This window comes from Typopeltis vanoorti, chromosome 13 (assembly GCF_054136105.1).
Source record: "Typopeltis vanoorti isolate ZY-2024b chromosome 13, IOZ_Tvanoo_1.0, whole genome shotgun sequence".
Classification (NCBI taxonomy): Eukaryota; Metazoa; Arthropoda; class Arachnida; order Uropygi; family Thelyphonidae; genus Typopeltis; species Typopeltis vanoorti.
Window position 1 is genome coordinate 40,353,889 of NC_143561.1, and position 288,358 is coordinate 40,642,246.

The 288,358-nt window shown below is 36.2% G+C and overlaps 1 protein-coding gene across 3 annotated transcripts; it reads right to left on the minus strand.

Annotated features, from left to right (window-relative positions):
- Positions 1 to 8,997: 8,997 nt before the first annotated feature.
- LOC150100074 (transcriptional repressor NF-X1-like) lies at positions 8,998 to 231,133 on the minus strand. 3 transcript variants are annotated; one of them, XM_090403287.1, is made up of 13 exons: positions 230,925 to 231,133; positions 216,376 to 217,427; positions 187,348 to 187,509; positions 165,447 to 165,700; positions 152,064 to 152,199; positions 124,821 to 125,123; positions 111,114 to 111,428; positions 86,207 to 86,406; positions 78,998 to 79,228; positions 63,669 to 63,841; positions 39,937 to 40,138; positions 22,730 to 22,875; positions 8,998 to 10,109 (listed from the first exon to the last, which is right to left on the minus strand). In XM_090403287.1, exons 2-13 carry the CDS (start codon positions 217,412 to 217,414, stop codon positions 9,935 to 9,937), a joined length of 3,336 nt encoding a protein of 1,111 aa, XP_090259413.1. In that variant the 5' UTR covers positions 217,415 to 217,427; positions 230,925 to 231,133; the 3' UTR covers positions 8,998 to 9,934. The 3 variants fall into 3 exon arrangements, with proteins under 3 accessions (XP_090259413.1, XP_090259411.1, XP_090259412.1); XM_090403285.1 differs by having other exon boundaries at positions 230,891 to 231,133; XM_090403286.1 differs by lacking the exon at positions 230,925 to 231,133 and adding an exon at positions 230,582 to 230,675.
- Between the last annotated feature and the right edge of the window lie 57,225 nt (positions 231,134 to 288,358).

Consider the following 288,358-nt stretch of genomic DNA (forward strand, 5'->3'; position numbering starts at 1 on the left):
AGAGTAATCATAATGAGAGACTTTAATTATCCAAATATTGATTTGGTAGCAGTAGAATCTCATGAGAAGAATGAAAATGCATTTACTGAGCTGTTGTGGGACAACTTCCTTAAGCAGCATGTAACAGAAGGAACACGAGAGCAAAGAGTGTTAGATTTGATTATAGTGTCAGAGGGCGTTTCAGTTAAAGACAACTATTCTGCCTCTGGGTTGGTACTCGCTTAGGAAGTGATCAAGTTTATAAATATTCCATTCAGAAAAGATTACATTAACTACAAAGCAGGAAATTGTGAAAACAAGAGAAGTATACTGAGTTCAATTGAATATGATCAGTTGCAAGATGGGAACAATATCGACAGTGCATGGGAAGCATTTCAACAATATTTAAATGATGCAATATCAGAATGTGTATCGAGTGTTCGAAAAATAAATAGGGTAGGAGTCAGATTGATATGAAATCTTATTAAGCAAGAAATTCGTAAGAAAAGGATGATGTGGAAGGAATACCATGTGCATAAGGATGACCGTTATAACAGTTGTGATGATAGAATCATCACAACTGTTGTATGGAAAGCAAAGTCTGAATATGAAATGAAACTGGCTCTGCGTGTAAAAGACAGTCCACAAGAAATCTATCGATATGCTGCAATTAGAAGAAAGAATAACTCTTCTAAATCCAGATGGCGTGCGGGTTACAGATGCAGGTGTTGTACAGTTAATGAGTACCCATTTTGTTAAAAGCTATCAATCTGGTGCATGCAACATTGAGCTCACTGCTAGCTCTTCACCAGATGAAGAAATGCAGGTGTATTAGGAAGAAGTATTGCAGCTGTTACAAAAATTGAATAAGAATTCAGCAATAGGGAATGATGGGATATCAGTACATGTCCTAAAAGTGTGTTCAGCTGAACTGGCCATTCCTTTGACCAGGCTGTTTAATATGAGTCTCAGAACATGGAAGATTCTGCAGGAATGTATGGTAATTCCATTGCACAAGGGTGGCACAGAGACAACGTATCCAACTATCAACTAATTAGTATCTCAGAAGTGGTGGTGAAGACTTTGGAAAAATTGTCAGGGCTCGCATTCAGAAATGGATTAACAGTGAATCTCTACTTTGCAATGAAGAACATGGGTTTACTAAGAGAAGGTCATGTTTTAGGAACTTGCTCACATTCTATAACAATGTTACCATTGAACTAGACAAGGGGAAAGGATACAGCATGGTAGACTGTTGCATAAATTGGAGAAAATTGGTTTGGGTTATAGAATATTAGCATGGATAAGAGGATGGTTGCCTGACAGATATCAAAAAGTGGTATGCGGAGGACGTGAGTGTGCAAGATTTAAGGTAACAAGTGGTGTACTACAAGGATCAGTGCTTGGTTCATTTTTATTCAATCTGCATTAATGATATTGGGAAAGATTTGACAAGCGATAGGTAGGGTAATAAGGAATGCTGCTGATATGCAGTACTTGTAGAATGATTTGAATAAGCTGGAATTGTGGGCATGGGAAAATGGGTGTCAGTTCAATGTCAGTAAATCTAAAGTAATTCACTTCGGAGTCATTAGATATCCAATGTCATATTATATAATATTCGTGGGATGGTGCTAGAAGAAACTGATGAGGCTAGGGGTTTTGGAGTGTTAGTAGATAGAAAGTTGAAGTTCAGGGGCCATGTTGCAAAGATTGCAAATACAACTGAAAAGATAATTGCAATGTTGAAACAAACGTTCACATGTAAACATAAGGATGTTATTTTGCCTCTTTACAAGGCCTTGATAAGACTATTGTGCACAGGTCTGGTCTCCTGGTTTCCGTTGCGATTCTGATATATTGGAGAGAGTACAGAGGAATATGTTAAAAATTATATCAGGATTGTGGAATACTGATTATGAAAACAGATTGAGAATTTGTAGCTGTAGACACTAGGAAACAGGAGAAAGCGGGGTGATATGATTGAAACTTACAAACTTCTGAGAGGGTCATACAGAATTTCAGTTGATGGAATTTTGGAATTTATGGAGGGTAGGGAAAGAACAAGAGGGCGTCCTTGGAAGCAGAGAATGAAGGCCGCTAAGAAGCAGGCATCCTTGGAAGCTGAGAATGTTTCCTGCTAAGAAGGGGGGGGGCCTAGTTGTTCTCTCAGAGGGAAGTGTATGAATGGAATGGATTGCCACTGGATGTTGTTAGTGCAAGCAGTGTGAATGAATTCAAGAATTATAGCTGGTGTGTGTGTATAATATGTGGCCTCCTTCGATGAGTCTGACTCTCTGGAGGTTCTCTCTCATCATCAACATCAAATTCCTGACATTTACATTCAAGGGGTGTACAGGATATGATAGTACTCGTGAAAAATTTACATCATTACTAATTCCTATCTACAATTTTCCTCCAAATCAATCTGTTACCTGTCAAGGTACCAACATTGTCAGATCTGATATATCTATCTTCTAAGGCACTTTTTACTGTATCAATACACCTATATCTTTGTCTTTCTCTGGGTCTTTTTCCTGCCAATCTGACATAGAACAATTGTTTTGCTAATCTTTCCTCTCCCATTCTGTTTAAGTTACGTTTCATATCTCACAGAAATAACGTGCTTATGAACACTAAAAATACACTGCTGTTTGGGCAGTGTCAAAATGACATGGCATGCAATGACAAGCGCCAACGAATATCGGCGTTAGATCGCAGTGTCGATCTGATACTTATCCAATTCCTCAGATAGCTCTATTTCTTTGCCATTCGGGCTTCTTATGTTAATAGTACCAATCTTCAAGTCCGGTGATATTGAGTTGGGACACGTTTTACGATTTGTTCCAGTAGCTGACTTTTCGTTATTTGCCTTAGTTCCGTGGTGAAAATAACGGGGACCTTGTTTAACTGGCAACGCCACAGTTGGCATGAACTCTCTCATGTTATACCATCATTTCATATTGCAGTTTAAGTCAATAAGAATACAATTTTACAATTTGGTCAGCTAAATTGTCAGAAATTATGGCTAGTTCTGATGTCATTTCCCTATTTATAAATGCCTACGGAAGAAGTAGTAGTCTAACTCGTTTGAAGGAAAAATGAAACCTAAGCACCGTTTCTTACAAATATCCTGGCAATACCATCCTGGCAATACCATGTTTGATGCAACTGCAACATGCCTTATTTTGGCCAGACTGAAAAATCCATCGAGTTACATCTAGAAGAACATAAGACATATGAACATATGGCAGAACTAGAGGCAGCGCTCTGTCTAATCACGCACTCAATTCTGCTGACAATAATGACAAAAATTCTTTCACTCACCCAGTCATATGGAACAAATCAGAAAACATCTTTCAATGCTACGATGAACTGGAAAGAAAAATTTTAGAATTTCAAGAAATCGCTTCTGCCTTTGGTATTCACGAGATCATGAATGCATGCATGCACCCAACAATGAAGTGATACATAGAACGCCTTCAAATGTAAATATATTGGCATTTTAATATTTAGATATCTCTTGCAATATTTGTTTGTATTTCTCTCATGTAATGCACTCGCTGAAGTCTTCTTAGAAGACCTCATCGAAAGACGAAACTAGTTGTGCAGTTTATTTTAAATAAAATATAGCGTTTCTATTTTTACCTCTTGGTTTATAGTCATTTAATACACACAGTATTAAAAAAAAAATTGTTTTCTTTAAATGTGATCTCTTACAGAACGCCTAGCAACATTATGTAGAAACCCAGTTGAGAAACTCTGATCTGGAGAATAATATTATGCTTATCATAACTTTTTTTAAGGAAATTACGATATTGACTAATTTATCAACTAAAATAAATTTAATCGGTACTTCCAATATTTTGCAAAGTCGATTTGCCATCATCAGGGAACAAAATATAAGATATGTACATGCAGTCACTACACTTAGTAAGGCTGAAGCATGTCAATTGAGAGTAAGCCTGAAGTCCAAAATAGCACCTTCTAATATGCTAAATTGAGTGTTCTTGGCTGTTGGACTGAATTATCGATGTCTTAAATACTGAACTTCAATTCTACCTAAACATAGTCTTGTCTCATTTTTCATAAGAAAGTACTCATTCTACTTCTCCTTACCCTTTGATAATATTCAGTTCTTCGGGCAGTATTTAAGTTTTGTTCTTGAGCTGACATACCTTCATCCTTCCTGTCGTGAACACATTACATTATTCATAGCATCTTTAAGAACCCCCTTCCCCATTTTTCCCCTACATCCTTTTGTTGATGACACTACTACTACTCCCTATTCTTGATTTCACCCAGATTTCTGGGTGAAATCAAGAACAGGAAAATTTAGTTAATAAATGATTCTCATGTACACTATCTAATCATCACTTACTCATAGACCCTCTGTATCTCAGTTGATATTGATATAATCCCTTTGTACACAAAGGTGACAAGCTTGGTTTCTTTCAGAAACTTGGTTTTTTCTTCCTGCAAAGAAGAAATCAGGTCAGAAGAAACATACAATTTACAGACACACTGTCATAGTCTTTTGTTGCTTTCACATAAATCCGAAACCTCCACTTATATGCATTTTGCTTATTTGCTGTTTTGGGCCTGTTTTTTTAATGAGCATTTTAATAGACACTATTTTAACAAACTGGCTATTGTCATGCCACCTTCCTCTAAGCCTGTTGAAAGCAGCTGTGAAAAGTATCCATATGACTTCACTTCAATTACCTTAGTATCCCATAATGTAGTGCACATACCTTTACGGACATGTATAATGCTGTGCATTATGGGAAGGGCCACTACCCAGACTGATTTGAACATTTATGAGGTCTCATCAGTGGGACTTCATGTGCAAACTGTTTTCTTACACTTGGATAAAGGATTAAATCAAGAATATAATTTCTTGGCATCTTTATGTATCCTTCATTGACCTTTATGAGGTCTTATCAGTGGGAATTCACATGCAAACTGTTTATTTACACTTGGATAAAGGATTAAATCAAGAATATAATTTTTTGGCATTTTTAATTTCTTGGCAAGTTTAATTTAATTTGAAAAACAAGTGAAACAACTATGAAACTTTGAAGATCTATCTCTGATCTAGAGTATTTCAATAATAAGGCAATGCACCTTTTTACTATTTGTATATGACGAATACATGATTTCTGCATTAATTCAACTTGGCATCTGATCTTTGATTTCATCTGAACTAAAATCTCATTGAGATCATGATTCATTGTATCTCAAGTGATTTTGGGGGGTTTGAGACAGGTAAGTACCTGTTAGTTATTAGATTTACTCTGTTTCTCCTTTCTTTTTTTTAATTTTTATTCTTAACTTAGAATTTACAATTTCTTTATGAACTTTAAATGTGTGATCTCCAATGGGAAAGCCTAGAGTAGGCATTTGCACTAGCTTGAGAGACCAACAACCACTCCAGTTGACAACAGACCAGAGTTCCAACTTTGCAATCACAAACTGCTAGATTTAACCAAGGAAACAGCTGAGCAGGAGGATGGATTCTGTGAAGTCAGCAGGAAAAAATGACATTAGGAACCAACATCAAACAAAACTGCAACTGCATGGAAGCAGAAATGAAACAACATAAGGAATGGATTTCTCCAGTTATCCCGTGAGCCAAAGGACAATGGACAGCAGTGGCCACAGCACTTGAAAACTGTAACATAAATTTTACAAAAGCCCGGAACATGGATAAGGAAGTCCCAATACAGCCAGAGACAGTAGCTGACTACCATACATTTACTAAGCTTTTAGATTATAAAAATGTCCAGTAGTATATGTTCACTTTAAAAAGTAAGAAAAACTTTAAGATGTTACTGTGCGGTGTAGCAGAATCCATAACCACCAAGAAAGGATGTCAGAGGAGACCATCCAAACTGCAGACTAAACCCTGTTAAAGTTAGCCATATATGCCAAGCAGATAAAGGATCACCTCTAGTCCTAGTGGAAATCAGTAAACAATACTGAGAAATATGTGGCCTGGCTATAAAACCAGAACCATTACAATGGAAGGCATCAACTAGACAATGCCACTGTTATCAAAAAATTTGGTTACTCACAATGCTGCTACAAGGCTGATTTCCACAGCATTAAATGCGAAGCAAACCGAGAATATTATTTCTTGGCATCTTTGATTTATAGTATAATATAACCAAGTGAAAAAAGTTCAACATTTTGTGTAAATACTCCACAAATGGATGCAGTGTGGTTTGTGCATTTACACAGTGAAATGACTGCCTTTTATCTTATATCACAAAAAAAAAAAAAGTCTGGTTTCTCAAAAATCCCCTAAAACTATGCACTCAGAAGTAGTGAAGTGATATCGTTTTTTTTTTTAATTTTTAAAAACTCAAATAGGAAAATGAAATGAAGTGAATTGTTAAAAAAAAGTGGTATGCCATGTAACAATTGCTATTGTCACATGGTAGCACGCTACTCATGATGCTAAAAATTGTCGATGTACTAAATACACTGAAAAATGCAACAGAAAAATTGTGGCTTTCTAGTTTTTTTTTTTTTTTTTTTTTTTTTTGCTTAGCGAGTAGTGAATGAGCAGAATGGATTGCCAGAATCTGGTAATTTGTCAGTGAATAAGCTTAAAGCAAACACAACGGATATTATGTGACTCATGATTAGTGCTTGGTGAAATGTTAGTAGACCTTCCTGCGATGAACATGTATCCATGGAGATGTCCATTATTATTACGCAACACCTTCAAGGAGTCCAAGGGCTTATCATAGGAGTACACACTACTCCACTGCAACTCACTGTCTTCCTTACTTAATCCTTCAACTACATAACATGCCCATATAATAATAATAGTACTCATTATGGAATTTAATGGAATAAATACAGCACATATAAATAATTAAACAGCATGTTTAATCAATCACTCCTATATTTCATCTTAGTCACTGATATATCATCAGGGAAACACTATTAAAATTGCAAAAACACTCACAAATTTGCACAAACACTAAGTGGAAAAGATTACAATGAAAATACTTAGTGACTGAGATGAAATACAGGAGTGATTAAACGTATTGTTTAATTATTTATATGTGCTGTATTTATTCCATTTAAGTCCATAATGAGTTCAAACCAGCACCTAAAAAATAATCAATAGTAGTACTTAATTTTCCCTCTAAGCTGTGCACGTGCCTGGCTATATAGTGGTCATTGCACACAAGACTCAGTGTTCTACTCACTGTTAAAGACAACCCACTAATGATGTATGTCTTTGTTATCACTGTATCAGTGTCACAGTAGATCAGAATGTGTGATTCTTAAAATTTTTAAGTTTGTCCCAACTTAAAGGTGCATAGAATATTCAATGCATTATAGCATTTGTCTTTTAACTGACATGTGTGAGAGAGGAAACTGAGTTTGCTGTCAAATACGAGTCTCAAATACTTAGTTTCTGGTGAAATGGAATTAATGTTTGTCCTAGTCAGAATTCTGGGTCAGGATGAAGACCACATCTGCATAAAAAGTGTCTATTTTGAGAGTGGTCAATGGCTTGCTGCAGCTGTCTTTCTGTGATCCTCATATTACATGAATGACAGAAGATGAAGTCATCCACACAGAGGACATTACTTACTGTTAGATGAAGTTGTTCTGTTATAGAGTTAACTTTTTGCAATCATTGCAAAAAGTATGACACTTAAAAACTGAGACTTGTGGTATTCCCTCCTCTTGGTTATACAGTCAGGAGAGAGCACTTCCTACTCAGACTTGGAAGATTTTGTTAGGTGAGTTCTTGATAAAAAGAGGGATATTCCCCCTCTAAGACCAAAATTGTGTAGGTTGTTTAGTATTCCAAATATCTAATCAGTGTCGCATGCTTTTTCCATATCAAAGAATTCTTCATCAATCAGACAGCAGCTTACAAGTTTCAGTTTTTCAGAATAAGACTCACTTATGTTCTTCAAACTTTTACAAAAAGAATTACAACACAACATATTAAATCTAACTTCTTATCAAATAGTTTTAATGATTTATTCATAAAAAAAGCATTTAATAGTTTTAGAGTCTCTGCCTCCTCTACTGCAGAAGAAATAACTTGCATTACTATTTCCTGTGTGCAAGGCATTTCCAAAAGCATAGAGAAAATTTTGAAAGCACTAAACATTTTTGTTTACTTTCACCCTGTCAGAAAAATTCTCCACTTTTCTTATCCCACCTAAGGATAAGCTTCTACTTTTTAGTTTTCCAGATTCTTTGCTCTTATTTTGGAAGTTCTGCTTTTATTTGTCATGAAGAACATAAGTCATATATTAAATATCATGAGCTTTGAACAGTCTTTACTTGCTAAGCATGTTATCTCCACTAAACATAGATCTGATGGTCTATATCTATCATCTTAGTGCAAGTTTTTTTTTTCCAGTTAGGATATTGACAGTTTTAGTTGTTTGTATACTGAAGATGCTTATGAAATTTAGGCAAAAATTCTCCAAACATATTAGTTTTACTGTGAGGTTTCGTCTGTTTTATAGTTCATTGTTATTATTAAAGAGGAGACATGATTGACATAAGTTGCTAAAGAGTTTTTATGATTGATACATAAGAAAGACTTCAGTTTATAACAAGCAGATAAGGGGGGGGGGTGTCATCCTCATGAAAGTTGTGTAAGAGTGCAGTTAGCAAGGGCATGTGGACTAGGTTTTTTGCTTGGAGAGTGGTGAATTATGGAAATATATTTCCAGTGGTAGTTGAGAGTGTCCTAATAGTGAATGAGTTTAAGAGATATGATAGGTATTGTGTAAATAACAGAGTAGGCTCTCCCACAACGAGCCCTTTGACTCCATGGAGATGTTTACATAATAATAATGAAAACTGAGTGTAGCCAAAAAAATTTGGTTTCAGATTTCTGGATGGGATGAAAGAGTTATATTTCAATTTTTTAATTATGACTTTCCACATTTGTGAAACAGACACAGGGTCATTTTTATTTAAATTTGGCTGGGAAAATTATAATTCACAGGTTTCATTCAGCATTGCTCTCTCACCTCAGTGGGAAATATTGCATCAAAAAGCTTTTGATTATACCCAATATTTTTTTCCAGTTACATTTTTTTAAATTATCAAGTCATTGCATAGTTATGAATATGAAATGCCAAAATTTAATAACTTCCATTTAGTCCAGAATGCCTTACTTCTAAGTAATTAATAGGTTCAGTTTAACCTTTGATTTTAGTTTTCAACATTTTTAAGAAAAGATATTTTGCAATTTTTTGTTGGATCCTCTTCAGTTTCTGTCTTTCCATTTTAAACTATACTTTATCCTTAACTTTAAAGCAATATGATATACCAGTAAAGAGAATTTTTAAAACATCACTAATGATATGGTATATTTGCAACAAAAATCCATTAACTCATGAGAGTGTCCTAATAGTGAATTGGGCTGTGCTTTAATTCATAATAGTCTGATTTTGTGATTTATAAAGTACAGCAGGAGACCACCTTTAATTTATTAACGTACATGGTAGCCTAGTATTTTTTTTTTTAATTATCATTTTCATTTATACAAAGAACTAAGATGAAGTGATTTCAGATATAACTATATAAAGGAGCATAGAAAGCTCAGTTTCTGAAATAACATTACATATATATCCAAACCTTCAATATAGCCTATACATGTTCAAAATTATATAAATATCCCAAAATCTTAGAACCAGAAAGAATAAAGCCACAAGTCTTCTCTCTCTTCTTTTACTTGCTCACAAATTAGTTTTTCAACTAACCTAGCTGTGAATCTTAAATAATGACCCTGAGAGATATTCCTTGGGAATATCTTTATATTGCAAATGAAAAAAAAAAAATGCATTAAAAAATTCAGCTTATCATAGTATCTTAATACTATGAAAATTTATACATCACAGTTGTACCAATCATTCATATCTGTTTTGGTAATGGCTGGCAGCCCCCCGCTTTTTTTTTATGGGCAAAAGTCAAAATAATCAATCACAGGCTCCTGCTTTTCAACAGACACTGGCAATTTCCCCTTTGTTTCCTTTTGATGAGTAAAGAGAACTGGTACAGGTCCTTTACGGTGACCGAGATCTCTCTGTACAACAGACATAATGCTCACAGATGGAATATAGCTCTTTTCCCTAGAAAAAACAAAGTTAAATAGTTAACAATAGAGTAAATGCAGGCAAGTGCTCGCTATCTCTCTCTCACACACAAGATGAATCTATATTTTTAGAATAATTGCCTTTACGATAAGCTGATTTTGCACATATTTCACCATTGTTTCACTTGGTAGCTAATACAAACTTATGACTTCACATTTTTATATCTGTCAAGCACAGAATTACATTTCTTTCCTACAAATAACAGTACTGTTTAAACTAAGCATGAATTCTACATATACACAGTTTGCATCACAGATTTTTATATATACAGGGTGTTCGGGATAAATTTGACATATTTATAATTAATTATATTTTTCCGTAAGTTACATGTATTAACACACACTTCTCTTCATTTAAAAGGTTGGACCCTTCTTCATTCATATACAAGATGTCAGAAAGGATGGATAGCTGGAACCCACCTGAATCATGGAAGAGAATAACTTGTATCATGATGATTCGTGCCGGCCATCAAAATAAGGATATTTCGACTGCTGCCCAATGCTCCCTGAATACAGTAAAAACAATCAGGCATGAACTAGAGACTTGCAATGGTGACTACGAGGATGTAGCAAGAAGAAAGATCCCTAGCAGACGATCTGATTGCGTTCGTACAGCAGAATTCCTCGCAAATCTGCAGGAACAGGTGTTGAAGATCCCTGGCATTGGAATTCGGGCTTTGTCACGTGAAATGAATGTTGCAGCCTCTACTATGAAGCTTGCACTCAATGAAGACCTCCGCTACTACTCATACAAGCGCCGCAAAGGTCAGCTGCTTACAGAAAAGGCCCGTGAAAAACGTTTGATAAACGCGAAGAAACTTCTAAGCAAAGTGAAACATCCTGCGGAACCACAAACAATCTGGTTCTTTTCCGATGAGAAAAACTTTTGCCAGGATCAAAAACACAACACGCAGAATAACAGATGGCTTGCATACAGTACAAAGGACATTCCTCGTGTAATGCAGACTAAATTTCCCCAAACTGTGATGGTTTTCGGATGTGTATCCTCTGAAGGCAATGTGATGCCTCCGCATTTTTTCCAAGAGGGCCTCAGATTGACTTCAGATGGCTACGTGGAGTTGCTAAACACTGTAGTCAAGCCCTGGATAACAAGGGTAGCCAATGGTAGGCCGTATGTATGGCAGCAGGATTCGGCCCCTTGCCACACCTCTGGGAAAAGTCAAAAATGGTTGTCTGAAAATTTCTACGACTTCACCAGTCCAAATGTTTGGCCTCCAAACTCCCCAGACCTTAACCCCATGGATTATTTTGTATGGGGCGCAGTTGAAAAAGACACCAATCGCACTTCCAGTAATACAAAAGCCCAGTTAATGGATAAAATTAAAACAGTTTTTGCGGCCCTTCCCAGGGAGACTGTAGCATCAGCTTGTTCGAGGTTCCGAAGCAGGATTGAAGCTGTGATCGATGCTAATGGTGGTTATTTTGAGTAAATCTTGTTGATAGTATTGTAATTAACTCTGCCTGTAATGTTTTTTGTCAATTCATTAAATTTAATAGATACAAAGAAGATTTTCGTTTTCCTTACGAAACTGTCAAATTTATCCCGAACACCCTGTATATATATATATATTGTAAAAAGATGCATGATAAAAAAATATTTTTATATATTTTTCTATACCTATAAAAAATTTGGTTAGGTTCATGCCATTATTTGGTTTCTTTCCAACATATTTATTTACTTTAAAAGAATACTAGTTTCTCCAAATTTTAAAATAAATCTCATAATGTATCTTAGTCTTATAAATAAGACAAGAATTGTTATACAAATATTTTATTATTATTATATGGGCAAGTTCATGGAGTTCATAGACTCATCGTAGGAGATCAATCTATCATACCTCTACTTGAACCAATTAACAGACAAAGCACTCCCAACTGACTCTGGTCTCCTGAAATCTTTTAAAAATGTTTCTACCATATCCCCACTTTTTTCTCCTATCAACCAACTTCTGCAATTCACACCCTCTAATCTATCCTCATAGAGAACATTTCACAGTCTGCTCACCATCTTAGTCACTTGCCGCTGAATTCTCTTCACCACTTCCTCATCCCCAAGAAACCAAAGAGGCCAGACTTGAGCACAGTAATCCAGATGTAGACATATCAAGGCCTTATAAAGAGGAATAACAACTTCTTTATCTCTGTTAATGTGTTCTTCAATAGCCAAGAAATCTTATGGGCTACCTTAGCAATATGTTCTCTAAACTTTAACACTCTTTCTACCACCACCTCTAAATCTCTAGCTTTACCTATTTCCTGGAGTACAGTGCAATCAATGTGATATACGGCTTGTAATCTATTTATCCCAAAATACATAACTTTACATTTCTTCACATTAACTGAAACTCATGATCTTTTGTCCATATTGACAGCCTATTTAATCCATCCTTTTTTTTTATAAAGAATATTTCCTTTCAGTTATATCCTATATCATTTATGTACAAATTAAATAGAACTGAACCTTGTGGCACACCACTAGTCACCTGTTTTCAATTCGATTCTGCCCCTCCATATACCACTTTTTGATATGTTCAGCAGCCACCTGCTTATCCACTGAACCAGTGTCATATCCATCCCTGTTTGTTCTAATTTGCATAATAGAGTTCCATGTGGTATTATTATTATTATCTGAGACCTCCAGGGAGTCAAGGACTCATCGAGGGATGCTGTAAATTATCCAACCCAGCTATCATACCTACTCTTGAACTCATTCACACCAGATGTACTCATTACCCATAAGGGAAAATTATTCTCTTAACCCTTTCTTGACTGCAAATAAATTTAACTTCCATGGATGCCCCCCCGTGTTCTCTCCCCACCTTCCATATAACGAAAAATTTCATCAGTTGAAATGTTATAAGAACCATTCAAAAGTTTATAGACCTCTATCATATCACTGCTCTTTCTCCTGTTAACCAGAGTCTGCAATCCACATACTTGCAATCTGTCCTCATAATGTAAATCCCATAATCCGGATATAATCTTTGTAACTCTTCTTTGCACCCTTTCCACAGCTTCTTTATCCCCTTGGAACCTGGGAGACCAAATCTGCACACAGTAATCCAAGTGTGGTCTTATCAAAGCCAAATAAAGAGACAAAATTACTTCCTTATCCTTACATGTCAAGGTTCGCTTCAACATAGCAATTATCCTCGGAGTTGTATTTGCAACTTTTACTATGTGATCTCCTTTGAACTTTAAATTTTTATTCACAATACACCAAGATCCCTTGCCTCTCCAGTTTCTTGTAGCATAATCTCGCTAATATAATATGCCGCTGGAACTCTAATCACGCCAAAGTGCATAACTTTACACAGCCATTTTCGTTTGCCCAGATTTCCAGTCTATTCAAATCATTTTGTAATTGCTGAATATCAGTAGCATCCCTGATTGCCCTGCCTATAATTTTGTTATAATTAATATAATTTTGACTTACCTTGTTTGATCGGTCTTTATTAATCCTTCGGATCACCTGCTTCTTTCTCTTTTCAGCCTTTTAATCTCTTGCTACTTCTGCAATTTTTTACCAGGTGTTGGCTTACGCTTGGACTCGCTGAACTTTATATAGTTTCTATATTCAGCATGACACTCTTAGATTAGATTTCTATCTTTGAGTTTCTTATTCGGCTTTGAAAAAATGTGGGATTTAATATCCCCTTAATTTAAATAATTTTTATGTTGCCGAATTGAAGCCTCTTGGCTCTTTATTTTAAATAATTTATTGGTACACCTTCTTGGAAATTCGTACAGCAGAGTATATGTAAGTTCTGTTCACTACCATCTTAGTATTATTCAGGTCTACCTACTCACTGATGAGACATCAAAAAAAGGTCGAAACTGGTCTGGGTAGTGACCTTCATAATGTAGAACAGTAATACATCTCATAGGAGCTGTTTTTTACATTATGGGTAAATACTAAGAACAGTGATTGGAGCTTGATCCACCATTGCAATGAGTTGCCCTGGCATTGCACTATCAGGTGTTGGCTTACGCTTGAACTCGCCCAACTTTATATATTTCTATATTCAGCATGAAACTCTTAGATTAGATTTCTATCTTTGAGTTTCTTATTCGGCTTTGAAATAATGTGGGATTTAATATCCCCTTAATTTAAATAATTTTTCAATTTCGTGCTATGTCTAATGAAGGATAACATTTAAACACACTATTTCTTTATTAATGTCCATTTCTTTCTCCTCTATTTCCATGGCTGCACATTCAATATAAATAACATCATTTTCCATCTTACTGTTGGTATGTAACATAATGACTTACATAGAATTTGTTTAAAAAATATTTGATGAGAGACAATTTCTCTCTCACAAAAATTTAATTTCAGGGGAAAATACTAACAACAAAACAACCTTCTTTGCAATTTTCTAGGATTAACAACTTTGGTTTTGTAATACATTGTGTTTCATCAGTTTCAAAGTAAGTCATCTCACTCTGATTAAAGCTAACATTAATTTTTTAAAAATTTATCTTTCCTTAAACTAAAAGAAATATTAATTTAATGATTAATTAATTTATTTATAATATAACAAAGTGAAAAACCTTTCAACATCTATCTCCAATTCAGATTATTTTAGTAATAAGCTGCGACACCTTTTGCCTGCTTGCATGTTGGAAATATAGGACTTCTGCATTACTTCAACTTTGGTATCTTTTCTGGGTCCGACTCCCACTGATGAGACTTCAATAAAGGTTGAAACCAGTCTGGGGTTTCAACCATTGATGCATAGTATTATACATATCCATAAGGATATGTGCCTTGCATTATGGGATAATAAGGCAATTTATGTGAAGCCATTAGCTCCTTTATGCAAGTAACCCAGTCATGAGGATACTTCACACAGAAACCGTGTATGAAGGATATAGGATGAAACCAAGAATATAATTTCTTGGCATCTTTAATTTCAGTAAATTTCAGTGTAAACACTTTTTCAGATTGCAAATGTGGAGAAAACTTAGAAGAAGCTGTTGTCTTTACAGCACTAAATAATCCTTTCATTAATAATGATAACAGGTCTCTGTCTGAATAGTTTCCTTCTAGTTTACAGTATGAGAGGGAAACACCACTTTCTGTCTCGAAGCAAATAAAATATTCTCCCCAATTTTTTTCTCTGTTGACTGAAACAAATGCAAAAGATAACAAAAAATGGCCCAAACTACTATAGGCATTTACTCTTTATGTTTCTTTATTCTGTTTATTCACATTTCGTTTTATTCTTTAAAATATATATATTAGAGGCCTTCTAGATTTTTATCTTCTGATGATCGTTCACCATCTGAAAGAAAACACTTCCAGATAAATCTATAGGTCTCCAAATCTGTTCTTTTAAGTTTTTTTTTTTTTTTTTTTTTTTTTTTTTTTTTTTTTTTTTTTTTTAACTCTCTTCTCTCTAAAGACAAACCTATATTCTCATTTCATTCTCTGCAACAATGAAACTAAAACAACCAAATATCTGTACTACTTCCTGAATGTCTGTGTCATGCTAACTTCAAATTGTCGGTTAATGCAACAGCACCTGCTTCTTGCATGGTAGGAGACAAAACAACATGTAAAATAAACTTTCATGTACGAAAGACAGATTTATTATACATTTTCAGTCTATGAAAATAAAATAATGATAATTTCTTGATATTTGTCAGCTAAAATTACATCATGAATTTCCTGCTGTGTACACAAAGAGGTGTTCGAGGCCAGCATGACAGTTTACATAATTATTAATCTCCTATCAACGATTTTCATTCAAAACATTCTCTTACTTGTCATCACTCTGATATTGTTGTATCTAACATTTCGTTCTTCTGTCTGAATCAATCCACCTAGACCTTGGTCTTCCTCTGGGTCTTTTTTGCCTGCCATTTTGGCATCGAAGTTGATGTTTCTTGTCCCATTCCATTTACGTGGTCACACTACCTTACTGTATGGAATATAGCCTAACTATACAACTTGAACATCATCTTGCTCACACAATATCAAGTTCCTTCCTAATTTCTTCATTTTTAATATGATTCTACTAGATTCCATCTGTTCACGGCCCCTAATTTTTGATCAAGTGCCTTATTTCTAATCCAACTCTGAGATAAATAACTTAAAATTGGTTGGAATACTTTCTTGTATACTGCTAGTTTGGTGGTTTAGCTCTCTCTTATTCCATATAAATTTATTCAACTCTCCACTACTATACTTACTACAGTAGGGGTAACACTTTACTGTTTAGTATATACTGAAATAAGTTTTACTATAGTGATCATCATCATCATCGATTTCCTGATATATATATATATATATATATACCCCCAAAGGGTGTTCAGGGTTATTACTATGACAGCACTATATTTATGTTTATGATTAAGTTTACATTATTATTAATCTCCTATTCACACTTTTTCCTCCAAATTAGTCTGTTACTTGTAAGCACTCTGATATTAAAGTAAAATATTGATAATTATTTTACTTTAATATTAGATTTAGAATAATAATCGAACAGTTGGGTGAATTTAATTCTCCTTTATATTTGCTGTTTGTGGATTATGAAAAAGCCTCCGATTCTATTGCCAGATATTGTTTTGAAGTGCATTCCACACACAAAGGAATGCTCCAATGCCAGGTGTAGCATGATGGATATCTGCTATCTCCCTTATTATTTATATTGGTGCTTGATCAAGTTTTAGAACAGACAGCAATGAAACATGCCAAAGGAATATCATGGAAAATAAATAAAACTTTGGATGATCTTGACTATGCAGATGATATATGTCTAATTGCTCGGATACATGCAGATATCCAAAACAAACTAACCACATTACAAGAAGAATCACTGAAAGTCGGTTTGAAAATAAATACAAAAGAAATGAGAATCAATGTGAACAACAAGGCACCAAGTACAATTGAAAATGGAAAAATTGAAACTGTTTCACATTTTTCATATCTCAGCAGTATTTCATCTGCAGATGGAGGAGCAACTAGAGATGTTGACATAAGGATTCAAAAGGCAAGAAGTGCATATGCTAAACTTATAGACTATGGAAAATGAAAAATATTTACACAGATACAAAATTTTAAATATTTAATGCATGTATTAAATCAGTCTTTTATATGGATGTGAAACGTGGGTGGTTTCAAAGGAAATACAAAGAAAACTACAAACATTCATAAACTGATGTCTGCGGAGCATACTTTGAATTTGGCGGCCATAAATTATTACTAATAAAGATCTCTGGAAAAGAACAAATCAGCAAAAAGCCAAACCTTGAAATCAGAAAATGAAAATTTAGATGGATTGAATATACACTTAGGAAAGACCATGAAGAAATCTGTCACGCAGCCCTGGAATGGAATCCACAAGGAAAGAGAAAGCGTGGCAGTCCAAAAAAATACATGGAGGAGATCGACTTTAATAGAATGTGAGAAGAGTTTGCTGAACTAAGACCAATAGCAAGGATAAGGAACCGATGGAAAGCATTTACAGACTCCCGATGTTCCTGATGGAATCTGGGAAAGAAGAAGAATATTGGATTTAATAAGATTCAGCTGACTGAATCTCTTTTCTGCCATCTTGTCATCAAACACCTGTTTTGCAAACCTTTCCTTATCCATTCTATTTAAGTGGCAATACCACCTTAGATTAGCTCTGCTGAAAGATTCTTGAATGCTAATAACATCAAGTTCCTTTCTAATATCATGATTCTGCCATTGATGCCATCGGTTCACTCCCCTAATTTTTCTCAGATCCCTCACATCTGTGATCTCTAGCCTTTGATCAAGTGCTTTATTTCTAATCCAACTCTCAAATCCATAACTTAAAACTGGTATGAACACTGTCATCTATATTGCTAGTTTGGCATTTTGGCTAATTTCACTCTTATTCCATATAAATTTATTCGCTACCCACCATACCAGCTTTGCTTACTCTGTTGTCTATTTCCAGATTTAACCTGAAATCTTCACTAAAAACAGTGCTTAAATAGTTGAAGTATTTTACTCGTTCTATAGGACCTCCATTCAGAATGCAGCTGAAGTTTTCCATGTTCCTGCCTATTTTCATAGCTTCAGTCTTTCTATTGATTTTCATGCCAAATTTGTTACAGCTGTTATTCAATTTTGTTAGAGAATCCTGTTGACTTGCACTAGATGTGTTTAGGAGTACATCATCTGCATAAACCAAAGAGCTAAGTTTGACATCTCTAACTCTAATATCAGGGTTAATGCCACTTTCTTTCATAATGTGATCCATATAGATTATGAATAAGAGTTGAGATAATGTGCATCCTTGTCTTGCCCCTGATTATTACATCAAACCATCTTCCCGTATTTCCCTCAATTCTGACTGTTGACTAACAACTTAAATACAGACTATGGGATTACTCTGTATAATGTTCCATTCACCCCATATAATTGTAGTGTTTTGAAAAGCTTTTCTCTGGGCACTTGTCATGTGCCTTTTCCAGATCTACAAAAATTAAGTACAGATACTTGTCATATTCCCAAGATTTCTCAACTATTTGTCTTAAATGAAAGGATTTTGACACCCTCTACTTGGCCTGAACCCTGCATGTTCTTCTCCTAGTTTCTCTTACAAAATCTTTCTCAACCTCTTTTCAAGTATGCTTGCATAAATCTTACCTGGAACACTCAGTAGAGAAATTCCTCTGTAATTCTCACATTCAGCTTTATTCCCCCCCCCCCCTTTTTTTTTTTTTTATAAATGGGTACTATGACGGCTCTACTCTAATCATAGAGAATTTGACCTTTTGTCCAGGCCCTCTGAATTATGAAGTGTAGCCACTGCAAAACTTTTATACCTGCATATCTAAGCATTTCTGGTCAAATATCATCTACTCTTGCTGCCTTTCTACATTTCAAATTTTTGACAGCTTTTTCTACCTCAAGTATTGATATTATTATTATTATTGTTCCGGGAAACTCCAAGGAGTCGACAGATTCATCGAGGGAGGCCCTAACATCATGTCAAGAACAACTATTCAACATTCACACAGTATCTATCATACCTTGCCTTGAACTCATTCACGGTTGTAGCACCCACAACAGACTCTGGAAGCTTATTCCACTCATTCACCACTCTCTAAGTAAAAAACCCAGCACTAACACCTTGTCAACCACGCTCTTGCCCAGCTTCCATGCACGGCCCCTAGTCCTCTCACCACCAGTCATATTTTCAAAAATATCTTCTGGATCAATCTTATAAAAACCCTTCAGTAATTTGAATGTCTCAATCATATCACCCCTCCTTCACTTATCATCCAATTTCTGCAACCCACAAATCTTCAACCTATTCTCATAAGGTTCATTCCACAGACCTGCTATCATCTTGGTCACTCGTCTCTGGACCCTCTCCACTTCCTCCCCATCACGAAGAAACCCTGGTGCCCATAACTGGGCACAGAAGTCCAGATGGGGTCTTATCAAGGCTCGATACAGAGGAACAACAACTTGTTTGTCTCTGCATGTTAAAGTATTTTTCAGAAGCCAAGTGATTTGGTGAGCTGTTTTAGTCACTTTTGCAATGTGCCCCCTAAACCTCAACTCCCTATCCACCAACACTCCCAAATCCCTGGCCTCATCAATCTCCTGGAGTACGGTTCCACCAATGCGATATACTGCTGCTATTCTTTTCACCCCAAAGTGCATAATTTTGCACTTTGCCACATTAAATTGACATCCATTTTTCCTAGCCCAGTCCTCCAAACTATCCAAATCATCCTGTAAAATTTTGACATCCTGTGCACTCACAATTGCTCTACCCAACTTTGCATCATCAGCAAACAAGTGAACACTTCCTCTCAAATCCTTTCCAATATCATTGATGAACAAATTGAAAAGCAGTGGTCCAAGAACAGAGCCCTGCGGCACTCCACTAGTCACAAGACGTCTTTTTGATTCCACTCCTGAATAAACCACTCTCTGGTATCTCTCCTTCAACCACCCTCCTATCCATCTCACCAACCCTATATCTATCCCCATCTGCTCCAGTTTACTGATTAGGGTTCCATGTGGTATCCTATCAAAGGCCTTGGCAAGGTCCAGTAGTTTCACTGTAAACCCATTACCCCTATCCAGTTCAGCCGTCACTGTGTTATAAAACGTGAGCAAGTTACTGAGGCATGATCTACCATTCACAAAACCATGTTGTCCCCCATACACTATCCCATTTTCATCTATCCAATCCTGTATTCTTTTCTTGACTAATTTCTCTAAGACCTTGACAATGATTCCTGATATGCTAATCGGTCAGTAATTTACAACAGCAGTCTTGGAACCACCTTTATGCAGTGGAACTATTTTCCCCTCTTTCCACCTGCTCGGGACTAACCCAGACCCGAGACTCAAATTAAACAAAATGGTCAAGGGTACTGACAATTCTTTAGCTGCTTCTCGCACAACACGAGCTGGTATACCATCCAATCCCACAGATGTATTGACATTGAGGTTATGCAATAGACTACTCACCTCCATTCACCACAATTCCTGTATAATCTACTGGTTTATTCGTTTCTGCAATGTCACCACCTGGATGATATATTCTTGCAAAGTGCTCACTCAGTAACTCAACTATCTCAACTGTAAGTTGAGATAGGCAAGATTGAGAATGAGGAAGCACCAGAGAGGATTCAGAGGTGAGTGACCAAGATCATGAGTGCTCTGTGGAATGCACCCTATGAGAATAAATTGAGGGTGATTGGATTGCAGAAATTAGTTGATAAGAGAAAAAGAGGGGAATTGATAGAAATATTTAAGTTGCTTAAAGGGTTTTATAGGATAGATGCAAGGGAAATGTTTCAGCACTTGGCTAAAGGGACCAGAAGAAGGGGTCATCCCTGAAAGTTGAATAAAGTAGGGGTGTGAGGACTAGATTTTTTGCTTGGAAAGTTGCGAATGAGTGGAATGGGTTGCCAGAGTCAGTTGTTAGCGTTTTGTCTGTTAATGGGTTCAAGGAGAGGTATGATAGATTGTGTGGATAGATTGGGTCTTCTGCAATGTCTTCTTACTCCATGGGAGGTGCCCATATAATAATAATAATAATAATAATAATAATATGTACTCCTCTTTGCATTCCTCTTGAAAAATTTGGTATTAGTATTAGCTAATACCAAAATTGATATTAGTCAGTATAACTTCCCAAAATTTAGAAAGTTAAAGGCAATCATATCCGATTGGACACAGTTGCACTCACTTGGGAGCATCATATTTCTCCAATTTATACTGCTTCAAACACGTGACTTGTTACATGGAATGATGCACCTCACCCATATGGTTGCCTACTGGGTTCTTTCCAAGAAGAACCCAGTAGGCAACCATATGGGTTCTTTCCAAGCAGTATATGCTAGGTGGCTAGTTTCCTACCAGATTTGAATTAATTAATTATTAAAACAATTCAAAATAAACAGCGAATTTAAGTTCAACAAGTAGATAAACAACACAATTTAGTATAAATGCATATTTGAATACCTGACATAAAACAAAGTTAAAACAGTTTACTTCAATTTTACACTATAAATCTGTAGCAACTTCTTAAGTCCAACTTGACTAGTAATATACATTTTATACATTAAATTACACATACACTCACATGCATTGAACTGCTGCTCAAAGGACATCTGCATTAGTGAATTTGTGAATGTTAGTCCATTTAATGCAGTTAGAAATTCACTAACGCAGCATCAAGCAGATCATTATATCCTTCGTCAGTTCTGAGAATTAGTTTTGCAGCATTCTTCACAGGATAGCATATCTTCTGTAAAATAATTATTTAGAACAACATACTGTACTTGGTTTGAAGATATCTAATATTCTGAGTGATGAATATAAATCCGTGAGATATAAAAAATTTCTCCAAGGAGTTTTCTTCCTTGGAGATTTTTTATATTTCATGGACTAAATACTTTAAGACTATTCCCTTCTATTTATGATTTGCTCAAACCTATAGCTACACCTGCTTCCTTGTTTTTTCTCTGTTGAGGTAAGTATGGGAGCAAAGCTTTTGGGAAGTATTATGTTTCAAGCATTTGTCTCTTCTGGATGTACATGTACTCTACTATGAGCTTTTCCCAATCAGCTGCAAGCAGATACTACAGTCAATTCGTTGACTCAATCCTTTTTAACAGGAGCCATCCTTACCAACTAGATTCCCGACAGAATTTCCTTTTTAACAGGTAGGTACAGCAACTACATAATCTGTCCCTTATCATGCATTCAGCGCCGTTATAGTTCCTTTGAAATTTGACTTAAGAATGCAGACATAATGCTTAGAACCTCTTAGTGGTTACTTGTATAGCACTGCTGCATGATGTATCCACTTATAATCTCCCTCTAACTCTCTGCTACCACTCCATCTCTCCTTTGTTGCTCCTCTCTGAAGATTTACTACTTCTTTTGCATTCTAAAATCCCTTGTATCATATGACAGATTAAAATTTTACAGTGCACTCTTCATAATAGATGGTGCTATGTAAATTAATCTTCTTGTGAGAAATCATTTTCAGCCCTGGAATTGAAGTCTAACAGTATAACTTTTAAAATATATATTTCTTAAAATATTCTGAGCATTACCTGAAAGCAGTAACTACAACATTTCGACTTGGTTCTTGATCATAACTCTGAGTTTCGCAACCAAAGAACTGGGCTAATTCATGAATAACACGGCGTGATTCACTATTCATGGGAGGAAAAGAATGGCTTCTTGATTTGTGTTTAGACTGGAAATACATGAAAATCAAAGTAAGATTTCATGTAATATGCATGCATATGCATACATACAACATTTTTAAAAAAAATAGTTGAACAGTAAAGAAAATTAAATTAAACAGACAAACTTTTTTTCATAGCAATATTTTGCAATTTGTAATCCTTCATCACAAAAAGATTTTTTGGAAGATCAAAATTTGGAATTCTGAACCTTAAGGCTCATTTGGTTCCATTTGCAACAGACAAGCAAAATATTCAAAAAGAGTAATCCCTATCACTAAATATACTATTGTTTTAATAGAAGTTTATTTCGAAGGATATATTAATATAAAAATATACCTGAACATCCTTGAAAGGAAAGAAAATATTTACTTTGTAGAGTCTTATAAGGCTGAAATTCAGTATAAACATGAATTAAACATAATACAGAAAATGAAGATTCAAAATTCATGATAGGATAAAGATGAGTTAGCAGCATGGAAAGTAAAATATGAATATAATGAAATTTAACATTAAGAACAGGAAGTATGTATGACTAATGATATAAAACTGTAATATACATAATATGCTAGTAGGAACCATAACAGTGTGTATGCTGGCTGTTTCAAGAAACTGTCAGATTATGGAAGAAAAGAACTCTCCATAATCTTAATCTGATGATTTCTTGAAATGGCATGCATAACATCATGTTTCCTACTTCCTTCTCATGCATTTTGCAGGCTTTTTTGTTTTTGGTGTTTTAATACATATTTCATAATGTTCAAATTTGATTAAGAAGAGTAATATAAAAGTTATACATCCCTTTTTTTGAGGTTTTACATTCACTGAGTGAACAGTAATAGTATCACCACGAGTGGTGTGAATGGTCACATAAGCCCGGCAAACAAGTAGTTCAAAATGGCAGTTGTTAGAGATGCATGAAACAGAGAGATGACTGAATTCTTAACTGAAGGAGTCCAATGTAAATTCATAACCATCAGATAAATGTGTATGGAGACAATACTGTTCAGCACAATTAGATGCTGAATCAGACACAAGCCTCAAGAGTGGCAGCAATAAGAAATGACAAACAAGTCACATTGAACTGATCAAGGACACTTATTGCTTCATAACTTGCAAATTGTGCAACATGGTCAGTACTGGAAAACCAGCAGTGATGACCATTATTAATGACTGTGGATATAAAAAGTTTTGTGTGCAACTAGAAAACACTAAGTAAAGGACATGAAGCTCAGAAAATCATCTGTACATTTACATGTTTCAATAAAGAGATGAAGCAATATATGTGACATAATAGGTTCACTATCATGATCCTGAAATGAAGAGAAAGTCAATGGCATCATTTCAGTTCACTGTCAAAAATAAATTAAAAGACAGCCTTCTGTTGGTGAGTAATGGTAACCATATTCTGAGACAAAATGGAGTCTTGTTTTTGGAAATGTTGCAAAATGATACAGTTTAGAAATTATGGACTTTACAACCATGTTATAAATAACTCTTTTAATTTCCCGATGTTTCGATCTTCATATTAAGATCATCATCATCTGGAGTATATACAAATATACAAGGATAAGCTGAGTTACATTACACACAGTAAGCTAAAGAAACAATGATTTGATCACCAGTTATTCTACTGGCATGACCTCTGGTGAAAAATAAATATAAAAAAAAATTAATTATTTAGAAACTACATCAAAGCTGAATTCTATTTAAGACAACATGAGAAAAACATTCTTTCTTATAGATAGTCTTCTTCCAGTAACAATGATGTCCTATTTTTAACATTACAATTGTTATTTTAGATTTAGGATTCTGGATTATCTACAGTCCTGTTTATAGTTAACTCTTAGAGAGAAAGGTTCCATGGGTAGAATATGTGCCTTCCATATGCTTGGGATTTTTAGACCATCATTATTGTTCAGATTGGGGTGGTTGATAATAATCTCACAGGCTTCCTTAAATTTGAGTTCATACCATGTTTGGCGTGATGTAAACAATTGTTCCAGTCAATTCTATGTAAAGTGTTCAGAGCATGATCAGAAAGGCCAACTTCACCATAGTTATATTTAATGTGTCGTTTATGTTCCTTTTGTCTGATAGGAATTGTGCGTCCTGTTTCCCCTATATATGGTAGATTACAGGTGCAATAAATATGGTATAATCTAGGGTGGGCCAGCGGAGGGAGTGGGTCTTTGGATGAGTTGAGTAAGCTTTTTAATTTTGGAGGAGGTCTAAAGGTGGCTTTGAGGTTGTATTTTTTTGTAGTATTCTGTTTATTTTATCTGATGTCCATTTAAATCTGGTTTATCTTTGTTTTTTTTTATTGAGGTCTTGTAGAGAATTTTGTTAATAGTGTTTTGGCTGTAACCAGTTTTTTGGAAAAGTACTGCTGATAACTTTAAATTCGTCTTTCAGTGCATGTTTATTGGAGAAGATCTTCAAAGCCCTGTTTTTTTATTTAGAGTATTAATGACACCTAGTTTTTGTGTTGGGTGGTGGTAGGAGTTTATGTGTATATATTGGCCAGTATGTGTCGGTTTCTGGTAAACAGTGAAGGAAAGACTGTGACAAGTGCATCTAGAAATGCAAGTGTGTTCTGTTTTTCAATCTCAAGTGTGAACTGTATGCGTTTGTGTAGTTTGTTTAGGTGGCTACTAAATAAAGTGGCCTAGTGTCTGGGGGCCATGGGACCAGATCACGAAAACATTGTCGACGTAGCTAAGCCAGACTTTGGGATTTAAAGGAGAGGAATCTAGAGCACGTTTCTCAAAATGTTTCATATAAAAGTTAGCAATTGGGGGGTGGGGGGGGGATAATGGCGAGCCCATGGCCGTGCCTTCTTTTTGTAGGTAGAAAGCATTTTGCCATACAAAATAACCAGAACGTAACACATGCGCAAAGAGTGCCTTTATATCTGGAGGGAATTTGTTCTGTAAAGAAGGATTGTCATTGATTGGGACATTCATAAAGAGGGCAGAGATGTCAAAACTGACTAATAAATCGTCTTTTTCTAATGTAACGTCTTTGATTATGTTTATGAAGTGTTGTGTGTTTCTGATATAGGAGGGACAATGACCTACCAACTCCTTGAGTGTTGCCGCTAATTTCTTGGCTAGGTGATAATTCGGGCTATCTATACCTTCGACTAGTAGTTTTTTGACTGTGTCTTCAGGCCATATAGCAATAGATTTAAGTTGTTTCTCTCTTTTCTTTTTTATTCTATTGGTTGGGTCACTGTTAACACATTATATACTATTGTCCAAGACTAGCAGATTCATTTTTTCTAAATAAGTGGTTTGGTTTAGAATAACGGTGGCACTTCCTTTATCGGCTCTAGTTATTACGATGTTCGGATTTGATTTTAATGATTTCACCCCTCTTAATTCGTGTTTTGTTAAGTTACTTGTTATTGTTTTCTTATGATTTATATTTACAATGTTGGCGGTTCCTAAACGCAATTTATCTGCTATGTTATTTGGAATGAATCTTAAGCCTCTTTCAGTTATTTATATCATACCAAAACATGGTTTGAATGCAAATTTAAGGAAGCCTGTGAGATTCTTGTCAACCACCCTAATCTTAACCATAATGATGGTCTAAAAATCCCAAGCATGTGGAAGGCACATATTCTACCCACAGAACCTTCCTCTCTAAAAGTTAACTATAAACAGGACTGTAGATAATCCACAATCCTAAATCTAAAATAACAATTGTAATGTTAAAAATAGGACATCATTGTTACTGAAAGAAGATTATCTTAACATGTTATGATAATCATGTTACGGCAGTCAACATGTTATCTTAACACGTTGACTGCTGTAACGTTAAAAAATTTTGTGATCCCCAGGCCAACCTCTTTTTGTTTTACAATTTGCTGGAAGTAACATAAAATAATCATATTTTATGATTTTTTTTATCTGTTTCATGCAGCTAAATAGATTTGTTAAGTGTAAATCACGTGTGCACCACACAGCCTGAAAAGAATTTTTTTACTGACTGGACCGAGCGGTGCACACATGATTCGCACTTCACATAAGGTCAAGCTTGCATATCTATGACGTGTACGAACAGTTATATGCATTCAGTGTTTTGTCCGGTGGAATATATTTGTTATAGTGATAAATATTGTTATAAATTGCCCTAATATGGGAGACTATGAAAATGAGCAACATCATTTAGAAGCCTCGATAAATGAAGTTCTATCTGATGACGAACCATACGAATATTCGTCGGAAAGTTACAATGGAAGTGATCTTAGTTCTGTGTCTTCAGATTCTCTCATTTCTAGAAAGAGAATAAAAGTATCTACAACTGGTAATACCGAAGTTTTCGCTCTTAGTACATCTCAGTTTACTGCTGCTCATTCTGTAGAAAAAACAATTGATGATGTTATAAGAAATCTGCATTTGACTAATGATTCTTCCTCAGATGAGATACTTGGAAATATGAATTCAACCGACCTACAATGGAATGAAATTACAGGTGATAATCTAAAACATTTTCAGTTTGTGGATAATAATTTTGGAATAAAACAAAATGTTATTGAAGAAATGCATGATAAACAGCCTGTAGACTTCTTTTTTATGTTTGTTGATGAAGGGCTGCTGGACCTAATGGTGCAAGAAACTAACAGATACGCTCTTCAAAAACTCAGTAAGACAATTTTACCAAAAGCAAGGATAAGAAAGTGGAAAAACACAAATCCCAATGAAATGAAGATATTTTTGGGTCTGCAAATTTGGTTTGGTTTAGTGCAGATGCCAAAATTAGAGTGTTATTGGTAGAATAACGTCCTCTATTCTACAGAAATCAAACAAGTTATGTCAAGGAATCGGTTCAATCTTCTTCTCAGTAACTGGCACTTCACAGACAACGAGGGTGGAAATACTTCTGAAAGACTTTATAAAATTACACCTCTTATAAATCATATAAGAAAAAATTTCCAGAAAATAATGACGCCTTAGAGTAATATTTGCATAGATGAAACGATAGTTCCTTTCCGAGGTAGTCTTGCCTTTTGTCAGTACATCAAGAATAAATGACACAAATTTGGCATAAAATTATTCAAATTGTGCATTGAAGATGGATATACATATGATTTCAAGATATAGTGTGCGCAGAAAAGACCAATAGCACTAATAGTGTTCCAACCTTCAATTGTTATGGAACTTCGTGAGAATCTACTTGACACGGACGCACAATATATGTAGATAATTATTATACCAGTATTGAATTAGCACACAAACTTTTGAATAGACAAACACACCTTGTAGGCACTTTGTGAAAAAATCAAAAGGGAATTCCACAGGATGTCCCAGAAGAAATTGAAAAAGGGTGAAATAATTGGTAAAGAAAGTGACACAGGGGTGGTGGTAATAAAATGGTGCGATAAACGTGAAGTGCTTATGTTATCAACAAAACACACAAACAAAATGAAATCTCTTACAGCAAGAAATGGTAATGAAGTGCAAAAGCCGGAAGCTATTATAGACTATAACAAAAGTTAAAGTTTTATTGATCTATCCGATCAGGTAAAAGCCTATGCTTCTTGTTTTCGAATAAGTGTGAAATGGTACCGAAAACTCGCAGATGAAATTCTTTTAGGTTCTGCTGTGGTGAACGTTTTTATAGAATATAAGCGAGTTACTGATAAAAACATTAGCATTACAGAATTTAGAGAAGAAATCGCAAAAGAGTTATTAGGAATTACACCAAAGGAAAATAATGTCACTTCGACTTCAGACAAGGAAAAAACATATTTTAGAAGATGTACATCTTGCTACAAAAAGTTAACAGAAAAATTTTACTGTGTTTGCTGTTTTACTATTGTGCATAACTGTACTTTGTAATTGATTAGTAATAATTTCACCTAATTATTTTTTTCATATCTATTTGTCTATTGTTTGTCATTTTTTATTTATTATTTTTTACTAAATAATTTAAGGAAATCACAACGTCAACTAGGATAAACATTAAAAATAAATTTAATATACTTCAATATTTCGGCAACGTCACGTTGCCATTTTCAAGAAACTTAAGAACAAGACACATGCACGCAGGCACAACAAACAGTGAGTGAGGAAGAAGCAGGAAGCTATTATTTCTCCTAAAGTCCTGATGGTGATCAGGACTTTAGTGGCAATGGTGATCCTGACAATTTTTATTATTAGGAGAACTATGAATTTAGTATCTGAAGATATGATGTTTGATTCTATGTGAATGTTTTGACCTGAAGAACTAAGTTATTTGTATTATCTTATTTTCTTGATTTCAATATTGTGTGTGCCTGATTCTTTTTCATTGCACCGTTCATAAAAAGTTCAGATCTTGTGGGAGCCTTAAGTGTAAAATATCAAATTCGGCCTATATGTTTAACGAGACTGCTAAATTAATTGAAGATTGATTCTACTATTTGCATAGGCTAATCTAAATATAGGGTAGTGGCAGTATAAATATAAATTTCTGTATATTAAAATTAGTAATCAACCAGCAATTAATTGATTTTATTAAGAACAACATTACAACAAGATGGCGGATCCAAAAACCAGGATGTACGATCCAACAATGTAATGGGTAAATAGAGAGAAAGAGAGGGCGCCAGCAACTCAGATGAAGTCAGTCCACTAGATGATAGCTTACTAGTCCTCCTAATGGATCTCCCACAATGAGGCTTTTGACTGCATGGAGATGCCTGCATAATGATGATGATAATAATGACTGTATAAGATTCTTCTGATCTTCTTCTTGCAAAGAATCAAAGAGATGATGGAGAAGAAATTTTTGGATTTTGGAGTAATAGGAAGACACACTGAAATTATCAATGCAATAACTCAAAGAAAATTAGCAGCAATTAATCTGACCCCCCCCCCCAAGAGTAGCAATGCTGCACAAAAGTTATGGTAAATAGCTTTGACAAGGGACTGGAAATTTGAATTATGATGTAAGTTTAATCTAATATAAGTAGAAAAAAACAAAGATGGTTCTTTTCAATGAAAGACATTTGCACTTGGAGAACCAAGATTTACATAAGGAATTTGGGAGAAGTTACAATAATATTTAATTTAAACACAAATAATTATGAAGGTGTTTATTTTTTTTAACATTTGTGTTATAATAAATTACAAACATGAAGTAATTTTTTAAATTATTAAGTATGTTTATTTAAATGACTCCAATATGCACAAATACTGATAGAGCGTATTTGTGCATGTTGTGCAAAACTCTGCTAAATCGACATTGTAGTCGATTTAGCAGTGTTTTGGCTGCATGGTTCAAAATATCTGAATTTAAACTTTTAATGCAAACAATTCAAACCACATGGTTGGAAGGTGATTGTGCCAAGAACCAGACATGATCCTAACAGAGGTCAATGGATAAATGCCAAGGACACATTTTGTTCAAATCTTCCTTTAGATTTTAGTTATAGAAAAATTAATTCTATACTTATCTGCAATAATACTGTGACAAAAATATAAAATTAAGAAAAAAAGGATGAAAATTTATAAAATGCTTTGACCCCCCCCTCCCCAAGACTTCTGTATACCACACTGGTAGAGAAAATAGGTATGAAGAACATTTATTTGCACTTTACTCTTAAAATGCAAGGAATGCAAGTTTCTTCTTCTTATTATTATTAAACAAGACCTCATGGAGTCAAAGACTCATCTAGGAGGTCCTTTTATCTCACACACATCTCATCATACCAGATCTTAAACACATTCAAACTCCTTGCAGACACCACACTCTCAGGCAAGGCATTCCAATCATTCACAACTCTGCACGAAAAAAACCTGCCTCTCACTCCCCTACTCACACCCTCTTTATACAGTTTCCAGGGATGACCTCTGGTTCTCCCCTGATCTCCCACTATTCTCTGTAGAACTTCTCCACCATTGATCCTATAGCAACCCCTTACCAACTTGTAGGTCTCTATCATATCTCCCCCTCTTCCTTCTCTCCACTAGACTGTGCAAATTACATCTTTTCAATCTTTCCTCATACTCGACATTCCAGAGGTCAGAAACTACCTTAGTCAGTCGCCTTTGGACCCTTTCCAACATCTCTTCATCCTTCTGAAAACCAGGTGACCAAATCTCGGCACAATAGTCCATGTGTGGCCTAATCAAAGCCTTATACAATGGAACAAGAATCTCCCTACTTCTACACGTCAGTGTCCTCCTCATCATTCCCAGAAGTCTTTGTGTTGTCTTCACAATTTTGGCGATGTGTCCCCTAAATTTTAGATCCTTATCCACTATCACTCCCAGATCTCTTATTTCCTCTACTTCCAATAATATATTCTCACCAAGCATAAATTCTGCATCCCATCTTTGTTTTCCAAATTTTAAAACCTTACATTTTGCAACATTGAACTCACATCCCCATTTGCTTGCCCAATCACTCAATTTATTCAAGTCTTCTTGCAAGGCCACAACATCTTCACTACTCTTCATGGTTCGTCCCAACTTTGCATCATCTGCAAACAACTGAATATCTCCATCCAAATCTTCGCCAATATCATTAATATACAAGTTAAATAGTAATGGCCCTAAAACAGATCCCTGAGGCACTCCACTAGTGACTTTCCAACCCCATCTGCTCTAGTTTGACTGTCAACTTATCATGAGGTACTCTATCAAAAGCTTTTGCGAAATCCAAGTATATTACTGTGTATCCTTCTCCTCTGTCCAAGGAAGCAGTCACTTTATTGTAATAAGTAAGTAGATTACTAAAACACGACCTCCCTTTAGCAAATCCATGCTGTCCATCAAAGATTATACCATTGTTGTCAACCCAACTCTGGATCCTAGTTCTCACAAGCTTCTCCAACAACTTAACCACAACACCTGACACACAGATAGGCCTATAGTTTGATGCTTGAGTTCGATCACCTCCTTTATGAAGTGGCATAATCTTGCCCTCCTTCCACTCTTTAGGGACTTGACCAAGAGCAAGACTCGTATTAAAAAAAATATGTCAAGGCAGGTGTCAACTCTCTGGCACATTCCTTCAGAATACGCGGTGATATATTATCAAGTCCCACAGCCTTATTTACATCTAGTTTACTCAACTCCCCAAACACCTCTTGCTCACTTACAGTCAGTCTCTCCTCCCCATCATCAACTGCTCTTAATCTCTCCATGAAGTCACAATCACAAGATTGAAAGATCTTTATGAACTGCTCATTAAGTATCTCCACCACACATTCTGCAACAGCTGTGTTTATACCATTTCCTCCAATCAATGTCATCCTTCCATAATCATTCTTTCTTTTGCTGGCTACATATCGAAAGAATTCCCTAGGATTCTTTTTAGCTTCATTAGCTAACTGCTGTTCATACCTCTCTTTAGCTACTCTCACCAACCAAGTCACCCTCCTTGCCTGGTCTTTGTAGACCTCATGAAATTGGTTACTTCCACTTCTCTTATGCTGCCTCCACAATGCCCTTTTTCTCTGTATTGCATGCTTAATCTCTTTATTCATCCATCTCACACCTACCTTATTTAACCTTCTCACCCATGGTATACATTTAGACATTGCATCCACTAAATATTTTTTGAAAATCCCCCAAGCTGCATTGATCTCTTTTCCAGCTAACTCCTCATTCCATGCTACACCTGCAAGTTGTCTCCTAAGCTCTTCATAATCACCCCCCTTGTAGTTCCACATATACCCTTTTTTCACAGGGGTCCTTGCACTGCTGGCAACCACCCAAGTAATCACCTCATGGTCACTTTCACCAATTGGTGGATGATTTGATACCTCATTGATAATTACATCCTCCGATGAGATGACCAAATCCAAGACCCTTAATCCTCTTGTGCCCTCTGTTACATACTGTCTGAGGTAGTTATCCCTCAAAAACTCAAGAAACTCATTTTCTTTATTTCCAGTTGCTATCTCTTCATTCCAGTCTATATTGCCATAATTAAAATCACCCATAATGATCACCCTTTTCTTATTTGCTTGGCTTATTTGACTATACATTTCACTATCACCACCATCCACATTACCAGGTCTATAACAACATCCTACCAAGTATTTGATTCTATTCACCTCTATCTCACACCATACTGCCTCAAAACCACTGGCCCCATTTCCCTCTTGCATCTCTACCTTGTATGGATATCTCTTTCTCTATCATCAATAGCACACCCCTCCCTTTTTACCCCTTCTATCCTCACGAAACACATCATACCTTTCCATCTCTATTCCTGTCAGGATGTCATCCTCATCTAACCATGTCTCACTTATTCTGACAATCCCTGGGTGCACAGATGCAATTAGTGCAACCATTTCATCCGCCTTGTTTCTTATACTTCTAGCATTGGTATACAAACACAACAACTCATTTCTGGATCTACAGCTAGTTCCACTGATACCACTCACTCGATGTGATCTCTCCATGCTGGACTGGGACCATTTCCCTTTCTGCTTCTTCATTTTAGAACCCTTTGCAATTTCATCTGTTTCCTTTTGATCCCTGATCATCCCATTACTTTCCTGCCTACACATGCTCTCACCTCCTCTTGGAGCATCCACCTTTCTCACGCTGTGTATCCCTGTCCACCCTGAGCCTCCCCGTTTCCCTGCTCCTCTTGCACACCCATTCTCTCATTTTCTATACTCATACCACTCACTTCCACATTCATTTCCACTCCTTCAATCTCTCCTGTCTTACTCTCCTGCTCTTCCACATCACCCCCCTCTTGATCTGATTCATTCTCTCTATTCACTTCTCCACTTTCCAGCAGCAGTCTCTCCAAGCGACTCGCACTCAAATGCAGTCCATCGCTCCCATACAGCTCACTTCATCCCTCAAACTCATTCCACACATTAACAAACTGTACTCCCATCTCCTCACACATTTCAGCCAGAATATCATTCATAATACTTGCTCTCCGCCTCATTTCACCACAATCATACCTAGGCAACACACTGACCACCCTTCCTGTCACACTATTCTCCTTTATCTTTCCAAGCAGTCTCCTGACATTCATTTTGACATGCTCTTTGTTCTCTCTCAAATCATTTGTACCAATTAATACAATTAACTCTTTTGCTCGTTCCCGCCTCATATTCAATGCCTCAATCACTCTACTCATTTTACCGCCGGAAAACATACCTTGTGCATTTTATCCTCTAGCACACCTTTAATAATGGAGTCGCCATACAACGCCACTCGCTCATCTTTTGTTAACTCTTTCATGCCATCATGATTTATTTTAATAGTTTTGACCTGAATTCTCTTAATTTCATTCTGCATCCATTTCATTTCTTGCTTCATCCAATCCAATTCACCTTCCGAACCTCGCGACGCATTCACTCTATCATTAAATCTTTCTAACTTTCTAACTCTCGACCCCCTCTTCTCACTTTCCCTCTCATTCATCCTTCTTTGTTTCCGTACTTTCGGTCCAACATACGTCCAACTTTCACTATCATTCTTCTCACTTTCACTCTCAGATATCTTTCTTCGTTTCCGTACTTTCGGACTAACATGCGTCCAACTTTCGCTATCATTCTTCTCACTTTTACTGTCATTCATCTTTCTTTGGTTCAGTACTTTCGTTCCAACATGCGTCCAACTTTCGCCATCAGTCATTCTTTTTTCACTATCATTCATTCTTTCGATTTTTTTACTTGCGATTTCTGCATCACGCCATTTCTACTTTCATTCGTTCTCTCAATTTCGTTTCTTTCTGCCTCACTTTTGTCCCTTTTAACATCCGTTACAGTTGTCAAATCGCTCTTTTTCTTTTTTCCTGATTTTTTAACATTTTTTCGCCTGTCTTTCTCACCATCCTTCTCTTTCAAACGTGCACTCGCGACACAATCAGTACTAGCACTTTCTGTCGTCAACTTCATATTCGCATTCATCAATTCCTCGTTCAGGTCACATTCCGCACACACCCTTCTTCCATCCGCACTAAACATCCACAAATCATTTATGTAATCGAAGGAATACATATAACAGACCTCACATTTAACGAACCGACTGAAATCCAAATTAAAATCATGGAATGACAATGCCGCCGCCATTTTTTTTTTTTCTCTGCAGGTTACTAGGTCTAATATTAACGTTTTTGTATTTAGTTTAAGCAAGAAAAAAAAAAACCCACACTAATAATATCGGTAGCGTACAACGTTTACAGCCGCTCTTACTTAAACAATTACGCATATATACTTAATTATTCCTAGTAAAACTTATCTGAATCAGGAGCTCTTCAAAACACGTCCGTAGCACTTGACCCACTAGCGCCCTCCTTCTTGTCAAAAATTGGTGCTAGGAATTTACCTTCCGCTGCAAATTGGATATTAATTTATCACAGTCTTAATTGGTAATGGTAAAGATCGTATTTTTGATAAAAGTGCATGAAGACACTATTTTTCACTAATGGGTTCCGGTTTTCAGCAGAAAACTGGAACCCATTAGCAAGTGCTTATGAAGTAAGATGATCTTGCAGTTGTCTTTCAGTCACCCCCTCATGCTAAAGGAATGACAGACATCCAAGGAAGTAGTTCTGTTATCGAGTTAACCTTTTGGCAGCAAAAAGTGTTACAAATAAGGATCCATGGATAATAGTTAAAAAAGTGTAACTTCAACTTATGCTTGGTTGGGCTAGAGGGGGAGGGGATTAATAAAAAGAGGGAAAGGTCTTCTGAGATAAAGGTCTTTTAATGTACCATACCACTTGTGTCACAAGCTTTTTCTATATAAAAGAAAACTGACACCAGGTATTCATATTTCTGGGATGCATCTCTGATGGCTACTACTAGACTACTTGATATATCTAGATATTGATATCAAGTAGTCAAGTGAAAAATATGTTTCTACAAGAGCTGCACTGAGTTTTTTTTGGGGAAAAAAACACTAAGATAAACATCAATCATTTTCTCCAAGATATTAAAGAGAAAACTAGAATATAGCTGCTTTTGAGTTCTGGATCATTTCTTGGATCCAGAACTCAAATTTCCTTGATCAAATTTGACAACCTATTTGACAGGAATACAAGAAGGATGGCAAAAGACATTTTATCATCTAATAAGAGAAGATAAGGATTTTGATTTTAAAGATTGTGTTTTCACACTTTGGATTTTTCTGAAAAATAAATTTTTGTTTAAGCATAAACTGTTGTTTTGTTGACTTTATTTAACATGGAAAACAAATTCTCACTTTATGAGCACACACTAGGAATGAATCAACTTGTAAAAATCAAGAACTATCTTACCAAAAAGCCAGGATATAACATGTTATGTCTATACACAGATGAAGTGTATCAAGAACAAAAAAGTTGGGTTTGTTGTTTTGGTAAAAATGTAATGGCCTGAAATTACTAGCATTAGTGAAACCTGGCTTTCAGAGTGAGATCTAATCAGAATTGAGAGTAAAGAGTACAGTATATTTTAGAGAGACAGAAGAAATAAGAGAGGGGAGGGGGCTAGTAATGATATCAGATGATTTCAATCCAGTTATGGTAGAAACTCATGAATGAAACTCAGAAACTGAGGATGAAATATACATGGGCACATGTTGTTACAGATCTTGTAGGCTAGGAATGATGAAATGCATTGCCAAATTATAATGATGGGTGCTAAACAAGTAATTATTATGGGTCGCTTAAATTATCTGAACACTGAATGAGTAGCATAGAAAACTCATAAGAAGGAAGGAGAATTTATTGAGTTGTTCCAAAACAACTTCCTCAGGCAGCATGAGAAACTTGAGGTCAAAGAGTGCTAGACACAATCCTAATGACAGAAGGAGCTGCAGTTCAGGACATGACTATTTTGCTACCAATTAGTGACAGTGATCATGCCATACTGACCTGGGAAGCAGAGAAGTACAGGGTGTTCGGGATAAATTTGACAGTTTCGTAAGGAAAAAGAAAATCTTCTTTGTATCTATTAAATTTAATGAATTGACAAAAAACATTACAGGCAGAGTTAATTACAATACTATCAACAAGATTTACTCAAAATAACCACCATTAGCATCGATCACAGCTTCAATCCTGCTTCGGAACCTCGAACAAGCTGATGCTACAGTCTCCCTGGGAAGGGCCGCAAAAACTGTTTTAATTTTATCCATTAACTGGGCTTTTGTATTACTGGAAGTGCGATTGGTGTCTTTTTCAACTGCGCCCCATACAAAATAATCCATGGGGTTAAGATCTGGGGAGTTTGGAGGCCAAACATTTGGACTGGTGAAGTCGTAGAAATTTTCAGACAACCATTTTTGACTTTTCCCAGAGGTGTGGCAAGGGGCCGAATCCTGCTGCCATACATACGGCCTACCATTGGCTACCCTTGTTATCCAGGGCTTGACTACAGTGTTTAGCAACTCCACGTAGCCATCTGAAATCAATCTGAGGCCCTCTTGGAAAAAATGCGGAGGCATCACATTGCCTTCAGAGGATACACATCCAAAAACCATCACAGTTTGGGGAAATTTAGTCTGCATTACACGAGGAATGTCCTTTGTACTGTATGCAAGCCATCTGTTATTCTGCGTGTTGTGTTTTTGATCCTGGCAAAAGTTTTTCTCATCGGAAAAGAACCAGATTGTTTGTGGTTCCGCAGGATGTTTCACTTTGCTTAGAAGTTTCTTCGCGTTTATCAAACGTTTTTCACGGGCCTTTTCTGTAAGCAGCTGACCTTTGCGGCGCTTGTATGAGTAGTAGCGGAGGTCTTCATTGAGTGCAAGCTTCATAGTAGAGGCTGCAACATTCATTTCACGTGACAAAGCCCGAATTCCAATGCCAGGGATCTTCAACACCTGTTCCTGCAGATTTGCGAGGAATTCTGCTGTACGAACGCAATCAGATCGTCTGCTAGGGATCTTTCTTCTTGCTACATCCTCGTAGTCACCATTGCAAGTCTCTAGTTCATGCCTGATTGTTTTTACTGTATTCAGGGAGCATTGGGCAGCAGTCGAAATATCCTTATTTTGATGGCCGGCACGAATCATCATGATACAAGTTATTCTCTTCCATGATTCAGGTGGGTTCCAGCTATCCATCCTTTCTGACATCTTGTATATGAATGAAGAAGGGTCCAACCTTTTAAATGAAGAGAAGTGTGTGTTAATACATGTAACTTACGGAAAAATATAATTAATTATAAATATGTCAAATTTATCCCGAACACCCTGTATATGGATGTTCCAATTAGGTTAAATGTCGAACTACAAAGCTAGAAATTATGACAAACTCAGAATAACACCATGTTCATTTCCATGGTTATCAATTCCTGATTGGGAAAGATATCAGTAGTGCATGGGAAGCTCTGAAAAAATGCTTAAATAAAGTAGTATTTGAATGTGTCCATAGTTTAATTAGCAAACAGAGTGGGAGTTAAATCAACTGAAACCTTATTAAGCAGAAAATCCATAAAAAGGTGATGTGGAAGGAATGGAAATATTATTATTATTTATACAGGCACTTCCTGGAGTCAAAAGACTCATCACAGGAAATCCACTATCCATTAACACAATATCTATCATACATCTACTTAAACCCTATTCACTATTGGGGTGCTTGCCAACTACCTGTTATCCCCTACTCCCTCCCTCCCAATGTATTGAAAAATTTCTTCTGTGTCAATCTTATAGAATCTCTTTAGTAACTTACAGATTTTTTATCATATCCCCTCTCCTCTGTCTGTCAGCTAAACTCTGCAATCCACACACTCTTGATATAATGCACAGGCCAGAAAAATTATGAATACAATACAGAAAGCTAAGCTGGAATATGAGAAGAAATTGGCTGTGTGGACTAGAGGCAACCCAAAAGAATTTTATCACTATACTGCAAGCAAAAGAAAGAATAACTTTCTGAATGAAGATGCAACTGTTCAAATAATGAATGCTCACTTTACTAAGCTCTATCAACCTGGTTTACATAAGATGACACACATTGCTACCACTACACTGGATGAAGAGACAGACCCCTAGAACTTTCATCTGATGAGATACATGAGAAGGAGGTTCTAGGACTGTTGCATAACTTAGATAAGAATTCAGCAATAATGACAGATGGGATAACAGCATGTATGTGCTAAGGAACATTCGCTGAACTGGCCAGGCCCTTGGCACGGTTAAATAATGTATGATAACTGTGATATTGAAATGAAAAATGACATGTAAGGATAGGAAAGTCATTTTGCATCTTTACAAGGCCTTGATACAAATATACCTCTGGAATTTTTTATGCTTCTTTTCCATGGTCAGATTATTGATTTTGCTCTCCTGATCCAAACATCTGCACTGAATTAATAACTGATATAATCCTCACTGAAATGAGAGCCGTCATTCCCCACTCCACTGCAACCTACTCCTAACCACCTGGCTCTTAAAAGATTCCCTTGTAAACAATTTCTGTTTCTGCCTTAAAACCAATTTCCAATAATCTCATTAAGTAATCATCAGTGCTCATTTGGTGCATTATAATCAGTGGTTATTATGTGAAATGATATCAAAATTTTTGCTAAAAAAAAAAAAAAAAAAGGCAATGCAAATAAAGTGAATAGATATTATCATAATCTATTTTCCTCTTCATAAAAAGTAAGCAGGTTTGTGATGAAAGGCAACAACAGTGAGAAATTATCTAATAATCAAGAAAGTCAGGAATGGCAAACATTATCCAAAATGTCCAATCTCAATCCTATCACAATACTGTGAAAGAGGAAGTCAAAGCTAAACCACCTGATTCCTTGGCAATTTTCCAAAGGAAAATCTTCTTGGAAATATCTTTCCACAGAATTGTTGTCATTAATGCCATGGCAGTTAAAATCAGTATTAAATATTTTGTTTTTTTATAAATCATAGCTTTTTTTTATGCTGTAATGCAACTAACATCATGCTGTATTTTTCTAATTAGATATTCCCTAGAATATCTTAGAGTAGCAATTTAGAGTTGGTAAAAAACAATTTTTAAACATATCAACAAAATTTGTTATCATGAAATTTTAAAGAATATTATCTTAGAACAATAATCTTAAACACCTAAAACAACTTAAATTTTTTAAATTCTTCTGTTGTAAAATCGGACATCACGTCATAATCAATTACCTGTTTAGCTAGTTGAACTAAATCTGATATTTTGTCATAAACAAGGGCTACAGAAGATGGACTTTTTTTTGTTTCCTCCTTTAAAAAGTTGGAATAGCTGGGAGGTCCTGGTTTATTAGATATATCAGGATTTTGTATGTTAAGGGCTTCAGCCAAGCGCCTATTCCTTTCAAGAATTGCACATTCTTCATTACATTCCAGGCTGAAAACAGAAAGTTAATTCTATAAATGGATATATATATATATATATTTTTTTTTTTGTTTGTTTTGTTTGTTTCCAAAAAGATTCTTTACTCCATATTTTCATCTTTAATTAACTTTATTCATTTATTTAAACTCAAATTGAAATATCATACAGAACAACCCATCAGAAGGTATGAATATTAATTAATAGCAACTTCAGACTAAAGAAATGGCAGCCTTAATCACTGATCTCACAATTGTCAGTTATCACTTGAAATATTTTAATATGATTACAATTTAACACAAAACATGCAACCAAAGTTTTATAAGTACTAATGAAAAAATTGAAAGATGCTTTATTTATATGTACAATTATAAGAAAACAATTTTTTTAGAGCTTTTTATGGCAGTCAGCTCAGCTTCGGCAGAGCTGACTGCCACTGAACACGTCCACAGGTGGCGATAGTGGAGTGGTCCCCAGATATGGAAGTGAGCTGTGTGACATAATCAGAGGTTTCTCACTGACAAGCAGTCGTGGACCAACAGCAGTAGTTGCTACTAGAGTGTGGAGGAACAGAGTGGGCAGCTCTGCTCAACTTAAAACCTCACAAAAACCCTAAGATAGCTATGTCATGGCAAGTCAGCACCACCATAAAAGCACTTACCCTAGTAGTGAGCAGCAGCACCACCAGTACTGGATTGAGGCTGAAGAAGAATTTGGCAAGGATTAAGACCAAACAATATAGGCATGGAAACCTAATGGTTACATCACTGCGAGGTGGAAGGAAACAGGAACTCACAACTTTAATTTCCCAAGACTACATAGCATGGAAGCTGAACTAAAGAATTCCCCCAAGTAAGGGAAACTAGCTCTTCTGAGAACTGGAAGTGAGGGTCTCCCTGGCAGGAGAGGGAAATCACCATAGGGCCTCTCATGCCATCAAGCAGCAAAATTCCTGCAAAATAGATACTTGGAAACTGAGATCTATGAAGCAATGTGGAAAATTAGAAGACTTAAAGATGGAAATGAGATTACTGAACATTGACATTCTTGAGTTAGTGAGGTAAAATGGCCAGACACTGGAGATTTCTGGAGTAGAGATTACAGAATGATCTATTTGGATTCACTGAATGCCATAGCAGGTGTTGGATTCCTGGTAAATAAAAAAATTACGACATAAGATTAAAACTATTTGGGGATATAATGAAAGAATAATCCTTATTTAGCCCTTATATAGTTATACATGCCAACAACAAGATAACACGACAAAGAAATAGAAGTGTATGAACAGACTGAAGTACTGATGAGAGTAAATGATCAAGAAAACTTGATCTTGATGGGAAATTGGAATGCAATTGTTGGAAAGGAAGAGAAGATTATTGGCAATTTGGACTAGGCAAACAGAATGGAAGAGGAAAAAAGACTCATCGAATTCTGTAAAAGCCACAATCTAACCATAGCAAATACACTATTTGAACAGAAAAAAAAAAAAAAAAAAATACAAATGGATTGCACCAGGCAACATGCAACTATCAATTAAACTACATAATCATCTGAAAAAAAAAAAAAAAAATCATAACCAGGTGAAAATATCTAAAAAGTCATCCTGGAGTAGATGTGAACACTGACCATATCCCAGTCATTATGATAAGTAATTTACAATTGAAGAAATCATACATAAATAAACCACACACAAAATTATATAAATGCTTGCAAAGAATTTCGAGAGAAGAAACAGGCAAATTAATAAATTCCCAGAAGCCACATGAAAAAGAAATTAATGAACAGTGGGAATCTTTAGAAAGAGAGAGAAATAAACAAAGCTGCAGAAAAACAATCTGAAAAAGAATAGAAAAAATTACAATATAAGCCATGGATCACTAGAGAAATATTACAACTAACGATACAAAGAAGAAAGCATAAAAATGCAAAAAACCAAGAGGAATATAGGGAATATAGAAACATGGTGAACAGAGAAGCAAACCCAAGAAAGCCAAAAGAAAAATGGATTGAACAAACATGCAAAACAATCAATATAAACATGAGTAGCAGTAAAATTGAAAGGGAATACAACAATATAAAAAAACACAAATCACAGAAAAGATAAAGACACTGAACCCGATAAAGAGCAAGAATGGGAAAGTGCTAATTAAAGATGATAAAATAATGCAATGATTGTGCAATACACTGAAGAACTTTATAGAGGAGAGAAATTAGATAAATTGCTCCAGAGAATGATGAGAAAGGGCCAACTTTTCTTAAAAGTCAGATTTTGATAAAGCTCTTAAAGAAATGTAACAATCTAAAACCAGGAATAGGCCAAATCCCAGGAGAAATTTTACAAGTGCAAAATGTAAAGTACATAAAATTATCAATCAAATATACACAACTGGTGAAATCCCAACAGATTTTGAGAAAAGCATTATTTTAGCAATTCTAAAAAAGCCCAAGCACAAGCATCTGAAGATCACTGAATGTTAAGCCACTTACCTCACAGTCTTAAAATTCTAACTAGAATTATCTATTGCTGTATTGAAAGAAGTACATTTATCTGATGATCAATTTGGCCCCAGAGGTAGTAGGACAAGAAAAGCTATACTAACTTTCCAAATAATCATAGGAAAAGTACTTAGAATAAACACATCATTGAATAGAAAAAGCTTTTGACAGCACTGACTGGAATATAATGTCCAAAGTCCTCAAAAATCTGAAAATAGATTACAATGACAGAAGACTAATTTATCAACTATATAAAAATCAAATTGCAGTCACAGGAAAACAAGAAAAGGTGTTAGACAAGGGTGTGGACTTTTGTCTTTGCTTTTTAATATTTACATTGAAGAAGCTCTGAAGAAATTTAAATAAAAAAATCAATAGTGGAAATTCAATGGTAGGCTTTACCTACCCTATAATATAAAATGATAAGCTTTTTTTTAAACGTTTTTGTGTCAAGTTATTTGAAACGTTTTGAAACTCAGGGCTACCCTCCCTGAGTGTCGGGTCTTCAAAATTCAAGGAGAACGGACCTACCAGTCAGGAACTTGGGGGATTGGGCACTGTGTGTGTGTGTGGGGGGGGCTCTTTAGAGTCTTCAAAATTCGAGTCATCAGAATTCAAGGAGAACTGGCTTACCAGTCCTGAACTCGGGGGGTGTAATCCCCCCCCTTTCGAGTCTTCAAAATTCAAGGAAAACCGGCCCACCAGTCTGGAACTCGGGGGGGGGGGGGGGGGGGGGGGGCTTTCGAGTCATCAGAATTCAAGGAGAACTGGCCTACCAGTCTGAAACTCTGGGGTTGGACACCATATGCACCAGGGGGTGGAACCCCCTTTCAAATCTTCAAAATTCAAGTCATCAGAATTCAAGGAGAACTGGCCTACCAGTCCAGAACTTGGGGGGGGGGGGGGGGTGCCGTAGGCATCAGGGGGCAGAGTCCCCTAGTAATACAATAATATTTGAAGACAACATAACCTTAATTGCAGAAAATTAAAAATCACTTCAAGAGATGAATAAACTCCAAAACAAAAGATGCAAGATAAAAATGAATGAGGAACAAAAGTAATGAAAGGTAGCAGGGATGGAGAGCAAATCATAAATATCACAATAGATTGGAAAAGATTGTGGCAAGTAAAAGAATTTAACTACCTAGGAAGCCTAATAACATCTAATGGGAGAACAAGAATAGCACAAGCAAAAAAGACCAGAAAAGAACACTATTAGCGTGAAAGAGTATTCATGACTTATTTTTAACAGAATTAACAACACCAAACAAACTATTTTATAAAATGATGTTTATTAACTGCTTATGTTTTACTGAATTTCAAATCAGTATCATCAGAGCACAAAACATATGCACAATGCATATGCAACAATGAGTGAGTGAAACAATACAATTTTTAATTGTATTGTTTAAGGAAATTACAACGTAATTACAATTTAAGGAACAACGTAAACTAGGATGTACATTAAAATAAATTTTAATATACTTCAATATTTTAGCAACGTTACGTTGCCATTTTCAAGGAACTTAAGAACAAGACACGTGCATGCAGGCACAACAAACAGTAAGTGAGGAAGAAGCAGGAAGCTATTCCTGCTTCTTTAGAGTCCTGATGGTGCCCCCTAGCGGGCAATGTTGGTATTCTTTGGTGATTGGGCTGAAGGTCTTCTGATGTAGGTTTCCCAAATTTGAGGCAGTCTCATGCAGCCAAATTTGTTGAGGTTTGGATTGTTTCTTAGGGCTGAAGCTGATTCCATGAAAAGCTTTTCATATTTGTATTTACTACGGTGTATTATCATGGCTTTCTTCCACCATATTCTATGGCAAGGAAAATTTTACAAACAAATAGAGGGGACAGCCATGGGTTCTCCACTCTTCCCACCCTTGGCCAACTTTTATATGGAGACTTTTGAAGAGAAAGCCTTAAACTGTGCCCAACAAAAACCAACCATTTGGCTTCGCTATGTTGATGATGTGTTCGCTATTTGGCCACATGGCTCCGATGCACTCCTCTCTTTCCTAATACACTTCAACAATCAAATTCACCCTGGAAGAGGAAAAAAACAACTGCCTTCCTTTCTTAGACACACTAGTCACCTGCTAGCCTGATGGAACCTTTGTTTTCTCAGTCTTATAGAAAACCCACACACATACAGGCAGATACATTCACCAACAATCCTGCCACCCCTCCTTGCAACAATATGGAGTCATTAAGACACTACACAACAGGGCTAAACTTATCTGTTCAAATGACAATGCCCTAACCACAGAACTAAACCACATTCTCAACACTTACTCAGCCAATGGCTACCCCCCCCAAAAAATATTGAAACCAGTAACCCACAACCCCCCCCCCTCTTCCCCCCCACAACAAGGATTACTCTAAATCCATCACCACACCCTATATCCGAAACACCTCAGAAAAAATTACAAAAATCCTAAAAAAACATGACTTAACTTCTTGTTACAAAACATATATAAAAAATTTGGTATCCCTTATCCGCTCTACTAAAGACCGACCCCCCCCCCCAGACCTACCTGGTGTATACCAGGTCCCTTGCAGCTGTAAGCTGTCCTACTTTGGCCAAACAAGCAGGACAGCAAATATCAGAATTTCAGAACACAAGGACTATATCCGGTTTTCACCAATACAGCCACTCTGGTCTTGCTGACCATGCGCTGGATACCTGCCATAGAATATGGTGGAAGAAAGCCACGATAATACACCGTAATAAATACAAATATGAAAGGCTTTTCATGGAATCAGCTTCAGTCCTAAGAAACAATCCAAATCTCAACAAATTTGGCTGCATGAGACTGCCTCAAATTTGGGAAACCTACATCAGAAGACCTTCAGCCCAATCGCCCAAGAATACCAACATTGCCTGCTAGGGGGCACCATCAGGACTTTAAGAGAATTAATAGCTTCCTGCTTCTTCCTCACTCACTGTTTGTTGTGCCTGAGTGCACGTGTCTTGTTCTTAAGTTCCTTGAAAATGGCAACGTGACGTTGCCGGAATATTGAAGTATATTAAAATTTATTTTAATGTATATCCTAGTTTACGTTGTAATTTCCTTAAATTATCTAGTAAAAATGCATAACCAACGTCTAAGTCTTTCCACGAGAAGATTTTCACTAGTCCTATTTTGGCATCCTCCAATGTCGTAAAAAAATAAAAAAATAATAAATAATACAGTTATGTGGACGTGTTCTTAAGATAAGTCTCCCAAATTTTTGGCAAATTAATGCAACCGTATTTGTTCGGTTAGGAGAGTTCTTCAAAGCCATGGCTGACTCAAAAAATAATCTATCAGATTTGTTGCTGGTTTTCCCTTTCAGTCATTTCCAACCTTAGGTGACTTGGTAGGCATTGCCCACAAAGTATTCCTGGTGAGATTTTTTACAGGGTAGTTCACCATTGCTCCCCCCCCCCCCCCCCCATTTTATCTGGACTCAGGACCAGCATATGGATGAGAACATATTCATGACTGTAATCAATGTGTGTTCACGGGGTCGGTTTGCCTGTTCTGGGGAACAAAAAAAAACAGTTTCCAGGTGAAAAAAAAAAAAACCACCTACCTCCGTATGAGACTGGTTAACTTGCCTTCAGTTGAAAGAGACCAAATAAAGGTTCCTCACGTCACTCATGGGAATCGAACCCAGGTCTTTCCGACCAAAGGGCTTCATCTATACTGACTGAGCTATGGAGGCTTTAATCAGATTTGTAATGATTTCTAAATAGCACATTATTTTTCTTCCATCTAATCCTGTGTGAAGGTCAGTCCAAAGTGTAGTCTGCCAGTCTTGACTTTCCATAATAATGGTAGTGAATGTATTTTTTTTATGTTCTTCCAGGCAGATGTTAACAGATCTTCCTGTCTGCCCATAGCCGGCCAAGTCAGTCACAGGGAACTTCATACGCTCCAGGGTGTGCTAGAGGGTGAAGTTTATCCTTAGGTGAGCAGATCAGAGTTGCTAATTTACCATGGGGTTTGAATGTGTTGTGAATACCATGTTTCATCGGTACTTTGGCTATTTTTTCTGATGTACCTCTGACATAGGGAATAGAAATGGTAATGCTGTGTTCTTGTGTATTGGGGGGGGGGGGGGAGAGGGGGTAACGGGAGTATGTAGTATTTTATCTATTTTGTAGGAATTGTAGCCATTGGCTAAGAATGTATGGCGCAGATATTTGAGTTCTGTGGACAGAGCTGTATCGTTAGAACAAATGGCTCTGTGTGCAAGTGTTTTTAAAATGCCATACTGTTGACTCAATGATGTGATTGTTTATGTAGATATCTTCCTGTAGATTGTTTATGTAGATATCAATGATGTGATTGTTTATGTAGATAAATGGAAAACGATAGTGATCCATAAACATGGATCACTATCTTTTATTTTTATCTTTTATCTATTATGACTAAAGCATCAAGAAAAGGTAAACAGTTATTAGATTCTCTTTCTACTGTGAAAAGTGGATTGTGGGGTGTTGGCTATTTAGGTAGGTGACAAATGCATCCAAAGTGTCTTGTCCATGGGGCCAAATGGCAAACATATCATCAACATAGTGTAACCACACTAGGGGCTTGTATGTAGCTGTGGTAAGTACTTTGAAAACAAAGTGTTCCATGTAAAAGTTTGCTAAGAGTGGGGGGGGGGGAGGAACCCCATAGCAGTACTGTTAGTATGTTTGTAGATTTTTCCTCCCCATTGTAAAATAATCTGCATACATAGTAAATTTGAATAATTCAAAGATATCAGGGAGAAATTTAAAAAATTTAAATGTAAAATATTCAGTCCATTTCAAATCAAGTGTGTGTATAAGTGGTACATTGGTAAATGTAGAGGTGACATCAAAACTAACCATTATGTCTGAATTTTTAAGGATATGATTTTTAACTAGTGATTTGAAATGGAATGAATTTTTTACAAAAATAGGAATTGCCAGTAGGGGAGGGGAAGGCAAGGGACTTGGCTAACTGTTGGGCAAGTTTATACATGGGACTACCTATGCTATTAACTATGGGGTATAGGGGGATGTTAGATTTATGGATTTTTGGTAATCCATAAATGCAGGGTGGTTTAACATGAGCCAGTTTTATCTTTTTTGATTATTTCTTTTGGCCAGGAAGTCATTTTTTTCAATAATTTGCAGACTTTTTTTCTTTGACACATAGAGGGGTCTCAATCTATAATTTGGTACACAGAACCATCACATAGGAGATAATATAAGTAGTTAATAAAACATCATTTTATAAAATAATTCGCTTGTTGTTGTTAATACCATTAAAAATAAGTTATGAATAACCATCAACACCTAAGCTTATCTATTAGATGAAAGAGTATGTCACTGAGAACAAAGAAGCATTTTATTAAAACCTTTGTCTGGAGTTTGGACTCTCAAAAAAAAAAAGACAAATCAAGACTTTTAGCATTCAAGATGTGGTGTTGGCAATGAATGCTGAAGATCACATGGACCGAAAGAATTACAAATAAAGAAGCATTAAGAAAGGTAGAAAGAGACATACTACACATGTTAAAAAAAAAAGGAGAAATAACATGATAGAATACCTATTAAGACTCTCAGACTGGACTATAAAATTGATTGATGGGAAGATGTAGGGGACACCTGGTAGAGGGAGACCAAGAACCAAATATGTGACATCAAAAATGGATGAAGCTAACAAACAGTCAAACTAACAGCACAAAACAGAAGACCAGCCCATGCTACCCACCAACCAATAAATTGAGAAGAAAGAAGAAGCTACTGGGGGAGGGGGGATTTAAAATAATCACAGATCATGCCTTATTTCATTTTTTACATAATGTCAACAGAAAAATTTAAGTGCAGCAATAACAGAAATGTATTAAATAGTTTCATATAATGAAGATATATAAAACAGCAAATAAACATAAAAACAGTTTAGTCAAACAGCCACAAATGATGGTTAAATCAGTTCTTGACATGATTGATGAAAAATTGATGAGCACATCTAGAGTATTTTGCTACTCTCAGTTTCTCTGGGATGAAAATTAAATTTCTGTTAACAAAAATGAAGTAAAAGATAAGAACTGCTATTCACAGTTATATAAAATAACTGAAGAGAAAATTCAAAACTGCTAAATGGAAAAAAGGAAAATGAATCAACAATTCATACCAGCCTATGGTTTTAGCCATATCCATATCAGTAACCTATGCTAAGACTTCTCTTATTATTAATATAATCAGGTATGACCACAGTAATTAAATTTTGATGATGGTTGTTAACAAGCACAATAAATCTTATTAAAAGATGTTAATAGAATTGATGTTAAAGAGTAATCTGATATGTTTCACATATCACATGCATGCTTTATTGTTAATCTGGGCTGCATAATATTCATTATAACCAGGTTTTGTGAAAAAAGAAAGAGGTCTCAGGTTTTGTAGCACTGAGTCTCTTTGCCTCACTGGTCTTACCACATCTTATGTAAAAAACTCTACCCATTTTAAAAACTTAATTGAAAATCTTACTTTAAATAATACAGACAAATTGATCAGCTTTGACATCATCTCATTGTTTACCAATATTCCCCTAATTGACACCTTGACACTCTTCAAAAACGTTTTTCCTTCTAATATCTTAGAGCTCTTTTCCTTTGCCATCAATTCTGGTTATTTTTCTTGAAAGAACAAAATCTACAAACAGATAGAGGGAACTGACATGGGTTCCTCCCCCCTCTTGCCAATTTTTACATGGAAAATTTTGAAAAACGAGCCATAGACTCTTCCCCTCTAAAACCTTCTATCTGGCTAAGATATGTAGATAATGTGTTCTCTATTTGGCCTCATGGCCTAGACACATTAGAATCCTTCCTCGGTCACCTCAATAGTCTACATCCAAGAATCCAGTTTACGATGGAAAAGGAAAATAACAATAGTTTTACCCTTCCTAGACACCTTAGTAACATGCCTTCCTAATGGTAATAACCTTTCTTTCTCTGTATATAGAAAACCTACTCATACAGGCAGATACATTCACAAACTTTCCCACCACCACCCCTCTCAGCAATATGGCATTATTAAAACTCTAACCAATAGAGCCCACGATCTTTGTTCCAGTGAACAGTGGGCCCTTTCAACCAAACTCATACACAATACCTTCCTTTCCAATGGCTACAATGATTACAGAATTAAAAAAATAATCAAGTCCTTCCCCATTCCTCGACCATCTCTTCAGAAGGGCTCAGAAATGCCATCACCATACCTTACATCCATGGCAAATCAGAAAAAATAGCCAATCGTTAAAAAAGTACTACCTCCATACCATAAGCTTGCTACCCTTATCCATTCCACCAAAGATCAGCTCCCTCCTCTTTCAGTGCCTGGAGTATATAGAGTACCTTGTTCCTGTAAACTGACTTACTTAGGACAGACAAGCAGATCAGCACCCATCCGATTAGAAGAACACAAGTCATACATCTGCAATCACGAATATAGTCAATCTGGCCTTGCAGACCATGTTTTGGATCCAACCCACAGGATCTCCTGAAAAAAAAAAAAAAAAAACACCATGCTCCACCATAGTAAATTCAAAAAAGAAAGACTGTTCTTTGAATCTGCATCTGCACTCAGGAATCAACCTAATTTAAACAAACACAGTTGCATAAAACTTCCCAAAATTTGGGAAACATTAATTATCAGAGATCTCTCTCTTTACATCCTAAGCCACCTGTAAATGCCCTTAGAGGGTGCACTGCCTAGATAGGACTTTAGTTTCACTCACTGTTGTATTGTATTTGTGTGTGTTGTTACAAAAAGTTTTTTGTAATCACTGAAGATGTCTCTATCATTGAGATGAAATACTGGAAGCATTAAAATTAGTTTTAATCCTTTCTCAGTGCTGATAATATTCCATTAAGCCTCCAGCATGAATTTTTCACAGTGCTTAAGCTTTAACACATGAAGTGGTGTGGTGTTAAGACAGAAACACGCGTGACCTTGATTGAAAACAACCAATACACTTGACTATTTTAAATCGAATTTTATTGTTTTAAAGCCAATCAAAGCAAGGCGAAGACCAGCAGAACAATTTCATAGTAAAATCGCACCTTATCAATCCAAACGTATAAGTGTATACATTCGTATTTTTGTGTTTATAGTCAGCGATAGAATACTGTGTGTTGAAAATAGGCCGATTATAAACAAACTTGGAAGAAGAAGTATTTTTGTGTTTGTACTACATAGCAGATACTACATAGCTGATGTCATACACATTGAAGATATGTGAAAGAGTAATTGAAGGAAGGATACGGCAGGAAACGAAAATTGGTGAGGAGCAGTTTGGATTTATGCCAGGAAGAGGGACAACGGATGCGATATTTGAGCTAAGGTGATTGATGGAGAAATATAGAGAGATGCAAGTGGAGCTGCACATGGTGTTTACAGACCTGGAAAATGCATACGACAGAGCGGCCAGGCAGGAAGTATGGAGGTGTATGAGGAAGAAGGGGGTGTCGGAGAAGTACGTGAGGATGGTGAAGGAGATGTATGAGGGAACAGAAACTCAGGTCAGGTCTAGTGTCAGCATGACAGAAGGGTTCCTCATTGTCATAGGGCTACACCAAGGGTCAGTTCTGAGCCCCTACCTCTTTGACCTGGTCATGGATGTACTAGTGGAGGATGTCAAGGAGGCACCATGGAGCATGCTGTTTGCCGATGACATTGTTCTATGCGAATCATCCTGAGAGAAGCTTGAAAATACCCTGGAAGAGTGGAGAAAGGTATTGGAGGAGAGAGGCATGAAAATTAACCGGGAGAAGACTGAATATATGTCAACAGGGAGTGACGAGGATATGATCATACGACTTCAGGGTGAAAGACTAATTTCAGGGAAGAAATTCAAGTACCTTGGGTCGGTCGTCGAGAGGAATGGTGACCTGGATGAGGAAATATAGCACCGAATAACATGCGGCTGGATGAACTGAAGGAAGATGAGCGGGTTCCTGTGCGACAAGAGAGTGAGTTGTAAGAGGAAAGGAAAGCTGTATAAGATGGTGTGAGGATGGCGATGCTTCATGACGTGGAGACATGGCCTATAACAAAGGCACAAGAGAGGAAGATGGAGGTAGCGGAGATGTGGATGTTGAGATGGATGAGTGGTGTGACAAAGAAGGACAGGATAAGGAATGACTACATCAGAGGGACGGTTAAGGTGGGACCAAGAAAGTAGGCTGAGGTGGTTTGGATACGTAGAGAGAGGAAGGGTGAGGAGTATGTTGGTAAACGAGTGGAGTATATGGAGTTGGAGGAAAGGAGGAAAAGAGGCAGGCCAAAGCTCAGGTGGAGAGATAAGGTGACAGAGGATCTTAGGGAGAAAGGATGGAGTCTGAAGGATGCCCTGGACCAGAGAACTTGGAAGAGGAAGGTTAAATATCGGTGCGCCGACCCCGTTTAACATGGGATAAGGCACAGTGAAAGAAGGCGGCTACATAGCAGATACAGTCATAAGTACAGTTTTTAAAAGTAAACATTTAAAACTTTTTTCTACTATTATTTGTTGATTTGCTTCTGATCGATACAATCTATACTAGTCAAATACTAATCAAACCCTATTTAAAAAATTATGGGAACATTAAACGACAAAGACCAAGTGGATATCAAAGAAGAAAAATTTAAAAAAAATGAAAGAAGAAGCTGTTACAAATATGTCGGGAGCTATTATAAAATACATAATGCCAGCGACATCAGTTTCAACCATAGCAGGTGAAATAGTGGCAGAAGAACAGCAAGAAATGAAGATACTTTGGAACAAATAGTTCAGCAGGATAAGAAAAATATTGATGATGAAAAGAATATTGAACTCAATACGACAGAAGCAATAGAACAAGTAAAAAACGTCAATAGTAAAGAAATGGAATGGACAAATACAAATGAAATATTCTACAATGTTGCTGCTTGGTCAATCCCAGTACCAGATGAAATTAAAATCTATATTATTAAGCAAGGAAGTGAAGTATTTCAAAATAAAGATGGACCTTTTGATGCAACAGATAGATCTGGAATAGGAATTAAAGGAGATCATCGCCAACTTACAAAATCATGGTTTTATAAAGAACTACCAAATGGCAAAAATGTTCTTAGAACTTGGATGGTTTATTCTCAGACAGCAAAGAAATTATACTGTTTTTGTTACCGTTTATTTGCCTGTGGCAATAAAACTAGAGTATCGAGTTTTGTGAATGGTTTTAATTAATGGTGGAAATTAAATCTAAAGATTTTGCAACATGAAACTTCGGAACATCTCATCTTAATTGCTCAGAAATCTGCAAAACTTCAGCACCATGGTTAAAATTGAATAAGACTATAGATCAAGTTACTCGAGGTCAAATTATTAAGGAAAAGAACAAGAATGAAGCATGTTTTGAAGAGAGAGTTTTGGATGGAATTCTCTTTTTAGCTCGTCAAAATCTTCCTCTTCAAGGTCATAGAGAAGATTTGTCAGCAACAGATAAAGGAAATTTTTTGGAGTTAATTCAGTTTCTATCTCATTATGACCCTGTTCTAAAAGAACATTTATTAAGAACTGAACATTCTGCTTTACATAATAGGAGATAAAGCTCATACTTATCTCCTGCAAGACTTGAAAATCTAAAACTCTTTCTTGAAAATGAACGAGAAGGAATGGTGAATAGAGCAATCGAATATGCAACAACAAAATGTAATAAATTGGACATTGCTATAAAAAAAAAAAGGGGGACAGAAAAAGGCTAAAGAGAAAAATGTTGGATGATGTTGGTCTTACACTTCAAGAGGAGGTGAGAAGATCGATGTTTGCCTCGATTGCTTTTTTTCTAGAATTATGTGGCCGTAACAAAGCAATGGATGAAATGATGATTTTTAGGATTCTACAACCCAATATTTTAATACATGGCACAGAAAAAGATTTCGAAAATTGCATCTGCAATTTAACAAATGTCTATGATGAATTTCAAAGTGAAGATATAATTCCTGAAATAAAAAGACTTCAGAGACATATAACAGCTCTTAATATCAGCAAACAAGAAGCAGAAAAATGGACAGCTCTTCAATTATTACAGTTCACAGTGGGATTTTGTGGAATCTCTTCCAAATATTTTACTGTGTTAAAGAATTTTTTTAAACTATTTGTGTATCAATGGCTTCTTGTGAAAGAAATTTTTCTCAATTAAAATTAATAAAAAATTACCTGTAGTCCAATATGACAGAAGAGAGACTAAGTAATTTATCCATACTTTCTATAGAAAATAATTATGCCACCAAGATAAACTTTGACAAAGTTATTGAACATTATAAGCAATGTTAAATGCCACAGAATGTAAAATAAAATGTGTGTTGAAAGTTAAAACAGATATGTTTTTTTTTGGAGGGGGGGGTCAAAAAACAATACTGCCCTGGGTATCAAAGATTCTGGTTATGCCACTGCCTCTAGCCACAAAGAATCATAAAGGAACTTCACTAAACCAGCCATTTTAAATATACAGTATTTCCCTAAAAATACTAAAACAAAGAAGACAAGTCATCCTTCTTTTTGTGAGTTTTGTTGTTATCACATACTGTCAATGGTTGGGAAAAAGTTTCAGATGTGAAGATAACATCAAACCATTCTCTCCCCGCCATGGGAAACAGAAGTGTAGCTCACTCATAACACTGGCCAACAAAAAAAAAAAAAAAAAAATTTTTTTGCTGATTATGATCAGACACTTGTTTTTTACTAATTTGGGTGCACTGATTTCAAATATCAAACCCATTTTTCTTTTCTCTATTACATCAGGTTTTTCCTCTATGGCATTTTCTTTTTGCTAATTTGCAAATTTTTGATAGTTTTAAGGAGGCAGTACTTTAGAGGATCAAAAAAATCGATTTTTTAATATTATTTTCTGAAAGTATGTACTTTTAAAAATCTGTTCCTAACTTTTTATCAAGAAATTCGAAAAATTCCCGAAGATATAGCCTATTATTCAAAGCGGTGCGCAGATCAGAATCGGAGTGCTCACTGCTCTCGTTTGTTAGTAAACGAATGCGTAAGAACCTGCAATGGCACGTACTGGTGCTTTGAATGCGAGAGAGGCCGATATCCGACCTAATACATTTAGGTGATGAAAAGTAGGTGATGACAACTGCCTAAAACAAATGAATGCTATATGCGTCATAGCGGACAAAGAACGATCGAAATCAGTCAATCATTAATCGATCGTGAAAGTATGATGAGCACTTATAACGTTTCAATAAAGTCTGGTTTTTTTTGTCTTGTTAATTGCATGTTAGTCGGCAGTGAAGAAAATACATCATGTCTACTACTCGAAATTGTGTCAATAGTGTAGATTCCTTCTGCTACATTTGTGGCAGCTTTACTGTTTCCAGTCAAAGGACAAATATCATTGATTTCGTTAAGAAAGTGTACTTTGCATACTTTGATGTAAAAAATGCAGATCAGGACAAGTCATGGGCTCCAAATAAAGTGTGTAAGTCATGTGTAGAAAATTTACGACAGTGGAACAAGGGAAAATGCCAAAAATTAGCTTTTGGCATTCCAATGATTTGGCATGAACCTAAAAATCACGTAGATGATTGCTATTTTTGTTTAGTTCAGACTTCTAGTTATAAGAAGAATAAGAAAAAAATTGTGTATCCAAATCTCGACTCAGCAATTCAGCCAGTTGCTCATTTCAATGAAATAGCTGTGCCGATTTATAAAGGACGTTTACTAACAAGCGAGAGTGGTGAGCGCTCCAATTCTGATCTGCACACCGCTTTGAATAATAGGCTATATCTTCGGGAATTTTTCGAATTTCTTGATATTTCTTGCTGTCTACGAGGTCAGAGTATATTTTTGTCTGTCAATTGTGTGGGTTCTAGGTGGTTTGCATGTCTTTGCAAGATGAAAAAGCCAAGTTTACAGGAAGAAAATCTGCCACCTCCATGTGATATAATTCCTTGGACCAGGAAATTATAGATATGGTGCAGTGTTATTATAAGAATCAATTTATAAAGCATGTTTAAATCATGAAACAAAGGCAAATGAGTGAAAGAATTTGTAACTTAGTTCAATGTGATGGAGTCTAGTTGCATGACAGTGCTATATATTCTAGTTACACGAGAGTGCTATAAAGAAAATTCTGAGGGCTAAAAAAAAAGTTTTGCAAGTACCTAACACCAGGGATGAGCATTCATGATGACAATCTGTTACTGATTTTGAAAGTTTAATGTTTAACATGGACCACAAAGCATGTCAATGATACTTCTTGATAGGCCAAAATACTGAAGAAAGCGACATTAAAAAGTGCATGCATGTGATGGAATCAAAGTAAAGTCAATATCTTGAGCTTAAAATCAGCATATTTTAGTGGTGTTCAAATTCAACTAGCATTAACTTAACTGATCAATTGAAAAGTGAGTTCAACTTATCAAAATTTTCATTCTTGATCTTCCGCAGTGAAATTATGCATGAACTCTACCTAGATCAGTGTCGATATTTTTCGATAAATAGCATCAACATTTCATTAGGTATGCGAGATTCCATTCCTCCAGAGTTAAACTGCCAACAACAGAAAGGAAGATATCATAGTCAAACATTAGAAAAAAGATTTAGTCTGCGTGGTTAGCCTAGTGGCTATGCGCTTTGCAACCATATGGCTGGGAAAGGAGTGTCTTAGATTCGATTCCTGTCGACAACGTGAGGAGCTTAAGGATCTTCCTCAGCTATAGCCAAGTTAGCCAGTCTTGGGCATGGACAGCAGGGTTTTCCCCCCAGTTTATCTGGGGTTTTTCATCCCGCAAGCAGACGAACCGGCCCCATGAACACACACGGATACAGTCAGGAATACATAAGCCAGTCCTGAGCCTGGATAAAAATAGGGAGGATTGAGATGGTGCCATACCTCCCCATAAAAGGGGCTCATGGCCATTGAATCACCATACAAAATGAATGAATGAAGAACAGAGATTGAAGAATTGGAGATACTTAGGATATTGCAGAATATTAATGTAAATAAAGCATAGATTAGATGGGATATCAGCTCGCATTTTACAAGAATGTACAAGGGTAATGCCTGTAACTAGGTTGCTTAATTTAAGTCTCAGCTCTGGCAAAGTCCTTAGTGAAGTGGAAAGAGGACAAAATAATTCTTTTTGATGAGGAAGGCACTAATTAGACTGCAGCAGCAAATTATAGACCAATTTGTATCTCAAGAGAGGTGGTAAAAGTAGTGAAAACATTAGTCAAAGAGAGAATTGAGGAATCAGTGACATTGACTTAACTGAATAACAATATGATACTCAACGAGAGGCAGCATGGCTCTGTGAAGACGTCCTGCTATGACTCCATGGAAATCTGATAATAAGCAAAACTGCATCTCATGATCTAATATCTGGGTCAGCATGATTTCCAGAAGCCAGAAAAAAAAAATGTTTTGTCTAGTTTATTTAACCTTTCAACTCTCCCACAGTACTAGTGTATGCATGCCATAGTTTCAACCTTTTATGGATAGATGGTCATTTAAAAAAAAAAACTGATAAAATGTTTGTATGGATATAAATGATTTAATTGAGTGCCAATATTTCCATTATTTGTGGCGTAACTGTTGAAATATACTGATTCAGCTACCACACACAACTACAGAAATTCACATATTAACACTTTTTTTTTAACCTTTCTTTTTAACTACTTCTATGCAAAGTACAGTATTTACTTGAATATAACTTGCCCTTTCATATAACTCACACCCCTGATTTTACTTTACAAAAAAAGGAATTAATCAAGTTTCACATATACTTTGCACATGAAAAGAAGTTCAAACATATTCACATCAGGGCGAAAGTAACTCGCTTGCCGAGGTAAAAAACACACTCCTCAACAGCCACTATACTGCAATGCAAGAAAAACAAGTGATATTATTGTATTGCTGCATAAGAGCAGAAACATTTGCAGTCTGTGTAATATATCTGTCAACAAATAGTGCAATTAGAAAAATGGGATAAAAATGGCACTAACAATAATCATGTGCCCTGATTCATTGAAAAAAAACAAAAAAAACATCTTAATCATATTCCTGATAGGTATCCTCAAGGGAGTGTAGAGGATATGATAGTACTACATGATAGAACTTACATCATTACTAACTTCCTATCTACAATTTTCCTCCAAATCAATCTATTACCTGTCAAGACTCCAACATCATCAGATCTTATATTTCTGTCTTTTAAGGCACTTTTTACTGTATCAATCCACCTATATTTTGCTCTTGCTCTGGATCTCTTTCCTGCCAACTTCGCAGAGAACACTTGTTTTGTTTAAGTAACCATACCTGAGATTAGCTCTGCTAACACATTCCTGGAAGCAAACAATGTCAAGTTCTTTCCTACTATCTTCATTTTTAATATTGTTTAGAGTTCATCTCTATAAAGAGATTTTTTACTCCGAGTGTTTATTAATTACACAAGGGTTCAATTCCGATTGGTGCAATGACTTTTAACTATTTCTTTTAGAATCTGGAAAATCGCTGACTCAAGACCAAAATAAAAAACATATACATTTAATGAAACTAAAACAATATATACACTTTAAATAAAATTACATAACTACAAAAATAACTAGTTCCAAGGCCTTCTAAAATAAATCAACACTTCAAAGATTTTCTTATCCAACAATATTAAATTCACTCATTCTATTATTGGATTGTTTGACATATATTTAATATTTAGTCTTCCAGACTAAACATCTTATTTTCACAACAACAAAAATGTTCAGAGTCAGTTTCCTTGTTAGACCTTTTCTGAAAATATAAAAATTTTCTTCTTTTCCATGGGATCCTCCTTTCTTATTGCCTTATGTAGCATATAATATTACTCCTCCTGTCTCACTGAAGTATAAATATCCTTACCTCTTGCAGTTCTATTTGATGTGCAATTTACTAATTTTTTTGTACCAGAGAAAGAACTTTCTACGACTACTTCATAAACAACATATTTAAATCGAGCTCTTCATGTTAAGCCACTTGAAAGTTTCAAATTTTACCAATTGCTTTTCCATAATAACCCAGTGTCCATAAGACAGATGATGAAATTTTCCATTTAGTGTTTCTTCAAACATTCAATTAGAACACCGAATGAAATATTTTCTTTTATTTACTAAATACTTGTTGACAGTCTCAACTCCTCCACAGTTTAAAGACTCACAGTTCTATGATTCCTTTTTGGAATCTATTAATGTTCTCCTGACTGTCATATAAAACTTAAAAACTTCCTAAGAACAAAATTCTCTGGTTGCTGTTCTCAAATGTCCTTTAGCCCTCTCTTGATTTTTTTTTTTACCCTGATACCAAATGCTCTCTCTGTCAGCTATCAATCACCCATCAAACTCCTTGACGAGTATGAGAACTCCATGTAAATGGCAAGCAAGAGGTTACATATAATGGCTGACAGGTGTCCGTTAGCATAAAGAGAATGCCTTTACAAAACACAATAAATATCTCAACACTTAATAATTTAAAATTACAATAAAAATGATTCAAAGTAACACAACTATCAGAATCTAGTTAAGTACATCAAAATTATAGATGCATTACATTAATTTTGACAATAATAATATCAATAATGGGCACACTGCAAGTGCCGATGTACGTGTTACAAGATAATATAATATTGCCACTGATGCCATCTGTTCACACCCCTAATCTTTCTCAAGACTCTCATATCTGTGATCTCTAGTCTTTGGTCAAGTGTTTTATTTCTAACCCAGCTCTCAGATTTGGATACTGTCTTGTATAGAGCTAATTTAGTGTTCTGACTAATTTGTCTCTTATTCCATATAAATTATTCAGTTGATTTCTACCATACCGGTTTTGTTGATTCTGTTGTCTATTTCCATATTTAATTTACCATCTTCACTAAAAATTGTGCCTAAGTAGCTGAAATGTTTTACTACTTCTATAGGTTCTCCATTCACAATGCAGTTGATATTTTTAATGCTTCTGCCTATTTTCATTGTCTTTGTCTTGTTATTGCTGACCTTCATACCAATTCTCTTACAACAGTTATTCAATTTAGTCTAATAGGTTTAATACTGCTTTCCTTATTAATGTGATCCATATAGATAATGAACAACAGAGGGGATAATGTATCTCCTTGTCTGACACCAGATTTAACATCAAACCATCTTCCTGTACTTGTTTCAATTCTAACTGCTGACTTACAACTCAAATAAAGACTAAGTATCTTGATATAATTCCCCGTAGCATTTTAAACAGCTTTTCTCGACACCTTGTCATATGCCAAGAGAAAAACTTTTTCAGATCTACAAAACTTAAATACACATCTTAGTTATATTCCAATGATTTCTCAACTATTTTTCGTAAAGTAAAAATCTGATCCTGACAGCCTCTATTTGACATGATTCCAGCTTATTCTTCACCAAGCTTCCCTTCCACAATCCTTCTCAACTGTTTCTCAAGTATACTTGCATAAATCTTGCCACGAAACTCAGTAAGAAATACCTGTGTAATTCTCACATTCAGTTTTATTTCCCTTTTTATATATGGGTACTATGAGAACTCTACTCCAATCAACTGGAATTTGTTCTTCTGTCCAGGCCTTCTGAACTATGCAGTGCAGTCACTATAAGACTATTACACCTCCATTCTTGAGTTTCTGGTTGAATATCATTTACTCCTGCTGCCTTACCACATTTTAGGCTTCTACTTCAAGTATTGATATATATTCCTGATTGCATGGCTTTTGAGTGTTTTTTACCACTGTGTTGTGACTGATCGTTTCATTTAGCAGTTTTTCAGAGTAATTAGTCCATACATCAAGGATATCTTTTTCTCTAGTTTTCATGCCACCTTTATCATTTCTAATTCCTTTTACAGCACTCTTTCCTCCATTTCTGATCTTTTTCAACAACCTCCAAAATATCTTGCCACCTTATTGATAATTATTTTTTATGTTCTTACCAAAGTCTTTTCATGACTTTCACTTAGCTACACAGTTTTAACACAGTGTTTAGCTTTCTTACATTTGCCTCTGTATTCTCTAAGAGGATAAGTGGCTTATTTGCCAGGAACTTTTGATATGCTTTCTTCTTTTCCTTCAATGCCTCTTTAACTTCTTGTGTCCACCATAGAATTCTGATTTTCTATCCTTGTACACAACCTCACCACATGCCTCTCTGGCTGAATTAATCAATGTTTTCTTCAGGATTTGCAAATGAATCACCAAGGTTTGGTTCCTGTTCTCAAAATCTTTCATTCTTTCTTGAATAATGTTCGTGTATTTTAGTCTACGGTTATGATGTATATGTATTGCACAGTGGGTGGCAGACAGGAGACAGATCTAATGCTGGAAGGAAATGTCATCAGGAAGGTAAGAGACTTTAGATACTTAAGTTCAACAGTGGAAGAAGATGGAGGAGCTAAGAAGGAAGTGGGATGCAGGATACAAGCGGGTTGGAGGAACTGGAGGGAGATGGCTGGAGTGTTATGCAATAAGAGGGTGCTGATCAATCTGAAAGGCAAAATCTATAGAACAGTAGTGAGGCCAGCTATAACATATGCTCACGAAACTGTGGCCCTGAGGAAAAATAACATCAGCAGGATGGAAGTAGCAGAGATGAGAATGCTTAAGTGGATGTGTGGTGTGACCAGAAAGGATCTTCTGAGAAATGACTATGTCAGGGGAACAGTGAAAGTTATGAACTTAGGAGCGAAAATACAGGAGGCAAGGTTGAGATGGTTTGGTCATGTGATGAGGAGGGAGGACGAATGTGGGGGAAGAAGGGTCATGCAGATGGATGTGCAAGGAAGGCGGAAGCATGGGTGGCCAAAGAAGAGATGGAGGGAGCTGGTAGAAGAGGACTTGAGGATGAAGAACTTGGATGTGGTGACAGCCCAAGACAGGAAGGTGTGGAGGAGACTCATTATCAACAGTGCCCCCACTTAAGTGGGAGAACCTGCAGAAGAAGAAGTCTACGGTTCACATCTGAGAGAGGTGCTCAACTTTGATTCGTTTAAAACTTTCTTACAGGCTTTTTTTTTTCAATATGAAATTCAATTTTATCTGGCTCAAGACCAAATGGTGTTCACTTCCAATTTCAAATCCTCTGTACACTCTAGTGTCCTGCACCAGGGAGAAAACATCACTATCAACAATAACATAGTCAATGAGACTTATTCCTTGCCTCTTCTCTCAATGTGAATTTGTGCACATTTTTATGTTGGAAAATGGTGTTAGTAATAACCAGTCCATGTCCTGAGCAGAAAACCAACAGGTGTTTGCCATTATTATTAGCTTTGCTCTTTTCTCCAAATTTTCCCAAAATATTTTTGTATGTCTGACAATCATTTCCTACTCTGCTATTTAGATACCTAACAAGGACCAACTTTTCCTTTTTCATTGTGTGTTGCTTTCTTTAAAGTCTCAAAAAATTCCTCAACTTCTACCTTAGTATAACCTTCTGTGGGACCATAGGCACAAATAAAGTCTCATCATCCAGTTCCCCATTCTGATATTTGACCACATCACTACTTGAAATTGCCTGCCATTCAAGAAGATTAGCCTCCTATTTATTGTTGAATATTAAGGAGTAGTAGCCATAGTATTGTTGAATACTATGGCTGCTACTCCTTTTCCTTGATTGTCATTGCCCGAATATAACATTTTGTATTTATTGCTCAGAAAGATCTCACCAGTTTTTGTCTTTTTTTGTTTCAGTCACCCCTATTATGTCAATCTGGTACTTATCCAACTCCTTAGCCAGCTACATTTCTTTGCCATTCAGGGTTCTCATGTTGACAGTACTGATCTTGAACTCTGTGATGTTGAGTTGGGTGTGTTTTTGGATTTGTCCCAGCAGCAGACTTTTCACAGTTTGCCCTAGTTCCCTGGCAAAAACAACAGGGGCCTTGTTTAACTGTGTGATGCCTCACCCGGCATGAAATTGTGTCATGGTGTACCATCATTTTATTCATGGTTTAAGCCAATAAGAATACAAATTTGGTTGGATAATCTCAAATTGGCAGCCCATTCAAATTCGTTCAGGAAGATACCTAACAGGTTGTTGGATTCTGAATAAAGAGAAATGGAAATATAATAAGAAGAATATAATCTGTAAGCATAAGTTCTAATCTTAATTATTATACTCAGCTGAGTAGTTTGCTAGTATCTCAATGAAAACTTAATTATTGTTTAACTGTATGTTCCCAACTAGAAATCTTTGTTTTGATGTAAATTTATGTGACACTGCATTAAATAATTTTATTTGAATGGAATCTTGTATTTGCCTGATTTTTTCATTGCACCACTCATTAAAATAATTCGAATCTTAGCAGGAACCCCATATAATAAAGAGAACTTTGGCCTAAAATTAAGTTAGTAATAACATAGATTGGTTGATTCCTCAACGTTGCTCATGCAAATTTGAACATAGAGTGGCGCAGTTAAAAATAAATATTCTCTGTGTTCGAATGAGGAGTCAATCAACAACTAGAATACACATCAGAGTAGAAAGTAGGATCCAACAAGGTACACCATGAAAAAGTGAGGATTGGACATTACGTCAGAAGCCCTGGTCTTTTCTCCCTATTCCTTTAAAGGCTATGTGGAAGTCTCCTCTCAGTTATACAGCTTTGATCTTTAAGCACCCTGTTGCAAAAAAGTAAATGTTATTTATTAATAATAATTATTATATGATGTTCACATTAAATAACAGTTGCAAAAAAATGTAAATGTTATTTAATGTGAACATCATATAATAATTATCATGACTACTTTCACTATACTAAACTTACAAATTAAATTTTTGTTTTCAGGAGAAACATTGTGCAGCCAACCTCTCATCACAGCAAGCACTGAATTACAAGCTTATGAAAAGTTATAAACAAAGCACCATGGCATCAATACTGTACTAAAGAAAATTCGCTATAGTAAATCTACTAAAGCAATTTCTTTGTTCCTCATCAGCTTGCTATAGTGAGAGTTAGAATTAACTGTACATGGGTGGTCAAATACAAAACATTACTGGGAGATAAATCTTACTTGTTCAGTTTTTTTCTGTTTCCAAATACATCATTAAGGCTTACGGATTGTCCAGCTTGAATATCTTGCATTTTTGTAGCCAGCAAAGAAGCAGATATTTGTCGAAAAGCTTTATTATTATCAGCACAAGTGGCAAGTTCTGACAGATTTCCACATGAACATTTCATTACAACCTGAAATTTAATTAATGGAAATTAGGTCAAAGAAACATTTCTGTTTTGTGATACATAAAAATTTAATTTTACTTTCCCTCAAATGGCATTTCATATATATGATCAGGAGGCTTATTACTAGAATATATAAATTAAAACTGTGGATGAATTCAATGAACCTTATGTTGGTGTGTAGTGATAACAATGAATCTGGAGTGTATTTTTTTTTTCATTTGAAAAGATGATCCCAATTGTTTCAACAGTAACCATCTTCATCATATTATCATAATATCTACTCATGATACTGATGAGTTCATTGAAAGTCAACTTAAGTAAGATAAGACAGTCAATGCTAATGTCCACAAACTCTTATGTGTATTTTTGGAAACTGTGTTATCTGTTTGACTGGAGAAAAAATGTCATCACCTGTTTAAAATTAACTTAATCTTTGAAATAGGCCTACTAAAACTGTTACCATCATATGATTTGTATTCAAGTTTATCTTCCAAGAAAGTGATGGATGGAAAAACGTGCTGCAAAAACATGAAGATAAATATAACATTTTATATTGACAAATAGAAAGAAGTGAAGTAAGGGATAAAACTACAATTATTAAGTTGACTAACAATTTAGAGTTAAAATTTTTAAACCTTTAATTATTTTTTTTTGGTCAATAACTACACGTGTGAAGAAAGTTTAAGAACTGAAGGCTTTTTTTCTTGATATACCTGTGAAAGCAACATCAATGCTCCTTTTAGAACTGCATTATATTGGATTTCTGATATCTTTTCTTCCTGCTAATTATCTTTCTTCTCTTCTTCCATTCATATATAAATGCCAAATAGAATACATTTATATATTTGGTTTAATCCTTTATCCAAGTATGAGCAAACAAAGTTTGCACCTGAAGTATTTTCAGGATGAGAACTTATACTGCCTTTACCATGAGTTTCCCTGAAGTATTTTCAGGGAAACTTATGGTAAAGGTGGTATAAGTTCTCATCCCTTGCGGACATGTATAATGCTATGCATTAAGGGAAGGGCCACTACCTAGACCGGTTTCGACCTTTATTGAGGTCTCATCAGTGGGAGGCAGACCTGGAGTGGTGATACTAAGGAAAAAGCAATGGAGAGGTCATATTCACCTATACGAGTTGCCAACTGATGTACCACCGTATTATTATGCACCTGAAAATACTTCAGCCGCAAACTTTGTTTGCTTACACTTGGATAAAAGATTAAACCAAATATATAATTGGTAGCATAGCCAAGTGAAAAAACTTCAGCAATTTAAATAGAATACATCTTTTTTTCCATTGTCATTTAAAAATCTTAATGCAATGCAAAGCACTTTAAACTTCTTGATACTCAGTTTCCATTTGTTCATTTCGGAATGTGAAAGACCAGTTGGGACTGGGGAATTAATGTTTGATCAACACCTTTCTGCTGCATGCCTCATTACTGATATTCATTCAGAAGCTGCATAAACATGGATAGGCTGCCATTTTATGTTGCTTCCACCTGGCAATCAGTGAAAGTCAACTATTGGAACAACAAAAGAACTAAGAATAGGCATCATCAACATATGAAGTATTAATGGAAAAGAGACAAAGTAAAAAAATTATGAAAATACCATGCTGATATAATAGCAAATAGGGCAAGGAAGGAAGCAGTGCATTCAACACTAAATATGATCACTTTCTTCAACTTGAGTCAATTTCAAACAGATTGATGTGCACACATTTCAAAAGGAAAAAACAGGACAAAGACTTATTTTACCTGCAGTTTCACTGAGAGTAAAAGTAGGAAACAAGCAGAAAAATTTTTCAAGCTGGCAAATAGGGAGGAGGTTGGTTCTTGTTTAAAATCTAATAGCAGAGTAGAGTAGGAAATTAATCCACTGAAATGTTCTGGAAAAGAGCTAATACTAATAAGTGCAAGATATAATTTTGATTAGGACATTGTAGTCATTATTAACACCATCTTGCAATGAGAGAACACAAACACATACAGAGAAGATACATAAAACAAGACTGATAGTGATGTCCAAAAGATTTGAAATAAGAAGTGACCAAAAACCTAACAGTGAGCAGGATTGAAATTGTGTACTAATGCTGCAAAAAAGTCTAACAATTCCCAAATGTATATCTAATGAACTCAGGATATACTAATGTTGTTGAAGAGAAATCTAAAATAGTTTTAAAATAGGAACCACCACATCAAAACAAAATCAGAAGACTGATTTGGGATGTTGGGAAATTGATTCCAAGAATAACTCCACAGCAGATGTAGAAAGTTAAAAGAGCAATACAAAAATTGTGTAGTTAATATTGCTTCTTTAACTCTTAGAGAATTTATATTCTCTAAGAGTTAAAGGTTTCCTACATTTTTCTTTACATTCTCTAAGAGTACACTCTTAGAGAATATAAAGAAAAATGTAAGAAAGCTAAGTTACATGTTAAAGTAGTAAACAAAAGTCACGAGAAGATTTCAGAAAGAATACAAGAACTAAACATCATGACAGTGGAAAAGTACTTTAAATAATGATAGAAATGGAAGAAAAACCCACATAAGGAATCCAAGATTATTATAAAGGTGATATTATTATTACATAGCACTTCCAGGGAGTCCAAAGACTCATCGAGGGAGGGCACCTACTCCACAATTCTCCATCTCCACCACTCAATCCACCAACTACAACTACGTTCATCTACCGCCGACCACCACCACTAGTATTTCCACAGACAGTCACAAACATCCATGCCCACGGTGGGATTCGAACCCGCAACCCTTTGGCTGGAGATAAGATAAGATAAGATATATAACACTGAAGATTAAGATATTCTGAATGCTGAAGTGATCATTTTGAAAAATTAATAAAGTAGCTTAATCCTGGCCTGATTGGCCAAGCAGTTAGAACACCCACTCTCTCTAACCAACAGGCTGCAGGTTTGAATCCCGCCATGGGAATGGATGTTTGTGAATATCTTAGTGTGGGACTACTGAAGGCCTGAGCTGACTCACAAAACTGCAAAAAATGACTTACAAAAGTTCCATGTTTGATTTTTAGAGCTGAGTTTATAGATAAGGTAAATATATATTCCCCATGTTGGGACGGGTAGTAGAATACCTCAACTGCACTCTTGTGTATCGTAAGAGGTGATAAATGGAGACCCAGTCCCTGGGATTAAGCCAGGTTCCCCCTTCGGGGGTTGGGCGAAGGGCTAATCACCCCTCCCTGTAAAAATTATCTGATTATGGAAACTGCAAATCTGGATGAACAAATGCTCCTGGCAACAGGCATGACTTGTGAGACCCCAGAAGACGGTTATCTAGCCTGGTCTAATGTGTAAAATGCATATATGACACACCAAGGGGGGGGGGAGCCTTTCGGAACTCTTGTTGTTGAAAGTCACTTATGAAGCCACAGAAAATTTTAAAGATTGGATCATGGAATGTCAGAACACTGTACCAGATAGGAAAAACTAGGCAGGTAACAAATGAAATGGACAACTACAAGTTAGACATTTTAGGCATCAGTGAACTCAGATGGACTGGTTTTGGTAGACTTATAACTAAAGACAACAAGACGATATTGTACTCCAGATCAGAGAAGCATGAAAAAGGAGTTGCACTAATATTGAACCCAAAAGTAACCAAAAGCCTGATGGAATGGGAACCAGTGAACGAGAGAATTATAAAAGCCAGGTTCTATTCTAAATTTATCAAACTTTCTGTTGTGCAGATTTATGCACCTACTAATGATGCAGATGAAGAAATAAAAGAATGTTTTTATGAACAACTCCAAAAGGTAATAAATTCCATTCCAAAACATGATATGATAATACTCATATCATGTTTGGTGATCTTAATATTCTTGGTGATCTTAATGCAAATGTGGGTAAAAGATCATATGCAGAAGAAAACGCCTTAGGTTTCGAGGCTTGTGGAGACCAAAATGAAAATGGCATGATGTTTGTATCCTTTCGTGAAATGAACAACTTTGTTATTGGAGGATAACTCAAGCATAAAGAAATATATAAATTGACTTGGATCATGCCAGATGGCAGTACAAGAAACCGAACTGATCATGTTGCTATCAATAGTAAATTCATAAGATCCATGTTTGATGTGAGAGTCAAACGTGGTGCCGATGTTGGTTCTGACAACTTCTTGTTAGTGATGAAGTTGAAATTAAAACTTCAAAGTGTATTAAGAAAGAAAAGAAGTTCAAGAACTGTATTTGATATTGAAAAATTAAAAATTAAAGAAACAAGAGAAAAGTTTAGATAAAGAACAGATTCAATATATTAGAAATAGAGGAAAATCAAGATGTAACTATAGAAAACAAAGTAGAAAAATATTGGAAAAACTTCAGGAATACCTACAATGAAGTTGCTGAAGATGTAATTGGTAAACTAAGAAAAAAGAAAAATAAAGAATGGTTAACTGCAGAAACTTGGAAGATTATTGAAGAGAGAAAAAAGATTAAATCATTAATGAACAATACAAATTCAGAATGATTATATAAGCTCCATAGCAATTATTATAATGAACTAAATAAAAATGTACAGAGAGCTGCAAGAGCCGACAAGAGAAAATATATTGATGAATTAGCAAAAGAAGTGCAACATGCTACACAAAATGAACAAATTAAACAATTTTATCAGATTATAAAATGAATCAATGGTAACAAAAAAGCAATCCCTTTCTCCATTAGAGACAAACAAGGAAAGTTATTGACGATTGACTCCAAAATCAAAGCAAGGTAGAGAGAATATTTTGATGAAACTTTGAATGTAAAGGTAGATACAGGATCTCAACAGGCGCAAAATATTACAACTAGTGTAATACCCACTTTGAACATTTCCGAAGACGAGCTGATCTTAACACAACTACTACCAAATTACAAAGGTTATACAATGAAATACGAAAGACAGAAAAAATTCCTCAGCAATGGGAAGAAGCAGTAATTATAAAAATCCCTAAAAAAGGAGATCTGACCAATGAAAAATGGAGAGGAATAAGTTTGTTTTCAATTCCCGCAAAAGTTTTTACAAAAATTTTAATTAATAGACTAAAAAAGGAAATCGAAAATTTATTAAGAGAAGAACAGGCAGGTTTCTAAACTTGTTGCAAAACCATCCAACAAATATTCACTCTTAGAATTATAATCGAACAATGTATAGAATTTCAAGCCCCACTTTACCTAAACTTCATCGATTTTAGTAAAGCATTTGACTCAGTAGATAGAGAGAAACTTTGGAAAATATTAGAAGAATATGGAATACCTAATAAATTTCTCAACATTATTAAGAATATATATAATAGCAGCAAGTCTTGTGTGGAATAGATGGAAACTTACAGACTTCTTTATCATTTAAACTGGAGTTGGGCGGCGCTGTGTTCTATGTGGTCTATTATTTATCATTTTAATTGACTGGATTATGAAAAACTCAATCAATCATCAAAAGAGAGGAATACGTTGGAACTTTACATCCACACTGGAAGACCTTGATTTTGTTGATGACATAGTGCTCCTGTCCTCTAAGTTAAATGACTTGCTCACCGTGCAGAAAGTGTGGGTCTTCATATAAACAAGAAGAAAACCAAGGTCATGAAAAATCAAACAAAGAAATTAAGTTAAAAAATGAAACAATTGAAGATGTTGATACTTTTACATACCTTGGATCAGTAATAAATAAACAAGGTGGCACCGATGAAGACGTTTTACAAAGAATTGCTAAAGCACAAAATTGTTTCAAGTCATTAAATAAATCATGGAAAGCATCAAATATTACAGTTAAAGTGAAAATTATTATCTATAAATCTATTGTGCAAGCAGTACTGCTATATGGCACTGAAACTTGGAAACTTACCAAGGCACAAAGTAATAAATTAGATATTTTCCAAAACAAATGTTTAAGAAGAATTTTAAAAACTTTCTGGCCAAATACAATCACTAACGAGGAACTTTTAAAGAAAACCTTCTCCAAGTCAATAGATAAAGAGATTCGCCTAAGAAGATGGAAATGGACTGGACATGTTCTTCGCATGAGGATAAACATAATTCCCCAAGTAGTACTGAGTTGGGCTTCAGACAGGAGACACTCCAGAGGTCGCCCAAAATTAACTTGGAGAAGAATGATGGAATCTGAAATGAAGGAGGCAAAATGTCCCTTGAAGCTGCTCTTGCTGCATGGGACAGGGGACAGATGGAAAACCAGCATTGCAGCCTTATGTGCCAGTAGGCATGGAAAGACTTGATGATGATGATGATGATATATATATATATATAAAATTCTTAGCCTACCATGGTACTAATACAATAACATTTTGGATGTGGAAATAACATTAGAGAGCAAGAGCAGAACTATGAGAGATAACATCAACAAGGAATGCAATCATGACTATTTAGTGTTAGGGGCTTCTAGAAATGCCATTAAAAAACTGCAATGTGGAAATGGCAGCTGCAGTTGTTATTTGACATAAAATGATTGAATATAGAGGTATAAATATTTTATACAGTAGAGGCTCACCTCCAAAGAGATCAGATAAACAGTTATAATGCAAGGATTGCTGTAGCGAAATTCAGAGAAAAAGATTACCTTCCCCATTCCCAAGAAATAAATGCTAAAAGGGAATTGGCATTCTATTGTATGACAATGGCTTCTTAAATTCCTCATGCAAGCTTAACAGTTCTGTCCAGCTCATCACTCACTACCCCCCCACCAAAAAAAAAAAAAAAAAAAAAAAAAACTGGTTCTTAATTTACTTCCTCCTATGTATTGTAATGTTTCAAGTATTTACTGGAAAGAATGAAGCATTTTAAACTCTAAATAGCTAAGGACTAAACTAGATTATTTTATCACTTTAAAAATTCATATTTAATTATTTCAATTTATTAAAAATTCAGATTTTAACTTTAGGGCATTACTGATCTTCATTTTAGACTTTTGTAGTGAGAGAAGCATTAACTAAATTAATACTGAGAAGGTTATAAAGATTCAAATTCTGTTAGCTAGAACAAAAAGAGTAAAGAAAAAATTAGGAGGGAACGAATAATCAAAGTAAACTCATATGCAATAGCATATAGAATTCTGACTGCCAAATTTTCAATGTGCACTGCTATTAAAAAAATATTTTAAATAATACAAGGTTAATAAATATCCATTTTTATAGCCAAAACACTGAAGACTAATAAATTTGGAAGAAACTCTAGCTGAAGTCAGAAAACAAAGAAAATAGTAGATAACAATGCATAGGAAATCGCAGGAAATCATACACTGATGACAGACTACAAAGGAATGACAGGAACTATATAAAACATAAAAACAACATGAAAAACAGTACAAATTCAAACAATATGCTATGGAAGCAAGTAAGAAAGAAGGGAATAAGAAGAGTATTAAACTATTAAAAATAAATACTCCAAATTAGTGTTTAAATTTTGAAATGTTGTCTGCGCAGTTAGCCTCGTTGCTGTACGCTTCGCAACCATATGCCTGGGGAAGGAGTGTCCTAGATTCGATTCCCGTCAGTAACGTGAGGAGCTGAAGGATCTTCCTCAGCCATAGCCAAGTTAGCCGGTCTTGGGCGTGGACAGTAGGGTTTTTTCCCCCACTTTATCCTGGGGTTTTTCATCCCGCAAAGCAGGCAAACCGGCCTTGAGAACTCAACACTACGGACATAGGATACACCACGCGGTAGGGCTAACCACCTTATCCTATGAACAGTTTGAGGTCCGATGATTAATAAACCCTCGACACCGCAAGGTAAAAGAGGGAAAAGGAAGATGAGATGAAATGAGATGAGATTTTGAAATGTTATGACTGCTTAAAATTAATGTTGCTTCCCTGAAATCTTAAGTTGAACTAAATATATGCAAAACCTGTACTATTAAAATCAAATAAAAAATAACCTCAAAACATTAGCAGTCGCGTAAACTTTATAATTGTTGAACAGCTGAGCAGCAGTAGTCAGCTTAAAGGAAGGGGAAAAGTTATTGGTACAGCTAGTGTAATCAAGTCTGCATCATTGGACACAGACAATTTATTTATTTATTGCTGCAACATTATGATGACACTTAATGATGGACAGTGGGTAGATATATTGATACTGCTGTCTTAAAACTAAATTAAAGATATATGGTATAATGTACAGTATTATACCATTTTGTGTTATTTTTTAGTTAATTTTGAATCTACATTTAATATATTTATACCACTTGATAGTGGAATTTAGATTTTAACTTGAGCATTTGTGTTTAAAAATGCTGATCTTGATCCATAAGATAAATTCTAAATTATTTGATGGCGTACTGACTTTAATTTACTTCCTAATGAAAGTAAACAATTTCAGATGCAAAAGTTTGAAAGAAATGGACAATTCAAGATAAACTAATATGCAATAGCAAACACAATTCTGGCTGCAAAATTTTACAAGGCTTGCAGAAAAATGTTCAGCAATTTGAATGGTAGAATTAATTATGCTGGCATGTGTGTAGTTTATAGTAAAGGTAATTAAGATATAACTTAAACATTTTTGTTGGTATTTATTTATTGCTGCAATGTTATTAATATTCAGAAACATCCTTGGAGTTGAATCATTTTTGCATATCTAAGAAAGAAAAAAAAAATTACTCGGTGTTACCTTATTATAATATTTCTGTTTTCATTTAAATGCAATATAAACATTTGACATTTAAATACTATTTAAATGTATTTATTGTCTAGCACAGCTAACTACAGAAGAAACAAATTCACTCTCTGCAGAATGACTTCCTTCTGGTTAATTTTGAATCTATCTTTAATATATTTACACCACTTTATAGTGGAATTTAGATATTAACTTGAGCATTTTTATATTACTTAGCTCCATATGCTTTTTGTTTAATTTTATGTAATTTCTTTAAGTATGAGATTATTTCTGTTGTGTTATTTTTAGCAATGTTGCATTAAGTTCATATTTTATATTCTTGAAATGTAAATCTGAGTTATTCTGAAATGCCTTGTGATTGATTGCAACAGTTATGATCACTTAAAATTATTTTAACTGACATGGAGCTCAAAGATCTTAAATGGAATTTGAAATCATTGTTTAGCATTGAACATTTCTGGTGGGATAATACTGTAGTACTTATAAGTTTCTATTGTAGCTGTTTTATTACAATTACTATAGAAAGCAGCTAACTAATAAATTACAGCTATAAATCATACCAGTTACTTTGTTTTCTTATTGGCAAAAAATATAGACTTTTTTCAAATTTTTATTTATTTATTTTTTTAAGGATATGCTCACAGAAGAAATTTAATCATAAATTTGACTTTACATATCAAAAGTTTGCATGGATAACGAGAAAGTTGCTGCTAAAATGCAGCTTACTGCATGTGGCTCGCATCAAGAACTCCAGCTTCATACTCTGCCTATACCAAACCATGCAACATAGCAAATCAGTCATCACTAGATTAAAATCTGATTTCATAAAGGCCACCAAGCAGGAAAAAACTTGCCTCCTGTCCAAATGGAATACAAGCCTTCTGGTTGCTTGCTAAGGCCATTGTACACAACTTCTGCTCTCCTATACATCAACCTGTCTCATCCTGATGGCACCACTGTCACACTTCACCCAAAGATAAAGCTGACCTCCTGACATCACTCTTTTCCTCAAACTCCTGCATAGATGACCAAGGGAAATCACCTCCAACCATACCGGAATCAAAGCACATATGCCATTTATAGTTTTTTGACAAAAAGTCATCAGAAAACTACTAAACTTGAATACTAAAAAGTTTTCTGGTCCTCATGGCACCCTCCCAACTGTTCTCCAAAATTGTGCTCCAAAAATAATGTCTGTCCTGCATTATCTCTATAATTTATTATACACTAGCTGAGCTCTCCTGCTTTGCTAAGGTCAACTTACACTATCAGTGGTTAAATTCAGGGTATTTACTCGAGTATTTGGTGCTGGTGCTTTCCTTATGATGTAGAATCACGAGCATTTTAAACAACATTAGAAGTTTCATCATCCTCGACAAAAATCATTAAATTCTCAGGACTGCTAACTCAAGAACATGTTACATTTAACTGCCTGTGTCCAAACTTTCATTTCTTAAATCTAAACCTGCATATCTGTCCTGGGATTTCATTGCAAAGCAAACTTTTATTGGAAATTGTATCTGTTTGAAAACAAATGGATTTTGGTGTATCATTAGTCACATTTGTAAGTGGTACTATGAAAGTAGAATGAGCAGAACGACCACCTTGCAAATAGCTGCTATACCTGACGATTCCACAGCCAGAGTGATTTTACCTTGGCTTCTCAACTTAGCTAATAACAAATTTAGTGAGAATCATCTTTTATCAAATTCAAAGCCTTACATACATTACAGTATGTCAGATGTACTATATCATTTACTGTTCTTTGATCGCCGAATGATTTTGGTCCTTTCACATGCATCAAGAACATTCATAAATAAAGTCTTCAGCATTATTGGAATGTACACTATAAACACGACCTAGAACATTGCTCTTTTTCACACCACGATAACTGTTCACGTTGGCACCTTGTTTTGTTCGTTGAAATTTGCTTTGATGCCAGGTATAGTATGTAGGTACCTTGTTATAGGTCAGTGTTTGAGCAAAATTAACTTGATGCATAGCTTAAAAAAAAAAAGGCTGTTAATGTTGTGTCCCTTGGTGACTCTCCACTATGCTGTGTGCATTACTTTCTGTGAAGTTCACTCTTTGACCAATTTCGAGATGAACTATGGATGGATGGTACTCGTGAATATCAAAAGATAAAATCTGTCAAATGGCTTCAGAGGTACTGATGTATCATCCGGTTTGGTATAGATCAACTTCGCTACATTCATTTTGCACACGAAATGTAGCTTGACATGAGCCTTTGTTGACATACTTGCATACATATTTGATGGATTTCATGAAACTGCAAATTTCAACATTTATGTTTGCATTAAAGGTTCCTGACAAAAGCAGATTATAAAGCACTATATGGTGATTATCAATTTTAAAAGTTCCTTGACTATTATGTATGGTAGCAATTCGGCCACCATCTGAAGGAGCACATCAACATTATCATGGATATCCATCCTCACCTGTTTGAGTTTCATTGATAAATGATCTTGGATATCTCTTCACGCACTTTTCTGACTTCATGCACAGCGAGTTTGGACGAACAGGTCCACATGGACTGTGCGCCATATGTTATATCGAACAGTTCTTTGTCATTGAGGAGACGGTATCTTGGTGCTTATAATGGAATTGATTTCATGATTCCTGATTTTATCTTCGAGCCAAATCAATATGTGAGCATGTGGCAATCTTCCTTTTTGTCATTCTACTGAATACATATAGCATCTCCATGCTCCAAAAATCTTGTGCTTTGTGATGAGATTCAGCAATTTCATCAGCTTGCCATGAAAAACTCTTGTAGTGATGTGCCTGTCATAAGTCTTATTACCGGGTAGCAAATTGTCAAAATCTCTGTCTAGTTACTGTTGCACGTGAAGGTAACAGAAAGGTCAATACCACCATATGCTCTAACATAGACCATTGCATTTTGAATCTTGCTGTGGAAACAATGGGGACTTCCCACGAAAGAAGGAGGCAATATTGAATTTGGCCAATGTTTGAAGCATTTTCATTCAGCACACAATGCATCATGGATATGTGTATAATTTTTCACCAAAGTTTACTTTGGTTTAAACATATGTATGCGATACACTCAGGCTCAATTTTAGCATACATGTCAACCAGTATTGACTGATGAGTTGACCTTATATATGTAGTGGATTTAAATTTTTCATCTGTACCATGACCCGATATGCATAAAAATTTTTCTACTTGCAGGTTTTTCACTTCCTGGATTCATTTGTGGTAAAACCAAAGCAATATCCATCCTCTCCTGTGCAAAATAAAAGTGGATATTAGAGTGCATCATAGGCTCTATACATCTCGCATATCAATTTCAGTCTATCATTGCGACCATGTAAGATTATATATATCTTTGCAGTTAAATTCTTGCCCAGTAATAACAATCACTACTTTATTAGCTGTGGGCACATTAAATCTGCCTGTGTGATATCCTCTTGGTTCTCAGTTTGCATGTATGGCCAGTCTTAGTTCTTGCACATTGTTAGCATTCTCTAGACAACTTAAGTTTGTGTGTGTGTGTATATATATATATATATATATATATATATATATATATATATGTTATGCTGATATAACATTCCTCATAAATCAAATACAATTTCTAATTTCAACCCTGTGATCTGTCTACAATGGAAAGCTGCTTTTTCATGTAGGTTTGAAATGAAAAAAAATTTGTAAAAATTTATGACCATTTGATTCAAGTGCCAATAAACTTCCAGGCAAATAGTATACTTCACCTTGAAAGTACATATGAATCCCCTTTCAACTATTTGCTTCGCACCAAATGATGTCATTTGAAATGAAAATAGTTAATAATATTCTTAAAACAATTGCAAAATTAGGAAAAGATAAATTATTCGACACAATATATTTAAGAATATCAAGAGGATTTTCAATTTTTGAAGTATCATTTTGAAAAATATCTGTATAAGATTGTATCTCGTCAAAGAGTTCCATAAAGAAATCCTATATCACATTACACCTGGTTAGAATCGTTAGAATTACTTACATTGGCGACATGACGATTTCGCAGATTTCAGAGTAAAATGCAGGCCCTGCATTTTACCACAAGAGCAGAACCTGTGTGCTGCCTTTGTGGTAAAACCTCTGCTTATTGACCTTCTCTGGCTCAAGTTTCTTTGCCCCATTCAGTAATATTCACCTACTATATTTGTCATTTCCCAAATAGTGAAAACCACTCTTACCTCCATGTTTTCTCCATGAATCTTGACCATCTGCAATCCAGTTTCCAAGTAGTGAAGTCATCTTCCTAGGTGACCTTAATGTCCACAACTCCAACTGGTTCCCTCCTTTCCAACATCACTAATCAAGCTGGTCATTATGTGTCAATGTTCTTAATCTTGTTTTAACTAGTTCTTCCATATACAAAGTAGAGGATTGCCTATTCTCTTGGCAACTCAGTTAACAATCTTGTGCAAATTTCCATTCACACAAAATGCCCTCTCTCCAACCACTTCCAACCTCAAGATCTCTGGCACAACAAAGGTGTCAAGTGGAATGAACTACTATTCTTTTCCATAGTCTGACTACTTCTGTTCTAATTTTCTGACCCAGACAACTGCACTGAAGAAATTATCCCCACTGGCATGAAGGCCTTCACTCTCCATTCTATCCAAAATTCTTGCCCACTTTCCAAGCTCTGGTTCAACAGAAGATGTATGAAAGCATTGGAAAAAAACCTGAACTTGCCACAGGTAGCTAGCAACAAGAGCCCCAGCTTCATACTTAGCCTATGCTTTGAAGCACACAATATATGTACAACTCATCAGCAAATCCAAATTGGCCCTTCTCAAAGACCAACAGCAGAAAACTCACTTCCTGTCTGAATGGAAGCCATGCTTTCCAGTCCTTTGCAAAGGCCATTGAATATAATTTCTGCATGCTTACACTTCCATATCTCTCTCTCACCTCCCTATCCTCCCTCCATCCTTCCTTCCCAATAGCTACAGCTCTTCAAGTAAAATATCAAGCCTTCTGCTTTCTCTATCCTTACCTGCACCCCATGGCACTGATGTACAATAGGTTCTTATACCTCTCGTGGGTGGAATAAAAACAAAATAAAAGAATAAGATGGAAATTTGAATTTATGGCTTGTTGGCTGAAGATCAGGGATGCTATCCACTTAGTTAAGGCTGGGGATGCAATATGTAATATCTTACTGATTGTTTTCATTTCTGCTTTATGAATGTAATATCACAATTTCATAGTTATTGTAGTTTCTATGTTAATATATTTCACATTACAAATCAATTCCAGATTTCTGAAACTGAATTCTTAAATACATCAGATTGATTTCCAAAGTTTGTTTACTAGTACATTTGCCAGCTGGTTGGAAAAGTGGTTAGCATACCCAGTGGCGTATTTAGGTATAGGCCCGGGCCTAGAGCAGCAAATTTTGAGGGGCAGCGGAAATTTCCGGGCTCTCATTTTTGTAATTATATTTATATTACGAATTTACGATATAAATAGATTATGCATGTAAATCAACATGTTCATTAAATATGGGGGCGCAGCACTTTCTGCGGGCCTAGGGGCAGGAAATACCTAAATACACCACTGAGCATACCCATTCTCCAACGAATAGGCTGCAGATTTGAATCGTACTGTGGAAATGAATGTTTGTGATTGTCTTCAGGTAGGAGATGAATATCACTGCTTGGTATTAAGACTACCATCCTGCTTATTAGAAGACTGATCATCAGCAGGATGCAAAAAGCTCCATGTTTAATCTATATTGAAGGGTTTCCAGACTATGTAAAAAATAAGAAACCTTTCATAGGTAGGAGTCATAAAAAGTATTACATTGCATCTGTGACAATTAAGCTAGCCAGGTGCTTCTAAGCTTTGGTTGGAATCGAATGTAATCTAGGACATGAGAAACTAAGGACTTTAAAATGAAGGTAAGTTAGCCACAACTCCCCCTGGATTCTTCCTCAAGAAACTCTGTCCCCCCCCCTCCACCCACTATTTTTTTTTTATTTATTTTTATTTATATGAGAGAATTAGCCATCTCATCATAGTACAAAGTAGGTTTGTAACAATCCAAACTACTTTATCATAATAGGCAATAGAACCTAATATGTTAACAGGAGATAACAGATCAGATTTATAATAACCACATTTCATATATCACTCAAGAGAGTACCATTTTATTTCAAATAAAATAATAATGGAACTCTCTCTCTCTCTCGAGCATGCATATCTGAATTGTTGATTCATATAAACCTTTTATTCTGTAACAATTAAGCTATGGAATATGATTAAGGTTGAAAAATTATGGCAAATGATTAATCTTTCTGAGAGAAAGATTTATTCATTTACAAAATTACTAAAATTAACTGGTCGAGAATTACAAATATTTCATACGAAAGTGTTCGACTGAATACTAAAATATGATATTTTAGTATTCAGGGATGCTATCCACTTAACTAAGTGGATAGCATCCCTGAATAATTTGATATGAGCACTAATTAAATTTACCTGAGTTTTACATGGAGTATTGGGACATGGTCCGCTATGACACGGTGATCCACAAGGATGGCTACAACTCACTCTAGGTACAGGACATGGCTGAGTGCAGATGGCACCTTCCCTCAAACAAAGACCTTCATGACAAATGTTCTGACAAGTGTGCACACCACAAGGAAGAGGTTTTTTACAAGGTAGACCACAAGATAAACCAGTTAAAAAGCATGGAACATTTTTTCTTTTCTAAAATATATATATATAAAAAAAAAACATAAATGATTTAAATATCTAATCATATATTTATATCAATCTGTATAAAATTAGTCTATAAGAAGATTATTAGACAGACAATGGGGGAGAAACAGAAAGTCACATGGCATTTAGAGCAACATAAGAAGAATAAAAATGTTCAGCAGCAAAATGGAAAACAAATCATGGAATCAGATAAGTTAGTACACAATAACAAAAATCTGGTAAGTAAAGTTGATTATAAAGGATGATATCTGATAAAGAAGGATGTTATTTGATATGGTGACTATCATAAAACATGCCATTGATGAGTAGGTTATAATGTCAAGTTTTCCTGGAAAAAAAAAAAAAAAAAGAAATATAATGCAAGCAATTGAAAAACAGAAAACAAAAGAGGTCATAATTCTGGTAGGTGGCAATGATTTAACTAGTGATAAATTCAGTATGAAAGAAGATGTGAAAAGGTTGTTGGAAAAAGCGAGAGCAAAGAGTGAGAAAGTAAAAAATCATTAGTATATTACCTAGATATGATGGAAATTAATTAAAATTAATTACAAAGAAGGGTGATGATGGCAAATGATTCAATGCACAGGCTGTGTAGAAGGAATGAATGCGAGTTTTTTGATGTGTGGAGCAAGTCTGAGCAAAGATTGGATTTGTATAAGGACAACCTACACTTGAATGTGTTTGGCACCAGGAGTCTTGAAAAATTATTAATTGATATAAGACTTAACACAAAGAGTCAGGGAAACTAAATTCTGATGGGAGGAATCCTGAAAATCTGTGTGTAAGAGCGACAGTGTTGCATAACTATGTTAATGATAGGAATGGTTATTATTATGGAAATGATTATGAAGGGAGAATGATTCTATATTCATCCAGTTTGGACCTATCAAGCACGTGTAACGATGTCTGCATAAGTAAGGAACAAGATAAGAACAAACAAATTACCTGCATGACACAGTTGTCAAACTGTGTCATGCAGGTAATTTATTATGTCTGTACACAAATGTTAGGAGTATCAGAAACAAAGGAGAAGAGTTTGTTGGCTTGGTCAATATCTTGTGACCTAATATTGTAGGCATCACTGAGACCTGGCTGTCAGAAGCAGACATACTAACTGGCATGGAGTGAAAAAAGGCATAACATTTTTAGGAAGGATACACAACACAGAAGAGGAGGGAGTGTGCTGCTAATGATATCAGATAACTTGAATCCAGTTAGAGTTGAGACCTATGACTGCAATATTAGTAACAGTTTTTCATGTGGCAGTGAATTTGAAGCTATCTGGTGTAAGGTGAAGTTTAACAAGATTAAATACATAGTGGGGTGTTGTTACAGACCTGGTGGATCAGTGATCAGTGACAAAGAAATGCATCATTAAATAAATACAATGGTAGCAAAAATAGTAATCATAAGGGAAGACTTTAATTAGGTAGCTCTGAATCGCATGAGAAGAATGAAACTGAATTATTGAGCTGTTGTGAGACAACTTCCTTACCCCCCCCCTTACCAGCCAAGGTATAGTGATGGATGAAATAGTGAGACCAAATTGTTCTTATCCATGTTATTCAATGGGTGTTACAGAATCGTATCCAGATTTAGTTGGACGTCTAGAGACGTCATGGCCTGTTGGGGGTTAAGCAGCATGTGACAGAAGCAACTCATGGTAGAAGAGTGTTGGATCTGATTATAGTGTCAGAAAAGGTTTCAGTTGAAAATGTAATCATTCTACTTCTGACTAATGACAGTAATCATGCAGTATTTACGAAGCGAGTAAGTTTATGAATATTCCATTCAGAAAATGTTACATACTAAACTACAAAGCAGGAAATTATGACCTCCTAGGAGTATTCTGTGTTCAGTACCATGGTATCAGTTATTAAATGGGAAGTGTTAAAAAAAAAAGTTAAATGATGTGATATCAGAATGTGTTCCCTGGAGTTCAAAGAATAAACAGAGTAGGAATGAAATGGATGTGTAATCTAATTAAGCAAGAGATTTGTAAGAAAAGGATGATGTGGAAGAAATATCATGTGCATAAAGATGATGTCAGTTATGATAATTATAAGCAGCAGGCCAGAAGAGTCACAAGTGTTGTTCAGAAAGCTAAGTCTGAATATGAAAAGAAACTGCCTCTGCAAGTTAAAGACAACCTAAAAGAATTCTATCATTATGCTGCAAGTAAAAGAAAGAATGAATTTGAAAGAATAACTACTGAATATGGATGGTATGCAGGTGACTGATGCTGAAGTGATTGTTCAACTAATCAACAGCCATTTTGCTAAAAGCTATCAACCTGGTATATGCATTATTGAACTTGCCGCTACCTCTTCACTTTATGAAGAACCTCACGTCGATGAAGAGAATGTACTAGAACTGTTGCACAAACTGAATAAGAATTCAGCAATAGGGATTGATGAGATATCATCATGGGTGCTAAAAGTGTGTTCAGCTGAAATGGCTATTCCTTTAACTAGTCTAAAAAATTTACATCTCAGAAAAGGAGAGATTCCATAGGAGTGGAAAGAATGTATGGTAATTCTAGTGGACAAGGATGGTGCAAAGACTGATGTACTCGACTATCGACCAGTCAGTATCTCAGGAATGGTGGTGAAGATTTTGGAAAAGTTGGTTAGCGCTCACATTCAGAAATGGGTTGACAGAGAATCTCTACTTTGTAATGAACAGCATGGGAAGGTCATGTTTTAGCAACTTACTCACATTCTATAATAATGTTACAACTGAGTTAGACAAAGGGAATGGATAAACTATGATACTTGTGGATTTTTCTTAGGCATTTAACAGAATACAGCATGGAAGACTGTTGCATAAACTGGAGAATATGGGATTACATTATACACTATTGGCATGGATAAGAGGATGGCTGAATGACAGATATCAAAAAGTTGTATATGGGGTGCAAATCTGCAAGATTCAAGGTAACCAGTGTTATTCAATCTGTGCATTAATGACGTTGGGAAGGATTTAACATGCGACATACAGCTATTTGCTGATGATGCAAAGAGAGAGAGAGAGAGAGAGGATGATCAGGTGTGCTCCTGATATGCAGTACTTGAAGAATGATTTGAATAGGCTGGAATTGTGGGCATGTGAAAATGGCTGTCATTTCAATGTTATTAAACGTCAAGTCTTTGGTGTGATTAGATATCCAATGTTGTGTTATATTGATGGGATTATGCTTGAAGAAACTGATGAGCTATGGATCTTGGAGTTTTAGTAGACAGGAAGTTGAAGTTCAAGGGTCATATAGCAAAAATTGTAAATACAACTCAAAATAATTTGAATGCTGAAACAAACCTTGACATGTAAAGATAAGGAAGGCATTTTGCTTCTTTACAAGGCCTTGACAAGACCTCATTTGGACGAATGCGCATAGATCTGGTCTATGGGTAATTCTGGTACAGTGGAGAGAGTGAAAAGAAGTGTTGTCAAAAATGATATCAGGGTTTTGGAATATTGATTATGAACACAGACTGAGAATTTGTAGGCTGCAGACACTAGCAAACAGGAGAAAGAGGAGTGATATGATTGAGACTTACAAACTTCTGAAAGGGTTATACTGAATTTCAGTATATGGAATTTTTCATTTTATGAAGGATTAGGAAAGGACAAGAAGGCATCCTTGGAAGATGAGAATGAATGCTATCAAGAAAAGATTTTTCTCTCATAGAGTGATGCATAATGAGAATGCATTGCTATTGGATATTGTGTGTGCAATGTCAAAAACAAATATGACAGTTGGTACATGGTAGTGCATGGCCTTCATCAATGAATTCCTGACTTCCTGGAGGTCTCCCTTAATAATAATTTCATTTCCAGTCAAAATAATGCCAGCCAAATGTCATATATTATAGTACCAAGATGTTATGGAATACAATATGAAATTATAAAAATTAGTAAGAGAATATTCAAATGCATGTATGTATTGTACTCCCACAATTCATAGAACTGGGTCTGGCAGATTGCCAAGAATAATCAATTCATGCTGAAGGGGAGAAAGAAATAAAGGATGTACGAATTGGTCACCAACATGCAAAATCACATGCTTTATGCATAAAATTTTTCAACTGTTATACAAGCAAAATAGTTACCACTTCAAAAACTACAATGTTCATAAAAGAAAAGTTAATTTTCTGACATGTAATAATAAACAACCCATTCCACAAGATGGATTGATTACTCTATTATTGAAATGGATTCTCCTTCTTCTGACATGCGAAGTGTCGAAGGGTCTTGCATCTGTGGGTGTACACACAAGCACAGATAGTGAATATAAAACAATACCTTTTAATTTCAGCCTAACAAACAATAATAGTGAATAACTATCAAAATATGTGTTTAAATTTATTGTGATAAACTAAAATGTTAAAGATGTAATCCTTTAATGTTAAAGATGTAACTCTCTCAAACCTATCAGTATTTTGGACAAGTGACAAAAGACTTGTACTTGGAATTAATGATTTCAGCTGCTGGACGACAACCTTAGTCAACTGAACTTTTAACATTCCTGTATAAGTTTCGGAAAGCTCCACTAAAGCCTCAGCAATGTATCACATTACTAAATCAATTTGTCTTACCTAAAGTATTCCATTCTTTAGTATTAGAAAATCAACTTTGACTATCCTGAATAGGCTAAATAAACAAGTACATCAAGCTGTTAGATCTTGGCTAAGACTACCACAGGATGTTTCAGTTGCTTATCTTCATGTGGCCATAAATCTGGTGGATTAGGAATTCCTGAAATGAGATGGATGGTTCCTCACTTAAAATATCTAAGGTGAAATAAACTCCAACATCCATCTTTACCTTTTACATAGCTGAAAAAGATCCTTTTTTGATTTAATGAGAATGAACTAAAATACTACATTGGACCTTTGATAATGGAATGCATATCGTTTCTAACTCTCTTGAAAGGAAGAATGGGAAAGACTTCTATTTCTCGTCTGATGGAAAGTCCTTCAGTGACTCGGAGAGGGTTCCATCTCAATAACTTTGAGTACTGGAAGAAACAAGAATGCTGCCTGGATGGGATTATATAGATCTGGTTGGAGGGGGGCTAGGATAAACGCCCTTCTTAGCAAGGCTTGTATAGCCCGCAGTAGGCAAACTATACATACTACATGTAGGGCTGGATATGGTTCAGAGAGACTATGACACATGTATCTCAATGTTGTTTTAGAACATTGAGATATGTGTCACAACATTACAGTTAAAAGACATGATGCAATATGTGCCATATTGAAAGGAGCCAAATATCAGGACTGAGATAAGCATAAGAAAGCCTGATCTTTTGGCATCAAGAGATGATAGTATTGTCATCCTGGATATTCAAGTCTGTGTATCAAACCAAGACCTTGATTGAGCAAATTAAGATAGGATAAATTATTACGCTTCTAATCTGAGTATTAAAAGACATTGTTTAGAAGAATATGGCTTGCTACCAGCTTTTTTGCTATAAGCATCTCAAACAGAAGCATGTGGTGTATAAAGTCCTAGAAGGATGCACAAGTGTTAGGTCTTAGTGCTCAAGATATTGAAATACTTTCCCCCGAGCCCTTCAAGAAAGATCAGTCGCATGGGGAATCAATGAATGACAAACAGGATACCTAGAGAAGGTGATAGTTATGGTTTGACATATATTTGTAAAGAATGCATCAATGGTATGCACACTATATGTGTGTGTGTATGCATGCAGTTGATGCGTGCTAATTATTGCCATAGCATTAGGGTTCTGTAACACAAAGAATTAAAAATATGGATCTGAGAGTTAGTTAGAAATAAAGCACTTGATCAAAGATTTGAGACCACAGATACGTGAATTCTGAGAAATATTAGGGGGCCTGAACAGATGGCATCTATGGAAGAATCATATTAAAAATGAAGATATTAGAAAGGAACTTGACATTGTTAATATTAAAGAATGTGAGCAGGGCTAATCTAAGGTGGTATGGCTACTTAAATAGAATGGATGAGGAAAGATTAGCAAAATGGGTGTTCAATGCCAAGATGGCAGAAAAAAGACTCGGAGGAAGATCAAGAATATAGGTGGACTGATTCAATCAGATGTGCCCTAGAAGACCAAAATGTTAGATACAACAATATTGGAGTGCTGACAGGTAATGGAATAATTTGGAGGAAAATTGTTGATAGGAGATTAACAATAATGAAAACTTAATCATGCAGTACTCTCATAATAGTCTGTACACCCCTTGACAACACATATCAGGAAATTGATGATGATGTCCTCTGGTACCAATATTCAGATATTTAATGGATTGTAACTTGGTCTTTCAATAACATAAAATTTTTTTTAAAGAAAGCATATCTCCAAGCTGTGTCATAAGCTTTCCATGTCAAAGTAATCTGGCATTTCAGGAATGCACATCTCATGGATGCTTCTAAACAAACACTAGTCTATCAGTATCCATCGGTGCTTATGAAACACACTGATGGTCTGGAGAAGTAGAACAAAGAATACAGGATAAAAAGTACAGAAAAAAGAGGAAGAATGAAAAGGTCAGCATCAGCAATGGGAGGTCCTCTTCTACCAAGAATAGGTATCCGACCTGAAGGAACAGTAAATGGAAGAAAAAATATATAATCTGGAAATGTTTTGATTATACATGTCTTATATGCCATTTTTCAAGATTAGCCACTAGAGATGTTAATTTTATTCATGTTCTTGCTCCTAAGTGAAATTTGGATAATCTACAAATGGGAGCTATGCAGATATATATATATATATATATATATATATATATAGAGAGAGAGAGAGAGAGAGAGAGAGAATATATTAATTAGCAGTAATGTCTAAAAATATGTAAATTGCTGGCTAGATATTAAACTCGCATTATGCAAAGACTTTTAGAAAGGAGTAATAAATTATTTCTTTTCAATGTTTAAAAATAATTTTCCACAAAATACCTAGGGTAGTAAAACAAAACACACCTCATGATGTCCAAAACACCATTTCTCACTGAGGACTGTACAAGGTGGACAACTTTCTTCGCTGTGGCAGTTATGATGTACAGGATGATCACATGTATGAACTCGAGAACACGGTTGATTACATTCTGGTGGTTTTGTTCCACAAGCAATTGGTGGGAACAATACAGATGCATCACAGTGACATCTTAGTTCATCAAATCCTAGGACATATTTTAAAAATATATGATTACCATCTTCCCATAAAATTGAATACTAGAGAAAACAAATTAGGCAGCATAAGAATGAAGACTTGCTGAGTCCTTTACTTGCTAGATATCAATTATTTGTTCAACTTGAGGATGAAAGATGTATATGTTAATATTATGATGTAAACAATAATACATCATCTAGAAATTTAACAACATGGATATCAGAAAATTACCTAAATTTATAAATAACATAAAACATACCCAATGGCTACTAATATTAGAATTGTGAAACTATCAGTTCATATTAGGTTGCCTCTATGGGGGGGGGGGGGGATTGTTTTGAGCTATGAAGATTTTCTTGTATTATTACACCTGCAGTTTCCATAATTATAAAATCACATTTGTACCATAGTAAAAATTATGTTCATCATCAATTTTCTGATGTGTATCCCTAAAGGGTGTTCAGGCTACCATTACAGCATTACATGATTAAGTTTACATTATTATTACTAGCAACAATTTTGCTCCAAATCATTATTACTTGTCAGCACTCCAATATTGTCATATCTAAATTTCATTCTTCTAAGGCACTTCTGACTGAATCAATCCACCTAGACATTGGTCTTCCTCTGGATCTTTTCCAATCTTATCATCAAACAACCTGCTCAACAATTCTATTTACCGTATTTGCGGCGTATAAGATGCACATTTTTTTTTTGAAAATAGTCTGAAAAACAGGATGCATCTTATATGCCGATACTCAGTTTTTTATTACTTTCATTTCTGGAAATTTTCTCTGTTCTGAGTTACGTGATTTCTTTCTTGCTTCCTCGCGGTGTCAGTTACGTAGAGTTTCAGTGGATGCGCATGCGCTGTCATTGACGATCACAACTGTGTTCCTGTTTGTTTAAACTTTCCAATTGTTGTCGCGGTTGTTGTGAATGGTGATAAATTTCTGCCGTTAAAATTTCTCTAAATTTCTTTGCAAATTATGCCTGAAAAACATCGGCATTGCTACAATATTGCACACAAGCTACATGCGATTGCGTATGCTAAAGAACATAGAAACAGGGTGGCAGAGAGGCATTTCGGGCCACCCCCAACTGAGAAAATGATAAGAACTTGAATAAAGTTTTTTTCCTAAAAAATGTGTACAAAAAAGGGGATGCGTCTTATATGCCGGCAAATACGGTAAGTAACCATACCACCTTGGATTAGTCCTGCTCACAAGTTCTTTTCTAATATCTTCGTTTTTAATACGATGATGCTACTGATGCCATCTTTTCACTCTCTTCACTCCCCTAATTTTTCTCAGAGCTCTCATATCGGCACTCTAATCTTTGATCAAGTGCTTTATTTTTAACCCAACTCTCACATCCATAATGTAAAATTGATTTCAATACTATCTTGTATACTGCTAGTTTGTCTTTTAGCTAATTTCTCTCTTATTCCATATAAATTTATTCAGCTGGCTCACCACCACCATAGATTTGCTTATTCCATTTCCAAATTTAATTTGCCATCTTCACTAAAAACTGTGCCTAAATAGCTGAAATAATTTACTTGTTGTATAAGATCTCTATTCAGAATGCAGCTGAAGTTTTCTATGTTCCTGGGTATTTCATAGTTTTGGTCTTTTTACTACTGATTTTCATGCTGAATTTGCTCCAGTTTTTATGCAATTTAGTTAGAGAACACCAAAGACTTACACTGGATGTGTTTAGGAGTACATCATCATCTGCATAAAGCAAAAGAGTAAGTTTGATATCCCTAATTCTAATATCCAGTTTAATGCCACTCTTTCATAATGCAATCCATATAGATGATTAATGAGAATGAAAATAACATGCATCTTGGTCTTACCTATGATTGTACATGAAATCATCATCCTGTATTTCTTTCAATCTAACTGCTGACTTTAAACCTTAAATATAGACTATGCATGTAGACTATGCCTGTATAATGTTCCATTACTCTATATAATTGTAATGTTTTGAAAAGCTTTTCTCTGGGTACCTTGTAGGCCTTTCTCAACTATTTGCAATACACTGAAAATCTGATCTCGACAACCTCTATTCGGCCTAAATCCAGCTTGTTTTTCTCCAATTTACTCTTCCACAATTTTTCACAACCTCTTTTTAAGTATGCTTATATAAATCTTGTCTGAAACACTTAGTAGAGAAATTCCTCTATAATTCTAACATTCAGATTTATTACTTTTTTTTTTTTGTTTTGTTTTAATAGATGCAAACTATGAGAATCCAATCATTTGGAATTTGACCTTCTGACCTGGCCTTCTGAATTACTCAATGTGGCCACTGCAAAACTTTTAGACCTCCATATTTGGAGGCGTCACATGATGATGATGATGATGATGATAATATTTAAGCATTTCTGGTTATAGTAGATATATATATCTAATACAACCATGAATATCATCTAATATAATTTTATGTTTCAACATTTCAGGTTTTTGATGGCTTTTTCTACATCAAATATTGATATATATACTCTATTTTGCATTCCTCTTGCAAATTTTCTTTGCCCATTCTGTAACTGATTGTTTTGTTTAGCAGTCTCTTGAAGTAATTACCAAAGACATCTAGGATATCCTTATCTTCACTTTTAATGTAACCTTTATCATCTTTGATTCCTTTTACAGTACTCCTTCCTCATTTCTAAGCTTTTTGAATAGCCTGCAGAACAATTTGCCACCTTCCTGACTACCTTCTATATTTTTACTGAAGTCTTCCAGTGACTTTTGTTCAGCTACTTTTACACATAGCTTAGCTCTCTCACATTTTTCTGTATTCTTTTAGAGCATCTGTGACTTATTAGTTAGGAACTTTCAGTATGCTTTCTTGTTGTCCATGACTGCTTCTTTAACATCTTATGTCCACCATGGTGTTCTTTTTTTCTATCCTTGCAAACAACTTCATCACATCCCTCCCTAGCTGAATCAATCAATGTTTTCTTCAGGGTTTGCCACTGATGAACTCCAAGGTTTGGTTACCGTTTTCAAACTGTTTATTTTTTTCTTCAATAATGATTGTACTGTTGAGTCCACAGTTGACTTGTAAAAGCTCTTTTTCATGGAAAATACACCAGGTAGCTTTTACAAAATACAATTATTTTGGATTGTCTTCAGCTTGCAGAATCAGTTTATTTTAATGATCAGAAATTTTTCATACAACTATGTGGCAAGTTTTTCACATCCATGAAAAACTTGCCACTACTTCGAACTACATCTAAATTTGATTGCAAGGTACACTCATGTTCCTGGTTCTTTAAGTTTGTAAAACAAACCAACGAAGACTATTAGTACAAATTTTGAAAGACAAATAAGGAATATAATTATAAACTTTCTTATGCTAGATCATATCGCTAACCAGTAAGCGTACATTATCTTCTGTGTGATGCAGATAGTTGATCAGAATATAAGGCCTGTATAGTGCTTCTGACTGTAGCAAACACCATTATAACAAACTCTCTATAAGAGAATACTGAAAAGTCCCGACCTGAGCCCTATAAACATAATGCTGTTATAAAAGAAATTTGTTATAGAAAACTGTTCAGTATAACAAATTACTTCTGTGCTCTCTAGAAGTTTGCTGTAGTGAAACTTGACTGCAATTACAAATGAAAAACATGTAGAAATATGATAATACTTAATCATATGACTATCAACTACAGCAAAGTCCAAAGTAATTGTTAGTGAAAGGTTTGTTATAGTGAATTTCCTTTAGTGTAATATTGAAGGTAGTCAAACTTTTCAGCAGTATGCTATAACATACTTCAAATGTAGGAAGAAGAAACAAATATGCATAAAGCTTAACTACAATCAAGATGCCAAACTGACTACAAAATGATATAGAAAACTTCTTAGTAGCAAGACAGAGACTGTAGATGACAGCTTAGTTGGCTCAATGGATAGCATCTCTTTGTTCAGTTTACAGGTTGTGGGTTTGAATCCCATAGAAACATGGATGTTTGTAAATGTGTAAGTGGGAGGTGATCTGCACTACCCTGTGTAAGACACTGTGCCTGAAGAAGTGCAATGTTTGGTATCTACTAGTCACCTACAGCACTAATGTCACATACCTTACAATCTTCTGCAAGTACAACCGCCATAAACGAGGGTGATCTGAAAAGTTCTCGGCCTAATAATGAAAAAACGAATTTATAATTTCAAAATTATTTTTATTTTTCAAAATAATCTCCCTTAAGACTAATACATTTATTCCAGCGATACTCTGGCACCATTATCCCATCCCAGTAGTGGTTCTCAGTAAGATCTGAAAATGCACCTCTACAGCTGCAATCACCTCTTGATTCAAAGAAAAACACTGACCAGCGAGGAAGAGTTTTAATTTTGGGAAGAGATAGAAGTCAGAGGGAGCCAAATCTGGGGAATAGGGTGGATGTTCAACAATTCCCCATTGATTCCTTAATTTTCCCATTGCCAAAACACCTCTGTGAGCAGGTGCATTGTCCTGATGAAAGATGATTTTTTTTCTTCTGCAAACCGGTTCTTTCTCACGAATTTTTTCGTCTAGACTGGTTAAAAGATCGGAATAATATTCCCCAGTTATTGTTTTACCCTTTTCAAGATAATTAATAAACAAAATGCCTTTAGCATCCCAAAACACCAATGCCATGACCTTTCCTGCTGATGGAACTGCCTTTGTCTTCTTTGGTACTGAACAACTGGCTTCTGTTCACTGTTTTGACTAAGTGTGTTAATCTCAAGCTGAGCACTTTATTTTCTAGTGAGTTACATACATTAATATGCGATGCTTTTTTTTTTATGTAAAAAAATTATTTTCATAGTTTAAACTGCAGTGAAAGGGAAAAAAAACAACATCGAAAAGAAAATTAATTTCTCTCGAAGAAAAAAATTAAATTCTTGGATCGGTTGAAAAATGGAGACAAACCAGGAGTTGTTACAGGAACTCTGAATTTAAATGAATCAACAATTCTAACAGCCAAACAAAATGAACATAAAATACGAGAAAGTGTAATTGCTGGGTCAACGGTAAATTCAAAGCATGTTGCTTGGGTACATAATATTCTAATAGAAACAATGGAGAAATCTCTAATGATTTGGATAGAAAATTCCTTTGGATGGAAATCTTATTAAACAAAAGACTCTCAAAGTTTATAAACATTTAAAAGAACTTGATCAAGATTCTTCAGAAGAAAGCTCTAGGCATGGATTTTGTGCCAGTAAGGGTTGGTTCAAAAACTTTGAAAAGCAGTTTTCTTTGCATAATCTTAAAATCCACAGAGAATCAGCAGAAGCTGCTGAAAATGAAATCAGTGAATTAACTGATGGGGAAACAGATTTAAATGAGGAGGAACTGGTACAATTAATAGATGATGTCGGACCAAATGGAGGGGAAAGTTCTGCTGATGATCTTGATTGTGATGAATCTGTTAAAGAATTCAGTTTAAAGAAATTAGCAGAAGGATTGGACTTGGCAAAACAGTTAGGAAGTTATTTTATGGATAATAATCCCTCAATGGAGCGCTTCAGAAAATTCACAAGACAATTGGATATTTTTTTAGCTCCATATTATGAACTTAATAAAAACTTGCAGCATAGTGGTAAGCAAGGTCTTATTACTGACTTCTTGATAACTAAACCAGCCGAAGTATGCAATGAGAATTATAAAAATGATGTCCAAGAGATTAAGTGACGACGACATCTGGCCACTCATAAATAAAGAACATCTACGAAATGTTATTTTTGAAGATAGTGATGACAATTAAAATATGCATTTTATTTTATTTTGCCTAAAACATTTATGCATTACGTGCAATGAAGTTTACGTACAAATTGCAATTTTTATAATTTTATACTGTGTATTTGTTTAATGTCCGCGCGGTTAGCCTAGTGGCTTTGCAACCATATGCCTGCAGAAGGAGCATTCTAGGTTCGATTCCTGTTGACAATGCGAGGAGCTTAAGCCAAGTCAGTTGTTCTTGGGCATGGACAGCAGGGTTTTTTCCACCAGTTTAATTATCTGGGGTTTTTCATCCCGCAAGCAGGAAAACTAGCCCCGTGAACACACAGGGTACAGTCATAGGATATAGTACAGCGAGAAAGGCAATGGGAAACCACCTTGCTCATAGTCATTTCCCTAGATGGTGGCATATATATAGCTGCCCCTAAACAGCCGAAAGGCTATAACCACACAACAACAACAACAACATTTGTTTCATAGTTTGTATGTTTTCTTAATTTACATGAATTACTTGAATTAAATAAAAATTTTTTTTTCTTGGATATGTCATTGTTGTTTATATAATTAAAAAAAAAAAAAAAGATTTCGGAACATAACCCTACTTTTTCTATATGATCTGAGTCTCACATAATGTGATTTATATAACGTGCCATTTCTATGGAACTGAACATCCGCATTATACGAGGGTTACCTGTATGTGTGTGTATAAATAAAACAGAAGCTATGTGACCAAAGCAACACAGCAATAGGGAATATCATTAATACAGCATAGATTTAAAAGAAATAAGTAATAATATGTGAAATTATATGCAAGCTAAATACATCTTGAAATTAGGTAAGCTGATGTTAAATAGTATTTAGACATCAACTTTGAATTATATCACACTGCAAACCAATAAACATACATCATATTTCTGATACATACCCTCAAAGGATATGTACAGAATACTATGATAGTATAACACGAAAAAGTTACATTATTACTAACTTCCTAACACAATTTTCGTCCAAATTAATCTGTTATCTGTCAGGACTTCAATACTGGCATGTCTCATAGTTATGTATGGAGATGGAATATCTGAAAGAGTAAAGTCACTAGTAGTGTTCTGCAGGAGATGTTTTGGGACCATTGGTATGGATAATTGTGCATAGATTTAGTCACTGGATTTTCATGACAGATGGACTATAATTTATTGGCACAAGGAGAGCAAAGGTTACAGCAGTACAGAAGGCAATAATAAATAGTAATAAAGCGATAAATTCATAATTAATATGTACTGTACAAAAAGCGAATTAAAAAATAAATTAAGCAATCAAGATATTCTAGCCGAGCTCCCATTGATGAGACCTCAAAAAAAGGTCGAAACCGGTCTGGGTAGTGGCCCCTTGCCTTTAATACAAACATCATACATCCCCTTCTTGGAGATGTGTTTTGGCATTAAGGGTAAATATTAAGATTAGTGATCGGAGCTTGTTCCACTTCTACCACGAGTTGCCTTGGTCTTGCACTACCTGTAGGATCAGCTAGTCTTGCATCACTTGCAGGCACAAACTTGACAATTTTGTCTGTTTGCTTACTTGGGAAAAATGGAGTAAAACCAGGTTTAAAATTGCTTGGTATCTTTAACATAATTATACCCAAGGTAAAAATACTTTCTATAAGCAATTAAGTATCCACACAAAAATAGAATTCATAATGAAATGTGTTTAAATAAATTAATTCTTTGTAAAAAGTTAAACACATCATGCAATTTGTCTGAGTTTGATAACATCTGCCTGAATATATATAGCTCAGCTAGATTAGTAAAAATTTCATTCCTCTCTCATCTCATATGAAGTGTTAACAATCCACCAGAATATGACAAGTGCATTGCATTTTTCATAGGTGGGTCATCATCCCTCAGTAAATGTGTAAGATAACTGTGACCTATATGCAGAGCCAAGCAAGAACAACTTCCTTTCTTCTCTTTCTAAGTTGACTAGACCGCCAATACTTAATTTCAGGTTAATTTCGTGCAATTTTTTTGTCAGTACTTCCCACCATGAAGATCGCCTAATTGCCATTGGTAATTCGCTTTGATCTTATAATTTGTCTGAAGGTCTGCATATGGGACTACCAAACAGTACATGGAAAAAGTATGAGCTGATCTAGATGCTGCATCTGCAAATCTCATTTCTTTTAATTCCAGTGCAGCTCGATTCCAAGCCCCAATAATCAAACATTAAAATTAAGGGTCTTTATTTTGTGCAAGAGTTGTAAAATCTCACAAAGCACTGGATGTGGATCATACATACAGGAAATGAGATGGCTTGTAAAGAACTCAATGAGTCGGCATGAATTACTCACTTTTAGTGATGAAAAACACTCATAGCAGTGTTTTTCTTTTATGTGCACAAATGCAAGCTGAATGCCATGCAACTTTGCTATAAAATTATTATAGTTAAGTGGGATCTGGTGGGATAGTCATGTTAGGAAACACAGTAGCACAATGAAAAGAGGTCTCAGATTATCAGTATAGATGGGCAAGAAATCAGAGTGGACTGCTCTGTCTACATTAAGCAATTGCAGGTAAATAGAGGATGAAGTATGAGACTCCTGTAGTTGACAGAGTGAGAGGTTACAGGATGGCATGCAAACCTGTCATGGAGAAATGTTATTTTGGTGAAGGTAATATTGTCAACATTCATGCCAGTAGCTTCCATTATCTATCACACATACCAGAGGGATGTGAGGCAGTCTGATGTGTGTGTGATAGGATGCTCTAGAAGAGACTATTTTTAGAGCATAGTTAAGAGACAAATGTTTTCATCTAAGTGATGGAGTAAGTTCATCTACTTCAACATAAAAATTTTGAATGGGTGATGTGTGAAAATCACCAGTAGCCATTTCTTACACCTTGATGAGGGTAGGTTCAACCATCAACGTGTGCTCTTCCTTGCAAAATTGTAAACCTGGGACCCATAATCAAGCTCTGGCTGTACAAGTACATGATAAAGGCAGAGAAAGGAACATCAATCAGCAGTCCATTCTGTAGAGGATAGAGTGTGAATGAGATTCAATGAATTTTTACATTTGTCCATAAGTTGATGAATGTGTGTAAAGAATGTAAGCTTTCTGTCAAAGATGAGTCAAGAGCTTGGCCTCGGGTGCAAATGGAATAAAACTTTGTCCCATTCTTAAATCAGGAACTGAATGAAGAATACATTTTTGGCAGAAGTGTACACATACAGTTTTTTCTGCTAAAAACCTGAAAACACTGCAAAGAGTCCATGAAGAGACAAGATTAATTGCTTGTTAAAGTTGTCTTTCAATTACCCTATTGCATGAGTGACAGTAAATTTTGAAGTCATTGATGTAAAGAGCATTGCTTACTGTGGGAAGATGCTGTTCAGTGATTGAATTAACTCTGATAGCAAAGAGTGACAGATAGTGTTTTTCTCCACTCAGACGGAAAGAAAGGTTTTTAATAAAAACAGGAAGGCATACCCTCAGACCAAGCTTAAAGAGGTCTTTCAATATGCCATATCTCTAGGGTATGTCATAAGCTTTTTCCATGTCAGAGAAGACTGAAACCAGATGTTCTTGTTTCAGGAAAGCATTCCTTATGACCAAATGGTCCAATGTTGATCAGTGTCTATGAAAGCACACTATGAAAAAGAAGTCTGTTGCTTTCTAAATAGCAGAATGGCTTTGCATTTACCATTTTTTCCCTGATATCAGACAAAGCCAGCTGGTCAGAGCAATTGGTCAACTATTTGCTTGTGTAGGATCCTTTCCAATTTTTGGGATGGTAATGACAATTGATTTCTGAATCACCCAGAAACTCTTCCTCTGTAAGTATTCTGTTGTGTAGTGGTAAGAGAAGGAGATACATGGAAAATGATGGACAATGTTTTATCATATCATAATGGATGTCATCAGGACCTACTGCACTGGCATGACAGAGTAGAAGAGCTCTTTTTAGTTCCTCCTTAACAAAAGGCTGATTGAATGACACTATGTGTTCCTCTAACACATTAGTAGAAAATGTTTAGCTGTTGTTTCTCTTGTTGCTCTTTCAACATTAGAAATTCAATAGGATAGGAAGCAGTTGCAGATTCTAGCAAACTTATCTCCCAAAATGTCTGCAATGGCTTTGGGACCAGCAATAACACATCCATTATGTTCCAAGATAAACAGAGTTCTATATCTACGTTTCATTTTCTGGATTGTATTTTGCACTAGTTGTTCGAATAATTATTGATGCAAATTGGATCCAAGATTGTGTTTGACTCTGACATCTAACATAATGTGCTTTGACCTAGCACATTTGAAACCAATGAGATTTGATGTGGTGGAGTGCCTACGAAGTATAACCCATGCTCTGGATAGATCTTACTATGGCTGCTTGACATTCTGGATTCCATGATGGGTTTGGCTAGAGTGAAAATCGAGATGATTTTTTGGAATTGTGGCTGTTGCTGCCTGGATACAATCTGTGATTATACTTCACTGCTTCACTGATACACTAGTGGCCAAAATTGTGGAAACCTTTTGGAAAAAGTATATTTTTTAGGTTTGATGGCTCATAACACCACTTGTTTCTGGTGTAATACCATAAAATTACATATCGATGGAAATATAATTTAATTAAGAATGTAATGCAACAAAGTTTCTTCAATTATCTGTATTCTATGAAAAGTTATAGTCAAATAACCAGAAAAAAGAAGCACAACTTGCTTAGGTTGATATTATTATTATTATTATTAAACAAGACCTCATGGAGTCAAAGACTCATCTAGGAGGTCCTTTTATCTCACACACATCTCATCATACCGGGTCTTAAACACATTCAAACTCCTTGCAGACACCACACTCTCAGGCAAGGCATTTCAATCATTCACAACTCTGCACGAAAAAAACCTGCCTCTCACTCCCCTACTCACACCCTCTTTATACAGTTTCCAGGGATGACCTCTGGTTCTCCCCTGATCTCCCACTATTCTCTGTAGAACTTCTCCACCATTGATCCTATAACAACCCCTTACCAACTTGTAGGTCTCTATCATATCTCCCCTCTTCCTTCTCTCCACTAGACTCTGCAAATTACATCTTTTCAATCTTTCCTCATACTCGACATTCCAGAGGTCAGAAACTACCTTAGTCAGTTGCCTTTGGACCCTTTCCAACATCTCTTCATCCTTCTGAAAACCAGGTGACCAAATCTGGGCACAATAGTCCATGTGTGGCCTAATCAAAGCCTTATACAATGGAACAAGAATCTCCCTACTTCTACACGTCAGTGTCCTCCTCATCATTCCCAGAAGTCTTTGTGTTGTCTTCACAATTTTGGCGATGTGTCCCCTAAATTTTAGATCCTTATCCACTATCACTCCCAGATCTCTTATTTCCTCTACTTCCAATAATATATTCTCACCAAGCATAAATTCTGCATCCCATCTTTGTTTTCCAAATTTTAAAACCTTACATTTTGCAACATTGAACTCACATCCCCATTTGCTTGCCCAATCACTCAATTTATTCAAGTCTTCTTGCAAGGCCACAATATCTTCACTACTCTTTATGGTTCGTCCCAACTTTGCATCATCTGCAAACAACTGAATATCTCCATCCAAATCTTCGCCAATATCATTAATATACAAGTTAAATAGTAATGGCCCTAAAACAGATCCCTGAGGCACTCCACTAGTGACTTTCCTTTTCCTGGATATTGCACCCCCATACACAACTTGTTGATACCTATCAGATAGCCAGTCTCCAATCCAATGCACTAATCTAATATCCAACCCCATCTGCTCTAGTTTGACTGTCAACTTATCATGAGGTACTCTATCAAAAGCTTTTGCGAAATCCAAGTATATTACTGTGTATCCTTCTCCTCTGTCCAAGGAAGCAGTCACTTTATTGTAATAAGTAAGTAGATTACTAAAACACGACCTCCCTTTATCAAATCCATGCTGTCCATCAAAGATTATACCATTGTTGTCAACCCAACTCTGGATCCTAGTTCTCACAAGCTTCTCCAACAACTTAACCACAACACCTGACACACAGATAGGCCTATAGTTTGATGCTTGAGTTCGATCACCTCCTTTATGAAGTGGCACAATCTTGCCCTCCTTCCACTCTTTAGGGACTTGACCAAGTGCAAGACTCGTATTAAAAAAATATGTCAAGGCAGGTGTCAACTCTCTGGCACATTCCTTCAGAATATGCGGTGATATATTATCAAGTCCCACAGCCTTATTTACATCTAGTTTACTCAACTCCCCAAACACCTCTTGCTCACTTACAGTCAGTCTCTCCTCCTCATCATCAACTGCTCTTAATCTCTCCATGAAGTCACAATCACAAGATTGAAAGATCTTTATGAACTGCTCATTAAGTATCTCCACCACACATTCTGCAACAGCTGTCTTTATACCATTTCCTCCAATCAATGTCATCCTTCCATAATCATTCTTTCTTTTGCTGGCTACATATCGAAAGAACTCCCTTGGATTCTTTTTAGCTTCATTAGCTAACTGCTGTTCAAACCTCTCTTTAGCTACTCTCACCAACCAAGTCACCCTCCTTGCTTGGTCTTTGTAGACCTCATGAAATTGGTTACTTCCACTTCTCTTATGCTGCCTCCACAATGCCCTTTTTCTCTGTATTGCATGCTTAATCTCTTTATTCATCCATCTCACATCTACCTTATTTAACCTTCTCACCTGTGGTATACATTTAGACATTGCATCCACTAAATATTTTTTGAAAATCCCCCAAGCTGCATTGATCTCTTTGAAATAGTTTTTCTTCATTTGAATGTAGCCAATGACCATGAGTGTTTAGAGAGCCAACTTGTTTTGGCAATGAGCCAATAAGGTCAGAGTAGGATTCAGCTGTTGATGTCATGTATTGGAGCTGAGAGGAGGACATTTGTCAGTGGGTTATGTGATTGCTATCAAGTTTTTTTTTTTGTTCTTTCATTTAGTGAGCTTATAAAGCGTAATAAAATTAAAAAAATGGCGCAAAGAGTTGACAGTACTATTAAGTGAAGAAGGCTACAATTATAAAGAAATTAGAAGAAAAATTGGTGGAAACCAATTTTTCTTCTAATCTGGTGGCATTTCTAAATTTTTGAAGAGGTATAAAGAGACTCAGTCACTACAAAACCAGACTGGTAAAGGCAGGAAAAGGTGCACAACAGCAAGTGATGATAGAAGAATTGAGAGACTGTGCCTACGTGACAGAAGAAAATCATCTGGGTGTATACAAGATGAAATGGCACAACACAATGTGAAGTTGAGTGCAAGGATTGTTCAGCGCAGACTGCAGAAATCTGGTCTAAATGCTAGAATTCCACAAAAAAAAAAGCCATTTTTATCTCTCAAACAAAGGTTGAAAAGATTAAACTGGGCTAAAACCCATGTTAACTGGACCACGGAACAATGGGACAGTGTTATTTGGAGTGATGAGACCAAAATCTCCGTTTCGTAGTGATGGCATAAAATACGTAAGGAGAAGAATTGGAGAAGATTTGCATTCTGATTGCATTACACCTACCATGAAACACCCACTTAGTGTTATGATCAGGGGTTGTATGACATCAAAAGGTGTGGGCAGAATTTGCATGATTAATGGGAATATAAATGCCCAAAAATACATAAATGAAATACTTGAGCCCAAACTGAAGCCTTCTGCATGTGATCTTTTCCAAGATAATGAAGTATTTATATTTCAACAGAATTCAGCTCCATGTCATGTTGCTGTTGTGTGTAAACAGTGGTTTCAAGATAATCATATTCCACTGCTGGAATGGCCTGGGAATAGCCCAGACCTTAACCCAATCGAAAATCTATGGAGATGACTAAAGAAACTTGTTAATCAGAAGCAACCCACCAATAAAACACCAATTAATAGAAGTAATAATTCAATCTTGGTTTCACATAATAACAGCTGCAGAACTAAAAAACTTGGTTCACTCCATGGGAAGGCATTGTAAGGCCATAATTAACGCTAAAGGCTACCCAACTAAATATTAACTCGCATTGTGAGAATTTTTGTATATCTCAGTTTTTCTATGCGTTTCTTTTCTTTTCTTTATAACTGCTGTTCTAATAAAAAAAAAATCCTTCATAGAAGTTATTGCATTACATTCTTGATTAAATTATCTTTCCATTGATATATAATTTTATGGTATTACACAAAAAAAAAGTAGTGTTATGAGCCATCAAACCTCATAAATACACTTTTTCCAAAAGGTTTCCACAATTTTGGCCACTAGTTTAGGTGTTTCACTGCTTCAACATTAAATTTTACGAGATGGGAAAAACTATTTCAGTCAGCCTGGACCATTTTCCACACGGACATCCATGTAAGAGAACATGGTTCCCTTCAAAGACAGTACAAACAACAGAAAAATGATTGTGTCCATGGATGTTCTCTTTAACATCTCAAATGAACATGAAAAGATGGCAGGGGAGAAGATTGTAAGATCTATTATAGAATATGAGCATGTGGGCATAAAAGGTATCAACTCTAGTATTAAGAAGGGAAAGGTTATGATTGTTGAGCATTCACTCAATGTTATTTTCCATTCATGTTGACACTGTTCCAAAGAGTGTTGTATCCATTAAAATCAACCATAAGAAGTATGGACCGAGGCAATTGCAATATAAGATTATCAAGTTCAATCTCATAACTCAGTGGTAAATGGAACATACTATAATAAGAAATCTCACAGATATGCAAATTGCTACTGCTTCCAGAACAGTATTAAGCTGAAAAGGAGTGTGATTGCCTACTAGGATACCTACTCCACCATGAGTCCAGTCATTTCCCACTTGTCCTTGTGAAAAACAGGAAAATGCTTTAAGGTTGGATCCTCAATGAGTTTTAAATATGTTTCCTGAAGACAGAAACAGAAAAGTTTCTGCAGTAGAACCTTGATATAATAAATATTAAGGTGAAATTTGCTACAGTTCTACTGTAGAAATTTCCTAGCTTTGATTTTGAGGACTTACCTTTGTCAAGCTTATATTTATCTATTGATTTAGGGAAGTATGGAAGGCCCTATTGTTTTTGCTAGGGAACCATGGCAAACAGCAAAAAGTCAGCGACTGGAACAAATCCAAAAACACACCCCCAACTCAACATCACTAGAGTTCAAGATCAGTACACTATCAACATAAGAAGCCTGAATGGCAAAGAAATGGAGCTAGCTAAGGAGTTGGATAAGTACCAGAATGACATAATAAGGGTGACTGAAACAAAAAAAGACAGAAAGTGAGATCTTTCTGAGCAATAAATACAAAAATGTTATACTTTGGCGATGACAATCAAGGAAAAGAAGGAATCGCCATAGTATTCAACAATAAATATGAGGCTAATCTTATTGAATGGCAGGCAATTTCAAGTAGAGTGATGTGAGCAAATATCAGAATGGGGAACTAGACAATGTGTCTTATTTGTGCCTATGATCCCACAGAAGGTTCTATTAAGGTAAAAGGAGGAATTTTTTTGAGGCTTTAGAGACAACTGACACAATGAAAAATTGGTCCTTGTTAGGAATCTAAAGATTAGGAAATGATTGTCAGATTGGGAAAATTTGGAGAAAAGAGCCAAGTTAATAATAATGGCAAATATCTATTAGATTTCTACTCAGGACATGGACTGGTTATTACTAACACCATTTTCCAACATAAACGTGCAGAAATTCACATGGAGAGAAAAGGCAAGGAATAAGAAAAGTCTCATTCAAGATTGATCGTGGTGTTTTCTCACTAGTGCAGGACACCAGAGTGTACAGAGGATTTGAAACTGGAAGTGATCACCATTTAGTCTTGAGCAGGATAAAATTGAATTTAATATTGAAAGGAACAACATGTAAGAAAGTTTTAAAGCGAATAAAAGTTGAGCAGCTCTCAGATCTGAACTGTAGACTAAAATACACAAACATTATGCAAGAAAGAATGAAAGATTTTGAGAACAGGAACCAAGCCTTCGAGATTCAGTGGCAAGCCCTGGAGAAAACACTGATTGATTCAGCCAGAGAAGCATGTGGTGAGATTGTCTGCAAAGATAGAAAAATCGGAGCTCCATGGTGGACACAGGAAGTTAAAGAGGTAGTGAAGGAAAAGAAGAAAGCATATCAAAAGTTCCTGGCAAATAAGTCAGCTTGTGGTCTTAGAGAATACAGAGACAAATGTAAGAAAGCTAAACACTGTAAAACTAGCTAAACAAAAGACTTTGGTAAAAACATAGAAAATAGATATCAAGAAGGTGGCAAATATTCTGGAGGTTATTGAAGAAGCTTAGAAATGGAGCTGTAAAAGGAGTTAGATGTGATAAAGGTGACATGAAAACGGGAGAAAAGATATCTTTGAAGTATGGAATAATTACTTCGAAAAATTGCAAAATGAAACAAGCAGTGACAGCACAATGGTAAAAAACACTGACCAGGCATCAATCAGGAATACATATCCATACTTAAAGTAGAAAAAGCCATCAAAAGCCTAAAATGTAGAAAGGCAGCTGGAGTAGATGATATTCAACCAGAAATGCTCAAGTATGGAGGTATAAAAGTCTTAAAAGTGACTGCACTGCATAACTCAGAAGACCTGGACAGAGGGACAAATTCCAGATGATTGGAGTAGAGCTCGTCTAGTAACCATATATAAAAAGGAAAATAAAACTGAATGTGAGAATTACAGAGGTATTTCTCTACTGAGTGTTCCTGGTAAGATATATTCAAGTATACTTGAGAAATGGTTGAGAAGGAGTGTGGAAGAAAAGCTTGGTGAAGAACAAGCTGGATTCAGGCCAAATAGACGCGATCAGGATCAGCTTTTCTCTTTAATATAAATTGTTGAGAAATGGGAATATAACAAAGATCTGTATTTAAGTTTTGTACATCTGGAAAAGGCATATCACAAGGTGGCAAGAGAAAAGCTATTCAAAATACTACAGTTGTATGGTGTCAATGGGTCACTATATTAAGCAATACTTAGTCTTTATTTGAGTTGTAAGTCAGCAGTTAGAATTGAAGGAAGTACAGGAAGATGGTTTAATGTTAAATATGGCATCAGACATAGATGTACATTATTCCATCTGTTATTCATTATCTATATGGATCACATTATAAAGGAAAGTGCTGTTAAACCTGATAACAAAATTGGATATGTTAATCTCAGCTCTTTGCTTTATGCTGATGATATTATACTTCTAAACAAATCTGCAAGATTCCCTGACTAAATTGAATAACTGTTGTAATAGATTTGGAATGAAGGTCAGCAATAACAAGAGAAAGACAATGAAAACAGGCAGAAGAATTGAAAATATCAATTGCATTGTGAATGGAGAACCTATAGAACAAGTAAAATATTTCAGCTACTTAGGCACGATTTTTAGTGAAGATGGTAAATTAAATATGGAAATAGACAAAAGAATCAACAAAGCTGATAAGGTAGGAAGTCAGTTAAATAAATTCATATGGAATAATAAGAGCACTAAATTAGCTGTATACAAGACAGAGTTCAAACCAGTTTTAACTTATGGATCTGAGAGCTGGGTTAGAAGTAAAACACTTGACCAAAAAAAAAACAAAATTAGAGACTGCATATAAGAGAGTCCTTAGAAAGATTAGGGGCATGAACAGATGGCATCAATGGGAATATCATTAAAAACAAGGATACAGCAATCCCTCGATTAATGCGCCTAATGCATTCTTTAAAACAGGCGCATTAATCAAAACGCACTAATCGAATATAATAACCTATGGGAAAATGTATAATTCATTCTTCAGATTTCTTTTTTGACCCTTATTTTTTTTTTTTATAAAAGAATTATGGTATGTCTCAGGGCCTAGTTAAAGGAAAACCATGAAGCTGAAAGACAATAAAACGTATTCAGAATATAAATTTATTATTCTGCTTCTTAACAAAGAATTGAGCTAACATAGTTTGGCAGGCATTCTGTTTCTTTTTTTCATACAATTGACGGTATGGCCCTATTGCCTCTGCAAATTTTACTGGTTCTCACATCACCAGGATCAGTCTCTAAGCATTGCTGCTTAAAAACTTTGATTGTACGCAAACTATTTTCAAATTGTTTCTGTGAAACCTCTTTGGGCTTGTCAGAGATTAAATTTTCTTCATATTCTTCAGGATCTTCCTGCTGTGCATCTAAATTTAGCAGGTCGGAATTTGCTCAACTTCTCAGAATGAGATTTAATTAACTTTGATTCATTTGAAAAGCCTCTAAAATCATTTGGACAATGTGCTTCCAAACAGCTCCCAGATTGCTAGCAGTAATTTCATTCGACTTCATAACCAGGCTGAGAGTTCTCTGATTTGGCTAGAAAAGTCTTGGAGGGCACATTCACTTCCAGAAAAAGGCCAGTTTCATCGACATTAAATATTTGTTGATTACAATAGTCCCCTTCTTACAGAATTTTCTTCAAAATCTCTGGATATCTCCTTATCTGCACTTGCAGCTTCACCTGTGATTAGAACATTATGTAGGCTATTTCTTTTTTTGAAACGCTCAAATCACCCAGCACTAACACGTGGAATTCTTTTCCATCATTGATAACCCTTTCTTTCCAGGTTACAAAGAGACAATGCTTTTGATTTAATAAGGCCAGTGTATAGCAGGATCCGTTTTTGGTTGCAATCTTTGATCCATGTAAGAAGAAGTCTCTAATTCAATCATTATAATACTTTGATTTTCAGTGCATGCATGATGAACTTCAAGCAGCCTTACCTTTCTCTTTGTATTCAGCAGTTGATTCACCCATTTTTCTGTTCTTGTCCTATCTTTGCTCTGAACTCGTCTTGTTCATTTTTCTTTATTATTTCAAGTTTTTCTTCCAATCAGATTACTTTTCGAATCATTTTCACACTTCTGTTTTTTGCTCACTAATTCTTTTACTCATGATTAAAGGTTAGGAAAATAATTTAAAATAAAAAAGTAAGGAAAACAATTGCACGAGATATGATCAGCAAAATGCAATGTAAAGCAGACGACATAAATTTTGGTGGTAAATTTGATCATAGCGTACATGGAAATAGTGTAGTATGCTATTAAAAAATAACTCTGTAAAATGTTTCAAATTGGTAACTAGATTATTTCATCCTGGTGAGTGATTTTTTAAAATAGTCAAAAACTTCGATTAGCATAAAAAAATGTATAGATTGAAAATTTTTAAAATCTGTAACATTTATTTTTAAGATGTATATAGGCGCACTAATCGAATTTGGGTATCAAAAAAAAAATGATGCACTAATTGGGGGAGCATTAATCAAGGGATTGCTGTATCAGGAAAGAACTTGATATTATTAGCATCCAGGAATGTGTTAGCAGAGCTAATCTCAGGTGGTATGGACATTTAAACAGAATGGGAGAGGAAAGATTAACAAAACAAGTGTTCTCTGCGAGGTTGGCAGGAAAAAGATCCAGAGCAAGAGCAAAATATAGGTGGATTGATACAGTAAAAAGTGCCTTAAAAGACAGAAATATAAGATCTGATAATGTTGGAGTCTTGATGGGAAACAGATTGATTTGGAGGAAAATTGTAGATAGGAAGTTAGTAATGATGTAAATTTTTCATGTAATACTAGCATATCCTGTACACGGCTAGGGTACATGTCAGGAATTTGATGAATGAATGAATGGACCAGTATCAATCTCTTCTGGAAAAACATTAAATATGTCATCTGATGAGTTTAGTTTGCTTTTGATGGATACAGAAGTATCCGATTTTTAAGGGTATGTCTGGTGGTTTATTTTTAGGTGACATCCTTGCCATAAATTTCTTGACAAATGGGTTCTCATCAAATAGGATCATTTTGGGAGTTGTTTCAGGAGTGAGACTGTAGGTGGTACGACTGATGCACTCCATAGAGAAGCAATCATAATCATAAAGTTCTGTTTGGGGAAATTATCAGATGGTAGAATAGACATGAATTTGAGTTGCTACTGACATTTTCTTACCTGTTACCTTTTCAGCATAAGCTCTTTACTCACATTACACTGAGTTAAATTTCTGAGTGTTACTGACATGATGTTTCTACAAGGATATCACCAGATCATATTTTTTTTTAACTGTTCTTTGAGATCTTGTCAGTTTTTCTAAACTCTTTTGAATAAAGAAGGGTGACATTTTCCCTATTGGCTTTTCAGAATTCAGATTACAGAATTAAAAAACTGGAGCATTTATCCTGTTGTCATGTCTTTTGTTTTTTAATTCTGTAATCAAGTGATATATCTACAATATCAGTACTTGGTTGGGACCTTGTGAGGGCCCCAAAAAATTTGAGGATGAAAAATTCATGATCAAAGGATTTTTTTTTTGTTTGGCACCAGAGCTCCCCACAAACCACAGAGCCAGACATGGACACTTGCTCACCAGCAAGCAGTGGCTGTGCTTGAGTGAGAAATGCAGTGCTACCTTGGATGCTATACCAGCACTGAGCAAACCAAACCAGCAGCCAAGCCTATTTACAGAGTGATCCTGGATGGGCCATCCAAGAGAATTTGTGTTGCCAAAGTAGTGCAAGACTATGAAGATCTACCCTTTCTGGATGTCTATGAGTCACACTGCATGGTAAACTCTGCAGCAACATATTGGAACCCAGTGATAGTAGTATGGAAGACAGGATAGTATAAAAGACTCAGAAGAAGTAGAGCAAGAATATCGGAAGAAAAGCAAAGAAAAGAGGAAGAATGAAAAGTTCCCCAGTACCACCACTGGTGCCCCCCTCACTCCGCAACAGACAGGCACTCCTACAGGCTTTGCTATGTTAACCAAAGGACCACAACCCCCCCCCCTTCAACAAACATCTAGAAGCTTGGAAATTAAACAAAAAGAGCATATTGGAGATGTTAATAACAACAGAGTAAACAGCTTAGGCCTAGCTTTCTACTTCTCCCACACTCACCACAATATTGAAGTGGGGACAAGAGTTCCATGCTTTACATAGGAAATAATTTCAATTCCCACAACATCAAAGAGGCTATGATGGTAATCCACTCACAAGGCACACTCAACAGAAACCAAGGAATGATTTTATGTGATATTTAGAAGTCACTTATTAGATCATTCCACATGTCAGACTCTTTTCTGCCAATTATTATGCATACCTACTGAACAATGACTGATCTGTGCTAGCTTCCAAGCGTTTTTCTGTTTTTTTTTTTACTTTTGTGTAACCATTCCTACATGTTCAGTTTTAGTTATGTAATGGTTCAAATTTACCACTTATTACATTTTTTTTGTTCTTCCTCACCTAGAAGAAGCCACTTGCATATGTGGTGAAACTAGTCAGTTTTAACTATTATATTATCATGACATATTAAACCCAGTGTTAGTTAGCATTTGTAACATTTCATTTTTTGGTTCGAAAAATCTAAGTTTTTTTTTTTTATATATATATGAAAGAAAGCTTTTGATTGTGTGGATCACAACAGACTGTGGAATGTAATGCGATCAATGGAAAAACCCGATCATCTAATTCTCTTGATAGAGCACTGTATGAACCAAGGAGCTTCAGCAAAAAAGTCTCTGGAGAAACACATGGTGTTCGAGTGGGAAAGGGGTGTGGTAAGATTGTATACTGTTGCCCTGACTTTTTAATATTTATAGTGACTATATTTATAAGAATGGCTGACTTAGACAAAGATCAAGCAGGAATTAAGATTGATGGCAGAAAAATAAATAATTTAAGATATGCATATGATACAACCCTCATAGTAGAAACTAAGGAAGACATAGAGTGGTTGATTCTGTCATTGAAGAGTGAAAGCAAAAAAGCCAGGCTTAATTTAAACATCAGCAAAATAAAAGTGATGGCTTCAGGTAATTTGGATCAATTGATGATTGAGGGAGATAAAATAGAAGTGGTTGAAAGCTATGATTTACAGGGGTTCAGCATGACAAATGCAGTCATTGTGAAGATGAAATTAATAGAAGTATAGACATGGGAAAAAAAAGTTATGTTAAACCAAAAAAATTATGAAAGATAGAGATGTTAACAAGGCTACAAAAATTAGAATTGTCAAAGCAATGGTATTTCCAGCAGCAATGTATGGGTGTGAAAGCTGGATCATTAAGAAGAAAGACAGAAAGTGAATTAATTCATTTGAATTATGGGTGTGGAGGCAACTATTAAGAATTCCATAGACTGCAAGAATGACTAATAAGAAGGTTTTAGAGTATAAAGACAGAATGCTTCTTGGCAATGATTGCTAAACATAAGTTAATGTATTTTGGGCATATTATGTGAGCAGATGAATCATTGGAAAAGCCACTTATGTTGGGGGGGGGGGGGGCATTAAGATTGAGGACATGAGAAGAAGACTGTAAAAGAGTTCGAGAAATGACAAGAGGCCAAGTAAGAGAGAGAGGGCACCTTTGTTCACAAGATCACCAAGAGTCAGAAACAACTGCATGGCACATAACTATAGAAAGTCAACCATGACATAACTGTATCCTGTTTGCCAATAAAAATGGTCTAATTCTTGTAGATAAGCTTATATGTTGGTAATACATAGCTTTTAATTTTTCAGGAAATGACAACGTATACTAGAATATTAATTATAATAAACTTTAATTAATACTTTCCTATATTTTGGCAATGTTACATTGCCATCATCAGGGATCACAAAAAACAATTATATCTGCATGCAAGCACTAACACTGAGAAAATGAGGCTGAATAAAGGCAATAGAAATCAGGCCTAGAGTAGTAAACAGTGCCCCAAGTGGGCTAAATTGGGTTGTCTTGGCCGTTGGGCTGATGTTCTTAAAACATATGCTTCCCAGATTTGGGGCAGTCGCATGCACCCAAATTTGCTGAGGTTTGGAAAGTTTCTTTAAAGCTGAAGCAGATTCGATGAATAGTCTTTCATACTTGTATTTGGTTGTTGTGTAATAAAATGGCCTTCTTCCAGCATTGAAAAGGAAAACAACAACAGTCTCCCATTCCTAGATACTCTGATTACATGCCAGCTTGAAGGATCCCTGGCATTCTCCATTTACAGAAAACCTACACACACACACACACAGATACATTCACTAGCAGTCACGCCACCCAACCTCCCAACAATATGGGATTATAAAAACCCTATATAACAGGGCAAAATTAATCTGTTCATATAACATAGTCCTAACTACTGAACTTGACTATATCCTTAACCCTTTCTGAGCCAATGGCTACAACTCCCAAAAAATAATAAAATCATGTAACAGCAACCTCCTCTTCAAAGTAGAGATTATTCAAAATCTATCACCGTTCCATATACATGGGGCACATCCAAAAAATTAATAAAAATCCTAGGGAAATATGACCTTATAACCAGTTACAGATCACATAAAAAATTGGCATCTCTTATCCACTCCACCAAAGAGATGCCAAAGGACCTGGTATATTCCCTACCAGAAGTATACCAGGTCCCTTGCAGTTGTAAAATGTCCTACTATGGCCAAACAGGCAGGATATCAGGATATCTGAACACAGGGACTACACCAATACAGCCACTCAGGACTGGCTAACCATGCTTTGAACCCATCACAGGGTATGCTGGAAGAAGGCCACTCTATTACATCGCAGCAAATACAAGTATGAAAGACTATTCATCGAATCTGCCTCAGCTTTAAAAAACTGAGGCAGATCAGTACCAAACCTGAACAAATTTTGGTGCATGAGACTGCCTTGAATCTGGGAAGCATACACTTTAAGAATGTCAGCCCAATAGCTAAAACAACCCAATTTAGCCCACTGGGGGGGGGGGCACTGTTTAGTACTATTTCTATTGCCTTTATCCAGCCTCATTTGCTCAGTGTTAGTGCCTGCATGCACATAATTATTTTTGTGATCCCTGATGATGGTAATGTAACATTGTTGAAATATAGGAAAGTATTAAAGTTTTTGATAATTAATATTCTAGTATAAGTCATTTCCTGAAAAATTAAAAGCTAAAAATGGTCTAATTTTAAATCAAAATAGAGTGCACAACATTCTCAGCTTTAAAATATTAGGTACCAAATTTTACCCAGCCAGAACAGGGCAACTGTTTTGTGCATTATGAAATAGCTTGCAAATATCCATTAATTTTAATAAAATTTAATACAACTTTCACAAACATAAATCACAATGGAATTTGAACCCATAGTCAGCTGGAGAGTAGAGAGAGAGAGAGAGAGAGAGAGAGAGAGAGATATGATACCTTGGCCCATCCTGTGAGCAAATAAGCAAGCAAGCATCAGCTTAGTTATATTGATAATTTATTTTATATGTACTTATGATCTTAAATCCTCAATGCATGTGGGAAAAGAATCATAATCAGTTGGAACAACAATGTTCAAGTGAGTGCTCCCCCTCCCCCCAGTTAATATTTATATAATATTTTTTCATGGTCAATTTTTTTTATTCCCAATTTTAAATGATAAATTATCCTAAAAATTATAATTTAATTACTACAGTTCTCATCTCATCATCCTTATCCCTCTTTTACCTTGCGGTGTCAAGGGTTAGTTAAATAAAAAAATTATTACCCTTATGACCATTATCATCGGACCTCAAAGCAGGCAAACTGGCCTTGAGAACTCAACATTATGGACATAGGATACAACAGGGCTGAACCCTGGTAGTATCCTATGTCCATAATGTGAGTTCTCAAGGCCAGTTTGCCTGCTTTGTGGGATGAAAAACCACAGGATAAACTGGGACAAAAAACCCTACAGTCAACGCCCAAGACTAGGCTAACTTGGCTATGGCTGAGGAAGATCCTTCAGCTCCTCACGTAACCGACAGGAATCGAACCTAGGACACTCCTTCCCCAGGCATATGGTTGCGAAGCGCACAGCCACTAGGCTAACTGCATAGACCTTACACAGTTCTGCTGTATAGTAATTAAATTATAATTTCGTTAAGAGAATGGAGCAAATAATTTTTGAAACTTTTCATTAGAAAAATAGCATTTACCTACCAACATTCCAACAGGAGTGACAATTACCCTTATGACAAAGTTCTTGGCATAGGTGAAGGCCACATGTCAATTTTCTACTGCAAGTCAATTCACATTTATGATCTGTATTAATACAGCAAGTATTCAGACATTTATGACGACCACATTCTTTTCTCTTATTGCATCGTTTTTCACATAGAAATTCTGCCAACGAACCAAGATCAATACAGGCAACCTCCTTAGTTAATGAGCCACATCGACACTTGACTGCTGTGACTAATGGGCATGCTGGACATTCACCCACATGACAAAGTGACTGACATTTGTGGTGTTCATCTACAAAGAAATTTACAAACATTATGCATTTTAATAAAGTTGTGCACGTACACATTTCTACTAAATTATAAAAATTCTGCAGTTCAAAAATGAAAATTTAGAACATTACCAACCTGCTGTAATTAATATCAGGACTCTGGAATGTTGATTATGTATAGAGTAGTTGAGAGAATCATATTTTTACACAGCTTTCAGACTTCCCAGTTTGGTGGATAGGAAGAGGTGGTGGATATGATAAAATCTCTTAACTAACCTGAAGGTTAGTTAAGAGATTTTATCAGATTAATATGAAAGGGATTATAGAAAGAGTGGAGGGTTAGATGGGAAGAATGAGAGGCCATATCTGAAAGCTGTGAAAAAATATGATGAAGGGTGTGAGGAGTAGATTTTTTATATGGAGAGTGATTGGCAAGTGGAATGCGCTGACAGAATGTGGGGAATGTAAATGATTTCAAGGTTCAATATGCTCAAGGTTCAACACATTACTAGTTAAGTTAGCCTCCCATAATGAGTGTATTGACCCCATGGAGTTGACTGTAATAACAATAATATATCAATACCGGAATCTATCTCTCGAACTACTGAACCACAGAAACCTTCGCACACATATCGATTCATTGTCATCTTTTTTTTTTTCTTTTAAAGAGCTTATAGTTTCAAGGACATCTTCTGTTCATGTGCATCATTTGAAAATAAGGATAAATAATTTGAAACATTATTAATTTAAAATTACTTCAGAACAATGAGTTGATATTACATCAACTGTGCAATTTAACTATAGCATAGAACAGCGTTTCCCAATCTTTTTCGAGTCATGACCCCTTTTATAATAGCCAAATAACCTGAGATCCCTGCCATATTTGCATAAAAAGGCATTTTTAGTAGGGTAAAGAAAACACATTAAAAATAAATTTTTCAGAATATAATTTTAACCTAATATTTAATGAGATGGTTGTACTTGCATCTGTGCAACCAGCTTCAGAATTCAGGGCTGAGAAAATGCAAGCAGTAGTCAACCCACAATCAACAGCGAGTGGCTAGTTTCCATTAGATGGTCCATTGTGGACATTATTGAATTGCATCTTTGCAAACATGGAGGCATCAGCAAAACATACAGGGTGATCTTCAACTGCATTAAGAGAGCAACTTACCTTTATTTATTTGATGGTTCATATTTGACAGCTTGTTATTCAAACATCGAGACACAATTAAAAATAAACTTTAATATTGAATTTTGCATCATAATGAATATTTTTTTTTCAGTTTACTATTTCTAACAGAATTTTATTTAAATGATAGCATTGCATATTTTAGTTTTAGGGAGTGACCCAAAAATTTCACCCATTAAAAGAAATAACAAAAAGATAGCCGAACTGCCTAAATGGTTAACAACAAAGCGAGGAAAAAGGTACATGAGATACGGAACATGGAACGTTAAAAGTCTACATGGAAAAGAAAACGAATTAATAGATGAATTTAAAAAATCAAGATTGGATCTGCTAGCAAGGTTCAAGGTTGCCAGAAAATGAAAGATGGGCATATACTTTTCTATTTGGGGTAAACCCAAGGGAATGGGGAAAACAAGGGGTAGCTTGCATAATTAAAACAGATCTCAAAGAATATATTACTAAATGGCAACTAATAAACAAAAGGTTGTTGACAATCACTATAGATTTTAAATCAGACAACCAAGTATTCACTGTAATTGTTGCATATGGCCCAAACGTTAATGCTAATAAAGAAATTGAAGATGAATTCTTCGAACTCCTACAAAAAACAATTGAAGAAGTTCAAGGGTATATCATACTACTAGGAGACCTTAATGGCTAGGTAGGGAAACAAGTGGATGAGGAAACGAAACAAGTGTTGGGATCACAAGGAGAAATAACCCGGAATAATAATGGAGAAAGAATAATAAATCTTTGCCTTGGAAATAATTTAGTGATAGCGAATACTATGTTCAAGCATAAAGAAATCCATAAGTTTACCAGGGAAGAGCCCAGTAGAAACGAAAAATCTATAATCGACTACGCTATCATAAGCAGATCGTACTGGAAGTATACAAAAAATGCAAGAGTCTATAAAGGTCCTGAAATAGGCAGTGACCACTACTTATTAGTATTGGAAACAATCCATAAAATAAAAGTTAAAAAATGTAGAAAAAGTAGCATGGAAATAAATGTTAAGATAAAGAACTACAAACTAAAGAAAGCAGAAATAGCCATTGATTATAACAGTAAAATAGAAGAGAAGATGAAAGAAGTAGAAAAAGAGATATATGAAGACCAAGATGTAGAAAACCTATGGTACAGGTTCAAAACACCTCTAGAAACAAGCAAAGAAATTTGTGGTGTATCATTAAATAATAAACAGAAGAAACATAAAACACCTTGGTGGACTGAAGAACTAAAAGAAGAAATTAAAAAGAAAAAGCAATTATGGAAGAGATATATAACATCAAAGCTGCAGGTTGATAGAGAACTATACAACAACCAAAGAAATAAAGTTAAAACCCTTAGTGAAAGAAGAGAAAAGAAAATGCTGCGAAGACTTTGGACATACTTTAGAACAAAATTTTAAAGGACACCAGAAACTCTTCTATAATGTTTTAAAATGGGGTCAGAGAAAGAATGCCCCATAAAGTTTATCAAAAATAAGGATGGAAAGTTATTCACAAATTCCGAAGACATCATGGAAAGATGGAAACAGTATTTTCAAGAAATATTGGAAGATGCAGGACATGGAAAAAATAGAACCCTAAGACAAGACACGCAAGCAAAATAGAAGATCAGAGTGAAGAAATTCATGCAAATGAACTGTTAGCAGCAATAAATAAAATAAAACTGGGCAAATCAGCAGGCCATGATCAAATAACACCAGAAATGGTAAAGAATTTAGGAAAGAAAGCAATAAAATTTCTTTTACACCTATTCAATGTTGTATGGAAAAAGAAAATTTATACCCAAAGACTGGGAAGTAGCTATAATAATCCCTATATTTAAGAAAGGAGACAAATGTGAAAACCATAGAGGAATTTCGCTTTTAAGTGTTCCAGGAAAATTATGTGTCTATATTTTAGAAGCGAGGCTTAGGAATCAAATAGAAGATACACTGGATGAAATGCAATATGGCTTTCGAAAAAATAGAAGCACACAGGATCTTATCTTCAGTCTTAACAAATATCAGAGAAAACATTCTAATATGGAAAAGAACTACATTCATGTTTTATAGATTTTGAGAAGGCCTTTGACTGAGTTCCCAGACACTTAATATGGCAAACATTAAAGAAAAACAAGATACAAGATAACTTAATAGCAGCCATACAAAGCCTCTACAAAAGTAACAGAAATTATGTAAGAACCTGTAATAATAGATCAAAAGAATTTGAAACAAATGTAGGAGTGAGGCAAGGCTGTATCCTCAGCCCCCTTCTCTTCATCATAGTAATGGATGAAATTTTAAAGGCATGCCAAACAAAAAAGTTCCACCTAGGATACAGGAAACTGAAAGAAACCAGGATTTCACACATGGCTTTTGCAGATGATGTAGTGATTTTAGCAAATACAGCTGAAGATCCCCAGTACAATATCAACATTTGGTATGAAGAAACAAAGAAAAGGAATATGACCATAAATATAAATAAAACTAAAACAATGATCATATCTAGAAACCAACAAAAACACATAATAAAAATAGAGAATCATCACCTGGAACAAGTCCACTCCTTTAATTACTTCATAACTTTGTTGCTTTTACACACAAATTCTCACCATTCCTCCCATCTGTAGTGGAACTACAAGGCTGGTGATTATGACGAACTCTGGAGACAGCTTACATGTCATTTGGAAGGCAGCACAAGGTAAGTGGATTTCACCAGTCAGTTCCATGGGAGGAACAAAGAGCAGATGAGAAAGGTGACTTGCCTTGTAAGGGTAGCAGAAGTGTAGTATGAGCACCACTGAGCTAATCAGGTTAAAAAAAAAATCCTAGGGAATTCTTTCAATACATGACCATAGAAGAAAATGATTTTGGAAAAATGATACAAGTTGGCAAAAAGCTACAATGATAGCCACTGAGAAGGATACAAATCACATGTTAAACGATCAACTCATAACAGTATTTCATCCTTGTGAATGTAACATCATGCAGAACTATATGAGGGTTTGAGTAAACCTAACGTTGACAAGGATGTAGGATGATGGGTATATCACCATGTCTTGAGGCAATGGTCCAAGGAGTTAACAACAGTTCTGAAGTATCTTTTTAACACTAGTCTTAGACTGAGTCATGTTTCAGAGGAGCAGACAGAAGACAAGACTGTTAGGCTTTATAGAGGAAATGGATAAGATTAAGGCTTCAAACTATAAGCCAATCTGTTTTTGTCTAGAGTTGTGGCCTTAGAGAGGTTAGTGAGGACCCATATTCAGAAATGGGTTGACAACAGAGGAGACTAGCCTTCTCTTTGATGGACAGCATGGTTTGTGAAAGGAAGATCATGTTTTAGCAATCTACTTACTTATTATAACAAGGTGAAGATTGTATTGGACATACATACATAGTGCAATATTTAGATTTTGCAAGGGCCTTTTATAGACTGCCACATGACAAGCTAGTAATTAAACTGGAGCAGATAGGATTGGAGAGAAGATTAGTGTGTTGGATTAGAGATTGGCTGCCTGATAGGTATCTGCAAGTTGTGCATGGGGAGAGAGAGAAAGAGAGATATCACAGAAGGGGAAGTTCCTAGTGGTGTGCCCCAAGAATTTGGTTTTGGGGTCACAGCTGTTTGTAAATGATATTTGGAAAGACATGCATTTCGATATGCAATGCAATTTTTTTTTGTAGATCATATAAAGTTAAGAACTATGAGGAGTAGGACAGATGCTGTAGCCTTACAAGAGGACTTGAATGATAGATTTATTTTATTGTAAGCTTCATATTATAGTACAAAATTTTGAATAATCATATGTGTAACCTTAAGAGCAACAGCTCATCCAGGTTACGCTATGCATAAAGTTACAAAAAGTTCTGTAATGCATCATTATTATATACACATATGTACATCCATATAATATACATATTATAATATAATAAAATCACACAAGACGTGCTAATATGTACAGAGAAAATTGCATAATATTAATTAAGTTTTGGAACAAAATAAAACAAAGTAGTTAAATAGCATTTAAATTTTTTACATATTACACATGAAACTGGATCTTTTTAATACAAATATACTAAAACAATCATTTATGCAATTATTTTGAACAGAGCTTCCTCATTTCTGTGGGAAAATAAATATCCTTCCACTAGAGTTTTGTATTTGTTTGGGTTAGTTTCATTTCTAATTGTTAAAGGTAGTGTATTGAATATTTTTGGTGCTAAATAAGTATAATGTTTGTGTGTTGCTTCTTTATATGCTTTAGGAACTATATATTTTAGGCCCTTATGTCTACTAAGGAAAGCATTTTTTATTGTTTATTATGAATAGCAATACCCGATAAGTGTATAAATATCTAAGGGATAGTTAGTATGGTGTATTTATTACACATTGCAGTATCCTTGTATTTGTTTATTTATATCTGTTGTTTATTTTTACAATTTGTGATCTGGCATTCAAGTAATTTTTGAACCACTTTAGAGCAGTACCTCATATTCCTATGCCTTCTAACTTTTTTATTAAAATTTCATGTGATACAGTTTCAAAGCTTTGTGTATATCTGAAAATACTGCTAATGTTAGTCTATGTTCATCTAGGGAGATATAAACTGTGTTTGTAAAGTTCAGCAGAGCATGTTCTGTGCTCAACTTTTGCCTGAACCCGTGATTCTTTGAAAAGAAGTTGTTTTTTGTCCAAAAATTTCATGAGCCTAATTTTTACCAATTTCTCTAATATTTTTAAAAAGACTGGTAGAAAGGAGATCAGTCTAACTTTTTCAAGTTATTTTTGTTTCCTTTATGTAAATCAGTACAACTACGGCCTTCGTAAAATCTGATGGAAACGTGCCTCTCATCAGTGAGAAGTGAAAAATGTGCATTAGGGATTCTATAATGTACATTTGACATTCTTTCACAATTCTAGTTTAATACCATCATATCCTGAAGTTTTGGTTGTTTTTAGGGTAGCTATAACACTTCATAATACTTGATAACTCCATGTATCTTTTCCCCACTTGTGAAAACAAGTGGGGAAAAGATACATGGAGTTATCAATTCTTTGCGTGTGCAATTCAGGGGAGGGGAGAGGGGAAGACCATTTTTCAGAATGCTTTCACTGACTGTGGCAAAGTGATTACTGAATTCTTCAGCTGATCCTCTGTCTTCAATTTCTCTATTCCAATTGATTTTAAGTATGGGAAGGGTTTGTTTGTGTATATCTTTGCCGATTAATTAATTCACAAACTTCCATTGTTTTCTGGAATTTCTTTGGCATTTTAGGAATTCATTTCTGTAGTATTCGTTTTTACTTTCTTTTAATGTATAGTGTATTAGATTTCTATAGTACTTGAAACTGTGTTCATAACATTGATTATGAGGGTATTAAAAGGTAATAGATAAAGATCGGTTTCTTTCATTTTGTTTATTATTTTAACTTTAATTGAGTCTGGTATTTTACTGTTTAATATCTCAATAAATTTATGATATGAGGTATCAATATTTGTTTCCATCGTTATCTCTTCCCAAGAGAGAGAGTGCTCAAGTTATGCTTCAATACCCTGTAGTCAATTGTTGTGCAGGGAATATTTTCGGTTGTACTGTCTCTATGCTGTAATTGCAAGCACTTTAATACCAACTGGGAAGTGATCTGCGAGAGGTTGGCACAGAACTGCTACTTGGATTTTATTTCTACTTAAAGTTCTCCCAATACGTGATTTCTCTTGTGGGGACATTAATATATTGTTCAAGTCCATGCATGGCAAGTAAATCTAATCTTGAGAGGACTATTCATCAGCAAGTCGGTCAATATTCATATCCCCAATTATGAGAACACTGTCACATCTGATCTCATCTAGACTACACTCAAATTCTTGTATAAAGTTGGAGACTCTGCGTAGCAATGCCATCTATATTCAGCCATTATATATATATATATATATATATATATATATATATATATATATTATGATGTTCTAAATATAAATTGACATTTTCAGCTGTTTTCATTATATGTTAGTAATGCTATTAACAGATATTGAGTTTTGAATACAGATAATTACATCTCCAGATTTGTTATAATTTCTACATTTATAATAATTTTTAACAATTTAACTTAAATAGTACAAATCAACTTCATTTTAACCCAGATTTCTGTTAATATCTAACAAATAGTTTAAATTGTCTAGAAATAATTCTATGTATTATAATTTATCTCGAATACTTCTTATATTTATATGCAAAATATTCAATGTCTGAGGAGAAAAATTTCTTAATTCTACTAAATCATGACATATTACACATTTATGAAAGTGACATCACAGTTGTTATACTCATCTGTCATTGGTGTTCATGAGTCAGTTTTTTTTTATTCACTGTTTTCTTAGAGTCCACACAAGTCTTCTTCTTCACATCTGATCCACCATATTTTTGATGTATTGTCTCTTCTCATGAAAAGTTTGGCTTGTTTGATCCAGAGATATTTGTAGGTAGTGTACTTCTCTTTTACATTGCTTGCAATAAACACTAGATGTTTTTAGGTTTCCAGTCAAGAGCTCGTTTAGATATATTTTGTTATCGTTAAAATTGTCACATATATCAACTGTGCTTAGTCTATATTTCATATTTTTGTGTCCGTCCAGCCATTTGTCTCTGATCGCTATGCTTTTAACTTTTATAATGATAGGCTGCACTGTTTTTCTGCCCACTAGGAACACTATGTATAGTCTCCATATTATCTTCACTATAGCTAATCTTGATTTTATGTGCAATTTTCTTTGCTATTTCATGCATATTTTTGCATGGCTCATGAGGAACACTAACAATTTCCAGGTCTGAGCTAATTGCTTGTTGATTCAGTCATCCACTTTTTCATGATTTTTTTAAAGCTCTCAATGCAACTCCATATTTACATTTTCTAGTTCAACATTTTTTGTTTTAAATTCCTTAACTTCTTGTGTCAGGCCAGCAATGATAGCCCAAAAAGTCACCTATTTTGTTTGAGTTATATTCTGTCAAACTTCTTAAGTCATTGGCATCCCTTATCCACTCCATTAAAGACCAACCACTTCCCCTAGACCTACCTGGTGTATACCAGGTCTCTTGCAGCTGTAAACTGTCCTGCTTTGGCCAAACAGGCAGGACAGCAAATATCAGAATCTCAGAACACAAGGATTACATCCGATTTCACCAGTACAGCCACTCTGGGCTTGCAGACCACTCTCTGGATACTCGCCACAGAATAAGATGGAAAAAAGCCACAGTAATACACCGCAGCAAGTTCAAATATGAAAGACTATTCATGGAATCAGCCTCAGCCCTTAGGAACAAGCCAAACCTCAACAAATTTGGATGCATGAGACTGCCCCAAATTTGGGAAACATTTATCAGAAGAACTTCAGCCCAAAGGCCAAGAACTACCAATATAGCCCGCCAGGGGGCACCATCAGGACTTTGGGAAAACGTTAGCTTCCTAGCTTCAGTTATCAATTGCTGTTATGTAGTACTTGTGTGCACGTGTCTTTGTATTAAGTTCCCAAGAAGATGGCAACGTGACGTTTGCTGAAATATCGGAAAGTATATATTAAAGTTTATTTAATTTATATTTCTAGTGTACGCTGTCAATTCCTTAATTATTAGTTATCATGTTTAACCAGCGTATAAGCCCCTCAACAAGAATAATTCTTAAGTAACTGACCTCTTTTTTAATTCTTTCATTATCCCCATTAAATATATAATACATATATTGTCCATGTTACTTACATCTGGAATGCATGAGCCATCACCCCCTGGGAGAAGTTACTGGCAGGTGTTGGTTATCACTGGAAGGGCGTCTGTTGTGGCACAAAGGGTTTTGAACGAACATTGAGTAGGTCTTTGTTGTTTGCCGAATTTGCACAAAGCGCATTTCTAGTTTTGTTTTCTGTCTTTAGAGAGCTTGTTAAATTGGCTTTCACTGAGACCAGCACAATAAAAATAACTACTTTTGTATTATTTATCCACACATTTCATAACAGATGTAATGTCAATAAGTATATCTCCACAAACTTTGCAGTGGACTGCCATTATTAGATAAAGTTTAGTGCTAAAGTTAATCCTATTCTTTGTTCTGCCACTGGATAATACAGACTAACTTTGAGTCTGTATTAGTCCAGTGGCAACTGTTGACAAACAAAGTTGAATAGGCAATTTTTTCACACTGCTTGCAGAGAATGGGTTGCCAATTCAATGTTGCAAAGTGCAAAGTTTTAAAATTAGGGAAGCAGGGATTGGATGCAGAATATAAGATTGGTGGAAATATTTAGAGTAGGTGGAGAGAATGAGGGATCTGGGGTGACAGTGAGAAGGTCAGCACAGTATATTATAGCAATGATGCAGAGGACGCTGACAAGTAAAAGCAAGAATGTTATGATTCCATTGTATAAGCCTTTGATCACATTTCTAAAGGATGAAGAGATACTGGAAATGGTTCAGAGACAACTGACTAAGGTGGTTTCATGTCTCTGGAATGAGTGGAAAGAAGGGGGGGGGGGGTTATGATCGAGACATAAGTTGGTAAGGAGTTATTACCTGATTAATGTAGATGAGATCTTTCATGGAATGGATAGAAACAAGGGAGAACAAGATGCCATTCCTGGAAGCTGTATAAGGAGAGTATAAGCAGGGCTGAGGTAACAACTAGGCTATTTTGTATGGAGAGAGTGGTGCAAGTGGAATGCATTGCCCAAAACATTGGTGAGTGCGTGTTTGTGGGGGAGAGAGAGAGAGAGAGAGAGAGAGAGGGACCTCCTGCAATGAGTCTAACTCCGTAGAGGTCTGATGCTAATAATATTATATGTTTGTATTAAAAGACAGGTTTTCAGTTCGGAAAGAGGTTCAGCTTTGTCTTCTGCATATCACATTCTATAAAAATACTGTGACCTGTGTTGCAAGTGTTCAGTATATCATGAATGACAAATCAAATGAACATCGGAAAATATCCTTAACAAAATAAATGGATAGCACACAAGTGAAGATAAGTGGTAAGCATAACCTTAAAGAAAAAATTTAAAGAAAGCAAGTTGGCTGCAGTTGACATAGACCTTTCAGTCTTTATCAAAACTGATCCATGTGAGAAGATAATTATTACACACATGACAGAACTCTCAAATGCATATAAATCACAGATCTAAAGAAATGAACACAGTCTGGAAGAGAAATATGTATTACGATTAGATATTTCAGATAGGGGGAAAAATGTATCATTGTTCTGCAATGATATTATTTTCTATAATAATTTGAATTTTTCGTTTTTTTTTTTTTTTTAAGATAAATAACGTTGGTCCAAAATGGTAATTTTATTTAGATGAAACCTCACTATATCCTGTTATGTAAGGTAAGGCACAATTCAGAAGCTGGATTATTTAGTCCCCTCCTCATCTTTCTATGATATTTTTGATAACAAAGACCATCACAGAAAATCCATGGATGATGAGGTAATTTAAGCAAGGAGTCTTGTAAATGATACTGTGTATTTAAGAAGAGGACATTATTGGATCAGAAGTCTTAATGAAAGTCTCCTGCTTTGTAACTATTTAAAAAAAAAAAAAAAAAGAGAGAGAGAGAGAGAGAAAAAATAATTTTTAATTCGTAGTATTTCTGAAGACTGCCTGCTGAAAAACTGACTCAGTACAATGAATTTTAATGCTGGATAAGGTGATTTTCTACAGTCTGTTTTCAAAAGAATAGTCCGTTATGGTGGAATGTTTGCTATAGCGACTTCATAAGAGAAATGATGCTATGGGATTTGGGTAAGTCTGTTCAGTAATGGTTATAGTGAGTAAGTTCAATCTCACTGTTATCCCATTATTACTACAATGCATACATTTTAGTGTATGCATTGTAGTAATAATGGAGTTTTCTAGGGAAAGAAGAACAATGAGAAATTTAATGCCTAAGCTTATTTTATGTATTACATATTTAAGCATAAAGTGTTTTTACTGAAATTCTGAAGAAGTTTTGATGTGGCATCATCAGATACATTATTAAGAACTGTTTGAAATTTAAATGAAGTTTAAAGTTTTGTGGAAGTAACCATAATTGGGTACTCCCACAAACTGCTGCACAATCAGAAAAGCTACTGCATAGCTTTTCTGATTGTGTCTTAGTTGATGCTTCAATATCCCCTGAATGAAGCTTCTTTATGGACATTGGAGATTGAGCCAACCCTTCTGGATAAAGAAGGGTGACATTTTTCCTAGAGGACATTCCCCTGTTGAATGTATTTTCAAGAAAAGTTATGTATTAATTGCAGCTTCTGAGGTTCGTTGCCTCTTATTCTGATTTTCTGTTGATGTTTCTATGGTTTTTGTGACATGGGGTTATTAAGGGCTCCTGATAAACAAAAGGAAGAGAGAATATTCATTCTCAGAAGGAGTTTAGTTCAGCACGAAGCTCCCTGCCCACCATGGAGCCACAATTGGATGTCCACTCTCCAGCAAGCAATAACTGTGCTCAGGAGTGGAATGCCAAGACTACCCTTGGTGCTGTATGGGTACTAGAGCAAGCATTGGGTCCTGTCTCTGAACACATGGAGAAGGAGACTTGCTGCAATACCCTTAACTCTTGCAGGCAAGGCCACTAGCAGAATGATCCTGGGTGGGCCATCCAAGACCACTCATCTTGTCAAAAGCAGTGCAAGACTACCAGGATTCCTCTTTCCAGATGTCCATGAGTTGTACTGCATGGCAAACAAGCATTGAATCCCAGTGATAGTCATCTGGAAGACAGGATAGTAAAAGAGACTCAGGAAAAGTAGAGCAAAGAATAATATAGGAAGAAAACCAAAGAAAAAGAGGAATAACGAAAAGGGCCAGTACCATCACTGGGAGGTCTCCTGCACCAAGAACAGGTGCCCTATGAGGAAGGATTGGATGAGGGTTATATTCTCATAAGCTCTGTTAAATTTCTGAAACTAAGTTTCTTTTATATCTGGCTATGAAATACAACTAGATCCATAATACCCTCTATTTTAATATCTATGTATGCCAAAATGAAGCCTTTTGGCTCTATATTTTAGTAATATATAATTTTATTTTTTTATGTAAAATATTTTAGGATATTTATGTAAATTCCACTCATGAGAAGTTGTAACCTACAGAGCATTAATACCATGGATGGAAAAAGGATTAGATAATCCAGACACTCTGTTCTAGAGAACAAACGTAAAACTTTTTTTTTCAAGTTATTTCAAGGCCTTCAAAAATCAGGATAGTAGTCTTAACATAAGGCAATGAAATTAATCTACCATCTAAAGACATTCAACAAACATCCATGCCTACAGTAGAATTCAAATCCAGAACCTACTGATCAGACAGCAGAGTACTATCCACTCACAGCCAATTAGCTGAGCAATCAATAAGAGATAGTGTCAGACATCAGATTTTTCTTAATAACAAATATAGGTAATACATAAGTCAGAATGCTTTTGAAAAAGAACACCAAATTCTACGTGTGTCATTATTAGTAGACGTATCTCTTATATTGAAGATCTTTCCTACCAGTGTTAATCCCGAAGAAATAAGAACCACAGAACTGATGAAAATCATGGACAACAGCCATAACACTACTATTAACTTATTGTCCTGCATATGGCAGCCAATATTCCAAAGACCAGATATTACCTTATCTTAGACTTTTTTTTATTTATTTTTTTTTTTTATTGGTGTCTGGTTTGCTATCACATCTGAGACAACTATGAAAATAATTGTGATACACTATTATGGTTGAGATATTGCTAAAGTATTTGCAGATGCTTTACATTCTTAAATTGAATTAATTGAAATCACCTAAAAGCTGTTTAGAATAATATTTTTCATCATAATTGAATAAAAGTTTGTGCTTTTCTGTTATTCAAAACAAATTCATGGTGTGCTTAAGTTTGATTGGAAATAAATGAAAAATTATTAAGTGACTTACTGTATCTTCAAATCAAGATTGTATACTAGAAATACAATTTTATTAATACAGACCAGTTTACAATGAAAACATTTATTAAAACCTACCAGTTTCGCCAGCAAACTGTCTGGCTTTTTCAAGGCATTACGGAGATATGAAAGCTAGTAAATGCAAATTAAAAGGAACATAAAAAACAATGTAAACCAAACTAGTAGCTATGGTTAATTTAAATATGTATAATTTAAATACAAGATTGTATGCATTAGTTACATTTTTTTTTTTCTTCCATCCCTATAATATTACCTTTTGGTCCACAAATTAAAGTCTTGCCACATATGTTACCACATACAGGAACAGCATCTGTACATTTTTTCCTAATAGCAGTGTCTTCTAGAAGTTCTAACTGTGTCTTCCCACAGGGACAATGGGTTAGTATTTCTGGTAAAAAACGACACAATTCACAGCTTCCAGGATGACAAACTACTTCACACAAATGACTGCTGCATTCCAACTTCTGACCACATGGAAGCCCACATGAAAACTGAGAAGAAGTTGCTGTTTCTGGTGTACAAGGAACCTCTCGATCAGATTTACCACAGTAGCATCCTAGAAAGAAAGAAAAACATACCGAAATCTTAAATTCCTCTATTCATTATCTCCATACATAACTTACCATAATGTTGATATATTAACAGGACTACTATTTATGTCTTATCTTCACTTAAAAAAGTACTTGCATACATCAATGCTGAATAAATCAAAGAAAACAACAATGGATAAATAACCATCAATGAATGAGTCAGTGGAAAGTTTTTTTCACTTGCTTACAAATTAAATTAAATTTGCCTTCTTGATTAATCCTTTATCAAAGGATAAGCAAATAAAGTTTGCATGTGAAATATCTTCATGACTAAGCTACTTGTAAATAGAAACTGGTGACATCATCAATTGCCTTAATATCCTATAATGCAATGCACACTTCTTTTTTGGATGCGCATAATGCTATGCATTATGGAATGGCCACTATCCAGACCACTTTTGACCTTTATCGAGGTCTAATTAGTGGGAGCTGAATCCAAAAGAGATACCATGATTGAATTAATGCAGAAGTCATATTTACCAAGGATGAATTAATATAAAAGTCATATATTTCCATATACACTTGGATAAAAGATTAATCAGGAATATAATTTTTTGGCAAGTTTAATTTAAATGATAATCAGGTGAAAAAAACTTTCTACAACTATCTGATCCAGAATATTTTAATAATAAGGTTATACACCTTTTTTTTACTACTTGTATATGGAAAGTATATGAGGTTTTTAGATCACAACCCAATCTTATTCAAATTAGGCACTCAGGAACAATTTACCCTACCTAATTCCTTCATAGCTTGGAAAAAATTTTCCAAAGTAAACCCCAACATATTGATCCAGTATACATACCATAAAAAAGGATGATATAGATGAAGCAATAACCAACTTCACAAATCAAATCAACAACACAATGAGAGCAGTCACCATGACCAAATCTCCTTATAAACCTAACAGACTCCAGAATAACATCATGCATTTAATCAGGGATAAGAATAAAGCCTGGAAAAGGTATCACAATACATGAGCTCCACAATATTAAAAAATCCTAAACAAACTTAATAACCAAGTTAGAGAAGCTCTCAATAACCACCAAAACCATGAGTGGGAAAACAAGCTCACATCTCTCAGTCCTGAAGGCTACTCAATATGGAAATTCCATATTGAGTAGCCTTCTCTTTATCTTAAGCTGAAAGTCTTGTCAGCAATCTTGAAAAGTAGTGCAGTCCAGTCCAGCATACAAAAACATAAATATCAACTTTGTTTACAAGATTCACCAATAAATCAGATGAACCTTAAGTCAATCCACAAACAACCTGGAGATGATGAGTCTAACTACTCTGACTGGAATAACTAGTATCATCAAACATCTTAATAACAAAAAAAAGCACCAGGTCTGGATGGAGTCACTAACAAAATCATCAAACTTCTTCCACACAAAGCTATAATGCACCTTGTCAACATCATAAATGTGATACTAAGATTGCAGTATTTTCCTCTGCCCTGGAAAATTGCAGATGTTATTCCAATACATAAGCCAGGAAAAATCCGCAGTACTGGTTCATTAGTAGTTTTGGGAACACCATCATGGCTTTATATGCAGATGACACAGTTTACTATCCAATTTAGGGAAAAATTGAAGAAAGAGTTATCCTAACCAGATTACAAGAAGCAACAGATAAATTAAACATCATACCAAAAGAACAATTTGGTTTCCGGTGGAATCATAGCGCAGTTCAGCAAATTCATAGACTCATTGAATACATTACCACAGGATACAACTGGAAACAACACATAGGTGCTGTATTCCTGGATACTGCAAAGGCTTTTGACAAAATTTGGAATCAGAGACTTCTTTATAAGTTTATTGAAGCAAAACATCCCAACTAAAATGATATGATTAATTAAAATCATATCTCAATGATAAGTTAAAATTAATGGTATCAAATCAACCCAGCGCAAAATTGCAGCTGGAGTTCCACAGGGTTCCCTATTGGTTCCGCTTTTATTCTCTATTTACACGCTGGATAGATATTCCTCAAAATCCTGCAACGACCATCATAGCTTTATATGCAGATGACACAGCGATACTAACAAGATTTCTTACTTGCTTAGTAACCAAACGACTCCAAGATAGCACCACCACCACCTTGAAAAAATGGTTTTCCAAATGGAGACTTCAAGAGAATGTACAAAAAAAAAAAAAAAAAACGTTGAGCCATACTCTTCACCAGAAGGCTAGCATCCCACAAAGAAGAAGATATTCATATGTTCAATACTAAAATCCCATGGCAAATGGAAACAAAATATCTAGGCATAAACCTGGACAAAGGATGATTCGCTAACCATGTCAAACTCAACTGTAAAAAAGTATCTAAAGCTATTGCTCAACTACACCCTATGATTAACCCGATGTAGCAAATTAAATACAAGAAATAAACTATTACTCTACCTGATAGTAATAAGACCTATAATTATTTATGCCTTGCCCACTTGGAGCCATACATCCAAATCCAACATCCAAAGATTACAGAGTGCAAAACAAGTTTATGTATGATACTAGATGCTCCATGGTTTATCAGAAATTAAGAGATCCACCTTGATACCAACATCCCATATATCTCTTTCCTTCTTCATTCAATAGCAGTAAAATACTTCTCAAATGTTACCATGCACTCAAATCAACTTATCAAACAAGCAACAGAAAGAGATCACTAAAACCATAAAAAACCAAATGTCATTCTCCTATCCAATGATTTCACCTAATCTCACAGCCTCCAAAGGGCTTTGTAAAGCTCACAAATTACCCATAATCAAACAACTCCACAACAAAAGGGAATATGAAAAGCACATGCTTCACCCATCATAATAGTAGCAGTAAAAACCTTGGTATCTCTTCTGGGTCTGGCTCCCACCAATGACATTTGAATAATGTTCGTCTTTAGGCTTTAATTTTGAGAAGTAAAGTTGTTCTGCTTGGTGATAGATTTTTGCCTGTCACTGATTACAGCTACCAATGAGAGTTTGATGAGGTTAAATGTTAGAGATTAGGTCCAAGAGCTGAGATTGTTCACGAATAATACAACAACTCTGTGCTTGAATCTAAGACTGCTACAACATTCAGGAACTGACATTCTTTCCATTAATAACACCAAAACTTGGTATAAGGAAATCTTTAACGTGGTGAATGAGTGGAATTCATTGCCTGACTTAGTTGTGAGCTCTTCGTCTGTAAATGAATTCAAGAAGAGATATGACAGATATTGTTTTGCTAGTTTGGGTCTCCCGCGATGAGTCTACTGACTCCATGGAGATTAATAATAATAATAATAATAATAATAAACTTCTACAGTTGGGTACTAACAGCAACACCTTGTTAAATAATTTACTCTAATTCCAATGATACCCTAACAGGAGGGATCTTTCCAGTAAATGCTATCAAATGGAGGTACTTTAACATCGGAGATCCATTCAGTGACATTGTTACAGATTGGAAACAGTAGAAGATGTATTCTACAGTTGCCCAGCTTATTTGGAACAGTTCATGTAATGTGTTGTGCATTCTGTTACAACAGAACGGGTTCCTTTTTTTCCCCCCAAGACCTTCCACCAGTTAGTAATGAGAAAAGAATTTCGATTTTCATAATACAATTCCTTAGAATATTGTATTATGGAACTTTTATTGTTCAGCCTGACAATTTTTGTATTTAGACAGAAGCATTCCAAAAGATTTTAACAAATTTTTGGATAGGTGGTGTAGACTACCCACATTATGCAATATTTTCATTATGATAGGCTCTCTCTAACTACTCTAGGATGAACACACCTTTACTTTTCACCCTCCCATAATGCATAGCACATTATCCTGTGAAATCAATAGCCTCTATATACAAATAGCCTAGTTGTGAAGATACTTCACATGCATTAACTTGAATAAAATAATAATGAAGAATATAATTCGTGCCCTTTCACAAATCCATGCATTGCATGGATTTGTGAAAGGTGCTCTTGTTTTAGCAATATGCTAGCCTTTTATAATAAAGTTACAAGAACATTAGATGAGGGAAAGGCATATACTGCAATTTTCTTAGACTTAGCAAAGGCATTTGACAGGGTGCCACATGATAAGCTGATATTTAAGTTGCAGCACATAGGTCTGGATGTCAGATTGGTCAACTGGATTCAGGATTGGCTGTCTGATAGGTATCAGAGAGTTGTGTATCGTGGAGCAGTTTCAAGGAGGCAGAGGGTTATAAGTGGGGTCCCACAGGGCTCAGTACTAGGACCTATATTGTTTAACCTTTATATCAATGACATTGCCAGTGGATTGCAAGGGGATATTCAGTTGTTTGTGGATGATGCGAAGCTGGGAAGGATAATTAGTAATAGTGCAGATGTGGTAGCCCTGCAAGAGGATTTAAATAAGCTAGACAGATGGGCAAATGAATGGGGGTGTCATTTTAATGCAGCAAAATGTAAGGTCTTGAGGTTTGGGAAACATCAATGGGATGCTGCATACTCTATGGGAGGAGTTATACTGGAGGAAGTAAGGGAGACAAGAGATCTGGGGGTTGATGATTGATAGAAACCTGAAGTTTAGGGGACATATTGCAAAGGTGGTGAAGGTAACACAGAGGATTGCTGCAATTATGAGAAGGACACTGACCTGCAGAGATAAGAGGGTTATCATTCCATTGTATAAGTCTCTGATCAGACCACACTTGGACTATTATTCTCAGATTTGATCCCCAGGATTTGAAGGGGATAAATTAACTGTGGAAAGGATACAAAGACGGATGACAAAGATGGTTTCAAGACTGTACAAGCATAGTTATGAGGATCGGTTGAGGGAATGTGGACTGCAGAGTTTGGTGGATAGAAGGAGAGGTGATATGATTGAGACTTTTAAACTGTTGAGAGGTGGTTACAGGGTTGACACTGGGGAGTTCTTTCGCTTGGTTGAACAGCAGGAAGGAGTGATGACAAGAGGCCATCCCTGGAAGTTACGAAAGGAAACTGTGAGCAAGAGGGTAAGGAGTGGTTTCTTTGTGTGGAGGGTGGTTGAACCGTGAAATGCATTGCCTGATGGAGTGGTGGGAGTGAGAACGGTCAATGAGTTTAAGGAGTAGTATGATAGACTTTGCGTTTCTTAGGGGGGGGGGGGGCTGCCCTTGATGAGTCTTGACAGACTTTATGTTCTTAGGAAGGATCTCCCACGATGAGGCTTTTGACTCCATGGAGGCCTGAATAATAATAATAATAATTTCTTGGCAAATTTAAATTTAGAAAGAGTCCATATGAACGTGTCAACATATCAACCCTGACCACTTTGACAATGCTTAACATTAATCAGAGCTATTAACCTCTGATCCTAAAGGCTCTGCTACCTTTTCGTAAACAATGTTTTAACCCCCCCCCCACTCAGACTTTTTTTTTTTTAATGCAAAGCTATGAATCTATGTTTCATCTTCCACTTGAATGTTACACTGAATGGCCTGTTATAGCAAAGTAATTTGGTTTCTTTTAAGGCTCTAATAGAACAGTTAATCCTATCTGCACAGTGAATTATGATAAGCTGATATTTATGACTATGACTATCCATTGCAATGTGCTCTTCTGGCTGGCTTGCCTGTTTTGCAAAGGAAGAAACACATTACACCTCCATACATTATGGAGACAACTACCATGTTAGAGCAAAACTTTAGTTTAATATAAACCAAAATGAACACTCGACATTTCAACCTTCATATCAAGGTCATCATATGGAGTATACACATATATGCAGAGAAACAAGCTGCACTACAATCTACATGGTTTGCTAAAGTTACTGACTAACCGTTACAACAATTATGCCTGACCATCTGATGGAAAAAAAAAAAAAAAAACTTTACTAGATCAAAGCTAGAGTCCTATTATTATCTGTTGGGTTACAAAATTAAATTGGGCTGGAGAGCAACATGTTTATATATATATATATATATATATAAATAAAAAAAACTGTGATTATACATATAAATTTCAACCAATTGGTATAGAATAGTTACCAATAAAAGCTGAAAATTGCTTTAAGTCCTAAAGTATGCTAGATACTAAGTAGGCTGAATATGTGCCATCCAAATTCTTGGAATTTTTATGCCACATTTATTGTTGAGATTAGGGTGGTTAATCAGAATTTAACAGGCATCTTTAAATTTTCTTTCATATCAGGTTTTTGTATGATGTAAACAGCAGGTACTTTTCCAATCAATTTGGTATAGGGTGTTGAGAGCGTGATCTGAGAGGCCTGCTTCACCAAAATTGTTATATGTTTTTTTTTTTTTTTTTTTTTTTTTTTTTTTTTGTATAAGGATTGTACGTCCAGTTTCACCAATATAAGGTAAGTTACAGGTTCAGTAGATACAATAAACTTCAGGATGTGGCAATGGGAGGAGAGGATCCTTAGAGGAGTTGAATATGTTTTTTAATTTTATAGGTGGTTTAAAAGTGGTATTGAGATTATAATGGTGTAGAATTCTATTGATTTTTTTCTGATAACCCTTTAATGTATGGGATGGCTATGGTTTTATTGTAATCTACATTCTTTTTTGATGAAGTTTTATGAAGAACTTTATTAATAGTATTTTTGTTATAGCCATTATTTATAAATGTATTGCTAATAATCTTTAATTCTTGTTTAAGAGCCTGCTGATTAGAGCAAATTGTTATAGCTCTGTTTTTAAGGGTGTTAATGACTCCATTTTGCGATGGGTGGTGATATGAGTATCACCACCCATTATTAGCAGGCATTATTAGCATTGCTCTTTCTGCCAAATTTTCCCAAAACATTTCTGTATGTCTAGGATTCATTTCTACTGTTTAAATCTTCAACAAGAAACATTTTCTTTTATGTCAGCTGCCATCTCTGATAATTCAAATAATTCCTTTACTTCCTCACTAAAATCCATTGCAGGAATATAAACAAAAATGTCCAAATTCATCAACCACTCAGCTGCTAAGGAAGATTTGTAAGCTGCATTCATACATAATGCGAGTCATTGTCTGAAGTGATGCTTTGCAGTCACAAGTCATAAGTGGATTGCTGTCCCAGAAGTGCAAGCAAATGGCACTCTTGCCCTGTCCAGTTCAAAGGCAGTTTAGTGTTTGCCAGGAACAACAAGGGAAATCAAAGCCAGATGGTCAACTATTTGGAGCCTTTATAACTTCTTTGTCAAACAGGATGTCACCATATTGTTCCACTTTTCTTTCCAAGCATTGGAAATATTAAATCTCTCATTGATCAGCTGTTCTGCAGTTTTCAAGAGGAGATGATGAGATCTAAGTCTGCCACATCCCGCCTCTTACAGAATCAGTGTGGACTGGAAATTGTGGATATATATTCTCTTTGAAGGAATTGCTTCCTGTATATGAGGCGCGATAATTTAATTCCCAAATTGGCCATGTAGTATCGTCTATGCAGTTATTAGTGTTGGAGTAATGTGAGTAATCGTCTTTATACATGTTTTAACTAATGCATGCATGCAACCTCAAGCCAGTAGAGCCATTTGCTAGTTGGCTATTCCAAAAAAAATAGAAATCTGCATGTAAACTTTGGCATAAAAATGTGTGATCAAAATTTGGAGCAGTGTGTTAACATCAAATTTTACATGAAAATCTGCAAAACTGCTACTGAAATGATGGAGCTGTTGAAAGTGGCATATGGTGTGGATGCTCTGAAAAGGTCAAGTGTCTTTGAGTGGCATAAGAGATTCAAAGGTGGACGAGATGTGATCAACGACCCCAGAAGTGGAGAGCCAAAAACCAAAATAAAAGATGCAAATGTGAATAGAGTGAGAGATTTGATACGGTCTGACAGACAATTAAGTGGGCAATTAATGACTGATGAATTGCAAATAAATCAAGAAATGGTCTGGGTAATTTTGGCTGAAGAATTGGGTATGTGAATAATTTCTGCAAAGTTTGTGCCTAGGATCTTGACAGATTAACAGAAGCAGTGGAGGCTTAAAGTTGTGACTGATCTTTCTGCAAATAAGCAGGTTTCCGAAAGTAATTACAGATGACAAAACCTGGTGCTTCCAGTACGATCCCGAAACAAAATGCCAGAGCATACAGTGGGAAACCCCTGAGTTCGCCACGTCTGAAAAAAGCATGAATGTCGTGTTTCAGTTCATGGCCATGCTGGTGTGTTTCTTTGATCACAATAGTCCACTATGAATTCATTGAACAGGGATAAATGGTCAACTAACAATGCTATTTAGAGGTGCTGAAAAGATTACGAGATTCTGTTCGGAGATAAAGATCTGAATCGTGGCCTGACAAGTGGATCATCCACCACAACAATGTGCTAAGCCATAGTGCGCTCATCGTGAGAGTTTCTGGCCAAAAAATCGATTACCAAATTAGGTCATAATGCTTATTCACCCTACTTAGCTCTCTGTGATTTCTGGCTGTTTCCAAAGTTGAAGACTGCACTAAAAGGATGAAGATTTTCTACATCGCTGATATCCAGCAGGATGTGATTAAGGAACTCAAGAGTATTCTGGAAAAAGAGTTCCAGGCCTGTTTCGAAAAATGAGAACACAGTCTAAACCAATGTATAAATGCACAAGGGGACTACTTTGAAGGCAACAGTAGCCAGGAATGTATAATTCTGAATGTAGATTTTTTTTTTTTTTTTTTTTTTTTTTTTTTTTTTTTTTTTTTTTTTACAGCATGTCACGTGCATTCCAGGAATTAAATTGTCATACCTCGTAGATGTAGTGGAGTGATATGGCTCAAAATTGGAGAAGGCAGCATAGTGGGACTGGTTTGATGGTTCTTGTCATGATTCACATGCTGGTGTTGAGTTGGGTATTGACGTTAGATGTGTGTGTGTGTGTGTGTGGGTGCGCGTGCGCTGAAGCACCTCCACTGGGATCCCACAATGTGCTGGCAAGCTTCTCAATGATGATCAACAACCAAAAGTGACAGAAGATATATTAACAAGAGATCTAGCTATCTATTTAGAGATGCCGAGTACCTATTTTAGGAACTGGAGATTGTGGCTAAACCTAAATAAAACAGAGGTGTTTTGTTTTCGCTTCTGTCATAAACAAGCCCACGGGAAACTCAAAATTGAGATGAATGGTCAAACGCTAAACTATAACCTGAACCCTAAATATTGGGGGGGGGGGGGATCACTTGACAGGATCCTGACATTCTGTCATCATCGTAATGAAAAAACTGGGATGCCAGTTTAGCAGCAAGCATCACAAGATGATGACAGAATGTCAGGGTCCTGTCAAATGTGATCCACCCCCCCCCCCCACAAATATTTAGGGTTTAGGTTATAGTTTGGAATTTGACCATTCATCTCAATTTTGAGTTTCTCGTGGGCCTGTTTATGACAGAAGCGAAAACAAGATACCTGTTTTACTTAGGTTCACAATCTCTGGTTCTTAAAATAGGTACTTAGCATAGCCAGATTTCTTGTTAATATATATATATATATATATATATATATATATATCCTCTGTCACTTTTAGTTGTTGATCTTGAGATGCTATTGCCAGGTCACAGGCATAAGCAAACTTCTTGGAAACAGCAAAGGACAAATCACTAATTACACATTGAAGAACGGTGGCCCCAGAACATTGTTCAATCTATAGGGTCAGCTTATAGAGTATTTTGAGAAAATATGAAAGGTGTGAATGGTTAGGAGATTGTTAAGGAGACAGTATAACTTTTTTTTTGCATGATATTATATGAAATAACTTAAGAAGCATGCCCTGCCTCCACACAGTGTCATATGCAGATGCAAGGTCTATAAAATGCTAAGATGTTTTCAAAATTTTTGAAAACCCACTTCTATATGTATTGTAAGAAAGAGTACTTGGTCTACACAACTATGCCCCTTGTTTAAACCCAGTCTATTCTATGGAGATATATTTTTTGATTACTCAGCTTATATGGTTAATAAATGAGTCTTTCTAAGATCTTATAGAAGACAAAACATTATCGGATAGTAATTTTCAGGCTTCCCAACCAAGTCCCCTTTCTTAACCACATCATTCAATCTTCTTACATATGTATTGCTCTTTTGCAGTACATTACATTCCTGTTACTATCACCCTCAGCTGCTGGTGCATCACTGGCCATCAACTCTGCATTCAAGTTTCACTTTGCACACCCTCTCCTTCCATCTGCCTTAAAATATCCATAACTTATCGATATAATCTAATGAACACATCACACCTCGCATTTCACAAAATACATAAAATCAAAATTAAATTCATGTACAAAGCTGCAGCCATCTTACTCTCTAAGCTGGTCAGTATACCTTGCTCTGATTTTAAAGATTTTATACGTAAACTCAAGCAAACAAGCGCGCACACACACACACACACACTGTAAGCACACAATTTATACAGCAACTTTTACACATCAACACATAAAATCAACAATTAGTCAAAAAGACTTATCTGAACCTGGAGCATATTTTACACAAACCTGCCAGCAGATCCCCACCTAGTGATCTGCTGGCAGGTTTGAGTAAAATATGCTCTCCTACGATCAAGTGGATATATCCTCCCAGTTATCTGACTTATAAGCGCCCTCCATGCTGCAGAATAAAACTAAAACTGGCATTATCAAGAAAATTAACAAATAGTAATGTTGTATAATGCCAATAAATATCAAGCCCTTCAACTGTCGGACTGCAGTTATCACCATCTTTGAAAGCCAACCAGGCTAGCATCTTATATACACTATGCATTATAACCATGGGATGACTCTTTTAAATAGCTAAGTTTTTCTGAGGGTTTCAGGTATGTCATTTGATTAAGGATTTTCATAAGGAATAGAATATGAAGATAGTCCATACTTGCAGTGTCTGTTGAGTAATATAAAATAACTCTGTAGCACGAAAATCTCTAGTCAGTTATGCTTTTGAACTTTTTTTTTAATAAAGATTTCTGTTGTTATCATTTACCACAGAAAATTGAAGTCCTTAAATAACATTATTATTATCTGAGACCTCCAGGAAAACAAGAACTCATTGAGTGGGGGCTATAAATCACACAAACCAGCTGTTATGTCCTCCTTTAAATTCTTTCACACTAGATGCACTCATCACCCCTAAAGGCAAACTATTCCACTCACTCACTGCTCTATGAGAGAAAAACTTAGCTCTTACCCCTTTTTTCACTGTGAATGAACAAACCCAACTTCCATGCATGCCCCCATGTTCTCTCCCCACATTCCATATAACGAAAAATTTCATCAGACAACATCCTATAATATTGTCTGATGAAATACAGACAATATTATAGGATATAATATTGTCTGTATTCACCCCTCTTTCACAATCTGTCCTTATAATCTAAATCCCATAATCCAGATATAATCTTTGTAACTCTTCTTTGCAACCTTTCCACAGCTTCTTTATCCCCTTAGAACCCGGGAGACCAAATCTGCACATAATCAAGTGTGGTCTTATCAAAGCCTTATAAAGAGGCAAAATGACTTCTTTATCCTTAACATGTTAAGGTTTGTTTCAACATCGCAATTATCCTCTGAGTTGTATTTGCAACTTTTGCTATGTGACCTTTGATCTTCAAATTCCTATCCATCAATATGCCAAGATCCCATGCCTCCTCAGTTTCTTGTAGCACAAACCCACTAATATAACATGCTGGTGGAAATCTCATCATGCCAAAGTGCATAACTATACACTAATATTAAACTGACAGCCATTTTCGTTTGCCCAAATTTCCAGCCTATTCAAATCATTTTGCAAGTGCTGAATCAGTAGCATCCCTGATTGCCCTAACTATCTTTGCATCATTGGCAAACAATTGTACATCTGATATTAGACTCTGCCTGATGTCATTAATGTATAATTGCCCAAGGACTGAACCTGGAGTTACACCACTGGTTACCTTAAATCTGGCAGATTCACACCCACTGTATACCACTTTTTGATATCTGTTTGTCAACCATCCCCTGATCCAAGTCAAGAGTACATCAAGAATACAAGATTAAAGGGCCAGCAAGGGTTTTCTTCAATATCTTAAAAATAAACTCTCAAACTAAGGCAGTCCCTTACTTCATTCTTTCTTGGAACAAACAAAATAATATATATAATAAAAAAAGACATAACAAGAAATGTAATTTACTTCATTTCTACTAATAGCTATATAAAAGCAGCACAATCAAATGTAGATTATTCTGCATGCTATGTGCTTCACCAACACATTATATGATTTGAGCCAGATCCAGAAATATCACACTACCATGTCATAGTCCAATGGATCTGCACTTCTCCCATAGTCATTTACAAAGTGATAAACACATAAAACTGCTATTTATTACTGGTTATTTTATGAACAATGAATATCTACCTCTCTCTTTTTTTCATGAAAATTTTCTATTCCTTTCAGATTATAATAAACTCATATGATATTCACAATTATACATGGTAGCTACACCTAGAAATCTAAAGATTTTTTTTCCCCCAATATCATGTCTCTTTTACTATAATGTTTCCTTTTCTGCCTTAAACTTGTCACTCATGCTCATGCATTTCTTGTCTCTAAATTATTAGTTCATAGGTTATTTATTTGCTAAAGGGTCATAGCTAGATAACTGGGAGGAGACTTCTGCATAACCTTTTAAGATGTAGATCACCAATTAGGTCTTATGACCAAATCCACTCCTTACCCACTAGTGGTGCACCACATTAGTATCTACACAGATGCTGAACAAATGAGGATGAACTGGCAATTTGGATTTTAGCCTACAAAACTATACTGCATATCAGCTTAAACCAGAAACAAATATAATAGTAGAACACAATGAAATGTCATGCCACTGGAATGATGCCTGATTAAACAAGGTACAGGCTGTTTTCATCAGGAAACCAGGGTGAGAACTAGAACAAACTCAAATTCGACATCAGGAGAATTCAAGACAGGCACCATTAATGTAAGAAATATCATTGGAAAAGAAGTGGAACTGGCAGAAGCATTATAACCACATCAACATAACTGGTGTTACCAAAACAAAGAAAACAGAAACAGATCAGTTGATACTTCCAAATAACAAAGACAAGCTGCCATAATCAGGAATGGAAATGCAACATTAAGATAATCTTCTTGACAGCAGGCAGTATCAAGTAAAATGATATGGGAAAAACATCAAAATGAAAAACTGGATAAATAGACTTATGGACAATGGATGCATTGTCTCATTATCAAAATGCATTGCCAAAAATTAACTTGATGGGTGCTAAATAAGTAATCATGGATGCCGTTAAAAATTCAAATACTGATTGGGTAGTATAGTGGGTGAAATGAAATCCCATGAGAAAAATGAAGCTGCATTTAATGAGCGATTGCAAGACTACATCCTCAAGCAGCATGTGACAGAAACTAGAGATCAAAGAAAATTAGATCTGATTATAGTGTCAAGGGTGGGGGGGGAGGGGGGTAAATGATGCGCCTGTCTGTGGTTGGTGACAGTGTTCATGCTGTACTTATGTGAGAAGTCGCTAACTATATGGATGTTGCATTCAGAAATGGTTACGTGCTAAACTACAATGCAAAAATTTATGACCAACTGATAAGCTTCAGTCCTATGGTATCAGGTGCTAGATGAGAAAGATATTGGCAGTATTTATGTATGGGAAGTATTTAAAAAAAAAAAAAAATGCTTCAATGATGCAATATTATTATTGTGTCCCTAAACTTTGAAGGATGTGTAGTCTTATTAAGCAAGAGATTCTTAAGAAAAAAATGGAATGAATACTGTGTGAATAAGGATGTGTGGGCCAGAAGAGATCCACGTATTTTATGGAAAGCTATGTGAGTATGAGAAAAAACTGCTCCACAAGTTAAAGACAATCCAAAAGAATTCTATCATTATGCTGCAAGTAAAAAAAAAAAAAAATTTTTGAATTTCGAACACGAAATTTCGAAGAATAACTCTGCTGGATGCAAATGGCATTTGGGTAGCATATGCAGAAGCGATTGTGTTTAACTAATGATTACCCATTTTATTAAGAGCTATCAACCCAGTGTATGCAATACAGAGTTCAATGAATAAAGAAACTCAGATGCTTGGGGGGGGGGATACTAGAGCTGTTGCATAAACTGCATTAGACTTTGGCAATGAATTAATATGGATGCTAAAAGAGTGTTTGGCTAAATGGCTGTGCCTTTGACCTGGTTGTATAATTTGAGTCTCAACACACACACACACACACACACACACACACGAGAGAGAGAGAAGTTTCCATAAGAGTGTGGAGAGTGTTTCAAATCTCATCTAGAAAGTGAATAAATTTTATAAGAGCTATTCAAATGAAGGTGAGTTAGCTGGTATCATATGAAGGTGGTGAACAAGGAGATTTTCTTCTAGAAACTTGGTTTTCATCCGATAATACAGACAAACTAGTCAATGGATAAACAGATTGACATAGCAAACAGGATTAACTATCCTATCAGAGCATTAAGTTTCTATGAAGCCATGTCTTGACTGTGACAGGCCATTGAAATTAACATATAGGTTTCTGGAATATGAAGTCTGAAAACTCTTGGATTATACCTTGGATAACAGTTCAACAAGGATTTTGTAACTAGGATCAAAAACAAGCAGACGGTACATAATGTAAAACAGAGAATTTAGAAACAGAACCTGTGATTTTCCAATATGTTAGGATTATCTGTTAAATTTATGCCAAAATGAAAAAAATGGTGGAGTGCTTATGGGTCAAAGCTGTATAACTGAGAGGAGACGTCCACATAGCCTTTAAAGGAATGCGGAGAACCGACCAGGGCTTCTGACCTAATGTCCAATCCTCACCTTCTCGTGGTGCACCATGTTGGGTATCTACCTGGATACTATACGAACGAGGATGAGCTGGCAATTTGGGATTTAGCTGACCAAATTGTATACCTATTGGCTTAAACCAAAATACAAAATGATGGTACAACACAACAAAATTTAATGCCGACGGAGGGTGTTGCCCGGTTAAACAAGGTGCCCGTTGCTTTTGCCAGGGAACCAGGGCGAACAGCGAAAAGTCAGCTACTGGAACAAATCTGAAAACACACCCCAACTCAACATCACAGGAGTTTAAGATCAGTACTATCAACATAAGAAGCCAGAATGGCAAAGAAATGGAGCTAGCTGAGGAATTATATAAGTACTAGATCGACATAATAGGGGTGACCGAAACAAAAAAAGACAAAAACTGGCGAGATCTTTCGGAGCAATAAATACAAAATGTTATATTCAGGAATTGACATTCAAGGAAAAGAAGGAGTAGCCATAGTATTCAACACTAAATACGAGGCTAATCTTCTTGAATGGCAGGCAGTCTCAAGTAGAGTGATCTGGGCAAATATCAGAATGGGGAACTGGACAATGAGACTTATTAGTGCTATGATCCCCCCCCCCACACACACACAGAAGGTTCTACTAAGGGAGAAGTGCAGGAATTTTTTTGAGGCTTTAGAGAAAGAGACTGACACGATGAAAAAGGAAAAGTTGGTCCTTGTTGGGGATCTAAATAGCAGAGTAGGAAATGATTGTCAGGCATACAAAAATAATTTGGGAAAATTTTCAGAAAAGAGCAAAGCTAATAATAATGGCAAATACCTGTTGGATTTCTGCTCAGAACATGTTATTACTAACACCATGTTCCAACATAAAAATATTATTATTATTATTATTCAGGCCTCCATGGAGTCAAAAGACTCATCGTGGGAGGTCCTTCCTAAGAACATAAAGTCTGTCAAGACTCATCGAGGGGAGGCCTCCCCCCCCCCTAAGAAACACAAAGTCTATCATACCACTCCTTAAAACTCATTGACCGTTCTTGCTCCCACCACTCCATCAAGCAATGCATTTCACGGTTCAACCACCCTCCACACAAAGAAACCACTCCTTACCCTCTTGCTCACAGTTTCCTTTCGTAACTTCCAGGGATGGCCTCTTGTCATCACTCCTTCCTGCTGTTCAACCAAGTGAAAGAACTCCCCAGTGTCAACCCTGTAACCACCTCTTAACAGTTTAAAAGTCTCAATCATATCATCTCTCCTTCTATCTGCCAAACTCTGCAGTCCACATTCCCTCAGCCGATTCTCATAACTATCCTTGTACAGTCCTGAGACAATCTTTGTCATCCGTCTTTGTATCTTTTCCACAGTTAATTTATCCCCTTCAAATCCTGGGGACCAAATCTGAGAACAATAATCCAAGTGTGGTCTGATCAGAGACTTATACAACGGAATGATAACCCTCTTATCTCTGCAGGTCAGTGTCCTTCTCATAATTGCAGCAATCCTCTGTGTTACCTTCACTACCTTTGCAATATGTCCCCTAAACTTCAGGTTTCTATCAATCATCAACCCCAGATCTCTTGTCTCCCCAACTTCCTCCAGTATAACTCCTCCCATAGAGTATGCAGCATCCCATCAATGTTTACCAAACCTCAAGACCTTACATTTTGCTGCATTAAAATGACACCCCCATTCATTTGCCCATCTATCTAGCTTATTCAAATCCTCTTGCAGGGCTACCACATCTGCACTATTACTAATAATCCTTCCCAGCTTTGCATCATCCGGAAACAACTGAATATCCCCTTGCAATCCACTGGCAATGTCATTGATATAAAGGTTAAACAATATAGGTCCTAGTACTGAGCCCTGTGGGACCCCACTTGTAACCTTCTGTCTCCTTGAAACTGCTCCACCATACACAACTCTCTGATACCTATCAGACAGCCAATCCCGAATCCAGACCCATGTGTTGCAACTTAAATATCAGCTTATCATGTGGCACCCTGTCAAATGCCTTTGCTAAGTCTAAGAAAATTGCAGTATATGCCTTTCTCTCATCTAATGTTCTTGTAACTTTATTATAAAAGGCTAGCATATTGCTAAAACAAGAGTGGCCTTTCACAAATCCATGTTGACTCTAATAGATAACATTATCCTCATCTGCCAATGCTGTATACGGTCCCTCACTACTTTCTCCAAGATCTTAACAACTAATGATGACACACAGACTGGTCTATAATTAGACACTTCCAGTCTGTTACCACCCTTATGCAATGGCACTATCTTACCTTCCTTCCATTCCCTGGGCACCTTTCCTGCAGCCAGACTTTCATTGAAAAGCCAGGTTAAAGGCACTGTCAGTTCCCTAGCACATTCTCTCAAAACTCGTGGTGAAATACCATCCAGTCCCAAAGCTTTATTGACATCCAGAGTTCTCAGTATCTGAAACACACTCTCCTCCTGTACCTCTAAACCTTGAACCTGCCCTATCCCTCTAGCATTAAAACTGACTGCTCAAATGAAATACTCCAATAAAGTGGTCATTGAACAATTCCACTATGTCCTCTGCATCAGTCACTCTATTCCCATTTTTATCCCACAATATCATTCTTCCAGAGTCATTTCTCCTCCTACTGGCCACATAGCTAAAAAATTCCCTAAGATTTTCTTTGGATCTTAGGGCCAATCTCCTCTCATATTTCAGTTTCGCTTTCCTTACCACACTAGTCACTCTTCTGGCCTGTGCCTTATATTCTTCACGCATCCTCTCCTCACCTGTCTCCTTATATCTCTTCTATAGCCTCTTTTTTACATGCAATTCCTGCTTAATATTGTTTGTCATCCACTTTACTCCAAATTGTGTCCTCTTCTTCACTCGTGGTATACAACTTACCATTGCTGCTAACAAATATTCTTTCACAATTTCCCATGCACTAATGATATCCCGGCCTTCCAATTCCTCCCTCCATGAAACTTCCCGAAGTTGACGTCTAAGACTATTATAATCACCTGCATTATAATTCCACATAAGTTCCCATCTCTTTGATACTCCTCCATGTTTATTCATTTTCCAAGTCAAAACCATATGGTCACTCTCTCCAACTGGTGGGAGAGATGTCGTCTCAGTTGTTATCTACTCTTCTGATGCTATAACCATGTAAACTGTAGATGATGTAAACTGTAGATGAAAATACACAAAGATTATTGAAGAAAAAATGAAAGACTTTGAGAACAGGAATCAAACCTTGGAGATTCAGTGGCAAACTCTGAAGAAAACATTGATTGATTCTGCCAGAGAGGCATGTGGTGAGGTTGTCTGTAAGGATAAAAATATCAGAACTCCCTGGTGGACACAGGAAGTTAAAGAGGCAGTGAAGGAAAAGAAGAAAGCATATCAAAAGTTCCTGTCAAATAAGTCAGCTTGTGCTCTTGGAGAATACAGAGAGCAATGCAAGAAAGCCAAACCCTGTGTAAAACTAGCTAAACAAAAGTCATGGGAGGACTTTGGCAAGAACAGAGAAAATAAATATCAAGGTGGCAAATTTCTGGAGGTTCTTGAAGAAGCTTAGAAATGGAAGAAAGAGTGCTGTAAAAGGAGTTAGAGATGATAAATGTGATAAATGGGAGAAAAAAGATATTCTTGAAGTATGGAGTAATTACTTCGAAAAATTGCTAAATGAAACAAGCAGTGATAGCACAGTGTTAAAAAATACTCAACAGGCTGTAATATATGTCAGGAATACATATCCATACTTTAAGTAGAAAAAGCCATGAAAGGCTTGAAATGGGGAAAGGCAGCATGAGTAGATGAATTTGAATTCGACCAGAAAGCTGGAGTATGGTGATATGAAAGTCTTACAGTGGCTGCACTGCATAGTTCAGAAGGCCTGGACAGAGGAACGAATTCCCGATGATTGGAGTAGAGCTCTCATAGTACTCATATATAAAAAGGGAAATAAAACTGAATGTGAGAATTATGGAGGTATTTCCCTACTGAGTGTTACTGGCAAGATTTATGCAAGTATACTTGAGAAACAGTTGAAAAGAATTGTGTAAGAAAAGCTTACTGAAGAACAAGCTGGATTCAGGCTAAATACAGGCTATCAGGATCAGATCTTCACTTTACGACAAATAGTTGAGAAATCATGGGAATATAACAAAGATCTGTATTTAAGTTTTGTCTATCTGGAAAAGGCATAAGACAAGGAGCCAAGGGAGAAGCTATTCAATACACCACAGTTATATGGTGTCAATGGGACATTATAACAAGTAATGCTTAGTCTTTATCTGAGTTGTAAGTCAGCAGTTAGAATTGAAGGAAGTACATTATCCCCTGTATTATTCATAATCTATATGGATCACATTATGAAGGAAAGTGGTATTAAACATGATATCCAAATTGGAGATGTTGATGTCAGCTGTTTGCTTTATGCGGACGATGTTATACTTATCAATGTCCGCTACGAGTCTGCAAGATTCCTTGACTAAATTGAATAACTGTTGTAATAGATATGGTATGAGGGTCAGCAATAAAAAGACAAAGACAATGAAAATACATAGAATCGTTGAAAATGTCAACTGCTTTGTGAACGGAGAACCTGTGGAACAAGTAAAACATTTCAGCTACTTAGGCATGATTTTTAGTGAAAATGGTAAATTAAATATGGAAGTAGACAACAGAATCGACAGAGCTGGTATGGTAAGAAGTCAATTGAAGAAATTCATATGGAATAAGAGAGAAATTAGTCAGAACACTAAATTAGCTGTATACAAGACAGTGTTTAAACCAGTTTTAACTTATGGATCTAAGAGCTGGGTCAGAAGTAAAATACTTGACCAAAGACAAGAGACCGCAGATATGAGAGTCCTGAGAAAGATTAGAGGTGTGAACAGATGGAATCAATGGCAATATCATATTATAAACGAGGATATTTGGAAAGAACTTGACACTGTCAGCATCCAGGAATGCGTTAGCAGAGCTAATCTCAGGTGGTATGGTCACTTAAACAGAATGGACGAAGAAAGATTAGCAAAACAAGTGTTGTCTGCCAGGTAGGCAGGAAAATGACCCAGAGGAAGACCAAGATATAGGTGGATTGATAGGGTACAAAGTGCCTTAGACGACAGAAATATAAGATCTGATAATGTTGGAGTCTTGACAAGTACAGCAATCCCTCGATTAATGCGGTTAATGCATTCTTCAAAACAGGAGCATTAATCGAATATAATAACCTATGGGAAATAGTATAATTCATTTCTCAAATTTCTTTTTTGAACCTTAATTTTTTTAATAAAAGAATGAAGGTATGTCTCAGGGCCTAGTTAAAGGAAAACGATGAAGCTGAAAGACAATAAAACATTTTCAGAATATAAATTTATTATTCTGCTTCTTAACAAAGAATTGAGCTTACGTAGTCAGGCGGGCATTTTGTTTATTTTTTTCATACAACCGACGGTATGGCCCTATTACCTCTTCTACAAATTTTACTGCTTCTCTCTTCATCAGGGTCAATTTGGTCAATTTTCAATTTGTCAGCCGCTAAGCATTGCTGCTTAAAAACTTCAATTGTGTGAAAAATATTTTCAAATTGTTTCTGTGAAATCTCTTTTGGCTGACTATCAGTGGTTAAATTTTCTTCCTATTATTCGGGATCTTCCTGCTGTGCATCCAAATTTAGCTGGTCGGAATCGCTCAGTTCTTCAGAATGAGATTTAATTAACTCTTTTTATATAACAAAACCTGTGGTGAATTCATCACTAAAAAACACACATACTAACCATAATAATGACTGAAATAGTTACACATGAAATATTTACGAATTAAATAGTCATTACTGTGGTTAGTACGTGTGTGTTTTTTAGTGATTAATTAACTCTTGGATGTTATCATTGAAGGAGAGAAAGAAATGAAGGATGCACGAATTGGTTGCCAACATGCGAAATCACGTGCTTTATAGATAAAATTTCCCAACTGTTATACAAGCAAAACTACAATGATCATAAAAGAGAAGTTAATTTTCTGACGTGTAATAATAAACAACTCATCCCATAAGATGAACTGATTACCCTATTATCGGAATGGATTCTCCTTTTTGTGAAATGCGCAGAAGTGTCAAAGGGTCTCGAATCTGTGGGCATACTATAGCAGACGACATAAATTTTGGAGGTAAAAATTTGGAACATAGTATACATAGTGTACATGGAAGTAGTATAGTAAGCCATTAAAAATAACTTTATAAAATGTTTTAAATTGGTAACTAAATATTTCATTCTGGTGAGTGATTTTTAAAATAGTTAGGCATAAAAATGTATAGATATAAAATATTTAAAATCTGTAACATTTAATTTTAAGATGTATATAGGCGTACTAATCGAATAAAAATGACGCACTAATCGGGGCGCATTAATCGAGGGATTATTGTAACAGACTGATTTTGAGGAAAATTGTAGATAGAAAGTTAGTAATGATGTAAATTTTTCATGAAGTACTATAATATCCTGTACACCCCTTGAGGGTACATGGCAAGAAATTGATGGTAAATTTCATTAGCATTAAATTATTTAATAACAATAATAATATTTTCAAAATTGAAAAAAAAAAAAAAAAGTAAAATAAATATAAACAGCCAGAATTCAAGTACTGGTACTGACATATTTACTATATCTACAATAAGGAACAAAATCAAGCAAAAATGTTACAAATCAATACAAATTAAAAAGTGCTTATACAAGGGTTGTTCGAAAAGTTTGATAAATTTCCAATACACGACGATACAATTCGTTCATTCATACCAATGTCGGCACATATTATCTTTTTTCATGACCCCTGGCAAAATTTTAGTCACATGTGATGTATAGTTCTTGTTTGGCAAATATTTAAAATGACCGTGTTAGCATTTTTCATCAAAATGGAGAAAAACAAGTTTTATGCAGTGATAAAACATTTTTATTTGAAGAAGTGGATAGTAGCACAGATCAAAGCTGAGTTAGATGCAATTCATAGGGACTCTGTACCAGCATTAAAGACTGTTTATTTTTGGATAAACGAGTTTAAATGTAGTCGTAAGTCCATCGAAGATGAAGCGTGCTCCAGAAGCCCGACTGAGGTCACTAAGAAGGAAATGATTGACAAAATCCATGGTATCATTATGGAAGACCGCCGAGTGAAAGTGCATACGATTGCTGAGATTGTAGGCATCTCAACTGAACGGGTATATAATATCCTGCACAAAAAATTGCACATGAAAAACCGTGTGTGTGATGGGGGTGCTGCGATTGTTGACTGTTGATCAAAAATGCATGCAAAAAAGACATTTCAATGCAGTGTTTGGATGTTTAATTGCAATTTACAGGATTTTTTGCAATTAAACATTAGATTTGTGACTGTAGATGAAACTTGGACAATGCCTGGTGAAAGAGCACCGAAAAAAAACGAAGACTGTTTTGTCAGTTGGGAAGATGATGGCCACTGTTTTTTGGAATTCCCAAGGAATTATCATGATAGACTATTTGGAAAAGGGTAAGACAATAACAGGAATCTATTATGCATCATTGTTGGACCATTTAAAATAAGAACTGAAGAAAAAAATGGCCAAGATTGGTGCACAAAAAAAAAAAAAGAAAAGTGCTCTTTCATCAAGACAATGCACTGTCCCACAAATCAGCAATCACAATGGCAAAATTGCATGAATTGAGGTTTGAATTGGTTCAACATCCACCCGTGTGACTTCTTGTTCCCAAACTTAAAAATTTGGCTTGGTAGGAAAATAATTTTCTTCGAATGAGGATGTCATCAAGGCTGTCAATGACTATTTTGCACAATTTGGCAAATCCTACTTTTTAGATGGGATGAAAAAATTGGAAACTCGATGGACCTAAATGTGTAGACCTTGATGGAGATTATGTTGAGAAATAAAGGTGATTTTTTCCAACAAAATGTGCTTAACTTATATTTTTACCAAACAAACCTTAAATAGTTAAGATTAACTATTAAAGAGCAGATAAAATCAATAAGAGCGAAACGGATTTATTTTAAGGTATCTTTAGCTTTACTCTGTGAAAGAATCCAGCATGTGAGATCTGTACTTAGTAAAATAGACCTCCAATGCTTAGAACGTTTCGAAGACATCTCTAGCAACATACATAGCAACGTTTGGAATATTCTTGACTGCATGGTTCATAATAGTTTTAACAAAGTTTTTCTAGCCAGTAAAGAATCGCAAATTAATACATTCAACAGATTCTATGAAAGAATACATGACGCTAGACCGTCTCTCCCAGATGAAAACATTATTTTCAACCTTTCAGACTACACATTATCAAAACCAGAATCTGACATACTAAAGAAAGGTTTCAACTTTGCTATCGCTCCAGATCAGATTAGAAAAGAGTGAGAGAGTTAGAATGATTAGTCTTTTGCCACGGTATGACAGTGAAATGTTTAAAAGGAGGGCCATAATTGCGAATGACCTTATGCGTGGGTTATGTATGACGAGTGGTGTGGAATTTGTGGACATGTGGAGTGAGTTTGATGGGCGAAAGGATCTGTATAAGATGGATGGCTTGCATTTGAATGGTTACGGTGTAAGAAGACTTGAGAAAGTGTTGCTGAATGTAGTGGATGTGCCAATTCAGGGAAACTAGATTTGTAAAGGGGGGGGGAGTAGATATACAGTCCTTAGGGAGGCAGTTGAATGTAAGAATGAATATAATATGCCAGAGCAAATAAGGACAACAAATCAGAGTGGGATAATTAATATAAGGCGTCAAGGTAGGGTTGGGGATAATGGGGGTCTTAAATTCATGTAAACTAATACTAGGAGTATTAGGAACAAGAAGGAAGAGTTTTTGGCCATGGTTGGCACTTCCAGACCACAGGTTATTGGTATTAGTGAGACATGGCTGACTGTAGATGATATAGCCAGTGGGATTGAATGTGATGGGTATAGTGTGTTCAGGAATGACAGAGAGAATAAAATGGGGGGAGGAGTATTGTTGATGATAGCTGATGAGCTACAGCCAAGGAGAATAGAAGTTGAATTTCAGGATAGAGAAAAGAGCACATTTTAGGCCATTTGGTGTGAGATTGTGGCTAGCAGAACTAAATATACAATTGGGTGCTGCTATAGACCAGGTGATGGAAAAGATGGTGGTGACAGTATGCACAAGCAAATAGAAGAAATGAGTGGAAGGAGGGTGATTATTATGGGAGATTTCAACTATGGTCGCATTGATTGGAGTGAGGAGAGGACACATGGGAGGAAGGAATTGGATTTTATGCGGTTATTAAGGGATAACTATCTGCGACAGCATGTAATGGAAAATACTAGGGGTCAGAGAGTGCTTGACCTAGTAATTACATCTGAGGATTTGGAACAAATATGACCACATTGCCACCAATCGGTGAGAGTGATCATAGGGTCTTGACTTGGGAGGTGGCTAAAGGTGTAGAATTTTCAATTAAGACAGGGTACATGTGGAATTATCGGGCTGGAAAGTATGACAAGCTTAGGAGTTTGATTGGTTCAGTGCCATGGCATGTACAACTGCAAGGACTAGAAGTTGATAGTGCATGGGAGGTAGTTAAGAAGTGCTTGCATGAAGCAATGGCTGACTGTATACCTAGAGTCCAAATAATAAATCAAGTAGGGGTTAAATGGATGAATAACACCATTAAGTTTGAGCTGCAAAAAAAGAAACAACTATGGAGGGAATTTAAGGAGAAAGGTGACCGGCAGGCACATGAACGGTATAAAGCGCAGGCAAGAAGGGTGACGAGTGTGGTAAGAAAAGCAAAAAAGGATTACGAAAGAACATTGGCCATGCAGGCTAAAGAGAATCGTAAACAGTTTATTAGATATGTATCAAGTAAAAGGAAAAATGTACATGGCAGAATGATTTTAAAGAATGCCGATGGTAGGGAGGTAACTGAATCAGTTGAGATAGTTGAGTTACTGAGTGAGCACTTTGCAAGAATATATCATCCAGGTGGTGACATTGCAGAAAGAAATAAACCAGTAGATTATAAGGGAATTGTGGTGAATGAAGTGGAGGTGAGTAGTCTATTGCATAACCACAATGTCAATACATCTGTGCGATTGGATGGTATACCAGTTCGTGTAGTACAAGAAGCAGCTAAAGAATTGTCAGTACCCTTGACCATTTTGTTTAATTTGAGTCTCGGGTCTTGGTTAGTCGCGAGCGGGTGGAAAGAGGGGAAAATAGTCCACTGCATAAAGGTGGTTCCAAGACTGCTGTTGTAAATTACCGACCGATTAGCATATCAGGAATCATTGTCAAGGTCTTAGAGAAATTAGTCAAGAAAAGAATACAGGATTGGATAGATGAAAATGGGATATTGTATGGGGGACAACATGGTTTTGTGAAGGGTAGATCATGCCTCAGTAACTTGCTCACGTTTTATAACACAGTGACGGCTGAACTGGATAGGGGTAATGGGTTTACAGTGATACTACTGGACCTTGCCAAAGCCTTTGATAGGATACCACATGGAACCCTAATCAGTAAACTGGAGCAGATGGGGATAGATATAGGGTTGGTGAGATGGATAGGAGGGTGGTTGAAGGAGAGATACCAGAGAGTGGTTTATTCAGGAGTGGAATCAAAAAGACGTCTTGTGACTAGTGGAGTGCCGCAGGGCTCATCAGCCCCATCTGGCATATCCATGATTCAATGATTGAAACCACAGGGAACTAAACAGCTTTGAATGGTCTTCTTTATTCCTCACCAGTTATTGGCCATGAACAGTACTTAATTTTATTTCTTGATTTCTGTTGTAATTACATGTCCCAACTCATAAGCAAATTCTTAAAAAATTCCTTCATCATTTAGACATTTTTGCTCACATAGTACTGAAATGGTAAACTCTCCATTCTAATCTCTTTAAAGCATCAAGGCCTGGTCCTTTTTTCCCCAGTAATTAACAGCTTCCGTTTACCATGTCTTGACATATTTGAACATCATAACACTGTTACATAATCTATTGCTTTCAATGATCCAAAGAGTACAGCTTGTTTATAACACAGGGTACCATCCAATGTGGTGATGCAACTAACCCCCCCCCCTAAAAATTCTTGATGGTGTATTTTATTGTGAATAACAATTTGTATTCACAATAAAATAGCCCTGTTTCATCAACATTGCAGATGTCATCAACATTAATTTTTCAAACAAGTTTATGTAATTTTTGTAGCACTCCAAGTGGTAGAGGTTACTGGCTGGCCCAATTAAACAGTAGTGTGTCCCAAATAAACGAAGCAAATTCTTGTCATATTCTGATTTGATTTTGTTCTTCCAGACTTGTCCCAATAACACACCTTTCCCAATTAACCAAAATCTACTGTATAATAAAGTATAATATGCAGATCTTCTCTTCAGGATAATGGTTTTCCACTTATGAAGTAAGCCAGTCATGTACAATGCAATATCGAAACTTCGGTTTTTCCAAAGTAAAATAAAATTTTGTTTGCCATTAAAATAACAATTTGTATTCATTTTCTTTAGAATATGTAAAGAAATTCCTAAGCAAGAAACCTTCTTAGCAAAAAATCTATTAAGATCGCTTAAGGGAATGAATATTTTTATGATGATTATTTTCTATTCTTTCTCTTTCCTTTATGTCATTTTGTATGTATTCTGATATAAACTATTTTTTCATGTTTCTTCATTGAAGTTGTTTCTGCTTGCCCTCTGTTGTGTTTTATGTTGCTAACTGTGATCCAATTGGGTTTGGTTTAATCATGGATGTTGTGTGTTTGTATAATAAATTGTTTTGGTATGTACCTAGATAAATTTTAAATATTGCTTCTTGAAAATCATTAAAGTAAGGTGTCATGAGAGTTTCAATAGTTTGTTTTTCCAGACTTGTCCCAATAAAACAGCTGCCCAAATTAACTTGTGGACCAATTAATCAGAAACTAATGTATATATGAATTGTTGGTATAAAGAAAAGAAACTTTATTCAGATAGAGGAAATTTAAGAAAAACTGCATTAGAGTCATATTAATCTAAGAAAGACTATTTTGCTTGAAATAATGAATATGTTAATACATTATAAAATATTAATAAATATAAAAACAAAAAAGCACTTTAGAGAAATTTTTCTTTCTTACTCTGCTTAACAGTCACTCTGCATGGTTCACATGGTCCTGAGTGACACCACAACTTACACTGATGAATACCACAATCAAGCAGTTTATCACACACCTGTTCACAAGTAACTACAGAAACTTGACTGCACCGAACTTGCTGAAAAAAAAAAAAAAATGTAATAATGATGCTACTATAAGTTTTCAAAACCTAATTATATTTAACAATGCAAGAGCTTTCACTTAACATGATCGTGTAAGGTTTGAAATTAAACTGTTTATTGTTAATAAAATCATTTTCAGAAAAATGAAATAGGACCATTTGATGATGTGGCTATGGAGAGAGAATGTGAGGGGGTATAATATTTTCAGAAAAACAAGATGGGGTGAAAATGCTGATGATAACAGATGAAGTGTAGCCATAAAAAAGTAGGAGATCAGGAATATAGGCACACATGAATGGCAGTTTATTTGAAGTAATCACATGAGATAGAGGCCATTAGGATAAAATAATACAGCTGGCTGTAGCAAGAAGAATAGGGGAATGCACAGATGATATGGATGACATCATCAGCAAATTAGTACAATGAATGCATGTCAAGTAATTATTATTGGCGATTTCAACTATGAGAGCATAAAGCAGGAGGAGGAAAGATTACGTGGCAGGAAAAGAAATAGAATTTATTCCCTACTAAGAGATAACTACTTGAAATAGCATATAGTGGAGGTGACTCTAGGTTTGAGAGTGATGAATATATTCATAAGATCAGAAGCCTATTCATAACAAAGGTAGCCAGATTGTCTGAAATTGGGGAGTGAAAAAGTGGTCTTGATTTAGGAGGTTGCAAAACATGGAATTTTCAATTAAGGAGAGGTATATGTGGAACTACAAGGCAAGTGATTATGACAAGCTTAGGAGAGAGACTGAAGCGGTGCCAAGGCATAAGAATCTGTGTGTGTGTGTGTGTGTGTGTGGGAGGGGGGATATTAGCAGTTCATGAAAGATAGTCAAGTGTTATTTGAAAGAAATAATATAGAACCATATTGAAGGTCAGGAGGATAAGCAGGAGCTACAAAAGTGTTGTGGAGAGTATATAAGCAAAAAGGTAATCAGCAGGCTCATGATTAGTGGAAGGCTCAGGCAAGAAAGGTAACCAGAATGGTAAAGAAGGCAAAATCAGATTATAAAAAGAAACCAGCCAAGCAGGTCAAGGGAAATTCCAAAGATGTCCTTCACTATGTGGCAAGTAAAAGGAAGAATGACTATGGAAAGAACTTTAACAAGTGTTGATAGTAACAATGTGACAAAACAGTTGAGCTACTGGGCGACCACTTTGCGGACTATCATCCACAATCAATACATCTGTCACAGCAATATCCAAGTGAGGATATTGCTGTGACAGATGCAACAGAAAATGATGCATGACTAGAGGTTGATAAACTGATAGGCAAAAAAGAAGGGATATGATAGAAACATTTAAGTTACTAAAAGGATTTTATAGGATTGATGCAGAGGAAATATTTCAGCACTTGGCTAGAGGGATAGAACAAGAAGTCATCCTTGGAAATTGAGTAAGAATGTAGTTAGCAAGGGTGTAAGGACTAGAGCAAGCTCCGATCACTATTCTTGATATTTGCCGATAATGTGAACTTAGCTCCTAGGAACTGTATTTTTGTTCACATTATGAGAGAAGGTCACTACCCAGACCGGTTTCGACCTTTATTGAGGTCTCATCAGTGAGTAGCCAGACCTAGTTAATATCAAGTTTGTAGCGAACAGAACTTGTACCCCTTCTACGAGTATTGCCGTGAGGTGCTCTAATAAATTATTAGATATGTGAAGAGCCAAAGGCTTCAATTCGGCGACATATAACTTGTTTAAGTTAAGGGATATTACATCCCATATAGTTTCTTAGCCGAATAAGAAACTCGAAGAGTTTCATGCCGAATATAGTAGAAACTATATAAAGTTCGGCGATTCCAAGCGTAAGCAAATACCTGGATACTGCAGCACTGATCCCAAAGGGTAGTGCAAGCTGGGGCAACTCATAATGTGAACAAAAATACAGTTCCTAGGAGCTAAGTTCACATTATGGGCAAATATCAAGAATAGTGATTGGCGCTTGCTCCACTTCTACCACGAGTTGCCCCAGCTTGCACTACCCTTTGGGATCAGTGCTGCAGTATCCAGGTATTTGCTTACGCTTGGAATCGCCGAACTTTATATAGTTTCTACTATATTCGGCATGAAACTCTTTGAGTTTCGTATTCGGCTAAGAAACTATATGGGATGCAATATCCCTTAACTTAAACAAGTTATATGTCGCCGAATTGAAGCCTTTGGCTCTTCACATATCTAATATCATTAAGCTATTTTACTTGTTTGTTGTATTGTACATACATCAAATTATCACATCAAACACATTTAACTAATTCTTACAAAATATTATCTGAAATTACACATTTACAATAAAACATAAATACTAATACTTTAATTAACTCAAAAAAAAAACAGAAGGAATAAGTAATACTATTTATTTAAGGCCATATATTTTGGCCTGAATATACATACCATTATCAGTGGCAACAATAGTTAATTACAAGGTAGAATGCGAACAATGGATCGATTTGAAAAAGCAAGAGCCACTGATGTTACACATGAAACAGTGGCATCGTATAACTGAGAGAATATTGCAATATTAATATTCATTAGCCAAATTAAAAAAAAAATATGAGTGAGAGAGAGACTCTGGATTAAATCTATGAGAAAGGGATCACTGATTAATCGGACTGCCCTCTTCTGGATAGCATCAAGGATTCTTAAGGAATTTTAGGTGCACTGCCAAAAATGTGAGAGCAGTGTTTCATACAAGATCCATACCTGAATAGGCAGATTTAGGATTTATACAGTTGTAAGGTGAGAAGTAGGGTTAAATGAAACAGTATACCAAGTTTTTTTGTTTGTTTTTTTTGTCTATCCTGGGTTTGTGCCAAGAGAGACCGAAAGTATAACCTCAGCCCAAGAAAAGAAATCTGATCCTGTTTAGAGATCTGGTTATTATCAAAAGCAGGAGAAAGTGGAGCAAGACCTTTCTTGTGAGAAAGATAAGACAGGATTGTGTTTTGGTAGCATGAATGTTCACAAGGTTATCCTTGTCCCACTGAAGAACAACAGAGAGAACAAAATTTGACACTGATTACAGAGGACTTGAAACTTCTAATGAATATGCATTACAAGGTTTTTCAAATGAAAAGAGAAGTCCAGCATCCTCTAACCACCACAGCCATGGACAAAATTTGAGGTCAGTGAGAGGTCATTTAAGTACAAAGAGAAGAGGGTAAGTGAAAGTACAGAGGTACTCCAGCATCGTTATTAGATGACTTCTGCCATAATGAATGCCAGATCTCTCTCTCTCTCTCTCTAGATAGCACAAAACGAGCACTAACCATTTCTCCAAGCTCTTACAGAAACAGTACCAGAGCAAAAGGATAATTGTTTGCAATAATAGTTGGGATCTTTCCTACCTATAGGAAGGCAATAGAACTTATGCCATGAATTCAGAAACTGCTACTTCAAAAGTATTTTGTCATAAAGTAATAACAGATCCAAAGAAGATGCTGTGAGGAGTTTTATTTTCTCAAAGTATATATCATCAGGTGCTATGTATGGCACTAGAGAAAGAATGCTATTATCATTCACTCTTTAATGAATAGCTGGTTGTATGGCATTAGCACATTGAAATAGAAATTAAATCATTTCTATTTCTGTTTTTTGAACATCAAACATTCTATATAATGTGAAGCCATTATGTTCTAGGATTGACAAATAGTGTGATATATACGTCCCTTCATTTTTCGGATTTTATCCTTTATAACTTGTGCATCAGTTGCACGAGTAATAAATGATGTAAACTGGATCAAAAAACTTCAACTAATCAAGCATGCTTTGACAGTGGCACATTTAAAAGCTATGCATTTTGATGTTGTAGAGTATATATATGAAACATGCCGCTCCATGCTACATTTTTTAATTTTTTTATTTAGCACACTTGACTTTCTACCACAGTTTCAGACAGAACGTAAATTGAGATACAATTACATTTGTCACTGCTTCATTGCTAGATGTTTGGATGACTGCCTTAATTCTGCAAGCTTTATGCAAAATGATATTTCAGTCAGTATAGGCATTTTCCACCTTAGTATCCATGAAGGAGGGCACTACTCCTGGGAGGACACAATACACAATGGAAAGTACAAGGAAGACTGCTTCCATACATCATCATCATCCTTTTGGGGGATTTAGACCTAGTGGCCTGTTTCCATCTTTTTCTTCATCATTCCCAAATTCTACATTTTCCAAAAGGTACTAAAATATCTTTTTTGATACTCTCAAATTATCCAATGCTTTCAATATGTTTGATAAATTTCTTTCTGTATTCATATATTGTATCTAATAATAGTTCTAATGTCAGTTCTTAACACATTTCTCCATTTTCTATTTTTTATTTTTGCATGCTTTTGAACTTGGATAGGTTTGAAAATATTAATCTCTCTTATTTTCAAAAAGTCTAAAATTGGTATCAATGCAAGCTACTTTTGCATATAATATAAGCATCCAAGGTATTTGAAGTAGTAAATTTGTTCTAAAATTTTATTTTCAATCATGATTTTACTTCCGACTCTGTTGACATTTCCAATCAAATTTTTTAGCAATTGTGTTTACAGAAAATATTGATCTCTGCAGTTCATTTTCACTTCTTATGATTATCTGGTCAACTGCAAACAAGTTTCCAAATGACCTAATTTAAGTCCCATTATCTAGTTTAAATGATGATTTAATATTTCTCTTTCATTTCTTTACTATTTCATCTATATAGATCAAGGGTTGGTAACGTGTGGTTCATAAGCTGCATACAGCTCTCTAAACACATAATTGTCTTTAACTTTTAGCCTACATTTACAACAAGTGCATCTCAGTTTAGTTTGCCTGTGCATTGCAAACAGTGTCCACATACTGCAAGGTGTCAAAGGGTTAATTGTTGCAAAAGTAGCAAGTATAAAATAGTTAAAATAGGAACAAAATAATATCCGTGTTCAATGTGTGAAGTGGCTTACCAGACATGTATATAAATTTGAAAATAGTTGCATTTCGACTTCTTTCAAGTTTCTGGTTTGAAGTATTTCTGCAAGCAAGTATTTTCGAACATGAATGATATTAAAAATAAATCAAAAAACCGTCGAAACAATGCAAGTCTCTTAGCATGTTTAAAGATGAAAATTATGGCATACTCGCTAAAGAAGTTCAGTAACAAAAGTCACATTAATTCATACCTAATTGGATGTTTGTTACATTAGTTCAGTATTAATAAATATTTCAAAATATTTCTTTTTTTAATAAAATACCTTCCCATTATTCAATTTCTTAAAAAAAAACTCTCCCACCTTTCGCATTGAGGTACAGCTTTCAGTTTCTCTCTTTTTTCTTTAAATTAGGTCATAAATGGCTCTTTACTGAAAAAAAAAAAAAAAAAAAACTTGCTGACTCCTAACATAGATATAAAATAAGAGGTGACATTAGAAATCCTTGGACTCTTCTGTTTACTGATTTCCATTCTGTAATTTTTCATTGATTATTATAGTAATTTGATTGTTTTGATATATGTCAGTTACTGCTGAGAGAAGCTGGATTGGAATGTTTAACTTCTTGAGTGGGGTTTGTTCCTTGACTTTGTGAAAGGCTTTTTAGGTTGAATTCACAACTTTTTCATTAGGATTTTTAATGTAAAAGATTAATCGATACACGATTGTCCTTTTCAGAACCATTTCATTTTTCACAAAGTTTATCTTCTACATACGATTTGAGTTTTGAAGTTAACAATTGCATGTACAGTAAACCCTCGATTTAATGGACTTCGCATTTAACAGACAAAATTTCCAGTCTGTATGTCATGTGAAAATTAACACCCTGTTAATTTTAAAATGCTTTTAATCAAGATTTGCTTATAATTAAATTAACAGGTTATTTTTTGTTATTAATTTCCTGTTATTTTTTTAACAAATTTTGGCAAATATGCCATCATATGTTGGAAAAACACTGTAGTAATTTAGCCAACATAAATGAGTCACCGCTCATAAAACATGTTCGCCGAATGATTAGGACATGATCACACCAATCGCACTGTAATTGGTTCTTTTGTTGTGTGGTGTGACTTTCTGCAGCAGTTTTATTACACGCTTTCGTAATTTTAGGGAGTTAATTATTGGAGTATTTCATCTTGGAGGAGTCAATTTGAATACTAGAGGGATAGGGCAGGTTCGAGGTTTAGAGGTACAGGAGGAGAACGTATTCCAAATACTGAATACTCTGGACGTTAGCAAAGCTGTGGGACTGGATGGTATTTCACCACAAGTTTTGAGAGAATGTGCCAAGAAACTGACAGTGCCTTTGACCTGGCTTTTCAATGAAAGTCTGACTGAAGGAAAGGTGCCCATGGAATGGAAGGAAGGTAAGATAGTGCCATTGCATAAGGGTGGTAGCAGACAACTGGAAGTGTCTAAGTATAGGCCAGTTTGTGTGTCATCAGTAGTTAGTAAGATCTTGGAGAAAGTAGTGAGGGACCGTATACAGCATTGGGCAGATGAGGATAATGTTATCTGTGAGAGTCAACATGGATTTGTGAATGGGCGCTCTTGTTTTAGCAATATGCTAGCCTTTTATGATAAAATTACAAGAGCATTAGATGAGGGAAAGGCATATACTGCCATTTTCCTAGACTGAGCAGAGGCATTTGACAGGGTGCCACATGATAAGCTGATATTCAAGTTGCAGCACATGGGTCTGGATGTCACATTGGTCAACTGGATTCAGGATTAGCTGTCTGATAGGTATCAGAGAGTTGTGTATGGTGGAGCAATATCAAAGAGGCAGAAAGTTACGAGTGGGGTTCCACAGGGCTCAGTACTGGGACCTATATTGTTTAACCTTTATATCAATGACATTGTCCATGGATTGCAAGGAGATATTCGGTTGTTTGCGGATGATGCGAAACTGGGAAGGGTTATTAGTAATAGTGCAGATGTGGAAGCTCTGCAGGAGGATTTGAATAAGCTAGATAGATGGGCAAATGAATGGGGGAGGTCAGTTTATTGCAGCAAAATGTAAGGTCTTGAGGTTTGGGACACATCGATGGGACGCTGCATACTCTATGGGAGGAGTTAAACTGGAGGAAGTAGGGGAGACAAGAGATCTGGGGGTTGATGATTGATAGAAACCTGAAATTTAGGGGACATATTGCAAAGGTGGTGAAGGTAACACAGAGGATTGCTGCAGTAATGAGAAGGACACTGACCTGCAGAGATAAAATGGTTATTATTCCGTTGTATAAGACTCTGATCAGACCATACTTAGACTACTGTTCTCAGATCTGGTCCCCCAGGATTTGAAGGGGATAAATTAACTGTGGAAAGGGTACAAAGGCAGATAACGAAGATAGTGTTGGGACTGTACAATGTTAGTTATGAGGATCGGCTGAGGGAGAGTGGACTGCAGAGTTTGGTGGATAGAAGGAGAGGTGATATGATTGAGACTTTTAAACTGTTGAGTTCTTTCGCTTGGTTGAACAACGGGAAGGAGTCATGACAAGGGGGCCATCCCTGGAAGTTAAGAAAGGAAACTGTGAGAAAGATGGTGAGGAGTGGTTTCTTTGCATGGAGGGTGGTTGAACTATGGAATGCATTGCCTGATAGAGTGGTGAGAGCGAGAACGGTCAATGCGTTTAAGGAGTGGTATGATAGACTTTGTGTTTCCTAGGAGGGAACCTCCCTCGATGAGTCTTGATAGACTTGTTTCTTAGAAAGGACCTCCCACGATGAGTCTTTTGACTCCATGGAGGCCTGAATAATAATAATAATTATAAAAAACAGCAGAATTCAAAAGTTAAAAAAAACCTGATAGTTTTTTCAAAGCAGGATTACCTAAACCAAGCCCCTCAACATCAAACATTAACTTCACATTAACTTATCTAAAAGTGTGAAAATTGTGTGTAAAACAATTTTTTTATTATTACAGTGCTAATATTGATAAAATTGCAGTATAATGTTACAGATATTTTTATTTTAAAAAATTTGTGATTTAACGGATATCCCTTAGCCCGTTAAATTGAAGGTTTACTGTATAACTTATAACCGATATTTAGGAAACTTACTCCTCTATAGTTTTCACAGTTACACCTATCATTGCACTTCCATATTGTTTTAATTCTCATTGCACTTCCATATCACTACACAGTTACACTTCCATGTATGTTCTTTAACTGTCATTATTATTATAACCTAATTATCATTATTATTATAACCTCCATGGAGTCAGCAGACTTATCATGGGAGGTACATTAAACTGACAATGTATTTATCATACAGCATCTTAAAATTCTTCACACTCCCTGCATAACAACATTATTCTGGTAAAGTGTTCCATTTTCAATGTAAAAAATCTTCTCTTCATAATCCTCTCAGGATTAATCCAATAAAATTCCTTCACTAACTTAAATGTCTCTATCATACTTTTACATACTGTTTCACTACCTTATATTTTTCTCTTAGAGCATATACAGAGTTACTAGCTAGAAACTCTCAATATGCTTTCTTCTTTTCCATGCCTCTAACTTCCTGAGTCTGGCAAGGAGTTCTGACTTTTCTGTCCTTGGACAACTTTCATGTATTAAAGTTGTCCAATCAGCCTACAATGCTTTAATACATGCCTTTCTGGCTAAATCAATCAATGTTTTTTTCAAAGTCCCTCAATGAGTATCCAAGTTTTGTTTGTTTTCAAACTCTTCCATTTTTCTTTAATATTTGAGTCTACAATTCAACTCTGAACGTGTTCTGATTTTTTAAAAACTTTCTTACATATTTTTCATTTCAATATGATATTAATTTTTTATCCTGATCAAAATTAAATGGTGATCACTTCCTATTTCAAATTCCCTATATACTCTGTGTTCCCAATCCAGTGTGAAGGTATCACTATTAACAATAACATGTTCAATGAGACTCACGTTTTCTGTCTTCTTTCCGTGTGAATTTGTTCAAATCTTTATTTATTTTGGAAACATGGATGTTATAATGACTAGTCTGTGCACTGAACAGAAATCCAACAGATAACCATTACTATTAGCTTTGCTCTTAGAAAAGATTTCTACATGTCTAATATTCCCTACTCTACTGTTCATAACTCCAGCAAGGACTAACACCCTCCTGCATCAGCTCTTTTCTAATGACTCAAAAAATTCTTCCACTTCTTCCTTAGTAGAAGCTTTTCAGGGGCCATATTATATATCCACATTTTGATGTCTGCCCACAATTCAAGATGAATACCTTTGTTTCAATAACAACAATAATGTTGATGTGGTACTTCTCTAATTCTTGTGAGAGCTTCACATCTCTTCTGTTGATTCTTCTTCCACTGATGGTGCCTATCTTCAATTCTAATGATGTCAGGTTCTGAGTTTGTTCCAGTAGATGATTTTTCATTATTCACCCTAGTTTTCTGACAATAACAGTAATACTTTGTTTAACTGAGTGATGCCCAAGTCAGCTTAACATTTCAGCTTGTATCATCATTCCTTTTTGATTTAGTACAAAAAACAAAGGGATATAGTTTGTTGCCTTAGTCAATATGTTGGGACCTCTGATTGTAGGCATTAGCGAGACCTGGCTATCAGAATCAGACATACCAACTGGCATCGAGTGTAAAAGGTACACTATTTTTAGGAAGGATACAGAGGATAGGAGAGGAGGGGGCATGCTGCTAATGATATCGGATGACTTGAATCCAGTTAGAGTTGAGACCTATGATTGTAGTACTACTACTAACATATTTCATGTGGCAGTGAGTTTGAATCCATCTAGTGTGAGGTGGAATCTAACAAGGTCAATTACATAGTGGAGTGTTGTTACAGACCTGGTGGATCAGTTGCTAGTGATAAAGAAAGTGCATCACCAAATAGACAAGATGAGCATCAAAAGAGTAATCATAATGGGAAACTTTAATTATCCAAATATTGATTGAGTAGCAGTAGAATCTCATGAAAATGTACTTACTGAGCTGTTGCTGGACAACTTCCTCGAGCAGTACGTGACAGAAGGAACTCGAGGTCAAAGAGTGTTAGATTTGATTATAGTGTCAGAGAGTGTTTCAGTTAAAGATGTAACTATTCCGCCTCTGGTTGGTGACAGTGATCACGCAGTAATCACTTGGGAAGTGGCTAAGAATATGAATGTTCAATTCAGAAAAGGTTACATGCTGAACTAGCAGGAAATTATGACCAACTGAGGAGTATACTAAGTTCAGTGGAATGGGATTGGTTGATGGATGAGAAGAATATCAACAATGCATGGGAAGCATTTAAACAATAATTAAATGATGCAATATCAGAATGTGTCCTGAGAGTTCAAAGAATAAATAAGGTAGGAGTCAAATGGATTTGTAATCAAACGAATGATGTGAAAGGAAAAACATATGCATAAGGATGATGTCTGCCAGCAGGCTAGAATAGTCACAACTGTTGTATGGAAAGCAAAAGTCTGAGTATGAAAAGAAACTAGCACTGCATGCTAAAGACAACCCACAAGAATTCTATCAATATGCTGCAAATAAAAAAAGAATGAAAATGAAAGAATAACTCTTCTAAATTCAGATGGCATAAGGGTTACAGATGGAGAAGAGGTTGTTCAACTGACGAGTGCCCATTTTTTAAAAAGCTATCAACCTGGTGTACAAGACATTGAACTCACTGCTATCTCTTCACTGGATGAAGAAACTCAGGTGTATGAGGATGAGGTATTAGTGCTATTGCAAAAACTGAATAATAATTCAGCAATAACGACTGATGGGCTAGTAGCAGGTGTGCTAAAAGAGTGTTCAGCTGAACTGGTTATTCCTTTGACCAGGTTTTTTAATATGAGTCTCAGAACAGGGAAGATTCTACAGGAATGGAGTGAATGTATGGTAATTCCACTGCACAAAGGTGGTGAAAAAAGACCAATGTATCCCACTATTGACCAAATAGTAATCTCAGGAGTGGTGGTGAAGATTTTGGAAAAAATTGGTTAGGGTACGCATTCGGAAATGGGTTGACAGTGAATCCCTACTTTGCAATGAGCAACATGGGTTTACTAAGGGAAGGTCATGCTTTAGCAACTTGCTCACATTCATAACAATGTTACTGTTGAACTAGACAAGGGGAATGGATACATCATGACACTTTTGGTTGCTAAGGCTTCTGACAGAATACAGCATGGTAGACTGTTGCATAAATTAGAGAATATGGATTTGGATTATAGAATATTAGCATGGATAAAAGGATGGCTGACTGACAAATATCAAAAAGTGGTATATGGGGGATACAAGTCTGCACGATTTAAGGTGACAAGTGGTGTACCACAATGATCAGTGCGAGGTCCACTGTTATTCAATCTATACATTAATGATATAGGGAATACGGGTCTGATGATGCAAAGATAGATAGGATAAACAGGAATGCTGCTGATATGCAATACTTGCAGAATGATTTGAATAGGCTGGAATTGTGGGCATGGGAAAATGGATATCAATTCAATGTCAGTAAATGTAAAGTCATTCACTTTGGCATGATTAGATATCCAATGTCGTATTATACTGGTGGGATTAAGCTAGAAGCAATTAATGAGGCTAGGGATCTTTGAGTGTTAGTAGACAGAAAGTTAAAGTTCAGGGGCCATTTAGCAAAGATTGCAAATACAACTCAAAAGATAATTGCAATGCTGAAATGAACATTCACACATAAAGATAAGGATGTCATTTTGCCTCTTTATAAAGCCTTGATAAGACCTCACTTGGACTATTGTGCACAGGTCTGGTCTCCTGGTTTCTGTTGTGATTCTCATATATTGGAGAGAGAGTGCAAAGAAAAGTGTTAAAAATGATATCAGGATTATGGAATACTTGGAGAGAGATTGAGACATTGTAGACTGCAAGCACTAGCAAACAGGAGAAAGAAGGGAGGTGATATTATTGACTTACAAACTTCTGAAGGGTCATACAGGATTTCAACTGATGGAATTTTTCAATTTATGGAGGGTGGAGAAAGGACAAGAGGGCATCCTTGGAAGACAAGAATGAATGCCTTTAAGAAGGGGGGGGGGTAGATTTTTCTCTTAGAGGGTAGTGCATGAATGGAATGGACTGCCATTGGATATTGTAAGTGCAATTAGCGTGAATGAATTCAAGAATAAGTATGATAGCTGGTGCATGTAGTATGTGGACTCCCTCAATGAGTCCTTGACTCCCTGGAGGTCTCTCTTGATGATAATAATACCCAATACAGAATACAATTTGGTCAGTTAATTCTCAAATTGCCAGTCTATCCTTGTTTGTTCAGTATTGAGGTAACCAGGTCAACTTACATAACTTACCTACCATTTATTTATTCATATGAGGTTTCCCCGCTTCCTCTCCCATCTCTTTAGGGATGGGTTGAGCCCTCTTGATGTGGAATTAGGTATATATTTTTTTACGACTGTAAATCCATGTATGTTCACAGAGCCAGTTTGCCTGTTCTGAGGGACGAAAAACTTCCATATCTTTAGTTAACTAGATAGAGGTTCGTCACATCATGGACAAGAATCAAATCCAGGTCTTTCTGACCATGATGTGACCAACCTCTATCTAGTCTCTCCTCTACGAGAATCAAACCTAGGCCTTTCTGACCAAAGGGCTTCATGTATACCGACTGAGCTACAGAGGCTCTGATACCTGCTACCGGAGTGTACTAGCTTTGACCCTTAAGTGACCTCATGTATGAAGTAACGATTGCAAAACATTTTGAGAAATTAGTTGGACAAGTAAAAAGAGGGTGATCCTAATTATGGAATATGAAGTGGAAGGAAGAGATAGCAAATGGAAACAAAGAGTCAATTTCTATAGCACTCAAGGAATATTTATCTTTAGCATCATGATATGAAATTAAGATAAGGTTTTAGTTTCTGGAATTGGTGACAGCCTCAAAAAAACATGGTAATTAATGTGGTATCAAACACTGCAAATGGTGAAAATGATTGTGCAGTAACTGACTTTGGAGATAGCTATGCAACAGATGGTTCTAGTCAAGACAGAGTACATGGAACTACAAAAAAGAGGTAGATGGTACATGGAAACTGGTTAAAGTACAACTGATAAAAGGCATTGTAGCTGGATTGAATATCTTTAAATAGGTAGAAAAGGGAAAGAATATGTTCTATTGAGACTTTTCAAAAAAATGAATTCTTTACAGTGCACAGTGAACCATTTGAACAAGCACTAAGAATATATAAACAACATTTATGATATAGAAACATGCAATTTTTAAATGAAATACTCTTTATATGTACCTGTTGTGTTTTGCCACATTCACAATGTCGTTTGACAGTCACTACACATGATGGACATGGTCCTGGATGACAAAGAAGAGTACATCGATGTGGACACTGCTCAAGGATACTTTTACGAGAGCAAACCTTACCACAACTGTGAGGAGTATCAAAACGATTATACTCTGGATTTCTGACTTTTCCACAAAAACAATAATAGTAATATGGAACTCCATTTGTTATATTCTGGCATGCAGGACAACGCCATCCAATATCTGAAAATAATAAAAAGTTATTTTGAAATAAATAAAATTTATAATTAATGCTAATTCTACTTCAGTTGACCAATTGATTAATGCAAATTCTGTTTTACATTTTCAATTCATCCATTCATCATACAGTTTTAAGTACTTTTAGTTGGGAAAGAGATTTGAAATTTGACACATATGCATAGAGAACTATAAACCAGTACCCACAAAATTTAAAAATCTAAGAAAAGGAACACATTCATATAATTCGTTCAGGATTAAATATACAAATAATATTCTTGGTCTTCTGAAAAGAATATAATAACTTGACATATGATAATTAATAAATAACATAAAATGGATTTACCTTACATATATATTTTTAGTAGTATAAATTTTTCGCACTGGTATCAAGAGCATCCTCAGTATGACTTTTGAATTAAACAACAAGAACAGAAACAGATATATTCAAGAATGACACGCATGAACTACATATATATGATGTAAGATGTCATGGTCTAATTAAACAGTCTTGCCATAAAAACTGTTACAACTTCTGCACATGCCCACACTGCCCACAGAATTGGGCAAGCCCTGTAGCTGTAATAGTACTTCACACCTGTTAACATGCTAAAAACACTTGAGATCAATAGGATGTTTGTGTATCAGACTATTATAATGATACCAAAGACATATCTGACTGTCAAAGAAGATGTCGATTATGCTGCATTAGGATGCAACACTTTGTGAGGGCTTTGAAGGTATGCCTCCACCATATTCAGTAGAGAGAAAAGAAAGTTGATGACAACTAATAAAATAATTCACTTCTTGTATGAACTTTTCCTGCATAACAGCACATATTTTGTTTGCAGAAACAGTTGAAATGTGCTGCATAATTTCTAATAAATCTTGGGATAAAGTTGCAAATAGTCCATCATGAACATATTTAATTCATTATTTAATAAGTAACAATCTACTGATCCATGCATAAATCATTTTAGCTTTGGGAGACCTAAAAGGGTTCTCTTAACCTTCAACAGGTACATCCTACTTGTTGCTGTTTACACTTAATTTGTTTAATTGTAAGTTTTCCATAGCCATTTCATTAATTTGAAGCTAGTCTCTATAAAGCTCTGAAATCACTCAACATATAGGAACACAAGATATGATAATTAATAAAAAACATAAAACAGATTTACCATATGTCTATACAGTATATTTATTAGTATAAAATCTTTGCCATAGTATCAAGGATATCTTCAGTATGACTTTCAAATTAAACAGTAAGAACAGAAACTGGTATATTTGACTGATGTGCATGATGTACAATATCACGGTTTGATTATATTAAATTCCCAGTAAAAATCACTTGAACAAGGTTTAATAATAAATAAAAATAAATAAATAAATAAAATAAGTTAGTTCTTCAAATTCCAGAATTATTTCCCATAACAGAGATATTTAAGTACATAGAAATTTCTATTTAGATTTAGTCAATGTAGCAAGGTCTCAACTCCCTTTGCATAAATGTTACACGAGACTATCACTTTTATGGGGAACCTTAATTTTCTTACAAAGAACTCAGCATCTGGTGGTGATAGAATGCTCCGCAAGTCCCAATTGCTTTGGCTCATGAAACTTAATGTAGTCTAAATCATGACACACACACACGGTTGCATCATGATGAACATTTACAATAATCCATACTGGCAAGCAATTTGATACACTTCATGTGTCACTAACTGACTTCGGTTCCAAATAGCACACATACTTTTCAAAGCCAAATGTCCCCCTCTGAATTTTTCTTATCCAGAAATGGTCTTACTCTCTCTCTCTCTCTATGGAAGAATAAGTATTTTATTATTACAAAAGCAAACCAAGGGAAAGCATTAGTAGTTCAAGATTAAAGTGAATATCATAGAGAATTAACTTTAATGTTACAACACTACTCTACATATCCTATCGATAATGATCCTAGTACAACCTAGATTAGGATATTAAACACTCTAATTGAGATGAGGAAACCAAGAAGAAACTCAAGTGTTACCATGTGCATCCTCCTTGTTTATATGGACTACCAAAAAGTCCATATAAACGAGGAGGTGAATTCCTGTGGTGAATGCATTGGTTCTCCATGCATTCACCACAGGACATAATGTGAAACATCTTCCCAAATTGCTTTCAGTATTCACAGGAAAGTCTGCTTCATTTATCAAAAATAGTTCTCATTTCAAAGAAAAGATATCAGAGCTTTGGCTTTGCTCAGGTGATCTCCTTTTAGCCTAGATATTGTGTCCTTATTCACAAATGTTCATTTAAAGGAAATACTTAATTTCCTCAAGCAAGATTTTCCAGCAGATATTGTTAGCCTATTCAACTTTGTCATTCATTCTGGCTACTTCACATGCCAAAATAAACTTCTTTTTTTTTTTTGAGGGCACATCAATGGGTAGTCCTCTTTCTCCCACACCCACATACTGAATAGCATCCTTCCTTAGTCGTCCTTATGGTACAGATATGTTGATGATGTTTTTTGCAGTTTGGCATGAGTCCTGTACAGGACCTCCTGTAGGTCTTGTACAAACCTACAAGAGTTTGTTAATAAGATCAGCAACTTTACTATAATAATTAATTATTATAGTTAATTAATAATTAAAAAATTTCCTTGTCATCTGCCTCTCATCAAAATAGTGATACAGCGGTGGTCCATTGTGTCACCATTCCCTATGTTAAATGCGTCTCAGAAGATAGGCCAAACTACTTAGATAAGTTAGCATACAAGTGTTCTTCTGTCCTTCTGACAACAAGATATTTACTTTTCTAGGCACAGCTAAAGATAATAATAATAAAAAAATACAGAAGTTTATTATTTTTTTTAATGTTGGGGTCCACATACGAGAGGTTGGCTGTTCAACCTTATAGTACTTTAGTACCGTATATATGGGTAGTGGGATGGGAAAGGAGAAACCTGTTGACATTCGATTTAAAAGCCTGTATATTGTATTCCTTGGGAAATACATCAAGGAAAGACTGTTTCACAGTACAGCAGTAGCAGGGATGAAAGAGGAGAAAAAGAAACTTGTTCTGTGGTTTTCGAGGTGTACTGTGAAAGGATGTTAGGCAACAGCTGTATGTGTTCCAATGGGCTTAGTACAGAGTGGGGAAATTATTGATGCTGTTTCAGATGAACATTTTCCATGGAAATATTTATAGAATATACAAATTGCAGAGACTAAACGTGTGAAAGTGGGGGAGTGAGTTGGTAAGAGATGGATCCTTTATCAGTCTAATGCTCTCCTCTGTATTGAGTCATGAATTTTGAGGGGAGCTTTTAGGAGCCCCACTCCAAATGTGAGAACAGCATTCGATAGCTGGGCAGTTTTGAGATTTGTATAATGTTAACAGCTGTTTAGAGGTGAAGTAACGTCTTGAGCCAAAGAGAAATCCCAGTTTTTTGGAAGCTGAGGATGCAACGGTTGTGATGTGTTTATGCCAGGAGAGGCCTGATGTTAAGGTAATTCTGTGAAGAGAAATCACATCTTGTCTGAGAATTTGAGTGTTATCAAAAATAATACTGGAGGAAAATGATTTTTTTTTTTTTTGTGAGAAATAAGACAGAACTGGGTTTTATTAGTTTTGAAGTTGATGAGGTTATCTGAGCCCCCCCATTGGAGGATGACCTGGAGGTCCGAATTAAGGGAAGTTGTGGTTAATGTTCAATGGGTTGAAGCGAGTTGTGTAGGGTAAGGTTTATCAAATGAAAGAGAGGAGTACAATGTGCTGTCATCTGTAAAACTGTATATTGGATTGGAGGTCAACTGAAGTAGGTCACTGATATACAGAAGGAAGAGGGTCGGTGAGAGAACTGAACCTTGTGGGACCCCAGCATTAGTTGGAAGTGAGAGGATAGGGAGCTGTCTACAATCACACATAGTGTGTGTGTCCAGACAGAAAGCTGGCAATCCATCTCAGAAATCCTGAGACAGTCCAAATGATAGAAGTTTGCTTAGTAAGCCTTTGTGCCGGACCCGGTCAAAGGCTTTAGAGATATCAAGTGCGACTACTTGGGATTCATCAAATTTCTCTATGGCATTTGTCCAGAGATGGGTGATGTACGAGAGTAGATCACCTGTTGATCGGCATCAATGGATTCATACTGGTGGTCACTTATTTAGCCCATGTAATAGCTAAGAGTGTAGGATAAAGTATCAATACTAATCATATTACAGAGATGAATAATGGACTAAAAAACAGACTATCTTCTCAATCTCCTGCTTACAGCACACATGAACTCAAGCACACGAATTAGCTCTCTTAAGGGCAAGATGACTAGAAATATTGGACCTGTTGTCTGAATTTTCCAAATTAACATTGAGGCTATCTTCTTCCTTTTTTTTCAACCATTTTCTGTCCACTGCTGGACAAAGGCCTCCTCCAGTTCTTTCCACCTTTCTCTGTTCTTGGCAATGGTTGACCAGTTTTCCCCAACAAAATTTGACAATTCATCACTCCACCTTCTTTTAGGATGTCCTCGGCCTCGTTTCCCTTCTTTTGTAATCCAGTTTGTTAGTAGTATGGTGGTCCATCACTCATCTTCTCTTCTGGATAGATGTCCGGCCCATTTCCATTTTGGTGAAAAATGATGTCAGTGATGTGAGTCTGGCTTCTTATCCAAGTGTTTTGCTTCTTATCTTTTAATGTGATGCCTAGCATAAACCTCTCCATTTTTCTTTGAGTTGTTAATTTATTTGCCAGTGCTTTTGTTAGCGACCAAGTTTCAACCATATGAGATGATTGGAAGTATACACTGGTTAAATGTCTTCCTTTTTAAACAGTGGGACATAGTTTGGAAAAATGCACTTTTCAATTTTCTGAATGCACTCCTGGAAAGTTGAACTCTCCTATTTATTTCCTTTTGGAGTCCACAGTTTAGATCAATAAGATGACCTAAGTATGTATATGAAGAGACTCTTTCCAAGAAATTGTTTTCAATTATTGTTTTTTGGTGTCACAAAATAATTAAACATGATTTTAGCTTTTTCTCTATTTATTTTTAGACAGACTTTTATGATATAGGTCTTCTATCATTATATTAAGGTCTTCTGGAGTGTTTGCAAAAATTATGATATCATCTGCATATCTTAGGTGTTAAGTTTCTGTTATTAATTTTTAAACCAAGGTTTGTCCAGTTTATATTATTGAATATTTCTTGAAAGACTGCTGTAAAGATTTTCGGTGATAGAGAGTCTCCTTGTCAGACACCTTTTTCAATTAATATTTTATTGCTACTCGTGTGAAACTGGATTATTGCAGTTGCAGTGGGGTATATTTCCTGGAGGAGGTCCCCTATTCTGGAGTGCTTTGATTATTGCATTAGTTTTGATGGAATCAAATGCTTTTTCATAATCAATGATAGCTAAACAGAGAGGCAATTGGTTTTCTTCTGCTTTTTCTATTATTTGTTTTACTGCATGAATATGATCAATTGTGTTAACTACGTCGGCGTCAACATGGATAAAATACACCACTCCTCTATACTTCGTATCCATCATATATTTCAATGTAATATCAATGGTATTACAATTTTAATATGCACTTCACATCCATGGTAACCTGGACGTATATATACGTCTTGCCCAGTTGGGTGGTTAAAGCCTTTACGGAATCCTGCTTGTTCTACTGGTTGATTTGAGCTAGAAGAGGGGTTAACCTGTTTGTTATTAGTTTTGTGGGAATTTTGTACAGATTAGAGAGAATACTAATTGTTCTATAGTTCTTTACTTCTTCTTCGTCCCCTTTTTTAACTAACAGTATCAGAGTAGCATTTTTCCAGTTTGCTGGTATCTTTCCCTCTTCTAAGCATAGATTTAGCAAGTTTGTAACATAGTGAATTATGTTGTTTCCTCCCCATATTGAGGGTATATGTAGAGCAAAATATGAATACCTCTCAAAGATTTTATTAGTATTATTAATATTTGACCTCCATGGAGTCAGAGACTCATCGTGGGAGGTACTCACTACTGCATATGCTCATCCAACCGCATCTTAAACTGATTCAATGTGTCCACATCCACAACTCACTCAGGCAATGCATTCCACTCACCAATCACCCTCCATGCAAAGAACCTGCTTCTTGCTCCCCTGCTCACACCCTCCAGCAATGGCCTCATGTTCTACTCCCTTCTCCCATTCTATGAAAAAGCTCTTCCATGTCTACCTGATAACAACCTCTGACCAGCTTATATATCTCAATCATATTTCCCCCCCGCGTCTTCCTCCTATTCACGAGGCCCTGCAACTCGCATTCTCTCAATCTGTTCTCATACTCCACATTCCAAAGACCACTGACTACCTTTGTGAATCTTCTCTGGACCCTTTCCAACATATCCTTGTCACCATGAAAACTCAGCAACGAAATCTGTGTGCACAATAATCCATATGAGGCCTGATCAAGGCCTTATACAATGGAATCATAACCTCTCCATTTCTGTCAGGGTTCCGCATCATTGCCATTATTCGATGTGATGTCTTCACAACTTGTGCAATGTGGCCCCTGAATTTCAGGTCCTTGTCCACCATCACTCCTAGATCTCTCATCTCCTTTACTTCTGTTAAAGTTTCCCCACCAAGTGTATACTTTGCATCCCATCATTGCTTACCAAATCTCAAAACCTTACACTTGACAACATTGAACTGACAATTCCACTTACCTGCCCATTCATGCAATCTATTCAAGTCCTCTTGGAAGGTATTAATATCAGCCTGACCGTGCATTGCTCTCCTCAGTTTTTTTTATATGACTACAATTTTTACATTGTTCTTGTTCAAGAGACTCACTGTAAGAATGAGGATCAACTCCACCACAGAGGCAGATTTCTTGGTTACATTATCATTAGATCCACTTACCATCATGCACATATGTACCTATGTACATAGTACCCTAGAAGATTCCACCTCATTACAACCAGCATTGTCGGTGTCATGTATCTGATAACTATGATAGGGAACATAACCATTACCAACATGTATAAACCCCTATTGTAGCCACCACAAGTTATACTCGTGTACCACCACCCTGCGATGCATATAGGTGATTTAACAGCCACCACACGCTATGGAAATATGCTTCCAACAATGAATGCGGAGAGACTTTGACTGAATGGGCAAAAATTCACAAAATGCACCTAATTTTCGATGCAAAAGATAGATCTCCCTTCAGGTCAGCAGCTTGGAACAGAGAGCACAACCCCAATTTCTGCTTCATCACTGAAGATAACAATGGACGACCGTTACCTACATCGAGAAGAGTTCTCTCCAATTTTCCACGAAGCCAACATACACCAATTATATTAGAGTAGGTCTGTAAGTACCCCTTGTCAGATCCATCCAAAGTCTCTGCTGGAACTTTCAGGATAAATTTGCCGCCTATCTTGACAAATATGTCCGTTGGATCCCTCCAACATGCAATAATTACAAGAGATTCGTGGAAGCTGTTTTAGCTGTAGGCAAGACCATACCAAAAGGCTTCCGGAAGGAGTATATCCCTGGATGGAACAATGACAGTAATAACCTGTACCAAGAATACCTAGAGTGTGGCAAACCTGACATTGCAGATGAACTCATGCACAGGCCTTGACACCAACCAACAGAAGAAATGGACTGAGAGAGTAGAAAGACTCGATTTTCGGCACTCCAGTAGGAAAGCTTGGAGCCTTCTAAGAAAACTAGGTAGGGGCACCCCGACTGTCCAGGAACAATCAGCTACTTCTCCTAACCAATATGTATCATACTGGTAGACCTCAGAAAGAGTTTAAGAGGACAAAAATTATGGAGATTATGCCCAAATCCTAGCAAAACAGAAGTTTCATGCTTCCACCTGTACCATTCTCTTATCTTCACTTATGGGAAACATATGTCCGTGCGGTTAGCCGAGTGGTTACACGCTCCGCAACCATATGCTTGGGAAAGGAGTGTCCTGCATTCGATTCTCATCGCTGATGTGAGGAGCAAAGGATCTTTCTCAGACATAGCCAAGTTAGCTGGTCTTGGGCATGGACTGCAGGGTTTATCCTCCTGTTGTGAGACAAACAACACACTCTTCAAATAAAAAGAGAACTTACATATTTGAAAAATAACAGACCATCAGACCTTTTATATTTGCGACCTTTCACTCTTGAAGATATTAACACTGCCCTAATAGACATGAAACCAGGCAAGGCTCCAGGTTTCGATTGAATTCACCCTGATTTCCTGTTGAAGATAGGCCAAAAATCTCGACAGTGGTTTGCTTGCTTTTTCTCTTACATCCTCCAGACTGGTAGACTTCCAAAAGAATTTAAGAGGACAAAAATTATCCCAATCTTAAAACCAGGAAAAGCCAATAACAAACCAGAAAATTACCGATCAATCGCCTTGCTTAGCACTGTTATAAGCTCCTAGAAAGGCTCATCTTAAATAGAATTGCCCCTAAGAAAATAGAACAAGTCCCAGTGGAACAGGCCGGATTCAGACATAAATGAAGCTGTTGTGATCAGGTTCTGTCACTCACCACACATATAGAGGCAGGCTATTAACAATGCCTGAAAACAGCTGTAGCTTTTGTAGATCTTGCCGCAGCTTATGATACAGTCTGGAGGCATGGTGCAATCTGCAAGTTGCTCCATGCAGAACAATAGCAAAACTAATTGATAACAAGCTAAGCAACCGCCTGTTCCAAGTGTGTATGGACAAGAACAGAAGTAAACAAAGAACACCGAATAATGGATTACCACAAGGATCAGTTCTGGCTCCCCTCTTTTTTAACTTATACATTGCAGATATACCTAATACCACCTCCAAGAAGTTTTGCTACTCTGATGACGTTGCTCTAGCCAATTTTACTACAATGGAAGATACACTAACAAATGACCTTGCAGTCCTAGATGAATACTTCAACAAATGGAGATTATGCCCAAATCCTAGCTAAACAGAAGTTTATGCTTCCACCCGTACCATTCTCTTATCTTCACTTATGGGAAACATAAGTCCGCACGGTTAGCCAAGTGGTTACGTGCTCCCCAACCATATGCCTGGGAAAGGAGTGTCCTGCGTTCGATTCTCTTTGCTGATGTGAGGAGCAAAGGATCTTTCTCAGACATAGTCAATTTAGCCGGTCTTGAGCATGGACTGCAGGATTTTTCCTCCCATAAAGCAGGCAAATCAGTCTTAAGAACACAACGCTTTACAGACAATTACACATGGTTGAGCATGGCAGGTAACGACCCCACCTCGTAGTGAGTTATGAAACTCAAAAATGGGATGCCAAGGCCCTACATGGGGCTGTAGTGCCGAAGAAGATGGACAACATATTGAGAATTTCATTATAAATTACTTAATAGAGTAGTAATTTTTATTTTTTGACTCCTGAATTCCATGTTGTCAGTTAAATCTTAACAATAACCAGGCTAATAAAGAACCCATGGTCTACTTCAAAACCCATGGTCTACCACAAAATGCTAAGCTACAACAGATTCCCCAAAATATCTGGGTGTCACTTTGGATAGAACTCTATCTTTTAAACCACATCTCATTAACACAGCATCCAAGCTAAAAACATGAAACAATATACTGCAAAAACTAAGCAGAACAACTTGGAGTGCCTCAGCAACAACGCTTCGCTGCACTGCTCTTGGTCTCGTTTACTCTGCAGCTGAATACTGCTCACCCATATGGCTGAACAGCACCCATGTGTATTTAGTTGATGCTTAGCTTAACACCACTATGCACCTTATTTCTGGAACAGTGAAAATCAACTCCAACCTACTGGCTCCCAGTGCTAAGCTACATCCCACTTCCACACATCCAACTTTCTTCTACATGAATACAGCAAAAATCATCATAATCATCAAATTCCTGCCCAGTACCCTCAAGGGATGTACAGGATATGATAATACTACATGAAAAATTTACATCATTACTAACTTCTTATCTACAATTTTCCTCCAGATCAGTCTGTTACTTGTCAAAACTCCAATATTATCAGATCTTATATTTCTGTCTTCTAAGGCACATTGTACCATATCAATCCACCTATATCTTGGTCTTCCTCTGGGACATTTTCCTGCCAACCTGTCAGAGAACACTTGTTTTGCCAATCTTTCCTCGCCCATTCTGTTTAAATGACCATACCACCTTAGATTAGCTCTGCTAACGCATTCCTGAATGCTGACAATGTCAAGTTCTTTCCTAATATCCTCGTTTATAATGTGATATTGCCATTAATGCCATCTGTTCACGCCTCTAATCTTTCTCAGGATTCTCATATCTGTAGTCTCTAGTCTTTGGTCAAGTGTTTTAATTCTGACACAGCTCTCAGATCCATAAGTTAAAACTCGTTTGAACACTGTTTTGTATACAGCAATTTAGTGTTCCGACTAATTTCTCTCTTATTCCATATGAATTTATTCAATTGACTTCCTACTATATACCAGCTTTATTGATTCTGTTGTCTATTTCCATATTTAATTTACCATCTTCACTAAAAATCGTGCCTAAGTAGGTGAAATGTTTTACTTGTTTCACAGGTTCGTCGTTCACAATGCAGTTGACATTTTCAACGATTCTACCTATTTTCATTGTCTTTGTCTTTTTATTGCTGACCTTCATACCATATCTATTACAATAGTTATTCAATTTAGTCAAGGAATCTTGCAGACTCGTAGCGGACATTGATAAGTATAACATCGTCCGCATAAAGCAAACAGCTGACATTAACATCTCCAATTTTGATATCATGTTTAATACCACTTTCCTTCATAATGTGATCATACAGATAATGAATAACAGAGAGGATAATGTACATCCTTGTCTCACACCAGTTTTAACATTAAACCATCTTCCTGTATTTCCTTCAATTCTAACTGCTGACTTACAACTCAAATAAAGACTAAGTACTGCTTGATATAATGCCCCATTGACACCATATAACTGTAGCATATTGAATAGCTTCTCTCTTGGCACCTTAACATATGCCTTTTACAGATCTCCAAAACTCAAATAGAGATCTATGTTATATTCCCATGATTTTTCCACTACTCGTAAAGTGAAGATCTGATCCTGACAGCCTCTATTTAGCCTGAATCCAGCTTGTTCTTCACCAAGCTTTTCTTCTACAATTCTTCTTAACCGTTTCTCAAGGATACTTGCATAGATCTTACCAGGAACACTCAGTAGGGAAATACCTCTGTAATTCTCACATTCAGTTTTATTTCCTTTTTATATATGGATACTATGAGAGCTCTACTCCAATCATTGGGAATTTGTCCCTCTGTCCAGGTTCTCAACTATGCAGTGCAGCCACTGTATGACTTTTATACCACCATACTTCAGCATTTCTGGTCGAATATCATCTACTCCTGCTGCCTTTCCACATTTCAAGCCTTTGATGGCTTTTTCTACTTCAAGTATGGATATGTATTCCTGACCGTATGCCTGTTGAGTGTTTTTTACCACTGTGCTATCACTGCTCATTTCATTTAGCAATTTTTCGAAGTAATTACTCCATACTTCAAGGATATCTTTTTCTCCCGTTTTCATGTCACCTTTATCATCTCTAACTCCTTTTAGAGTACTCTTTTCTCCATTCCTAAGCTTCTTCAACAACCTCCAAAATATTTTGCCACCTTCTTGATATTTATTTTCTATGTTCTTGCCGAAGTCCTCCCATGACTTTTGTTTAGCTAGTTTTACACAGAGTTTAGCTTTCTTACATTTGTCTCTGTATTCTCTAAGAGTACAAGCTGACTTATTTGTCAGGAACTTTTGATATGCTTTCATCTTTTCCTTGACTGCCTCATTAACTTACTGTGTCCACCATGGAGTTCTCATTTTTCTATCCTTGTAGACAACCTCACCACATGCCTTTCTGGCTGAATCAATCAAGGTTTTCTTCAAGGCTTGCCACTGAGTCTCTAAAGTTTGATTCCTGTTCTCAAACTCTTTCATTTTTCTTCAATAGTCTGTGTATTTTAGTCTACAGTTCACATTTGAGATCTGCTCAATTTTCATTCACTTTATAACTTTCTTACATGTTATTCTTTTCAATATGAAATTCAATTTTATCCTGCTGAAGACTAAATAGTGATCACTTCCAATTTCAAATCCTCTGTACACTCTGGTGTCCTGCACCAGGGAGAAAACATCACTATCAACAAAAAAGTAGTCAATGAGACTTTTCTTATTCCTTGCCTCTTCTCTCCATGTGAATTTGTGCACATTTTTATGTTGGAACATGGTGTTAGTAATAACCAGTCTATGTTCTGAGCAGAAATCTAACAAATATTTGCCATTATTATTAGCTTTGTGCTTTTCTCCAAATTTTCCCAATATATTTTTGTATGTCTGATAATCATTTCCTATTCTGCTATTTAGATGCCCAACAAGGACCAACTTTTCCTTTTTCATTATGTCAGATGCTTTCTCTAAAGCCTCAAAAAATTCCTCCACTTCTACCTTAGTAGAACCTTCTGTGGGACCATAGGCACAAATAAGTCTCATTGTCCAGTTCCCCATTCTGATATTTGCCCACATCACTCTACTTGAAACTGCCTGCCATTCTAGAAGATTAGCCTCATATTTAGTGTTGAATACAATGGCTACTCCTTCTTTTCCTTGATTTTCATTGCCTGAATATAACATTTTGTATTTATTGCTTAGAAAGATCTCATCAGTTTTTGTCTTTTTTGTTTCAGTCACCGCTATTATGTCGATCTGGTACTTATCTAATTCTTCAGATAGCTCCATTTCTTTGCCATTCAGGCTTCTTATGTTGATAGTACCGATCTTTAACTCTGGTGATGTTGAGTTGGAGTGTTTTTTCAGATTTGTTCCAGTAGCCGTCTTTTCGCTGTTCACCCTGGTTCCCTGGTGAAAACAACGGGGCCCTTGTTTAACTGGCGATGCCCCAGCCAGCATGAAATTTTGTCATGTTGTACCATGATTTTGTAATTTTGGTTTAAGCCAATAAGAATTACAATTTGGTCGGCTAAATCCCAAATTGCCAGCCCATCTTCATTCGTTCAGTATCCAGGTAGATACCCAACAGGGTGCACCACGAGAAGGTGAGGTGAGGACTGGACATTAGGTCAGAAGCCCTGGTCGGTTCTCTGCATTCCTTTAAAGGCTATGTGGAGGTCTCCTCTCAGTTATACAGCTTTGACCTTTAAGCATCCCCAGCAAAATCATGGAAATCCAAAATCTTCCAATCCATGAAGACATCTCAACCCTAGAAATAAACAGGCTAAAGTTCAAGGTACCCTCCAATCTTAACAGTGAAAAATCTTGCAGAGAGAAATTTCAACATGAAAGAGAAGTGGAAAAAGTGCTAGTGTAACACTTCAACAGGGGACTTCTATGAATTAGTGGACCCAACACAGATGCCCTGGGATTTTGACCTACCTTGAAAAAATTGGTTTACCCTTAACCAAATCTGCACAAATAATGGCAGATGTGCAGACCACCTTTAGAAATGGGGCATGATTATCTCACCCAAGTGCGACTATGGATCACCCTGCCAGACAATCATATGACAGCGATTATGCCCAATGTGCATACAATGAAAACCTGTCACACTTCATCCATGCTACACCAAGTGCAGTTGACTGGACAGTCAACCTAGACATACAGTTGTAGCCTATTCTTGAGTGTCTCTTTTTTGACTGTATTATGTCTTATTATTGTACATATATCTATTATTCTGTTCGTATATATTAAGGATTAATGGGATGTAACTTTTCATGTGTGAACCATATGCTAAATAAATAAATAACAGATGTATGTTTTTTAGCATTACTTTTTTTTTTTTAAATAAATGATTTTGTAAAGTAATTTTGTTAATTAATGAGTAATGATTTGGCCTTCTGAATTTTGAATTAATTATATAGAATCCAGATTCTCTTATCTTCACTTATGGGAAACATATTCAGAATTTCATTATAAATTACTTAAAGAGTAGTAATTTTTATTTTTTGACTCTGGAATTCCATGTTGTCAGCTTCTGGTGTCAGTTAAATCTTAAAATTGTTAAATCAGTGATTCCCAAACTTGAACGTACCCTAAACTCTTTTCAAGTGAAGAGTAGCAGCAACGGAAAGAAGAACCCGTTAGGAAATGCTTAAAAATGAAACTGTGGAGTGCTTCACTATAAAAAAAAAATACTATAATGATAATATTGCAAGTTATTCATTGCTTTAAAAACTTATTGGGAACAAATAGTAGAAAAAAGCAGAAGCAGAAATTTTTTTTTAAAAAGGTGCATGTTTTAAAATGCCATTTTTGTATAACAAGCTATCATTATCATAACAAATGATACTATTTCTGGAGAGTAATCTCCCCTTAATTTTTGCCATTAAAATGTTCCAAGAGAAATTCTAATACTGATCATAAATATTAAATTTCATTAAATTCCATCTAGTCAGAGTTGAATTTTCAACTGCCAAAATTTGTTGTTTCTGCAACAACTATCATAATAGCTATTACAAATTTACAATTTACAAATTAACTAAGCTTTATGAGAATTTAAAACACTTTTAATTTAGAGTAAAAATAACTACTTTATTACTAATTAACAAGCTCAAATGTGTCAATGCTTATATTATAATAAAATTATGGATATAACCACTGTGTTAAATAATAAGTTTAATTTAATGTACATCAAAATAATTACCTGACATTTCGACCTTCATATGAAGATCATCACCTGTAGTATACAAAGAGACAAGCTACATGACAATACACACAGCATGCTAAAGTAACATTAATTCAGTAAGCCATTAACACTACTGGCCTGACTTTTGATATTGGGGGGGGGGGGTAACTACATCAAAGCTAGTGTCCTGTTATCTGTCTGTAATTATGTTCTTAACACTCTATACTGAACTGACTGAAAAGAATCTCTTCCTTACATCACTAAAAATCAGTGTGAATGCAAATTTAAGGAAGCCTGTGAAGTTTCACAGTATAGTTAGTTTGTCATTACTGCTGCTGAAATACGTCTTTTTTTTTTTTAATTTTATTTATATTTAATAATAAATTAATTCGCTATAGTTTCTGTGGATGTGTTATATGTTATAGACTGAGTTATTTAGTTTTAAATAAAAACACTTTTTTTTTTTTTTAATTAGATACTGTCGGCATGGTAGAACAATGGCAGCCAAGGCATCCTTGTTGGATGAATTGATTTTTTATTTGCATGATTTTGTTCAATGCAGTATGTGCAAGACATTATATATATAACAAAAGCTGAAGGATTTGTGGAGAGTAAAACTGGTGAGCAAGTGTATAGTAATGTTCTGAGAGTGAGTGCCAGATGGGTGGAGAGAGCACAACACATGATAACAGAGTAGACAGTATTCATGGTAGACTGGAAAATGTTAGTATTTGAATTAATGCTGAATATGCAGTGATAGAAGGCCAAGAGAACAAAGACCACACTTACATGTATCCTTTACATGAAATTGAAAACTGCAGAAAAGTTAAGAGCTTAGTAGATCTGAGAGGAGAAAAAAAGCAGGAAATCTGAAGTAAGAAACAAGCTCATAAAAATAAATGAGAAATGGGACAAGGAGAAAATTTTGTATGATCAGAATACATAAAACATGACAAAATCATGCTTTCCTGGTGCAAAAAATAATAACATTAATGATGCTGTCAGGATGAAGGACCACACCAGGGCTATTAAAGAGCTGTCAATATGCAATATATAGGCTCTCGCAGTCAAATCATTCCCACCTTCCAGTAGTATAGCCTGTTTCCACAAACAGGGCACTGGTGAACCTGTCGAGCATTGGTCGCAAGCAAAAGTATATCTTCCCTAGTTGGAGGAAATGCCAACTAGAATTCTATGTGGTAGATGTCTTTCATCACCTGATGAAATACCACCACCTTGCTAATTAGAGATCTGAAGGGGCTGCTACCATGTTTGGTCACTAGAGCAAGGTTTCCAGTTTCTGTCCCCCCCCCCCCAACTCTTCCCACATGCAGTGAGAGTGATATCCTCAATGACATGCCAATCTCGCTGCAGAGGGCCTGATCCTCCCCCATTCAAGGGTACAGCAGTAAAACGATTCTGCAGGTTAGGCGCTGGTTAGTACAAAGGACCAAACCAGTTACTAATGAATCTAGAGGCTTCCCGATCAGCTAACATCAAATCCTGCAACCATGTATTTTGCCAGTTCATGACTGGAGGGAGACCAAATTCTGTTGATGCAAGGGAAACTGTCAAGTCCACGTATGGACAGAAGATCAAGTTCCCTCTGTGTGGGCAGTATGTTTGCATGTCTGTCACCTCACACTGCATACCCCCCCCACTTCCTCACCAAATACAATGGACCACAATCCAAAGAAATTTGATTTTACTGCAGATCTCAAAAATTCTCCCACAAAAAAATGGTTTAAAAAAACATAAAAAACAAAAAAATCCAACCAAACAGCTCACCAACATTAATTCTTACCAAAAAAAAAAAGTTTTCACATTTACTTTATCAACATCCATTGCCTAAACAGCAATATAAACAATGTGCACCACAACCATCTACAGTCATCTAAAACTGGAATTACTATTCTTATCAGAATCCCAACTGGCAACCTGAACAGCTACTGTCCACTCAACCCCAAACTACACATTAAACAGCTCTTTTCACCATAAGGGAGGCACTTATGCATTCATCAGAATCGACATACTATGCCAAAGACTGCAAATCCTTGAATCCCCCCCACTGCTTGATCTGCTTTGGTTCAAAATTTCTCTACCAAATCAACCTGCCCTTTTATTAACTTGCGTTGCCTCTCCTTCTCTAGTTTCACAATCAAGCAGACAGGGTTGCTAATTTCATTGCCATCAGCAATGACCTATCTCAGATCACCAATCTTCCTACCAGAATACCTGATAACCCCCCCCCCTGCAATTTGCCAACACACTTGACCTCTTCCTAACAAGCTCCCCCTTCCAGGTATACTGTGTTTGTCGGTTCTCCCCTTGGTAACTCAGATCACAACCTTATATAAGTCTCTTTTGCTATAGAACAACATTCATTAACCAGTTCACAGTCTCATGTACTGTGGCACTATAAGGATGCCAACTGGGATAACCTCCATGACTTTTATTCCTCCTTCCCATAGTCTGACTACTGCCTCTTCTGATCCAAATACCTGCTCTCAGACAAAATAACAGAAATCATCATCACAAGAATGAAGGCTTTCATCCCTTATTTCGCTCCAAATTCTCAGCTACTATCCAAGCCTTGACAATCTCAAAAAAGTATGTCAATGCTGTAAAAGAAAGAACCTCTGTTTACCACGAATGGCTCAAGACTAAAACTCTAGTTATCCCTTCTGTCCCTTGGCAAGGCCATTGAATGCAATTCCTGCCCACCCAGGATTCCATCATTCTCACGTCTGGATGGTACTGTAGTTACTCATCTAAAGACAAGGCCAACTTACTGACATCACTCTTCTCTTCCAATTCCTGCACTGATGACTTGGACAAAGTTCCCTCCACACCACCAAGAATGGCTCCCTCCATGTCTCCCATAATCTTCTGGCAAAAGAAATCCAAAGAATCCTTAGTAATCTGAACACAAACAAGGACCTGATTGTATCCAACCTATTGTGTTAAAAAAATTGTGCCCCAGAACTAATATCTATCCTGGCACAACCACATTACAGCCGTAGCTTCTGCAACTGCCAAAATACTTGATGTACTTTTACACACAAGACATTACAACTTCACAGCTGCTAACTCTATAAGCCTAGATCTGCCCAGTCATAGAATATTGCTCCCATGTTTGTGATACACCAAAATCCTCTCTAAAAGTGCTTGATTCTGTACAGAAGAGAGAAATCTGAATAACTAATGATCCCTCTCTCATACCAACTAACAAGGCAGAAATTGAACGTTTCTATCTTGTGTCTCTTCTACAGATATGGACAGTGCTCTGCAGAATTGGCCACTATTATTCTGCAACAAACAAAGTTCAAGTGAAAAACAGACTAATTATTCTAAACAATGTATGGGAAAACCAAAAAAGAAATAATTGCCAATGAAGCTACATCTGCCTATCATACAGCACACACACACAAAAAAAAAAAATCATAGTTTTTGATTAATGAATTGCGTAGATGCAAATAATTAAAAAATAATAATAATAAATAAATAAAACTGTATGATAGATGCCAATGAAGCTACATCTGCCCATCATACAGCACACAAAAAAAGCATATCATAGTTTAATTAAAAACTATGATATGTTGCACATGAATTGCACAGCTACAACTAATTAAAAAAAAAAAAACTGTATGTTGTATACAAGACAATGTTCAAACCAGTTTTAACTTATGGATCTGAGTCAGAAGTAAAACACTTGACCAAAGACTAGAGATCGCAGATATGAGAGTCCTGAGAAAGATTAGAGGTGTGAACAGATGGCATCAATGGCAATATCATATTAAAAACGAGGATATTAGGAAAGGACTTGACATTGTCAGCATCCAGGAATGCATTAGCAGAGCTAATCTCAGGTGGTATGGTCACTTAAACAGAATGGGCGAAGAAAGATTAGCAAAACAAGTGTTCTCTGCCAGTTTGGCAGGAAAAAGACCCAGAGGAAGACCAAGATATAAGTGGATTGATATGATACAAAGTACCTTAGACGATAGAAATATAAGATCTGATAATGTTTTAACAAGTAACAGACTGATTTTGAGGAAAATTGTAGATAGGAAGTTAGTAATGATGTAAATTTTTCATGTAGTACTATCATATCCTGTACACCCCTTGTGGGTACATGGCAGGAATTTGATGATGCTTTTATTTATATGAATACATTCACAGTCAGTTTTTTCACTTTCAATTCACAGTAAACTGTAGAGTTGAAAAACATCATCACCAGCTTGAAAATTAAATAAAATCTCAAAATTAGCTCAAATCATGGACCAAGATAATTCACTTAATGAATTCTACTACCTGAAAGTTATGGTGAAGGAAAAATACAGTTTTGTTTCTTTCTTTTAGGGTTACACGGTGATCAGCACTCATATTTGTAGATTTAGGGATTCAAAAACACACGTGTTGAACAGATTATTTTATTAATTACAAATAAAATAAAACTTGACGTTTCGACCTCTATATCGAGGTCATCATCGGAAGAATACAACTGTATATAGAACCAAGCTACATGCTCATGCTTTCTATACCAGTAAACTAAATCTACGTAGTTAATAAATCTTTTTTCTATCCTGACCTCTAGTGATAGAAAAGAAAAACAAAAATAAATAAAGAAATAAAATTATAAAAAAAAAATTTTAAAAAATTATATATATATATATATATATATATATTATAAATAGATAAATGCAACTACAATAAACTGTTAGAGTCCTCATGTATTAATATTCTGGATAGTTACAAAATGATTTCTTTCAGTTGCTATTGAATGTTCTAAACTTCACCAGGTTGTCTTCTTGTAGTGGGAATTTTTCTAATGCTAGTTTAGGATGTTATACAGGTTGTAGATGGGTCCTCCACATTCTTGAAATGGTGAGGCCATCATTTTTGTTGAGATTTGGGTTGTGTTTGAGCAGTTTTATTTTATTTGTAATTAATAAAATAATCTGTTCAACACGTGTGTTTTTGAGTCCCTAAATCTACAAATATGAGAAATACAGTTTTGGAAAAACACCACTGTTGAAGAGATATTGAATAATTTAATTAATGATAGCTTTCTGACATATTTGCATTTTAAATTTTTTGTAAATTAATTCTATGATACAGTGGGCTTGTCCTTTCAAACAACTTAATTCTATGTCCTTGCCAGCACTAAATAAGACTGTAGGGTCAAAAAACATTCTAACCAGCTTGAAAACTATAAATTCAGGGTACACATTAGCCTAAATTATGAAACCAAGATAATTTAATGAATTCTACTACTTGAAAAGTTATACTGAAGTAAAGTTATATCTGTTATGTATGTTACTCTTCATTTTACTTTCTCATTATAAAAAAATTAATCCAATCGCACTTTTTTTTTTGTTTTATCTGCCAATATACTCCCTTAACTTTCACAAATACACAATTAATTTACATTAAAATATCATTAACAGACAAAGAGAGTACCTTTTTAAATACCTAATTTTATTCTAATTTTCATTTATGATTTCTGTAGTCAAAATAGCAGATTCGTAGTCACTGAAAACAATTTTGAAATTTTTTGAGAAAATCTCAACACTCCCACCCACCTTCAGCTGATATCCCCCACTTTTTTTTGTTTTAAATTATGGACACCCTAGAATGAAGTCACACCTACCTTATCAGTTAACATGGCCATATAATAAACTATTAGTATTATCTACAGGTCTCCTGCAAGTTTGATATGGTAAAGTCAATAAAATAGATTGTTTCTTCTTCCATCACAATATAATTATGCAGTATGAATGGTGACTTTAGATAGCAATTCTTGATGAAGATGCAAACATAAGTATCGAAACATTAATATTGTGAAAGCTAACAAGTCCCTAATCTTTTTAGTTTATAATTAACATAAATGTTGACCAACAACTAGAACTTCTGCAAAAAAGTAATATTTAAAGAGCTATCAAATTCTAGTACTTCTGTATCAAAAAAAAAGGTATGCAAAAATCTAGACACAGTTCGTGAAATTTCAACCCATTTTTGATATAGGTGTAATAAAATATTTGTTTTGCTTAACTTTGCTACTATAAATGATTCAAATGAAACCAAAATTGAAATGGCTCAATAAATCTTAGCTGAGATGCTAAATACCAAGTCTCATTAAATTCCATCTAACCAGTATGGAATAATGTCACTCTGGTTTTACCAATAAAATTATTTTGATTAAAACCAATTAAACAATATGAACATATCTGTACATCCCAAATTTTAGGAAATTCCATCCAGCATAAATGAAGTTATGATAATACATTCAACACAAATTCAAATGATCTGACTGAAACAAACCTGAGATGACAAAAAAAAAAAAAAAAAAAAAAAAAAAAAAAAAAAAAAAAATTGTAAGGATTTCAAATTCTGAATTTCAATAAACCCCAAACTCGAGTTCCAGAAAGCATTAATCTATCTAGAGCAGCGATTTTCAACCGTGTGCTGTGGCACACTGGTGTGCCACGAGATTTATGAAAACAAATTAATTGAAAGAAATAATATCATAATTTGCGCATTTATTTATTAGTCTCTGGTCTTCCATCTTCTTGTGTGTGTAAATCAATGAAAATTATGTCTATTTTTTGCCAGATCATCAAAAAAATTAAAAGAATATATTTTTAGTGTGCTGTAGAATTTTAATAATTAGTCTAGGCGTGCCGTGTTATGAAAAAGGTTGAAAATCACTGATCTAGAGTGATGGATGACCATAAACTATTACCACGTGCTGAGAAACACTGCTACAAGCAACTGCAAATCAAAACATATAGGTGTGTAAGATTTTTTTTTTGTCATCTTGCTGATCCATAATTTCTTCCAACATTATGGATGAATTTTTGTAAATCACCTGGAAATGCATAATATCTACAAAGATTTTGGAACAATAGATTAAATATAACTCATACCACATGGCAATTTATGTCCGCAAAAGCAAATTTACTTTTAATGACAACACGGGAATACTTACTTTCAACAACAGCAGCAGGAGAACGAGCCCATTTTCTAATACACTGTAGATGGAAGACATGGTAACAGTTACAGCAACTCCAAACAGAATCCCGACACCGTACGGATTCACAACAGACCATACATTCATATTCTGCAATCTTTAACTGTTGCATCAGAAGATCTGAGAAGAGAAAAGGAAAAAGAAGAGTCATCTAAAATATAATAAATGACAATTTTTATGTACTTCAAATAGTAAGATCATCATAATGTGGTATAACTATGTTAATGGTATATACCAGTACAGTTCATATGATTCAAAGAAATAGTAAACAGCAGAAGTAACATAAATTATTATAGTTCCACTGCAGAGTATAAAAAATAAATAAATAAAAAGTACCCTTCAAGCTAAAAATCATTAGTCAAAAAGATTGAATAAAACAAAGAAAAAGTAAACCATGTGAAAAATTATTAAATCTAATTCACTGTTTGTCAAAGTCAAGAATATTTGACAAGCTTTTTACTTCTTATCAATAAAGTACAGTCATACCCCGACTTACGCGAATCCCGAGTTATGCGATTTCTAATATGTACGTATGCCCTTTACGCCTCACCGCTAGTCGTATCTTTCAGGTGCTGGCCGCATTCGCCAGTGTCACATATGCTGTGAACAAGCACTGACGTGTTTTGCGCGGTCTCCATTCATACACGATTTTTATAGTCTACAAACCTTGCGATTGTTTAACGTTATGTTCTTGATAAAAATTTTATCACATAAAAAATAATAATGTCATCCAAAAGAAGCAAGTCCGATTCTTCTACAGCTAGCAAGAAAAAAAAAAACATTGACTTTGGAAACAAAATTCAACATTATTAATGATTTTGAAGGCAGAATGAAAATTTGTGAGCTAGCAAAGAAGTTTGATCTACAGGAATCCACAGCAATCATAAAAGAAAGGTTTACAGATTTTGGAGGATATAGATTCTAACGAGGAACGAATTGTAGCCACAAGGCAAGGAATAAAAAAATCATTAGCTTGCTATGAAGAAATTTTGCGTGACAAGAAAAAGACATTAAGCCTTCAGACGAATCTATTAGATTTTATGAAACCATTGACATCGAAAAATCTTTTTTTTTTTTTTTATGTACGAAAAACTACAATTATGATTATATTTCTTAAAAAATATAGGTGTTTTTGTAAACCTTTGGTCCCAATAGTATGTTTGTATATATAAATTCGACTTCGACGCGCTTTTTGTTGGTCCCACCTTCCGCGTAACTTCGGGGTTTTACTGTATTGGTAAAACATGAAATATCTCAAAGCATGCAATCTTCCCATGCAAGAATAGAATAAGTTAACCAGAGCTAACTATTATTTGAAATTATAGTTAGCTAACTATAATTTAGTTGGCTAATAAAAAAACTAATTTGAAAATTATATCTCATCTATAAAGAAATAGAGAAAATGCTAAATAAAAAAGCTATTATAATTAATGTTATGTTAAGCATTATAACTTAAATAATAAAACAATCATCATCAGTTTCCTGATTATGCATATGACTGAAATGGATCTCCCATGATGAGTCTTCTGACTCCATAGATACATATATAATAATATATTATTATTATTTTCGGGCTACTCCAGGGAGTCCTTAGACTCATCGAGGGAGGCCCTAAACATCATGTCCACACAACTATACAACATTCTCACAGTATCTATCACACCTTGCCTTGAACACGCTCACTGTCATAGCACCCACAACAGACTCTGGCAACTTATTCCACTCATTTACCACTCTAAAAGTAAAGAACCCAGCTCTAACACCACTGCTAACCACACTCTTGCCCAGCTTCCATAGGTGTCCCCTAGTTCTCCCACCACCAGTCCTGATCTCAAAAATATCCTCTGAATTAATCTTATAGAATCCTTTTAGCAATTTGAATGTCTCAATCATATCTCCACTTTTCCGCCTATCAACCAGTTTCTGAACCCCACAAATCTTCAACCTGTTCTCATATGGTTCATTCCATAGACCTGCTATCATCTTAGTCACTCGCCTCTGGATCCTCTCCACCTCCTCCCCATCAAGAAGGAACCGAGGTGACAAATCTGGGCACAGTAGTCAAGATGAGGTCTTATCAAGGCTCGGTACAGAGGTACAATAACTTGCTTGTCTCTGCTCGTTAAGGTATTTTTCAACAACCAAGTGAGTTGATGAGCTGATTTAGCTACTTTCGCAATGTGCCCCCTAAACTTCATCTCCCTATCCACCAACACTCCCAAGTCCGTGGCCTCATCAATCCCTTGGAGTACAGTTCCACCCATGTGGTATACTGCTGCTAATCTTTTCACCCCAAAATGCATAACCTTACATTTTGTCACATTAAATTGACATCCATTCTCCTTAGCCCAGAACTCCAATCTATCTAAGTCATCCTGCAAGACTTTGACATCTTCTGCATTCGCTACTACCCTCCCCAACTTTGCATCATCAGCGAACAAATGAACTGTTCCACTTAGATCCTTCCCTATATCGTTAATGAACAGATTAAACAGCAGTGGTCCAAGAACAGAACCCTGCGGCACCCCACTAGTCACAGGCTGTCTTTTGGACTCCACTCCTGAATAAACCACTCTTTGATATCTCTCCATCAACCACCCACCTATCCATCTCACCAACCCTATATCCATTCCCATATGTTGTAGTTTACGAATTAGAATTCCATGTGGTATCCTGTCAAACGCCTTTGCCAGGTCCGGCAGTATCACTGTAAACCCATTTCCCTTATCCAGTTCAGCCATCACCTTGTTATAAATCTTGAGCAAGTTACTCAGGCATGATCTACCCTTTACAAAGCCATGCTGTCCCCTGTACAGCATCTCATTTTCATCAATCCATTCCTGTATTTTTCTCTCGACTACTTTCTCCAAGACCTTGATAACAACTCCTGATATGCTGATCGGTCGGTAATTTGCAACCATAGTCTTGGATCCTCCTTTATGCAGTGAAACTATTTTCCCCTCTTTCCACACCTTCGGGACTAAACCAGACCTGAGACTCAGATTAAACAACATGGTCACTGATAATTCCTTAGCCGCCTCACGCAAGACCCGTGCTGGTATACCATCCAATCCCACAGATGTATTCACATTAAGGTTCTGTAATAGACTATTCACCTCCACTTCATTCATCACAATTCCCGTATAAACTAATGGCTCCTTCATTTTTTCAATGTCACCACCTGGATGATATACTTTTGCAAAGTGCGCTCAGTAACTCCACTATATCGACTGGTTCAGTGACCTCCTTACCATCGTCATTCCTTAAAATCATTTTGCCATGTAGTTTTTTTCTTGCTTGCAGCATATTGAAAGAACTGTTTGGGATTCTCTTTTGCTTGCATAGCTAGTTTCCTTTCATAATCGGCTTTTGCTGTTTTTACCACACTCGTTATCCTTCTGGCCTGCACTTTATACCGTTCATGTGCCTGCAGGTCACCCCTTTCTTTAAATTCCCTCCACAGTTGTTTCTTTTTTTGCAGCTCAAGCTTAATGGTGTTATTCACCCATTTAACCACTACTTGTTTTACTATTCGGACCCTAGGCATACAATCAGCCATAACCTCCTGTAAATGCTCCTTGACCACTTCCCATGCTCTATCGACGTCCAGCCCTTGCAGTTGTACATGCCATGGCACGGATCCAAGCAATCTCCTAAGCTTGTCATATTTGCCAGCACGGTAATTCCACATATACCCTGTCTTAATCAAAAATTCCACACCTTTAGCCGCCTCCCAGGTCAAGACCTTATGATCACTCTCACCAATAGGTGGCAACATGGTCATATTCATTACGGTCAAATTGTGAGATGCTATTACCAGGTCAAGCACTCTCACACCCCTAGTATTTTCAATTACATGCTGTCTCAGATAGTTATCCCTTAATAATTGAATAAAATCCATTTCCTTCCTCACATGTGTCCTCTCCTCCTTCCAATCAATGTTACCATAATTAAAATCCCCCATAATAATTACCTTCCTTCCACTCATTTCATCAATTTGTTTATGCATACTATCTCCACCATCTATTCCATCACCTGGTCTATAGCAGCACCCAACTGTATATTTTACTCCGCCAGTCCCAATCTCACACCAAATAGCCTCAAATGAGCTCCTTTCACTATCCTGCAATACAACTTCAATTCTCCTTGGTTGCAGTTCGTCAGCTATCATCAATAACACCCCTCCTCCCATTTTATTCTCTCTGTCCCTCCTAAACACACTATAACCTACACATTCTATCCCACTAACTATATCATCCTTCGTCAGCCATGTTTCACTAATGCCAATAACCTGTGGACAGGAAGAACAATCAAGGCCAAAAATTCTTCCTTCTTGTTCCTAATATTCCTGGCATTAGTATACATAAAATGCAGTTATCCCTTTGTCCCACCCCTATCTTGATGCGTTATTCTAAATGTCCCATTCCCATTTTTTGTCCTTAGTGCTGGCTCAGGTACATTATATACATTTTTACACTCAACTGTCTCACTGATGTCTGCATATCCACTCTCCCCCCCCCATCCTTGGTAGTTCTAGTTTCCCTGGTTCTGCACATCCATTTTCACTTCATTCAGCAACACTTTTTCCAGTCTTCGCACACCAAGTCCATTCAAATGCAGGCCATCCATCTTGTATAAGTCCTTTCGCCTATCAAACTCATTCCACACCATACCGTCTGCATAACCTGCGCATAATGTCATTTGCGATTATGGCCCTTCTTCTAAACTCCTCTCTGTCATACCGTGGCAACAGACTCACCATTCTAACTCTGTCACTCTTTTCTTTTGCTACCTTTAACAATACTTTCAAGTCCTCTCTCATAAAAAATTTATCACCTTTCAATTCATTCGTACCCGTATCATATAGAATGTCTACAGGGGTGGGAGGGTTGCAAAATACTATGATAGTTACTACATGATTGAGTTTACATTATTACTAATCTCTTGACACCAATTTCTCCTCCAAATAGGATATCACTTTTAAACATTCAAATATTGTCAGATCTTATATTTCTGTCCTCTAGGGCCCTTCTGAGTGTGTCATTCCACTTAGACCTTTATCTTTCCCTGAGCTTTGTTAATATCACCTTAACATCAAACACCTCTTTTGTTCATCTTGCCTTTCCCATTTTGTTAATGTGACTATATCACCTCACATTAGCCTTTCTCATGCATTCTGAAATGTTAAAAATGTCAATTTCCTTTCTAATATTATCCATCACACAAGGAACTCCATGGAGTCCATAGACTCACTGAGGGAAGCCCTTAACATTATGCCAAGCAGTATCCAATATTCACACAATACTTCGCTTGGAATATACTCTTGCTCAATTTCCAGGGTAAAATTAAAAACATCTTTTTAATAGGGTTGCACATCATAGTGCTGCTATGATAAGAAGTATTCTAACATGCAAGGATAAGGAAGTGGTTCTGATACTGTATAAGGCACTGGTCAGACCACATTTGGACTAATGTGCTTAGATCTGGTCACCTGGTTTTCAATGTGATGTGGAGACATTGGAGAGGGTCCAGAGACAAGTGACTAAGACAATATCAGGAGTTTGGAATGCTGGCTATGGAGAGAGGTTGAAGACAGGTGATATGATAGAGATGTTTAAGTTAGTGAGAGAATTTTATCAGATTAATCCAGAGGGGATTATAAAAAGAGTAGAAGGTGAGAAGGGAAGAACCAGGGGTCATTCCTGGAAGTTACGTAAAAGTGTGGTGAAGAAGGGTGTACAAGAATATTCAAAACCATCTTTAACTTACTTAGAGATCTGAGAGTTGGGTTAGAAATAAAAAGTTGAGCAAAGACTGAAAATTATAGATTTGAGAGTTCTGAGAGAAATTACTGGGGTGAACAAATGGTATCAGTGTTAAAAATCATATTATTACAACCTCCACGGAGTCGACAGACTCATCGTGGGAGGTTCATTCAACTGATGACATATTTATCATATAGAATGAACCTCCCACGATGAGTCTGTCGACTCCGTGGAGGTTGCAATAATAATAATATGATTTTTAACACTGATGCCATTTGTTCACCACAGTAATTTCTCTCAGAACTCTCAAATCTATAATCTTCAGTCTTTGCTCAACTTTTTATTTCTAACCCAACTCTCAGATCTCTAAGTAAGTTAAAGATGGTTTTGAATATTCTTGTACAAGGGTAGTCTGAAAAGTTCTCAGCCTAACAATGAAAAAAAAAAACGATTTTATAATTTCAGAATTATTTTTATTTTTCAATATAATCTCCCTTAACACTAATACTTTATTCCAGCGATGCTATAGCACCTGTCCCTGTAGTGGTTCTCAGTAAGATCTGCAAAATACCTCTACAGTGCAATCGCCTCTTGATTAAAAAAAAAAAAAAAAAACGCTAACCAGCAAGGAAGAGTTTTCGTTCTGAAAAGAGATAGCAGTCAGAGGGAGCCAAATCTGGGGAAGAGGGGTGGATGTTCCAACAATTCATAGTGCGGATCCCTTAATTTTCCCATTGCTAAAACACTTTTGTGGGCAGGTGCACTGTCCTGATGAAAGATGATTTTTTTCTTCTGCAAACTGGGTTTTTTCTCACGAATTTTTTTTGTCTAGTCTGGTTAAAAAATCGGAAAAAGTGGAATGGGTTGCAAGAGTCAGTTGTGAGTGCTTTGTCTGTTACAGGGTTCAAGGAAATGCACCTCCATGGAGTCCAAAGACTCATCTCCTGCGATGAGTCTTTGGACTCCATGGAGGTGCCTGTATTATAATAATAATAATACTCATCCATCTAACGCCTACCTGTTTTATCCTCCTGACCTTGGGTACAATATCATATTGCTTCCTCCAGATATCACTTGACTGTCCTCCATGCACCGTGAACATCCTTCCCTTGCAGATCTTCATGCAATGGTACTGCTTCCTAAGTGTGTCATAATTACATGTCTTATAGTTCTACATATACACCTTCTTAACTGTAATTTTCACATGCTTTGCTACCTTCCAAGTCAGTTCCACATGATCACTTTCTCCAAGCTGAGGCAGTGTATCCAAATTAGTTATGGATGGGTCTTTTGACCCTATAACAAGATCCAACATTCTCATACCCCGAGATCCCTCCATCACATTCTGCTTTAAGTAATTATCTTTCAGTAAGTGTACAAATTCCATTTCCTTCCATCTGTCATGTGATCTGTCCATTTTTTTTCCAATCTCTGTCTCTGAAGTTGAAGTCCTCCATAATAAGATCTAAGATCAGGCCTGCTTGGGTGAAATTCAAGAATTATCTAGTAGAAGCAATGTCTAAATGTATTCTGAGGGTCAGAAAGTTAAATAAGGTAGGTGCAAAATGGATGAATGCAGAGATTAAGCATACAACACCTAGGAAGAAGGTATTTTGGAAGCAACACGAGATGAGTGGTAATAATCAGTTCCATGAGAAGCATGAAGAACAGGCAAGGAGTGTAACTTGGTTGGTAAGGGGTAGCACAGGTGCACTATGAGCAGCAGTTGGCTAATGAATCCAAAAAAAATTCTTTAGGGAATTTTTTGATATGTAGACAACAGAAGAAAGAATGATGACATTGGTTGAAAAAAATTGTAAAAGGATAACTGCTGTGGTGGATATACTTGAGATATTGAATGAGCAGTTCATAAAGGTATCTCATCCTTGTGAATGTGTCATGTGGAGCTTGAGAGTAATGGAAGATGGTGGGGAGAGACTGAGTGAACAAGAGGTATATAGGGAATTGAGCAAACTTGATGCTAATGAGGTTGTGGGACTTGATATATCACCATGTGTTTTTGAGGGAATGTGGCAGGGAGCTGACATCTGCCTTTTGCATAGTTGTTTAATATGAGTCTTATATTGGGTCAAGTTTCAAAGTTTTCAAGTTTTCAAAAAAAAAAGGGTAAAACAATAACTGGGGAATAATGTTCCCCAGTTATTGTTTTACCTTTTTTTTTTATTCCCCAATTGGGGAATAAAAACATTATTCCCCAATAACTGGGGAATAATGTTCCCCAGTTATTGTTTTACCCTTTTTTTTTTTTTCAAGATAATTAATACACAAAATGTCTTTGGCATCCCAAAAAACTGATGCCATGACCTTTCTTGCTGATGGAACCACCTTTGTCTTCTTTGGTGCTGAACAACTGGCTTCTTATAGGTGTCCACTGTTTTCACTGCCGTTTGGATTCTGATGTGTAATGGTGAATCCAAGTCCCATCCATAGTAATAAATCAATGCACAAAATCAGTTTTATTCTTGTTAAAATGCTCCAAGCACTGTTCAGAGATTTTCATGCGAGTGCGTTTTGATCTGCTGTGAGCAAGTGCAGTACCCCATCTTGCACAAAGCTTTTTCATTTGCAATTCTTCATGCAAAATATATCCTACGTGTTCTTTTGAAATGCCTATGGTCTCAGCAATTTCATGCACTTTGACTTGCCGGTCATCCAATACCCATATCGTGCACTTGATCGATAATTTCTGGTGTTGTTACACTTTTTGATGTCCTTCAAGTGAATCATCTTCAAGGCTGGTATGGCCACGTTTAAACTCGATAGCCCATTTCTTAATTGCCGAAAACAAAGGAAAAGAGTGCCCATAAACTTTTATGAACTTCAAATGAATTTCTTTTGGCGATAATAAACCTTTTTTTTTACAAAGAATTTTATCCATTTTAAGGGATACAGACAACACTTTTGCTTCAAATAGATGTAAAAAATAAACTACTTGATAGAATGACTTGCAATTTAACATGGATGCTTATGATAGATGTACCAACTTAAGAAAAAAAAAATCTTGCCAATAGTGTTGCCATCTAAGGTCAAAGCTGAGAACTTTTCAGACTACCCTCGTATACTGCTTGTTCAGTGTTTTGGCTACTAATTTCTCTCTTATTCAATATAAAAATTTATTCAACTAGCTCCTAGCCATACCAGCTTTGCTTATTCTATTGTTCATGTCTATATTTAATTTGCTATGTTCACTAAAAATTCTGTCTAAATAGCCTAATTTAGGCAGAATTTTACAGATAACCTATAGATAAAAATATTTTTTATCTGCAAGAACTCTATTGAGAATGTAGTTGAAGTTTTATGTTCCTGTCTATTTTCATAGTTTTCATGTTTTTATAGCTAATTTTCATGCTACATTTGTTACAGTTGTTATTCAATTTAGTTATGGCCAAAGGTATTGAAAAAATTGGTTAGGGATAGAATATAATATAATACTGGGATGATGAACATAAGATTCACTGAGAATCAACATAAGTTTGTGAAGGGCATGTCTTGTTTTACCAATCTGCTTACATTTTATGATAAGGTGACAAATGTGTATGATGTGATAAGAAGCAGTATAATCTCGTCTTCTTTCCACTCCTTTGAAACTTGACCCAATATAAGACTCATATTAAACAACTATGCAAAAGGCAGATGTCAGCTCCCTGCCACATTCCCTCAAAAACACATGGTGATACATCAAGTCCCACAACCTCATTAGCATCAAGTTTGCTCAATTCCCTATATACCTCTTGTTCACTCGGTCTCTCCCCACCATCTTCCATTACTCTCAAGCTCCACATGACACATTCACAAGGATGAGATACCTTTATGAACTGCTCATTCAATATCTCAAGTATATCCACCACAGCAGTTATCCTTTTACAATTTTTTTCAACCAATGTCATCATTCTTTCTTCTGTTGTCTACATATCAAAAAATTCCCTAAAGAATTTTTTTTGGATTCATTAGCCAACTGCTGCTCATAGTGCACCTGTGCTACCCCTTACCAACCAAGTTACACTCCTTGCCTGTTCTTCATGCTTCTCATGGAACTGATTATTACCACTCATCTCGTGTTGCTTCCAAAATACCTTCTTCCTAGGTGTTGTATGCTTAATCTCTGCATTCATCCATTTTGCACCTACCTTATTTAACTTTCTGACCCTCAGAATACATTTAGACATTGCTTCTACTAGATAATTCTTGAATTTCACCCAAGCAGGCCTGATCTTAGATCTTATTATGGAGGACTTCAACTTCAGAGACAGAGATTGGAAAAAAAATGGACAGATCACATGACAGATGGAAGGAAATGGAATTTGTACACTTACTGAAAGATAATTACTTAAAGCAGAATGTGATGGAGGGATCTCGGGGTATGAGAATGTTGGATCTTGTTATAGGGTCAAAAGACCCATCCATAACTAATTTGGATACACTGCCTCAGCTTGGAGAAAGTGATCATGTGGAACTGACTTGGAAGGTAGCAAAGCATGTGAAAATTACAGTTAAGAAGGTGTATATGTAGAACTATAAGACATGTAATTATGACACACTTAGGAAGCAGTACCATTGCATGAAGATCTGCAAGGGAAGGATGTTCACGGTGCATGGAGGACAGTCAAGTGATATCTGGAGGAAGCAATATGATATTGTACCCAAGGTCAGGAGGATAAAACAGGTAGACGTTAGATGGATGAGTATTATTATTGTTATAATACAGGCATCTCCATGGAGTCCAAAGACTCATCGCAGGAGATGAGTCTTTGGACTCCATGGAGGTGCATTTCCTTGAACCCTGTAACAGACAAAGCACTCACAACTGACTCTTGCAACCCATTCCACTAATTCACAACTCTCCAAGCAAAAAAATCTAGTCCTCACATCCCTACTAACCACACCTTTATTCAACTTCCAGGGATGACCCTTTGTTCTGGTCCTCTAGCCAAGTGATGAAATATTTCCACTGCATCTATCCTATAAAACCCTTTAACACATTCATTGCCAATCACGCAATATCGCGTGATGCGAGTTCTCACCGAGTGGCCGATCATGTGTTATCGTGTGGACACTGCTATCGAGTTTCTAAGCGGAATAGTATAGAGGCCACAGCGAAATGGCGCGTAATATTTATATTGGCCACTAGGGAAGGGATCGACTTTCGTGGATTGGGGATGGCCGCCAGCCATTGTCTATTGTTTATGTTAGCCAGTGCGCACAGTGGCGGCATTTGAACAAGGCGACGGCGCGACGATTTGTTTAGTTATTCGTTGATTTAGCGTGCTTGAAGTTTGGTTTTTATTTATTTTGAGTATTGTTTTTGTTTTTTTTTTTAGTAAGTTCCCTATAAATGTTGATTTTTGATAATTATTTTTTTCTATTTGTATGTTATTTTTAAAAATTCTATGTGATTATAAAAGACTGATAATTAAAGTTATAATTATTATATTTAAATGTTTTTTATTTGTAAAATATATAACTTATTTGACCGAATTACATATCACGCGATATTGCGTAATAGATATTTAGAGTACATAAATCCTATGTACATAATAATAAAAGCATATAAATAATATATTTAACATATTTTGAGCACAATAAAAACTAAATAAAAAAAATAAAAAAAATTTGGCCACCACACGAAATTCCAATTTTCAGCTTGGCAATGAACGTGTTAAGCAACTTAAATGTTTCTATCATATCCCCTCTTTTTCTCCTATCAAACAACTTCTGCAATCCATGCATCCACAATCTATCCTCATAGGGAACATTCAACAGGACATTCATCTTAGCCACTTGCTTCTGAATCCTCTATGGTGCTTCCTCATCCCCAAGAAACCTGAGGGACATGATCTGAGCACAGCAATCCAGATGTGAGCATATCAAGGCCTTATAAAGAGAAATAACAACTTCCTTATCTCTACTTGTGATGTGTTCTTCAATAGCGAAGTAATCTTATAAATATCTTAGCAATATGTCCCATAAACTTCAACTCTGTGTCTACCACCACCATTAAATTTCTAGCTTCATCTATTTCCTGGAGTACAGTGCCATCAATGTGATACTTGGATTTAATTTATTTATCCCAAAATGCATAACTTTACATTTCTCATCATTAAACTGACACCCATTAACTTTTGCTCATACTGACGGCCTATTTAAATCGTCCTGCAAGCTCCCCACATTGTCTTAATTCTATCATCATAATCAAATTCCTACCATGTACCCTCAAGGGGTATACAGGATATGATAATACTACATGAAAAATTTACATCATTACTAACTTCCTATCTACAATTTTCCTCCAAATCAGTCTGTTACTTGTCAAGACTCCAACATTATCAGATCTTATATTTCTGTCTTCTAAGGCACATTGTACCATATCAATCCACCTATATCTTGGTCTTCCTCTGGGTCGTTTTGCTTCCAGCCTGGCAGAGAACACTTGTTTTGCTCATCTTTCCTCACCCATTCTGTTTAAGTGACCAAACCACCTGAGATTAGCTCTGCTAACGCATTCCTGGATGCTGACAATGTCAAGTTCTTTCCTAATATCCTCATTTTTAATATTATATTGCCATTGATGCCATCTGTTCATGCCTCTAATCTTTCTCAGGACTCTCATATCTGCGGTCTCTAGTCTTTGGTCAAGTATTTTACCTCTGACCCAGCTATCAGATCCATAAGTTAAAACAGGTTTGAACACTGTCTTGTATACAGCTAATTTAGTGTTCCTACTAATTTCTCTCTCATTCCACATGAATTTATTCAATTGACTTCCTACCATACCAGCTTTATTGATTCTGTTATCTATTTCTATATTTAATTTACCATCTTCACTAAAAATCATGCCTAAGTAGCTCAAATGTTTTACTTGTTCCACAGGTTCTCCATTCACAACACAATTGACATGTTCAATGTCTTTGTCTTTTTATTGCTGACCTTCATACCATATCTATAACAACAGTTATTCAATTTAGTCAGAGAATCTTGCAGACTTAAAGCGGATATATTTAGAAGTATAACATCGTCCACATAAAGCAAAGAGCTGTCATTAACATCTCCAATTTTGATATCATGTTTAATACCACTTTCCTTCATAATGTGATCCATATAGATAATGAATAACAGAGGGGATAATGTACATCCTTGTCTCACACCAGATTTAACATTAAACCATCTTCCTGTATTTCCTTCAATTCTAACTGCTGACTTACAACTCAAATAAAGACTAAGTATTGCTTGATATAATGCCCCATTGATACCATATGACTGTAGCGAATTGAATAGCTTCTCTCTCTTGGCACCTTGTCATATGCCTTTTCCAAATCGACAACTTAAATACAGATCTTTGTTATATTCCCATGATTTCTCCACTATTTGTCGTAAAGTGAAGATCTGATCCTCACAGTCTCTATTTGGCCTGAATCCAGCTTGTTCTTCACCAAGCTTTTCTTCCACAATTTTTCTCACCCGTTTCTCAAGTGTACTTGCATAAATCTTGCCAGGAACACTCAGTAGGGAAATACCTCTGTAATTCTCACATGCAGTTTTATTTCCCTTTTTATATATGGTTACTATGAGAGCTCTACTCCAATCATTGGGAATTTGTCCCTCTATCCAGGCATTCTGAACTATGCAGTGCAGCCACTGTAAGACTTTTATACCACCATACTTCGGCATTTCTGGTCGAATATCATCTACTCCTGCTGCCTTTCCACATTTCAAGCCTTTGATGGCTTTTTCTACTTCAAGTATGGATATGTATTCCTGATTGCATGCCTGGTCAGTGTTTTTTACCACTGTGCTATCATCACTGCTTGTTTCATTTAGCAGTGATGACAGCACAGTGGCAAAAAACATGACAGTCAGACTTTGGAGGGCAAAGTCTACTGTCACCTCCTCGTGGTGTCCTCTGGATGATCTAATGACAGCAGCAATTCTTCTTTTTCCCACCATGGAGACAAATTTCAGTGATCATACTTATGCTACCGTGTACGGGGGAAGCCGACACAACTCTTGATTTGGAAATGATGTCAGAGTTGAGAGATGAGCAAATCATTCCACCCATTACAAAAAATATTAATATCATCCAATGTAATTTAAATGGTATCGCTACCCCAGCAAGGAAAGAAAAACTAAATGAACTATTACTACTAGCTGACAAACATGATGCTGATATTATCTGCATCCAGGAAACCAAACTTCGACAAACCAACAGACTAAACATTAAAAACTATGAAATCATAAAACAAAATAGGCCTACGAACCAAAATGGAGGAGGGCTTCTGACACTAATCCGAAACTTGTCATATAAAGTTGTTGAGTTAGACATAGTATCAGAAGGAACTGAAATACAAGGAATCCAAATACTGGAACCATGTAAAATGCCATTAAACATATTCAATTGTTATCATCCTCCTGACAAACCTGGACCAAATCTTTCCAACCTATCCCATATCATTGAAGAAAACTCCATTACCTTAGGAGATATGAATAGCAAACACCTGTTATGGGGTTCTGAGGAAATAAACCCAAGAGGAGAAAACCTGGGTAATTTCTTAGATGAAACAGGACTAATAACTCTCAACATTCGAGAACCTAAGTCTCATTCTTATGGTACAAAAGATGCCCTAGATATCACTGTGGTGTCTCCTGATCTTCATGACAAAGCTATTTGGTCTGTTTTGGAACCAGTAGGAAGTGACCATACTCCAATTTTAATCAATCTGAACCCAAAAATGACTAGACCCATCCAAAAAAGAAAATATCATTGGAACTTCCAGAAGGCAAATTGGGAGAAATACAAGGATGAAGTAAGTAAAATGCTGAAAGATCACACATACCATGATGACTTAGACAAACACTATATAACTTGGAAGAATACTATCCTAAATGCAGCAAAGAAAAGTATACTGAAGGGCTACAGGAGAAAAGTTATTTCAAACTACACAAAGGTTCACCAGGAACTTGCTAGTAAAATAACTAAACGAAATGAATTATTTAACATCTTAAAAATTGGAAGCCCTCCAGAAACCAGGATCGAGTACAACAAGATAAATGCTGAAATTAAACAAAAATATAATATATTACAAAGAACTAGGTGGCAAGAATTTTGCCACAACTTAAATCCAAACACTTCAGATAGAAACTTTGGAAACTGACTGCTAATTTACAAAGAGACCTACCAAAGACAAGTGAGACTAACATGCTGAAAGATTCAGATGGAAATATCAAAATTGAAGATAGGGAGATCGCAAATACCCTGGCCTTTCATTTTCAAAACATAAGCAAACTAGAGATGAATACTAAGAAAGACCATCAAATATCCAAACAGGCTCGATAGCAGAAAAATGCTGCGAACTCCCCAAAACATCACAACAAACTATTCTGGGATCCATTTACAATCTCTGAATTGGGAGATGCCTTGGAGAGACTAGATATAAATAAATCATGTGGACCAGATAACATACAAGGAATTATGATCAAACGTCTTCCTTCCCTAGCCCTAGATTGGCTACTTCACCTATACAACAATAGCCTAAAACAAGGAAAAGTTCCAAAAGACTGGAAGACAGCCACAATCATACCAATCTTAAAGCCTAACAAATCACAAGACCAACCAGGAAGTTATAGACCAATTTCACTGACTTCAATTCCAGGCAAATTAATGGAAAAAATGATACTCCAACGCTTGAATTACCATCTAAACAAAAATAGTATACTACCACATTTTCAGGCTGCCTTTAGAAGAAACCACTCAACAGCTGATCAACTTTTCTACTTAACCCAGACAATTCAAGATAACTTCCAGACCAAACCTACCAAATCCACCATTGCAGCTTTTATAGATTTTTAGCAATGCCTTTGACAAGGTGTAAAGGCAGAAACTCTTTTCCAAACTTTGTCATATTGGAACAGAAGGGAAAGTTCTTAACTGGATCTTTGACTTTCTAAGAAATAGAACAATTCGAGTTAAAATAAATAATATCTTTTCCAAGAAAGGGAAAATAAGACAGGGACTCCCGCAAGGTAGCATTTAGAGCTCACTCTTTTTTTCCATCTACTTAAATGACTTAGATAAAAATATAAATAAAGAAACAAAGATCGCTATGTTTGGTGATGATTTGGTCCTATTCTCAGCTCACAACACCCTAGAAACAGCAGAAGGTCACTTAAACAAAGCCATTGAAAGTTTAGCTACATACTGTGAAAACCAAAAAATCAAAATTAACCATACTAAATCAGAAATCTGTGTTTTTACTATTAATAACCACCTCAGAAAGTGGAGACCAAAGATTAAGCTAAACAGTCTACTAATTACATTTAATGAAAACCCCAAATACCTTGGAGTTACTCAGGATCCTTCGCTAAGTTTCAATAAACATATCAACAATGTTGCAGTCAGAGCAAAAAGAAGACTAAATATCATGAAAAGTATCTCAGGTAAAGAGTGGGGAGCCGATGCTAAAACCTTAAAAGTCACATATACCTCCATTATCCGTCCCATAATGGAATATGCTTCACCTATCTGGATGCAAACATCACAAACCAGTTTAGACAAGCTTATAAAAATTCAGAAAAATGCAGCTAAAATCATATGTGGACTAAGGAATACAACTCCTGGAAAAATAGATGAATTCGAATCCAACCTTGTTCCTTTAAAAATTAGGTAGCAAGAAAATCTTACCAAATTTGTAGAAAAAAGAGCCAACCTTGCACATCATAGAACAAGTGAACTTTTTAAGAACTGGAAACCAACAAACAGAATAAAGAAAAAAATCAACAATGCATGAAATCATAGAAAATAAAAATAAAATAAGATTGTCCAAATAAAATAGCCGACTACCCAGCATTTCCTCCAAATCAAGACAGGAAAAATATAGTTATCAACTTTGAAATAGGGAAACCATGAAATCTTGAGATCATTAGCCCTTTCAAAAATAATGAAATATGGACCTGACTCAATAAAGATCTACACAGATGGCTCCAAAAATCCAAATGGCAATTCTGGGAGTGGCGTACTCATCTATGGTTCTCATAATATAGAACTAAAAACAACTAACAGTATTGGATGCAACTCATACCATGCAGAATTAATAGCAATTAATACAGCACTGCAATATTTGAACAAACAAAACCCGAAAGAGTTTATATTTTTCACAGATTCCTTAGCAGTCCTTCAAGCTATTAAGAACTGCTACACTAGCCATCAAGAAATACTTAGAGACATAGCAAAAAACATAAACTATATAAGGATTCCGAAATAATCTTCCAATGGATTCCATCCCATGTGGGATTAAAGGGAAACGAAACTGCAGAAAAAGTAGCAAAAATGGCCGCAACATCAAGTGATACCACAGATTTCGATCTTTTTAAAACCACCCAAAAAGAAAACATAAAAAGAACAATTCTTGAGGACATGACTCACCACTGGTACTTAGCAGAAAATCCAGGAGCTACCATCAACTCCAAGTTTAATCGCAGTGCCACTACCACGATCTCTCGCCTCAAGACCAATCAAGTTTAGCAATGGCATAAAAGTCTTCCCCACCTGCAAAATCTGTAACATCGAGGAAGCATCACCAATGCATTTGCTAAACTGTATGAACATTTCCAAATGTGAACTCTATAACAACCCCCAGATAAGGTGCTGTATAAAATACATGAACTTGACCTCTATGATCTGGTGTATTAATACCATGGGATAATAATAAATAAATTAAAAAAAAAAGAAGATATCTTTTTGTCCCATTTTCATGTCACCATTATGATCTCTAACTTCTTTTACAGTACTCTTCCCTCCATTTCTAAGCTTCTTCAACAACCTCTAGAATATTTTGCCACCTTCTTGATATTTATTTTCTATGTTCTTGCCAAAGTCCTCCCATGACTTTTGTTTAGCTAGTTTTACACACTGTTTAGCTTTCTTACTTTTGTCTCTGTATTCTCTAAGAGCACAAGCTGACTTATTTGTCAGGAACTTTTGATATGCTTCTTCTTTTCCTTCACTGCCTCTTTAACTTCTTGTGTCCACCATGGAGTTCTAATTTTTCTATCCTTGCAGACAACTTCACCACATACCTCTCTAGCTGAATCAATCAGGGTTTTCTTCAAGGCTTACCACTGAATCTCCAAGATTTGGTTGCTGTTCTCAAACTCTTTCATTTTTTCTTCAATAATCTTTGTGTATTTTAGTCTACTGTTCACATCTGAGAGATGCTCAACTTTTATTCACTTTATAACTTTCTTACATGTTATTCTTTTCAATATGAAATTCAATTTTATCCTGCTCAAGACTAAATAGTGATCACTTCCAATTTCAAATCCTCTGTACACTCTGGTGTCCTGCACCAGGGAGAAAACATCACTATCAACAATAACATAGTCAATGAGACTTTTCTTTTTCCTAGCCTCTTCTCTCCATGTAAATTTGTGCACATTTTTATGTTGGAACATGGTGTTAGTAATAACCAGTCCATGTCATGAGCAGAAATCCAACAGATATATGCCATTATTATTAGCTTTGCTCTTTTCTCCAAATTTTCCCAAAATATTTTTGTATGTCTCACAATCATTTCCTACTCTGCTATTTAGATCCCCAACAAGGACCAACTTTTCATTTTTCATTGTGTCAGTTGCTTTTTCTAAAGCCTCAAAAAATTCCTCCACTTCTACCTTAGTAGAACCTTCTGTGGGACCATAGGCACAAATAAGTCTCATTGTCCAGTTCCCCATTCTCATATTTGCCCACATTACTCTACTTGAGACTGCCTGACATTCAAGAATAGCCTTGTATTTTGTGTTGAATACTATGGCTACTCCTTCTTCCTGATTGTTATTGCCTGAATATAACATTTTGTATTTATTGCTCAGAAAGATCTCACCAGTTTTTGTCTTTTTTGTTTCAGTCACCCCTATTATGTCGATCTGGTACTTATCTAATTCCTGAGACTTTCCTTATTCCTTGCCTCTTCTCTCCATGTGAATTTGTGTACATTTTTATGTTGGAACATGGTTTCACCTCAATTCTGCCCCTCAATATCCACATTTTGATATCTATCCAGCAGCCACCCTCTTATCCACTTAATAGTGTCATATCCATCCCCATTTGTTCTATATTGCTATAACAGAGTTCCATGTGGTATTCTGCCAAAGGTCTTTACAAAATTCAGCAAGAGCATTGTGTAGCCATTTCCTTTATCCAGTTCAGCTGTTACTCTATTATGAAAAGTTAGTAAATTACTAAGACGCATGACCAACCCTTCACAAAGCCATGCTGACTCTCATACAGTACCATATTTTAATCTACTCATTCTTGAATTCTCTTTCTGATCATTCAAAACATAACAGATGTCAAAGGGATAGAGGTGCAAAAAAAAAAAAAAAAAATGTTGTGGAGGATATACAAGGAGAAAGGTGACCAGTTAACTCATGAACAGTATAAAGATCAGGCAAGAAAGGTGACCAGCATGGTAAGGAAGGCAAAAATCAGATTATGAGAAGAAATTAGCCAAACAGACAAAAGGAAATTTCATTATGTGGCAAGTAAGAGGAAGAATGACTATGGAAGGATAACTTTAATGGGTAAGGAAATAATTTGAAGGGAGATATTCAGTTGTCTGCTGATGATGCAAAGTGGGTAGGGTAACAGGTGATGAAGAGATAACAGAGGCAGATGAAATTGTTGAGCTACTGAGTGACCATTCTGCAAAGGTATATCATCCTAGTGAAGATACTGTTATGACAGAGGTGATGGGAAAAGGTTAATGAATTGGAATAACTTAGAATACCACAGAATCTGATTGCAAATACAACTGTGGAATTGAAAGGGATATTGGTTCACATTTTAAGAGAATGTGCAGGGGAGATGTCTTTGACTACACTTTAAAGCTGGCAAAGTCCCAAGAGAATGGAAGGAGGCCAAAATAATTCCTTTGTATAAAGGAGGATCTAAATCTGTGTAGCAAATTATAAACTAATCAGTATTTCAAGAGTGGTGGTAAAAGTAATGGAAAAGTTGGTCAAAAAGATAATTCAGGAGTGTGTGGATATAAGAATATGGTACTCTATGAGCGGTAGCATTGCTTTATGAAGGATAGGTCATGCCTTAGTGATCTATTAACTTTTTATAACAGAGTGACAGCTGAGTTGGAAAAAGGGAATGGCTTTATGATGAAACTGTTGGATTTCACAAAGGCATCTGACAGGATACCACATGGAATTCTAAATGCCAACTACAACAAATAGAGATGGATATGGATAAAAGGGTGGCTTGTGGATAGACACCAAAAAATGGTATATGGAAGAGTAGAATCCAGGAGAAGGCAATTTCCCATGATATAGGAAATAATTTGAAGGGAGATATTCAGTTGTCTGCTGATGATGCAAAATGGGTAGGGTAACAGTTAATCAAGGTGATGAAGAGATCCTGCAGGATGATTCGAATAGGTTGACAGTAAAAGTAAAACATAATAGATGTTAATTTAATGTGGAAAAGTATAAAGTTATGCATTTTGGGATACAAATATTTCAAGCTGCATATCATACCGAGGCAACTGTACTCAACGAAATTGATGAAGACAAGGATTTGGGATAGTAGAAAGGTGAAGTTTAGAGGGTGTATTTCTCAAGTAGCCAGTCCTCCAATAACACACTAACAAACAGAAATAAGGGGGTTATCACATCTGGATTACTGTGTGGTCTGGTCACCTGAGTTTCGTGGAGATCAGGTGGTTGTGGTGGAGAGAATCCAGAGGTGAGTGACCAAAATGATGAGTGGTCTGTCTGTAGAATGCTTCCTATGAGGATAGACTGAGGATCTGTGGATTGCAAAAGTTGGTTGATAATAAAAAAAAAAGAGGGGGGATGTTCAATGAAAGGTAAGAGTTAAAAGATAATGGCTGCCAGTTTAATGTGGCAAAGTGTAAAGAATATAAATTCAGAGCTGAAAAGACTGCCAGCTATGTATTATACTGATAGGATTGATGATCATTTCAAATAAAAGGGTGCTAGTGCAAACAGATCAAGTGGTCACTCAACAAGGATTAAAAAAAGACTTATTAGTAAAAACTATTAGTATTAAGAGCGGACTTTTGAAAAACATTTTATTTTTATGCTATTGAGTTGTTCTATTTTTTTTGTACGAGTAGTGTGGTTTTTGTTATATATATTTATATATATAAAATGGAATGGCTTTATGATGAAACTGTCTATCTCTGTTATAACTATGCTTGTATTCATCATGGTAGCCACTAGATGTAAAACATTGTCACCCGGCCTGCTACCATTAAAAGAATACATTATTTATAGCATATTCAAGGATTTCATAGCATGCTACATATCCTGTTAAAAAAAGTGGCAAGATAGGAACAGAAGTGTGTGTGTGCACGCGAGCATTAAATGTAGGCAATGGGAAGCACTTCAATAACAATTAAGCATGTAAAAAGAAAATCGTGGAACATAGTGTGACATAAGCGTTTTGATCTCTGGATTAAGCAGCAGCAGAGATAGTGCTTCAGAAATGGGAATAAGTTTGTGGATACCAGTAGTGGTAGAGAGGAAGGAGAACCTGAAAGATGCATGTATGAATTTGAGAGGTATCATGGCCATTACACAAGTAGCATATGTGGAGAGAGAAAGAGAACTGCTGAGAAAAGAGATGGTAAGAATGAAGAATGAGTTGAAGAAGATCAGTGATGAGATTAGGAGGCTGGAGAGGCTGATTAGTGCAAGGAGAATGAGAGAAGATGTGGGAGAAGAGCGTGAGAAAGAGCAGAAGGTGAGAGACAGGGAAAGAGAGGAAACTGGAGAAAGTCAAGGGAGAGTGTGGGAATAATAGATAAAGAGAAAGAAGACAAAGTGGAGGGAAAGGAGATAAGGTGGGGGAGGGGAGAGATTATAGTGATAGTTGACACAAATGACCTGAGAGGTAGTGTGAATTGTGTAGCAAGAGATTTGAGGCTGATGTTAGGAAGAGTGCAGCAGAAATGTGTCGGGGGGAGTGAGTGTGTTGCCTCAGTATGATAATGCAGAGTGGGGAAGAAGAGCAGTGATAAAGCAAGAATGTGTAGGAAGAGAGGCCTGGAATATGTGGAGTACATCTGAGGACAGAAAGGAGCTGTATGCAAGAGATGGATGGATTTAAACACTGAAGGATGCAGGCATTTGGAGAGATTGTTGTTTTCTAGGCAAGTGTGTTCGGACAGGAGAACTAGAGTTGCAATGATGGAACACAGTGTAGATGGCTTTGTGGGAATAACAGAGACAGAGGGAATATGCAGGGAGTAATAATGAGCATATGAATCCTGGTGGTGCACTGGTTTTTCTGTTTACAAATGCTAGGTGCATTAGAAATAAAGAGAATGAGTTTGTGGCATCCATTGACTCAGTCTCTCCAAAGATCATTGATATTAGTAAAATTTAGTCAGAGGAGGATGTTCTTACAGGGATAGAAATTCCCTGTTAACGAGGTGGTGGAGTGTTACTCAGGATAAGAAATGAACTGTGCCCTCACAAAGCACAAGATCAGAGTGGAAATCACACTAATGGCTTTGAGAATACATTGCACAATATAGAAGTTTACAGGACAAGATATTTAGTTAGATGTTGCTACAGGCTAGGAAACATAGATAGTGATGAGCAGGAAATGTTTAGGCAATTAGTTAGGCAAGTACAAATAGAGTGATCATTTATATAGCAATATAAAGGAATATATACATACAAAGTGAACTAAATTTTTTGAGTGACAACTGTCTTGAAGGCATTTGAACTTTGGTGCTGGAGAAAGATGATGAAAATTAGTTGGACAGAAAGAAAAAGTAATGAAGTTCTAAATATAGTTCATGAAGAGCAGTCACTAATGAATCACATCAATAAGAGAAGAAAAGGCCTAATTGGACACCATCTGAGGCATGATTACAGAAATGATGGGGGGGGGGGGGGGCTGTAGAAGGAAAGAAGCCACAAGGCAGACCAAGAATTTCATATACTGAAAACAAACACCAACTCAACATCACCAGAGTTAAAGATTGGTACTATCAACATAAGAAGCCTGAATGGCAAAGAAATGGAGCTAGCTGAGGAATTAGATAAGTACCAGATCGACATAATAGCGGTGACTGAAACAAAAAAGACAAAAACTGGTGAGATCTTTCTGAGCAATAAATACAAAATGTTATATTCAGGCAATGCAATCAAGGAAAAGATGGAGTAGCCATAGTATTCAACACAAAATACGAGGCTAATCTTCTTGAATGGCAGTCAGTCTCAAGTAGAGTAATGTGGGCAAATATGAGAATGAGGAACTGGACAATGAGACTTATTTGTGCCTATGGTCCCACAGAAAGTTCTACTAAGGTAGAAGTAGAGGAATTTTTTCAGGCTTTAGAAAAAGCAACTGACACAATGAAAAAGGAAAAGTTGGTCCTTGTTGGGGATCTAAATAGCAGAGTAGGAAATGATTGTGAGACATACAAAAATGTTTTGGGAAAATTTGGAGAAAAGAGCAAAGCTAATAATAATGGCAAATATCTGTTGGATTTCTGCTCAGGGCATGGACTGGTTATTACTAACACCATGTTCCAACATAAAAATGTGCACAAATTCACAGGAGAGAAGAGGCAAGGAATAAGAAAAGTCTCGTGAAAAGTCTGTTTTCTTCCGGGTGCAAAACACCTGAGTGTACAGAGGTTTTGAAATTGGAAGTGATCACTATTTAATCTTGAGCAGGATAATTGAATTTCATATTGAATTTCATATTGAAAAAAATAACATTTAAGAAAGTTTTAAAGCGAATAAAAGTTGAGCAGCTCTCAGATGTGAACTGTAGACTATTGAAGAAAAATTGAAAGAGTTTGAGAACAGGAATCAAACCTTGGAGGTTCAGTGGCAAACTCTGAAGAAAACATTGCTTGATTCTGCCAGAGAGGCATGTGGTGAGGTTGTCTGCAAGGATAAAAAAATCAGAACTCCCTGGTGGACATAGGAAGTTAAAGAGGCAGTGAAGGAAAAGAAGAAAGCTTATCAAAAGTTCATGTCAAATAAGTCAGCTTGTGCTCTTAGAGAATACAGAGACAAATGTAAGAAAGCTAAACAGTGTGTAAAACTAGCTAAACAAAAGTCATGGGAGGACTTTGGCAAGAATATAGAAAATAAATATCAAGAAGGTGGCAAAATATTCTAGAGGTTGTTGAAGAAGCTTAGGAATGGAAGAAAGAGTGCTGTAAAAGGAGTTAGAGATGATACAGGTGACATGAAAACGGGAGAAAAAGATATCCTTGAAGTATGGAGTAATTATTTTGCAAATTTGCTAAATGAAACAAGCAATGATGACAGCACAGTGGTAAAAAAACACTGACCAGGTATGCAGTCAGGAATACATATCCATACTTGAAGTAGAAAAAGCCAAAGGCTTGGGGTAGATGCTATTCGACCAGAAATGCTGAAGTATGGTGGTATAAGAGTGTTAAGTGGCTGCACTGCATAGTTCAGAAAGCCTGGACAGAGGGACGAATTCCCGATGATTGGAGTAGAGCTATCATAGTACCCATATATAAAAAGGGAAATAAAACTGAATGTGAGAATTACAGAGGTATTTCCCTACTGAGTGTTCCTGCAAGATCTATGCAAGTATACTTGAGAAACGGTTGAGAAGAATTGTGGAAGAAAAGCTTGGTGAAGAACAAGCTGGATTCAAGCCAAATAGAGGCTGTCAGGATCAGATCTTCACTTTACGACAAATAGTCGAGAAAGCATGGGAATATAACAAAGATCTGTATTTAAGTTTTGTTAATTTGGAAAAGGCATATGACAAGGTGCCAAAAGAGAAGCTATTCAATACACTGCAGTTATATGGTGTCAATGGGGCATTATATCAAGCAATACTTAGTCTTTATTTGAGTTGTAAGTCAGCAGTTAGAATTGAAGGAAGTACAGGAAGATGGTTTAATGTTAAATCTGGTGTGAGACAAGGATGTACATTATCCCCTCTGTTATTCATTATCTATATGGATCACGTTATGAAGGAAAGTGGTATTAAACATGATATCAAAATTGGAGATGTTAATGTCAGCTCTTTGCTTTATGCGGATGATGTTATACTTCTAAATAAATCCGCTACAAGTCTGCAAGATTCTCTGACTAAATTGAATAGCTGTTGTAATAGATATGGTATGAAGGTCAGCAATACAAAGACAAAGAAAATAGGCAGAATCATTGAAAATGTCAACTATATTGTGAATGGAGAACCTGTGGAACAAGTGAAACATTTCAGCTACTTAGGCACGATTTTTACTGAAGATGGTAAATTAAATATAGAAATAGACAAGAGAATCAGCAAAGATGGTATGGTAGGAAGTCAATTGATTAAATTCATATGGAATAAGAGAGAAATTAGTCAGAACACTAAATTAGCTGTATACAAGACAGTGTTCAAACCAGTTTTAACTTATGGATCTGAGAGCTGGGTCAGAAGTAAAACACTTGACCAAAGACTAGAGACCGCAGATATGAGAGTCCTGAGAAACATTATAGGCGTGAACAGATGCCATCAATGGCAATATCATCATCATTATCATCATCAAATTCCTGCCATGTACCCTCAAGGGGTGTACAGGATATGATAGTACTACATGAAAAAAAATTACATCATTATTAACTTCCTATCTACAATTTTCCTCCAAAATCAGTCTGTTACTTGTCAAGACTCCAACATTATCAGATCTTATATTTCTATCGTCTAAAGCACTTTGTACCCTATCAATCCACCTATATCTTGGTCTTCCTCTGGGTCATTTTGCTGCCAACCTGGCAGAGAACACTTGTTTTGCTAATCTTTCCTCGCCCATTCTGTTTAAGTGACCATACCACCTGAGAATAGCTCTGCTAACGCATTCCTGGATGCTGACAATGTCAAGTTCTTTCCTAACATCCCTGATTTTAATATGATACTGCCATTGATGCCATCTGTTCATGCCTATAATCTTTCTCAGGACTCTCATATCTGTGGTCTCTAGTCTTTGGTCAAGTGTTTTACTTCTGACCCAGCTCTTAGATCCATAAGTTAAAACTGGTTTGAACACCGTCTTGTATACAGCTAATTCAGTGTTCCGACTAATCTCTCTCTTATTCCATATGAATTTATTCAGTTGACTTCCCACCATACCAGCTTTGCTGATTCTGTGTCTATTTCTATATTTAATTTACCATCTTCAGTAAAAATCATGCCTAAATAGCTGAAATGTTTTACTTGTTCCACAGGTTCTCCATTCACAACACAGTTGACATTTTCAATGATTCTGCCTATTTTCATTGTCTTTGTCTTTTTATTGCTGACCTTCATACCATATCTATTACAACAGCTATTCAATTTAGTCAGAGAATCTTGCAGACTTGTAGCGGATTTATTTAGAAGTGTAACATCATCCGTATAAAGCAAAGAGCTGACATTAACATCTCCAATTTTGATATCATGTTTAATACCACTTTCCTTCATAATGTGATCCATATAGATAATGAATAACAGAGGGGATAATGTACATCCTTGTCTCACACCAGATTTAACATTAAATCATCTTCCTGTACTTCCTTCAATTCTAACTGCTGACTTACAACTCAAATAAAGACTAAGTATTGCTTGATATAATGCCCCATCGATACCATATAACTGCAGCGTATTGAATAGCTTCTCTCTTGGCATCTTGTCATATGCCTTTTCCAGATCGACAAAACTTAACAATATCATATTAAAAACGTGGATATTAGGAAAGAACTTGACATTGTCAACATCCAGGAATGCGTTAGCTGAGCTAATCTCAGGTGGTATGGTCACTTAAACAGAATGGGCAAAGAAAGATTAGCAAAACAAGTGTTCTCTGTCAGGTTGGTAGCAAAATGACCCAGAGGAAGACCAAGATATAGGTGGATTGATGCGGTACAAAGTGCCTTAGACGATAGAAATATAAGATCTGATAATGTTGGAGTCTTGACAAGTAACAGACTGATTTGGAGGAAAATTGTAGATAGGAAGTTAGTAATGATGTAATTTTTTTCATGTAATACTATCATATCCTGTACACCCCTTGAGGGTACATGGCAGGAATTTGATGATGATGCTAACCAGCGCTAAGAGTTATGAAGAGATAAAAACGAGGTCACAAGACAGGATGTTATGATGCGCTGCTATAACTAACATCTTCGGATTGATGCACCAAAGAAGAACTGTCTTGGGCAGCATGTGGTGGAGGGAACATAAGAATCAAAAGTTTTGGACTTGGTCATAACATCAGAGCATCTGACTGACTGAGATACCACACTTGCCCTCAGTAAATGACAATGACCATATGGTCCTGACTTCGAGAATGAATAGGCACATAGAAGTATGAAAGTAGAAGGAATTTATGTAGAATTATAAGGCAGGCAACTATTACAGAATTAGAAACCAGCTTTGAGCAGTACAATGGATGAAATAATTTGAAGGAAGAGGTCAGGCAATAGTGTATGGAAAATATTTAAGAAAAAAATTGATGTCAGCAAGAGCACATTTTATAGCTCAAGTGAAAAAGATAAAGTGATCTGGAGTCAAATGAATGACTAGAGAAATTAAGCAGGAATTGCAGAAGATACAAAAGGCATATAAAGAGAGAGAAGTGGAGAACAATTGCATAAGGAATATAAGACTCAGGCTAGGAAGATTACCAATGCGGCAAGGCAAAAAAAATTAGAATACAAGAGGAGATTAATGCTGCAATCTAAGAATCCCAAAGAATGTTTTCACTGTGTGGCAAATAGGAGCAAAAATTATTGAGGATAGGTTACCCTGATAGATGGAGATGGAATTCAGGTAACCAAGGCAGATTAACTTGACTAGTTGTACTATTTAATTTTCACTTTATTAGTGTTCCATCCTGGTAAAACAGTCTTTATTCCTATAGGGATAAGTAAGGGCGATGCATAGAGAAGTGAATGAAAAGGATGTATTCTGAATACTGACTGCTCTAAATGTCAGTGAGGTTTTGCTACATTTTAAGGGAATGAATGTGCTGTGAAACTGACTATACCATTAATCTGATGTTTAATGCAAGTCTTACAACAGGGCAAGTTCCTGGAGAGAGTGCCATTGCATAAGCATGCACTCTCTCTAGGAAGCATTGATAAAAACTTGTATACAGAATTGGAAATATGAATGCAATATTATTAATGTATGCCAGCATGGATTTGTTAAAGGAGCGTTTTCGCTTTAGTAATCTGGTCACCTTTTACAATAGAGTAAAAAGAGCAGTGGCTGAAGGTAAGGCATACACTCATTTTTTTGGATTATGCAAAGGCATTTGACAGGGTGCAACATGACAAGCTGGTTGTTAAGTTGCAACATATGGGTTTGGATATCAAATCAGCAGACTGCTACATGGCTTTCTGACAGATAGAGTTTCCTACACCCTGATACTGCTTCCTCTCAAGTCTGGGGGGGGGGGGGCAGTATCAGGGAGTCAAAAGTTACAAGTGGAGTTCCACAGGGTTCAGTACCATGACAATTATTGTTCAATCTTTATGTTAATGATATAATTGTCATGGGGCTACAAGGAGATATTCTGCTGTTTGCAGATGATGTGAAGCTTGGGAGAGTTATTAGTAATAATGCCTCTTCAAGAGGATTTAAAACTTGACTATAAAAATTTTCTGAAACTTGACTATAAAATTAAAGCTGAACTTTAATTTTATAGTCAAGTTTCAGAAAATAATTGACTAATGCATTCCAATTCAGCATATAATATAACACAATGCCCCATTTTATGAGAGGATTTCTAAAAAATCTGTTAAGAATGATGGTACATTTTGAACATTGTGTGAAGGCAAAAATTAAAAATAAATAGTAATGAAGAAAATTATAACAAAGTGTAGGAAATAAATAAATAAACATGCCAAATGATGTGCTTAAGTTAGTCTTGAACAAGAGCAATTAAGTCATGATATATTTCTTTGTGAATGTTTATAAACTGGTCCATTCTCAATTTGTCTATTCTGATTAATGAAAAACTGGAGTTTTGTGAAAAACCTTGCAACATCTGCAGAAAATCAACATGATACAGAGTGAGAAATTTTGAAAGAAATTCCTCTAATTATCATAAGGATTTCAAATTAAACATTATGTACACACAGCACCTAAAGGGGGGTTTGCTAGTTACTAATGCAATTCTAACAAAATAATTTTATAACATACCTCTTTGTGAAGCATCATCTTCATCTTTGCAAATTAATTCACCTGAATGTTCCTTGCTATCACCTAAGCTTGTATTACTTTTATTTCTTTTATATTTAAAGCTCTTAGGTTTCCTATCTGCACTTTTTTCAAAATTTTCAGTTCCAGAAAAGGCATGGGAATTTAGATGATTTTCTTGTATTCCATCATATGAATTGCATTCAGGAGTAGGATGATGTGAAAATTTAGAATAATTTCGTAACTTTTGTCCATTCCATTTATGATTAATACCCACATTAAAATTTTGGTCCTTTATGTCATACTTATTCCTACGATGTCTAGGATGTTCATAATTTCTGCTCTGTCCAGGATAACTGTTATGCAGAGGTGAATCTTCCATGTGATAACCAGTGCTATTAAAATTATCATTATAAGCATTTGTGGCTTCTTCGTGGTGGAAATACCTACCATCCATAGGCAAAAGATTAACTATATCTCGTTTGATATATCTACCACTAGTTTTTGAACTCCTAGTAGGTTGTTGATGTTGGGTTCTAAATGGTTTGCTTGTGTGACTTGCATCATATTTTGGATCAGCCATTGAATATTTTTCTACATTCTCACTTTCAGCATTGCTTACTCTGCTAGAAGCTTGATTTACACCTTCTACATTCTGAAATGTATCTAATTCGTTTGCAACACTTTTCTTGTATTTTTCAGCATATTTTGTATGATGATCTGAAACTTTTCTGGGATGATAATTTTGATGACTTTGAAGATTTGTCTGCCATGGCTTCTTTTTACTGGTCTTATTTTTTCCATACTCAGATGTTTCACAGCTCTGATAATTTTCCAAATTTACTATGCCATTCTCTGCAGTATACTGATGAGAAGAAGGGAAGTGTACATTAAAATTTGTAGTATTTAAAGTTCCAGCAGAGCTCATATTTTCATAATAATCAGAATGGAATCCAGGATGTCGTCCATGATGAAAGAATCTCCTGTTAGAAAATTTCTGGGATCTTGATGTTTTGTTTCTTGCTCCTAATCCAGGATCCATAGTTTTTTACTGCCTAAAAAATAAGTTATAACAAAAATTTAATCCAACTTAAATATTGCTCATTAGAAAAAAAAAGTTATGACTTTAATACAAAGTATCTTTGACATTCTAAAAATGTTCAAGTGATTACATATTATAGCACTACTGTAATTAGTTTTTTTTTTTTTAACACAAATACAGAGTGAAACTGAGCTGTTTCATTAACAGCAATTAACATCCTTCTACTCAGAAGACAGTAGAGTTATTCATAAACCTGTACAACCTCTTTGTTTGGAAAAGTCCCCTTCACCCATCCTCTACAAATTATAATTTGGGAGAGCAATCTGTCAAGTCTATGGACTCAACATGATGGACACTCAACCTACACACCTATCATATCTTTCCCCAAACTGGTTCAGCAAAGAAATATTCACTACTGGCATACCCATCTCAATTACTCACCACATGCTATGAGAAAAATTTAGTACTCAAAGCAATATTGATCACTTTTCTACCAAGAAAGGACTCCATGTTCTTTCACTATTCATCTACCAACTACTGAAAAATCCATCCTGCATTAAGATCATGAAATACTCTTATTAATTTGTGTGTCTCTGTTCCCTCTCAACATTGGAATCCATATTCTCTCACTTTACATTACTACCTCTCCTCATCCAGGTTACCACAACTGAGCATAAATTTCCAGATGTAGTGTCTTATAAAGTGGAAGAATAACTTCTTTATACTTGGCGCACTACATGTTGCAGAAATTAGTTGATAGGCAGAAAACGGGAGATATGATTGAGACATTCAAATTGCTAAAGAGTTTCTATAGGATTAATTCAGAGGATATTTTTGAGATCAGGACTGGTGGTGGGAGAACTAGGAGACACCTATGGAAGCTGGGCAAGAGTGTGGTTAGCAAGGGTGTTAGAGCTGGGTTCTTTACTTATAGAGTGGTAAATGAGTGGAATAAGTTGCCAGAGTCTGTTGTGAGTGCTATGACAGTGAGTGAGTTCAAGGCAAGGTATGATAGATACTGTGAGAATGTCGTATAGTTGTGTGGACATGATGTTTAGGGCCTCCCTCGATGAGTTTAAGGACGCCCTGGAGTCGCCCGTAATAATAATAATACTTAAAATAGCGTCCTCTGCAATATTACATTTATCTTTATGAGGACTTGACCACCATACTAAGATGGCTTCATGCTCCCTGTCAACTATCACTCCTAATCCTGCACTTAGTCACAGTGAACAGATGTTCATTATCATTTGTTCATAACACAAGTCAATTCAAATCACTCTGTAGGGATTCTGCATCAAACTAGTTGAATAACATTATCTTATCCTTATGGAACTAACTTCCCCCCACCTTTCATCTTAAAAGGTAGGATCTATGCTGTATGCCTACTGTGATATTATGCTCTCCTCATCTAGCTGACTAATCTCAACTGATCTTTTATGGCTAACAATCTCAAAATCATTCTGTAATCTTTATTTGCATTCAAGATTCAAGTTGTCCTTATTAATTCCTTAATTCACAAATGGCTCACTACTTTAAATTCCTTTCCTCAAATACAGATCTGTCACAAAGAAACTTCCAATAGCATTCAAACTTCCAAAAGTCATTCTCTTTGGTGATGTCAACATGTACACCACTGGCTAACTTAATTTACTTCACTTCCACAGATCCAATTAGAAGAGATTCTCCATTTGCTATTAGCAATGACTTTACTTAGTATGTGAACTCCTGCCAAAACTGTTAACTACACCACTCCTAAGGCAATTAATATCACAATCTGATGATGATAATAAGCCTTCCCTACAGAATATATTTCTCCATAACAGCATTATCATATAGGATGATCTCTCTCTCTCTCTCTCTAATTCTACTTTTCATTTGAATTATTGCATCATTTCCAAATCCTAATACCTGCTCAAAAACACATTAGTGAAATTACTATCTGGCATGAACACCGTAGAAAGTATTTTACCTTGGGTATAATAAATGTTAAAAATACCAAGTTATTTTAAACCTAGTTTTACTCCATTTCCCAAGTAAGCAAACAGACAAACAAGTCAAGTTTGTGCCTGCAAGTGTTGCAAGTCTAGCTGACCCTGCACGTAGTGCAAGACCAAGGCAACTCATGGTAAAAGTAGAATAATCTCTGATCACTAATCTTAATATTTACCCATAATGCAAAGCACATCTCCTGGAGGAGATGTATGATGTTTTGTATTAAAGGCAAGGGGCCACTACCCAGACCGGTTTCGACCTTTATTGAGGTCTCATCAGTGGGAGCCAGGCTAGAATTACCAAGATTTTAGTAATACAGAGCTTATACGTATTTTACCAGAACAAGTTACCATAAGGTGTTTTAACCTTATTAAATAAAAATCTCAGGAGGAGATATAAATGTAGAAAGTATTCTACCTTGGTATAATAAATGTTAAAAATACCAAGCTATTTTAAACCTGGTTTTACTCCATTTCCCAAGTAAGCAAACAGACAAACAAGTCAAGTTTGCTTACTTAGGAAATGGAGTAAAACCAGGTTTAAAATAGCTTGGTATTTTTAACATTTGGCATGAACACCTTCATTCATTCCTCGTTTTTACCTAAAAATCTGATCCTTCACCCATGCTTTGGCTTTCTAACAAGGTAGTCTATAACAAAAACAAAAAGTTTAAAGCTACTTCAGAACTCTAGCCTTTGGGTAAGAGGCCTAAAGGTGTGAACAACCTCTACAGAGTGGCTTCACTTCCTAGACAGGATTCAAACTCAGGTCCTAATCAAAGGGCATCATTGTTACATTTTGTAAAAAAGTACTTTACACATTACACTTTTATTCCCACTATCTTCCCATCAAAATCCTCTGATATTACCATCTCCCTCAATATGCAGTCTGGAAACAACTGAACATCTCCCTTAAAACCGTTAGCTACATCATTAATATATCAGTTAAAGTAATCCCACCTCTTGCAGTGGACCTGTTTTCAAAAAATGGACTCCGATAACCCTAGCATATATTGCTGCCATAAAAGCATATGTTCCCTAGTTGAACAAAATGCTAACTTGTCCATTAAATGATAGATGACGACCTTTATCACACACTGATATACCATCACGACCTTACACAGTGGAGACCTAAAGTGGATGTTTGATCTCCAGAGTAAAGTCTATTTTTCTATTCCCACCCATGTTTCTACTTGTTTTTTTCCACTAAGGTTGTTAACTGTTATTACTTGTTTTCTAGTTTAGTCATGTAATTATCTTGATGATGTTAAACAAAGGAATTTCACAAAACTAGTTGAGAAAATAATAAAAAGAATTTCTTATTCCATGTGATAATTCATTTTGTGCAAAAATACCAGAAATCACATTTCTAATACATGCAGTGCCCTAAATGCTATTATGATCTCCCAAATAACTACCAAAATACAAATATTAGCATGTTTCCCTGTCTTTGTCATAAGCTAGAAATTCGCACAATGTCTTTTCTCCTTATCACAAATTCATAAAAAAAAAAAGCTATACTGTATATATACTGTTAATATACAACATGCAACAATTTTGCAATATATATTCAAATTTAAAATCATTAACTAATCATATGACTATAAAATATACCTTAATTTCTTCATTTTTTATTTGTCATTAATATTATGTGACACCTCCAAGGAGTCCAAAGACTCATCGAGGGAAGGCACCTACTCTACAACTATTTATTTTGGCATCATATGCTCGTTTTTATTTCACCCTCATTATTTTAAATATGAAATGTAAAGCATGTATTTTACACAATACAAAATATTTTGACTTAAGAATATGTGATACTTCATTCATTACATGAATCACACATTAAGTTTATGTTTTCATTAAAATTAAAGTGATTTCAAAAATAAACCAATGTTACCCATATCGACCAACAAAACCTGCAGTTTTGTTGGTCAATATGGGTAACAGACTGGACGTGTCAAAATATAGACCAGTTTTGTATTTCATCAGTAGTTGTTGAGATCTTGGAGAAATTATTGGAGAAAATAGTGAGTGATCATTTACAGCATAGCTTTGAGCAAATGGGGTAATGTTATCTATATGATTGCAATGGGAGGTAATATGATATTGACGGGAGGCTGCATACTCTGTTGGATGAAATGTACTCGAGGAAGTGGGTGGGTGGGGGGGGAATCTGGGAGTGATGACTGATAGAAACCTGAAATTCAGGGAACATTGCAAATGTGGTGAAGGAAACCCAGAGAATTGCTGCAAAATTGAGAAGGATGCTGACTTATAGAGATAAAACAGATCAAACCACACCTGGACTATTGTGCTCAAATTTCATCCCCAGGATTTAAAGGGGATAAATTAACTGTGGAAAGAGTGCAGAGGCAGATAACAAAATGATATCAGAACTGTACAATGTTAGTTATAAGGAGCTGAGGGAATATTGACTATAGAATTTGGTAGATAGAAGGAGAGGTGATATGATTAAGACTTTTAAACTGTTGAGGGGTAGTTAAAGGTTGACTGTGAGAAATTCTTTCATTTGGTACAACAGGGAGAAGGAATGAGGACAAGGGGCAATCCTTGGAGTTATGAAAGGAAGCTGTAAGCCAGAGGGTAAGGAGTGATTTCTTTGCATGGAGGGTGATTGAACCAGATTGAATGCATTGCCTGATAGAGTGGTGAGAGCACAAACAGTCAATGGATTCAAGGAGTGGTATGATAGACTTTGTATTTTCTAGGATGGGCCTCTCGCAATGAGTCTTGCGACTCCATGGAGGCCTGAATCATAATAATATGATCAATTCAACTTACTGCCCTGGTTAACCAAGCAAGTGGAATTCTCCGTTCTCTGATTAACAGGGCTGTGGACTGACATCCCACTATTTGTCTTTAGATAGTAGATGAATTTAATTACCTCGTGAAACTCTCTCTCTCTATTAATCCATCCACAGTACTAAATGTATGAAAGCTTTATAACCTTGATTCATTCATTATATAAAAAAATAACAAAAAAATGATCAAAATTTACTTCTTCTTTTTTTTTTTATTATTATTTAAGACTGGATTACAGATTTTAAACTGAAAATGACAAAAAATTTTGAAATCTATTTCTTCAACATATCCAGATGAGGGATCCAGGGGCAATAGAAATGGGGACATTTTGCTAAAATTGTAAGGATAACACAATGAATTCTGATAATGGTGCAGAGGACATTAACATACATCATCATCATCATCATCATCATCATCAAATTCCTGCCATGTACCCTCAAGGGGTGTACAGGATATGACAGTACTACATGAAAAATTTACATCATTACTAACTTCCTATCTACAATTTTCCTCCAAATCAGTCTGTTACTTGTCAAGACTCCAACATTATCAGATCTTATATTTCTATCGTCTAACACACTTTTTTTGTGTCAATCCACCTATATCTTGGTCTTCCTCTGGGTCGTTTTCCTGCCAACCTGGCAGAGAACACTTGTTTTGCTAATCTTTCCTCTCCCATTCTATTTAAGTGACCATACCACCTGAGATTAGCTCTGCTAATGCATTCCTGGATGCTGACAATGTCAAGTTCTTTCCTAATATCCTCATTTTTAATATGATATTGCCATTGATGCCATCTGTTCACGCCTCTAATCTTTCTCAGGACTCTCATATCTGCGGTCTCTAGTCTTTGGTCAAGTGTTTTACTTCTGACCCAGCTCTCAGATCCATAAGTTAAAACTGGTTTGAACACCGTCTTGTATACAGCTAATTTAGTGTTCCGACTAATTTCTCTCTTATTCCATATGAATTTATTCAATTGACTTCCCACCATACCAGCTTTGCTGATTCTGTTGTCTATTTCTATATTTAATTTACCATCTTCAGTAAAAATCATGCCTAAGTAACTGAAATGTTTTACTTGTTCCACAGGTTCTCCATTCACAACACAGTTGACATTTTCAATGATTCTGCCTATTTTCATTGTCTTTGTCTTTTTATTGCTGACCTTCATACCATATCTATTACAACAGCTATTCAATTTAGTCAGAGAATCTTGCAGACTTTTAGCGGATTTATTTAGAAGTATAACATCATCCGCATAAAGCAAAGAGCTGACATTAACATCTCCAATTTTGATATCAGGTTTAATACCACTTTCCTTCATAATGTGAACCATATAGATAATGAATAACAGAGGGGATAATGTACATCCTTGTCTCACACCAGATTTAATATTAAACCATCTTCCTGTACTTCCTTCAATTCTAACTGCTGACTTACAACTCAAATAAAGACTAAGTATTGCTTGATATAATGCCCCATCGACACCATATAACTGCAGCGTATTGAATAGCTTCTCTCTTGGCACCTTGTCATATGCCTTTTCCAAATCGACAAAACTTAAATACAGATCTTTGTTATATTCCCATGCTTTCTCGACTATTTGTCGTAAAGTGAAGATCTGATCCTGACAGCCTCTATTTGGCCTGAATCCAGCTTGTTCTTCAACAAGCTTTTCTTCCACAATTCTTCTCAACCGTTTCTCAACTATACTTGCATAGATCTTGCCAGGAACACTCAGTAGGGAAATACCTCTGTAATTCTCACATTCAGTTTTATTTCCCTTTTTATATATGGGTACCATGAGAGCTCTACTCCAATCATCGGGAATTTGTCCCTCAGTCCAGGCTTTCCGAACTATGCAGTGCAGCCACTGTAAGACTTTTATACCACCATACTTCAGCATTTCTGGTCGAATATCATCTACTCCTGCTGCTTTTCCACATTTCAAGCCTTTGATGGCTTTTTCTACTTCAAGTATGGATATGTATTCCTGACTGCATGCCTGGTCAGTGTTTTTTATCACTGTGCTGTCATCACTGCTTGTTTCATTTAGCAGTTTTTCAAAGTAATTACTCCATACTTCAAGGATATCTTTTTCTCCTGTTTTCATGTCACCTTTATCATCTCTAACTCCTTTTACAGCACTCTTTCCTCCATTCCTAAGCTTCTTCAACAACCTCCAGAATATTTTGCCACCTTCTTGATATTTATTTTCTATATTCTTGCCAAAGTCCTCCCATGACTTTTGTTTAGCTAGTTTTACACACTGTTTAGCTTTCTTACATTTGTCTCTGTATTCTGTAAGAGTAAAAGCTGACTTATTTGCCAGGAACTTTTGATATGCTTTCTTCTTTTCCTTCACTGCCTCTTTAACTTCCTGTGTCCACCAGGGAGTTCTGATATTTTTATCCTTACAGACAACCTCACCACATGCCTCTCTGGCAGAATCAATCAATGTTTTCTTCAGAGTTTGCCACTGAATCTCCAAGGTTTGATTCCTGTTCTCAAACTCTTTCATTTTCTTTTCAATAATATTTCTGTATTTTAGTCTGCAGTTCACATCTGAGAGCTGCTCAACTTTTATTCGCTTTAAAACTTTCTTACATGTTATTCTTTTCAATATGAAATTCAATTTTATCCTGCTCAAGACTAAATAGTGATCACTTCCAATTTCAAATCTTCTGTACACTCTGGTGTCCTGCACCAGGGAGAAAACATCACTATCAACAATAACATAGTCAATGAGACTTTTCTTATTCCTAGCCTCTTCTCTCCATGTGAATTTGTGCACATTTTTATGTTGGAACATGGGGTTAGTAATAACCAGTCCATGTCCTGAGTAGAAATCCAACAGATATTTGCCATTATTATTAGCTTTGCTCTTTTCTCCAAATTTTCCCAAAATGTTTTTATATGTCTCTCAATCATTTCCTACTCTGCTATTTAGATCCCCAACAAGGACCAACTTTTCCTTTTTCATTGTGTCAGTTGCTTTTTCTAAAGCCTGAAAAAATTCCTCCACTTCTGCCTTAGTAGAACCTTCTGTGGTACCATAGGCACAAATAAGTCTCATTGTCCAGTTCCCCATTCTCATATTTGCCCACATTACTCTACTTGAGACTGACTGCCATTCAAGAAGATTAGCCTCGTATTTTGTGTTGAATACTATGGCTACTCCTTCTTTTCCTTGATTGTCATTGCCTGAATATAACATTTTGTATTTATTGCTCAGAAAGATCTCACCAGTTTTGGTCTTTTTTGTTTCAGTCACCCCTATTATGTCGATCTGGTACTTATCTAATTCCTCAGCTAGCTCCATTTCTTTGCCATTCAGGCTTCTTACGTTGATAGTACCAATCTTTAACTCTGTTGATGTTGAGTTGGGGTTAACATACAATATAATCTTAATGTCCTTATTTCTATAAGGAGACCATGCATGGATTACTATACACAGATCTGGCCACCTGGTTTTCAAAATGAAGAGATAATGGAAAACGTTCAGAGATGATTGACTAAAGTGATTTGTGGTTTCTGGAATATTAAGCACAAAGACATTAAGGAAGTACAAATTGCAAAATCTTCGGATGGAAGGAGGAGAGAGGACATGATTGAGACAAACAAGTTGGTAAAGGGTTATTACCAGATTAATGTGAAAGATTAATTTTTCATTGATGGAGAGGATGGGGGAGAAACAAGAAGCCATCCAGAGAAGCTGTATAAGGAATGTGTGAGCAAGGGAGTGACAGTAGGTTTTTTTAAGTAGAGATTGATGGATATGGCGAATGCTGATATAATGAATGCATTTATGTCACAGTATAATGAACTGTGTGTAAGAGTGGGACCTCCTGCAATGAGTCTTTAGGCCTGATAATAATAATAAAATATTCTCCACCACACTGTCAATAATAACCAAATAAAATCCTACATGTTCTTACAGCAAGTATGTAACAATGAAAACCAGTATGAATCCAATATAATCCATGAAGTCATTATTTGCTAACACCTCCATGGGGTCAAGACTCATCAAGAGAGAGATAACAGCAAGAAGCAGTCTAACAGGGATAACATCTGTCATACCTCACCATAAGTTGATTCGGTGTCCATGCACATACTACTTCATCTAGCCAAGCATTCCATTCATAACTCCTCTCCATGCAAAAGTCATGCCTCTCTCTCCCTCACATACCACACCTTTATACAATTTCTGAGAATGATCTCTTGTCCCCTACTCCTTTCTCTCCCTCAACGCATTGAAAAATATCTTGCATATCTAGTAAGTTCCTGTTAATTTATATTCCAATTGTATCACCTCTCCTTTGCCTATTTACCAAGCATGGAAATTCACATTCTCTCAAACTGTCATCATAGACAATATTTCACAAACCTGATGCTGCTATTGTTATTCACCTCTTTTACCAAGGCTTGCTCCTCTGCTAGAAATCCAGGCAACCAAATCTGTATGTAGTAGTCCAGATGTGTAAACAAAGCCTTATATGAAATGACTACCTCTTTATCTTTATGAAACCTTCCCTTTAAGAAACCAGCACTGTACAGAAACTTTTTAACCACACAGTCCTATATCCTATTCCTATCCAATCTCACCAAACTAACAGCTACACCAGAAATGCAAACAGCCTTGCTGTAATTTAATACATCTGTTTTGCTTCCTCACTTATGACACAATCTAGTTCTCTTTCCACTGACTGGGGATTGTTTCATTGCAAGATATGAACAATCATGATGTTAAAATAATTTGGTTAAACAAGAAATCATGGTAACGTAATTTTCTTAGCACATATTGTTATTCCTCTTTATAAGGCCTTATACATCCACATCTAGATTACTGTGCTCAAGTCTAGTCTTCTGGGTTTCTTAGGGATGAGGAAGTGATCAAGGAGATTCAGAGGCGAGTGACCAAAATGGTGAGTGGCCTGTGGAATGTTCCCCATGAAGATAGATTGAGGGTGTGGGGATTGCAGAAGTTGGTTGATAGGAGAAAAACGAGGAGATATGATAACAGCATTTAAGTTGCTTAAAAGGTTTTATAGGATTGATGCAGGGAAAATGTTTCAGCACCTGGCTGGTGGAGTCAGAAGAAAGGAGGGGGGGGGGGTTATCCCTGAAAGTTGAATAAAGGTGTGGTTAGTAGTAGGGGTGTGAGGACTAGATTTTTTGCTTGGAGAGTTGTGAATGAGTGAAATGGGTTGCCAGTCAGTCAGTTGTGAGTGCTTTTTCTGTTAATGGGTTCAAGGAAAGGTACGATAGATTATGTGGATAGTTTGGGTCTCCCACAATGAGTCTTCAGACTCCATGGAAGTGCCCATACAATAATAATAATAATTAATTCAGAGCACATGGCAAAATCCCATCCAGTCAAACTGCTTTATTTATATCAAGATTAAAGACTTCCACTTCACTCACCTTCAAGGGAGTGAGTTGAAGGATGGATCCCTTAAGTTTCTGCTCCTTAGAACAATCTTTTTCATCAGTATGAAAAACCTTAACAAAATTGTCAAACAGTTCCATTATAACTCTTATACCAACACAATCTGAAAGGGTGATCCTCCAGTCGTTCATTCTTTTTCTTGCTAGTCACTTAACAGAAAATACTCCGTCAGATTTTTCTATTTTGCCATTCTCCTCTCATAGTCTAACTTCCCCTTTCTTATTATGCTTGTCATTCTTCTAGCCTGCACTTTATAGGCTTGATGTAATTGTTCACTTCTTCTAAGTTAATAATTTGTCCACAATTTTCTCTTTTTTTTCCATAAGTTACCCTTTTGGATTTAGATAAAATCTTTTTGTTTTTCTTTAATCTCTTTTCTTTCAAGTTCCTTTTCCCACAGAACAACTTTTTCTAGAAAATAATCTCCTGTCCTAAAGTTACACATATACCCTCTTATTCCACATATATCTGCATGCCTTCACACCTCCCAGCTCAGGATTAAGTGACCACTGTCACCAACTGGAAGTTTATACATTGCCTGCAATCATATCATCCAACATTACTATACACTTTGATAGTTAAAATTCTTTATTATAACCCCCCCCTTTTTTTTTGCATCATTAAACTAAATTTACCTGCACATTTCTTTCTTATTACCCAGGTCAGCATCAAAAACTGTAACTGCATCTCTTCCCAGTAATGTCTATTTCACAACCAAAATCACTTTCAGTACCCCCCTAACTACTACTACCACCCCCCAATTTCTCAAAATTAAATGAGTTATGTTAAGGCAAGTCAAACTTAAGTGAGTTGTAGAGTAGGTGCCCTCCCTTGATGAGTCTTTAAACTCCTTAGAGGTGTCACAAAATAATAATAATAATAAATGAACACAACTCATCTGTCATCAGTAAGATACTACCCTTCATCATTTCTGTCTTCTCTAAAAAAAATACAAAGCACCTCTGTAGTGCAGAAGAACGATGGTGCATTGCACCCTTTGATTGGAAAAAGCTTAAGTTTGATTCTCGTTATGACAAGAGGAATCTTTATATGGGTTTTTTTCAATTGAAGATGACTTAGACAATCTCATACAGAGGTAGCAAGTTTTTTTTTTTTCTCCTGGAAACTCTGGTTTTCTCAAGGCTGATTTGAGAAAACCAGCCTTGAGAAAAAACATGCAATTTACAGACAAAAAAATAAAAAATACTAGTGGTGATGGTTGGCAGTAGATGGCATTGGTGCAGATAATGATGATAGTTGCAGTTCCCTGTATTTGGTGGAATAAGTCATGGAGACGGAGAGTTGTAGAAAGTAGTTGCCCTTGTTCGATGAGTCTTCAGACTCCTTGGAGGTGTCGTAATAATAATGTTTTCATTCAATTAAGAATGCCAAAAATTATATTTTTGTTTAATCCTTTATCCAAGTGTAAGCAAACAAAGCAAGTGAAGTTTCTTCACAACTAAGAAAAGAATAAAAGCACGAATTCCCATAATGCAAAGCACACATCCTTTTGGTGTGTATAATGCTATATGCATTATGGGAAGGGTCACTATATAATGCATTATGGAAAGAGTCACTACCCAAACCAATTTTGACTTTTATTGATGAGATCTCAATAATGGGATATACAAACGACTTCCAAATTACGACAACTTTGGTATCTCTTCTGGGTCTGGCTCCCACAGATGAAACCTCAATAAAGATTGAAACCAGTTTGAGTAGTGGCCCTTCCCATAATGCATAGCATCATACACAACTGAAAGGATGTGTACTTTGCAATATGGGATACTAAGGCAATTAATGTGAAGTCATTCACCTCTATATACAGTCTAGCTGTGAAAAACTTCTTGCCAAACTATGTTTGCTTATACTTGAATAAAGGATTAAACAAGAATATAATTTTTTGGCATTTTTAATTTATAACCAAGTGAAAAAACTATTTATAGCATGTTTCTGTTAATCCAATTATTTGAGGTTAGATTGGAAGAACCAAAACTAAACTCTCTTATTCCTTATACTTCTTGCATTGGTGTATAAACAGAGGAGTGATTTTAGATTGTCTCAGCGCTTTCATTCTTTCCCATTAATCTTCCTTCATCCCTGTGGACATTATTGTCAACACCCATCCCCATTTCCCTGATCTGATACCTGCAAATTTCCATAAAACAATCTGCGTAATGCTTACTCCTTCCTATACATGTATTCGAAAGATGGTCTGCATTTAAATAATTCTTTTTTCCCACTAACTTCATCTCATATCTTTTTTCATAAACCCTCTCTTTCTATATATCCTAACTCTCTAAGCCCTACAGACCAGAAAACCAGCCTAATGTAAAGTTATATTTTAATTTTCAAATAAATAACGCTTTACAAATGTGTTGGAAAATTTCATCATTTCCGGCCAACTGGGAAATTAGTGTATATATATGCAACAATGAAATTCATCATCTAATAATGAAATCCAGAGAAGTTAAGTTCATTTAAGTCAATTCCGTAATGTCTTATTATATTACACCTCAGTGGAGATCAAGGGATCATTGCTGTTATTATATTCTCAGGGCTAGGAAATTTCTAATTTTACTCTAGCACTGAAGTGTTCAACTGATTAGTCAGCAAACGCGCTGATTTAAAAAAAAAAAAAAAAAAAAAAAAAAAAAAAAAAAAAAAAAAAAAAAAAAAACATACGTACGCATGCACAAACAGAAATGGGAGGTCTGATGGACTATCCCCTCCTCAACCTTTATTTATGAAAAGAAAACACTTAATCGTAGTTAACTAAGATAGATATATAATGTAGATTTAAAATATTTTTTTCCAAAGAAAATTAAAATGGAGTTCAATATATGCATAAAATATGTACGTTATCATTATTAACCAAATCATATAACCTCTTACGTGAAATGTTCTTATGGAATGACCTGTTACACTTTTAATAATCATCCGTATATATCTGCAGCGTTCAATCCACTTAAAGCTATCTGCATCCAAATTACGTAAGCTAACAGATGGTTAAGATACCGTGGAAAATTCTTACGGCTATTTGAAACACGTGATTTTGCGATTTCGTAATATAAAATTCATTTTCACTTTATTATTTGACTTTGCATTTGTTATAAATAATCAAACTGTTTTCTCTCGCAAATACATTTTAAAAATCAACATAACTTACTACAAAATTAATCTAGCTTTGCTTTGCAGCCTTACCAAAAGCAATATGATGACCAATTGTTTCGGTTACCTGTAAATAGTAATTAAAGTTAAAATTAATATCCATGAGTTGTGCAACATCCAAATGTGATTTATATCATTTATCAGGTAAATGATCATGATATTCCATTAACCCCTCACTACATCGGAGCTAAATTTCACAACTTATATTACTAAAGTTTAACTTCCTGAACAGGTCAAGCTTATTTAAGGGTGACGCTTAAAACAAAATAAGTACGAGAATGATTTACATTTCACAATGTTTGTTACTTCTAGTTTCGTATACAACGTGAAAACCCAAAGCAAAATTAGAACTCATGCAACCTTTTCCCATGTAACAAGTCCTATAAAATAGCCATCTACTAAGATCACGGTTTACGAAAAAAAAATTGAAGAACAATATATCTATGAACGAATTTTTAAGGGCACTTGGTTGGAAAATAATAAAATTATTATATTCTTGTGAATACGTGTATCTAATAAACGATATATCCATAAGGAACCTGCTGGAATAAGAACCTTAACCTTATTTTTTCTTTGTTTTCTTGTGTAGATCTTTATTTTCTTCTGTAGAGATTTTTGAGCATATTTTTTAAGAACTTTCAGCCGATAATTTTCAGCATATTCAATACAATAAACTACATTTTGACAAACTGAAATACATTCAGTATCAGTTTCTTTTCTTAAATAAATATTAATCATCCCCATAGCGTAGTGAAGAACGATGGAATATGCGCCCATCGATTCTTGCCACAACGTACGAATTTTTACACAGCCTTTCTCGAGTAAAGGTGAGTTAGCCGATCTCATACTGTGGTAGGAGAGTTCGGTTATACTTTTATCTAATATGCACAATTACTTTAAAAAATGCAACTAGAAAGCATATTTTGGTCAAAGAAATAAGGCAGGACAAAGATTATTAGAGAATTGGAAACAGCTGGTTTCAGAAAAAAAACAAACCCACAGAATCGCAATATGTAGCTAGTATAGTGAGCAAAAATCAGAAATAGATTAGTTCATCCTTGATAAAGAGTGGAGCAAGATATTAATGGATATCAAAGTTTTGTCTTCATTTGCTTTAGATAGAGATCATAGCCATCTTATCGCAACTTTTAAGATATATGTGGAAGATTTTAAAAAAATGCGATGGAAAGCTGAAGCTATGAATGTCGAAAGAGCCTGAAGTAAAACAAGATTTGAGTCTTAGATTAGAATTCACTACAGTTTTTTTTTTAATTTATTAAAAAAAAAATTTTTTAATTTTTTTGATAAATAGGGATGGAAATCGTGTGATTGCTGGAAAAAATATTAGGATGATGTGGCACGTTAATTTAAAGATCTCTTAAATAAAGATGAAAGCCACAATGAAATAAACCGAAATGAATACAGTGATGAGATAGAGATAATTAAAAAATAAGTCTGGCAAACTTGAAGTATCATTTAGGAAGATGAAGAGTGGGAAATCTTCAGGGATATATAGTTTGCCTGTTGAAATGATTAGAGCTTCTGGTAGTACACGGTCGAAAGAGTTACTGTCATCTTTAGACTGATCTGGAGAAAGCAGGTGATGCCTGATGATTGGACCAAGGGGATTATTGTTATAGTATGTGAAAAATACTCAAAGAGGGAGTGTAGTGACCAGGGTCGCAGAGAGAAATTTTCGGGCCCGTGACAGGTCTGTGGTCCGGGCTCCTTTCGTTTTTGATTTCCAGATTTATGATGATATATTTCTGTTGGTCAAATTTTTATTATTAAAAATATAACTTTAATAATTAAATAATCAAATTAATAAGAATACTTACTTTTATTTTTTAACGCACAGCCTTCACTATACAGTTGCACACCTTATTATTATTATTCATTATTATTCCTGATACCTCCAAGGAGTCCTAAGACTCATCGCGGGAGGACACCTACAACTGTCTAAACCACTACACCGAACCTCTACTACGAATCATCTCCATCAACGCCATCTACCGCCCCCCTCCACCACCACAACAACTAGTATTTTTTGTCTGTAAATTGCGTGTGTTCTGGAGGGCGATTTGTCTGTATGCGGGATGAAAAACCCGAGTTTCCGGGAGAAAAAACCCTGCTACCTCCGTATGAGATCGGCTAACTCACCTTCGATTGAAATCGTCCAGATAAAGATTCCTCCCGTAGCGACGAGAATCGAAATTAGGCCTATTCAATATACCGTCGTTCTTCCAATTGTGCTACGGAAGCACAATCACAAATCTTTACAATAAAAAACCTTCGTCTATCAAAATACTAACAAGAACGAAGCGTTCTGGCAGGGAACATTACTGTGAATGCAATTACTAGCTCGCGCAGCCACCTGCAACAACCTCGAACGAACGCATATTGACGTCATCACCCGCTATAACTACGCCGATCCGCGCCGAGAGAATCAGTGAGTCACAGAATGACCGAATTCAGTGTTTACGTTTATATTTTTGTTTACGATATTTTCTTCAGGATTATCAGAGTGATTGGTGTTGTAAATTAGTGATTGATTGAAGATGAAAAGACTCATCTGATCACTGATAGTGGAGCACAAGGTAGGACTTTGACTTTTGATGCAATTTAATTGCTATTGCTTTGCGTATTTAGCCAACGCTTGATATTGCTGCAGTCCTCCGTGGCCGCGGGATTTTCTACAGAATTTCTGCTGGCAGGTCTCTTGACCTGTGGGATTTCTTCTTGCGCTCACACGCAATTAAATCGATATGAGCGTGCCTGACCTAGACGCCGTCACTGATTTTCTCAGTGAAGAGCCGGCTGTTATACTCATTAAGAAACTTGAAAAGAAGTTCAAGCTGAAATGGCCTACTAGCATGATCGACCCCGACATCATTATCGAGTCATTCGACAAAGGGCTAGCACTCACTTTTGTTAAAAAGCTTCTCAAAAAATTTGAACGAGAATGGCCCGGCTGCTTAAACTTATATTCTTCATCGAGGTTGATGATGAGGAAGATGAAGACTCTCCTCAAATGGAGGAAAAACTCAATCTAGTTGTTTCTACCTCTAATCCTTCTGATCAAGAAGAGATCCATGTTCGTAAGAAGCAAAAAACGCTCGCTAATGAGCCAACAAATGATGTTGGTATGGACGAAGACGCTCCCATTTCAGACCCCTCTGCCTCTCCCAATGAAAAGGTGCCACCGATTATCCTAAGAGAAAAGCAGAGATGGACAATACTAAGAACCACCATGGCTAACTTACAAATAAGTTACAGATTGGCTAAAAATATAGATGAGGGCATAAAAATCCAGCTCGACATGGTGGCCGATTATAGAAATCTTACAAAGGAGCTGGACGCAAGAGGAATACAATATCACACATTTTCACTTGCCTCCGAAAAAAATCTGAAAGTGGTCCTACGAGGAGTCTCAGAGGATATTGACACGGATGAAATAGTTCTCAACTTACAGGATATACCTCCCATAAAGGTGAGTAGAATGTTCAGATCAAATAAGACACCTATGCCTCTAGTTTTAGTAGAGATTCATAATATTTACATAGACATGTACAATCTAAAATCAATCTGTGGACTTAAAATCATCCTGGAACCATTGAGGAAGAGAGCATCTTCTGGGCAGTGTCACAGATGCCAGAAATTTGCCCATGCCAAGAAGCTATGAAAAGCCCAGTACAGATGCTTAAAATGTAGAGAGAATCACCCCACAAACACCTGCATCAAGCCAAAATCCACCCCAGGTAAGTGTGCTAATTGTGGCGGTCCTCATCCCGCAAATTATAGAGGGTGCATACATCACCCCAAAAACAGATGGAACGATCCAAATAATCAACCTACCTCGTCATTAGTGCGAGAGTTCGTGAAATTCAAGCTCCCCAGTCTTCCAAGAGTGAGAACATGACAATAGGTGCTCGCCCATCATTAACTGAACCCCCCTTAAGAAAATGAATCTTCAACATCAAGCGAGAACATATGCTGATGTGGCCTGCTCCAAACAGATAGTACAAAACCAGAACCTGAAAAATCCACATTCAAATCTATCAGCTATTATCACCTCTTCTCTTGCAAATATGCTGGAGGATTTCACCAACTCAAATCCATCACTAAGTGTTACAAAAAGATTCTTACAGCAAACCTAATCCATATTATCTGCACTCGCTCATGCATACGAAAAAAATCGCTTCGGATTATCGCTTGGAACGCTAACGATATCAAAAACAAAGTGTTGGAAATCCAGGAATTCAATAATAGATATAACCCAGATATATTTCTAATCAATGAAACTTGTACAATCTAACCTAAAAAATCAGAGGGTAACAGATTTACAGAAACGACAGACTTGGGTATAGACGTGTAGGTACTGCCACCCTTATCAAAAACTATATCAACCATCATTCAATAACCAACCCTACAATCACCAACCTCGAAATTACAGGCATTAATGTCCTCACAAACTCAATTGGAAACCTAAAAAGTTTCGCTGTTTACAACTTGTTGACTTCAGATCTAGATGCCATCCGTGGCGTAAAAGGACCGGTTATCATCGCTGGAGAATTCAATGCAAAACATCCTGCTTGGAACAGTAAATCTACAAACAAAAATGGTCGCATACTGTTTAACTACTCAAGTTCCAATTGCATAGCTGTGGCCGTTCCTTCAATACCAATTCATCTCAGTCCAATTGGCTCCTCCGACGTCCTAGATACAGTTGTACTCCAAAATGTCAAATTGCAGTACAACTTGGATTCACTTGACGAATTAACCTCTGACCACAACCCTATTCTGCTCCAATTAGGAAATCAGAAAGTACTTTTCCCCCCGCCTCACACTTTCATACCTTGGGAAAAATTATCCCATGTGCTCCCAAACTACTTTGGTCCTGTTCCTCATATTAACTCTAAAGAAGAAATTGATTCTGCAATCAATAAATTTACTCAACAAATCAATGCAGTTTTATTATCTGTCATCTCAAATACGCCTCCTTCTAAGCCTAAAAGACTTCCCGAAGATATTATGAACATAATCAGGGGAAAAAATAAGGCAAGAAAAAGATACTTTAATACAAGTGCTCCGTAGGATAAAAAGTTACTCAATCAGTTGAATAGTGCAGTGAGAGATACACTGAAGGCCCACAGAAACAAACTATAGGAAGATAAATTAGCTTCCATTTCACCCGGTGATCAAACCGTTTGGAAACTGTTAAGAAATATCAAAAATAAAAATAAAACTCTTCTTCCTCTCATATCGGATTTAGGCATAGTTCACTCAGATGCTGAAAAAGCCGAAACTATAGTCAAAAACTTAGAAAAGCAGTGCAGCCCATCATATGATAACCTGAACTTCAATCATATTTATAAAATCCACCGCCACGTCAGATACGTACTAAAACAGTGTGATACTTGTACCAGCCAACTCTACTTCTCCAGCCGAAATCTACGATATCATAAAAAATTTAAAAAATAAAAAATTCCTGGACCTGACGGCATCCCTAATAAAGTTATTAAACTGCTACCCCGAAAGGCCATTGTTCATCTTACACAATAATAAATGCCATGCTTAGATTAAAATAATTTCCCTATGCTTGGAAGCTGGCAGATGTGGTCGCTATTTATAAGCCTGGTAAGGACCCACAGCTGCCACAAGGTTATCACAGTCTAATTTTCAATTTGGGCAAAATCGCTGAAAAAGTCATCCTCTCCAAAATTCAAGTTTCTGTTAACAAGCTAAATATCCTACCTATAGAGCAGTTTGATTTTCGCAAACTCCACAGCACTACTCAACAGATCCATAGACTAGTTGAATACATTACCACCAGCTTCAACTGGCATCAATACACCGTAGCAGTCTTTCTTGACTTAGAAAAGGCCTTCGACAAATTGTGGCACTTTGGACTCCTATACAAGCTGATTTTAGCTGGCATTCCACTGGATCTGATCCACCTCATTAAGTCCTTTCTTTCTGGAAGACGCATGCATGTTAAACTAAATGGAGCGATATCTACCCAGCAGTGGATTTTGGCTGGAGTGCCTCAAGGATCCCTCCTGGCGCCGATAGTTTTCTCGATTTACATGGCGGACATCCCACATAACCCGATTTCATCCATCATTGCTCTCTGTGCTCACGATACAGCAATACTGGTTCAGATCTCTTAAACCGCATCTTGTTACAAACAAACTACATGATAACCTGCTGAAACTGGAACACTGGTTCTCCATTTGGAGATTACAAGTAAACCCTCAAAAAAGCAGTGCTCTTCTGTTCACAAAAAATTCAACATCTCCCAAAGAAGACATCTTTCTATTTAACATCAAGATTCCCTGGAAAACAGAAGCCAAATTTCTCGGTGTACTGCTAGATAGAAAACTAATTCAGCCCGCATAAAAAATCCTTATGTGAAAAGGCATCGAAAGTCATAGCACAGCTTTACCCTCTTATCAATAGGAACAGCAACCTAAATATTAAAATCAAATTGCTCCTCTACCAGTTGATGATTCGTCCCATTATCACTTATGCGTCCCCCGCCTGGAGCTATACTTCAAGCTAAAATATCCTTAAACTGCAAAACAAATGCTTATGCATGATCTTAAATGCTCCATGGTCATTAGAAATGTTCAACTTCATCGAGACACAAATATCCCTTATATCTAATCTTTCCTGCAATCTGTCGCGGTAAAATACTTCTCAAAATCGTCCTCACATCCAAATGAATTAGTCCAACAAGCAGCAAATTATGATGAATCGGATTTATGCAAATATAGACGACCTAAGGCCATCCTAGTTCCCTTTCAAGATCTATAACTTGCCCAACTCGGGCTGAGCACATTGCTCATAAATTATTTTCCCTACACAGTAATCTATCAGATAGCTGGGATTAAAAGCATTATACTTCACACTTATAGACAGTAACGTTCTGTGTTCTGCGAGAGAATCAGTGTCTTCCGGACACTCATGGCGAGCTAAAGAGCGTAGCAGCCTGTCTAAAACAAAACACAGTATCATTCTCGATATGCTATTATCCTTTATCATTGTTGTATTATTACGAGAATTGAAACCATGCATTATAAACACAGTTATGTGACACGTTGGGGCCCGACGGGCGGGCCCTTTTCGATTTTGGGCCTGTGACAAAGTCTCAGATGTCACCCCCTCTCGTCGGGCCCTGGTAGTACCTATAGAGGAGTACCATTATTGTGTCATTATGCAAAGATTTATGATAGAATAATATCAATAGGACCTTCATTTCAAACTTCTACAAAGACACAAAAACCACTCGTCAAACATCAAACACGCAGATGATATAGTAATCCTGGGAATATCCAAGCTACAATTAGAAAAAAAAAAAAATCAGCTAACGCCTTTTTATTCCCGTATACGGGGAGTAGGCGAGGCCATTTAGCCCTGTCTAATTTTTGGAGACTGAGTGGGCAGTTCAATCTCCACTGGTACCAATCAGAGATAGATGGCCCAAGGCTATCACTAATTAAGCGGCACACAGTGAAGAGAGACTGCTCAAATGTGCCGCCATCTCGTGGTCCCTAACCCTAACACAATATATTTAATGTCTGAAATAATATGGGTTCTACGGTCGATTTTCTTGAGTTTACGGGACGAAAAACCCGCTTGCCCGTGCCAGAGATCGACTAACTCGGGAACCGGTCGAAAAAAGGCTTAGAAAAATTTCCTCTAGTCGCCGACTAGACTCGAAACCAAGTCTTCCTTCGTGCGGCCAAGCGCCGTGGTGTGCAAACGCCACATCCACTGAGCTACACAGAACAATCAATCTTTAAATGAAGCATGTAAAAACTTTGGGATGAGGATGAACAACAGTAAGATTAAAATAATGAAAATAGGAGAAGTTGAAAACATCTCACTAACCCTGGAGAATCAAACCCTAGAACAAGTAAAATCATTTGTTTACTTATGAAACACCATTACACACAATTTAGACAGCACTGAAACAGTACAACACAGAATTAATATTGGATGGATGAATATAAATAAATTAAACAAAATATGGAACAATAACAAACTCTCGAAACATCTTGAAATCAAACTGTTTAAAGCCATTATCATCCCTACAGCAGCATATAGAAGTGAGTCATGGCGACTCACTAATAAGAAACAACTCAAAATAAATGGATTCGAGGTTACGTGCCTAAGAACAATAAACAAAACACACTGGACTGAACATAAAAGCACAGAACAAGTAAAGCAGGATCTCAGGTACCAGGAAAACCTCAAAGGCATTATTCTTCAGCAACAGCTCCGATGGTTCGGATATGTCCAGAAAATGGCTATTTTCGCAGACTTCCAAACATCGTGCTAAATGGAAGAACATGAAGGCAGCGTCCATCCGGAAAACCGAGGAAACGTTGGCTCAGATGCTCAAAAGAAAGAGACGAATTTACCAACTTCATTACTATGTTTGAGAAGACTAGAAATAGAACCATTTGGAGACAGATTGTACAAAAAGGACTCAACCCGTCACCGGACAGATGAGATAAAGAAGAAGAAGACATCAACAAGAATAAGAGATAAAGTATAAGAAAGGCTAAGAGTGAGCAGTATGGTTTTAGAAAGGGCGATCAAACTGATCTGATTTTTGCTCAAAGAGAAATAATGGAAAGACTTTGGGAATTTGGGAAAAGCCTTTGATTCAGTTTAACTGGAAAAAAAATATATTCATACAAAATTAATAAGTAGTCATTATAAAGAATATGCTTGTTAAATCTAAGAGCTGTGAGAAGAATAAATTTGGTAATTGGGATTGGTTTACAATACAAAAAATTGACTATGATGAGAAAATGCTTTATCTCCACCACTGTTCTTTGTGGTGAAGAATGATGCCTTGGATATGGCTAATAACAAGAACTGAGAAATGAATAGTATATTTGCTGATAATCTAGTGATTTGGGCACATTCATAAGAACTACAGAATAAACTGGGTAAATGAAGAGTTGGATAGATTTTACAGATTATGTACTAATATTAGGAAAAGTAATAGCATAGTTTTAGTAGTGTTTTTAGTAGGTAAACATTAATGGAGTTGAACTGTATGGGCAAGATTTAACTAACTTACCTGCCATTATGGATCAAATACGCATCCTCATACGCTTCGTATCCATCATATATTTCAATGTAATATCAATGGTATTGCAATTTTAATATGCACTTCGCATCCAGGTAACCTTGACATCTATAGACGTCTTGGCCGGTAGCGTCGTTAAAGAGTAGTGAACAGCTCAAATATCTAAACAGTATACTTTCTGGTGATGGAAGTTTAGACTAAGAAATAATGAGGATTCAACAAGGTCAAACTTTTTTTAACTGTGTAGGTACTTTTGCTAAGGCAACCGTGGCCCTATAGAAGTTAAAACCATTGTGGGGAGATAACAGAATAGCAATCACAACCAGACTAAGACTAATTGACACCTTGGTGAATTCTGTCCTCTTGTATGGTTGTGAGCATGTAGTATCGTGGAAAAGTTCCTCACCTAGTATATTTGAAAGACAGCATAGCACATTATGCGTGAAACCTTTCGAAAAAAATGAGTTGTGTTCTGCTGTACACAATGCTTAATGACTCTATTAGATACTAGTCCTGCACAATGGCCAACACATTTAATTTCACCTCTATTGATCATCCAGGCTCCTTGCAACAGGACATTTATCATCGGATGCAATTTGTAATTAATGATAGTCTTGAGTCCACTCTCTGTCTATTTGGCTACCAGTGAAGATAAAACTGTGCATTCAGTCTCCACAACCTCATTCACTCCCTATTGGGTAAAAAGGCATTACCTTATGCATTACTTATATGTGATGTATATATATATACAGGGTGTTTAAAAATTTCCCGTACAAATTTTGAAGGGATGTAGAGAACATTAAAATCAACCATATTCACATAGGAAAGCATGACCGGAAACGCCGCCGGAGGGTACTTACAGGGACACAATCATACAGAAATAACACAAGGCAGGAAGTAGTGTCAAAAACGTTATTAGGAGTAACTGAACAGTTCAATAGTAGTTGGATACATAATATGGTTTCACATCAGGTGCTCAAAGTTACGACCATTTGCAGTTATGCATGCCTAATACCGACGACTCATTGATTGCCGTACATTTTCGAAAATACCTGGAGTTTCCTGGATATTAGCAGCGGCGGTGACAATACTTAACACGAGGTCCATGACAGAGACAACAGGCTTTTCGTACACCATGGCTTTAAGGGTTCCCCACAGAAAGAAATCAGTGCTCGATAAATCAGGTGAGCATGGGCACCATGTGCCGGGTTCTTCACGCCGAATCCATCGAACCCCAAAGGACCTGTCCAAATACTGATGCATAGAAATGCCAAAATGGGCTAGAGCTCCGTCGTGTTGGAACCACATCTGTCGATGCACAGTCGAACATTGGCACATTGGAGTCCAGTCGGGTGGTAACAGGAATGGGTCGATTAAACAGTCAGCGACGATATCTGCCCATATATTAATGGCGAAGCGTTGTTGTATAGCATGTGGGCGCACACATGAGCACTGCAGTGACTGAAGACCCCTTCGCGAATATATGAAGCTTCATCCGTGAACAAAACACAAATTGGAAATTCCTGGTCTACAGCACTTTTCTGCAGTAACCACTGCACGAATTCCACACGTCGAGGATAATCTTCGGCCATCAGTAACTGGACCCATTGCAGACGAAATGGATGTAAGGACTCAGAGTGCAAAACGCGCAATCCACTGGATCGAGATTCTCCCATAGAAGTGGCAACGGCACGTGTGATTATCTATGGATTATTGTCCATTGCATGCCACACCTCCTTTTCCATGGCGGGATTTCACGTCGATCGCGGTCGCTCACTATCATGCCTGCGATCCCTGAATGATCACACAAATTCTGATGCATTTGGTAATGCTGTACACGTCTGTTTGGGTACCTTTCGCGATACATTCATACAGTGGCTCGTACATATATATATATATAGAGAGAGAGAGAGAAAGTTTTTTAACTTGGGTACTATCTACGAATAATTCTGTGGACACTTTAGCAATGTACAGTTGATGATACCAGCAGGCAAACCCTATTATCCGGTATGTCATCCTTTGGCTTTGATCACCTCCTGCACCCTTTGAGGGAGGCTTTCCACCAATGAGCGAAGACATCAGGTGGAATTTGTCTCGATTCCTCTATCACAGTATTGACTTCAGCAACATATCGAGGACGTGCTGCGCTGGACCTTAATCGTCGCTCCAATTTATCCCACAAGTGTTCCATCAGGTTGAGTTCAGGATATCACGCCAGACAGGGCAGTCACTTAACAAACATTTCTTCATACTGTTCCATAACAGCTGCAGCTTTGTAGTATGGGGCATTGTCATCTTGATGGTAACACGGATCTGTTCCATAAAAACTTCCATAGTGTAGGCAGCACCCAATTATCCAGAATATCAAGGTTGCCTATCACTGAGCCACCTTAATGGAGCCATGAACAACAACCAGTGGTCCTACTCCAAACCAGCTGAATGCACCCCCCCCTCACCATTACCCTCCACGAAACTTAACTGTGGGTACAACACACTGTGGTAACAAGCGTTTACCAGGCTCCCTCCACACCCAGTCATCAGGCTGGAAACAGGTGAACCTTGATTATTCGCCCCAGAGTACCGTTTGCCACTGGTCAATTGTCCAGTTCACACGCTCTTTGCACTAGGCCAGATGAGCCACCTTGCTCACTGTTGTGATGTACTGCTTGTGTGCCACTACTCTTCCATGGAAACCCAGTAAATGGAGTTCTTTTTGTACAGTATTAGTGCTCACCATGGTGTTACTGGCGCTCTGGAACTTACTACGAATGGTTTGCGCCGATTGTAATCGGTTTTTGCGAGATATCCCTTTTAATACCCTCCTGTTCCTGTCAGTCATTTGTTGATCACGTCGCTGCCAATTGTTCATTTTGGATGCTCCAGTTGAGCGGTAATGGCACGTATGAACATGCCATCAATGTGATGGCATGTCCACACGCTCTACGATGACACCTCTCTCGAAGTCACTGAGTTAAAGTCGTGTTGCTATACCACCTGTATTTAACAGCTACGATAAACTACTGCATCCTACTACTATCTGTACACCGTTTTTTTTTAATGTTATTAACAAACCTGGAATGTTCCATGACTTCAAATAACAGGTTTTTCCGGATAATAATTGGTAGATAGTACATGTTCTTTATGGATTTATGTGCTGCTCTCTTTGTCAGTATTCTCCATAGAATTTTATTTTTTCGAATTTTTTTCCTTCTGCACTCTTTTATGGTTTACATTTCACTTCCATACAGGAAAGTGTTGTGTCGGAAAAAAATCATGAGTCATCCCTTTTTCCCACCCAACACTAAGTTACTGATAAGGAGAGTATAAGGACATGCTTATGCCTCCGGATGGGAAATGTACTGACTAATGTCCCAAGAGCATGTAAATATCCAAGTGTGTAAGCTCTAAACAATGTTAAGTTATCCCATGAGTTATATAGAAATTAGTTGTAGGTAAATTAAAATATAAAATCATGTATAAATTGCCAAGTAAATGTGTATAAGCTAGAGTAAACTTTAAGCCATGTAAAAGCAGTTGGTAGCCACGGCGTCCAATCGGCAGCTGCCGTATGCGTGACGACACCACCGCGTGAGGGAGCTGATTTGGAGTATAAAGGTTTCGGCGGGAATTCGAATCGCTCTCATGAGTCGGGTTTTTGCTGTCACTGTGATCGGACGTATTCCTTTAGACTCTGCCTAGTTGATTTTTATATAGGGTTTTTCGGGAAGCTCGCATGGCACTGGAACTAACACAGTTCGTGATCTACTATCTCCCCCTCTGTATGAAATATGCAGAGGTCTAATGGCCGGCAGGCCCCACCCGCAATGAGGACCAGTGGTGGTTGAATAATTTTTTTAGGCAGGTAGATCGCTGCACTGTGTCCAAATAAGCTCCTGAAACTCCTTTTCCTCGTTTTTTAGGATAGTCTCCTATAACAGACTAACTTTTTGCTGGTAGACGCTTATTCTAAGCTGTCTACGGGATTTGCTAGTAGACACTCAGTCTACAGGATTACCTGGGAAACTGCTAGTTTCTCTCAAGACAAACTATTGACTCTCCATACGACAAGCTTGATTTCAAACAACTTTTGGCTGTCTTTAACCATATTGGAGGCCTTCTACAAAGGAAACGGCCAGGTAAGGTGGCAATCCACCAAGTAGAAGAGGTGGATACAGAGGACTGTCAATCCCCTGACCCTCTCCCCAGCACTTCTCAAGATAACACCAGAGAGATTATGTCACCGGTTAATGACCAGCCCCTATATCATATGGACACATCAGTGCTATCTGATGTGCCCAAAGAGAGGATACCACCAGTAATCCTGAGATCTAAGGAAAAATGGTCGTCACTTGCACAAATGATGAAGAACAATACCATCAAGTTCTCATCAGCCAAAAACACAAATGATGGAGGCCGCATACAGCCCGAAGGAACAACGGACTACCGCCAGCTCACCAGGCTTATGGATGAACAAAAATTACTATACCATACTTACCAACTAAAAAGTGAAAAAAACTTAAGGTAGTGACAGAGGAATGGTAGAAAACATAACATCAAAAGAGATAGCTACTGACCTCAGATCGCAAGGCTTGGAGCCGATCAAGATTTCTCGTATGTATGTATGTATCGAGCAGACAAGCGTCCCATGCCTCTGGTCTTAGCGGAGATCAGTAAAGATCAGAGAGAAATCTACGATCTCAGAATAGTCTGCAACTTGGTGATCAGGACTGAGCCACTGAGAAGAAAGGCATCGGCTGGTCAATGCCATCGCTGCCAAAAATATGGCCATGCGCAAATGCTATGCAGAGCAGACTACAAATGAGTAAAGTGCGGTGGAAACCATCCCTCGCACACTTGCATCAAGCCAAAGACCATACCTGCAGCGGCCCACATCCTGCGAATTACAAGGGTTGTTCTCTACATCCATCCAACCTCCAAAAGTTTAGACAGGAGTCAGTCTCATCCATTCAGAAAAGTATCATGAGATCTGTGCCTGAAATCAAAGCGCGGGTAGTTACGCCAGATAAATCTTATGCTTCGGCGGTTTCCTCACGTAACACCGAGGTACTCCCTGCAACTAGCAGTCAAAACTCCTCAGCAATTCTTGCTGCCTCACTAGGGGAGATGTTAACGGCCTTTAGTAAAACAAATCCAGGCCAGGCCAACACCAACAAATTCCTTAGGAATACTCAGGTCATCTTCTCTATGATTAATGACTAATCCGGCCTCAACATCAAATTCTATGCAGATAGTATTCTGGAATGCAAATTGTCTCAACAACAAAATTTTGGAACTACAGGAACTTACAGATCATTTACAAATTGATATTCTCCTCATTAACGAGTCTCACCTACGTCCCTGCGATAATCCCAAACTCAGAAACTACTCGTTACTTAGAAATGACAGGCGCAATGCTAGAGGTGGAGGCACTGCCATCTTTGTCAGAAGAAACATCCACTATAATGAGATTAAGAAGACTAATACATCTAACCTCGAGGAGACAGGCATAGAAATTCATACCAACAATGCAGGCAGCTTAAAGATTTATTCTGTATACAACCCCCCTGGCAAACCACTTCTTCCCTCCGATCTCTCTCAGCTACTAGACACCACTGAAGCAATAATTGTAGCAGGAGATCTCAATTCCAAGCATCCTTTATGGAACAGCAAGAGTTTTAACAACAACGGAATGATCCTCTACAATTTTGCCTTGAAGAGAAATATTGTTATTGCAGGCCCGATTGAGCCAACACATTACGGAGTGATCGGCAGACCTGATGTTTTGGATATTGCTATATTTAACAACATTTCTCATCAATTCCAACTTCAAGTGGTTGACGAACTTAGCTCAGATCACAATCCAGCACTTTTAAGTTTAGGAGGGGAGCCTGAGCTCATTCCCAGCCAATCCCACACTAATTTTGCAAAATTCAAGGCTAAAATGAACGCTATCATAGACGCGGTACCTACTATCTCTTCCCGTGAAGAAATTGACGTGGCAGTCAGTAATCTTGAATGTAAAATACACTCTGGCTTATCCGCAGCTCGTTCTATTTCCACCCCAGCTCAAGTAAACTTACTTCCTGAAGAAATCCTTGCTCTGATCAGGAACAAAATAGACTCAGACGCCGCTATCACAACACGCTATCTCCGCAAGACCGTCGAGAACTAAATAGAGCGTCCAACCTAGTCCGTTACGCATTAAAAGATCACCGGAACGAGCAATGGGAAAGAAAACTCTGTTCTCTCAATACTGAAGATAATTCTCTGTGGAGGTTGACTAAAGCTCTCCGTATGGATCGCTCTAACATCCAGCCCATTCACGGAGAAAGAGGTCTTGTTTACAGAGATAATGAAAAAGCAGAAGCTTTCACTGATGCTCTTCAACTTCAGTGCCGTCGTAATTATGCACATGCGGATCTGGTCTTCATAGAGAAAATACACCATCGAGTACGCACCGCGCTTCGGCAACCTTGTAGCCGTGAAAATATCTGTCCAACCTCACCTAAAGAGGTCTACTCAATCATTAAGAAGCTTAAAAACAAAAAAGCCCCTGGTCCAGATAAAATTACCAACAAAACAATTAAAGCCCTCCCACACAAAGCTGTCATGCATTTAGTAGCCATTATTAATGCAATGCTGAGATTAAATTATTTCCGCTCAAGATGGAAACAAGCTGATATATTCCTTATTCTCAAGCCTGGAAAGGCATCTCAAATGCCACAAAGCTATAGACCTATCAGTCTTTTATCATGCCTGGGAAAAATCGCAGAAAGTCATTCTCAACCGACTTAATGAGGAGGTGAATAAAAACAACATAATTCCGAAAGAACAATTTGGTTTCCGTACCGGACATAGCACAGCAAATTCACAGACTGACAGAATTCATCACTACAGGCTTTAACTGGAAACAGCACACAGGAGCTATCTTTTTAGATGTTGCAAAAGCTTTCGATAAGGTGTGGCACAAAGGTCTCATCTATAAATTAATTTCAGCCAACATCGCCCTTTACCTTACTAAAATTATTGACTCCTTTCTGCAAGACCGTAAAATCCAGGTCAAGTTGTGTGGAATTCGATCCTCATTGAAAAAAATCACTGCTGGTATCCCTCAAGGCTCGCTGCTCTCACCACTGCTTTTTAACATCTTTGTTTCTGATGTTCCTAGCACATCAATAACACTATAGCTAGTTATGCGGATGAAATGGCAATTCTTAGCAGATCTCTCAGGCCACATATAGCTACGCAGTGCTTACAAACTGCAGCAACAAATTTGGAGGACTGGTTCAGAAAATGGAGAATATCTGTAAATGCCAATAAAAGCACTGCCATTCTCTTCACAAGAAGACAAGCATCTCACTTTGGAGAAGTTAAACTTTTTAACACAGCCATCCCATGGAGAACTAGCACCATATATCTAGGCATTCAACTTGATAATCATTTAAACTTTAACTCCCACATAGTTTATGCATGCAAAAAAGCAACTCTGCAATTGTGCAACTCTATTCTCTCCTCAATCGAAGAAGTCAAGTCAGCACTGAAAACAAACTAGGGATCTATTAAAACAATTATCAGACCATCGTTAACTTACGGATCACCGGCATGGGGTCACACTTCCCCCACCAACATCAAAAAGCTACAAGTTATTCAAAACAAATGCCTCCGTATGATTTTTAACGCTCCGTGGTTTGTCAGAAATGCTCTCTTACACCGTGATGCCGGATATTCCCACGTTCCTCCATAACAGTGCTGCTGCTTATTTTGCCAAAGCAGCTGTTCATCCAAATCAACTCATTCAAGAGTCATCTAACTATGACGAACACGACAGGTGGAAACATAAGCGCCCGAAAGCAGCTCTGCTTATTGGTTCAGGTGCCTCCGTATACAGCCCTAAATAGGGTGAGCCAGGTGCTCGCTAATCTTTAATACAAGATTATTTCATAGCGACGAAGGGATCGGAGTCCATGGGACTGATATCCATCATGCCACATCAGTCATCGGTCATCGAATCGCTCTCTTATCTCTTGTCTCCGGATTTCGTCGGCACCTAGTCCTGTCGGAGAGCTGTGTAGAGCTTGACGCCACGTGTAGCAAGAATCCCCCCCCCCCCCCTTGCTCTGTGTGCTACGTGGGCCAAGGCTGCAACTACAATGTATGTATTCAGACCCATAAGAAGAAAGAGCCACTGATGAAATCAACGTCAGTGTTCAAATCTGTGTATGAGTGTTTTTCGGTTCGTATGGAAACAAAGGAACAGCAAGACCGCCATCAGTGAAGGTACAGTAAGCCGACCAAAGTATCCAGTTCAAGGCAAGAACGGTAAGCGGAAGATTTTCTTATGTTAAATGTTCAATTAAAGTAACCGAAGAGTAGGGAAACAGAAGTTAAGGAAGCATGCTATTTCTGTGTAGTGTTATAGGAACAGTCTGCGATTTGGACAATTTTGTCTACAGTTGAGAAGGAAGCATATTAGGCTCCAGCCGAACAGGAGGCCGAGGTCCGAACTGTTTGTGTGATTTAGAGTCAGTAATGTTATATGATCAGAACGTAACTAAATGTTAACTGAAATTTTGGAGGGGGGATTAAGTAAGAATAAGAAGTATTATCCTAGAGAAGTTCATGTCAGAAGTATTGAGTTGTCTTGTGTATACATGCAATATTACATGTGTGATAATATTAGTTAATTTAGTTATAATAGTCTGAGAATAGATGTACGTTTAGAAGTGAGGAATTTATGTCAAGTAAGGGACTATAGTATAGAAGTTTTGTTTGTGATTAATTAAGTAAAGGGAACCCAGACTCTTTTAAGATTAAGGATTTGATTAACATGTATACTTGTCTTTGTGCAATAATAAATGTGTTTCTTAAAATATAATCAAATGAGTTTGTCATCCTTTCTGCAGATTTGAGCTACCGTTAGGAAAATTTCGTACCGTGCATTTATGGGGAAACCATTAGTGATAGAAGAATTGGGACCAGGACTGCTTACTTCTTGATCCCTACATTTTTTTTAAGTATTTTTGGATGACATATCAGAATTTAGTTGCCGGCTGGCGCAGTCTTTAATTAATACAAATTCGTCGGCAAACGAATATCTGATATTAAGTAATACAAAAATTTATGTTAACTGTAAGGCTAAAGCAAAGACAATTAAAGATATAACGATAAGTTACACAGCACACCACATAAGAGAAGTTATAACAAAAGTCACAGGACTTGAAAGCTATTCCTGAATGCTTTTGAATCTGATTAGGTTTACTGATGATCCCTGTTAATCTTACGAAGTGGGAAGAATTCGAATAATTGTCAACTTTTGGCTTAATTTCCGAATCGACCGTTTGTCAAAGCTAGGCATATCGAGAGCCATGCTGTGCTCCCTCGTATAGGGTACGCTGTTAATATCGACTCAAGTTGCTAAGGCTCTAAATAGCTATTTAGAGTCTTATTCCTAACTATGCATGGTATGCTACGTTTAATTGCACTGTGCCGTTGTCACATGGTGATAACACATTCATGACAACACAGATTTATTGAAACGTCACAGGCCTTAACCCCTTAACGTGACAATTAAAAATCATAAAGCGGTCGTTTTTCTGCCAATTTTTTGGGTGAGGGTGATTTGCTAGATCAAATTCATCATTATTTCAAAAATAATGATGATTTTGTTGTGTAAACGCAAACGACATAACAGATACATGCCATTGTCAACTTTTCTCGGCTGAAAGGAAATAAGCACAAGATTGTCTAGCGTCTATATTTGGTTGTATTTATATGTGAAACCAAAATTCAAAATCAGTTTTGGTGCAATAAACAAAAGACGTGTCACAGACGTCTTTGTATGTTAAGGGGTTAAAAGCATTCCGTTACGTTTTTCCGCTGCTTACATGCAGTTCTATTTGGAGCCTTACATGCATGGTTTCCTACCTACCTTGTCTGCTATTAAAAAACGCCACTTCCGGTGTTGTCGCTAGGGCCACTGTGTGCATAGATTTCAAAAGAAAAGAAAAGAAACATGGAAGATTTGCGTTCGTCAAGCTGTGTGCTTATTTTGAAAGTAATTCATTTCATGACAATTCAGACAGAAAGCGGTATAAATAAAATTATAGGTAAATTTTTGTAATTCCGCTGTCGTTTCGTATAAAAAAACTGAATATTTGGGTCGGAGGAAAACATAGTATTTTATGTTCGACATTGTTCATGAACCATTCTGTCCCCTATGTCGGTATTATAGTTTATATATGCGACTCAGTCATAAAACTCCTTTTTAATCTATAACTAATTTTTAAAAAGTTATTGACGATTGCTAGAAAAGTGAAAAGAACTTACCTCAAATAAAATTGCAGTCCAAAATTATATTCTATGATGTACTAAACTGAAATCCTCCCCCACCCCAATGAATGACCACAACTTCGTTCCAACGAGGGGAGATAGTATTTCACATTTGTGCATGGGAAATTTTTTTCAGTAGCCCGTTATGTTAAACCATAATTCTATAAACATTTTGAATATTTAATCGTGATCAGAATGCACTTGGACTCCTTGGAGATGTCAAACAAATAAAGTAATTCAAGGCTCTCAAGACTTTATTAAGTCTTGAGAGAGCGTTTAGTTACTTTGTTTATACTTATTGGGAGAGGTTGGGGATATGTTAAACTTTTAAGCTGTTGAGATGGTTTTACCGGATTAATATGGAAAGACTATTCATAAAATGAGAGTTCATTCCTGAAAGTTGTAACACTGAACAAGCGAATAAAGGGTGAGTTATGCAGAGAGTAGTTGGCTAGTGGAATGTATTGCCAGAAAGTACTTGTGTGTAATAAGTTTCAGGTACACCATGATAAACATGCTGCACCTTTATCGAGCCCTCTTGGTATATGCCCCCAGTTTGTTGGAAGTTTTTCCAGAAAACAAGTTTGCAGCTGAATTATTTTCAGCACTGGGACAATTCGTATAAAGAAGCTAAGACTTCACATTGCTTGCCTTAGTTCCCATAATGTAAAGCACATCTCCTTGCAGACATGTATAATGTTATACAGTATGGGAAGGATCATTATCCAGACTGGATTCCCTGTTTAAGTGTGGGGTTACCTCTCCAAAAACTCATGCAATCACTCAGATCACCTAACAATTAGCGACCTGACTGATCATTGAACTCAGCAGTAGCTTTGCTCAGTGACCGGCTCCCCTACCACCAAGCAGAACCACTCATATTCCAGGAAAAGCATCAGCCAAGTGAGCCCTAATACAGGCCACCCCCAATGGATTCAAATCCTTGGATGCTCAAAAGCTCCCTAAGGCAAAAACCTTAAGGGAGAAGAAACTCTGCTCCCCTGGAATCAAGCCACCAACCAGTTTTGACCTTCATTGAGGTCTCATCAGTGGGAGCCAGACCCAGAGGTGAAAGTGTGAAAATAAAAGATTGGAGTAATGCAGAAGTCATATTTTCACATACGAGTAGCCAAAAGGTGTCGCACCTTATTATTAAAATGCTTGGATTAGAGAAAGCAGTTGAAAGTTTTTCCACTTGGTTATACTATAAATTAAAAATACCAAGAAATTATATATACTTAGTTTAATCCTTTATCCAAGTGTGAGCAAACAAGTTTGCGCCTGAACTATTTTTAGGACTGCGGAAGCTCGTATAAAGAAGCTAAGACTTGACTCCGTATCATATATAATTTCTTGGTATCTTTAATTTATAGTATATCCAACGATGTTATACTATAAATTAAGTTAATAAAATAAATTAGACAGCTTTCTCTAATCCAGAGTATTTTGTGTGACACCTTTTGGCTACTCATATATGAAAATATGACTTTTCCATTACTTCAATTCATTATATAGCATTATACATGTCCACAAGATGTGCTTTACATTATGTGATACTAAGGCAAGCGATGTGAAGTCTTAGCTTTATAGGAGTTGCCTCAGTCCTGAAAATAGTTCAGGTGCAAACTTGTTTGCTCACACTTGGATAAAAGATTAAAAACCGAGTATATAATTTCTTGGTATCTTTAATTTAATATCTCCAGTTTGTTTAATTTTACCAAATGATGTAGATATAGAAAGTGATAAGATAATAGATGAAACTAGTGCATTAAACAGAATAAAAAGGAAATATAGTAACCAATATTGATGTGGTGATTGTTTGAGTTGGTGATTTTCGATTTATGGCCAAAGCAACTAACACTACGAGTGCCTGTGTATTTTGTCTGTAAATTGTGTAGGTTCTGGCTAGTTTGCCTGTTTTGCAGGATATGAAACTTGCCTTGAGATGAAAAGTCGTGGTCTGGGCTAAACTTTCACAGTATGTAGAATCCATTTTCATTTGTGGAACATCTATGTCCTGTGCTGGTCTGGTTAAATGTGGACCATGGATGCAAAAGCCATTTAGTCTTGTAGCTGGATCAAGTTGGATAAGGAATGGTGACATGCAAGTTAGAGGTGTTCCTACGAGTAATAATTCCAAGCTGGTGTGTTGAAGACCTCATGCAGATTGCCTAGATTTCATTCTCAGAGTAACTGTGTGGGAGACGTCTTCGTGAATGGTCACTATCCTCAGTAACTTTACTCTGTGGGTTGCCTAAAGCCCTTTTCCTCTGTAGGAAGAGCAAGATTACTAATAGTTGGAAGCCATTAGTTTGTATTTCTGGCTTGGTTAAGATGAACTTCAATCAGTGAGTTGTGAACACTGTTGCCACACTAATGCCAAAGCTGTTGTGCATAATATACTATCATTTGCACCACTTGAAGAGCCTGCTGGTTTCTCCAAGATGTTAATGCAAGTTTTTAATTTAACAGCAATCATTTTAAGGTGATCTTTGAAAGTCAAGAATCTGGCTAGAGTCACTCCAAGATGTTATTGAGATTCTGTTTTATTTTACCATGCTATTTCTAAAGTGGACTTTGGGAGCATAGTTTGATTGGGTGTTATTTAAATGAAAAACAGGTGATGTCAGTTTTATTCATATTGGATTGTAAGTACCAGTGTTTAACGTGGTGATCAGGTCCTCAATTAATGTATTTTTTTCTGCACCTTGAAAGGAGATGCGAGTCACTTTTACAATATGATCTGCATAGATAAATTTTTGCAAAATAGCTATAGGGATCTCATAGGTGTAGAGACTGAAAAGCAATATATCTAGCATAGACCTTAATGAAGAACATTCCTTGGGCTATAGAATTAACTTTTGAAGTCCTTCTTGACAGAAGGGATGACTTCTAGGCATTTAAGGAATAAAGCCTCACCAGTGTTATGAGCTGCTGAAAGATCTACAAAAAAACAGAGATTGTCTTTAGGCATTTATCAAAAACAGTTTAGGTTACCTCAGCTCACTCATGATAACAGCAACTTCAGTTAGATCTAAATTCAGCTTCTCCATGGATATCTTGCTGTGGATGATTGGAGAAATTTTATTGTACAGCAATCTTTCAAGAAGTTAGACAGATGATTAATAAAGTAGTAGTTTGGCAGGTTTTAAAATGGCTATTATTTCTTGATCTCTTTAAGAGTGTTGGCAGTGTTACTTTCTCTAAAATGTCATTATACATATTTCAATGGGATTTGGGTCACATTTCTTTATGTGAATTCTGGACAGATGCTTCTAGGCCAGCTGCCTTTCCTACTTTTCAGAGATAACTTATACAAGTTCTATAGATGTCAAAGAGGGCATATATAATGGAGCATATTTTTTTTGGATTTCAGCCTTGCCTGTACTTCTCTTGTTTGTCACATGGATAAATCATTAAGAAGATTATTGGCAAGATTTTTATTTATTTATTTTTTTTTTTAAGTGCTGCAGTGCTGGAACTGAGTCTTCTTTTTAAACACCAGGCTTTAGTATTTTGGTCATTTCTATAAATGACCAACATACTTTTATCATTTTGGTATTTTTATAAAGAATGATGCTGAGGAAGAACATGTCACACAGAACTGGGAGGTTTATATACATTTGCAATAGTTAATTCATAGACCTCTACAAAGGTACTAAAGTTGTGTGTATTAATTTAGTTGGTAGGTAATTAGTATTACTGTTCTTAATGTTAATGAGTATTCTATATTTCTGGTGATTAATGTTCGAGATTAAGATATATCCAAGGATTTTTACCTCCTCCCATGGAAAGCCTTTTTTTTATGTTGCGTCCACATACAAAAAGATATTTGCAACCTTATAGTACATTTTGTACTGTGGGTCGGCTAAGGATATTTTTTTCTCTATTTTAATCAATTTTATATATACAGTACTGTGTGTGTGTATTTTATTTTATTTATTTATTTTTTACATAGTCCGGAAACCTCGCTTTAGAGACCAAACGTGGAACTTTATTAAGCCATTTTAGGTCTCCAAAGTGGAAGCCTCCAATTTCATCTCCCACCAGTTGAGTATTATCCTCTCTGAACCTTTTGTATCAGAAGGACATTAATTTAATGGTCATTTAAAATCCTCGATAAGTAGTCATATTTGGAGTTAAGAATACCTCCTGTATTGAGCTGACAGGATTTGGGCCATGAATTTGCAAAGGAAGCATGGTACCATCTTCTGTAGATTATTTTGCTTTATTCAGGTTACACCATGAGGAGGCAATCTACTTTACACTCGATCAGAATGTGTTTACTGACTGCATGGCAATCTTCCAATAGTCATAATGGCCCTAATTCTTAAATTAATCATTAGAATATATTTTAAATATATGAACACTATTAAATTCTAATAGCCTGTTTATTTCTATTTAGGCATAGCTTTATAATCATTCAAGATATGGACTTTTTAGAAGATGGAGTTCTATATTATTGTCTCCTCATCCCAGTAACAGTACCTGTTATCCTCTTTTTTATGTTTTGGGCATGGATGGGATTTCAGCTGTTTGTAAATAATTAAGTTTAAAATTTTAAATTATATTAAAGAAAATAAGGTGAGATAGAATTGGTTTTTATTAAAATATACTGAACAGTGTTTCACATGAATCACAGTTGTGATTGATGTTCCTCAGTATTCCTGCAGACTTAGCACTACCTTTATATTGTTATTTTTCATATTCATATAGTGAATGTGTTTGGATAAACACATATTCACTAAATTAAAATATGCCAAAAAATTATATTCTTGGTTTATCCTTTATCCAAGTGTAAGCAAACTAAGTTTGCAAGGGAAGTATTTTCACAACTAAGCTACTTGTATATAGGCTAATGACTTCACATTAATTGCCATTGTATCTCATAATGCAAAGTGCATATCTTTTATGGGTGTGTATATGCTAAGCATTATGGGAAGAACCACTACCCAGACTGGTTTCGACCTTTATTGAGGTCTCATCAGTGTTAACCAGACCTGGAACTGATACCACGGTTTAAGTAATGCAGAATATCATCATATATTTCCCATATATAAGTAGCAAAAAGTTGTCATATCTTACTATTAAAGTACTCTGGATCAGAGCTAGTTATTGAAAGTTTTTGCTTATACTTGGATAAAGGATAAACCAAGAATATAATTTTTTGGCATGTTTAATTTAATTTGTAGCCAAGTGGGAAAACTTTCAAGTAGAAAATGGAAAGGGAAATTGAAATAAATAGAAATAAGACAAATAAATATAGCAGAAATGGAAAGGAAAGATTAGCAAAGCAAGTGTTCGATGGCAAGAAAAAGATCCAGAGGAAGACCAAGATCTAGATGGATTGATGCACTTAGAAAATTAAAATATAAGATCCAACAGTGTTTGAATCCTGATAGATCGACTAATTTGGAAAAAAATTGTTAGCAATAACGGAAATGAAAACTGGATGGAGGAAACATCATCAAATTCCTTATAGGTACTCTTGAGGGTTTTTCAGGATACTCTGATAATGCTACATGAATACCCCTTGAGATTACCCATCAGGAATTGGATGATGTTCCCTCCACTGTTCTAAAATTTGTTGCCTCATTTATTTATTTATTTATTCATTTTTTATATTAAAATGAGAGGCATATAGTCCGGGTTTGCTAGGTATGCATTGCACACTGAGAAAATTCAGGAAAAAAATTTTTTGAGCAGTTATTTATTTGAAATAAATAGTCATGAACTGTTACAAATATCAAGATGTTCATCGTGTGACCATAAATGAGATTAAAGCGAGTGTTGCCATTGAAGCACGCATTGAAATTAAAGGCATGTGTGCTCTCAACAGCCCAAGTAGCTTAGTTCTACTCAGTAAATTGCCTACAGCCAATTAGGGAAGTGTAGTTAGTTATTCCTTATGGTTTCCTGTGAGATAACTATAATTTTTTTAAACTGACATTTATTTTTATCTTTCTCGACAACTCGAATCAGTGTTGAAGTATTTCATTACAAATTGTTAAAGACAGTAAAAAGAAAAAAGCCATCTACCTCTTCAAATTTGCATCTTGGAAACGGATTGAAGTGATGTACGAATAGAATGTTTTTTCCTTAATAAAGTAAGTTTTTTTTAATACAAATTGAATGATTTTTAATAATGTTGCCTCACCACAGCATAGCCACTGGAATACTCACCATACGTTTACTGATTAAAATAAGTCTTAGGCAAAAGATACACTGGTGTTAATTTACAGAGATTTCTCTGCATTCATGAAGGCCAAGTTTACATACATTAATTGTTAAGTGCAGTATAATAATTACAAGATTCAAAGAAAACAACAAAATCAATTTTAGGAACATTGTTCATTTTTAAATATGGTCTTAATTTGTTAAATAAGCAGGAAAATCTTTTCTCCCCCCCCTTTTTGTGGGGTTAGGAGAGGGTAATAGTCTACGTTAAAAAGTGATTATGATGCTGTTGCCCTAATCAACCAGGTATTGATTCCTTTCATTCCAGTGTTGCTGTAACAGATAAAGCATCATCATTATGCTCGTGGAGAACATAAATTCTAACCTGCTGTTTGAAGACATAAGCAGGGAATGTGTTGTGCTATCTGCTCTTGCCTGCTGAAGATGAAAGTTGTATATCACTGCCTTTGACAGTAATGAAGAGATAGTTGAAAGTTTATTTTTCACTTGGTTAGACTATAGTAAATTTAGTTTAATCCTTTATCCAAGTGTGAGCAAACAAAGTTTGCGCCTGAAAGTATCTTCAGGACTAGGGTAAGGTGGTACAATACCAGGCAACTCGTTGCAAAGGTGGAGCAAGCTAACATCACTCCTAGATAGTATTGTACTACCTTACCCCAGTCCTGAAGATACTTTCAGGTGCAAACTTTGTTTGCTCACACTTGGATAAAGGATTAAACTAAATTTACTGAAGAGATAGTTGTGTATTCTGCTTCTGAATCCAGATGGCATAACTGTAGTTTCCTAATATGGATGAATCACTTCCTCTATTAACAAACACTGGGTGGACATGCTGGATTGTTCCAGTTCATTTGCAGAAAAGACAATTCCATGATAAATCTGGATTAAATTTGTGGCTTTACTTTGGTAGGGTAAAATATATTGTATTTTTCTCATCTGCCAGGGATCGAAAAAAACATTTAATAGTTTTTAATAACTATTAAAAGGCAAAGGTTGATCGATTGGTAGAGCCTCTGCTACTAATGGCTCAGTTAAGTAAGTTTGAGCACGGTTAGTAGTTGGAAGGGGACCAATCGTTCGATGCTGTTGGCACACTCTCCCTCGATGAGGCTTTGGACTCCCTGGAGGTATCAAATAATAATAATAATAACTTCCTGAATAGCTTAAACCCTCAAATATATGAAGAAAACAGAATACATCCTTTCCTGGGGATACTAAATAAAACAGATCAGCTTGTTGATATATATACAGGGAAATATTCAACATTGGTATATAGATTTACATCCTACTTCACACCACCACCACAACCATTTTTGTCAGGAACAGTGTCATGAAATCTCTTAAAGATAGAGCATACATTATATCTAGTGTGAACAAAGAGGAACAAGAATTGTTTATCTAAGATAATTTCTTTATCAGTTTCTCCTAAGATCAACTTTACAAGCACTCCTCTAAAGGAGCTTGTAAAGAAGACTACAATCTAAAAACTATAACATCATAAAAAATATATATACATATATATATCTTGCAAGCATGTAAGAAAAATGCAAACTATAAAGGTCAATGTCACTTTACCATACATCAAAAACATCACAAATAAAATAGTATATGAAACTGTCACTCAGTGTTGCCTTCACACCTATGAAAAGGTTACATGTTAAAATTACACTGCCAAAATTACACAGGGAAGAAATTACATATAGATAAAAATACACTAAGAAAAAATTACACAAATTTGAATATTCACACCAAAGTTTTTTACTTTAGGGTTTTTAAATTTTTATGATGAATTTTATATTTATTTTCAGATAATTAATTTTGTAATACTTTATAAGACCTACCTGTTGACTTTAATTCGATTAAAATATTATTGGTATTTTGTTGTCAAATTAAACACATAACTTTCTTAATATTGCAAAAATTACTTTTATTTTAAAAATAATAAAATACAAACAAAGTCATATAAGCTATACAACCTAAAAAATCCAATCGTCTATTAGTCGTAATTTTGTACAATATTTGAAATACGTTGTTTTAACGAAATGTACCTACGATGTCCTGGGTTTCGTTGACCAGTTAAATGCTGCAAATAGTTTGTATGTTGTAAAGATAATTCTTTAACAATGTTATCCAAAAATTTCCAAACAGTTGGATGGGAACGCTGAAAGAGCGACTGAAGTCCATAGTGCCATCCTTCGATACAATTTGTAGTTCTAACTATACAGTTGGCTGCAAATTGTCTATGGTTCCAAGTAGAAATATTGAATAGAAGTTGTCTATAAGTGCCGTTCCTGAGCTGTCGACCTTGAATAATATATGTACGTTCGAAGTAAAGGAGAACTTGCTCGATTTGTTCATTATATTCGTCTAAATTAGAGAACAGATCAGCAACTTCTAAAAATGTTTCTAACACTTCTTCTTCTGGTAAAAGTGGAAGTGATTGTAACATTTTAATGTGTACTGCAAATGACTGATTGGATTCATATAGAGATTTTAGTCCACATTCATTTACTTTGCATATAATAGATTGTGATAAGTGGAAAAAGCAGCCACCAATTTCAATGTTTTCAAACACGGTATGGAAAGCATTCATTGCTGCTGTTTCAAAATCGGTCAAAATTTTTCATGGTCGAGCTTGAGGAATTTTCTCCAGTAACATGTTCAGCATCTTCATGTATGTTTCTTCCTTTTTCCATAGTAGAAGAGCCAGTAGACAAGGAAAAGCAACGCCTGAATCATATTGGACATGGATACTGTATAACTGATAATATATTTCTGGAACCACTTTAAATGTACCATCTGCTAGCCAAAAATCATTAACTATAAGTTGATCTAGAAGAGTCTTGTGACCAATTAGTATTATACGTTCTGGATCTTCTGCCCCAGAATCATGAATAGTCCATTTAGAGTACTTCTCTGGTATTTCAAAATTTTTGTTATCTGGATTTGACGGAACGTTTCTGATTGTTTTAGCTTTGGATCTATTTAATCACCTTGTCATGGAGCTCTTCTTCGGTAGGCACATTTTTGATCCATCTGATACAGTCACTAAACTGTTAGCTATAATTGCACGAGCCGCTGCGCCTGGATTTGACATTTTTCTTTTCATTTGGTTTGCAAGTTGATGAGCTTCAGATTCAAAACTCCTATTAACATGACAGTGTTCTAAAGACTCACGGATAATCTTGTTGTCTCTGGTATGGAGCAGCTGTCAACAATGTAAAGTTCTAAACTTTGCACAACGCCAATGAATAGTTCCGATAGCAGTTTCACGGTGACGAACAAACTCGGATCCTTTGTAAATTATAATTTGACTACCTTTATTACTAATGCCGTACTCAAAATCAGCCATGGGTAAATTAAAAATTAATTTAAAAAAATTAATCACGAAATTTATTACGTCACACGTTATACACTAGTTGTATTACGAGTCACTAAACTAGAACTGAAGAATGTAAGACAAAAATTTACTTATATACCTTCACCCAAACAATTCTTAGAAATTCTTGAGCAGTTCATGGTGATTAACAATTGTCGAATGGTTTTACCTTAGGAAATTATTCTTTGTAAATCTGAGGTAAGTACTAATTAGGGTAGCTAATCACTACATCATTTTGAGTTTCCAACTCAACCACCTCCCTAATTCCCCTTGCCCAAATCTGCACTAGTGATTTACCCCTTTCTGGTTATAAATTTTGTACAATTTTTGGTAAATTTTATTTTGTGTAATTTCTTACTTGTGTATTTTTTCCTTTTAATTTTTTTCTTAGTGTATTTTTATCTATGTGTAATTTTTTGTTTGTGTAATTTCTTCCCTGTGTAATTTTTGCAGTGCAATTTTATCCCGTGTAATTTTTTTCCTGTGTAATTTTGTCCTGACATGTTATGAAAAATATCTCCATGATGCTTAAATTACTCAAACACCCTCATATACCTCTCAAGAGGTCTGGAGTATATAAAATATGCTACTACATGTGACATGTGTTATGTTGTACAAATGATATGTTCTAGAGAAATTCACATGAAAGAGCACATTGATTTTGAGAAGGAAAAGAGCATGCAAAAAAAAAAAAAAAAAAAAGGCCTAGCTTATCCTATTACTACTAAGGAAAAACATCAAGTACTTGGGAAAAACAAAAATTCTATATATTGAATTTCATAGCTATATATGCTGTATTGGTTTAAGTGTTGTGCTAATAAGATGAAGGTCATAGATTTGATTACTCTCACACAGGGTCAAACAAATCTTTATAACTTGACACTGTATTGCAGTGTCTCTTAAAGGAATACTTTAGAGAATTAACAGCACCTTTGGCACACCTGTTAACATGAGTTTGGCAACAAGGTTAGTCCCAAAGGAATGGAAGGTGGAAAAAATTCCACTTTACAAAAGGGAGGGGTAAGACTGGGGCTACAGGTTATATCTAATGTGTGTGTGTGTGTGTCTGGAGTCATTGTTAAGGCATTAAAGAAGTTGGTGAGGACTAGGATTCAGAAATGGGTTGATAATAGTAGTATTCTCTGTGATAGTCAGCATGGATTTGTTAGCGGGAAGTCATGTTTTAGCATTCTGCTTACATATTACAACAATGTGACAAATTTACTGGATAAATTAGATGCATGTATAGTGGTATACTTTGATGTTTGATAGACTGCCACATGACAAGCTGGTAGCTAAATTGAAACATGTGGGATTAGATCACAGACTAGTGAGGTGAGTAGCTGATTGGCTGTCAGATAGGTATCAGTAGGTTGTGCATTGAGTAGTATCCCAAAAGAAGAAGAAGGTCAACAGGGATATTGTTTAACTGGTACATTAATGACATTGAAATTGGTTTATCTGGAGATGTGCAATTGTATACTAATGATGCATAGTTGCAAAGAACTATTAGAAGTAGAGTAGATGTTGTGGTCCTGCAGCCAGATCTCAGAAGACTGTGAATGGAGCTGTCAGGTTAATGTTGCAAAGTGTAAGGTCTTGAAATGTGGTAAGCAAAGATAGGATGAAATCTGTACAATTAATGAGAAAATTTCGAAGGAGGTGGAAGAAATGTGGGATTGATGAACAGTGAAGCACATGCATGATGTCACAGTATTGAATACACCATTAGTTTAACAACATTTCCATCCCATCTTCCCTTTCATGTTGGGCTGAATTGTCTGTCCCTGCTAATGGTTTCATTAATGTGATTTATGTATTATTATTATTATTATTATTCAGGCCTCCATGGAGTCAAAAGACTCATCGTAGGAGGTCCTTCCTAAGAACATAAAGTCTGTCAAGACTCATCGAGGGGAAGTCCCCCCTAAGAAACACAAAGTCTATCATACCACTCCTTAAACTCATTGACCGTTCTCGCTCCCACCACTCCATCAGGCAATGCATTCCACGGTTCAACCACCCTCCACACAAAGAAACCACTCCTTACCCTCTTGCTCACAGTTTCCTTTCGTAACTTCCAGGGATGGCCTCTTGTCATCACTCCTTCCCGCTGTTCAACCAAGTGAATCCCCAGTGTCAACCCTGTAACCACCTCTCAACAGTTTAAAAGTCTCAATCATTTTGCTAGTATATGTTTTCAAATTGATATAGACTTTATTCCTGATGAAGTACATTATGGTGTACTTCATCAGAAATAATAATAGAATGATTAGTTAAACAAATAAGTAAATTTTTACTTTCCTGCTTGTAATGTGATTATACTAGAATCATTACAAGTAACACAACACAACACTTAGACACTTGATGAGAGATATAGGGAATAATGTAATTTGAGGGAGAGGAATGTCAGGTTGTTTTCAGGTACTGCAAAACTAGGATATATACAAAGGGATATAATAATGCTTTCATAGTGCAATTGGAAGAATGACAGTATATTGCGCCCTTCAATTGGAAAAGGCTTAAATTCGATTCTCGTTGTTACAAGAAGAATCTTCATATGGGCTTTTCATTTGAAGGTGAGTTAGCCAATCTCATACAGAGGTAGCAGGGTTTTTTCTCTTTGAAACTCTGGTTTTTCATCCCTCATACAGGCAAATTGGCTTTCAGAATATACACTTTACAGACAAAAATACTGTAGGTGGTGGTGATGATGGGTAGTAAATGGTACTGATGGTAGTTAATTAGTGGGGGGGGGGCAGATATGTGTAGTGGGATGGAGTAGAGTGCCCTCACACGATAAGTCCTTGGACTGCTTGGAGGTGTCATGTAATAATAATATACAGATACAGGATGCCATAAGACTGCGATCAAATGATTACATACTATCTATGATAGTGATGAAAATAAATTGCAGAAAAGTTTTGGTATGTGGGGATGGTGGAAGTGATTTGACGTTGAGAGAGCAATTGCAAGAAAGTTGGCAAAATAGCTGAAAGACACTTAGATGTTGAAAAGATCAGCCTTTGGCTGAATAGTAGCCATTTCTCCAATCCAGTGTTTCTCAAACTTTTTCTACTATGGAACACTTCACAAATCCTGAAATTTTAACAGAACACCTTGGTTAGAGTCAAGTATCATCAGTCTCATATTCAGTGTAAAGCTAAGTGCACACTATTGCTGAAGCAGGCTGTATCGCATCACAAAAATGCGAAAGCACACACTGCAGGCATGCCGGGCTGCAGTGCATCACATTGACCTTGCTTGTGACTGCACATTTCATAGAATAGATACCTCCGTACTTCACTCGCACTCGGAGATGTTGACAACCGTGGGCGGCTGGGTCAAGGCCATCACGCACTGGCCTTAATAGCACAGTCCACATGCAAAGTGAGGAGCGCCTGATTTTCAAACATGTTTGAACTTGTTGCAGCATTTAAAACCATTCCATGCTCATATCAATTTTGATAATTTTTCATAGAACATAGTTTGGTAAACCATGCTCTAATCAATATACTGTGGGCTCAAATTCCACTATGGTCATGGATCTTTGTTTATGTCTTTAGGTGGTAGATGAATTTCATTAGCCAATGTGAGAGTACCACTTTGCATATTGGAAGTATATTTCTCTGGAGTGGGAGCCCATGTTTGGTCTTTTGGAAAAGAAAGGGGAGAATATAATAAAGACATGTAAGTTGCTAAAAGGATTGTATAGATCAATTTAAAATTCATTTCAATTACTGCATCTGAAAGCTTGATTAGAGAGATAAAACAATTGAAGAAAGATCTGGAGATGAGAGTTCTGAGGAAAATTAGATCAGCAAGCCACATGAAATTGCAGAATCATATTAAAAATGAAGATATTGAATTAGGAAGAACTTAGCATCGTTAATATTCAAAATATTTTCAGCATAGCTGATCTAAGAGGTATCGTTCTTGCTAAATTAGTTTCAAATAGTTCTTTTGGTAATTTTTCATTTCTGTTCTGTTTAAGTGACAAGCAAAAGAACTATTTAAAACTACAAATAGTAATTTAACAAGAACCTCTTAAATAGGCTATGCTTAAAATATTTAACTCAGAAGAAGACTAAGATATAAGTGGACTAACTTAAAAGTGGTTTTAAAGCTTAGTAAATAAGATCTGATCACATAATGCGACATAATTAACAAGTTTGAAGGAGAGAAGTTCTTGAAAGGAAACTGATCATGAAATACTAATTGTATCAGACTATCATAATATCTGGTATACCCCTTACAGATGTATATTGGGAAACTGTTTAATTGTTAAATTCATTAATAATGTACCATGCATTGAATTTCCTGACTTTTATTTCTTTTTTCCCCACATAAAAAAAAACAAACAAACCCTATAGTATTAAACTAGGTGCTGAGGGATGATGCATGAACTTCAGATGATTATTGCAATGTTTGACTGTATTTAAATTATGCTGAGCAAAAATTATAGGCATCAGTGAGACCTGGTTGACAGAAAATGATATAGGTACAGGCAGGCCCAGCTGGTGGCATGTGCAATATACACAGGTGCCGCAGAAGAAAAGGCACCTAAAAAGATGTCAAAAAATATGAGATAAGAGTTTAAATGAACATAATTATATGTACCATTCGCCCAGAATGGTACATATAATTATGAATATACGTCGTCTTCCATTCGGGCCCCCCTCAGATCTTCCCAGAAATGAACAAATAAATTCTGAAATTTTATCCTGGACCTGATTATATCACTGTAATTTTTGATTAAAATTTACGAAAATACCTAAAATAGTTCTTTATTTTTTGATGTATCATAAATCAACTTATGATTAATTGTTGAGTTCCGTGTAAGGGCCGTATCCTAATTTTAATTGCCGCAGAAGAAAAGGCACCTAAAAAGATGTCAAAAAATATGAGATGAGAGTTTAAATGAACATAATTATATGTACCATTCGCCCAGAATGGTACATATAATTATGAATATACGTCGTCTTCCATTCGGGCCCCCCTCAGATCTTCCCAGAAATGAACAAATAAATTCTGAAATTTTATCCTGGACCTGATTATATCACTGTAATTTTTGATTAAAATTTACGAAAATACCTAAAATAGTTCTTTATTTTTTGATGTATCATAAATCAACTTATGATTAATTGTTGAGTTCCGTGTAAGGGCCGTATCCTAATTTTAATTGGATCGGATGCATGTGGTCTGGCCCTAAAAGTCGGCTTACTACTGATAACTCATTCTTCTTGACATTCGAGCCTGTTATATTAGCAGGCTGTTAGGGCGGCGACAGCGACACAAAAATAATCGGCAAACTCTTGTGTCCAATGCGAAACATTCTTGTAAAATTCTCTTATCTATTTTCGTTGAATCTTTCTGAGAGAACTAAGTAGGCTAGTATTCTGTAACATTTCCAACAAGTTATATTGAACAATTGTTGGTATAAAAGAAATATTGTTTTGTATAAAAGACATAAAGGTAGGATATTTCACTTGCTTTAGAAGAAATGTACCTATGTAACTAGGTTAAAAAAAATTTGTAGAAATATGGAGTGAAGTGGAATTCCTGGGTTTTTTTGAAATTTTCAAATATGAGTTAAAGCCCTTAGGGTTGATGTTTTCATTACAAGAATTTAAAAATTTTAAAAATTATGAATTAATAGAAAATATAGGATAAATATTTGTGAGAACCTCCCAGAACTTTGCCAAAGTAATATTTCAAAGGACTTATCTTCCTTACAGAACCTCAAAAGCGCTCTGGGAGGTTTTCACATTGTTTAATATTTAATAAACAATAAAGATTTTAATAAAACACCAATATAACATCTAATACCAATCAATATTTTTCCTGGATAATTTTTAAAAGACAGTAATTTTATCTTTATTTTCAAATTTATGTTATTTTAATAAAAATATTTTTTTGCATTTTTCATAATTTTATCATTCTCTAATTTTTGTACCCATTTTTAAATTTTCCAAAAAACCCAGGAAATCCACTTCGCCCAAAATATGGATCGAAAGAGAAAATTGTCTGGTTGGCAGAATAAACAAAATCGAGAAAAGAGGCTGATAGAGCAATTAAGGAATCAAAGATGCTGCATGGTTTTCTGCAAGATGGGCAAGACAAGGATAATTCTATTCACACTATCGAACCAATGGACACAAGTGAGCTTAAGCATGATGGTGGAAGTGTAACCATTGTGAGGCCTGGAGCTGAAACTGATGAAACTTGCATTAAGATTGAATCAAACACTGGTACAAGTGCAACTAAACAGGATGATGGGAACTCAATCGACGTAGTGTTTGAAAGAGAATGTTCAAATAGTGATGTAGAAACGAGTGCTATGGAGATGACTAGCTATTCTGATCTTGAAAACATAGCGGATTGGCCAGAAAACTTACAGAATTTTCAAATTGAAAAGATAGTACTGAAAGGGCCAGCACGAGCTAACATTAAACATTATCCGAAAGAGCGTGTTGGGCGATCATTTAGCAAAATATATTTCCAATGAAAAACAGCAAATTAGTGGATAGAATTAGTGGAAAACAGGTGAATTAGTGGATAGAACATGGCTTGTATATTCAACCAAATTAGATAGTGTTCTGTTTTCGTTGCAAAATATTTAGTAGTGATGAATTTACCTTAGCAAAGGCCAGCACAAATGATTGGGGGAAACATGACGTTGATTTTGAAGAGACATGAACGAAGCACTCAGCATTTTGATTGTTATAGAAAGTGGACTGAGTTAAAAAAACGAATTTCTGGTGGTCAAACTGGTGATTCTTTGGCAAACAAATTCTATTTGAGTGAAGTAAAACATTGGGATGAAGTGCTGAAGAGAATAATTTCAATTATTTTAACAATGGCCTCAGAAAATATGGCATTTAGAGGGTCTTCAGATAAATTATTCACCGAAAATAATGATAAATTTTTAAAGTTGGTCGAGTTGTTCTCAAAATTTGATCCATTCTTAGAAAAACGTAAAACGGGCAATAAAAAATCTACACAAGACTCATTACTTGGGAAAAGATATCCAGAAGGAAATTAGTTTATTGATCACCAAAGCTACAAAGGATAAGATTTTGGACATGGTCAAAAATGCAATATATTTCTCAATTATTGTGGATTGTACACCTGATCAAAGTCATAAAGAACAGATGTCCATTGTTGTGCGTTATGCCCACATCGAAAAAGCAGCTGAGGGTCACAATGCCAATGTGAAAATTAAAGAAAGTTTTTTGGAATTTATTAACATTGTAGAAACAAGTGGAGTAAAGATGACCAAAGAAATTTTAAATTCTTACGAAACAAAGTGATTTATCTATTATGAATCTTCGTGGTCAAGGCTACGACAATGGAGCCAACGTACGAGGTAAAAGAAACGGTGTGCAGTCTCAAATTGTAAATATCAATCCAAGAGTTTTTCATTCCATGTGTCTGCCATTCCTTAAATTTAGTCGTTGTTGATGCAGTAAATGAAGCTATTGAAATTGTTAATTTTTTTTCAACCATTCAAATAATTTACAAGTTTTTATCAGTATCGACAAAGCGTTGGCATATTTTTCAGTCCATGTGTTGTAAATTGACAGTGAAATCGTTAAGCTATACTAGATGGAAAAGCCATGTTAATGCCGTTAGTGCTTTGAAGACCGGATTGAAAGGTATTTATTCTGTCTTAAACAAAGTCGTTCAATTGGAAAAAGATTCACTTACACGTATAACAGCAGAATCAATCGCATCAAAATTAGATAGTTTTGAATTCATATGTGGATTAATGAACTGGCACGACGTACTTACAGAAATCAATTGTACAAACAAGTTGTTACAATCACAAAGCATGAATTTTAAATCAGCAGCAACTGCATTGAAAAGGACAACTGAATTTCTCATTTCCCATAACTCTGAAGATTCCTTCGAGAATTATATTTCCCAAGCAAAATGCATCGCAATAGATGTGGATTTAACAGACGATTTTAGTTCTGAGTTAGATAATCGGATCCAAAAGAGAAAGAAATTCTTTGACGAGGGACCAGATACCCCGGAGCCCGTTGATGCAAAAAGGAAATTGAAAACAAAATTTTTCGACATTTTGTTCACAACCATAATTTCTTCAATGAAGGAGCATTTTGATTCATTTATTAGCGTTTTGGAGCCCTTTGAATTTTTGTATAACATTACATTCTGTAATGTTGTACACGGAAGACCAACAATTGGAAGAAAAATATAGTTCATTAGAAAAAGCATTAAGTGACAAAGAAAACAAAGACATTGAAGCAGAAGAACTGCAAATAGAACTAAAATTATTATCTAGAAAAATTGAATAAAATAGTACACCAGAAATGGTTTTGAAGTGTATTTATAACAACAACCTTGAAGAACTCTTTGCAAATTCACTGATTGCATTGAGAATACTGTTGATTGACTTTGCCCATTTCAGTTGCTAAGTGAGAGAGAATATTTTCTAAATTACAATTAATAAAGAACTACCTGCGATCAAGCATGAATCAAGAAAAAAATCTAAATGGTTTGGCACTAATTTCAATAAAAAATAATATTGCTCAGTCTATAAACATTGATGTACTGCGACAGGATTTTGCTAAAATGAAAGCCAGATGAGTCCCTTTTAGCAAAATTAATGTAAAGAATATTTGAATAAATCTCTTAACTTTATATTACTATTTTATATTATTTTGAAAATTTATCATCATCATCATCAAATTCCTGCCATGTACCCACAAGGGGTGTACAGGATATGATAGTACTACATGAAAAAAATTACATCATTATTAATTTCCTATCTACAATTTTCCTCCAAATCAGTCTGTTACTTGTCAAGACTACAACATTATCAGATCTTATATTTCTATCGTCTAAGGCACTTTGTACCGTATCAATCCACCTACATCTTGGTCTTCCTCTGGGTCGTTTTGCTGCCAACCTGGCAGAGAACACTTGTTTTGCTAATCTTTCCTCGTCCATTCTGTTTAAGTGACCATACCACCTGAGATTAGCTCTGCTAACGCATTCCTGGATGCTGACAATGTCAAGTTCTTTCCTAATATCCTTGTTTTTAATATGATATTGCCATTGATGCCATCTGTTCACGCCTATAATCTTTCTCAGGACTCTCATATCTGTGGTCTCTAGTCTTTGGGCAAGTGTTTTACTTCTGACCCAGCTCTCAGATCCATAAGTTAAAACTGGTTTGAACACTGTCTTGTATACAGCTAATTTAGTGTTCCGACTAATTTCTCTCTTATTCCATATGAATTTATTCAGTTGGCTTCCCACCATACCAGCTTTGCTGATTCTGTGGTCTATTTCTATATTTAATTTACCATCTTCAGTAAAAATCGTGCTTAAATAGCTGAAATGTTTTACTTGTGTCACAGGTTCTCCATTCACAACACAGTTGACATTTTCACTGATTCTGCCTATTTTCATTGTCTTTGTCTTTTTATTGCTGACGTTCATACCATATCTGTTACAACAGCTATTCAATTTAGTCAGAGAATCTTGCAGACTTGTAGCGGATTTATTGAGAAGTATAACATCATCTGCATAAAGCAAAGCGCTGACATTAACATCTCCAATTTTGATATCAGGTTTAATACCACTTTCCTTCATAATGTGATCCATATAGATAATGAATAACAGAGGGGATAATGTACATCCTTGTCTCACACCAGATTTAACATTAAACCATCTTCCTGTACTTCCTTCAATTCTAACTGCTGACTTACAACTCAAATAAAGACTAAGTATTGCTTGATATAATGCCCCATTGACACCATATAAAACTGCAGCGTATTGAATAACTTCTCTCTTGGCACCTTGTCATATGCCTTTTCCAAATCGACAAAACTTAAATACAGATCTTTGTTATATTCCCATGCTTTCTCGACTATTTGTCGTAAAGTGAAGATCTGATCCTGACAGCCTCTATTTGGCCTGAATCCAGCTTGTTCTTCACCAAGCTTTTCTTCCACAATTCTTCTCAACCATTTCTCAAGTATACTTGCATAGATCTTGCCAGGAACACTCAGTAGGGAAATACCTCTGTAATTCTCACATTCAGTTTTATTTCCCTTTTTATATATGGGTACTATGAGAGCTCTACTCCAATCATCGGGAATTCGTCCCTCTGTCCAGGCTTTCTGAACTATGCAGTGCATCCACTGTAAGACTCTTATACCACCATACTTCAGCATTTCTGGTCGAATATCATCTACTCCTGCTGCCTTTCCACATTTCAAGCCTTTGATGGCTTTTTCTACTTCAAGTATGGATATGTATTCCTGACTGAATGCCTGGTCAGTGTTTTTTACCACTGTGCTGTCATCACTGCTTGTTTCATTTAGCAGTTTTTCAAAGTAATTACTCCATACTTCAAGGATATCTTTTTCTCCCGTTTTCATGTCACCTTTATCATCTCTAATTCCTTTTACAGCACTCTTTCCTCCATTCCTAAGCTTCTTCAACAACCTCCAGAATATTTTGTCACCTTCTTGATATTTATTTTCTATATTCTTGCCAAAGTCCTCCCATGACTTTTGTTTAGCTAGTTTTACACAGTGTTTAGCATTCTTGCATTTGTCTCTGTATTCTCTAAGAGCACTAGCTGACTTATTTGCCAGGAACTTTTGATAAGCTTTCTTCTTTTCCTTCACTGCCTCTTTAACTTCCTGTGTCCACCAGGGAGTTCTGATATTTTTATCCTTACAGACAACCTCACCACATGCCTCTCTGGCAGAATCAATCAATGTTTTCTTCAGAGTTTGCCACTGAATCTCCAAGGTTTGATTCCTGTTCTCAAAGTCTTTCATTTTTTCTTCAATAATCTTTGTGTATTTTAGTCTACAGTTCACATCTGAGAGCTGCTCAACTTTTATTCGCTTTAAAACTTTCTTACATGTTATTCTTTTCAATATGAAATTCAATTTTATCCTGCTCAAGACTAAATAGTGATCACTTCCAATTTCAAATCCTCTGTACACTCTGGTGTCCTGCACCAGGGAGAAAACATCGCTATCAACAATAACATAGTCAATGAGACTTTTCTTTTTCCTAGCCTCTTCTCTCCATGTAAATTTGTGCACATTTTTATGTTGGAACATGGTGTTAGTAATAACCAGTCCATGTCCTGAGCAGAAATCCAACAGATATATGCCATTATTATTAGCTTTGCTCTTTTCTCCAAATTTTCCCAAAATATTTTTGTATGTCTCACAATCATTTCCTACTCTGCTATTTAGATCCCCAACAAGGACCAACTTTTCATTTTTCATTGTGTTTTGTTGCTTTTTCTAAAGCCTCAAAAAATTCCTCCACTTCTACCTTAATAGAACCTTCTGTGGGACCATAGGCACAAATAAGTCTCATTGTCCAGTTCCCCATTCTCATATTTGCCCACATTACTCTACTTGAGACTGACTGCTATTCAAGAAGATTAGCCTCGTATTTTGTGTTGAATACTATGGCTACTCCTTCTTTTGCTCGATTGTCATTGGCTGAATATAACATTTTGTATTTATTGCTCAGAAAGATCTCACCAGTTTTTGTCTTTTTTGTTTCAGTCACCCCTATTATGTCGATTTGGTACTTATCTAATTCCTCAGCTAGCTCCATTTCTTTGCCATTCAGGCTTCTTACGTTGATAGTACCGATCTTTAACTCTGGTGATGTTGAGTTGGGGTTTGTTTTCAGATTTGTTCCAGTAGCTGACTTTTCGCTGTTCGCCCTGGTTCCCTGGCGAAAACAACGGGGGCCTTGTTTAACCGGCAACGCCCCAGCCGGCATGAAATTTTGTCATGTTGTACCATCATTTTTTATTTTGGTTTAACCAATAAGAATACAATTTGGTCGGCTAAATCCCAAATTGCCAGCCCATCCTCGTTCGTTCAGTATCCAAATAGATACCCAACAGGGTGCACCACGAGAAGGTGAGGATTGGACATTAGGTCAGAATCCCTGGTCGGTTCTCCGCATTCCTTTAAAGGCTATGTGGAGGTCTCCTCTCAGTTATACAGCTTTGACCCTTAAACACCCCTTGAAAATTTATATATCTTGAAAAAATTTGTATAAGCAGGACTAATTCATAGGTAACATTATACTGTAAAGCAGTTTTCATGTGTTTTTCATTTCCTATTTGTTTTATTCACACTTTATTCAAAAAAAACTTTTTTGGAAAGGTGCCGAACATTAATCGCACACAAAAGAAAAATACTATGCGCCAGTCCTAGGTACAGGGATAGAATTAAAGGGGATCATATTTTCAGGGAGGATAGAGGAAATATGTCAGGAAGTGGGATATTTTTGCTGATACAATCCACAAAATTATAAGTTAAAGAGAATTTTAGGTCTGAAGGAGATGGTTCATTTGAGATTATCTGGTGTGCAACACAGATGCCAATAGGACAAAATATACTGTTAGTTGCTGCAATAGACTGGGAGTGATTGCAGGAATGTTGATAGCATGCATTGGCAAATTAGCACGAGCACAGGCTGAGCAATTATTAATGGAGACTTCGACTGTGTGGACATAGATTGGAGGGAGGAAGGGGGGGGGGGCATGACAAGATGGAAGTGGAATTTATATAGTTGCTGAGGGATAATTATCTAAAACAGCATGTCATGGAGGGAATCATGGGCGTGAGAGTGCTGGATCTGGTAATAACATCAGAAGATGTATCCATAACTAAGGTAGATATTCTGCCTCCAATTAGGGAGGGTGATCATTCAGTCTTGTTCTGGGAGATTGCTAATCATGTGGAATTCTCTGTCAAGAAAGGGTTTATGTTGAACTATAAAGCTAGTAATTATGACAGACTTAAGCAGCATTTTGTAGCAGCACCATGGCTTGAGAAATATCAGTATTACATAGTAAGTGGTCAGGGATTGTTTGAGAGAATGGTATCTGATTGGATACTCATGATTAGGAGAATAAACCAAGTGGGTGTTAAGTAGATGAGCAGAGATATAAAGCAAGTGCTTCAAAAAGAAAAGAAAAAAAAAAAACTCATGAGCAGTGCAAGCAAAAAAAAAAAAAGATGACTAGTATGGTAAGACAGGACAAATCAGATTATGAGAGAAAATTAGCTAGGTAGGCAAAAGTAAATCCAAAAGAGTTTTTTCATGATGTAGTGAGTAAGGGGAAGTATGACAGTGGAAGGATAATTTTAATGGGTGCTAATGGTAGGAAGATGATAGAAGCAAAAAAAATAGTTGAGCTGCTGAGTAATCACTTTACAAAGGTGAAGATTTTGCAATTGCTGATGTAACAGAGACTGATCAGAATACAAGGTAGATGAACAGGTAGTTCTCAGCATATTGCAGAATATCAGTATGAATACAGTAGTGCGTGTCAGCCTCATGTGCAAGAGAATTGGGAGTGTCTCTGATGAACAACTTCATCAGAGACACTCCCAATTCTCTTGCACATTCAATCTGGGACATAAACATTTTCTGACAATGAAAAAAATATATTTATAATAATTCATGTCAATTTCTGTTTTGTTCTCATTCAGTTCCTAAATTTTTTTTGACTGATACACACACCTTTTCAAATATTAAATTTTGTCAAATAACACATCTAACAAATCTCTTTCATCAAAATATTTTCTTACAAAAATTAACATCTCTATACATCTTTTCAGTCAACTGCACTTTTTAATGCAATTTGAAGTGTAATGCCTTAGCTCATTGAACTGCTCTCCCCATAGTTTGAAATATGACATGCATTTGGCATAGAAGTTCATTTATTGGTCAACAAGTGAATTATTGTATGAAAAACACCATAATCATAAATGCTGTTTTTAGTAGATGCCAGCAAACTGACAAGCATATGAACAATGTTGCAATTTTTGTGCAAGACTGGGAGGGGAAAAAAGTAACTTGCAAAACTGAAATAATTTCAAAATCTAGGATGTTTTCCAGGATATTTACTAATGTAGGATGGTGTATTATAATCTAAGATGGTTGATCATCCTGTGGATAGGAACACAATTCTGTATGGTAGGTAACATCACTTTTAAAAGATAAGTCCTTACATGCATTATATAATAAAGTGACAGCAGAATTAGATAAGGGAAATGGCTACGAAATGATACTGGACTCTGCAAACATTTTTGACAGAATACTGCATGAAAAATTATTACAAATATTGAACAGATGAGAAAGGATATAAAGCTAGTAGCATGGATAAGGTTGGGGGGATAGATGACAGACACAAGAAACAGTAATATATGGTAGAGTGGAATCTAGGAGAATGATAAGAGAATGAGAACTAGTGGAGTGTCTGAAGGTTCTGTATTAGGACCAGTACTCTTTAAATTTGCATATAAATGATTTAGGGAAAGATTTAAAGAGATTTTCAGTTGTTTGCTAATGATGCAAAACAAGAGGAGAGTACTTGAAATAGGTGATGTAAATATCCTGCAGGATGATTTCAATAAACTGGCATTGTGGGCAATGGATAATGATTGTCAATTTATTATTGCAAAATGTAAGATTATGCATTTATGATTGGAGAGGCTACATACTGTGTATCATATCACATTGATGGTACTGGATTGCATGAAATCAATTAAGCTAGAGACTTGGGGATAATGGTGGACAGAGTTGATGGCATATTGCAAAAGTTGGTAAATAAGCTCCAAGGATTATTTGGATGTTGAAAACAAGTAAACATTAGGAAGATTATTATCCCTCTATAAGGCTATGATTCTGCCACATCTTGACTAATGTGCACAGATTTTGTCACATGGGTTTCTTTGGGATCAGAAGGTGATAGAGAGGATTAAGAGACAAGTGACTAAGGTGGTCACATGTCTGTGGAATGTTCTCTATGAGGATAGGTTGAAGGTGTGGGTTATAAAGTTTAATTGGTAGATGAAAAACAGGTGACATGATAGAACCTTATAAGTTATTAAAGGGATTCTATAAAATTGACACAAAGGAAATTTTATTACATGACAAATAGAGAAGTAGAGGTCATCCGTGGAAGTTGTATAAGAATAATATTATTCTAATAATAATATTATTATTACATCTCCAGGGAGTCCAGAGACTCATCGAGGGAGGGGAGGGCAACTACTCTACAACTCTTTGTCTCCACCACTCCACCAACCGTAACTACCTTCATCTGCACCAGTGCCATCTGCTGCCGATCACCACCACTGTTAGTATTTTCACAGACGATCACAAATATCCATGCCTATGTGCGGGATTCGAACCCACAGCCTTTTGGCTGGAGAGCAAATATGCTAACCACCCGGCCAACCAGGCCAGCTGGTCTAATATAGTTAGTAATGGTGTAGATTTTTTTGCTTGGAAAATGATGAGTGAGTAAAATGGATTGTCTCAATTAGTTGTTTAAGGATAGGCATTTGAAGGTTATTTGGGCCTCCTATGATGAGTCTTTTGACTCCATAAAGAATCTCATATAACATCAATAATTTGACATTCAAAATATGCATTGCATAGAAACCTTCATAAGTAGATTTTCATATGATGGACATCACTGAAGTACATTATATCAACAGAAATTTATAAATGTCAGAAAAGAAGTATCCTCCACAGATAGAGGGAATACTTGGAGAGCCTTCTTAACCTGGGTGGCCCAGCAGTTGTGGACATCCAAGAGGTGCAGATTGTGGCAATGACTAGTTTCACAGCAGAAGCGGTCCAGTTAGCAATAAAATTGCTAAAATCAGGCAAGGCTGCTGGCGATGATGAAATTCGGCCCGAAATGCTAAAAGCCTTAAATCGAGACGGTGTTCTCTGGCTGACTCAAGTGTGTCAGGCTGCTTGGATATCTGGGCGAGCACCAAAGCAATGGCAGACAGGCATAATAATACCAGTCTTCAAGAAGGGAGACCAGAAAGATTGCAGTAACTATCGTGGCATCTCTCTGCTCAGCCTGCCTGGGAAAGTGTATGCTAGGTGCTTGGAAAGACAGTGCAGGAGCATAGTTGAGTCAAAGTTCCAGGAAGAACAATGTGGCTTTCATCCTGGTAGAAGCACAACTGACCAAATCTTCACTTTAAGGCAAGTCTTTGAGAAATCTTGGGAATATGCCAAGAATGTCTACACATGTTTTGTGGACTTGGAGAAGGCATATGACCGGGTTCCTTGGGATAAGCTTTGGCAAGTAGTACAGGAGTATTGAGTGGATGGCCAACTATTAGCTGCCATCAAGTCCCTGTATGAATGACCAGAGTTTTGTGTCAGGGTAAACAGCACAAAGTCTGAAACTTTCACAGTCTCCGTTGGCTTCCGCCAAAGGTGTGTTCTGTCACCCCTCCTTTTCAACAAAACAATAAGTTGCTTATTGTTTTGTCACCCCTCCAAAGGTGTGTTCTGTCACCACAGCCTATCAAGGATTGATAGGCTGTGCCTATCAATCCTTGACTGGATTGATAGGCACAGCCGAGGCAGTGAGTGTGTCAGAATTGGAAGATGTAGCATTGGACATCTGCTTTTTGCAGATGACCTAGTTCTGCTTAGCTCTTCTGCAGATGACCTCCAGTGGACCCTGGATAGGTTTGTAGCTGTTTGTGTAGATGCCAGAATGAAGATCAATGTGGCCAAAACTGAAACATTTATGATCTCAAGACAACCATCCCAGTGCACTCTACATGTAAGTGGAGTCCCAATGAGGCAGGTGGAGAAATTTAAATACCTTGGGTCCATATTCACGAATGATGGAAAGTGGGACGTAGAGCTAGATACTCGAATTGGCTTAGAAAGCTCAATATTGCGGGAGCTTGACCGTTTGGTAGTATTGAAGCGGGAGTTAAGCTAGAAGGCCAAGCTGGCTGTCTTCAATACAGTCTATGTCCCCATCCTCTCCTATGGTCATGAGAGTTGGATAATGACCGAAAGAATGAGGACACGAATCCAAGTGGCTAAAATGAGGTTTCTTCAAGGGGTTGCAGGGCTGACAAAACTTGACAGAGTCAGAAGCTCTGCAATTTGGGAAACCCTTAATACTCAACTGCTGCTTCTCCGTGTTGAGAGATCACAGTTATGTTGGTATGGGCACCTGGTTAGAATGCCACAAGAGAGGCTTCCTCAGCAGGCACTCTTTGCCAAGCCAGAGGGTGGAAGGCCAAGGACTCGCTGGATAGATTATATCCAAAACCTTGGGTGGACACATTTGGGAATCCCACTAGAACACCTGAGCTTGGTGGCAGAGGATCGTGACCATTGGAAGTTCCTCTTGCAGCTGTTGTCCCCACAACCCAATTAAGAAAGGTGGGCCTTGAAGATATATGTATATAGGTATTTATTTTTTTTTAAATTCAGAAAATTGATCAGAAGTTTATATCAATTATATTCTGGTTTTCACTTGTACATAATTATGGCATATTCAGTATTATCTGTTTTGGCATACCTTTGTTTTTCATTCTATCAAGATTTCACAGAAAACAATGATAAAGAAACTCACCATTTCATGAATAAGTTGCTTATTGTACAAACATGAAAAATGGAAACTTCAAAATAAAAATAAGATATATCTATCTATCTCATGGTAGGTGGCAAAGCTGAATACAGGAATAATACTGTGCTGTTTACAAAAATGTTATTACTTGCATTAATACTAGGAATTACTGCAAGCCAATCAGTAGTGATCACAAGAATGGGTGCATAAATCACTTTCTGTGTCAAAGGTGAGGGAAAGGAGTATCTTTTTTTTCTAAGTCTGGGTGCAACACCAAGTGAATTCTTTTATCATTATTTTGACATCTTTAAATTTAGCATAGGCTGTACATTGAATAAGTATTGTGAAACTGGGGGGGGGGGGACATGAACTGAACTCGTTAGACATAACCTTACATTACTGTAATGTTAGACAGCATACCAGTTACCAGACTGTCGATGATATATCCCACTTTGGTTGCATAATCCAGCCTTATAGTCCAGTCTTACTTCCACGTGACTTGTTTGATTGAATAAGGCACTACATGCAGAGACATCATTTTTAATACTGATGAAATACATCAAAGACATTCAAAATTCATAATCATGCATTATTCCAAAATTCTCTCATCATTAGTATTGACAAAATTATTTCCAGAAACATAAAAGAATGAGTGTAGTTAGCTGGTTCTCTCTAATAATTATAGGGAGGGTTCTAGAAGGAATGGGCAGAAAGGGAAATGGCCCCAGTCGAGCATGGAGAGATCACATCGAGTGAGTGGTATCGGTGGAACTAGCTGTAGATCCAGAAATGAGCTGTTGCGTTTGTATACAAATGCTAGAAGTATAAGTAACAAGGCAGATGAAATGGTTGCACTAATTGCGTCTGTTCACCCGAAGATTGTCGGAATAAGTGAGACATGGTTGAAAGAGGATGACATCCTGACAGGAATAGAGATGGATGAGTATGATGTGTTTCGTGAGGATAGAGGGAGTAAAAAGGAGGGGGGGGGTGCTACTGATGATAGAGAAAGAGTTATGTCCATACAAAGTAGAGATGCAAGAGGGAAATAGTGCCAGTGGTTTTGAGGCAGTATGGTGTGAGATAGAGGTGAATGGAATCAAATACTTGGTTTAATGTTGTTATAGACTAGGTAATGTGGATGGTGGTGATAATGAAATGTATAATCAAATTAGCCAAGCAAATAAGAAAAGGGTGATCATAATGGGGGATTTTAATTATGGCAATATAGACTGAAATAATGATATCTCATTATTTCAGCTATCGCAGCTGGAAGTAAAGAAAATGAATTTCTTCAGTTTTTGAGAGATAACTACCTCAGACAGTATGTAACAGAGGGCACACGAGGATTGAGGGTCTTGGATTTGGTCATCTCATCAGAGGATGTAATATAAATGAGGTGTCAAATCATCCACCAATTGGTGAGAGTGACCATAAGGTGATTACCTGGGTGGTTGCCAGCAGTGTGAGGACCTCTGTGAGAAAAGGGTATATGTGGAACTACAAGGGGGGGGGTGATTACGAAGAGCTCAGGAGACAGCTTGCGGGTGTAGCATGGAATGAGGAGTTAGCTGGAAAAGAGATCAATGCAGCTTGGGGGATTTTCAAAAACTATCTAGTAGATGTAATGTCTAAATGTATTCCAAGGGTGAGAAGGTTAAATAAGGTAGGTGTGAGATGGATGAATAAAGAGATTAAGCATGCGATACAGAGAAAAAGGGCATTGTGGTGGCAGCATAAGAGAAGTGGAAATAACCAATTCCATGAGGTCTACAAAGACCTGGCAAGGAGGGTGACTTGGTTGGTGAGGGTAGCTAAAGAGAGATATGAACATCAGTTAGCAAATGTTCTTTCAATATGTAGCCAGCAAAAGAAAGAATAATTATGGAAGGATGACATTAATTGGAGAAAATGGTATAAAGACAGCTGTTGCAGAATGTGTGGTCAAGATACTTAATGAGCAGTTCATAAAGGTCTTTGAATCTTGGGACTTCTTGGGGAGATTGAGAGCAGTTGATGATGGGGAGGAGATATTGACTGTAAGTGAGCAAGAGGTGTATGGGGAGTTGAGCAAACTAGATGTCAATAAGGCTGTGGGACCTGATAATATATCACCACTTATTCTGAAGGAATGTGTCAGGGAGTTGACACCTGCCTTGACATGTTTTTTTAATACGAGTCTTGCACTCGGTCAAGTTCCTAAGGAGTGGTAGGAGGACAAGATTGTGCCACTTCATAAAGAAGGTGATCAAACTCAAGCATCAAACTATAGGCCTATCTGTGTGTCAGGTGTTGTGGTTAAGTTGTTGGAGAAGCTTGTGAGAACTAGAGTTGGGTTGACAACAATGGTATTATCTTTGATGGACAGCATGGATTTGCTAAAAGGAGGTCATGTTTTAGTAATCTACTTACCTATTACAATAAAGTGACTGCTTCCTTGGACAGAGGAGAAGGATACACAGTACTATACTTGGATTTCGCGAAGGCTTTTGATAGAGTACCTCGTGATAAGTTGACTTTCAGACTAGAGTAGATGTGGGTTGGATATTAGACTAGTGTATTGGATTGGAGACTGGCTATCTGATAGGTATCAACAAGTTGTGTATGGGGGAGTGATATCCAGGAAAAGGAAAGTCACTAGTGGAGTGCCTCAGGGGTCTGTTTTAGGGCCATGACTGTTTAACTTGTATTTAACTTGTATATTAATGATATTGGTGAAGATTTGGATGGAGATATTCAGTTGTTTGCAGATGATGATGCGAAGGTGGAACAAACCATGAAGAGTAGTGAAGATGTTGTGGCCTTACAGGAAGACTTGAATAAATTGAGTAATTGGGCACGGAAATGGGGATGCGAGTTCAATGTTGCAAAATGTAAGGTTTTAAAATTTGGAAAACAAAGATGAGATGCAGAATTTATACTTGGTGAGGATATATTGTTGGACGTGGAGGAAATAAGAGATCTGGGGGGGGGGGTGATAGTGGATAAGGATCTGAAATTTAGGGGACACATTGCCAAAATTGTGAAGACAACACAAAGGCTTCTGGGAATGATGCAGAGGACACTGACGTGTAGAAGTAGGGAGATTCTTGTTCCGTTGTATAAAGTTTTGATTAGGCCACATGGACTATTGTGCCCAGATTTGGTCACCTGATTTTCAGAAGGATGAAGAGATGTTGAAAAGGGTCCAAAGGTAGTTTCTGACCTCTGGAATGTAGAGTATGAGGAAAGGTTGAGAAGATGTAATTTGCAGAGTCTGGTGGACAGCAGGAAGAGGGGGAGATATGATTGATAGAGACCTACGAGTTGGTAAGGGATTGTTATAGGATTAATGCTGGAGAAGTTCTACATAAATTAGTGGGAGATAGGGGGAGAACCAGAGGTCATCCCTGGAAACTGTATAAAGAGGGTATGAGTAGGGGAGTGAGAGGCAGGTTTTTTTCATGCAGAGTTGTGAATGATTGGAATGCCTTGCCTGAGAGTGTGGTGTCTGCAAGGAGTTTGAGTGTGTTTAAGACACGGTATGATGAGCTGTATGTGTGATAAAAGGACCGCCCAGATGAGTCTTTGACTCCATGAGGTCTTGGGGTAATAATAATAATAATAAAACTTAATTTACATAGAGAGCATTGATTTGCTAGAATGTGAAAATTGAAGATTGAGATTATTCAGATGAACAATAAGATCAGACATTTGATGGATACTAATGGAAGAGTGCAAGAGAATAAAATGGAACTTAGTAGCAAAAAAGAAGTGGCATATGACTCAAACACTGTATGAAGATTTTGTTATTAAAGGTGTGGTCTATGAGTAAGCACAACATTGCTTTCCATATGGTAGGACAAACAGTGATAGATGCTTTGGATATGAGAAGTAAATGTTGTGAGGAGGATTAGTGGTTGTAGTAGGAATGAATGATTTGATTGGACATATGGAGAATGTGAGAATGGATATTAGGAGATTATGGAGCAGAATGAAATTCAACAGTGTAATAAGAAGGGTAGTTGGTGTGTTGCCTAGTTATGGCAATGATGAGTTGATACTGTGACCGAAAATCATCAATGTATGCTAATAGAAGAAGACAGGGTGTAGTTTATTGATGTGTGGGATGCATTCTATAGCAAGTAGAATTGCATAAAAGAGATGGATTGCATATGGTGTAAATCAACTGGAGAGACTGTTGCTAGAAGGAAGTGTAAGGAGCGATGTAAACAAGGAATCATAGTTATTCAGAGGCAATGTGAATAAGCAGAAGAGTGAAACAGGTGAAACCAAAGTATTTGTGAGTGGATAGGAGAATAGTGTAGGAGAGAGAGAGGTGAGAATGAGAGAACAAAAATGTCAGCTGGACAGTGTAAGGAATGCATATATGGGGATGGTCTGCATAGGAATAGTATGGCCTGGCAGGCTTGTGGAATAGTCTTGGAAGATATATATGGGTAGAGGGTTATAAAGGTAAGCAGACAGAGCAGGTTTGGAGAAGTCACAGACAAGTCTCCACCACACCACGGGTGACATGGGTAGGACTGGTTAGAGACCAAGAAATTAATCATTATTCTATTTATGAATGCCAGGAATATGAGAAATAAGGGACATGAAACTGTTGCATTCATAGAGTTTATTTGCCTGAATATAGATGGAATAAGTGAAATATGGTTGGATGAGAATGATATCCTGACAGGAATAGAAATAGACAGGCATGATGTTTTTGTGAGGATAGGAAGGGCAAGGGGGGGAGAAGAGTGCTGTTGATGATAGCAGGGGAATTATGACTCCAAAAGGGGCAACTAGTGCCATTAGTTTTGGAACTGTGATTTTAGGGGTGATTTTTATTATGATAATACTGGAATAAGGACAACAAATTTCTTGTTCTTGAGGGACAACTATCTTAGGCAATATGCAATAGAGGGCACAGAAAGTTGAACATCTTAAATCTCATCTGATATCATCAGAGGATGTGATTGTGAAATGGACTATCTAATTTTAATTAGACACTCTCCATCAGTCTTGGAACAGGGTAAGTCCCAAAGGAATGAAGAGAGAGAGAGAGAGAAAGCGGGTAAAATTGTTCTTCCAAAGAGTAAATTTCACAGATAAGACTGAGGCTACAAATTATAGGCTGGACTGTGTGCCTATGGTTGTAGTAAAGGTGTTCAATGTTTGTGAGAGCTAGGATTCAGAATTGGATTGATGATATCAGTATTATCTTTTATAGTCAGCATGGGTATGTTAAGGAGAGGTCATGTTTTAAGCTATCAAGAACCTTTTGATAGCTTACCACATGATAAGCTGATAACTAAATTGGAACAGATGGCATTGGATAAGAGATTGAGATGGTTAGGTGACCAGCTGTCAGATGGGTATCAGCAGGCTGCATATAGGAAAATAGTATCATAAAAGAGAAAGGTCAGTTGCAATGTTCCACATGGATATGTCTTGGGATTGTTAATTGTTTAAATGTTAATGATATTGCCTTAACTGGAAATATGAAGCTGTTTGCAAATTATGCAAATTTGGGGAAAACTATGAGGAGTAGAGCAAATATGTCCTTACAGGAGAATTGTAAAAGACTGAGTGAGTGGGCAAGAGTGAAGCTGTCAGTTTTGTCAAAGTGTAAGATCTTGAAATTTGGTGGACAAGAATGGGATGTATGTATACAATTAAGGACAAATTTTGAAGGAGATAGAGAGATCAGATATCTGGTACTTGCAGTTTAATGAATCACATTGCTAAAGTTCTCAGAACATCATAGTGAATTATGGCAATGATGAAGAGGTCCTTGACACGTATAAGCAAAGAGGTTATGGTTCCTTTGTATAAGGTTTGATCAGGCCACATATAGACTACTTTGCACAGATATGGTGGTCTGGTTTTCAAGGAGGTAAGAATATTTTAGGGGAGGATCCAGAGAAGATTCACAAAGGCAGTATCATGTCTCTGGAGTGTGGGACATGAAGATATTGAGGGAATGCAATTTACAGAGCCTTGTGAATAGAAAAAGAAATGATATAATTGAAATGTATAAGTTGGTGAAGAGACTGTTATCAGATTAATATTTTTCACAGAGTACAGGGAGACAAGGGTGGAACAAGAAGCCATACCTGGAAGCTGTATCAGTAGAGCATGAGCAAGGAAGTGAGGAGCAGGCACTTTTCATGGAGAGTTTGGTGACTGTGGCATGGAAACTAAAAGAGTTTAAGCGAGTTGAATGATCTTTTTTTTTTGCACATGAGAGTGTAGACCTTCCGTGATGAGACTTGACTCTGTGGGAGTTTAATGTTAATATGTATTCTGATTTTATTCAGAAACAGGCTATACTTTTCAGCTTGTCTCACTGTAAATATAAATTTTCAGTTGAATACTTCAGTTATATTTTCAGAAATATCATCATCATCATCAAATTCCTGCCATTACCCTCAAGGGGTTTACAGGATATGATACTACTACATGAAAAATGTACATCATTACTAACTTCCTATCTACAATTTTCCTCTAAATCAGTCTGTTATCAATCCACCTATATCTTGGTCTTTTTCTCGGTCTTTTTGCTCCCAACTTGGCAGAGAACACTTACTTTGCTAATATTTCCTCTCCCATTCTGTTGAAGTCACCATACCACCTGAGATTAGCTCTGCTAATGCATTCCTGGATGCTGACAATTTCAAGTTCTTTCCTAATATCCTCATTTTTAATATGATATTGCCATTGATGCCATCTGTTCATGCCTCTAATCTTTCTCAGGACTCTCATATCTGCAGTCTCTAGTCTTTGGTCAAGTGTTTTACTTCTGACCCAGCTCTCAGATCCATAAGTCAAAACTGGTTTAAAAACTGTCTTGTATACAGCTAATTTAGTGTTCCGACTAATTTCTCTCTTATTCCATATGAATTTATTCAATTGACTTCCCACCATACCAGCTTTGCTGATTCTGTTGTCTATTTCTATATTTAATTTACCATCGTCAGTAAAAATCATGCCTAAGTAGATGAAATGTTTTACTTGTTCTTCGTTCACAAAGCAGTTGACATTTTCAACGATTCTACCTATTTCCATTGTCTTTGTCTTTTTATTGCTGACCTTCATACCATACTATTACAACAGTTATTCAATTTAGCCAGGGAATATTGCAAACTTGTAGCAAATTTATTTAGAAATATAATACGCATAAAGCAAAGAGCTGACATTAGCATCTCCAATTCTGATATCATATTTAATACCACTTTCCTTCATAATGTGATCCATATAGATAATGAATAACAGAGGGGATAATGTACATCCTTGTCTCACACTAGATTTAACATTAAACTATCTTCCTGTACTTCCTTCAATTCTAACTGCTGACTTATAACTCAAATAAAGACTAAGTATTGCTTGATATAATGCCCCATTGATGCCATATAACTGTAGCGTATAGAATAGCTTCTCTCTTGGCAACTTGTCATATGCCTTTTCCAGATCGACAAAACTTAAATACAGATCTTTACACATAGATAAATACAGATACAAATATTCATGTTATATTCCCATGCTTTCTCAACTATTTGTCGTAAAGTGAAGATCTGATCCTGACAGCCTGTATTTAGCCTGAATCCAGCTTGTTCTTCACTAAGCTTTTGTTCCACAATTCTTCTCAACCATTTCTCAAGTATACTTGCATAAATCTTGCCAGGAACACTCAGTAGGGAAATACCTCTATAATTCTCACATTCAGTTTTATTTCCCTTTTTATATATGGGTACTATGAGAGCTCTACTCCAATCATTGGGAATTCGTCCCTCTGTCCAGCCTTCTGAACTATGCAGTGCAACCCCTGTAAGACTTTTATACCACCATACTTCAGCATTTCTGGTCAAATATCATCTACTCCTGCTGCCTTTCACATTTCAAGCCTTTGATGGCTTTTTCTACTTCAAGTATGAATATATATTCCTGACTGTATGCCTGTTGAGTGTTTTTTACCACGGTGCTATCACTGCTTGTTTCATTTAGCAATTTTTCGAAGTAATTACTCCATACTTCAAGGATATCTTTTTCTGTCGTTTTCATGTCACCTTTATCATCTCTAACTCCTTTTACAGTACTCTTTCCTCCATTTCTAAGCTTCAACAACCTCCAAAATATTTTGCCACCTTCTTGATATTTATTTTCTGTGTTCTTGCCAAAGTCCTCCCATGACTTTTGTTTAGCTAGTTTTACACACTGTTTTTTAGCTTTCTTACATTTGTCTCTGTATTCTCTAAGAGCACAAGCTGACTTATTTGCCAGGAACGTTTGATATACTTTCTTCTTTTCCTTCACTGTGTCCACCATTTTTTTTTTCTATCCTTGCAGACAACCTTACCACATGCCTCTCCTGCTGAATCAATCAGAGTTTTTTTCAAGGCTTGCCACTGAATCTCCAAGGTTTTGTTCCTGTTCTCAAACTCTTTCATTTTTTCTTCAATAATCTTTGTGTATTTTAGTCTACAGCTCGCATCTGAGAGCTGCTCAACTTTTATTCGCTTTAAAACTTTCTTAAATGTTATTCTTTTCAATATGAAATTCAATTTTATCCTGCTCAAGACTAAATGGTGATCACTTCCAATTTCAAAACCTCTGTACACTCTGGTGTTTTGCACCAGGAAGAAAACAGACTTTTCACGAGACTTTTCTTATTCCTTGCCTCTGCTCTCCATGTGAATTTGTGCACATTTTTATGTTGGAACACGGTGTTAGTAATAACCAGTCCATGTCCTGAGCAGAAATCCAACAGGTATTTGCCATTATTATTAGCTTTGCTCTTTTCTCCAAATTTTCCCAAAATATTTTTGTATGTCTGACAATCATTTTCTACTCTGCTATTTAGATCCCCAAGATGGACCAACTTTTCCTTTTTCATTGTGTCAGTTGCTTTCTCTAAAGCATCAAAAAATTCCTCCACTTCTATTTTAGTAGAACCTTCTGTGGGACCATAGGCACAAATAAGTCTCATTGTCCAGTTCCCCATTCTGATGTTTGCCCACATCACTCTACTTGAGACTGCCTGCCATTCAAGAAGATTAGCCTCGTATTTTGTGTTGAATACTCTGTCTAGTACTACTCCTTTTCCTTGATTGTCATTGCCTGAATATAACATTTTGTATTTATTGCTCAGAAAGATCTCACCAGTTTTTGTCTTTTTTGTTTTAATCACCCCTATTATTTCAATCTGGTGCTTATCTAATTCCTCAGCTAACTCCATTTCTTTGCCATTCAGGCTTCTTATGTTGATAGTACTGATCTTTAACTCTGGTGATGTTGAGTTTGGGGTGTGCTTTCAAATTTGTTCCAGTAGCTGACTTTTTGCTGTTCACCCTGGTTCACTGGCAAAAACAACGGGGACCTTGTTTAACCTGGCAACATCCCAGCCGGCATGAAATTTTGTCATGTTATACCATCATTTTGTATATTGGTTTAAGCCAATAAGAATACAATTTGGTCGGCTAAATCCCAAATTGCCAGCCCATCCTCATTCGTTCAGTATCCAGGTTGATACCCAACAGGGTGCACCACGAGAAGGTGAGGATTGGACATTAGGTCAGAAGCCCTGGTTGTTTGTCTGCATTCCTTTAAAGGTGTGGAGGTCTCCTCTCCATTATACAGCTTTGACCCTTAAGCACCCCATGTTCAGAAATAATGCTGAGAAATTAAGAATTCAGCCACTACTAGATGCACCTAGTTTTTTTTAAAAAAAAAGAATCAATGAGAAGAATTTTTTGAGGTTTTAGAATTGGAACGGTAGTCTTCAGTAAAAATGATTGCTTTTAATGTCTTTAACTTAATAGAAAATGCTAATTTTTTTAATAACATTTTATTTAAAAATTGAATCACTTCAGAGAGAGGTCCTCTACGCATTTCTCTTCTTTCTGATTTAAATTTCTAATCATTTTTGTGAACATTACATTTCAGTTACTAATCTTTTGAGGCTTATTAAATTTACCTTTAGTTCTACTATTAACACATTATAGAATGACTATTCTTAGTTATGAACAGAACATTTACTTGCTCTCTAAATTTGCAGCATTTTGTAACAAAATTAAAAATATCAGTCTGGAAAAAAACATTGTTTGGCACCTTTTTATCATATATACTGTTTTAATTGTTGAAAAATGTTTCCATACTACAACAAAAGGCATCTTCACTATGGAATTTAAACTTCACTCAGAACTGTCTTCCTGGATCACAGTATTACCACTGCATGATTATCTCCCTCAGTGCATGCTAGCTAGACAACCCTCTTTCTACTGATAAACATGTGAAAGTTGACTGAGCACAGTGCCACTAACAGAACAGGGCTGGCACCGTACTTTGGCAATGCAGGGAATTTGTGGAGGCTTTAACAGTATTTATGGCAAGACTATATATACGAGGGTGGTCTGAAAAGTTCTCGGCCTCTACCATAGATGGTAACACTATCAGCAAGATTTTTTTTTTCTAAGTTGTTACATCTGTCATAAGCATCCATGTAAAATTGCAAATCAGTCTATCAAGTAGTTTGTTTTATACAGCTGTCTGAAGCAAAAGTGTTGTATGTATCCCTGAAATGGATACAATTGAGTATCATGCAGTTATAAAATTCTTTGTAAAAAATTTTATAACCGCAAAAGAAATTCATTCGAAATTCATAAAGGTTTATGGGCACTCTTCTCCTTCATATCCAACAATTAAGAAATGGTCTGCCGAGTTTAAACATGGTCATACCAGCCTTCAAGATGATCCATGTGAAGGATGTTCATAAAGTGTAACACCAGAAATCATTGATCAAGTGCACGATATGGTATTGGAACTGATGAGTCATAGTGCATGAAATTGCTGAGACTATAGGTATTTCAAAAGAACTTGTAGGATATTTTGCATGAAGAATTGCAAATGAAAAAGCTTTCAACAAGATGGGCGGTATGCTTGCTCACAGCAGATCAAAAACGAACTCGCATGAAAATTTCTGAGCAGTGCATGAAGCAATTTAACAAGAATAAAACTGATTTTGTGCATCGATTTATTACTATGGATGAGACTTGGATTCACGATTAC

Bases quoted from the DNA above. Each gene is read 5' to 3' on its own strand.
- LOC150100074 (XM_090403287.1), bottom strand. From the start codon at position 217,414: ATGGATCCTGGATTAGGAGCAAGAAACAAAACATCAAGATCCCAGAAA. The intron at 125,124-152,063 runs GTAAGAAAGAAA...CTTTCTTTCTAG, and splicing joins CAGAGTGACTGTTAAGCAGA to GATGCTACTGTGGTAAATCT. The intron at 22,876-39,936 runs GTAATTGATTAT...ATGTATTTCCAG, and splicing joins TAGTTCAACTAGCTAAACAG to TCTAAACACAAATCAAGAAG.